Source organism: Panicum virgatum, chromosome 4K, assembly GCF_016808335.1.
Source record: "Panicum virgatum strain AP13 chromosome 4K, P.virgatum_v5, whole genome shotgun sequence".
Taxonomy (NCBI): Eukaryota; Viridiplantae; Streptophyta; class Magnoliopsida; order Poales; family Poaceae; genus Panicum; species Panicum virgatum.
Window position 1 is genome coordinate 38,974,847 of NC_053139.1, and position 285,921 is coordinate 39,260,767.

Here is a 285,921-nt window from a genome sequence, read left to right on the forward strand (position 1 = left end):
AGAGTACGTTGAAATAAAGGGCTGAAACCCAATGAGATATCAGCTGCAGCAAAAAGACAGAAAGATCTAAAAAAAATGCGGTCGGGGTGAAACGGCCCCCACCGTATTTCATTAAAAGAAAGCGACCACGGCTTCTCCGACCGCGAAAAAATCCTCCGAACCCTGGCCCATGCCTACAAGGGCCATGCCTTGCAGTGAGCACAGCGAGAGAGATTTTTTTACCCATGCACTGCCTGCCGGAAAATCCGTCCCCAGCCGGCAGGTAGGAGGCGCTATTGAGCGCTACTAGCCAAGTCGGCCGGCAGGCCGTTCGCAAAAGACAGAAAGATCTTGAAAGACGTGTTAAAGCGATCGAAGAAGGATTACATCACGAAGAGAAGGCAGTCCAATTCTAATGGAGGATTTCAAATTGATGTTTCCAAAACAACCACATAAGCAAAAAAGACTATGGAACAATGATTGAAACTAACTCTCTCAATGCATAATTTGATGTTGTGGTTTTCTAGGATCTATGTTGCATTTAATTTTAAGACTCATAGAGTGTTGCTATTTGTGTAGAGAGAGTTTCATCTAGATAAAACTGACTTCTTCTCTTTCTTCTTAAATTCTATGCCATGTCATCATATAATCCTATATAGCATGCTAATTAATATACATGAAACTCCTATGAAACTCCCATTGAGAATGAGCCAGACGTGGAAACTTGTGGAGGTAAAACTATTGACGAGGGCTCGTAAACACTAAGAGGAAACTCATCACAACAAATTTCAAGTAAAACTATAACTAGAGGGAGTAATTTTACTATTCAATTTATTTCCAACGTTATGTTTTATATGTACGGAACATTTTACATTTTAAATTATTTTACTATTGAAATGCTATGTTTTATATGTCGAGCATTTTATGACTTAAATTATACGAAAATTGTTAGTCGCTTTGAAAAACTATGCGTCTTGAAAAAAGTTAAAATGACAGAACAAGTTAGGATGAGGGAAAGTACTTTACAGTAACTAATTGAAAAAAATAACGCGTGCCAAGAGTCGTTTTTTTAAGAAAGAATGTGGTCAAAACAACATGAGATGATTTTCCACCTTCAGGCCGCAACTCAATCAAATAACCTGAAATTATTATAAAAAAACCTGAAATTCGACAAGCGAGAAAAAAATTTGGAGTTCGCACGAGCACGACCCCATTTCTCGCACCATTTCCACCGTTCCCTCTTCAGATCTCTGTGTCTTGTCTCTGCCTCTCTCTCTCTCTCTCTCTCTCTCTCTCTCGGTAGTGACCCTGCAATGGCCGACGAGCCCCTGGATGCGTCCCCGTCGGCGCCCTCCGCCGCCGCGGACGCGGACGCGGACGGAGTTTTCTCTCCCTCCTCGGCCGCCGCCGCCCCCGCCCCAGCGCTCCGGCCGCGGCGGGAGGCGTTCGAGCACGGGCTCCTGCCGATCCCCAAGCTGATCTTCCCGGAGGGCACGCTTACGCAAACCCTAGCCCAGCTGAAGGAGAGGCTCGCGCCGCGGGGCCCGCGGGTGGGCGCCGCGGCGCTCGCGGAGGCTCTGCAGATCCCCGCCGAGCAGGCGGCGCTGGCGCTCGGGACGCTCGCCGCGGTGCTCCCCGCCGAGGACCCCGCGCTCGGCGAGGATGGCGTGGGGGAGGCCGACCTCCGCGACCTGCTCCTCTTCCTCTACATCCAGTCCTACAAGCGCCTCGTGCCGCGCGGCCACAAGGACTCGCCCGCCGTCGCGGACGTGTGGCCGTCCACCTCCGCCTTCGACGGGTGCCTCTCCGCGCTATCCCCGATCCAGGTCAGGCTCAGGCCCCGATCGCACCCCTCCCGGGGTGCTATTTTGATAGCTCCCGCGCATAACGGCTTGTGGCACTCCGCGTCATTTATGGACTTTTGATTAGTGTTTGTTTGAGTGGAGAGTGCAGAGCGGCCAAGCGATTTCTTCATTTTGATTTTGGTCCGACTGCGATCATCCATTTCTGAAACGGATCAAAAGCCTTTAGCGCCTATCATGCTTGATCACCGTGTTCGGCTGGTCCGTTGGCTGCTGCTGTGGGCTGCATCCAGCTGCTGGGCTCCGGCTGTGCAATCAAGCCGTCCGGCTGGAGGGTCTAGAGCAGCCGCCCCAACGGCTACTGCACATGAAAACGTGACACATGAAAACAGCAGCCGTGCTGCTGGGATATCTAATTAGTTTCAACTTGAAAGGCGTTCAAACCAATTATTATAGATGTCAACTTTGAAATGTGATTGCTTCTTGATGAGAACATGATGAAACTTTGTACTGTTCCTTGTTCCTTACCATTCGTTTCATCATTGGATATATGTGCAGATGCATTTTTGTACATATTTTCTTTTTTAACTTCGCTACACTTTACTGGTTCTCACGCTTCATGATTGATTGTGAGGCAGTAAAAAATGTTGAAATCTTTTCTTGGCAGTTGATTCCCAATGTTGCAGTTGCAGTAGCTGATTGCGATGCTGCATATTCTAAATGTGCTTGTTCTTTAATGCAACTTTACAGCCACCATAGTGTTTCAAATAAAGTGCTGTAAGATCTGATAGGTCACCAATTGTCGTTGTTATACTTCTCGCATTAGTACTTCAAAAAGTTGTGAGAATTGAGAAACTAGCATGTAAGATCTGCTGTAACAAGTCTGATTCTTTTTGCTAACTAATTCAGAGATTGTTTACAAGGTTTGTGTTAATGACAATACTTCAGTGCAAAATGTGGTTATCTGACCAATGAGCCATCACCTGTTGTTTATATTTTCCTTCCAAATGCGATCATGTATTACTGTTTCCTTGGATCAAAATATCAAAAATCTTTTTTGAAAGTGATCTCAGCAAACATGATAGTGTTCTACAGTACTCCTCATGGTTGCTACTACACCTTTTTTGTTATTTCCATTTCTTACAAGTTGCACTATCTATTTCTTTTTGCTAGTATAAAGACACATGGCTTCTACTTTTTTATTTGGCAAGCATTTTTTCTAGGAGAAAATCTTAGTGTTTTATACATGTTTGTCATTTTACAGTTTATACGCTGCAATAGTCGTCGGTTTATGCCTTCACAAGCAGATGAAGAAGCTCATCAATTATCATATTTGCAAAAACATATGGCCAACATCCTAACACTTTTGGCAGATTCTATTGATGGAGAGGGCGATGATTCTATGGTTAGCTTTTGACATTTCCCTATCTTGTATATGTATATGTTTCTCTTAAGGTTTATGCTACAAGTTGATTAACATCAGTACTGGCAAAGCTTTGTGCAGATAACAATTTGCCAGGGTTTTACTGTCACACCTAGAAGTCTTTGAGAACTTAGAATAACTTGATTGTAGTTTTGGGTATCAAACATAAGATTGTGGCTCCAGAAACTATTAACTAGTTTCTTAGATGATAAATATAAATAACGTGTAACTTTGTTTCTGCATTGCAGACAATCCGATTGATACGCATTGTAAACTGCCATAATATTCTAGTTATAATTTTGGGTACTTTATACTTACAAGTGAGCAAAAGAGAAGAGTGAAAACTACCTGAAGAAACTCCTGTGCAGTACTCATTGCTATATTAAAAATAAAATGATGATGTGATTTCACAGACCAGGTTTAGGTAGCATGAAGAATGTAAGAGATTTACTATATTGCTTCTTGAAATGAGATTTTGTTGATAAATTGCAAAATATAGCTAGTTAATCTTCTAAAAAGATGTGAGATACTGGACAAAGGTCTTGGTGTACATGAGTCATTCCTTACTATTTCCAAACACAATAACCCACATTTCTGTCATTGTGCTTCTCTAATGAAACATGACATGCATGCATTGCGGTAGGATATACTTACCTGAGGATTTCTTGGGTGCTAACTTTCTTTAGAATTGCTTTATATGCAGGTATTGACTGTGGAGACCTTTGAACACCTTGGATTTTTGTTGCAGCTCTCTGAAGGAACTCCTTTAAGCCAAGGAGCTAGCTTTTTTGCAAATTCTGATCCAGACATGCCTGCTGCTCCTGTACCTGCTAGTCTGGTTCATGATTGGATATTGCAGCATATAACTTCAACATTAGAATTTATGGCAGAGAAGTCCTCAGCAAAAGAAAACAGCCAACAGAATGCATCTGATCCTGATGTCACAATGTCTGATGCTGTCACGAATACAAGAATTCATAGCAGTTCACCTACTGGAACTTCTGCCCCAAATAATTCTGGATATTACCGAAATACAACATTTGTGGAGGGTTTGTCCAAAACTTCTGTTGTCAAACAAGCATCTGATATGAAAGGGCATTCAATTAAGGTATGTTTCTGTTTGGTTTTGTAGCTGATTGTAGATACTGAAAATGACTGAAATACGTGTGTCCAATGCCTTTCGTATTTCCATCTTGTAGCTTCAAGATTGGAATTTTGAAGCTGAGATTGGCATTGATTAATAACATTAAGAGATGTTTTGTAGGTTTTGAACTGCCATGATTCTGTTATCTACATTTTAGCCCCACTTAAGTATGCAACCGTCTATGGATGTTCTGACACTACCATCGTTCTTGGTGCTATTGGTAAGGTATGTATTTCATATATTGAATCTGTATCATATTTCTTTTGGATATTGAGTACATTATGAGACTCCTGGATGATTTCATAAATTCCTATGCACACTCTTTCTCAATAAGAATTCTATTCTATTGTTTTCAGTTTTCACCTGCTAGAACCAAGTATCTTTCACCTTATCTAGTATTAAAGCAAAGAAGTTATATGCTGTCAGGTTGTAAAAGTGGAGCATTGTGAACGAGTACAAATTATTGCAGCTTCGAAACGAATTTGTATTGCCAATTGTCGTGAATGTACCTTCTACTTGGGAGTAAATAACCAACCACTTATTGTGGGGGACAACCATAAATTACAAGTGAGTTTTGCTCTTCCGATTTGTGCTTTCTTACTAATCAGATGTTAGTGTATTGTACTCTATAATATATCAATATTTCATCATGTTATATAAAAAGATAAAGAACATTGTGGACAGTTGAAGGTAAAACTTAGCAGGATGTAGATACACAAAAATAACTTGTTGAACTCAAGTGAACGATTTTATTTATTCAATTTAGTTTCAGGAAGTTCTAGTTAAAACATTTCACCACATGTACTTCAATTTTTCAATATCATGATTACCTTATCTTTTAACAGGTTGCTCCATTCAATACTTATTATCCACAACTGGGGGAGCATTTGGCACAAGTTGGTGTGGATCCTAATGTCAACAAGTGGGACAAACCTTTCGTATTGGAAGTTGTTGATCCACACGATTCATTCTCTCATCCTGCTGGGGTTTCTGATGTCCAGGCCGAGTCTGCCACTTGTCTAGACCCAGATCTATTTATGAACTTTTTGGTATGTGAGCTATATATTTGATTCCTAGATTATTCCAGCCTTGCAGGAGAATTGAAAAACCTCTATAAATTCAACCAAATTCTTATGCATTTTATGCTGAGCGCCTGAGTGGATGTCTTGCTTTGGCAACATGTTGTATGTGATGCATCTGCATTAATAAGATTTTTACTTTTTTTTTCTCGTAGTCAATGTGTTCAAAGCAGTTGGAGTCTTCGAAGTCATATTTTAGCATCTTGGTTGTTACTAATCTATCCAGTCAATAAATTGACAATGTTTTAATTTCCATAGATTTCCCGTGCCTGAATATGGGCTGCAATACTTTGTGTTTTGGTTATGTAAACCCAACATTTGATGCATTTTAAATGCCTATAGTATTTTTTTCACGCAAAAAATAAAGTGACAGTCTAGCTATTTCTGTGCAGATTCCTAGTTGGTTCGAGCCACAAGGGCCTACCAGATACAATCCATTTACCTTGCCTGAAGTTTATTGGGCATCCCAAAGGAAAAAGGTATACATGATTGCCGATATTAATTTTGTATGGTTTTCTAACAGTTGTCTTTGATGTAACTATGTGAAATTAAGGGACATTATTAAGACAGACATACACTGATCATATATCTAACAACGTTCATAGAATGTCACTTGGTGTGCTTTCAGAGATTTCATTACTGACAATAAATGTCACTCCTTTTAAAAGATAAGATAAGATTCAATCTCCGCCTAGTATCTTGCTGGTTGTATCTTGGCAATTGATATTGGAAATAGAGAAAGTATTGTATATTAAGCTATTAACACATAAAAGTGGAGAAAATAAGAGGGGAAAACGCCTAGGTGCTAGGCCAAGTGTTTTTTCTCCCTCTAGTGCCTGAGTGCTGCCCAGCACCTTAAAACAGAGTAGTGATATTTCTACACTAATTTAAGTGGCATGACGGTTTAGAACGAAATATTAAGATGATCCCGTGCAGTGGTGGGACATATAGGGTTATGTGTGAATTGTTGGATCAATGGACTCGAAGGTTGATTAGTTTTCTCCATTTTATTTTCTCGTACATTTTATTAGCATATTCCTGAGCAATGCTGGGAGAAAAAAAGGTATTTGGACATCTTTATGAAGGTTAACTTTTTTATTGTACATTTTCAGCATGCTTCTCTGGAAGATACTCAAAAGAATATTCGGGAACTAGAGATTGATGATAACCGGAAGAAAGAATTGGCATGTGCCCTTCATGCTCAGTTCAAAGATTGGTTATATGGTGAGTTATGTTTTGGCACTACTATGATGATAGGTTAATGTTTTCCGTGGCTTTTGTTTTTGCCTATCTGTTGTCCTACCAGTTTGAGACTCAGTATGGGTTTTGTTCTTGTTAAGTTAGCCCATCATGTTACCCTAGCCCAAGTTGCTTGGTTGGTGGGCCAGTTTATTGCTTGCACATTTGTGTCTATCACTGGTAACTGTCAACCACCCCAAAAATGTATGGGACCTTGTCAGGATTTAGGACTAACTGAGTTTTGGGTTTGTGAAACATGGGCAGAAATACTGTTGGGACGTTCTTAAGATAGTTGGAGGGTTGACTGTTATTTTGTCGTTCCTGAATTATACATTCAAATATTGAACACATTGATTCATATGTTCCGAGATTGGTCAGTCACTCAGTTGTTTAATTCAGTTAGCCTTATGATCCCCAAAGGCTGTTTCAGAAGTTGTGATATTCTCCTTTGGAATCTTGTCCGCTGCGAATATTTGTTGACTTGAACCTGGAATGGAATGTTTTACGTGAGCACTAATAATTTGTTATCTTATTTCAGCTTCAGGCAATATCCGCCAGCTCTACTGTTTGCAAGGTGAATAAGTGCGGGGTTCATCTGTAAGTGCGTATATGCATGTGCGGGATTGTCCTCCAACCATTCCATTCCGCGCATCCAAGACATCCAAGCGGACTGGTTGTGACTTGGCTGTGCAGAATGCAGATGGCCGTTGAGCCTATAGTGTTTGTGGAGGGAAGTATGTAAAGCATGTTGTGTGTTATTTGTTTCTAATTAAATTTTGATACTTCCCTCCCTTTGTTGGTCGTAGGGTCGCTGTAAATCTTCGGTTTTTTCTGGCTTCGTATTTATATCCTTCATAAGACTTGCTGAATAGCGGTTACTCAATTCTTTCATCTCGGCCTCTCGTGGGGAATAACATTTTTTGACCATCAGATGGGGTCGCTCACATCGATACTGTGTATGTGTTCTCATTATTTATTCTCAAAGAAAGCCCCGAGATTCTAAGATTTGCATGCATGAACTGACGAGGTCTTGCCCAGGTGAGTGGAAAATTGACAGTATTAGATTTTTCAGTTGCCTGACGACATAGCAACCCCATACAATTGAATCGTTCAAGATCCTGTCAAGGTAACACAAGCACCTCGTGTGTGCTATCACCTTACTCTGCCGTGTACACTATTCTCCATCTCAGGCCTCCGATCCTGACCCTCCCCATCACGGTACGCTGTCGTCTCCCTCGGCGGTGATCGAGAGTAGCACCACACTAGAGATTTGGGACCCTGTCCATCTCTCGCTGTTTATACACTCCTACAAACTGATGCAAGATATGCGAGCAGCAGTGAATTGGACGTAGAAATTTTCTACCCGAACCAGTATAAACCCTTATATCTTTTTTATACCATCCGCATCTAAACCCACAATCCACGAGACACAAAGTCGTTTTTGCTTCGACAGAATACAGATTCTAGCTAGCCAACTACTCCAAGTTTTGTAGTTGCATTGGTTGTCTGGACTGGACGGCTGGACCCAATGTTGGGTTCAATATTTTCTTCTATGTGGTTGGTACTGACAAGAAAGGACTAAGTAACGGCAGTCTGAAAAGCTACACGCTCACTCTACTAGTCCTATGCAAGTAAATGATGCACGTACGCATGGTCCATCATGTCACAGCAGCATGACACGCATACCTTTACACGGGGCGAGCGATACGAGAAATGGCATTACCCGCATATATAGGGAACGCGTGCTGGAAGATGTACAATACTTGCACACACATGACACATGTAGCCATATCCATGCATGCTCCATTTCTAGAACAATCATAGTAGCCTAATTCACCAGTTAGCTAGGATTGGAAGCTTGCGTGCGGCCATCTCCTCTATTTTCACCTACACCTAACTCTCCATCTTGCTAGATGCGCAAACCCCTCGATCGTTTTCTTCTCATCCGCCCCCCTCGTTTTTCTCAAGCAGGCGTGACTTGCTGCCGCTCCACGCGCGCTACATATGCGCGCGCATCCCTTCATTTCGCCGCATGCATCCGTTGATCCCCGACACTTCAGCCGACGACCTGACGAGCTGAGCTCCTCTGGAAGTTGTGGTTATCGATCCATGGCGGACATACAGTGCGACCAGCAGCCCACCAAGCTGAGGCCGAGCGCGTCGTCGTCGCTGAGGATCTTCGGCTACGACGTGGCCGGCGGTGGCACTACCGACATCGTCGTGCCGCGGGACGGCCGGCCGGCGGCGGACGGGCGCAGGTTCGAGTGCCAGTACTGCTGCCGCGAGTTCGCCAACTCGCAGGCGCTAGGCGGGCACCAGAACGCGCACAAGAAGGAGAGGCGGCAGCTGAAGCGCGCGCGCCAGCTCGCCGTCGCCGCCCGTCCCGTTGCGGGCGGCTTGGCGGCGTTCTGCGCTGCGGGTTTCGTCGCGCCGCCGCCGCCCGGGCACCTGATGGCCCTGGGCCACGCCGGGTCGAACGCGTATGCGCCGGGCCCTATCCCAAGCTGGGTGTACCTCGCGCACCAGCCCACCATGGGTCCACCTCGCGCACCTCCGGCTGATGTCGACGCCGAGGAAGCCTCGGCGATGGGGCTGAACCTGCGTCTCAGCCTTGCTCCAGCCAGTTCATGGTGAACGGAATACAAACCGTTCCCCACCCTCTCGCCCACTGCGAAACGGAACAACATGTCGCTCGCACGCCAGAATCAAAGATCTATGTTTGAGTTCCTTTCTTCTCTTCTTTTCTTTATCTTCGCAAGTCCCATTTTCTTTGCATATACCATAGCTCAGTTGATGTTGCGCAAAGTGCAGGAGGAGAACATCTACTAGTTGTTTTGACACCACTGCAGTGTTCATTGTTTGGTGGACTGAAATGCGAGCTCGTTTTTTTTAGAGCGCACTGATTATAACGGAATATAAGACTTCTTGACAAGGAGTTCTAGCACCTGCGGTTATATTACAACGAAACCGAGCAATTGTTGAAAAAGTAGCTGTCAGCTTCATATATGTTAGAACAAATGGGCCAGGAGCCAATTTTTTTAAAAAATGATCAATAAATCCCAAGGCCCATATTTTTAAGGGGTAGTTACAATTGTGATAATACCAGTATACCACGTTGATGGCTATCAACAAATAACCAGAAACTGATCTTTTAATGATTGTTAACGAATGACCAGAAACTAATCTTTTAATGGCTGGTTGATGGCATTAACCTGGGTACTCAAAGGTCTCCCCTAAAGCCTAATAAGAGAGGCATCACGTCCTTTGTCTTCGACGGGAAAAAGGAGAGAGCTCCACTACTGTGCTGCATTTTAGTTAGGGAACATATCAGGTGCAAATCAACATCTCCGTGCAAACTATAGAAACTTCAATCTGGGCCATCAGATCAACATCCAAGGGAAGGGGCGCGGAGAGGTGGGAGGGGGATTCGCAAAAGTGTGATTACCCAATCCAAGGGCGGGTCCAGATTGTAAAATTACCCAATCTCCCATACCCCTTGGATGTTGATCCAATAACTCATATTGAAGTTTTCATAGTTTGCACGAAGAGGTTGGTTTGCATCTGATACGTTGCCTTTTAGTTATCCCCGTTTTGGTGATATGTGTGCACGAACTTTACCGGAAGAGCAGGCCTCCGAAGGTGCGCCCTCACCAGAGACTCTGCACCTGATGAGTAGAAGGGTGATCAAGTTTTTGGGGAGCCCATCAGCGTGACTGCTCATTGCGAACGACTACTTCGTCTACTTTCTGGCGTCGCCTCTGCAAAGCGTGTAAGAATATGGGGTCGCAAAAACAAAATTTTTCTACCGCATAAACCAGGATTACTGCAGTTATAGATCATGGGATTACCACTAGACGCGCGGTTGCGGAACTTCTGTAGCGCATCGGTGTAGTGCAGATGGAAGCCGGCAGTGCAGTTGCGCAAACCACCTCACGAACGGCTTGTCCTTGTGCAGCAGGCGCATCACCTTCACGAAGTCCACACGTACGGGAAGAAGCGTCGCATCCGGATTGCTAGATCCGCGAGAACGACCTAGGGCCGATGCACGAGGAGGAGGAACAGGGAGGGAGCGCTACTGTTCACACGCGGAACTGTAGCATGCGGCGGTACTGTTCACGCGCGTGAATAGTAGCGAGGATTATGGTTTTAGGCGCCTCCTTCCTTTGTTTATATAGCACTTTAGGTGGGCTGCCTTGGGCCCCACCTTGGGCACCCTCTTTTGGGCCTAAAAGACTCATTAGTGCACCTAATCTCAGTCTAATTTGGATCTCATCCTTATCAGACTTCTTTCCCTTAACTGTGTGACCCTATGGGCTCACATGAGAATAGACATGGCCCGAGTACTCTTACTCGGCCCAATAGTAGACAGTGGCCTCTAGCAAGACATGTGTAAGCATCTAGGCCCTCAAGGTATGTTTCGGTGATTAATGACAACCATTATTGTGACTAATGAGTTTGTGCAGCTTAATAGATCATTATCGCTCATTTGGTCATATGTCAAAAGAGGCCCCTCAATTTCGGTTATTCTAAAAGGCGATCTCGGTTTTCAACTTATATATGTCAAGGCTAAGGATCTTTCTAGTCCTAAGTGTCACAAGGTTGAGAAGGACACTTAGGTTAGTATAGGTTTTATAGTTTTGTAGTGATCGCACTATTAAGAGGGGTTAAGGCTTAGTAACCTGAGCATGGACATGGTCATTTGAAAATGGATGCACACTATGGTCACTCAGGTTTCTAGAAGTTCAAATAAGTGGTTCTCAAACTATATCTCAAGAATATTTGGATTTCATTCAAGACTCAAATCAGAAAAGACAAAATCAGAAAAAGTCTATACACCGGTTTAACCGACGCTCTCAATTTTCTATACGTCGGTTAAACGAAGTCAGCAGAGTCTGGACAAATTCAATACACCGGTTAAACCGACGTGTTTGAATTTAACGTCGGTGCATTGGTCCAGAGTTGGTTTTTCCAGGGAAATTCAAGTTCTATTCACCGGATTAACCGACGCTGTTTGAATCAAGACGTCGGTGCAATTGACCAGTGAGATGGTTTTTCAGAGGAATTTAAAAGTTGTACTCACCGGTTAAACCGACGATAGGTTTGAGTTAACGTCGGTGCAGTTGTCCAGAGACTTGGTTTTTCAGTGGTTCAGTGGACAACTACACTCACCGGTTAAACCGATGCTACGTCGGTTAATCTGCCCCAGTTGTAACGGCTAGTTTTCAGAAGAGGCAGTTTACATTCACCGGTTAAACCGACGATGACAATGGGGGGTACGTCGGATTAACCGGCGCTACGCAGTTTTCTGGCAGCTTTTCTCCAACGGCTCTATTTGTGTGAGCTGCCTATATATACCCCTCCAATGGGTCATTTCGCCCACTCTTGACACCAGGCAACATCAAAACACTCATACCATAGTCAAGAGCCACCTTGAGCTTCATCATTCACATACTTGTGCATTCAATCAATCAAGAAGCAAGATTAAGGACTTGAGTAGAGAGAAGCTAGTGTGCATCCGTTCTTGGTGATCGGTTCTTGCTCAAGTGAAGGCCTTAGCTTGTTACTCTTGGTGATTGGCATCACCTAGGCGATCTTGGTGATCGGGGTGTTTCTCGCGGAGCTTGCCAAGGATTGTGGGAGCCCGGAGAAGAAGATTGTACGTGGCTTGATCTCCACCACGCCGGGATGGTGAACGGAGACTCTTAGTGAGCGCCCTCGTCTCGGTGACTTGGGAGGTGACAAGACTCTTTGAGAGTGTCACAACGTGGATTAGGGGTGTGTGCCAACACATCGATACCACGGGAAAAAATCCGGTTGTCTCTTGTCCATTCCTTTTATTCAAGCATTTTCCTTCATGCAATTTACTCATGTGCTTGACTTAGAGATCATAACTTAGCTCTACCTTGCTAGGCTTTACTTTGTTTTTATCTCTCTTAGCTTGTGTAGGTAGCATAGTTATCCGGTTGGTGAATTGGTGCCCTACTAGTATTGCATAGGTTAAGGTTGCTTTACCTTGCTTTAGAATTTGAAAAAGGCCCAATTCACCCCCCCTCTTGGTCCATCGATCCTTACAATTGGTATCAGAGCCTCGTTGCTCATTTGGATCATTAGGCTTCACCGCCTAGAGCTATGGCCAAGATGGGTGGATCGCCGCCTCACTTCGAGGGCAAGAACTTTGCCTATTGGAAAGTTCGCATGGCCGCATACCTTGATGCGATTGCCCCCGAAGTGTGGTTGGCCACTAAGACCGGATTCACCGGAACTCCCACCGCCGAGCAATTAAAATGGAATGCAAAGGCTAGAAATGCAATTTTCGAAGCCATTAGTGAGGAAGTCTTTGCTAGAGTAAATGGCATGGACTTAGCAAGTGATATATGGAAAGAGCTAATTGAAATTCATGAAGGCTCCACAAAAGTCCGTGAACAAAAATATCACTTGTTTAGAGCTAAATATGATTCTTTTAAAATGCTTGCTCATGAAAATTGCAATGATATGTATTCCCGCTTGAATGTCATTGTCAAGGACATTAATGCTCTTGAAGTTTCCAAAATTGACAGTGGCTCCATCAACCGCAAGATTCTCATGCTCCTTCCGAAGCCCAAGTATAACATCATCAATGCTATGCTTCAAAAGGAGAATCTTGACACAATGGAAGTAGGAGAACTTGTGGGCGAAATTCGCGCTCATGAGATGAGTATCCTTGGTATGTCCGAGGAGCCAACTTCAAGCAAATCAATTGCTCTAAAGACCAAGGCAAACAAAGCCCGCAAGCTCAAGATGATCAAGCAAGATTCTAGCTCAAGCAATGAAGAAGATGATCATCATGAAAGCTCATCCGATGTTGAAGATGATGGAGAGCTTGCTCTTATGATGAGAAAGTTCACCCGCTTGAATGACAAGATCAACAAGAAGGGGTTCAACTTTGACTCTAAGAAGGGAATGTTCCGGCCAATGGATGTCAAGAACAAAATTTGCTACAATTGTGGAGAAAAAGGTCACATCCGTCCAAATTGCCCCAAGCCGGACAAAAGAAACAAGGATCACAAGAGCAAGCATCGCCATGATTCAAGCGATGATGAAGAAGAAGAAAGAAAGAACAAAAACAAGAGACTTGGGAAGAAAAAGAGCCATGACAAGAAGACCAAGCTCTTCCCAAAGAAGAAAGGGCACACCAAGAGAAGTTTCTTGGTGGAAAAACAAGAGTGGGTGACCGATGTCTCATCAAGCGAAGATTCAAGTGATGAAGAAGACATAGTCACCATCGCCCTCACAAATGAAGAACCATCACTACCTCCACCTCCAATGTGCCTCATGGCCAAAGGTAACTCTAAGGTATGTGAGAGTGAAGATGATAGTGATGATGAGCTTGACCCTAATGAGTTTGCTAACCTCATTAATGAGTATACATCCGTCATCAAGAGGGAAAAGGGCAAAGTCAAGATTCTTGAGAGCACTCGTGCAAAGTTAGAGCTTGCCCACTCCGATTTGCTTGGCAAGTACAATGACTTGCTCAAAAAGCACAATGAGTCACTTGTACTTGCTAAGCAAGTTGAAGAGAGCCACAAAAAGCTTAAACAAGAGCATAGGGAGTTGGCTCACAAGTATCAAGAACTTGAATTTGCCTATGAAGTAATTGACCCAAGTCTTGAGAACTTTGCTCATGAAACTATTGAGAAGGTCAATGCTTCTACTTCATGTGATGACCTACTCATTAATGCAAATGCTACTAATGCTTTGCCCGAGCTTGCACCTTCTAGGGAAAAGGAATTGATGGATCAAGTTGCAAGCCTCAAGAGTAGTGTGGAGAAGCTCTCAAGAGGAGAATACATCCACAAGGAGATTCTCTTCAACAATGCCCGTGACTATGGCAAGAGAGGTCTTGGTTCATTTCCGGAGCCAAACATAGCTACTACTCCTTCTCCGGAGATCAAGATTAGCTTCATCAAGGAAGTTGGATCATATTGCCAACATTGCCAAGTCACCGGGCACCACACTAGGGAGTGCACTTTACCATCACGTCCTCTTCCTAAATTACCCAAGAATTACTCTTCAATGTTTGAAAATAACCATTTTCTCTTGAGTAAAGTGAAGGGCAAGGTGAAGGCCAAATTCATTGGCAAACTCACTAAGGAGTCAAAGAAGAAGCTCTCCAAACAACTTTGGGTCCCAAAAGCTCTTGTCACACATGTGCAAGGCCCAAAGCTTGTTTGGGTTCCTAAAACTCAAAAGTGAATTCTCATGTGTGTAGGTGAACTACAAAGCCGGTGGAAAACATTGGGTACTTGATAGCGGTTGCTCTCAACATATGACCGGCAATGATAGCATGTTCACCTCCCTTGAAGACCCCGGCGATCATGAACATGTCACCTATGGTGATAACTCAAGGGGAAAAGTTTTAGGTTTGGGTAGAATAGCAATTTCTAAAGATTTATCTATTTCTAATGTTTTGTTTGTAGAAGCACTTAGTTTTAATCTTATTTCAATTGCTCAATTGTGTGATCTTGGACTAACGTGTGCCTTTGACAAGAATGGTGTTGTAGTAACTCATGAAAAAGACAAGTCATTGGTATTCACGGGGTTTAGGCATGGCAACATTTACTTGGTGGATTTCTCTTCAAAGCAAACAAGCACCATGACATGCCTCTTCACCAAGTCTTCTCTTGGGTGGCTTTGGCATAGAAGAATTGCTCATATTGGCATGAGCAACCTCAAGAAAGCCCACAAGAGAGGGATGATCACCGGCTTGAAGGACGTCACCTTTGACAAGAACAAGCTATGTAAAGCATGTCAAGCCGGGAAGCAAGTTGCAACACATCATCCCATCAAGACGATGTTGTCTACCTCCAAGCCGCTCGAGCTACTACACATGGACCTCTTTGGTCCAACTACATACAAGAGCATTGGTGGTAACCTCTATTGCCTAGTAATTGTTGATGATTTTTCACGTTACACTTGGGTTATGTTTCTAGGCGATAAGGGTGAAACTCCGGAAATCTTCAAGACCTTTGCAAGAAGAGCTCAAAGGGAGTACAACTCCCCAATTGTGAAGATCCGGAGTGACAACGGCACCGAGTTCAAGAACATGAAAATTGAAGAATGGTGCGATGAAGAGGGCATCAAGCATGAGTTTTCCGCCACCTACACGCCTCAACAAAATGGAGTGGTGGAAAGAAAGAACAAGACTCTCATCACCCTAGCTAGAGCAATGTTGGATGATTATGGCACGTCCGAGAAGTTTTGGGCGGAAGCAATCAACACGGCGTGTCATGCATCCAACCGAGTATATCCTCACCGACTCCTCAAGAAAACTCCATATGAGCTCATCACCGGGAAGAAACCAAATATATCATACTTTCGAGTCTTTGGTTGCAAATGCTTCATCTATAAGAAGAAAAGGCTCGGTAAGTTTGAAAGTAGATGTGATGAAGGTTTCTTTCTTGGTTATGCATCAAACTCCAAAGCATATAGAGTATTCAATCAAACCTCCGGGTTAGTTGAAGAAACATGTGATGTGGAGTTTGATGAATCTAATGGCTCCCAAGAGGAGGTTGTTGGCTATGAAAATGTAGGTGATGAGGAGATTGATGAAGCTTTGAAGAAGATGTCCATTGGGGATATCAAGCCGGAAGAGGTGCATGAAGACAATGATCAAGGGGGAGGACCTTCCTCATCTACACCAAGCACCTCCACGGCGCCCCAAGTGGATAAAGATCAAGAAAAAGATGATACACAACCTCAAGAAGATGTGCCTACGCCAACACCCCAAGTTCAAGAACAAGAAGAGCAAAACGTTCCACCACAAGCACAAGTCACCCATGATCCACCCCAACAAGCATCCACGCAAGTACCGCTAGTGAAGCATGGTCGCATCTCCAAGAATCATCCAATTGGTCAAATCATTGGTAGTCCATCAAAGGGAGTAAGAACTCGCTCTAAGCATGCTTCATTTTGCGAACATCACTCGTTTGTTTCTTGTATTGAACCCACTAGCATAGAGGAAGCGCTTGAGGACTCGGATTGGGTGATGGCCATGCAAGATGAGTTGAACAACTTCACCCGCAATGAAGTTTGGGTCCTCGAAGCTCCTCCGAAAGACAAGAACATCATCGGCACCAAGTGGGTCTTTCGAAACAAGCAAGATGAACATGGGGTGGTGATACGCAACAAAGCAAGACTTGTGGCAAAAGGGTTTTCTCAAGTCGAAGGTTTGGATTTTGGTGAAACCTTTGCTCCGGTCGCAAGACTTGAAGCTATCCGTATCCTTCTTGCTTACTCTTCACATCATAACATTAAGTTGTATCAAATGGATGTGAAAAGTGCATTCTTAAATGGCGTTATTAACGAACTTGTTTATGTTGAGCAACCTCCCGGGTTTGAAGATCCGAGGAATCCTAACCATGTTTATAGGTTGCACAAGGCACTCTATGGGCTAAAACAAGCTCCAAGGGCTTGGTATGAGAGGCTTCGTGACTTCCTAATCATGCAAGGCTTCAAGATCGGGAGGGTGGACACCACGTTGTTCACAAAAGACGTCAACGGGGATCTTTTCATTTGTCAAATTTATGTTGACGATATTATCTTTGGCTCAACTAATGATTTACTAAGCCATGAGTTTGCTACCATGATGTCTAGGGAATTCGAGATGTCCATGATTGGCGAATTGACCTTCTTCCTTGGTTTTCAAGTCAAACAAATGAAGGAAGGGACATTCATCCATCAAGAAAAATATACCAAAGATATCTTGAAGAAGTTCAAGATGGATGAGTGCAAGCCAATCAAGACACCCATGGCAACCAATGGGCATCTCGACTTGGATGTGGACGGTAAACCGATTGATCAATCCCTCTATCGTTCTATGATAGGGTCTTTGCTTTACCTTACCGCATCTAGGCCCGATATAATGTTTAGTGTGTGCTTGTGTGCCCGCTTTCAAGCTAACCCAAAGGAGTCACACCTTTCGGCTGTGAATAGGATCCTTCGGTATCTCAAGCACACTCCTAGCATAGGCTTGTGGTACCCCAAAGGCGCTAGTTTAGATCTCTTGGGATACTCGGATTCGGATTTTGCCGGAAGCCGTGTGGATCGCAAGAGTACCTCCGGGGGTTGCCACTTGCTTGGGCGTTCTCTAGTTTCTTGGTCGAGTAAGAAGCAGAATTCCGTGGCTTTGTCCACCGCGGAAGCGGAATATATAGCGGCCGGTGCATGTTGTGCCCAAATCCTATATATGAAGCAAACCCTTTTGGACTTTGGTGTGAAACTAGATAGGATCCCACTCCTTTGTGACAATGAAAGTGCCGTAAAAATTGCCAAGAATCCAGTTCAACACTCTCGCACAAAGCACATTGATATTCGCCATCACTTCTTGCGTGATCACGAAGCCAAGGGGGACATTTCCCTTCAAGGTGTGAGATCCGAGGAGCAATTGGCGGATATATTCACAAAACCTTTAGACGAGAGTACCTTTGTTAGGCTAAGAAATGAGCTCAATGTGTTAGATGCGGCAAACGTCATGTAAGTTGCCATGTCATATAGAAAAATGCATACATATAGGACACTTGTCTAACCATGGTAAGATAGTGATGAGCAAGGGTTTAGCTAGAGGTGGTGGTCCACTTGTTTTCCTCTAGGCTTGTAGAAAGGCTCATCATGAAGAAGCTTCCCGTGGGTTCAAACTTGACAAGTAGATCTTAATTTCTTGTTATGCATTTCTTGTCATATAGGTGTGCACTTCATGTTTATTATACTTTCGCATGTGGTTGTAGTTTGCATCATCATTGCATGCGTAAGGGTCACAAAGGAGATCACTTGATGAAAATGAGACTTGTTTTCATATACAAGATCTTAATTCATGAAAAGTGAAAAGAGCAAAGTGTTAGGTGCGTTATTGCCTAGTGAGCAATGTCATGATGAGTTTGAAGCTTTCTATCTTCAATATTCCTATGACATGGCTCATACATTTTATTTGGCGCTTTGTCTCTCTTGCGGCTTTTCCTTGTGTTTAAAAAGAAATTTATTTAAGCAAGTGTGCTATCCTATTTATTTTGAGGGGTAAAGTCGCCTATGCAAGTCCATTAACTTGAGTTTATTTGAATTTTATAAGTTTATTGGACTTAGCATAGCAGAGTGAGCTGAGTGTGGGGTTTTTGGCTTCACCGGTTAAACCGACGTTCAAATGGAGCATCATCATCGGTTCAACCGGCGTTACTAAGTTTGTCTCAGCTCAGTCAAGTTTTCAGGCGTTCAACCGGCGTATTCAAAAGTCAGTACATCGGATCAACCGGTGATCATAAATGCAAATCAGACCTAGCAATCAACCGGTGCTTTGATCAATCAACCGACGAGTTCATTTTTGACAGCATCGGTTCAACCGGCGTTCAAAAACAGATCTGGTAGAGTCTCGGGTGAACTACACCGACGCAATCAACCGGCGCTCATACCCTAGGCGTCGGATCGACCGGCGTAAAGGAAAATCGCGGGTCCCGCCTGTCATATATGTCCCTTGCCCGCGGCCTCTGTTCTCTCAGTTTATTCTTCTCGCCGCCGCCGCTCCGCTCCCGCACCCGACTCGCTCGCGCCGCCGCCGTTCCACCTCGCCGCCGCCGTACGCCGCCACTGCAGGCCTCCGCCGCCGCAGTACGCTGTCCTCGCTCGCCCGCGCCGCTGCCTTGTGCCGCCCGCGTGTTTTCTGCGCCGCCCCGCGCGCGCAACCGCCACCGCGCCGCGACGCCGCCGCCTGCGCCCCGCCATTGCCGCCACCAGCGCACAGCTCCACCTCTCCGCACCCAAGCCAAGCAAACCAAGCCACATCACCCACACAACGCAAGTTCGCCGCACGCGAAACCCTACTCGCGCATCCTCGCCTCGCACGCCAAGTGTTCGGTGTTTTGCCCGAACCATCGCGCTCGCCCTAGCTCGCAGCGCCGCGTCCTTGTCGCTCCCAGTTGTCGAGATGGGTCGTGAGAAGAGGAAGGGGAAGGAGGTTGTGGTCGAGAAGCCCGCTCGTAAGCGGACTCGTGCAGAGAAGGAGGCTGAGAGGGCCGAGATGGTGGCCAAGGCCGCCGAGGAGCAGGCATCAGGCCGTGCTCGTCCGTTCCAGATCAGGGAGGACCCCAGAGGCAGAGGCAGAGGCAGAGGCAGGGGTATGGGTAGAGTCAGAGGTGCCAGGGCCACCAGAGCCGCAGCAGCAGCAGCAGCAGAGTCAGATCAGTCAGATACAGCTGCAGATTCAGATACAGAGGCAGAGCAGTCCGAGCAGTCTCAGGGGCAGAGCACACAGGAGTCACCGACTCTACGACGGTCTGGCCGCACTCGGCAGACATCCCCAGCAGCAGAGACTTCACCAGCGACCGAGCGTCGCACTGGACCGAGGATGCGAGGAGGTCACCAGCCACAGGAGCCTCGCAGGTCCACAGCTGCAGCAGCAGCAGCTCGTAGAGCCGAGGCCCTAGAGGCCGAGCGCGCAGTGTTCCGTATGGACACTGTTGTGCGTCTGGAGCCAGGCGTGCTGCTCCAGAACTTGACCAAGGCCAATGCGGCGAAGGTCAAGAGGCTCAGGTGGAGTGTTCAGGAGGAGGACTGGTTCCCCGTGACCCGTGACAGCCGGGTCGACCGTAGGTTCTGGACGCTTCTTCAGGCCAGTTTCTACGAGACCTACCAGAGGCGGGGTCACAGGATCTTCCCACACAGAGTGCTTGACTGGGTGTCTCTGAGGACAGCCGCAGGGGGAGCAGATGTCAGAGAGCACTTCGCTCACTTCAGGGGCCTGCCCAGGTTACTCCAGATTGAGCAGAACAGATATATTGAGGACTGGGTCAGAGTCTTCTATGCCACGGCCTGGATTGCTCCCGAGCGTCGAGCAGTACACTTTGTTTATGGAGGCCAGGTCTTTGGTTTGTCGAGAGCGACGATAGCAGGGATTCTCGGAGTTGACTTAGTTGACGTCTCGCTGCACGAGATGGTTTACGGAGATGCAGATCCACCGCGCAGAGCGATGATTGGCGGGATTGCACCCTCTCATGAGGCGATCTCTCAGTGTTTCCGCCAGCCGTTCCCTGCCTCCTACGCCAGAGTTCCCAGCCTGCTGACCCCAGAGGCATACGCAGTACACATGGCACTCCGGAGGACTTTGCTACCGAGGAGTGGCTACCCAGAGGGGTTTACAGGACTGCAGCAGCTCCTGCTTTTACACATCCTCACTCACGAGCCGTTTGACATAGTTGACTTTATTCTGGCTGAGATAGAGGATGTGATCACAGACGGGATGGGTGTGGTGCGACAGTTTCCCTTTGCACACTGGATCAGTTATATTTGTTCTATGATTGTGCCAGCAGAGTCACCCATCAGCGCTCCCTACCGTCACGACGAGGCTCCCCGGTTCCCAGTTTACCGACCGACAGCTCCACAGGACCGGAGGAGGGGCAGACAGGCAGAGAGAGCTGCCATGGCACAGTTGTCACCAGAGGCACAGGCCCGTGTAGCACAGGAGGACGAGGCACTGCTTGCCGCCGAGGCACAGCTTCCCGGAGGAGAGGATGAGATACACTGGTCTGAGCTTGAGTCAGACTCCTCCGAGGACGTAGAGTACTTCCCTGCAGCAGCCCCAGCTAGTCACGACCACGAGGCAGGGGGGTCTAGAGAGCCAGCTCCAGAGTCACCAGCAGCTGCTACAGTCTCTGAGTCTCAGGTGACTCAGCCGTCCGAGCTCACTTCACTTCTACAGCAGCTCGTGACCCAGCAGAGGGAGGACAGACTTGCTCAGGAGGAGGCCAGGAGAGCCCATGAGGCTCAGATTGCTGCTATTCAGAGAGAGGCAGCCCGAGAGCGTGCAGCGACAGAGGAGCGTTTTGTCGGCCTCATTGACAGAGTTTCACAGAGGACAGACGCTCAGTTCCAGCAGATGCAGCAGGGCATGATGGCGATGTTCGGGATGATCTCACAGCTTTACTCTCACACCGGACTCGCCCCGCAGCAGCCAGGACAGCCAGGCCTTCAGGGTGTTGGAGCACCTCAGCTTGCCGTCACACCAGCTTCTCCTCCTCCAGCTCCTACTGCAGCTCCAGCTACCTCAGCGACACCGGAGACCACATTCTCGATGTCAGCACTCTTTGGGTCTGCCGGTCGTCCGCTCTTTTCACCACTGCCGGCGACCACACTCTTTCAGGACTCACCGTCAGCGGTTCAGTCGGTCGCCCTCCCCTCCTCACTTCAGGCAGCACCTTCAGGGGGAGGAGCAGTAGAGGAGTCCCTGCTTCCACAGTCGACGCAGCCGGCAGCCTCAGCAGTCACCTCTTCAGATATTGATACTTCTTCTGCTGACCCGGTTACGACTTCTACGGATCCTCTACCAGGCAGTGCCAGCACGAGAGCCTCCACGACAGTTACTCCCCCAGTGAGCTCAGACCCAGACCAGCAGCTTCCGTCTGTCACCGAGGGTGAGAGTTCTCCGTCCGACGACGACGACCCGGACCGCTTCGTCGCCGTACCACGACAGCACGACCCGTAGCTCGCCTTTTGGTGCTTTGATGCCAAAGGGGGAGAGGTGTTAGGGGGAGCACCAGAGTTAGGGGGAGGGTAGAGCTAGAGAGAACTCGTAGTTATCAGGACTTTGATTCTTTGTATCACATTTGGTGTTAATTCATGGATATGTACATTTGTCGCTTGAGTATGCCGTTCTTTGAGACATATCTATGGATTTCGTTTGAGCCTTTGTGCTCTTTGGTCCTTCTTTTCGAGTTTGCTTGTGTTTATCCTGCTTTATCTTTCTCGCTCTCTCGTTACTTATGTTTGTGTTGTCATCAATCACCAAAAAGGGGGAGATTGTAAGCATCTAGGCCCTCAAGGTATGTTTCGGTGATTAATGACAACCATTATTGTGACTAATGAGTTTGTGCAGCTTAATAGATCATTATCGCTCATTTGGTCATATGTCAAAAGAGGCCCCTCAATTTCGGTTATTCTAAAAGGCGATCTCGGTTTTCAACTTATATATGTCAAGGCTAAGGATCTTTCTAGTCCTAAGTGTCACAAGGTTGAGAAGGACACTTAGATTAGTATAGGTTTTATAGTTTTGTAGTGATCGCACTATTAAGAGGGGTTAAGGCTTAGTAACCTGAGCATGGACATGGTCATTTGAAAATGGATGCACACTATGGTCACTCAGGTTTCTAGAAGTTCAAATAAGTGGTTCTCAAACTATATCTCAAGAATATTTGGATTTCATTCAAGACTCAAATCAGAAAAGACAAAATCAGAAAAAGTCTATACACCGGTTTAACCGACGCTCTCAATTTTCTATACGTCGGTTAAACGAAGTCAGCAGAGTCTGGACAAATTCAATACACCGGTTAAACCGACGTGTTTGAATTTAACGTCGGTGCATTGGTCCAGAGTTGGTTTTTCCAGGGAAATTCAAGTTCTATTCACCGGATTAACCGACGCTGTTTGAATCAAGACGTCGGTGCAATTGACCAGTGAGATGGTTTTTCAGAGGAATTTAAAAGTTGTACTCACCGGTTAAACCGACGATAGGTTTGAGTTAACGTCGGTGCAGTTGTCCAGAGACTTGGTTTTTCAGTGGTTCAGTGGACAACTACACTCACCGGTTAAACCGATGCTACGTCGGTTAATCTGCCCCAGTTGTAACGGCTAGTTTTCAGAAGAGGCAGTTTACATTCACCGGTTAAACCGACGATGACAATGGGGGGTACGTCGGATTAACCGGCGCTACGCAGTTTTCTGGCAGCTTTTCTCCAACGGCTCTATTTGTGTGAGCTGCCTATATATACCCCTCCAATGGGTCATTTCGCCCACTCTTGACACCAGGCAACATCAAAACACTCATACCATAGTCAAGAGCCACCTTGAGCTTCATCATTCACATACTTGTGCATTCAATCAATCAAGAAGCAAGATTAAGGACTTGAGTAGAGAGAAGCTAGTGTGCATCCGTTCTTGGTGATCGGTTCTTGCTCAAGTGAAGGCCTTAGCTTGTTACTCTTGGTGATTGGCATCACCTAGGCGATCTTGGTGATCGGGGTGTTTCTCGCGGAGCTTGCCAAGGATTGTGGGAGCCCGGAGAAGAAGATTGTACGTGGCTTGATCTCCACCACGCCGGGATGGTGAACGGAGACTCTTAGTGAGCGCCCTCGTCTCGGTGACTTGGGAGGTGACAAGACTCTTTGAGAGTGTCACAACGTGGATTAGGGGTGTGTGCCAACACATCGATACCACGGGAAAAAATCCGGTTGTCTCTTGTCCATTCCTTTTATTCAAGCATTTTCCTTCATGCAATTTACTCATGTGCTTGACTTAGAGATCATAACTTAGCTCTACCTTGCTAGGCTTTACTTTGTTTTTATCTCTCTTAGCTTGTGTAGGTAGCATAGTTATCCGGTTGGTGAATTGGTGCCCTACTAGTATTGCATAGGTTAAGGTTGCTTTACCTTGCTTTAGAATTTGAAAAAGGCCCAATTCACCCCCCCTCTTGGTCCATCGATCCTTACAACATGTCAACTCCTATACGCACACAATGATCATATCAGACGAGCCGCCACAATATCATATACATGCTGTTCCCTTTGACTCACGATATTTGGTCTAGCTTAAAGCTGACCTATCTTTCTCGATGCCGTGATTCATATCCTTTGTTAACTCTTAACCTTCGCATGGCCATGCACTTCTTGATCTGAATCACTCGAGGGGCCTAGAGATATCTCTCTCTTGCAGAGGGGCAAATCTCATCTTGACCGACTATGTCTCACAGCATGCTTCTTGACAGATCTGAAAGCCACCTTTATAACTACCCAGTTACGGTGTAGCGTTTGATGGCTCCTAAGTAAGTCGGTTCACATCTTAAGTACATACGACGATCTCAGGTCTTAGGACACAACGTACATATTGTGTAATGAGAAGTCATAATCTCGTGTTGGGTCAATTCAGTCTCATGTCTCACATGAGCCCACATTATTAGTTTGACATCCCCATGTCTATGACTTGTGAAACGTAGTCAATCAACTAATACATGTGCTAGTCTAATATTCATGTGTGTCCTCACATGAACTCCGACTAGGAACATTTTAGAATATCCATACAGGTAAAGAGTTTCAAAATACTTCATATAAGCATTAATCAATACAAGTTGTCATCCATGGATATTCAAGGAACACTTTATTAATCATGAATACAAGGAAATATGATTGCCTCTAGGTCATATTTCCAACAGCCTCCCACATACACTAGAGTCAATCTAGAATGTATCTAATACACATTGCTCTTGTGTGCCTCTCATGCTTGGGCTGTGGAAGGGGTTTTGTCAATGGATCTGAAATGTTCAGGTCCGTGTGTATTTTGCATATCTTGATTTCACACCATTTATTGTGAACACGTAACCTGATTGGGGCTTTGAATCGTCTTTGTCAGTTTGGAAGCTAGCGTCGGTGTAACCCGTTACAACGAGCTCTTCCGCACCTCCATAGACCAGGAACACATCCTTAGTTCTTCTCAAGTACTTGAGGATGTTTTTCACAGCTGTCCAGTGTCTCTCACCTGGATCTGACTGGTACCTGCTCGTAACACTTAGAGTATAAGAAATATCTGGGCGTGTACTTATTATTGCATGCATGATAGATCCAATTGCCAAGGCATATGAAACTTTGTTCATGCGCTCTCGCTCATCAGTCGTCGTAGGACACTGAGTCTTGCTAAGATGTATGCCATGTGACATAGGCAATAACCCTTTCTTTGCCTCTTCCATGTTGAACCGCTTCAACACTTTGTCAATGTAAGTATCTTGGCTTAATCCTATAAGCATCTTTGATCTATCTCTATAGATCTTGATGCCCAGTATGTATGCTGCTTCTCCTAAATCCTTCATCGAAAAATTATTTTTAGTGAAGTCTTTACGGACTCAAGCATAAGAATATTATTTCCAATCAGCAGTATGTCATCTACATACAGGATTAGAAATGCAACATAGCTCCCACTATCTTTCTTGTAAACACAAGCTTCTTCTTCGTTTTTAATGAAGCCAAACCCTTTGACTACTTCATCAAAACGAATATTCCAACTCCGAGATGCTTGCTTTAATCCATAAATGGTTTTTTGAAGCTTGCATATCTTTCCAACATTGGTCGGATCGACAAAATCCTCGGGCTGCATCATATACATGTCCTCAGCCAAATTTCCATTAAGAAAAGTTATTTTGACATCCATCTGCCATATTTCATAATCAAAATATGCAGCAATAGCTAGAATAATCCAAACAGATTTAAGCATCGCTATGGGCGAGAAAGTCTCGTCGTAGTCAACTCCTTGAACTTGTCTAAAACCTTTTGCGACAAGTCAAGCTTTGTAGATGTGAACATTTCTATCCATATCTTTCTTCTTCTTATAGATCCATTTGCACTCTATGGTTCTCACACCATCAGGCGGTTCTATCAAGTTCCAAACTTGATTTTCCTTCATGGATTCTATTTCGGATTTCATGGCATCTTGCCATCTCTCAGAGTCAGGGTCTGCCATCACCTCTGCATATGTCGCAGGCTCATCATTGTTCAACAATAATAATTCCCGCGCTGCGCAGAGCCTTGCTGACCTTCGTGGTTGCGGAGGTGCTTCTGTTGCCATAGGCATCTCAACTTGTTCAGCTACATTAGCGTCACTTGTAGAGTCTTGTCCTATTGGCTCATCTCGAACTTCTTCGAGTTGCACTGTTCTTCTACTTTTCTCTCCTTTGAGAGACTCTTTCTCTAGGAAAACTCCGTTCCGAGCGATAAACACTTTGCCCTCAGATCGATTGTAGAAGTAATACCCTAAGGTCTCCTTTGGGTATCCCACGAATATGCACTTATCCGATTTGAGTGCAAGCTTGTCAGACTGGAGTCGTTTGACAAATGCTTCACAACCCCAAATCTTTAGAAAAGACAAACTGGGAGTCTTGCCTGTCCATATCTCATATGGTGTCTTGTCTACGGATTTTGACGGCACCATGTTCAATGTGAAAGCTGCTGTTTCTAGAGCGTAACCCTAAAATGACAACGGTAGGTCCGACTGGCTCATCATTGATCGAACCATGTCCAACAGAGTTCGATTACGTCGCTCAGACACACCGTTTCTCTGAGGTGTTCCAGGCGGGGTAAGTTGTGGAATAATTCCGCAACTCTTTAGATGACTGCTAAACTCGTGGCTCAGATATTCGCCTCCACGATCAGATCGTAAAGCTTTAATTTTCTTGCCACACTGATTTTCAACTTCACTCTGAAATTCTTTGAACTTTTCAAAAGTTTCAGACTTATACTTCATCAAGTAGACATAGCCATATCTACTCAAGTCATCAGTAAAAGTTATGAAGTATTGGAATCCACCTCTAGCAGTCGAGCTCATTGGTCCACATACATCAGTATGTATGAGTTCCAGTAAGTCCGATGCTCTGTCTGGAAAACCTGTGAATGACGTCTTGGTCATATTGCCCAGCAAACAAGCTTCACATGTCTCATATGACTCAAAATCAAACGAAGTTAGAAGTCCATCCGAATGGAGCTTCTTCATGCGTTTCTCGCTTATATGACCGAGACGACAATGCCACATGTAGGTATGATTCAAATCAGTTAGTCGAGGCCTTTTAGCACTTATATTATAGACAGGAGAATCATCAAGATTTAAAATAAATAGCCCATTCTTAATGGATGCCAAAGCCACAAATACATTATTCTTAGAGATCACACAACCATTGTTTTCACTCGCAAAAGAATAACCATCCTTCATCAAACATGAAGGAGACACAATATTTCGACTCAAACTAGGAACAAAATAACAATTACTAAGCTCCAAGACAAATCCTGATGGTAGGTGAAGTTGCATCGTCCCGACGGCCACAACAGCAACTCTTGCATTATTGCCGACGCGGAAGTCAACTTCTCCTCTTCCAACACTTCTACTCTTTGTTAGTCCCTGCATCGAATTGCTTATATGAGCAACCGATCCGGTATCAAATACCCAAGAATTAACATAAGAGTCAACGAGAAATATTTCTGTAATATGAACAACAAGTGTACCTGAAGTGGAAGAACTATTCTTCAACGAGGCTGGATACAGCTTGCAGTTCCTTTTCCAGTGTCCTAGCTGGTGACAATGAAAGCAGTCCTTGTCTGCAACAGCTCTAGGTTTAGCCTTGGGTGTAGGGTTTGGTTTGGGTTTCGCAACCTTAGCCTTGCCCTTCTTCTTCTTCTTCCAAGAAGAACCTTTCTTCTTGAAAGTAGGCTTATTCTGGATAGCCATCACATGGCCGCCACCTGTGCTTTTCTTGATGTAACTCTCTGCCATTTTGAGCATGCCGCACAGCTCATTCAAGCCCTTCTCAGCCCCGTGCATGTGGTAGTTCGAGACGAAGTTTACATAGCTCGGAGGCAAAGAGGCAAGAATGAAGTCAGTGGCAAAGAGGCAAGAATGAAGTCAGTGGCCAACTCTTAGCCAAGTGGGAAGCCTAGCTTCTCCAACCTCTGTGTGTAACCAACCATCTTGATTACGTGCGGCCCTACTGGTGCTCCTTCTGCTAGTTTAGTTTCAGCAAAGGCCTTGGACACATTGAACCTTTCAGTCCTGGCCTGAGTCTGGAACATATCCCGTAGCGCCACGATCATATCGTGCGCCACATGGTTATTCTCAAACTGCATCTGCAGTTCAGGTTCCATGCAAGCTAGCATGAGACAGCTCACTTCACGGTCTTTATCAACCGCTCTCCTGTAAACATTCCTCTCAGCAGCAGGGGCATCTGCAGCAGGCTCCTCTGGCAGTGGGTTATCTAGAACATCTTCCTTGTTCGCTGCCCTGAGAACAATTCTCAAGTTGCGGATCCAATCCGCGTAGTTTGTCTCATTCAATTTGTTGCTCTCAAGTACGGAACGTAAAACAAATGGTTGATTTTGAGCCATTGTTCTACAACATAATAAATGCAAAATACTAAGACAAAAATATTCATGATGGAGTAAACGACATTAAACAATTTAATAGAATTTACTCCCACTAAAATCAATATCCCTCTATTGATTCTTAGTGATTCAAGACCCACAACTAACACGTCCACTAGTGAGCTTTTGCATCACCGCTAGAAGACGAGTTAGATCGGTAAGCAACTCTTGTTAATCATATCTCATATGAATCTTGTTGTTGGGTGACATCTCCATGTCTCGCTCCCAACCTTTATGCCCCAAGGTCCTTAACCGTTAAGATGACATTGTCAAGCTCACCAACCCTTTATGCGTGCATATATCCGATACAGCCTGTCTAGTCAAGGAAAACCAGTGGCGCCCTAATTTCATAGACCCACCACCAATCGTACAAGACATGGGACAGCGCAAGGTTTAGTTGGTAGTGCATGGTAGCTCGAAATTTGTGAGGGATCGTTCTACTTCTACTATGACGCACGTAGTAGTAAAACGTCAAGAACGGCAAGCACATAATTGTGAATCAGTATGGCTCTAGTTCTCATGGTGATCTTGTTCGCCATGTAGATCTCCATCTCCATGTACATGTACATGTGCACAATTCTTCATGTGATGAAAACTCTAAGAACTAGAATTTGCTATTACACCTAATAGCTAGTAAATAAAATTACATTCACGATTTGGATCATCACAGATTGGCACGCAGGCCATTACATCAAATGCAACAATTCATATGGCTCCGGACGAATTGTCAAAATCACAACACGCAGGTCATGAAATAATTACACACATGCATCACATACACATAGGGGCCATACCGATCACAAAACCTGCAAAACAGAGTTATGCGATTCCGACGTTCAAAGTTAAATCGCCGAAAACTCTATATTCTGGGCCGAATTTCGAAAATCTAAATTTCGCAAAAACAGCATTGCTGTTCTAAACCAATTCTATCTTTTTCTGTAGATACAAATCGATATAAAATTCGCCTCAATCCGAGTTCGTATGCAAAAGTTATGACTATTTTACTGTAAAACACGCTTTTGCAACAAAACGAAATTCACAGTAGATCCAATCTACTGCCCTATGCATCTGACTTATGCCCTAAGTTTCAATTCGACCAATCACATTGGTCTCCAACCGCAGCGACCGGGTTTATGTGTATCACTTAACTCCGATGGCGGAAAACCGACCGGTAGGAGTATGTCGTTGCACAACCTTCGCAGCTAGTTTACGAAACTAGATCATAGATCGATCTGAAACTATGCATATCTTCATATGCACATATCCGAATATATAACAAGACAGCACTGGCTCTGATACCACTGTAGGAATATGGGGTAGCAAAAACAAATTTTTTCTACCGCATAAACCAGGATTACTGCAGTTATAGTTCACGGCATTACCACTCGACGCGCGGTTGCGGAACTTCTGTAGCGCGTCGGTGTAGTGCAGATGGAAGCCGGCAGTGCAGTTGTGCGAACCACCACACGAATGACAGGGCGTCGGATCTTCCGATAACCATCGGATGCACCGATGCTTATGCATCGGTTAAACCGGTGCCTCTGTTTTCTGCCGAACTCGTCCAATGCATCGCAGCGATCAATTGGATCCTTCAGATTTATTCTATCTCTGGATTTCCACTATGCTTTGACATCTCTACGGCGGATTGGACTTGTCATCTTGATGGTGGATTGGACTTGGCGTCTCGACGATAGATTGGACATTGCGTCTTGACGATGAATTAGACATGTTGACTCATATCCATGGGACCCAAAAACTCCTACAAGTGCGATCTCACAAACTCATTAGTCCCATTGATTATGTTGTCACTCAATCACCAAAATCACAAACAATGGCCTAAATGGGGCCATGTTCCTTACAGATCTTTGTAGCAGCCGCGCTTGGGCGGCGGCGCGCCGCCCACAGAACCAGCTGCAGAGGACAAGCTCAAGCCTCAAGCTAAGCAGCGGCACGGCTGAGGCTCGCAACTCCCGGGGGAGAGCCATCGCAACTCGATCGAATCCGCGCGAGGCAACTTCAGATAGGAGAAAAGGCCCCTCCGCTGCCATCCTTGCTGCTGCACGGTTTTCTGGCGACCAGCTCCGACGACGGCGCGGCTAGGGGAGGCTGGGGATTGGGGTGGCGGCACTAGGGCTGGAACCGCCCGTGTCGCCCTTGGGGCCTGGGGAGCGACGCGGAGGCGTTTAGTCTCCCTATTTTGTTTACAACCTAATTATAACTATATGTTGACAATAAAAAGGGGGCGTACCCAGTGCCGTAGGCTTCTCGCACTGTGCGGGGTCTGGGGAAGGGTTATTAACTATATGTCGACTATGTTTAACCAAAATTTCTGGCTCCCCCCTACTTGTACTCTTCAGTCACTGGTCCCTGCTTCCTTCTTCCATGAAACCCAGTGCTTGTCTGCTGGTTCTCAGCTCACTCGTTCCAGAAAGAAGTGACAGTGACTGATGGTGCATACTGGAGTTTGTTGTTGACAGCACTCAGCTTTCACACGCAGGTCCACGAATGTGTTCAAGGTTTGCATGAGGCCAAAATCCTGCAAGTAAACATGTAATGAAATAAGCTTAGTGATTTGAACCATTCGTAAAAAAAGGTAAAAATATGCATGAGGCCAAAATCTTGCAATTAAAAATCGAGCACGGTGAAAAAAGAAAATATTTTTTTATTTTTATTCACATTGGAAATATTATTTTAACACGCTAAAAGAATGATGCCTGACATAGGTGACGGACTAAAACTACCATAGCTGATGGGCTAATACTGATACCCGTCACCTTTGTGGTGCATAGGTGACGGCTTCAGCCCCTCACTTTCGAGTAGTCACCAGTGATGTGATAAAGGTGATGGACATAATGTCCGTCACCTTAGGGAAATGATGCCTGTCAATATATGTTTTTTTACATAGTGAGTTTATGATGTTGTTTTGCTAAGGCACATTGGCATCACCTGTTTATGTACATATATTATCAAATTATCAACAGGTTTTAAGCACTGATATTCTCACTCTCAGGTTCTGCTACATGCCACCCTTCAATGGGAAATGTGAGGTTCCATAGCAACAAATGGGACGTGGTGTCATCGTGATTGGTGAGAAGAGATCTGGCCATGATGAACACAATAAGACTGCCCGGCAAGGAGAGACACCAAAGAAGGAAATGAGGCCCGAGAATCTCGAGGCTGAGAGGATTACTCAAGATGATGGAGACACGAAGGTAACTATATAAACCCTAAAGTATATAATACATTTCCTCTCCCTTTCTCAAAGATCAAAGCCATGGAAACAAACAGCTTAATCACATTCTGTACACAGAATGTCTAGGGTACCCAAGAGGTCAACAAGCGAAGTAAATCTTCAAGTGGCACCCCATCAAAGCCCAAGGACGACAGCGATGGTAAGAACATTGTATAGCTGAGATTCCCTGTAATTTTAATTGTTTTTCTTGCATGAACTAAAATACCCCTTTCAGATGATCTTGAAGGTGGGTTCTCACAAACAAAGGATGGTGCGCCTCGCCCTGCTTTAAAGAGGCTAAGAAGGGGCCTGCGAAGATTTACAAATGCTGAAGGAATTGAAAAATACATGGTAACCATTATGTCCTTTTCCGTTTTACCCCACACATAGGCTTTAGGGAGTAAATCAGTAATGATCACTACAGTGGCGGATCTAGAATTGAAACTTAGGGTATGCCATATCAAAATTTTAACATACAATTCGGTATTCGATACAATCTAAAAAAATTCGGTGCACAATAAAAAATTCCACGAGTAATTCGGTATACATGTAATTAGGTTCAATACTTGCATAGATTATAATATAAATAGTAGAAGCACATTAAAGATGTGTTTGATTGAGCTGTGACTTTTGAAAAAGCTGTTGTGAGCTGTGGGCCATGGAAAAACAGCTGTGAAAAAAATCAGAAGGCCATTTGGTTGGGCAGCTGTAATTTTTTATCAAAAAACTATTAAGGGAACCCACATATCATCCACAATCATCCTGATGCGGCCCTCTTGAGGAAGGGGAGCGGCGTGGGGAGGGTGCGGAGCCTCAACGACGATGAGGGCAGAGACACGCGCTCATCAGAGCAGGGCCGCGCACCCGCCAGACAAGGGTTGTGGTGCGCTGGCGGGAGGGGAGGGGAGGGGCGCCGAGGAAGCGGTCGCGAGTGGGAGGAGAGAGCGACGTAAGAAAAAGAACACAAACCGGTATCTACATAATCAATGGCAAGTGGGTAATTTGTATGCCCAACAACCAGTAAAAGTAGGAGAAAATGCTTTTGGATATGTACTAGTGAAAAGCTGGCTTTGGAAAAAAAAATATTGCCACTGGTAGAAGCAAGACTAATTTTAGAAGATTGTAAACTATATCATAAACCTTATGTCTCCCAATTTGAATTAGAACTGAGAGGTCAACAAGATTGGTAAGACCTATGAAGCTGCCCTCATGTCTAGTGTCATCAATATAATTATCAAATTGTACTTCAAATTTAATTAATCCCAATCAAAAAAGTCATTAGAAAGAAAAGTGCTGGCTTAGGGTATGCCACGGCATACCCTGGCTACCCACTGGGTCCGCCAGTGGATCACTATGCTTTGTTTCTCTAGAATTTCTCTGATATCATTTTGGCAGTATCATGCCTCTTGTTCACTAAATCAGTGATGCCTCTGTTTTAACCCCAGAGGGTATAATGCTTCTTTGGACTTCGAGACCGATGCTTGCGACCGATTTTTGGAGGAGCGCTGCAGCAGTATAATCCCATTGTTCTTGTGCAGTAGAATTTACACGTGCTACGTAGGTGTGTTTGTAAATAGTTTAGTGGTTGATTTGCTATTTGTTTGTAAGTAGGTGTTCCTCGTTCTTAAAATGTTGAGCTTCAGGCGGTGAGTGTGTGTATAGCTGGCCTGTGAGCCTGCAATGTTGGAGGGGTTAAGAAGGGCCGATTATTTTGGTGCGCAGAGTGCTCCTGTCGTAACTGTTAGGGCCTTAAACTTTTTCGTCCTCATGCCGTAACTTCCCGTTGCATTCGAGGGTGATGTGTATTCAGATTTGGATACAACCAGTTGAAATTGTTGATACCTGAGACTAAAGTTTAGTCCGGTCACATCATATGTTTGGATACAAATTGAGAGTATTAATATAGGCTAATTATAAAACCAATTGCATAAATGAGACGAATTCATTAAGTCTAATTAATTCTTAATATGTGCTAACGATGAATTAATTAGACTTAATGGATTCGAATTAATTAGACTTAATGGATTCGTCTCATGAACTAGCTTTCATTTATGCAATTGGTTTTCTAATTAGTCTGTATTTAATACTTTTAATTGTTGTCTAAACACAGGATGTGATAGGACTAAATTTAGCCTCCCCGTCCAAGGAACCCCTCTGATAACGTACCTGCTTGTGTTCGTTGACGATGCAGGTGATTCCGTCGCCTGCGGATACCTTGCTTTGACTGACGGGCGAGCCTCGCCTTGCCCGCCGCGGAGAGCCGATTCGGCTTGCTTTCAAAAATTTGCATGCACAAGTTGATGCGGCCAGAGAAGCGTGTTTTCTTTTGTGCAGCCTGGCAGCAGAGGTTCCAGACGCACCCCCCCCCCCCCCCCCCCTCCTTATTTAAAGGGCCGTTGAGTCGTCGGCACATGGACATGGACCTTTGTCCCAATTAAATTTATTTCTCGCCTTCTGTTACGATATTATCTCTCATAGCCTAATGCTGATGTTGCCACTTGCCAGACATACAATTCCAGGTTTATGTTGTCAGACATGTTGTTTGCGTAATGTTTAAGCCTGCCTTGTACAGACTGTATTGTTGAAATTGAGTGACAGTTATGTAAAATGATTACGAATTTACGATTTGGTTACACGGAATGTACAACAGCAAACTAGTATAGTATCGTTGTGTTGCTGCTGGGGTCCGGCAAAGCAACAGAGGCCACCGTTGAGACTTGTCTTGCTTGAGTGGATTTGACATTTGAGCCTAGCTGCCTTATAAGCTGGCGCAGCGCATTCTTTCTTTGATTCGCTTCTGCACCACGGTCCTGTGGGTTACCTTTAACCACTCCAACAATCTCGACAAACTAGTTTGACGATGATGTTCCCGTTTCAGCATGATGCCTCTCTCGATTCCTATTGGGAGTTGAGTTGAAAATAGCATCTGTTCTTGGCTTGTTGAGTAGGGGCGGAGCCAGTGAGGGGGCAGGGGGGCTCGAGCCCCCTACCTCCAAGAACTCCATTAGAGGCAAAGGGGAAGAAGAAAGAGGAGAGAGGGGAAAGGAGGAGGAAGAAGCCCCTTGGTGCTGGGATTGGCTCCGCCACTACTATTGAGCATGCATGTCGCTGTCAATCCCACATCGTGAAGCGGGTCAGCCACGTTCGTTCTAGCACTTGTTTCTCCACCACGGCCATTGCCTCATCGGCCAAGGCAATCAAACATAGGCTAACAACACTATACATTTTTTTTCATATAGTTGTGTTTTACAATGAAACCTACACAGGCATGAATGCATGATACACTATAGTCCGGTTGAAAATACATGCCTGTCAATACAAGGTGAAGAGACAATAATTTCTATGGAAATGGAAATATGGTATTTCAAAGGAAACCAGGTAATTAAATCTTTTTTGAAAGATTCCTAGTGAATCTAATAATATCTATCTTACATTGTTAATCAAAGTAATATTTTATATAGAGATGGTCATAGTTAGAGAAAAAAATTAGAGCACCCCGAATCGTAAAATGACATGTATTTGGAACAAGTATTCACAAGGAGTGGTTGATGAATTGGGTTCAGTATTCATCTTCTGAACAAGCCTCGCCGTGCATCTTCTAACGTGAATTATCTGATCGAACATCAATACAATGCAAGAAAAGAAAAAAAAAGAAAGCAGAGATCAGAGCAGAGGGGCACGTGAAGGAGTTGCCATTCTTAACAAGTGGACTCGAGATGCATCTTTTTCCACGTATTTTCTGTTGAGCATGAGCAGGTCCGATCCGGTCCCGTCCTTCAAATCGACCACTTGTATGTGCAACACAAACGTGATGGGGGTAACTATACCGGTTTCAACATGACACGTTGACGCGCCAACTCCAATTGGGATAAATCGATCCGTCCTGTTGCATTCATTGCAACCGATCACCTATATTGTGTTACAGCAACAAACTCTGGGGCGTGTTTGGTAAACTGTCAAATCAAGTTTTAAAAAAGACGAACGTCCGTATGGAATACTAAATGTAGTCTATTTGCGAAACTTTTTCAGGGATGGATGTAACTTTTTGAGATGAATCTAATGACAGTAATTAATTGATGATTTGCTACAGTGATTCTACAGTACCATCCTCTAATCGCGCGTCAAAGACCTCATTAGATTCGTCTCGCGATTTACACGGGGATTGTGGAGGTGATTTTGTAATTAGACTTCATTTGATACTCTAAATTAGTAGTCAAATGGCCAAAAAGATTTCGCGAAATTTTTTACAGCCTCAACCAAACACAGCCATCACTAGTGGCACGCTCCGAGAATTGTCTCGACTCTGATGAAGCGTGTCCTGAGACGAATTTTCTATTCCAGCCGTGCTCATCTTGGAAATCATCTCAGAAAAATTATCATGTGCTAGTAGAAACGTTCACGCGCGTCGGCTATTATAGTCTACTCTAGTTATTAGTTAACACACGGGCGCGCGCACACGAGGTCGACCTTGTTAGAGTAGGAGTTGTATTAGACTAGGACTAGAATATTGTACTCCAAGTACGTTCCTTAGATTAGGCTCTTGTTTAGGCGCAAAACTTTACATTCCAAATGGCTATAAATTTTACATCAAATATCTGGACACATGCATAGAGTATTAAATATGGATAAAAAAACCAATTGCACAGTTGCGAGACGAATCTTTTGAGCCTAATTGTGCCATGATTTGATAATGTGGTGTTACAGTAAATATTTGCTAATGACAGATTAATTAGGCTTAATAATTTCATCTCGCAGTTTACGTGCGGAATCTGTAATTTATTTTGTTATTAGTCTACGTTTAATACTTCAAATGTGTATACGTATATTTTAAAAAAAATTATACCTCTAAGCCAAATCTTTACATTCAAAACTTTACAAAGGTCTGTTTAGTTCCAAAATTCTAAAAAGTGGCCCGATTTCAAAAATTTTAGAATTGTGGGTGCATCCAATGTACAAAATAGCCTGCTAATAGCCTGATATTAGTTTTTTAGGAGACCTACCGCTACGCTATACAACATTTGTCCACTATATCCGCTAAAGGGGGTTTTACAGGATTTAGCAGTAATAAATGTCCGCTAAAGATTTATTCAAAAGAAATAAAGAATCAATATAACTAGAGTGGATCATAGACAAAGCAGTAGAGGCACAGTTGGACAGTCAAGATATGTGTTGAGTCTATTTTTAGAGTGTTAGACCAATAATTCTTCTAAATTTATATGTAATTATTGATTATTTTATTATTCCGCTAAATGATTTATCTTCTGCTATAGCTTTTGCTATAGCTCTTGTAGTTTTTTGAAAGGGCTTCCGCTAAATATCTTAGCCCGCTATTTTTTACATTGAGTGCATCTAAACAAGGCTTCGGACTAGGACTAGAGGAGTATGTAATTAGAGTAGGACTAGAACACTATGAACCTGAACTATATAATTTTGGTATAGGGATCGATCCTAGAGGTCAAGCCACTGCAACAAACCAATAAGATGTGCAAAACAGTTCCACAATAATATTTTCTACACATCAGCTATAGCCCTACGGATGAAACATGTAAGGCCAACCAGTACCCCTCCAGTATAAGATCGAGGGCTTGTGGGATGGAAGATCGAGGGCTTGTGGGATGGAACACACATCAGAGCAAAGAGTTCCACTCGGGGGAGAGAACAAGGCAGAGCAAAGAAAAGAGAGAGCTGGATGGGGCTTGATGCGCTGGCCGTGGCGCCAGCAGCGGCCACGAGTGTCTCCATGTGGGCATTGTACGAGCACTGGGCCGCGCGCTACGAGGTGGCTCGCGATGCCGGCGAAAAGCTCTGCCGCTTCGCCATCTTCAAGGACACGGTGCGCTGCATCTACGCCGGCCACCCGGGGCATAGACACTATGTGCTTGGCCTCAACGGCTTCGCAGACATGACGCCCGAGGAGCTCCGGGCCGGCTTCTCCCGCGAGAGGCCCGCCGATGGCGGAGAGCGCCACGTTGACGCCGGCGGGAACACTTCAACATCACGCCGCAAGCCGAGGGCGATGAACCACCAGACGTCGTCGACTGGCGCACGAAGGACTGCCTCGGCCAAGAGGCTAGGCAATTGTGGTTCATGCTGGGCTTTCACAGCTGTAGCAGCAGTGGAAAACTTGAACGCCATCAACGACGTGTACTTCTGGATACTGAAGAACTCTCACAGAGAGAAATGGGGACAGAACAGCTACATGAGGCCGCTCCTTGACTTCGACAACACCGATCTGGGTACGGGTACGTGCGGCATCCTATTGGATGTTTCTTACCCAATGTTTAAAATAGTGGACTAAAGTAAACGGTTGGTGTTTGTAGATGCTAGAAAATGCTATAGCGGACTACAGCCTAACTAATACATTTAGTGGTTCCATAAATACAATGTATTGAGAAATCAGCCCACTAACCTTAACACCATATTTTTTTAGACATTATACTCACATTACACAAAAAAAAATCTTCACATACACACTAATATGAGAAACCAACTTTATACGGGAAAGCAACTCTTTATTTATCATAACTTACTACAACATAAGACTCTTGCACTCTTTATCTGGCTATCCTACCATAATACTACTACACTACATGGCAACCTTATCATCTCCTACTTGAGACTTCTTATACCATGGTGTGGCAACAGGGGAGGAGAGCACCCATATTTATAGGACTCTATGGCTCATATGATTTTGTCATGTATCCATCTTCTACACACTTCTTTACAAAATATTTAACTCTAAAATTTTCTCATATTTATCTAACCATACAAATATCTAATTTCTAGAGTATTCTGTATTTCACCATGAAGCATGGTAACCATGATTCATGCATACTCTATAATCTTCTAGAAGCTTCTCACAATTATGCATTTATACTTCAACATCATGCATAAATCTATGAGAATTTTGCATATAAATATGAAATCAAGCAAATTTTATGTACTGAAGTCCGTCTTGGACTTCATCCATTCCCTAGTTATATCATTGACTAAATTTTATAAATGACAAAGTTCAATAGTAAACTAACAATAAATAAAGACTAATTTATATGATTTAGCTGGCTAAATAATCCTTAATTTAGCGGCTATAATAGGATATAGATGTCTATTAGCGGATTTAGTGTTTTATAGCTAAGAGAAGGATATCTTAATTTTCTCCTCTCTCAAAAGCTATAGTAAACTGTAGCGGTGGTTATAGTCAACTATTTAGAACTTTGTTCTTACCCCCACCTTAGATGAGGACTACTAGGCGCGTTCGTTGTTATGATGTTATGTTACCCGCTTAGTTTCTCGTCTATTGTACTATGGGCTAGCTTGCTGCCGTGAGAGCGAGGAGACCTGTTGCGCTCCTCGATCTCCGTGTTAGTCTGTCGATCATGGGCTCGTTGCCCAGGTTGGAGACTAGTGTCTCTCTGAGGTAGTTTTAGTTAGCGTAGGGGTCCTCCACTTTAATTTGTTCTCGTCGTCTATTCAGTGTGTGTGCCGCTGTAATCGGGTGCTCCAACTTAATCTATGAATGAATGATTTCGGTGTTTGTCTATATGAAAATGTCGTGTTCTTGGCGACTCGGAGAAATGTGTGTGTTGTCAGAGTGAGCGGTGGCATCGTGTAGTTTGGTTTCCCGAAGACAACTAGCGAACGGATGGTGTAGCAGAGGCAATGGCATCACGTACAACATCACTTCTATTAGAGATATGTATAGTTGACTTGCTTTGTACTCTAAGTCTTGTAGACTCTTACTTGTACATCAAGCCGTCTCAGCTATATATATGAAAGGTCACCCCCCAATCAGGGTGTGTGGTGTTTCCCCAATCTCTATATCTCTACATGGTATCAAGAGTCCGGGCCTAGTTTCCTGGTCCCACCCCTTCCGCAACCCTAACTCCCGTGCGCCGCCGCCGCACTGGTCCCTGACCTAGCGCCATGTCGGCGTCCTCCACCACGTCGGCCACCAGCCCTAGCACCGGCCAGGGCACCCTCCCCGCTGCGCACGACAACGTCGTTCCGGTCTTCGTCAATCCGTACGCCTCCGTCAACGTCAAGACCCACGTCCCCATCGAGCTCGACCTCTGACTGCCCAACTACAACCAGTGGAACGCCTTCTTCACCACCATGTGCGGCAAGTTCGGCCTTCTAGGTCACATCGACGGCACCATCGCAACCCGTTTGGCTGATCCCACCTGGAATCAGCCCGACGCTTGTGTGCGCAGCTGGATGTACGGCTCCGTCTCCGATGGCGTCCTTGACCTTGCCATGGCGCCGGATCAGACCGCCCGCGACCTCTACACGGCCATCCATGATCTGTTCCAGGCGAACCAGGAGCCGCGCGCTGTCATCCTGAACCAGGAGCTCACTTCCTCGACTCAGGGTGATCTCCCCATCGAAGCCTACGCCGCGCAGCGGAAGCAGAACGCCGACGCTCTTCGCGACGTCGGCCACCCCGTGCAGGACCGTCAGCTACTGCTCACCCTGCTGAACGGCCTCAACCCGCGCCTCTCCAACACCGCCGATTTCATCGCCAACACGAGGCCGCTGCCGTCCTTCACCTCAGCGGTGAACATGCTTCGTCTGAAGGAACTCCGCCTCGCCAACGACAACAAGGTCTCCTCCAACTCCGCCCTTGATGCTTCGACTACGGTTGCCTGTACCTCGCCTTCCTGCCGCTCCACGCCCTCGTCCTCGTAGCCTCGTGGCGGTGGCAAGGGCAAGGGCGGCAAGGGTGGCGGCAACGGCGGCGGCAACAACGGTGGCGGTGGTGGTCGCGGCGGCGGCCGCAACCAACAGCAGCACGGCGGCCAGGGTTCCCAGAATGGAACGCAACCCGGTGCCCCGCCCAACAGCCCATGGGTCTGCTTCAACCCGTGGGCCTGGGGCCCACAGCAGCAGTGCGTCCTCCCATGGCGCCGCTCCCTCAGGCACACACTGCCTTCGCACCGTTGCAGGTGTCGCCTCCTGCGCCGGCGCCCGCCGGCTACCCTGCGCCAGGTGGCTGGGACCAGGCGGGTCTCATTGCCGCCCTGAACCAGATGGCACTTCAGGGCGCCAATCCATGGGTGCTCGACATCGGAGCGACATCGCACATGTCCTCCAATGACGGTATCCTTTTCTCCCGCCTTCCCCATTTGCCGTCTTTCATTACCGTCGGCAATGGCTCTTCTATCCCAATTTGTAGTCGTGGCACTTCTACCTTGTCTCTAGCTGATCACACCTTTAAACTCAATAATGTTCTTGTCGCTCCTCAACTTGTACACAACTTACTATCTATTCGACAGTTTACTCGCGACAATAACTGTTCTATTGAGTTTGACGCCCTTGGCTTTTCTGTGAAGGACCCGAAGACCAGGACCGTGATTCTTCGCTGCAATATCGATGGGGATCTTTATACCATCCCTTCCACCCCGCCCCCAGCCTCCTGTCATCTCGCCGATGCCTCCGCCTTGCTGTGGCATTCACGTCTTGGTCATCCTGCGCCTGTCGCCATAGCTTCACTTAATAAGTTATTAGCTATATCATGTAAACATACCATACGTGGTCTCTGTCATGCTTGCCAGCTTGGCAAACACTTTCGGTTGCCATTTACTAGTTCAGCATCTAGCACTTCAGCTCCCTTTGAACTCGTTCATTGTGATGTTTGGACATCACCAGTGCTCAGTATTTCTGGTTTTAAATATTATCTTGTTATAGTCGATGATTTCAGTCACTATTGTTGGATGTTTCCTCTTAGGCAGAAATCAGAGGTTCATAATCATATTGTCAATTTTGTTGCTTATGCTCACACTCAATTCAGCTTGCCTATTCGCTGCTTTCAGGCAGATAACGGCACCGAGTTCGTCAACAACGCCACTGCTACGTTCCTCGCTACACGTGGCGTTCTTCTTCGCACCTCGTGCCCTTACACCTCCGCTCAGAATGGCAAGGCTGAACGGATGATGCGCACCTTGAACAATACCATCCGCACCCTACTGATCCATGCCTCCATGCCTCCCACCTACTGGGCAGAAGCTTTGGCCACCGCTGTAGTTTTGCTCAACCGGCGCCCCTCCACGTCCATCAACAATGACATTCCCTATCATCGGCTATATCACAAGATGCCAGATTACTCCATACTTCGGGTCTTTGGCTGTCTGTGCTATCCTAACCTTAGTGCCACGACATCTCACAAATTGGCTCCTCGCTCATCAGCCTGCGTCTTCATCGGTTATCCTTCCTCCCACAAGGGCTATCGCTGCCTGGATCTCTCCACTCGTAGAGTGATCATATCTCGACACATTGTGTTTGATGAAGCTAACTTTCCGTTCGCGGTTACCAAGCCGCCACCGGAATCACTTGACTTCCTTGTGCAGGGTCGTCCTCCCGCGCCAGCTCCGTCCTCGGACGTTGAGCGAACGCGGTCCTCCATCGATCAGTCGGACCTGGCCGACCTGGACCCTGCCGTTATTTGGCATGGCCCCATCTGCCACACCCCACTGGCGCCCGCCGGCCTTTCACCGGCGCTGCAGAGCCTGCGCAGGCCTCTGCCCCGGCCGGCTCTCCAGCCGACCACCAGCCGGCCGCTGCGGCCGTACAGCGGCCGCCTGCCGGTGCTCACCGGCCTCTCCGCGTCTACGTCCGGCAACTACGACCTCCGGAGCACGTCTAGGGCCCTGTGCGGGCGACTCCTCTTCAGCACAGGGCGGCGCCGGCTCCTTCTCCGATACCTCGCGCCCAGCCCTCCCTTGGGCCGACGCGGGTCTCCGTGCCGCGTGCGCCGGCATCGTCCCGTCTGGTGACTCGGGCTCAGACGAGCTCCCTTCCACCGCCACTAGACCGCCTCACGCTTTCCGCGACTCACGCCTCACCACTCCCGGCCAACTATCGCAGCGCCCTCGCCGACCCCAATTGGCGCGCTGCGATGGTTGATGAGTACAGGGCGCTCATCGACAACGGCACCTGGCGGCTTGTCCCTCGCCCGCTTCGTGCCAATGTTGTCTCCGGCAAGTGGATCTTCAAGCACAAGTACCACTCCGACGGCTCCCTCGCTCGCCATAAGGCCCGGTGGGTCGTCCGCGGGTTCTCACAGCAGCATGGACTCGACTACGACGAGACTTTCAGTCCGGTTGTCAAACCGGCCACGATTTGGGTCATCCTCAGCCTCGCCGTATCTCGCTCTTGGCCGATCCATCAGCTCGACGTGAAGAATGCCTTCCTTCATGGTCATTTGGAGGAGACAGTCTACTGCTAGCAGCCGCCTGGATTTGTTGATCCGACTGCCCCAGATCACGTCTGTCTCCTGCAAAAGTCCTTATACGGACTCAAGAAGACTCCTCGGGCTTGGTACCAGCGCTTCGCCAGTTACATCAGCACCCTGGGTTTCGCTGCTTCGGTATCGGACACCTCTCTCATTGTTTACAAAGGGGGCGGTCATATTGCTTACTTATTGCTCTACGTTGATGACATCGTCCTCACAGCTTCCTCAACTGCCCTACTTCACCGCATCACTGAGCGTCTACACTCGGAGTTCGCCATGACAGACTTGGGAGATCTTCATCACTTCCTCGGGATCTATGTCACCCGTTCTACTGATGGTCTCTTTTTGTCTCAGCGACAATATGCGGTGGATCTTCTTCAGCGTGCTGGCATGACCAAGTGTCACTCTACAGCCACACCCGTTGACACTCGAGCCAAGCTGTCTGCAACAGATGGTGATCCTGTTGAGGATGCCTCGCAGTACCGGAGTCTCGCCGATGCACTTTCAGTACCTCACGCTGACTCGACCCGATATCGCCTACGCTGTTCAGCAGGTGTGTCTCTCCATGCATGATCCCCGCGAGCCTCATCTTGCGCTGCTCAAGCGGATCTTGCGCTATGTGAAGGGCACACTGTCTAATGGTCTTCACATTGGCACTGGACCAGTGGATCGCCTCACAGCCTACTCTGATGCAGATTGGGCCGGCTGTCCGGATTCTCGACGGTCTACTTCCGGCTACTGTGTCTTCCTCGGCGATAATCTGGTGTCTTGGTCTTCCAAACGCCAGACCACAGTCTCCCGCTCGAGTGCAGAGGCTGAGTATCGAGCAGTCGCACATGCTGTGGCTGAGTCTTGCTGGCTTCGTCAGCTTCTTCAGGAGCTTCATATGCCCTTCTCTTCGGCGACTCTGGTCTACTGTGACAACATCAGTGCTGTATATATGACGGCTAACCCTGTTCATCATCGTCGCACGAAGCATATAGAGATTTACATCCACTTTGTCCGCGACAAGGTGTCTTTGGGACAGGTTCGAGTGCTTCATGTTCCATCCTCTCATCAGTTCGCGGATATCATGACCAAAGGCTTACCTGTACAGTTATTTACTGATTTTCGATCCAGTCTTTGCGTTCGGGATCCTCCCGATTCGACTGCGGGAGGGTATTAGAGATATGTATAGTTGACTTGCCTTGTACTCTAAGTCTTGTAGACTCTTACTTGTACATCAAGCCGTCTCGTCTATATATATGAAAGGTCACCCCCCCAATCAGGGTGTGTGGTGTTTCCCCAATCTGTATCTCTCTACAACTTCCTCCCTCCTGCTCTCGTTGCTTCCTTCCACTTCCTCAGTACTAGGGGAGGAGGTATCCTGCTGACTGCATGGCGGAACACCTGCCAACTCCTTCACTATGGAGTCGTTTATCACTAGGAGGCGCATCGAGGCATGAAGTTGAGGTGGTGCTCATGAGGTCGGGTGCATCGCGCGAGGAGCTCGATGACACCGGTAGCCACGCTGCTCAACGACGCCGGCAGTCCCGCCACCGCGTCCTCCCCTCCGGGCTCTGGCAGACGCCCGGCCGGGCCATCGTCAACAGCAGCTGATACAAGTTCGTTCCTAGGCCTAGGCCTGCTGCAGACAGCCCGTTATGCTCTTCGCTCAAAAAAAGAGAGAAAAACATGGGCCCTTAAACTATAGGTGACAAGTTCGTTCCGCGACTAGTTTTATTTCTGAAACGTCTACTTGGATCATCTCCAAGAAATTAGCCAAATTATTTTATAAAGATAAATTTAACTATTATTAAACAAAAAATATCTCCAACAGACTTTGTACATGACTCTTCAAATTTAGTGGTTCTTCATTCTACCCCGTTCTCGCTCTATTTTTAGATAGCCTACCTCACTAGCCATCATACAGAGTCTGTGGAGTACTCTATTATTTGTTTGTCAAATCTATTTTTAAGAGTAGCTAAATTATTAAACTTGGCTAGTCTTTTTTGCTAATCTCTTGGAGATGCTTTCGGCTCGGTAAAAATTAACGTTGAGAGTTTGGAACTACTAGTATCACACAAAAACTGGACGGCCGGAGACCTGTCTGTTCGGCTGCAGCTCTCCGCGGCTCGCCGGACGGCCCGAGACCTCCATGACCGCTTGCAGCAGCCATGAACGGCGATCGCTCCTCGGCTCATGTATGGCTTCGTGCACCGCGGACAGTCCACTGCCTGCCTGGGCCACACTCTCGCGGTCTCGCCTCCATGAGCTGCTCTGCGCGTCCGCGGAAGCGGCGGCGTTCTGGCCTATGTGCTCGGCGGCGTGGTGCCGTACAAACGGGCGCTGCGGTTCCGCCTTGCTGTCCTGTGTTGCAGCTCACATCCTCGAGATCAAGATGTTCTGACTACCAATGGGCCTCGTAGGTCCACTCGGCCCAAGAAGGCAAACCCGCGCGTCTTCCACCCAAAATGGAGCAAGTAGTGTGTACGAGTACTTTGCACGCGCCTTGGCGTGGCCTTCCCCCCTCAAGATAAGCAAATGTATAATGCACATATCTAGAATGGAATGTGTAATCCGCAGAGGTATTATTTAGTCTTCTAATAGGAATCTAAATACATATGGTGTTTTCATGTCGGTAGGAAGTTATAATCCTGATCAAAGGATGTAACAAAGGATGTAACAGAAAACACATAGCCTCCTGCTATTGTAGCTGAGCTCTCTGCTGCTACCTGCTTCAGCACTGCGACCAACAATCAGCACCAAAGGCACCCTTGCTGCAAAGCCCGGACATGTAGCCTGTGAGAAGGATATCCCCTATCTGAAAAGTGCACAACAGAGAAGGAAATTTTGTTACTAAGCATGGGAAGCCATATAAGGGAAGCTGAAGCAAAGGTTTGGAGCACCGATGTATTCGGTTCCTAGATTTGGAGCAAGCAGGTGTTTTTCGAGCATATTGTTGTAGCCATATTGAAAGACAATGTGGTCTGATTATAGCATGAAAAGAAGAAAGGCATGGGTTGGACCTGAACAAAAGTAAGAGCATCTCCAGCAGTTTGCCATATTTTACTTGGCATATCTTGTGTTTTGCCAACTTCTAAAAAGATATGCTAAATAAAAAAAGAGCTTATCTCCAATAGTTTGGCATAATTCACTTGCCAAACTCAGATCTAACTTACATCAGGAACCCTGAGAGAAAAACAAAATTATATTTATGCCCTTCCACATCTTGAAAACATAAATCAGGAACCCTTCTCTGTTATTTATTTCTTTTTTCACCCTCCCACCTGACTAGAAACCACGATGCCAACGGCGCACCGCGCGCGTATATTTACGCGCTGGAGGCTAGTTTTTCCCAAGTTGCCAAAAATTGCCAAGTCTTTTGTCAAACTGTTGGAGGAGTATTTTTAACGTTTTTGCCAAAAATCAAAGATGGCAACTCGATTTGCCAAACTGCTGGAGATGCTCTAATTTAGGGAAGAACAGAGGGTTAGAGCAAAAACCAATACCGGGCACAAAACCAATCCATAATCAAGATGCTGCAAAATTTTAAAACAGAACTTTTAGTATATAATTCTTGTATGCTTGATGTGGTACATAGATATGCTGCCCTCAGTGTTGGAAATATGCCCTAGAGGCAATCATATTTCCTTGTATTCATGGTTAATAAAGTGTACCTTGAATATTCATGGATGACAACTTGTTTTGATTAATGCTTATGCGAAATATTTGTGAAACTCTATACTTGTATGAATATTCTAAAATGTTCCTAGTCGGAGTTCATGTGAGGACACATGAATATTAGACTAGCACATGTATTAGTTGATTGACTATGTTTCATAAGTCATGGACATGGGGATGTCAAACTAATAATGTGGGCTCATGTGAGATATGAGACTGAACTGACCCAACACGAGATAATGACTTCTCATTACACAATATGTACGCTGTGTCCTAAGACCTGAGATCGTCGTATGTACTCAAGATGTGAACCGACTTACTTAGGAGCCATCAAACGCTGCACCGTAACAGGGTAGTCATAAAGGTGGCTTTCGGGTCTGTCAAGAAGCATGCTGTGAGACATAGTCGGTCAAGATGGGATTTGCCCCTCTCTACAAGAGAGAGATATATCTGGCCCCTCGAGTGATTCGGATCAGGAAATGCATGGCCATGCTGGGGTTAAGAGTTAACCAAGGGTTCCGAATCACAGGATCGAGAATGAAGTGTCCCCTCATAAGAGAAGACTTAAAAGTGATACAATATCAGTCCCAGGAGGCTGATAACACTTTTATTACATAAGATGGTACATCACCGTACAACTCTATGTGGAAGTGGGCAGTGAAGTGCCACTATCGCGAGGATAATAACTAACACCCACACAACGATATTAACTACGAAAAGGGGGTCATCAGAGTCTTGCGCCATACAGAACTTCCTGCGGGTGACCCTATCCACAGGCAAGGTTGGGTGCAGGACGGAACCACTACTCAACGTCTTCGGGTACGAAGTCTGGGTCTTCCTCTGTAAAAATTAAGAATGGGGTGAGTACAAACGTACTCAGCAAGTCCAACCACACCCACGGAGGGGTATAAACAGAATATAATGCACAGAGTAAATCTAGGATAAGGCTAGGGTTTAGTTTGCGGAAAGCTAAGTTTTATGCAAGGGTTCATTTGAAAGAAAGGATTTTCAAAGCAAGTTTTCTTGTACCGAGCAACACGTAGTGTTGATCCACACATGATCCGAGTTTTAAACTGCTACTGGACTCCTCATCCGCCGTAGCACACGGCACAACTGCCGGACATTTTTCCAAAACAACTCACGCTAACCCATCCCAAAAGAAACACTAGTTGCGTGACCACACCGTAACTCACCCAATACCGTGGGCACGGCTATTTGAATAGATTTTAACTCTGCAGAGGTGTGTAACTTTACCCACAAGCGGGGTACCACAGCTCGATCACCGTAGTGTCGGTGCAGATCCCAACAAAGCCATTACCCACCTTAGCTAGACCTGACTAGCCATCACGGGATCCACCAAGGGGTCATTGACCTATCACAGAGGTTTTAACTGGGGCATAAGTCACACAGAGTTAATCCCTTCTCCTTGATCACCCGTTGCTCTCAGCTCTCATAATGGTTATCAGACTAACTAGTGGAGTTTATGCTAAGTCGTTGCCCATACAACGGTCGAGTGGTTTGCACGATAGTGGAGTTAGGTGCGATGACACACCCACTCGGTCCTTAATTGTGACAAGATGGATATCTCCCTTCCTTGCTCAACCACACAGGTTAGAGCACACCATTCGGCAGCTCACACAGAAGTGCCATCCATCCCATCTAAACTCATCTTTCGAAAATTCCATATTTTTCTCTTCCCACACACTCACGCATTTTCCTTTTATAAAATAAGTTGTATCGTGTTTAAGGTCCTAAGCGTTCTAGCAGCGATTAACGTCCAAACAATTCACATTCAGACATTAATCTAGGTGGTCAAGGAATAGTTATAACAAATCAAGGGGTGGCTATCCAACCATGTTTTCAGCAGACAAAATATATGCAGTTTTGTAAAACAGGCCAATAGGTTGTGTTTATAAAAACTAGGACAAAATATGCATCAAAGGGCGGGATTGAACTTGCCGTCTTCAAGGCCTTCCGGGAAGTCCTGATCGAGGTACTGTCCTTCGGGTTCGGGGTCGCGAAACTGTCCTCGTTCGCTTGCTCGCAGTACTGCTCATTGACGGGCTCTCCCTCGTTCACACCGTGATCTACGTCATATACAAACAAACACACAATCAAGAAAAAGAAATAAAAGTTTTATCGTTGAGCTTGAATCGGAAACAATTAAGATATGGAGATAGGGGTAATATTTTTGGGCAGTTTTCTAATGGCATGGCCAAAATTATGTTAGAAATGGTATGGTAAAGTTTCAGGTCGATCGGAGGATTTTTGGCGCATGAAATGATAAGCCGATCGAGTTAAAGGATTTAATCCGGAGCTTTAGGATTAATCGGTGATTACTTTATAAATGAGAAGGGCTTAGTTGGGATTGTTAGAGATGTTATTGCTACTCTAAAAATGAGCTCGACAGAGACTAGGGTCACTGAAAATGATGGTATAATAGTTGGGTGGAATTTAGGAAAAAGAATCAATGGAATCGGAGTTGAATTGGAAAAGATGCGTGGGACATATGGCTGGCTGTTTAAATAATTCCGAAAATGATTAATCCTAAATGGGGGAGGGGTTCACGTGCACGTGCTAGGCTTTAATCGGGTTGGGCTAATGGCTCGTAGGCCTGGCTGCTGGTTTGGGCTTGGCGATTGGCAAATGGGCTGGTGGAGGGGTTCTTTAGACAAAAGAAAGGAAGGGGGGCTTTGGGGAAAATCCCCTTTCTTCTTCCTCGTGTCGACAGAACAGGGGACGGGAGGAGGCCGACTGGGGGGGGTTGGGGGCGCCGGTGCTCCGGGGCGAGGTGGCGGCCGGGAAGTGAGGCAAAAGGGAGAGGGAGCCGAGGGGAGTCTATCCCCCTACTCACCTCGGGCGGAGGCAGCGTGAGGTGGCCTGGCCATGGCGGCGGCTAGAGCTCGGCGACGGCTCTGGTGGCTGCGGTGCTGCAGAGCTTGGGAAGGGGAGGTGGCGGCCAGAATGGCTTGGTGGTGGTGGAGAGCAGCTCCATGACTCTATTTATAGACCGGGGAATGGAGGGGTGGCGGGGCACGCGGCGGTGGAGATGGCCGGCGAGCGGCGCGGCGAGCCTTAATGGCGTTCGGTCGCGTTTGTGTGTCGCGGAGCGGTGTATGCATCGAGGGTGGCGTCCAGGAGCGGGGCGCGCACGTGGCCGGTGGCTGTGGCCGACGTCGAGCTTGGCTCGCGCCCCCGCGTCGAGGCGGCACAAGCGGTGGCACTGTTCGCGCACAGTGCGCGTACGGTGGCGACGGCCAGGCGATGTGACAAGGCCGGCAGCGGCGAGCGGTGCGGCGAGCGGCACGGCCGCGTGAAGCGTGTGCGCGCGTTCGTGGACGGGAGGGTGGCGGCGTGCGGCTTGGCAGCGGGCGTCGCGGCGGGCGGCGCGACGCACGGCATGGCCACGCGGTGCGCGTGCGCACGCGCGGGCAGGGAGCGCGTTGAGGCGTGGGAGGCGTCAACGGTTAGCGCGACGAGGCGGAGCTAGCAGGTACAGCGAGGCAACAAGGCGAGGGGCAGCGATGGACAGTGGAGCTTGGAGAGAGGAATTAGTGGTGATGGGCCGGTGGCTGGCTGGCGGCACTGCTCGGCGGCGACTGGCGTGGTCACCGAGGCGGGGACGCAGGTCTCCGGCGATGGGTGGCACGGCAGCGCAGCAAGCTGCCGAGACGTGCGACAGCTCGTGAGTGCGCTTGCGGCTGCGGCCACAACAGAGCGTGCGCGAGCGATGAGGTGGGCAAGTGGGCACAACAGTGGGGATGCAAGGGATGGGGCGAGCGCGGTCGTCGGCTTTTGCTCAGCGTGCGTGCTCGAGTGCGAGGGGGCCTGGCACAGTGAGTCTGCGAGTGGCATTGGATTCTCTCGAGTGCTCTACAAGTGTGCAGGTGTGTGCGTGCTGTGCATGGAGAGAAGGATGGAGTGATTAGAGAGAGGATGATTAAGTCAAAGGAGGTTAGGTCTGATATAATCTTTGTGTGCGTATATGAGTTGATATATTTTGCTAGAGGCCACTGTCTACTATTGGGCCGAGTAAGAGTACTCGGGCCATGTCTATTCGTATGTGAGCCCATAGGGTCACACACTTAAGGGAAAGAAGCCTGATAAGGATGAGATCCGAATTAGACTGGGCTTAAACGCACTAATGGGCCTTTTAGGCCCAAAAGAGGGCGCCCAAGGCAGCCCACCTAAGGGGCTATATAAACAGAGGGGGGCGCCTAAAAACCCTAACCCTAGCTACTGTTCACGCACGTGAAAAGTACCTGCTACAGTAGCCACCCCTTTTTTGGCCGCCCCTCCTGTACGCCAAGCCCTAGGTCGCCCTCGCGGACCTAGCAGTCCGGATTGCGGCGCTTCTTCCCGTACGTGTGGATTTCGTGGAGGTGCTGCACTTGCTGCACAAGGACGAGCCGTTCGTGAGGTGGTTCACGCAACTGCACTGCCGGCTTCCATCTGCACTACACCGACGTGCTGCAGAAGTTCCGCAACCGCGCGTCTAGTGGTAATCCCGTGATCTATAACTGCAGTAATCCTGGTTTATGCGGTAGAAAGTTTTTGTTTTTGCTACCCCATATTCCTACAGCGGTATCAAGAGCCAGTGTTGTCTCGTTATAGATTCGGATATGTGCATATGGAGATATGCGTAGTTTCAGATCGATCTATGACCCAGTTTCGTAAACTAGCTGCGAAGATTGTGCACCGACATACTCAAATCGGTCGGTTTTCCGCCATTGGAGTTAAGTGATGCACATAAACCCGGTCGCTGCGGTTGGAGATCAATGTGATTGGTCGAATCGAAACTTTGAGCATAAGCCAGATGCATGAGATGCATAGGGCAGTAGATTGGATCTAATGCGAATTCCGTTTTATTGCAAAAGTGTGTTTTACAGTTAAACAGTCATAACTTTTGCATACAAACTCGGATTTAGGCGAACTTTATATCGATTTGTATCTACAGAAAAAATTAGACTTGGTTCAGAATAGCTAATTTATTTTTGCGAAATTTAGATTTGCGAAAATCGGCCCAGAAGATAGAGTTTTCGGCATTTTAAGTTCGGACGTCGGAATCGCATAACTCTGTTTTGCAGGTTTTGTGATCGGTATGGCCTCTATGTGTATGTGATGCATGTGTGTAATTGTTTCATGACCTGCGTGTCATGATTATGACAATTCGGCCGGAGCCATATGAATTGTTGCATTTTATGTAATGGCCTGCGTGCCAACCTGTGATGATCCAGGTCGTGAATGTAATTTTATTTACTAGCTATTAGGTGTAATAGCAAGTTCTAGTTCTTGGAGTTTTTATCACATGAAGAATGGTGCACATGTACATGAAGATGGAGATCAACATGGTGAACAAGTTCCATGAAGATGGAGATCTACATGGCGAATAAGTTCTATGGAGATGGAGATCACCAGAAGAACAAGGGCCATACTGATTCCTTGGTCTTATAATCATCATGATCATCGGAGGCCGCCCATATTTCTCATTTAGATAACTCCAAATCTCATGGGCGGTTTTCTTGTCCATGATCTCACCAAGAATGCAATTATGCAAAGATCTAAACAATATGTTAGTAGCTTGGATGTCTAGATCTAGGCATTTCTCTTGTGTTGGAGTTAGATTTCCTTCATCTAACACATAAGAAAAACCTACATCCACCATCCACCACATTCGAGGGCAAATAAATTTAAAATTGCATATCATCCAATTTTTCCATCGTGCAAAATGTGTGCCATCAAAAATATGTGAACACTCAACATCTAGCCCATAAGTCGCCATCCTCTCGGGCCGGTAAGGACCACAAATGAGAGACCTCGGCTCTGATACCACTTGTAGGATCGAGATGACGAACTAGAGGGGGTGAATAGTCCTTTCTAAAACTAATTGCGCCGGCTAACCGAAACTTATGCGGAATTAAAACTATTCGCTTAGCCAAGACTTCACCCCTCTAACTATGACTCTAAGGCACCTTCAAAAAAATCATACACAAAAAAATGGAGTGCCAAACTAGAAAGAGCTCTCCAAATAATTCTAATGCTAAGTCACACAAGCCTAAGCACTAGTACTTCACAAACCGGGGAAGCTCCTACACAATTCTAATGAGCAAAAGCACAAAACCAAACCTAAGCTCACTAGATGCTCAAGGACAAGGATACACAATCCAAATCCAAGAGCTCAACTTGCTTAGCTACACAATCTAAGCATGAGCAACTAATTAAGCTACACAAGCTAACTAGTTACACTAGGATCTCCACTTCTAGCTACATAAGCAAGAAGATGATTAGCAAGCTATACAAGCTAACTAATCACTAGAGAGCAACTACACAAGAACAAGATATAGATGAATGTAAATACAAGGCTTATGATTTGGAGAATGCAAACCACCGAGAAGAGTAGACAAGATTGACACGGTGATTTTTATCCCGATGTTCACTTGGTTGCCACCAAGCTAATCCCCGTTGAGACAAGCTCCAAGGTTGCCGCCGATCCTCTTGTTAGTGGTGACTCTCAAGTCACACTCTTCCACGTGGAGTGCTCACACCGAGCTCTGGCACATGATCCTGCCGGACCACTTGTTGCTCTTCATGTCTCGCTCAACTAGAGTTGCTCTTCGCGGCTCCCGCGGGGTGAGCACAATACCCCTCACAATCTCTTCTCCGGAGCACCGCACAATCTTCTTGCGGGCTTCAACGGAGCCTCTTGCCACCAAGCCGTCTAGGAGGTGGCAACCTCCAAGAGTAATAAGCACACCGGCTTGCAACACGATCACCTAGTGCCACTCGACGCAATCTCTCAAAGCAATCGCACTAGAATCGCTCTCTCACTCGATCGGATGATTACTATCAAGTTAGAGTGAGTAGAGGGCTCTCAAGCACTCTCACACATGGACACCAAGTCCCCAAGGTGCTCAGCCACCTCAAATGGCCGGCCACACCCCCTATTTATAGAGGGAGGCCCCAAACTAGCCGTTACACTCAAATCCCGTGAAAACAGAGTTTTCGCGGACTGTCCGCCTCACAGAGACCGGACCGTCCGCCATTCAAAACCAACGGCTAGAACTGCAATGATTATGTGTCAGAGTCGACCGTTAGAGCCCCGGACGGACTGTCCGCACCCCTGAGGCGGACCGTCCGCGGTTCAAAACTTTGAACCAACCGATTTGCAAACGTCTCTGACTAAATCTGGAAGTGATCGGCGGACTGTCCGCTCCCCAGGGGCGGACCGTCCGCCATTCAATAAGTGAGCACACACAGACACCGCAGTGTTTCTGTCCTAGAATTTTCAGTAGGAGGAGGACCGTCCGCCCCCATGGGCCGGACCGTCCGCGGTATAATTTGGACACCCAAGACAGAACTACTAAGTTTCTGCGCCCGTTTCAGCTTTTAAAGGCGGACCGTCCGCCCCCATGGACCTGACGGTCCGCAGTTCATTTTGGACCACCAACAGAGCCTAAAACAGTTTTGTTTGAGCTCATCCGAGATAACGGCGGACCGTCCGCCCCCAAGGAGCGGACCGTCCGCAGGTCTATTTCCAGCAGAAATGTATCTCGATAAAACGGCCATAACTCTTAGCTTCTATATCCAAATTTGGTGATCTTGGACTCTATGGAAAACTTATTCAGAGGGCTACACAACCCAACTGAATATTTGATCCAAAACACAATGGATCAAAGCAGTATTTCACTCCAAGAGCCAACCTAATCTCCGAAGAACACCGAAAAGCCTTTCTTGCTTTCCCAAATTGATAAACATCAACTCCAACTCTTTCTCCTTTGCAAATGTGCCAACAACGCCACGTGAACAACACCATGTGCATGTGTGTTAGCATTTCACAAACATTTTTAAAGGATTTTCACTTGATCTCATCATGCCACTCGATCCTAGCAACATCGCAATGTTAGATCGCTCAAGTAGCACTAGATGACCGATATGCAAACAAGTTTGCCCCTCTTGATAGTACGGCCATCTATCCTAAATCCGGTCATGCACTTCTCTACACAACCTTTGACCGGTGAAATGAAATGCCCTACAAGTCATACCTTTGCCTTGCGCATTCCATTTCATCTTCCCAAATATTGATGCCACACAAGCACCAAACTCCATCAAGCCTTTTGATCATCATCATGAGTCAACACTTGGCTTGATCTTTCTTAAATGATATGATCCACTCTATATCATCACATGACCTCTTTGGTCCATCGATCTTGACCTTGCTCGCTCTTTACCGTTGCCTCGGTCCATCGGCGCCAAATCTTGCCCAAGCTTCACCGCCTCGCGGTCCCTTCGCTTCAAAGTCTTGACTTGCCCTTCTCCATTGCAACCGGTCCACCAAGCCAAGCCTTGTCTTGATCTTCTCCACTTTGGTCACATAACTCCATGTCATGTATCATATGCAATGAGCTCCTCGATCACACTATATGAGCATAGCATCAACCCTTAGCCATTTCTCCTCCATGGCACATGTTGCTCATACTAGTGTCTTTGTGTGGACTAATCTCCTGTGTATCTCAACATAAACACTTATTAGTCCACCTAAGTTGTCACTCAATTACCAAAACCAAACAAGGGCCTTTCAGTTGTTCATATTACAGAAATATTTCTTGCTGACTCTTATGTTAATTCTTGGGTATTTGATACCGGATCGGTTGCTCATATATGCAATTCGATGCAGGGAAACAAAGAGTAGAAGTGTTGAAAGAGGAGAAATTGACTTCCGCGTCGGCAATAATGCAAGAGTTGCTGCTATGGCCGTCGGGACAATGCAACTTCACCTACCGTCAGGATTTGTCTTGGAGCTTAGTAATTGTTATTTTGTTCCTAGTTTGAGTCGAAACATTCTGTCTCCATGTTTGATGAAGGATGGTTATTCTTTTGCGAGTGAAAACAATGGTTGTGCTATCTCTAAGAATAATATGTTTGTGGTTTTTGCGTCCATTGTGAATGGGATATTTGTTTTAAAACTTGATGATTCACCCATCTTTAATATTAATGCTAAAAAGCCTCGGCTTGCTGATTTGAATCCTACCAACATGTGGCATTGTCGTCTCGGTCATATAAGCGAGAAACGCATGAAGAAGCTCATACATACAGATTTTCCAAAGAGAGCATCGGACTTACTGGAACTCATACATACTGATGTATGTGGACCAATGAGCTCGATTGCTAGAGGTGGATTCCAATACTTCATAACTTTCACTGATGACTTGAGTAGATATGGCTGTCTACTTGATGAAGCATAAGTCTAAAACTTTTGAAAAGTTCAAAGAATTTCATAGTGAAGTTGAAAATCAGTGTGGCAAGAAAACTAAAGCTTTACGATCTGATCGTGGAGGTGAATATCTGAGCCACGAGTTTAGCAATCATCAAAAGAGTTGTGGAATTATTCCATAACTTACGTCGCCTGGAACACCTCAGAGAAACAGTGTGTCTGAGTGACGTAATTGAACTCTGTTGGACATGGTTCGATCAATGATGAGCCAGTCGGTCCTACCATTATCGTTTTGGGGTTACGCTCTAGAAACAACAGCTTTCACATTAAATAGGGTGCCATCAAAATCTGTAAATAAGACACCATATGAGATATGGACTGGCAAGACTCCCAGTTTGTCTTTTCTAAAGATTTGGGGTTGTGAAGCATATGTCAAACGACTCCAGTCTGACAAGCTTGCACCCAAATCGGATAAGTGCATATTCGTGGGATACCCAAAGAAGACCTTAGGGTATTACTTCTACAATCGATCTGAGGGCAAAGTGTTTGTTGCTCGGAACGGAGTTTTCCTAGAGAAAGAGTTTCTCAAAGGAGAGAAAAGTGGAAGAACGGTGCAACTCGAAGAAGTTCGAGATGAGCCAATAGGATAAGACTCTACAAGTGATGCTAATGTAGCTGAACAAGTTGAGATGCATATCGTAACAGAAGCACCTCCGCAACCACGAAGGTCAGCAAGGATCCGCGCAGCGCGGGAATTATTATTGTTAGACAATGATGAGCCTGCAACATATGCAGAGGTGATGGCAGACCCTGACTCTGAGAAATGGCAAGATGCCATGAAATCCGAAATAGAATCCATGAAGGAAAATCAAGTTTGGAACTTGATAGACCCGCCTGATGGTGTGAGAACCATCGAGTGCAAATGGATCTATAAGAAGAAAAAAGATATAGATGGAAATGTTCACATATATAAAGCTCGACTTGTCGCAAAAGGTTTTCGACAAGTTCAAGGAGTTGACTACAATGAGACTTTCTCGCCCGTGGCGATGCTTAAATCTGTTCGGATTATTCTAGCTATTGTTGCATATTTCGATTATGAAATATGGCAGATGGATGTCAAAACAGCTTTCTTTAATGGAAATCTGACCGAGGACGTGTATATGATGCAGCCCGAGGGTTTTGTCGATCCGACCAATGCTGGAAAGATATGCAAGCTTCAAAAATCCATTTATGGATTAAAGCAAGTATCTCAGAGTTGGAATATTCATTTTGATGAAGTAGTCAAAGGGTTTGGCTTCATTAAAAATGAAGAAGAAGCTTGTATTTATAAGAAGGAAAGTGGGAGCTATGTTGCATTTCTAATCTTGTATGTAGATGACATACTGCTGATTGGAAATAATATTCCTAAGCTTGAGTCCGTAAAGACTTCATTGAAAAATATTTTTCGATGAAGGATTTAGGAGAAGCAGCATACATACTGGGCATCAAGATCTATAGAGATAGATCAAGGAGACTTATAGGATTAAGCCAGGATACTTATATTGACAAAGTGTTGAAACGGTTCAACATGGAAGAGGCGAAGAAAGGGTTTTTTCCTATGTCACATGGCATACATCTTAGCAAGAGTCAGTGTCCTACGACAACTAATGAGTGGGATCGCATGAGCAAAGTTCCATATGCTTCGGCAATTGGATCTATTATGTATGCAATGATAAGTACCCGTCCAGATGTTTCTTATGCTCTAAGCGTTACAAGCATATGCCAGTCTGATCCGGGTGAGAGTCACTGGACAGCTGTGAAGAATATTTTTAAGTACTTAAGAAGAACTAAGAATGTGTTTTTGGTCTATGGAGGTGAGGAAGAGCTCGTTGTAACGGGTTACACCGACGCTAGCTTCCAAACAGACAAAGATGATTCAAAGTCCCAATCAGGTTACATGTTCACAATAAATGGTGGTGCTGTTAGCTGGAAGAGTTCCAAGCAGGAGACGGTGGCCGATTCTACGACAGAGGCCGAGTACATCACAGCTTCGGAAGCTGCGAAGGAAGGTGTTTGAATAATGAAGTTCCTTATTGAGCTTGGTGTGTTTCCTAATGCCTCTAGCCCGCTGGGTCTCTACTGTGACAACAGTGGAGCCATTGCGCAAGCCAAGGAGCCAAGGAATCACCAGAAGAGCAAACACGTTATGCGGCAATTTCATCTCATTCGAGAGTTCATCGATCGGGGTGAGATCAAGATATGTAAAATACACACGGACCTGAACATTTCAGATCCGTTGACAACCCTTCCACAGCCCAAGCATGAGAGGCACACAAGAGCAATGGGTATTAGATACATTCTGGATTGACTCTAGTGCAAGTGGGAGACTGTTGGAAATATGCCCTAGAGGCAATCATATTTCCTTGTATTCATGGTTAATAAAGTGTACCTTGAATATTCATAGATGACAACTTGTATTGATTAATGCTTATGTGAAGTATTTGTGAAACTCTATACTTGTATGAATATTCTAAAATATTCCTAGTCGGAGTTCATGTGAGGACACACATGAATATTAGACTAGCACATGTATTAGTTGATTGACTATGTTTCACAAGTCATGGACATGGGGATGTCAAACTAATAATGTGGGCTCATGTGAGACATGAGACTGAACTGACCCAACACGAGATGATGACTTCTCATTACACAATATGTACGCTGTGTCCTAAGATCTGAGATCATCGTATGTACTCAAGATGTGAACCGACTTACTTAGGAGCCATCAAACGCTGCACCGTAACAGGGTAGTCATAAAGGTGGCTTTCGGGTCTGTCAAAAAGCATGCTGGGAGACATAGTCGATCAAGATAGGATTTGCCCCTCTCTACAAGAGAGATATCTCTGGGCCCCTCGAGTGATTCGAATCAGGAAATGCATGGCCATTCTGGGGTTAAGAGTTAACCAAGGATTCCGAATCACGGGATCGAGAAAGAGTGGTCGGCTTTAAGCTAGACCAAATATCGTGAGGCAAAGGGAACAACATGTATATGATATTGTGGCGGCTCGTCTGATATAATTTTTGTGTGTGTATAGGAGTTGACATGTCTTGCTAGAGGCCACTGTCTACTATTGGGCCGAGTAAGAGTACTCGGGCCATGTCTATTCGCATGTGAGCTCATAGAGTCACACACTTAAGGAAAAGAAGCCTGATAAGGATGAGATCCGAATTAGACTGGGCTTAAGTGCACTAATGGGCCTTTTAGGCCCAAAAGGAGGCGCCCAAGGTGGGGCCCAAGGCAGCCCACCTAAGAGGCTATATAAACAGAGGGGGGCGCCTAAATACCCTAACCCTAGCTACAGTAGCCGCCCCTTTTTCTGGCCGCCCCTCCTGTGCGCCAAGCCCTAGGTCGCCCTCGCGGACCTAGCAGTCCGGATTGCGGCGCTTCTTCCCGTACATGTGGACTTCGTGGAGGTGCTGCGCTTGCTGCACAAGGACGAGCCGTTCGTGAGGTGGTTCACGCAACTGCAGTGCCGGCTTCTATCTGCACTACACTGGCGCGCTACAGAAGTTCCGCAACCGCGCGTCTAGTGGTAATCCCGTGATCTATAACTACAGTAATCCTAGTTTATGTGGTAGAAATTTTTTGTTTTTGCTACCCCATATTCCTACACTCAGACTATTTACTCGACCATCCACAACAGTGTCATCCAATATGTTGTCCCTGAAATATTTGACAACCGAGATTGATCCATTGTTTTTGACCATTCTGGAGACATTAGCTCAATTTACTCGACTCTCGGAGTTCTAAAGTTCCAATTGCTGCTGTTTTATACCATCCTCTCATTTTTCATTTTTCTTTATGGAAAATATCAAATGTCAAGTTGGTACCTAGTAGTAGTACCTACCTGGATATGCTGTTCTTGCCGTAGCCGTCATAGGCCTTCCTCTCAGAGGGTCACTCAGAACCTGGTAGGCCTCTCCAAGAGCCTGGGAACCATCATCGAGACTTCGAGAGGGCAATCATCATCGAGAAGGGAACCATCAGCTTGTCAGCACACCACACATTCACTCCGCTAAATCAAGTCGTTGTCCAGCAAGAACATGGACAGAATCAAGCTACAGTGAGGACTTGGAACTTCTCGGCCGCCTGCGGGTCGTTGGGATTCTTGTATGGAATTCTGGATGCTCCTGCCTCGCCTGAACATAGAAACGGAATCTAAACACATAAGAAATTTTCCCAAACAAGCAGGAACCAAAAGGCATTTGCTGTTTCTGATGGGAGAAGCTGAGCAGCAGCAGCATCAGACGAGCAAGATAAGACGGTTGGAAAGGATTAAGTAGGGACCTTGATGTAGTAGGCCTTGCGGATCTCGTCGTTAGATGCGGCAGGACAGACGCCGAGCACGTCGTAGTACTCCGTCTCCTTCGTCATCGCCGCCGGCGCCGGCGCTGCTCGCTAGCCAAGAACACCTACTACTCCGTTAGCAAGAAGCAGGAGGCCGGCAGCGGGGAATGGATAGAGGAGCGCGGAAAGGAAGGAGGCGAGTTGTGCCATATGGAAGGGAGGAAGAAAAGGCGCATCACTCATTCATGGCGCAGCGCAGGAAGGAGGGAGCCCATCCCCCACAGGCCCATATTTCTAGTGATGCGCACGCCGCGGCAGCAGGGCTGGGCAGAGGGCAGCGGAGCGGGGGCGAAGGCTGCGCTCGGCGCCGTGCTGCCCTGTGCCTCTCCCTTCGTTCCGTCCCTCCCCACACACACTCTCTCTCTCTCCCTCTCTCTCTCCTGCGCCGGTTGGATCCGGCGGCACCAAGCCGAGAGCAGGCGACCGGAGCTCGGGCTGGCGGCGGGCGAGGCCCCGCGGCGCGCGGGCGGCGGCGGGCGGCTCATGGGGGTGCTCCCCATTCCCCTGCGCTCTCCTGGCGGCGGAGCCGAGGACAGCCGGCGGCGTGCGAGGCCGGCTGCGAGCTGCAGGCGCCCGCGTGGCTTGCGGTGGCGGCCAGCTCGCGGGGCGTGCGGCGGAGGCCGGCGGGAGGCGGCGGCCGGCGCATGCAGGGGTGGCCTCGGCCAGCAGCCGCGAGGAGGGGGCCGCGGGGAGGAGGGGCTCGCTCAGCCGCCGGCCGTTGGTCGCCGGATCGACGGCTACGATTTTTTTGGTTACGTGGCACGATGTGGTGCCACCTTTTGGTGCGTGAATCGTAGTAAGAGATGGACTTCAGACTATCAGAAGATTGCGCTTTAGATTTCATAGTATATCATAAATCAACAAAAAAAATTATCTTATCTCCAAGTGTGGATAGTTCACACCAACCTCTCTGTCCTCGCATCATTTCATCCATTCTGATGTAGCACAATCACATAATTAGAACTTGGCTGTGAAGATATTTCGCACAAAATTTGGCAACAACCCTTCCTGAGTAAAGCGATCCATATTAGGTTGTGCAATGGTAAAGCGATAGTACTAGACAGTGGCATCCCTCGTGAGTACAATAAGAAAGCATGAAAAGTTGCTTACCTCATCAAGTGCGTCTTTCACTGAGATTATCAGAAACAATTAGCAGTTAGTAACTCTGCTGGAACTCAAAATTTAATATTTGCAGACTGCATTGAATAGTCATCTCAAACATTTGTGAAAAGAAACAGAGCTACTGTATAATATAATATGCTGCGATAATTTAAACAGGTAGATCTGAAGTTACCTTTTGGGCCTCCAGGTAATGAATCTTGAACTCTACAATAGCTATCCAGGCACTGCTGCTTGTGTCTGCAAGCCAAACATCCAAATGCATGAATGCAGAGCACCAACCTAACCAAATAACTATTTGAATTGAACACCTTACCAAATATTCATAGCATGAACTTGACACATGCTTATTGGTAAGGTGTTCAATCCAAATAGTTATTATACTTTTAATATTGTCCAAAGCTATTTTTTGGACTTGATATTATCCAAATCAGGATATTTATTACAATTCTACAGGTTATCCTAAAACAATAACTCCATCGATCTTTCAAAAATTGAAATGAATAACTCTGTACATATCCTGATAATGCTTTATTTAGTTACGTGTCAAAGCTTAATCATGTTGCTTCTTTTCCATTACAAAATTTGGAGAGATCATGACTCCAGATGCATTAATAAGATCCAACTGAGTTCAGATGTCCACACCCACTATACCATCCAAACTCTCTACGTTCTTTTTTGTGAGGATCCATCCAAATCCCGTTTGAATACATCACTAAAAAATAGTTTGATAACTATTTAGTATGAACTTGACTATCTGTGCCACTTAAATGTAATAAAAAAATAGCCTCATTGCATGTGTAAAGCCTATGTCAAACATGTGCATTATGTGTCAATCATTATATTTTATTGGGAAATAAAAATTGGACCCAGCCCAAGAGAAGCAAAGACACTGATCTTTGCTGAAAACATCCACTGTTATCTCAGATTTCTATGTTCAATCATATGTGCTCTTATTTTTAACTTGTAGGCAAGTAACACCATCATTGCAATGAAGTGCATATCCATACCTATGCCAGTTGCCAGTGACACTTTTTCTCTCGATGTAGTCATCACCAGAAGGAACTCTCAACTTGATTGACTTGATCCACTAATAAGAACCTAGTTTGCTTCACTGAACAGGAAAAATTAAAAGGACTGATGAGAATAAGAGATTCTGTAGATAGCAGGGGAGGAGGAATTTGCGGAAAACGAAAAGGTACCTACCACTGGGAGGGCGTCGATGAAGTTGTTGTAGATGGTGTCGCCGTGTCGAGGGGCCGCGTGTTGTAGCCAACGGGTGTGCAGATGGCCGCCAGGCTTATCCTCTTGAGATCTAAAGAGCAGCGGTCAGCAGAGGGAGAAGAGAGGGGAATCGTCATCAGCAAAGTCAACAAAATAAAAATCTACAAGCAGCAGCAGCTGATCGGGCAACCAACCAACCACATCGGCCATCTTGATGAGTCCCTGGAACCTGGACTCGTTCTTGATGTTGAGGCGGTAGAAGGAGATTCGTCCTGCGAGGTGCAGTGGCGCGGCCGTGATGTGGGCTCGGCGATGGTGGCGTCCTGCAGGGAGGAGGCGAGGGAGGAGGAGCACTGGGTGGAGGAGCTTCGTCGGACGGCGGCGTAGCGGAGGGAGGCGGAGTCATCGATGTGAATGCCACGAGTGGGTTGGATGGGTCGGGGTGGTGGAGGCGGCGGAGGACACTAGGGCCGACCGTGGTTGCATTGTGGAGGGGCGCTTGTCCCGCCGGGGCACGCGTTTGGCGCCACACCGCAGCCCGGTGGCGCCGTCGCTGTCCGCCACCGTGTCGCGCGGTGAGGTGGCGGCATGGGGATGGGGCAGCCGCGGGAAGGAGGAGAAAGCCGGTGGGGAGAGGAGGCCGCGCGAGCACCACGCTGTGCGGGAGCGCCGAGGAGGAGGGGGGAAAGGAGGACGAGGGCCCGCGCCGGCGCCGAGCTCGGTTACCCTTGTCGGCGGCGGGGAGGAGGCGGTGGGAAGGAGGAGGAGGAGGAGGAGAAGCCAGGGACGGGAGGTCGGCGAGGAGGAGGGGGGTCGGCGGCGGGGAGGAGGAGGAGGAGGAGGGCGGATGGGACGGCGACGGGGAGGACAGGATGGTGGTGGGAAGGAGGAGGAGGCGGCGGCGGCGACGGGAAGGAGGAGAGCCGTGCGATGCGCATCGTGCGGGCCAAATCATTTTGGCTGTCGTGGACCAATGATAGGCCGAGGAAGCGTGGGGCTTTAACGTATAGAAATACTTTAATTTTTAAAAAAAAGTAGTGTGTATGCTTTCTCTACCAGGGATCATATAAATTTTCTACAATATTTTTGTTCTCGTTTTTTAGTGTTTGAGATTCGTGTAACAGCTCATATCCGTTTGATTTTTTAGGCCCACTACCATCTCGATCGTACTATCCATCTACCGCCTCCATTGTGCCGCTGCTGTCGCCGGCCGCGGCCGCATGTCCGCTACGCACCTCCTCTGATGACCGGCCACCAACTCCGCCGTGCACCCCATCGATTCCATCACGTGCCGCCGCTGCAGCCGCCCCCCGCCCCTACTCCTTGTCCGTGCGCCGCCGAGGCCTTCGCCGCGCACTACTGCTGCGGTCAGGCTCCCACCCCCGTGCCTCCGCCGCTACGCACCTCCTCTGATGACCGGCCGCCAACTCCGCCGTGCACCCCACTGCTTCCATCACGTGCCGCCGCTGCAGCCGCCCCCCGCCCCTACTCCTTGTCCGTGCGCCGCCGAGGCCTTCACCGCGCACTACTGCTGCGGTCAGGCTCCCACCCCCTGTGCCTCCGCACGCAGCCATGCAAGGTCGACGCCGCCTCCCTGGAGCACTCTCCGTTGGTGCTCAACGGATTCGCGAGATGCGGCTGACTCGATTTGGATCCCTCCGATCACCGGAAACCTTCACGGAGGGCGGCGCGCGGCGGCGGCGGCTGCCGGCCAGACGGCCTCTCGTTTCGTGCGATGGGAATGAAGATTACTAGTACTAGGGAACTCCGGTAGTCGGTATCTGTACCGTTGAAGTATGCTTTGAAATTCGTGTTCCTGTCAGGAGCTGGACAGAGCCGCTGCGATGTGTTCAGAAAGAAAACATTGGAGGGTGCAGATACGTACTCCTCCGTCCCAAAATAAATGTAGAGTTCAAAATTTGTCCCACAAAAAATCAACTTTGACCCATCTTCCACAAAAAAAAAGTCTCCGGAAACTTCTTATAGAAAAGACAAAACAATATCTGGACTCTTCTCACAAAAGACAAAAGGTATTTTAGTAATTTCACACTTTTCATTGGTTTGCGTGGAACAAATGGGAGGCGCTCCATCCTGCACACCAAGTACTAGATTAATCGGTGGTTAGTGGATTCAAAATTTGAAATTTGAACATGCAAATGGAGAATAATTAAATAAAGGGGAGGTACCCATTTAGGCACGGCCAGCCATTTGCTTCCTAGGGTACAGCTCTATTGTTGAGGTCGAGGGGAGGCGATGGAGAACGAGGGGCGGCAGCTCGTGTACGCCGACCAGAAGGAAGGTACCGATTCGGTTCGGCCCGGCGACTCCATCCTCTCACCCGCCCGAGCCGGAGAGGCCCAGTTCCGGGGCCGGCGAGGCCGGGTTCGGCGGCGCCAGGCCGAGACCCGGGCTGGCGGCGCTTGCCTCCCAAGCTTGGATCCGACGCTGGCAAGGCCAGATCCGGCGGTGGTGAGCTCGGCGCGGCCCTCCGCGCGTTCGATCCGGTGTTCGCGAGGCCGGATCCGGCGGCGGTGAGCTCGGTGCCTGCGCCTCCACGTCGAGCTCGGCGCGCCTGCTAGCGCCGCCGCCCCGTCGGGGCTGGTGGGCGGCGGCGGCGGCGCGTTCGGGCGGGACGCCGTCTGGTGGGTCGCGGCGGCGGAGGCGAGGGGCGCTTGAGCCTCCGCGCCGTCCCACTCCCCGCAACGGGCCTCGCCGGCCTCTGCTCGCTCTCCCTCAACGAGGACCACACCAACGAGGATGACGCCGGCCCCATGTGTGCAACTGCGCGCTACCCCGATCCATTCCCGACGCCTCCTCTCATCCGCCTCGCAGAGCGGCATTCCATCGAGCACCTCACTGGCGCGGACGCCCACCGCCTCCCACCGCATTCCAAAAGAGGAGAGGAAGATGACGACGACTCGGCACCATGGCGACGGCACAGGCAGCCTCGGCGTCCCCCACCCACCACCGCGCATCCCCGGGGACGTCGCCGCCGCAGCCACCGTACGCCAGCGCCGCCAGGATCGCGGACTCCGCCTACTTCCCCCAGTACACCGCCTCCCACAAGTGTATGCGCACAACTTTATCCAACCGCCGGAATCCCCAATCTGGCGCCGCCGTCTCCTCCTCTCCCGGATCCCTTCGCACTTGCACGTTCACTAGGGAACTCTTTCTTTGTAGTGGCATGTTGTATGGTCATTCGCTGATGCTATCGTTGTTTCTTAAGGTTTGGAGGCCAACCAGGACAAGAGCAAGTGTCAGCAACAGTTCGACGATTACAAGGAGTGCAAGAAGAAAGAGGTTTGCCTTTTGTCTTCCCAATTCCTCAGCAAACTCAGTGGTGATACATGATAGATGGAATCAGTTGTTTTGCAGTGTCTCATTTTCTGTTGGTTTCCCAAGATGCTTCAATCGAACAAGTTTAGGATGCCTCATTCTCAAATTCCTCTATTAAAAGCTTTAAGATCATTTGGTGCATCCCAAAGGATCTCAGCGAAGGGTGATCCCATGATTACTACATAGACTCACTAGGCTTTTTAACCATGTCATATTGGTCTACTACGTACAGATCCGTACAGTAGCTATCTGTACTCCAATGGGGGTAATTGATTTTTCAGAAAATCTTGCTGCTGTACAATGCATGTTTTTCTCTTTAGATATTCAAGGATCAGCAGTAAGGTAGTAATTTTGGACAGTACTGTGCATAGAGATGTAGCATCCCAATCCCAACTGTCCTAAGTTGAGATCAAAACTCTCTGTAGCATTTGGTTGACATGCTTAATTGATTTTCATATTGCTAGCACCAACATTTCTAGGGTCATCCATTTTGATGATTTTTGCCTTGTTCTTCCGTTTGTTCACATGTTGCCTCATCGCATATAGCTTCACCCCATATCGATCCAGTATCCTGACTTCAGAGATTCTAATGATATGAGTGATGCTTCATTCCTCTTATCCTTGGATACTAGCTTGCATTTGCATGCACATAAGTAAAGGACTAGAGTTTTGTAACTTTTAGCTATAAAACCCACCACTCATATCTGCTCCAAAAGTTTAATTCTTGACTGCAATGGCCTTAATACTAAATCTAAATCATCAAATGGTCATTTACTTACAATTTTATATGGCCAAATGATGACATCCCTTTACTACTACCATTTTTTTTGGGGGCCCTGTCTTCTGTACCTCACATAGTGCTTATTCACCTTCTCAAGCCATTGTTTCTTTCTCCCTTAGCTGATACTTGCAATGATGGATGCGTGATTATTGTGAAAGATATGTTTGCTTAGCTCGGGATATGGTATAAGCTGATAGCAAGATTGCACCTTTTGTTATGCTTCCTTGCCTGTGCAATATGCTGATCCACTTTTTTTTCTTGCCAACTGCTTTTATCGAGTGGAGATCCTAATTTTTGTTCTGATGTGTGTGTAGCTTGGCAACACTCCTCAAAATTTGACTCCATTCTCCCTCACGCCGTCCTCACTTTGATGTCTGGCGGTTCCTTAGATTGTTGATCGCTCAGCGCCGTTGCAAATGGCAGTGTTCCACTCGTGGAGGAGGGTGATGAGCGTGGCTGCGGGCTGAGAAGGACGCTGAATACTTGCTTCAAAACTTCTAGTGTGTAAATACATTCTGCCTGTTTCCAAGTTCCCATTTTTAGCTCTCAGAATGTTTGTGCATATTGCTACATGCACGTTTGTTTTGCTTAATCATTCGAAAGGAAAACCCTGAAACAAGCTTGATTTGACAATAATTGCATTATTGTTGTCTTCTTGTCCAATCTTATTTGTGCATTCATATAGTAGTACATGGTAAATCTTTAAATAAAGTGGTACACATGTACTGGGTTTCTTCTATATTTATCTTTACTCTTGAGTTTCAAAAATATTTCTCATTTATAGTAGGTACAATGGGGCAGCCGGCAATCGGGGGTAGCGTTGTGCGGTATGCGCCTGCCGCGGTGGTCATCGGTACCACATCCGCGTCCTCCTCTGCGAGCAGCAGTCGATAGGTACTTCCACGAGCAACCTTCTCTTCTCTGTTCGTGCCACGGGGGTAGTGTTTTATTTTGTAGACTATATTACTAGCTAAATCAATACTTGGTATAAGCTGATATCAATACTGCACCTTGTGTGATGCTTCCTAGGCTGTGCAATATGCTGATCCATTTTTTCTTGCCAATTGCTTTTATTGAGTGGACTAGTGGAGAGATTCTAATTTTTGTTCTGATGTGTGTGCAGTTGGGCAAAACCTCTCGCAATTTGACTCGTCTGCTCCGTCTCCAGCCATCCTCACTTCTTTGATCTATGATAGTTCCTTAGATTCTTGACGTAGCTGAACCATTGCGAAGGGCGGCAAGCTCCCTTGCTCGTGGAGCAGGTATACGATGTATAATTCCATATCGAAGTTCAAATCCCATGAACACTTACTTTAAGCAGTGTTTTGATTAGGGTCTTGCTTCTCTAAGATAGACACTGGCCGTGACTATGTACATTTTTGTTTGGATGGGGCTTTGATTCTCAAATAAATTTGCACATGATCTTTTATATTATTTCGAAGCTAGTTGTCGAAACACAATATGTATAGGTACATGTACCGCACTTTGATATTCTTTGACCTTGTTTCAGAAATTCCTAGCAATTTCATTTCTTTGTCATCCATAAAAATCGGTGTGCTTAGGCTCGGATACTGGGTGGCACCAGGTAAATTAAATAATGTGTTGCATATACATCATGGTACATAAAAAGTCTGTATACATGCCCTAGAGGATCAGCTCAACGGATATATATAATTTTTATATATATCACTGCAAATGAGTTCTTGCACACATGATACTAGTATAGTCTGGTATCAGCTAGCACATGAAGTGAGAAAAGAAAATGAATATATATGACAGTAGAATCTTTTAAAAAATTACTTAGCATTTTCTCCCAGTTACTTGTATTTTTTTAAGGTCATTTTTTTTGAAGGTCACAGTTACTTGTATTTAAAATTCAAAATATTTATTGACAAGGTACTAGTATATTGGTACATGTTTATTTCACTACCAACAAAATATTATTGTTGGCTGGAGCTGAAGTACACAATTGGACAGCTAATAAAAATAGTCTTCTCTATATGTGTGAAGAAATGGTAAAAAAATTAGCGGCGGAGAGGTAACGGTAAGAAAATAAGAAAATGATCAGAACACAGATGATCAGAGGTAACGGTAAGAAATGGTACCACGTAATGTTTTGTGGTACCCTCTTGTACCACCAGAAAAGACCGCCAGGTAACAGCTACTATGCGGAATATACGCCCAGTAAAAAACTTAAAACAAAAATGGAAAAACAAAAAAGGAGGACCACATGATGCCAGACTCAACCTCAGCCACACACGTTAGCCCGCGGAGGGGATAAAAAAATGAAACGTCCGCACAGCGTGTCAGCTTCCACGCCGTTCCCAACCACCTTTATGTCCATTCAACTGCAGCGTGTCAGCTGTGAAAGAGGAAATACACGGCCTAAGAAAATGGAAATACGGCAGAATACAGTCATAAAGGACAAGCTGGCACGAATCTCGGGACATAATCAATGGACAGGATAGACTCACCTCGGGTTGCCGGGAACAAAATCGTGTTTTCGAGATACGGGGCGCTGGTTTGCTTGCCAAATGGGCGTTGGGCTTACTTCTGTAGCAGAAGCACGCCGAATATAATTTGCAGCAATTCATTTTGCCAAAAAAAATATTGATCTGGGTTTTGATAAATGTTGAATCTATTGTCTAAAGATGTTAAAATAGTTTGTAAAAAAATTGAAGGTACTATTTTTCAACATGTTGATGTATGCGTTTTTTTAAAATGTTGGATTTTTACTATTTTTTTAAATGTTGATCCATTTTTCATAAAATGTTAAATTTAAGTTTTTGAATTGTTGAGTTTAAATCTCTAATTTGGCCTCCTTGTACTATTGTATTACTACTAGATTTTAATGAGTTTTAATGGGCTTTATAGATATATAGTTTATTCGCCTTGCGGAAGGTGTATAGGGACACACCCCCCCCCAGTGGTCCAGCACGACGGGAACAATTGTAGAGACAATTGAATAGTGAATTAGCATTTTTACATTGATCTCAAGGTTACATATACATAGATATATATAGGGGATTACAAGATAGATGTTATGTCTAACATTAGTGGATTCCTTGAATTCTCTCTCTAACAGCAGCAATAACCATGGCTGTTACAATAGTCTTAACAATGGCTATTACCATTGCCTTAACCATGGCTTTCAATCTTTCATGGCCTCAACTATTACTGCTGATTTGATGAGATCAAATAAAAGCATTGTAACAGGAATGCCACAATTCAGTTTTTTATCTTAGCTTTCTAGCTAGGTTTTCTTTCTTTCTACCTGTTGTAGTGCAGTTGACGGTGATTAAGAGTAGCATGGAGTACAATGGGGAAGACGACTTCGTAATGCCTTCTGTTTCCCTTAATATGTATCATTACTTCAGGATTGGTTTAGATTCTTTTTTCTTTAAACTTTCCTCCAATTAGCCAATGGACAGCTCTGTTGTATAATAATCTTTTAGCCATATACTTTTTTTAGAGGCCGGAACTCGTTTCCATTATCTTAAAAGGATGGCGTTTGACTCCTTCCGCACGGCGCGCCGCTGCGTGACGACCTTCTTGCCGGAGTCGAGCACCACCGACAAGGACCTGAGATCGCGCCCGGCCGCGCGTGGTGGATCGGAGCAGCAGCGCGGCGATGCCGCTCACACGTGCGGGCACGCCATGGACCACGAGGCGGTGATTATGTTGAAGGGCGCGCGTGTCTTCCTTCCACGACCACGAGGCCAGGATGTCCATCCCCGGCGCGGTGATGTCCGGCGCGTTGATGTTGGGGCCGCGCGCGGCCGGACATGGATGCGCCATCCGTGGCCAAGGCGGCGTCCGGCCGATGACCGTGCCGTTGGTTGCCACAGGAGACACGCCTGCTGCTTCATGTAGTCCCGAATCTTGATGCCGTCTTGGAACGTCACGGATGCAGCGGTGATGAAATAGGCACTAGCGAGGGTCTATTTTGGTATGAAAAAAAAGGCTAGGTGTTCCAAATATTTTGGTATGGTACCACTTGTGTAAAGAATATTATTTTTTAATATTTGCCTTTGCGGAATCATATTATGATTTTCTATATTACCGAGAGCAGGGCAGCTAGAAGTTAGCGAATACGGTGAAATATATATTCAATTCACAAATTTGTTGACCACCTAATTATAACTATATATTGACCATGTTTACTGCCCTCCCCCCCCCCCCCCCCACACACACACACACACAAAAGGAAAACAAAATTCTTGGCTCCGCCCCTGCTTGCACTCTTCAGTCACTGGTCCCTGCTTCCTTCTTCCATGGAACCCAGCGCTTGGCTGCTGGTTCTCAGCTCGCTCGTTCCAGAAAGATGAAGTGACTGTGACTGATGGTGCATATTCGAGTTTGTTGTTGACAGCACTCGGCTTTCACACGCAGGCCGACGAAGGTGTTCAAGGTATGCATGAGGCCAAAATCCTGCAAGTAAACATGTAATGAAATAAGCTTTGCAATTTGAACCATTCATAAAAAAGTTCGTATTATAGACTTTCAGTGTTCAAAACGACATGTAGCCGTGATTCTAGGCCCAATGCTTTATCTGTGTGTGTGTGTGTGTGTGTGTGTGTGTGTGTGTGTGTGTGTGTGTGTGTGTGTGTGTGTGTGTGTGTGTGTGTGTGTGTGTGTCCACCTATGCAGCTAGAAACCTTTGACTGTACTGTGGGACTGTTGAAAGAAGAGAAAGACTTGATTAGCCCTGTGTTTTTAATGGCTGCACAGGTTTTAAATTCCACTTTGACAGTTGATGGATCCAGCAAGTGGACAACTAATAATGGTTTTTTTTAAAAAAAAGGAGAGAAACAATTCTTTCCTGTTCTATTATATGCAACCAGGCAACATACCATGTTCACCGTATGGCAGTGGAAAGAACTGAAGGAAGCAAAATGAAGCAACCACCAATCCTGCAGAGTTGTGCGAAGCAGAGTCAAATGGCTGCGTGTTCTTCAGGAATCATAAGAGTTACAGTTGATGGAGGGTCACTGAAGCTGAACTGAATTTGATGCATACCAAGGAGTCCACCAGCGAAGACATCCTGCCAGTGGTGCCAGTAGTCGCTCACTCGCGACACGGCGACCATTGACGCAAGAAGCAGAGGCAGAAGGACGATGCAGAGCTTGGCGACATGGCCTCTTCGATCGAAAGCCTTGATTTTGCCGGCCAGATACCATGACAGGAATCCAAGCCCCGCAAAACAACCTGAAAGAGGAGAAGAAAGACAACTACCCATTGTATAAGGTTTCAGAAAAGTGGCAGACTGCATTCAGAGAAGGGCTTTCAGAACTGTAGGCGATCGCCTACCTGAAGCGTGCCCACTGGGGAAGCTCTTGTACCCCTCTTTGATTACTTTCGGGTCTCCGTGGCACATGACATCTCCGGTGATGTTGTTGTACATCTAAAATGGATTGTTCAGGTAAAAATCATCAGTCAGAGTTACAGGTGAACCGCGTAGCTCTATCTGAAGAAGCTGTGGCCACAACAGAACTCACCGGCACTCCGTCAGGAAAGCAGCGCCAAAAGAAGTCCGGGCGCGGCCGACCTACAGCGTCCTTGACCACGACTGTCAGGACGGCTGTTATAAGAACCGAGAACAGAAGGCCTGCTTGGACATAATTAATTGTGCACGTCAGAAATAAGCTATTGCCAGGCACATCCCCAGAACAAAAAACAATGACTAGCTAGCGTAAGAAACTTGCCAAGAATGGCGTGATGCAGATCGTAGACGTTCCTCCTCTTCACGTATACTCCGATGATGAAAACCATCGGCACAACGATGGCAATAACCTGCACGAAATTCGAAAACAATCAAGATCATTGATCCGGGGAAATACAGTTGTTACAATTTCAACCAAGAACATGGTCTTGTGCAGAAAGATGAGGTTTCTGAATGTACCGGCACGGCCCAGCCGGGCACGGTGTTGTCCTTCATGGGGTACCGGAGGGCCGCCATCATGTCTCCGGCGACGAACCGGTGGAAGGGCTGGACCAGGCCGAGCACGCCGTACATGGCGACGAGGAGGAGGAGCACGATCCAGTCGACCAGGTGCAGCCAGGCGACCTCCTTCCCGTGAGTCCTCAGGCACGGGTGCGCCGCCGCGGCTCCCGGGCCAGCGGTCGCCGGCGGCTGCATCCCTTCTCCTCCCTCTCCTGCTCGCCTAGACTCGACGGCCTCGGCGAGGCGGCGAGCTGCTCCTACCCTGCGCGGTGGCACCTGATCCTGATCGAGAGGAGACCTTCTTGTTCCGTTGCGTTTCTCTCGGAATCTTTTCGCCTGCGTGCATTTTGCGCTGCCTTCCCTTCGTTATCGGAAGGAAGCCGGTGAGAAGCTGGGAGGTGTAGAGAAGTCAATGACTTTTCTCTGAGTCGCTGGTCGCTGCTGCTGACTTGTCGCTCGCTCCAGGCGCTTTCTGTGTCAGTTCGTGGAAGCTGTGTCATTTACTTCACTAAGAACATTTAGCGCGCTTTGCGCACCCTAGCACTATAATGAATTTTAACAATATAAATGAGTTAAAGAGCATACTTGAAATTTTATTCAAAAAATATGTAAAAAATTATATCAGGTATCCCTAATATAGCGTGCTTTGCTAAGCTTATGCTTCCCTTTTCTTATTCTCAAATAGTCAATTTATTACAAATATTTTAAATAGCATCTGATAAAAACTTTGACGGAGTTACGATAATGAATAGAAGCTCGGACGATCAGCTATTAATTCTGCAAAATAAAGTTGCATGTTCCCAATTAACATCTACACTATATTAGTGATAAGAATGTAAGGCCAGTCTCAGCGGAAATTTCATGGGCACAGTTATCTAGACTGAGAACTAGGTAACTGTGCCAAATGAGTTTCATGGTGATGAAACTCTCCTCATATTCCATGAAACTCCAGCCTTCTCTCTCCTTGCCATGTCAGCAAAAGTGATAATATTTAATGTCATGAAATCCTCCATGAAACTCTCATTGAGACTGACCTAACAAATCTTGTTCTTTTCTATTTATTTTCTTCTTTTGTTTATTTCTCTTGCTCTTTTCTTCTCTTTCCTATTTCTTTCCTTCTATTTCTATCTCCCTTCTTTTTCCCAATCTTTTGTATCTATTTATTTATCTATTCTCTCTCTCTTTCTTCATTATAAGTCTCATGTACATAATCTTGTTTGAGTATATAATTTATCATTCTTATAATTTTTATCAACCATGTTTGTTTCTTTTATAAGATATCATATTGGTAGATCTGTACTTGCTTACCTTTTACCGTGATCTAAAAAAACATTTTACTATAGTATCAAATATTAATTTATTTGTGTTGTGGACCCATAAGTTGGGGTGTGAAATAATTTATTTCTTTGTATGAGCTAAGTTGTTCATCACGTGTATGTTTACTTATAAAAATATATTTTTTAAATGTAGATGTATTTGTTCTTCACATAAAGTTCGCGATGTTTAATATTTTATTTGTAGTATATTATTATTTGTTCGATATGTTTAACCTTTTTCGTAAAAAAATATTTATTCCCAATAGTTGAAATTGATTATTTAGTGTAATTTTTTTTTTCAAAATGTCATTTAAACATAAGTAATTGAGATCTTGTCATAAGAAAGATAATGGTGCAATTTAAATTTAATTTAGAAGCTTGATCTAATAGTTGTAGTTTTTTTAATTTTGAATTTGCATGCATGTGGGCCACGCCAGCTAAAACTATTATCCCGCGGTACGTATGGAAACAGTTCCACAGTTGAGCTGATGATTGCCCATCTAATATATCCTCCAGGTAATGATAGGTGGAAATATCATCTGAAGTGATATATAACTGCACCCTGAGCCTCATTTATTGCTTTTTTTCATCGCTACAGGTGGGGTACTCACACTTCATAACCTATCAATATGTGGAAATGGAAGTTGGGCATACAATACGGAATGAATACTATCGAATTCTTTTCCTCCATGTCCACCGTCGTGTGGCAAGCTGAACCCGTTCCACGCTGACTTCGATGCCAGAGCGATCGTGTGGTCCATTCTCTCATGTCTAGCACGTCATGGTCCTGATGCACGGAGCCTCCAAGTTTACCAAGGCCACCGTCATATCATCGCACAAGTCCGTCGGAGTTAAAAATATTTCAGAGATGCAAATTGTTTCAGAACCAAATAAAATGTTCCAAAACAAGCTAAAAATATTTTAGAAAAATATCATCTAAATATAATCGAGTGTGGTCTAGTTTTGAAGATTTTGTTGTAAGAAACACAACGGTGCAATCGAAATTTAATTTGGATAACTAGTTCATAAAGTAGAATATTTTTTAGTTTGAAATGCACGAAAATCAAGATATATGGGCACCTCTACCCTTTCTCTCCTCGTGGAGCCTGTTGCGCAGCACCAAAAGTCACGAGCTCATCTTGATGACGTGGCGTGATGCCAAGAGCAGCACGCAGCCGTGAAACGCGGAGAAGGCCGGAGGGGCACCGTCTTTAAGAAACCCGATTTACTTGTGCTACGAGAGTACGAGTTAGATCGAGTACACGATCACCCACCATAATGACTAAATTGAGCAGTCATGTTCGCAAGTGCTACCTCGATCGACTTTATATACGCGTAGCATTCACCTATGGGCTATGGCTCAGCGTTTCAGACTGACCTGCTGCACTGCACCCACACCCATTAGGTCGTGCGTTGGGGGTGTCAAGAACAGCTTCGCACTACTCATCAAAATTGTGCAGGTCGTGCAACTTTAGGAAGAGGCGCTAGGGAGGCATCCACCACTCCCATTCGATCAGGCTCCATCAGGCAACACCTTCAAAGAAGGCGCATTCCGGTTCCGCCCTAGGTACCAAATTGGAAGTAAACATCTTTGTGCTATCCTCTATATCCACAGAAAAAGTTGCACTTAGGCAGCTCAATAGCAGGGGACGGTTGTTGGTTCACTCATGCAGACAGTTACCTTGGAGGTTGGTTACAAGTTGCAACCCCACGCATCACCATCTCAATGCCAACGCATGGTACTAGTACACATCTCCAAGCAAATGCGTCGATGATAAATGAAAATGCATTGTCTTTCTTTCAAAAAAAAATGCATCGTCCATCTCTCAACTAAAGAGATAAAACTTGGGACACGTCTATCCCGTGAAAGAACTACAAATGGCAGGATAAGAGTTGACAAGAAGCCAAGAAAGCTAGGATCACATTTGATCCACAAAAAATGTGTAGGTTATGCCCTCCTAAGAAGAGAAGGCGCCAGGAATCCCACACGACTAGGACGTGTAACCATCAGAACGCACAAGACCGACCAGGCTCCAGTATCACACTTCGATAGAAGCCCCATGGCTAATTCAAATTGTTCAATTCGTGGTCCCATGGCGCTTGCAAAGTATAAGAGTTCTAGAAGGCCAAAAATTGCAACAAAGTAAATCAAGTAATCCGATGGCACGAAGCAGTGATTCAATGGAGCTATTCATACTGTCATTGATTTATTGTCTGGATGGCATGAACAGCCGAGTCTCTCGCCCCGCAATATCCAAAGAATTATGCGAGTGACATGCACGGGTCATGATTTTTTATGCTACCACTGAGCCTCCACACCAAGAGGCAGGTTCGGAGCTCAACATCCTATATTCAGTACCATGGTGCCAAAATGGTCACCAGGCTTACATCAGCAATACCACCTTATTATATCTTGGCAATACCGCATTATTATATCTTGCCGCCAAAACTGACTCCCTACAAAAACAGGACAGGCACAAGGTACCTTCTCTATACTGCATACATGTGAGACGGGACAAGGCGACACGTTTTCGTTATTGGAAGATGCTGCTCACGGAGCCATCACGATGGACATGCCAGATTGTTTCTGCTACAAGGTTTGCCATTGAAAGCACCGTCAGCTGAGGGAAGCATTTGTCTTCTGGCAGCAGGATGGAGTTTGTCACTATGACTTCCTCAAAGATGCCTCCAGAAAGCCTTTCAATTGCAGGAGGGCTGCAAAGCAACCGTGTCAGTACAAAGATCTCTCAAAGCACTAATCATGTGAGAATACACATACAGCTTGTTAGAGCAGAGATTTCAAGCAACCTGCTACCTTCTGAAATAATTTGGCTGCAGATTAGCAAGTAGAATTTGACAACGAAATTCACTAACAAAGTCAATTTTAACCGTAACAAATTTAGTCATTTTTTGGGCATTTGATAAAAATAAAGATTTCTCAAGCACCTTCCTACACCAAAATACCAAGGATGGCGTATACAGGCCTCAGTATTCTCGAAAACATTCACAAATGGAAACCATTTAGGAGTGCACCCACTACAGAAGAAATCTACACTCAAGTACTCAACCATGCATATTTTAACTTACTTGTTACCTTAACAACAGGGGGGAGGTAAGAAAAGCTTAGTTTGGATAATAATGTTATGTGTACAATTGTTAGAGAGCACGAGAGAAAAAGAAAGGCTTGAAGAGTCCAAACTAAAGGCAGATAGGCAGTGTACAGTAGGCAGACGAATCTACTGATGAGATTGTTAGACTAGCTGCAAATTGTATCCTGTTGTAATTTTTTAATCAGTTTCATGAACCTACTTTAAGAATAATATTAGAAAAAAGGAAATCATGAAGCATTACATCATGTATGTTCTTCGCCATAACAAAATACTAAAAATAGAAGTTATATAGCCAACTAGCAAACCTGAAAACAGCATGCGTACAACAAGCATAAACAGCTTCAGCTCCCTCCTGTTTTAACAAAGTTGCAGCACTAGTGATTGTCCCTGGGTTTTATTAATACAAAAAAGTGAATATTGGAAGGAATACACTGAAAATATGTATAACCAAAAAAAGTTGGGAAACAAAACAGATTGCCAACCTGCTGTGTCAATCATATCATCAACCATGATAGCAACTTTCCCTTTCACATCACCAATTAAGTGCATGACCTGCAGGGCATAGTCAGAAGTAGGAAGCTCAAACACAGTCATTCGGCAAGCCACTAAAAGTGATTGCAGAGATCAACACATGTCAAAACTAGGTTGACTGGGTAAAAACCCACAAAGTACATAGATAGATTAATAAAACATTAGGTGATAACAACATTAACTTACAATTTTAGTATATCTAACAAACTACTAATTTATGGTGAATCATTATATTTGAAAAAAAAAATAGTTGACCTCTTGACACAGAAAGAAAAATATTTAGCAAAGTCCTATCCTGTTTACAGGAAGTCAACAAAAAAGGGGGCTGTTAAATTAAATTTAAATTTACTTCAATTCAAAGGTGTCCATTCTCACCTCTGACATGTTGTGACCCTGTCTTCTTTTATCAACAATAGCTAAAGGAGCATCAAATAATTTTTTGGCAAATGCACGTGCTCTGACAACACCACCCACATCAGGAGAAACAACCACAAGATCTTCAGATATTGTCTTGCTAGCAAGGTAATCCAGAATCACAGGCTACATATAACAAAGATGACAATAATTGGTTATCAGCTCAAGTTTTCAGCAATGAAACTTCTTAACAAGGAGATGCGATATTTAAACACTGTAATGTCAAAGAAAGCAATTTTGCTGCTAATACTACCTGTCCATATATATGATCCACAGGAATATCAAAGTACCCCAACGCTTGTGTAGAATGAATATCACACACAATGACACGATCACTTCCAGCTTCTGTAAGTAAATTTGCAGCAAGTTTGGCAGTAATAGCCTCACGTCCTTGAGCCTGCAAGACCGAAGAACTTGCTCAGTTCAACAAAGGGAAGACTAGATATTCAATTTAGGTTGTACAACTCCATTCCTCACACTTAATATCTAGAGACCCTTACTGTATTAGTATTAACTATTGAGTAATAGCTAATAACACAAGTATAGGAAATGGGAAACAATCATGCATAATAGATGGATTTAGAAGAATTAAGGAAGCAGGAGAAAAACATTATTTTGGTATCCACAATAAAGTTGAGGCACCAAACAAGTTGCCAACACTGTTGCATGAAAATCAGCATGGAAAAAAGAACTTCATTTTGGAGTCCATCATGGAATTGGGGCACCAAACAAGTTGCCAACTTTGCTGCATGAAAATCAGTTGCACAGACAACAATCCGTGACAAGTAGCTCAAATGTTGAATTTTGTTTTGATGAAGCTATCTTTACATGCATTTAGGCAGGGAACAAGATGAAGAAGTAATTAAACTCAAAACAATCTGAGTTTTCTGTATTTTAATTAAATTCTGAATCTGGACTTGATATGGACTAGAACTAAAAATCTCCGAATCAGTTTGCTACTACCTTTCTGTCTGCTCTGGCATACCCAAAGTATGGAATGACAACAGTAATAGACCGTGCTGAAGCCCGCCGGCATGCATCAATCATGATGAAGAGCTCCATGAGGTTTTCGTTGACAGGAGAGCATGTTGGTTGAACCAAGAACACATCACATCCTCTCACGCTCTCTTGCAGCTGAACATAAATTTCTCCATCGGCAAAGCGCTTGATGAGGATCTTGCCAAGGTCCACACCCAGGTAAGCAGCAATTTCCTATAAATAAATACAGAGACAGGCACCAGTATTCAGTAGCACATTCACAATCACCAATCAGTACCTTAACATCCATAGCGAATCAAACATAAAATCTTGAAAACAAAACAACATGGACATGTAGTAAATTGGCTGTATTACATCTGACAAGGTACCAATACCTTTCATGTCTATTTTAGTAGAACTGTCAAAAAAGTGTCGTTCAGCCATAGTGGACGGAAGATACAAATCCATAAAGCCTTGTACACTTTTTTTAAAAAAATGGAATTACAGCTGCAAGGGGGTGACATCCCTTTCACGTAAAGCACCAAATATTTGGATTGTAAAAAGACATTTATCATTTAAAGTGGCATTTGACGACTGTAGAACGAGAAATCAAGTACCATATATACAACTCTAGTCCACAGGTCGCTTAATAAAAATTAAAAAAAAATCTATTTTCTTTAAGTAGCTACGGAACCAAGCAACCAACGCGGGGGAACAGAGCAGGGCGAGCCCACCTGGGAGAGCGGGCGGTTGGCCGTGCCGGAGAAGATCTTCATCCTGGAGTCCCGCGCCTCCCTTGGCAGCGCCGCGAGCCTGGCCTCCGACGCGGGCGCCTTCGGCGTCCACACCGCGCCCCACGGCTCGACCCCGCCCGTCCGCTTCCCCCCATCCACCACGCGCAGCTGGTCGCTCCCGAGCACGCACCTCTGCTCAGACAGGAAAAGGAAGAAAATAAGTAAAAAAAAACGCAGCACGACCTCACCCGTCACCACCACGCGGGGCGCCAATCTCAAACCCTGTCACGCCCACTCCACGAACGAGATGGAAGGCTTACCGGCGAGCGGAAGCGCGGGGCGGCGGCGCGGAACGACGACAAAGCGGCGCCGCCGCCGCCGCGGCTGCGGCGCGGGGAGAGGAGCAGGGAGGACGCGGTCCCAGGCGCGGCCGCGGTGGCCGCCATGGTGGCACGCTCCGCTAGGGTTTTGAGAGCGGAAGGGTGCGCGCCGCCTTGGAGTGCGGGAGCTCGGGGTGGCGGCGGCGGCGGCGGTGGTGCCGTGGTGGTGACTGCGTCGCGGTCCGTTTTGTGATGCGGTATTCCGCGGTATTTAACTGAAACGTATCAGTGCAAATCACGGTCTTCGTGATAATTCGTGCAAACTACGATAAAAAAATTGTTTAAATTAAAAAAAATCAAACATGTAAATAATATAATGATACACAATTTTATAAAATATCTTGTCTAAATTTTATTTTGTTTGTGAGATATAAAAATAACAAATTTGGACAAGATATTTTACAATATTGTATATTAATATATCATCTATATGTGTGATTTTTTTGGTGAATTTAGATGATTTTTTTTATTGTAGTTTGTACAGGTTTTTACGAAGTTGTGGTTTGCACCAGATATGTTCATTTAACTAACCTTATATGCGTGGCGCATTCGCGCTTTGGTGATGCGATTTCACTAATTTGGGCATAGGGTTAATAGAATAATCTCGCTACTTTGCAGTTGCGTCCAGCCGCTCCGTGGTAATTGCATCGATGCCGTAGGGGAGCAATGCAAGTTTGAAATGTAGGAATTTTTTAGGACTCGTGCAAGATTCCGTGATAAAACAGCATCACTCGTGTTATATAATGAAAAAAGATTATAAGTTGTGAATAGGGTATTGATGGTGTTGGGCACGGGTGGACCTCGGTATTGGCGAAACTAGGCTCCAACCCCTGCTTGCCTAAGGGAAACTTTCTAATATCCCATCAACGCACAGCCTCAGTATATCATTGCCTATTCAAAGTCGATCAGCAATGGCAATTTGGTCTCCGGTGTTTCTAATGTTTCCTTCACTACAAATAGTATAAGAGAAATTTTACAATGATTGAGAAAAATAGGAGTCGTTCATCTGATAAAATATTACGGTGGTGAGTACCTAGAATAAAATATTTGGTACATCCAAAATGTGGAATCAAGTATCAAAAAGTGTGACCAAATTAAATTAAATTTAATTTTTATAAATACTTTTCATAGACCAACGGCTAGAACAAAAATTCAAGATAAAATTACCTGAAAGTACTCATTGGTACTTTACAATTATTGTAAAAGAGCTCTATAATGTGTAGCGCTTGATCTTGGGCCCTCTTGCTCTTGGATCACGTTCTGCCACTGGTGTTGGGTTTGAAGATACAACTCGGTGTGAGGTGCATTTCATCTCATCTCAATCAATTTGATTTGTTCATAGTGGTGGAGCTTGGTGGAGACCAAAGGGGGCCATGACCCCCACTGGTTCAACACAATCTCCACTAAATGAATAGTAATTTGCTATTGTTTATGAATATTTAGTGCTAAATTACATAGATTGCCCCCCCTCGTTTAGTGTTTAAGCTCCGCCAGTGTTTGTTCGCGATGTAATCCATACAAATGTTTCCTTCCACACAAGCATTGTACGTAGGTAGCCACTTGAAACTTCCATTTCAAAGAAAAATATCCAACTCGCGGGTCGTGAGTATGATGTGGAATTACCGAATTAGATACCATATGCTGTGTAGGCATCAGCTGAGTCCTTGAGTTAGACTTCTTCAAAACTCTCCTAGGTCCTAGCCAACCGTAGCTACGTGGAGGGAATATATGCCATGCCCGATGTCTTGCCACCATCAAGTGGGACTAAAGTGTTGTTCTTTAGTGTTCTTTGGGTGTGCCCCTCCTATTTCAAAGAAAAAAAAGTCTCAACCTGTTGCACGATTAAAGCATGTACAGATGTTTGTTTGTACTAGGTGAAAGTGTTGTATCATGTTCATTTCAGAAAGTTGCCAGGAAAATTGTTTAGGCCACCTCCAAAGTTGGTGAGTCAGCTGGATCATAACTGTACCACATCAGTTTTCCACCTAAGTGGAAGAGAGAGAAATAAGAGCTATCTCTTGTTCAAGAGATAGTCTTATACACTCATCCCTAAATCAGCGAAATTGATATGTGGACCTTTATATGAGCTGGTGTTTGACTCTGACTGTTGGAAGATATGGCTCTTACGCTATATTAATCGGATACGTTAGCAGATGCCTCTAGGTAGGAGGAGACCTTACGGTGATCATAACCCCCCTGTCAAAAGAACGTCGCAACCAGGGGGGCAGTTGGCAAAAGCGCGCTGAGCCCAGCGGGCCCACCCGCCCGCGGTCCACCGCGTCCACCGGCGGAACCGTCCTTGTCACACGCAAGCCAACTTGCGCGCCGGCCCCAGCGCGAGTGGAGCCCGCGTGCCCGGCCGCGCGCCCGCGCTGCGTCCGCATGACCGCGGCCTTGAGGTTGTGTGCGTGCCGCGCCAGAATCTTGGCGCGCCACCGCGCGTCGCGCGTGCCGGGCGAGGGGGCAACGGCACAAGCCTAGCACAGATCCAGCACGAGGAGGAGGAGGGTCCAAGCCAAGAACGAAACGGCACCGGCCACCTCCAGCCTCCGTTTTTTTACGGAGCCTTTTTGACTTTTTGCCTCCCCCTCGAATCTCAGAGACGGTAAACCTTTCTGCCCACTACATCGCCACGGGCATCGTAATCAATCGGCAGGGGGCAGGGTGTGAGCTGGTGATGAACTGACAATGGTGCTCCTCGCATGGCCTAGCAAGTTGGGAACGGGACACCATAAACAGCACGTTTCCTCGACAGCATCACGCGTGCCAAAGATACGGTCAGGGGCACGATCTGCTCGGATGGCAGCTTTTAATGAGTTGATTACAGGGGAACCAGCTCGTTTTGTATTTTCTGATTCTCTAAAAAACATAGAAAAAATCAATTCGGGTTGCCTCATGTAAATCGTGTTAGTATTATAGTTTTTATTATGTATCTAGACATAATGCATATCTAGGTGTATGTAAAAAAACAATTGTCGGTACCCCAGGACTGGGGTACCGCCTTTTGCTGCGCCTAGGCAAGAGTCTTGTAGTTATCCTTAACTACGTCCAGCAGCCGGACCCTTGCGGTCCGGAGCCCCGCTCACCCAACAGCGGTCCCGGACCTTCCCCTGGTTAGTAAAGGTCCGGGAGCACCACGTGCCCCGGGAAAAGCTGGCGGTCAGCCCGAACGGCTGGAAGCTCCGGACCTCCTCCCGAAGAGGACCGGATCCCCAGGGAATCCCGGACCCCATGGGGGTCCGGGACCCCCGGTATAGTAACCGGACCCCTCTCTAAGGAAAGGAATCGTCACCCCGCCTCGGGGTGGTCCGGGGCCACCACGTGTCAACAGGCACAGACGCGTATATAAGGCCGCTTGGTCTCCTTATTAAGGCTCACCTACCGCGGCATTCATTACGACAGGAGGACGTCCGCATTAATGTAGCAAAAGCCGAGGCTATACTTTGACCAGGGGACACTATTGATCGCGTATTACCAAGATAGTGGAGCTGCTGGCGCCGCCCACGCCGCGCCTGCCAAGTCTGCCATAACAGATGGATACGACGGCTCGGCTTCACCCATTATGACGCCTACATAATAGCCTCCACAGGCTACGCCGCAAGCTACGCTCCCCCAACGGACACCTTGGTGACGGGACAAGAGAAGACCACTGTAGCGCTAGCAGGGCGTGGGAGCGTATCGGAGGAAAGATTCGTAACCACTATACCCATCTAAATACTCTGCGTAGTATGCTGCGCAGTCACGTTGGGCCCACTTGTCGGGGCCCCAACGTCCTATGTATCCGCCCCCTTGGTCTATAAAAGGGGGCGCCCGCTAGAAGGAAACTCAAGCTGGGTGAGAGCCAAGGCCCGGCAGAGGATAGACTCATACACAACAGAGATCAAAACTTCTCCCAGTGGACGTAGGGTATTACGCTCCGGCGGCCCGAACCACTCTAGATCGTGTGTTCTTGTGTACTTATCTCAGGGCTAGATCAGCCCAATCGCCTAGTACCTCCCCGAGCACTCTCTCTCTCTGGGAATAGGCGGGTGCGTTCCGCCACCCGGCTGTGGGTACCCTAGAAATCCCACGACATTTGGCGCCGTCCGTGGGGAGGATCAGGCGCTGGCTGGATCTTCAGGCTTCTGGGGCCGTGTTCATCCTCTGCAACGACGAACGAGAAGATGAAGAGAGGCATGGTGGCACCTACGCCGCATGTTACTACGATGTGGCACCAGCGCCCTCGGTGCGACGGTGCACGGCAGCGGCGCCTGCTGTGCGTCGCCACTGCGACGCCTCAGAGCCGGCACGGTGGTGCGCGGGGGCGACGCCTGTTGCGTGCCGCCCCGCGCCATCCCAGTGTCGGCTCAAGGTTTTCTCTCAAGCAACGGTCATGCTTCCTCTCCGGCGGCAGGACGTCGGTTCAAGGCTTTCTCTCAACATGGAGCCCGGAGCCGACGGCCATCCCGGAAGAAGTTGGCCGTGTCGTCCTGCCGTCGCCAGCACCGGAGATCCGCCTCAGCGTAGCTTAGTGCTGCTGCAGACAAGGCCCTGCCGCCAGGCGCAGGGGCCCCTGGCGCTAGCACCAAGGACAAGCCGGCGAACGACCGCACCTCTCCGCGCTTCGCACCGGTCCTTCTGCTGCGCAAGGGCGTCTGGTTTCCATCGGCAGACGACGACGGCGGTAGGGGGCCTCTCCCACTCAAAGTTAAAGAATTTGTCTCATGCTACCTAAGCATATGACAGCTCTTAGGCAAGGAGTGGCCCCCCAAGCTCCCGAGGTGATGCTGGATGATGCAGTTCAGGCACATCCAGGGCGCCTTCACCTCCGACGACCATGAAGAACCTCGGAGTAGAGATACCACTCCCAATCAAGAGAAGAACATGCTGTATAGAATGCAGCCGAAGGTTACTCCTAAACTAGGAAAATTCCTCCTTTGTAGTAACATGGCGCCTACGTGTGAGTCCAGAGCGGTCAAGGTCCGACCTTGTAAACCCGACCTCTGGCCCTATCGCACAAACAGGCAGGCTACGGTCCGGAGCGGTAGAGGTCCGACCTCGTAATCCGGACCTCTGATGTATACCGGGACAACCATAATAATAAAGGAGATCTTCCTCAGTTTTATCTAGGCTCCACCTTGATTACATTTATTCACCTTGGTTTAGCTTTTCTTTCCTCTAAAAACGGAACCTTCCTATTATTGCTAACAATCAAATATAAGTTGCTGGCTTGTGGCCAGGTAGGGACACCCCTTCAAGCTGGAAGACAGTTCGGACCCCTAAGGACCTGGTCCGGAGAAGTAGTACTCGTATCCTGTGGTAGAGAAGCTCCGCGTAGCTTAGTCTGGTAATGTACTCTAAGTTTACGTACTTCACTACTCTGTTATAAGTACTCTAGTATCCGAGAACTGCTGTCTTTAGAGGTCCCGAGCTACTTTCTAGTATAAGGCTTGGTTTCTCGCACCTTGGTTTCTCGCACCTTACTCTCAGGTCCGGTGATATATTTCATCGGATCATCAGCAACGACTTAAGTCCACTCCGGTGGCCCGCTCCGGCGGAGACCGCTCGCCACGGTCGCCTAGAGCCAGGTCCGGAAGGTGGTGCATGCTCCCTGAGCGATCCGAGGTCTGTGTAGCCGCTTAGCTTGGTTCCGCACCCTAAGCCTACACCTTCGTCGCCCTGTGGAGAGCACTCTAGAGCCTGAACCTGGCAACCGGTGTACCGGCCTCAGGGGTCCGGAGCACCCGCTCTTTATGAGCGCACCAACGCAATCAAGTTTGCGTGGAAACACATCTCGTTAGTGGCCCCACCCGCGGGTTCGTGCCTCTCCCGAGGTGGGCCCGGGGGCCACTGTCGGTACCCCAGGACTGGGGTACCCCCTCTTGCTGCGCCTAGGCAAGAGTCTTGTAGTTATCCTTAACTACGTCCAGCAGCCGGACCCTTGCGGTCCGGAGCCCCGCTCACCCAACAGCGGTCCCGGACCTTCCCCTGGTTAGGAAAGGTCCGGGAGCACCACGTGTCCCGGGAAAAGCTGGCGGTCAGCCCGAACGGCTGGAAGCTCCGGACCTCCTCCCGAAGAGGACCGGATCCCCAGGGAATCCCGGACCCCCCATGGGGTCCGGGACCCCCGGTATAGTAACCGGACCCCTCTCCAAGGAAAGGAATCATCACCCCGCCTCGGGGTGGTCCGGGGCCACCACGTGTCAACAGGCCCAGACGCGTATATAAGGCCGCTTGGTCTCCTTATTAAGGCTCACCTACCGCGGCATTCATTACGACAGGAGGACGTCCGCATTAATGTAGCAAAAGCCGAGGCTATACTTTGACCAGGGGACACTATTGATCGCGTATTACCAAGATAGTGGAGCTGCTGGCGCCGCCCACGCCGCGCCTGCCAAGTCTGCCATAACAGATGGATACGACGGCTCGGCTTCACCCATTATGACGCCTACATAATAGCCTCCACAGGCTACGCCGCAAGCTACGCTCCCCCAACGGACACCTTGGTGACGGGACAAGAGAAGACCACTGTAGCGCTAGCAGGGCGTGGGAGCGTATTAGAGGAAAGATTCGTAACCACTGTACCCATCTAAATACTCTGCGTAGTATGCTGCACAATCACATTGGGCCCACTTGTCGGGGCCCCAATGTCCTATGTATCCGCCCCCTTGGTCTATAAAAGGGGGCGCCCGCTAGAAGGAAACTCAAGCTGGGTGAGAGCCAAGGCCCGGCAGAGGATAGACTCATACACAACAGAGATCAAAACTTCTCCCGGTGGACGTAGGGTATTACGCTCCGACGGCCCGAACCACTCTAGATCGTGTGTTCTTGTGTACTTATCTCAGGGCTAGATCAGCCCAATCGCCTAGTACCTCCCCGAGCACTCCCTCTCTGGGAATAGGCGGGTGCGTTCCGCCACCCGGCTGTGGGTACCCTAGAAATCCCACGACAACAATATATGCATCTAGAAACACATCAAGCTGGAACACCCACTCTTCTAGCTGGGTCCAAGCCAGGTGGCCTCTCATCAGCTTTCCCTGGAGGAGAACGTGTCACCTTTGGCACCATCGCCTGGAAGATCGATCTCAAACAATGTTGTATCGGGCGTCGCTCAAGCTGCTATTAGAGTGTCTTTGCCTATTTTTGGAAAAAGTTCGCTTGTATTAGCTAGTTGTATCGCTGTTGAGAGCACTATTTGTTAAAACCACACACAAGCGCTGTGGAAAACGTTGAACTCGAACTTTGAACTCTTGTGCTTTCTTTTGAGAGAAATAAAGCGGGAAAATATTTTCCTCTTAAATTTTAGATCATGCTCGTACCCTAATGAAATAAAAACACGTTAGGTTTCACTATGAATTCATCAAATCTTTTTTGGCCGAGCATAGCGTGGCCCTGTTTGGTTCCAGAACTAAAATCTTTAGTCCTGTCGAATCGGATATTTGGACACCAATTAGAAGTACCAAAATGTAGACTAATTACAAAGCTGATTGCATAAATGGAGGCTAATCCAGACAAATCCAATAAGTTTAATTACACCATGATTTGACAATGTTGTGTCACAGTAAACATGTGCTCACCATGACATAACTAGACTTCATGAGTTCATCTCAACAATTAGCTGTAATTTACGCAATTAGTTTTGCAATTAGCTCTTATTTAGTTCATCTAATCGGACCAAAAGAGAGGACTAAAGTTTAGTCCCTATGAGAAAAAAAAAACCCTATGTATGATGTGTGTCCATGTCCATCCTTGCGTCCCTATTTGTGTTGAGAACATGACACGTGCCACATTGCTCCTAGCTGCTGCTGCGTGCAAAAGCTGGGCACGGGGCACCTACATGCAGGGTTAACCGAACCGTCGGTAACCGGTCCGGTTTGACCGGTTACCGGTCAAACCGGTCCGGACCGGTACCGGTTCGGTCCGGTATGAAACCGGTCCAAATTCAAAATTTAAATTTGAATTCAAAAAAATGAAAAATTCCCAAAAAATTCCTAAAAATACTTCAAGGTGCAATGAATCTAATGGTGTCAAATTTTCTCCAAAATTCGTTCATTTAGTATGGTTTTCGGAATTTATAAGTTAAATAAAAAAAGAAAAAGAAAAAAAACCGCGGCCCATTAAGGCCCATCGCGCGGCAGAGGTTATTTAACGTCGCGTGTCCCTCAGCCGAAGCCTCACCAGCGCCTCCCTCACCCGCTCCCCCCTCACTGACCCCTGTCCGCCGCCAGAAGTCGCCGCCCGCCGCTCGAGGCCGGTTAGCCGCTCTCAGATCCCGGCTAACCGGTCTCCCTCACCGGTAAGCCGGACCGGTAGTAGATCTACCGGTCCCGTCCGGTTTTCCGCCCGGGGAGGCCGGTTTACCGGTATGGGGAGGCGGTAAACCGCCGATTAGCGTCGGTAAGCCGCGGTCAGGTTTGTTTTTTTTTTCCCTAGGATTTAGGTGTATTTAGATGTTTTGTTTTAGGATTTAGGTGTATGACTTAGGTATATTTAGAATTTAGGGAAGATTTATTTATATTACATGATTTTTTGCACTATGTAGTAGGTTTTAGCTAGATTTAATTTAGGTGTATTAGATGATTTTTGACACTATAACTTAGGTAGGAGTAAGAATATTAGATGATATATTTTTGTTGTGCATGTATGCAGATAGACAATGGCAAGCAGAGATGTTGTGTGGGAACACGGTGAAAATCTTTATCCCGGATGGCGATGTAACTATTGTCGTACGCAGAAAGGAGGAGGTGGTGCGACTAGATTGAAACAACATTTGGCTGGGCGCGGGGCAGAGGTGATCCATTGCAGGAATGTGCCACCTGATGTGCGGGACTTCTTTCAGCGTGAGTTGGATAGGGCAAAGAAGGCAACTGCTGACCGGGCCCGAGAGAGGTTGAGACGGGAGAAGGCTGCAGCAGAGGGAAACTATCCCGGTGATGAAGAAGATGAGGAGGCTCAGGTGCAGCGTGCCATGGATCTATCGAGAGCGGAAGCAGAGTTCCGACGGGGGGTGGAACAGAGAGGAGGTGCATATGAGCGTGGAGGGGGTAGTGGTTCGACGAGGGGGAATGTTATGCAGAGAATGTTTCGAAAGTCCACTTCGCAGAGGGAGAGTCCTGTGGTGGAGGACTATAACTTGGCAGCTGGTGGGAGAAGAGGAATGACACAAACAAGGATTGATACAGGCTCCTGGACGCAGAAGGGTAAGAACGCAAAGGAAGCTATTGGTAAAGCTTGGTCAAAGTTTTTCCATATTGCAGGAGTACCTGGAAGACAGGCTGACAGTCCATACTTTATCAGCGCGGTTAGGGAGACACAGAAGTGGGGTAAGTTTTCTTTCATTGCAATGATACCTATAAACTTACATTTTTGTATCTTATGATTTTCATATGGTTGCAGGTGAAGGTATCGCATCACCCACTGGACGGGATATTGATGGCAAGTACCTTGATCAGAATGAGCAAGACTTGAAGACGAGGTACGTAAAGTTTCAGAAAGACTGGCCCTTATTTGGCATCACGTTAATGTGTGATTCATGGACTGGTCCGACGAGGATGAGTGTCATCAACTTTTTGATATATTGCAATGGGGTCATGTGGTTCCATAAGTCTATTGATGCGACTGGAAGAATTCAAAATGCTGCATATTTGTTCAAGGTAGTCCCTCAACCTGTTCCATTCACATTGTGTATGTTTTGTCATGTTACTAAAAAATCCGTCTTCCATTGCAGGAGATTCGAAAGGTGGTGGAAGAGATTGGACCGGAGAATGTCGTGCACGTAGTCACCGACAACGGCTCGAATTACAAAAAAGCATGCAATGAACTACTAAGTGATGTGTATGACCACATAGCTTGGACACCTTGTCTAGCACACACCGTCAATTTGATGTTGAAGGATATAGCTCGAAGGCCTGAACATGGTGTTATCATCAAGCAGTGCAAGCGAATTTCAAATTGGTTACACAATCATGGTCAGTTGAATACAATGATGAGGAACGCAATCGGTGGTGAGTTGGTCAAGTGGAATGCCACTCGATTTGGAACCAACTACATGTTCCTAGAGAGCATCTATCGGAAACGTGATCGTTTCATGCAGTGGATGGCATCTACTGAGTTCCAACACAGCAAATGGGCGAATACCGAAGATGGTAGATTTACTCATGCAAGTTTTTCAAGTATGGAGTGGTGGGATGCATTGAAATATATCATCGACACAGTTCAACCAATATACAAGTTCCTCCGCTTCGCTGATCAGGACAAGAAGCCGAACATGTGCGAAGTCGTGATGGCCTACCAGACTATGAAACAGGAGCTGAAGTCTTTCTTTGGAACAAATGTTTCCACACTGAAAGAGTATGTTGAGGTGGTGGACGAGAGGTTGGATGATGTGTTCATAGGCACGTATGTGGGTCCAGGTAAGCACACATCAGTCGTCTATTTTTAAACTCTATTGAAATAATGCTTATTTGAAGTGATTTATATTTTGCAGCTGCTGTCCTAAATCCGAGGTATGCCTATACGATGGAACCAACTCAACAAATGTTTCGTGGACTTAAGGATACATTTCAGCGCATGACGGATCTCCAGAGCGCCGTCCAGGCATTGCAGGAGCTTGACGTGTTTCGGCAGAAAATTGGCGAGTATAGCAGTGATATGGCAATGCGGATGGCGATGGACCCAAAGACATCCCCATGTAAGAGTTGTTCCGTATAAAATTGTTATTTTCTCTCTTCGAAAATATTGCTTACATACTCGGTTGCACATGCAGCGTCCTGGTGGATGATGTTCGGATCAAGTACTCCAAAACTGCAGTACCTTGCCATGAGGCTTGTTTCACAATGTTGTTCATCCAGTGGATGCGAGCGGAACTGGAGTACTTTTGCCTTGCTGCATACAAAGGTTCGCAATCGGTTGTCGCACAAGAAACTTAATAAGCTTGTCTATGTCAACTACAATCTTCGTCTCCGACTCGAGGAGGTCTCCGGCCCACTGATGCGTGAAGAAGGTGATTTCATTGACCAGCTAGCCCATCTTTCATTCTATGATGAGAAAAATCCGGTGCGGGAATGGATGGAATATGGTAGATCTAACCGGGCTCCAGTTCTGGACGAGGATGATGATGACGGCGACATCCCTCTCCCGTCCCATATTGTCAGAGATCAAATAAACGTGTCAGATCTACGTGAGGCTACGGGGAATGATTCCATCAGCGATTGGGCACGTCAAAATATAGGTGACACTCACCTAGGGAAGAGAAAGTTGCACAAGGGGCCTAAGAAGGGTGACTCGAAGCGTCGAAAAGGCAAAGGAACAGCAAAACCAGTGAGCAGCGACACCGAGACTGATGATGGCGAAGGTGAGCGTAGTCCTCCGTATCAGGAGTCCGAGGATAGCAGCTCGGCCGATGATGGTGATGATGGTGACGGTGCTCAGCCTAATGCTGGTGGTGGAGGTAGTGGTGCTGATGATGCTGCTGGTGGTAGTGGTCATGCTCGTGGTGTTCGTTTCACAGGTATATATTGCACATATAAATACACACATATTTCTGACTATTGACTACTAATTATGAAATATGGTTGATTGCAGGGGAAACTCAGTTCACACATGCTACTCAGGACACCGACCATGGAGCACCGCAATCGCAGAGGAGAACAGGTGGACCGACGGACTATGACAGTCCACAGAACTCTTCTTCCTCCTACAGCGATTCGAGGCACTCTTTTCACTATCCCATTCCTGACATCAGCATGCAGCCACCGACGAGATGGGTGTACGAATGGGAAGACCCCCATTTTTACACTATGTTAGTTCAGGAATGGCAGACAACATCGGCGTGGACGGGCCAAACTTGGCAACACTACAAGGCTGAGCTGCTTAGAGTGCGAGGTATCGCTTTGATGTCCACCGCCGAATACCAAACCGCATCTCAAATGGGGGTCTTCCCATTCCTACGTTGAACTTTTCATTTCATGTGTATAAGTGTATGACTCCGTATTTGTATGCACCCTATTACTATTGTATTTGTATGCATAATTATAACTCATTGCTTTGGTAGGGTCATTTACATTAAAATGTGCATAGCTCATGTTGAAATTTCCTTTTATTTCACACCGGGAATTAATTTTTCAAGCGGCGAAAAAATACTCTAAACAACCGGTATACCGGCCAAACCGGCCGGTATACCGGTGTAACCGGTCGGTATACCGAAGTGAGTCGCAACACAAAACCGGCCGGTATACCGGCCAAACCGGCCGGTATACCGGTATACCCGGCCGGTATACCGGTCGGAACCGCCACCACGGTAAAATTTGAATTCAAATTCGCATTTGACCGGTTCCGACCGGTAACCGGCCTAACCGGACCGGTAAACCGGTACCGGAGCCCGGCGGTTAGGCCGGTCCGGTCGGGAAATTGAACCCTGCCTACATGTGGGACGACCCATGTGTAAACTTAAAACTCGTTGCCGTTTCGTTTCCTCTGGCTAACTCATTCCTCTGGCTATCACCCATGAGCCCATGATCCACATTGTAGAGGGTCTAATGGCCGAAAGGGGCACGGCTAAGGCCCATTTGGCACAGGATTATAGGGAATTACCTCTCATACTCCCTTCAGCCCCTATCCCGCCGTTGGCCGGAGAGATGGAGAGGGGGCTCTCGTCGCATATCTCGCCTGTTGGAGAGAATACGAGTTCCCCAACACCGGTGGAGCTGTGTTGATTGGTTGTGCTGAGTTATAGGCCCCGTTTGGCAGGCCTCCAAAAGGAGCTCCAAAACCGGCTCCACCCGGAGCCCTGACAAACGGTGGAAACGGCAGCTGCTTCGTGTCCGGAGCCGCAGGTGAAACCTCTCACGGCTTCCACGCGCGAGACGGAGCCGGAAAAAGAAGCTCCGCGCAGCTCCTCCATCCGTTAGACAAGTTTGTCCTCGCGACGGGTCGAGCAGGGACGACAGGGAGGCGCAGTGGGAGCTTCAGGCGTTCGAGGCTTGGCGGGAGCTCGCGGCGTTGGACCTCAAGGTGGCCGGCGGGAGCCCGCAGCTGGAGACGGGATGTCTGGTGCCTGGTGGGAACTCGTGGCTCCCACCCGGGCGGCGGCGGTGGAGGGAGCAGGCGCCCGATGCGGCCGGCGGCGTGGAGACAGGCTGCGGTGGAGGCAGCACGCGGCCGAGCAGCTAGCGACGGCGGAGGGCGCGGCTGAGGCGGGGTCCGAGCGGTCGGCGGCGGTGGAGGAGAGGCGCCTGAGTGGATAAGGAGGAGGAGAGGGAAAAAGAAAAAGGGAGAAAAAAAGAGAGGAATAAATAAGAAGAAAAAAAAGAAGAGAAAAGAAAAAAAATACAATGAGGGGTAATTTAGACATTTTACTACTTCAATCCAACAAGTGAAGCCGTTTTGCCAAATGTTTTTCAAAACGGCTCCAACTCCATCAGAGAAGCCGCTCCACCAGAGGAGCCAGAGCCGGAGCCCTGTTTTTGAAGGAGCCGGAGCCCTGCCAAACAGGCCCATAGTATGTTTTGCTTCAATCCATCAAATTCCGTTTGTAGGGTATGCACCCTTTGTATTTTTTTTTCATTCAGGAGTGAGTGAAAACTGCCAAAATATTGGCTACGGTGAAAGTAGCCCACAATATTGTTGTAAGTTTCATATAAAAGAATAGCTTACTCAAAAACTCATACTACGCAGCAAAAGCTAAGAATTTGGGAAAACCAAAATGACATAATTTTTTTTTGGAACGGAAGGAAGTGTAAAACATCATTTATCCGTACTTATGAAATCGTAGCCGGTGTACTTACTGTCTGAGGCACATAGCACTAATCAAAGTTTGATGAGTAGTAAATAATATGACTCCCATAGTCCATGACACTTGATTCAAATATAAAAAAGCTGATAAATTTGCATGTCTACACCAAGATCCTATTCGCAAAAAAAGTGAGGAAAAATCCAACCAAGTTCAGTCGCCTACGTGTCTATGTCCCTCAGATCGATCTTAATACTCTAGTGCGCCCAGTCCCGTATCAAATGGAACCAAGCTGATCAACTCATCAATTTCGCTTCGTCTGTTTCTCCACCTCTCGTAATTCGTATGCTAGGCTTCAGCACGGCGCGGCAAAAAAAAATCCCCGCAGAAAATTCTAACCCGCCAAAAATTTTACCGCAAGCGCCGCGCCAGGTTGTGCCGCGCGGTAAAAACACGAGAGGCGCAGGCGGGAACCAACAAGCGCGAGGCTAGTCCGAAAAGGTAGACCGCGTCTATAGACCATCCAGTCACTGACAACCTGGTCCAACGGACCGACCCACGTCTCCCAAGGACCCTTCCCCACCTAGACCGCGCCCACCTTGCCGCCGCAGCCCACGCAATTCTCTCCCGAAATTCTCCCACCTTTCGAATCCGAGCGGGGCTTCCTCTACGAGAAACCCACCCAACGACGACCGTATGCCCACTGACACTGGACCCAAACTGGAGACTCCGCTTAGGGACCCACAGGTCAGTAAGACGGCTAACACCGCGCAGATATTTCTGGCGGTTTCGGAGGGGGGAGCGGTGGTTGAGATCAGGGATTTTTTACCGACCGTTCCGTTCGAACGGCCGGCTTGTGGTTCCGGCTAACCGGCCCGGTTTGATTGGTTATCGGTAAAAACCGGTTAAACTCAAATTTGAATTCAAAACTCGCAGTTATACCGGTTTCGAACGGCTAACCGGCCGGTTAGACCGGTTTACCGGTCCGGTTTGACCGGTTACCGGTCGGTTTGAGTGGTAACCGGTCGGTTTGAACGGTAACTGACCAAATTCAATTTTTTTAGTTTAAATTCAAATGCCCGCAAAGTATACTAAATGAATGTTGTATAATATGTTTTAGTCTAAATGAACCTTCCAACTCTCTTTCGTACTACTTTTACATTGTATTTGTATACTTTTGTATGCATATTTTTTTGTTTAACTTCAAATGCTCGTAAAATATACTAAATGAACGAATATTTGAAAAAATTTGACACCATTAGATTCGTCGCAACTTGAAGTATTTTTAAGAATTTTTTGAGATTTTTCCATATTTTAGAATTCAAATTTAAAATTTGAATTTGGACCGGTTTAAAACCGGCCGGAACCGGAACCGGTAACTGGACCGGTTCCGGCCGGTTTTTTAACCCTGGTTGAGATACCCCGCCCCATCTCCTTCGGCCTTCCGCCTTCCTTCCCCAGCACCATTCGGGATTCCTGAGGAACACTGTTTCTGTGACTTTTGAGTCTCCGTGGGCCGTCCGATCTGAGATGAATGGATAGGATCGATCGCTACATTACCCATGCTACAGTGAAAACAGTAGCTTCGAACATTTTTCTATGAACCGTACCTGAATAGAGGTAGGGAGAAGTGTTCATGCAGACTCGGAACACTGTTTATCTTTGTGACTTCGTGAGAGAAGTTAATCGCCCCAGCACACCACCGCCCGCCTCCGTATCCTGCGCGCCCCACGCCACCACAAGCTTCCTTCCCTCTCGCCTTGGTCGGGGGCGCTTGCTAGGGTTTGGGAATCCGAAGGGGGCCATGGCTTCCCTCGCAATGCCGGAGGCGGGAGCGCGGGCCCGCGGCGAGGAGGCAGAGCCGGTGACGCCGCCGCCGCAGCAGCAGGCGGAGGGGTCCCAGGCGGTGGACGATCGGCGTCTGCTGCGGTCGCAGTACCTCGCCGTGAAGAGCCTCATCAGCGGTAGGGCGCGCGTTCCCGCGCGAAACTCGTGGCATTGGTTCCGATCGCGGTTCGGTTGTCGATTGAGTTTGATTTGGGGGTTATGTTTTTGTGCGCGTGTGTGTGCAGATGAGAAGGATGATATGGCTAACGCGGACTCCGAAAAGTTCCGCTCCATCATCAGCAAGGTGGAGAGCCTGCACGAGCATGGTAAGGACCGTCCACTTTTCGCTGGCTCCCGGGCAGTTTTTGTGGTTTTCGGTGGCGATTTCCCACACTGCAGTTTTGGTAGTCATCAAGTTGTTCTGTCAGTGAACATGTGTGCGTGTTTCTGAGCTGTGCGTTGGATAGTTTATCTCAGCAATGAACTTGGGTGATTTTTATTGCGCGAAAGCTCGCTCCAATGACTTGAAATTATGTGTTTTATTCTTCTACAATTTAGTTTCATTATGCGTTGATGTTGTTTGACCAGTGCATCCTTTGTCAATGAGTCACTGAGATGATCATGCTGTTGAAGGAACAAATTGTTCTGTCAGTGAACATGTGCGCGTGTGTTTCTGAGCTGTGCGCTGGATGTATTATTTCAGCAATGAATTTTAGATATGGTGCTTGTATTGCGTGAAAAACGGGCTCTGATGGCTTGAAAAACGCGATCTAGTTTGCGTTGATGTTGTTTGACCTCTGCATCCTTTTTCAATGAGTCACTGAGATAGCCATGCTACACTTTTATTTAGATGAAGAAATATGCAACTGTAATTTGGAAAATGTTAGGTAACAGGGGGGGACATTGCATCTGTGTTGTTGGCCAACTGACCTTCAATGCAGTAGCACATGACATCTATTAGTTACATGTAGGTTTTTTAAGAAGCATGGAATTGAAACTTGAAACATGTTAACACATTGACTTATGCCATGGCAAGATGTTCAATTATGATCATATCATCAATTGCCTTTATTTCTCGTTAAAACTTTACTGCCTTTAGCATCAGAGAGCGCTGTTCTAATGATTGCTGATGCTAGGGGTTGATCCCAACTTAATTACTAACAGTGGTGTCTCTGTGATCCAGTTCAGAGGCCAAGGGAGCAAATAGCTGATGCAGAAGCCCTGCTGGACCTTGCTGCCAGTTTGGTAACATCAGTAAGGTCCCATTCAGTTATGGGAATTACGCCTTCTGATTTTGTTGCTGGACTGCTGAATAAGTTTGGAAAGCTAGGGGGGCCTGATGATGAGCATGCCTCGTTGGACTGGGCTCATCTTGGACGTGGCGCTTCTCATATTTTCATGGTTGCTCCTGGATGTGCCACAATGTAATGGGGATCCACTGTGTTTTTTTTTGAAGTTTACCTTGATGGTTGCCATATCCAAGGATTTGAAAATTTATTGTTTTTGTTTTAACAGGGTTGGCCCCATGAAGATAGAAGTGAACCCACGAAGGGTGTGTATTAGGAAAAAGAGGACTGCAAGACCTCGTGGAAGTTCTTGCCCTGAACAGGTGTGCTTTTGACCTTTTGTGCATGGTTACTTTAATGTAAGTAATGGGCAGAACTTTGTAGCTGTTTATGCTTATGTGGTAGGCAATATATTTGCTTCATGTAATTTCAGTACATATCACGTGTCCAGGTGCGTTCTATAAAAAAGTTCAGTACATATTGATCAAATATAGACATTGAAAAGTTGCTCCAGGAGCATTATTGGCAATTTCCTGCAAACATATATGTCTGTTCATTCCCTGCACTATGTATGCCATGCTGATACAGGGATGGATTTACTGAGTTCCAAAATCAATCTAAATTTCCTTTGAACTTTTCTACTTTTCTTCTCTTTTTATGTGTTATCCATTTTGATTCAACTGCAAAACCGCAAATTCTTGAGCTTAATCAAATAATCTCAAGTTTAGTGTTGCTACTTGGAGCAAAAAAAGCTTTACAATATAACTAAATTGCGCAAAAGTTGGTGTGGGTTATGTTGGAACCACAAGATCATCATCAGTTTTGTTATGCAACATTTTTTTTATGGATTCGTTAAGATGGAGACCATAGTTTTTATTTTGGATGTAGCTGTTTGTAACATGTAATCTTTCCAACTTTCCTATAGATCCTGACCATTACCAACTTCTAACAATCTGGTCACTCAATCTGCAGCTTGCTGACCCCACAGAGAAAACAAAGAGTGATACTGATAAGAATATGTCTGCTATATTTAATCTGCTGAGGAGGAAGAAAAATGCAAAGCTTGAACACCTTGTTTTGAACAGGATATCATTTGCCCAAACAGTGGAAAACATCTTTGCCTTGTCATTCCTAGTGAAAGATGGCAGAGTTGAAATCAAGGTGAATGATGAGGGGCATCATATTGTCTGTAAGTACTCTGTTGCTTGGTTGCTGTAATATAATGGATATTCTGCAGTGTATTACTATGGTGTCTGACATAATTCTATTGACTAAACAGATCCAAGGAATGCACCTGCTGCTAGCGCCATTGCCTCAGGAAAAGTGATCTACAACCACTTCGTCTTCAGATTTGATTTCAAAGACTGGAAGGTACTAATTCAGTAAAGAATTGCGATTTTGGTTTCAAAATAATAATTAAATTATCATAATAAAATCCTGCATAACCAGCATACTTTGATTTCACCATAATTAAAGTGGGTTTTGCTAAATTTTCCATGGCAAAGGTTGCAAACTAATGATACATAAAATGAGAAGTGATTTTCATCTTTCTGTAGATAAGTAAATTTTGGTTTATATGCCTGATTGCTGGTATGGTTGGTGTATGACTTGCCATGTCTTTTATTGAAAGGAAACTTTCACCTTAATTTGATGTAATCCTGTCTTGCATCTATTTCCAGCTCATGAAAGGGGTGGTTCCAGAGAGGGAAGAGCTTATGCCGCACAGGTCTTCTCAGGATGCACCTGGCATAACAGCAAGCAGTCACCCTGAACCTGAGTTGTCCCAGCCCACACAGAGCGCACCGATCAGGAAGCGATGCAGGAATCGGGGCCTGGTCTTGCAAGACGAGATTGTTGCCACGGGCGCACGGGAAATCACGGCAGGCAGGACAGTAGCCACAGGCGCGCAGCAAGTTGTGGAAGATGAGGTGGCGGCACCCACGGGCCCAAAGGAAGCCATGGAAGATGAGACTGGAGCAGGGACGAGCGCGAGGGAAGTCATGGACAACGAGATGGTGGCCAAGTACACGAAGGAGATCAAGCTGACGTACAAGCGTAGGTGCCTCTTCCAGGACCAGGATTGATGCCCCTGACTCGGCTGACCGTGGCCGATGGTGCACATACTCCCTCCTTCCCTGTTTATAAGGCATACACGTATATCAATATTCAAACCTTGTCATCTTTGACCAATAATTTGACTATTAAATTTTTATTTTTATAATGCAAATTTCATATGATTGGATTCATAATCAAATATATTTTACAATGATTATAAGTTTATAATCAAAAGTGATATAATATATGATAAATAAATGGTCAAAGTGTTATTTAGAAGACCGTGTCATGTTCCACCATGCCTTATAAACGGGGAAGGAGGGAGTACATCTGTAGGTTAAGTAGAGATGCGGCCCCTGCTCACTTAGCTTAGCTCAGATGTGTTTGGGCTAAGCACCTACTCGGTGGCGTGGCGAGGGTAGTGGTGGCTTTTGGAATGGTTCGGCCTGTCGCGTTGTTTTGTATGTGCTTAAGGTTTTTGATGTATTTAGGACCGAGGCAGCCGTAGTCAAGATGGTGGATAACTGGATACTTGGTTGCAACTTGCAAGGTTAATGCTTAGTTCGATGTTGGTTGAACGAGTTTGCTTGTACTAGTCTGGTGCTCTTGCTCTGAACTTCTGCTGATGCAGGTGTTCTTGGTCTTGCTCTTAACTGTGGCTGCTGCAGGGGGATAGGCGGCCTAACTTGGAAATTGGAACTATAACTGATAGCAGGCTTGTCTGAAAATCGAATTGGTTTGGTCTGTCCGTGAGAGCTAGTAGATTCCAAATATCTGCTCCAGTCGATGATACAAGTCTCCCGATCTAGCGATTTGTGCTGTCCAGTGAGAATCCTACAATTTTTCCCTTTATCAAGTTTATATCAATAGCAGGTCGCATAGCCGGGAGCAACACATACCTACGAAATCACACAAACGCCATTGCCCCTTTCCATTTAATTCAAATGGACTAATATTTAACATACTCATTACTTCATTAGCAAAGAGCAACAGTTCTCAGCTCAACAGAATCACAACAATACGCCAGCCAAAGGTGCCTAATAAAAGGTACAAAATAGGATTCGGGATAGGGGCAACGAGCAAAATACAGTAATCCTACAAACCTAGAGGATGGTCATTCTGAATCTCTATCGCACAGTTACAGCAGCACGAGCAATACAAGCCATAGTAAGAATAACAGGCAGAAATCAGGCTTGCACAGCACATTTCAACATGAGCAATTGTGCACAGTTCTGGTGTTATTCAGCCATACATGGGCAAAGTAACCACCGCAGGCAACATGGATATCTATCAAGCAGCAGCAGGTTTGCGCAATTCACTTTCGCCATGGGCGAAGTGGCACCTGTCCCCGAACGTGCAGGAGCCTTTGCTGAAATTCTCACAGAGCTTGGTCTTGAAGTTGCTTCCAGGCCCCCCAGCATGAGAACCCCTGCCTGGGTTGTTCTTGGATTGTGGAGGGGCCTTACCACTGATGCGGACAATCAATTCTGTGACCATTGCGCTAGCATGCTTGATCTGGTCGAATGTTCCCTCGAGCTCAATGTTTTTAAGGTTGGGATCAGCCTCATTATCCCGGATGGCTAACTTGGCACCAGTCACGCGGGATATATGCTTTGTGTTGGTACCACCCTTCCCGATGATAGCACCAGCAAGTGATGCGTCAACACTGATCTTAGCTGTGGCTGAAGCACCAAATGTTGATGGAGGAACCATGTCTGGGACGGGCATTGGTGGGGGCATGAAGTGACCGTTGGGCCCTGGTCCCATTGGAGGAACTCCCATTGAGTTGTCCATCTGCATGGGCTTTCCAAGCTCCCTCTCTCCATGAGCAAAATGGCATTTGCTCCCCCATTTACACCCTTCTGCAGTGTTGTACTTGTTACACATGCGAGTCTTCATAGCAGGTGAAGGTGGACCATCAGGAGCACCAGGTCCCATAGGCATTCTCCCAGGAGGAGCTGGAACAGGTGGTCCTCCCAAGTTGGTCATCTTCGAAACAGCCTGGTAACCGCCAGGGAAGTTGTGGAGAAAGTGGCAACTTGCACCAAAGGGACAACCAGCAGTGCTGCATAATGAGAACACCACATAAGCAACTGAACATGCAAATATATTCATATTTGATAAACTAAGAACTATCATACGAATTGATGATCCACAAATGCAGCCAATGTCGATTAAAGAGGTTATGTTACATGCAGCTGAATAATGCAAACATACTAGATGACTTCTAACATTTGAAGCAACAAATGAAAAAAAATAATAAGTAAATTGTACTAGAAATTCATTGACAAGTTATGTTTGATATAAATGCAATTCATAATCAAGCTTTGAAGGTGATTAGTGGTTTGACCACTCCTGCATCATATTAATAAGAAACTGTAATTTATGCAATTCATAAAGCACTTGAACAGCAGTCCCAAGCAGTATTGCCAGTATATTCATCTTAATCTTCTTATCTCGATTTCTTCAACCTGTTCCAGGTACAACTGACTGATTGTGCATCTGAGATTATGTTTCATGTCCTCACAAACATTGTTGCATTGCATCTTTCAGATTTTCAGTGATATACAGCAGTAGATTCCAAATTTTACTCCATTGAGTGTTCTTATGCACGGATTAGACAAAAAGAACCTGTAGCAGAATCTTGGTTGAACCATTTGTTAGCCTCAATCAAAACATTTAGCAACATGGCAAAATTTTAATTATGAAACGAATAGTAAAATAGCAATAGATGTTACCAGGTGGGAGTTGATTTTAGGTTAGATTAGAACCTGAAAAATTTGGTGCACGGCTTGGATTTGCTTCCTACACCCATTTGAGTTGTCTCCAATTCTGTTACACCAAATTTATTACTTGCGCCAATTAATCATGTGTTGCTTTACTAGATATGTGTCTAGGTAAAGTAATAATAAATAAGTAAATAAATTCATTAAACAAACACAGGGTACTACATTAAAATATCAAGGAATAACATTAATGCTGCTGTTATAACGTCCGCTTGTCCAGTATGCTAGCAATGCCCCGATGATTTCTTCTTCTTTTTGGCAATTGCTAAAAGCACTGGAGCATACATGTGGCAATTCTAGCTAGTGCGCGAAGCATAAAAAATTTGACAAGGCAGGCACATGGATCCATGTAAAACAGAACAGTAGGAATAGCAGTCTGGCAGCTCAACTGCGGCACTATTCGAGGCTAACAAAATCTCTAGAAGCAAAATTCCTGCACATCCCTAAACGGCGGGGAGCCTTCAGCTCCCCGGGAAACCAATCGAAAAAAAAACCAAATCTAGGCCACTCCAAGTTCCAAGTACTCCAGATCCCTCCCCTCCAGCAACGGCAGCAAAACCCATGGATCCCCGCAGCCCGCATCCAAGCCGCGAACGGCGGACCGCAGATCCGCCCAACGACGCACAGCTAGAAACCCTACCGAGCCTAACCCACAATACAGTAACAGCCAAACCGCGAGAGCTCGAGAAGCTGCTCACCTCTCGCGCGCTTGGGGCCGCCCGCGCCGTTGGCGCCCTCCGGCACGGCCCGCTTGCGGCCGGCGTCCATGACGAGCTCGGGGGAAGAGCGCGCGAGCACTGGTCGACGGCGGCGGCGGGTAGAACCCTAGCTAGGGTTTCGCCCTCGCGGGGGCGGCGGGTTGGAGGGGAGAGAGCGGGTGGCCGCAGCGCGAGGCCCGTGCGAACTAGGGACGCGCGGCCACAAACCAAACCAGATGGGTAAGTACTGGTCGGGACTCGGGAGTAGGGTTCAGCTCCTGGGCTGGGTTAAATCGGGTTGGGTGCGCTGGCATGTGGGACCAAGATGGGTGGGCCCATGCGTCAGTGGCAACGGCACCGAGGATCTGCTCTTCCATCCGCGGCGCTGTGGCGGCTGGGCTGCGGCGCTAAGTCCATGCGTAAATTTTTGGGTGTAGAGTACTGTAGCACTTTTGTTTGTATTTGGTAATTATTATTTCGTTATGGGTTAATTAGGCTCAAAAGATTTGTCTCGCAAATTATAGACAAACTGTGTAATTAGTTATTTTGTTTAGCTGCATTTAATATTTCATGCATGCGTTGAAACATTCGATGTGATGGAGAATCTTGTAAAGTTTTGGAATTTTGAAGGCAACGAAACATGGCCTAAACCCTATTCTGCACCCGGCTATCGCGGAACTCGTTATCCAGGCCGAACTTCCGCTCCGAGATTTGCGCTCTTTTGTCCTCTTTGAATGTATTCACTTTATTTCATTTTCTCTACTCATGTATTTTCGTCGGTGCTCTGCGTGAGGCACAGTTGAAGTGAGATAAAGTTCACGAGGATCGAGAGACAGCTGATGGGCTCTGCCCTGTTTTTGACCGTTGGAGTCGCCGACATGTCCTCCATCCTATTATTTAATGGGTGTCTGTTTTGTAAAAAAAAACATGTGGTCCAGGGCTTTTGTTTTGTTTTGTCGGTGACAAAAGGTAATGAAGGTGGATAGGCTCCAGACACCTCCGGGTACACCCGGCCGGAGTATTGGTACTGCAAAGTACATGCTTTGCCTTCCTTTTTATCTCCTAGCACAGCTTCTATTCTGTCTTATGTTCGTGGGAACATTGTGTGGTCCGTGTTTGACCAGACATTGCTGATCATTCGTAAATTTATTTCCCAGCTGCTGAATGTGAACATCTAATAAATATTAATACCATATTTAATTGGCATATGTCTAGTAGAACCTGCTACGTATTCTCACATGTAATGTCGAGACAATCCCAATACAGAACAAACTCATTTTCATAATGTTTTAATTATTATTTAAATCATCACCATACACATATTCTTCTCCCAATAAGCATAAAATCTATTACATATCTTCCTTGTGATATCATATATACACCCTTGTACAGACAATCTATTTGAGAACCAACTTGAGTTTATAATATTTTATTTAATATTTCAATTATTTTACCATATACATTTCTCTTCCGCCTTACTACTACTCCATACAACCTCCTACCTAGTACAGCATACACATTTTTGTTCTGTACAAGCATAAAACCTGTTACATATTGTATCTTGTGATATCATATATACATATTTCTTCAAAAAAATATCATATATACACCCTTGTACAAACGAACTCTTTGAGAACCAACTCGAGTGTATAATATTTTAATTGATATTTCAATTATTTATCATATACAACCTCCTACCTAGTACAGCCCGGTACTTCTTCAGCAGAGTCATCTAAGCGGCTCGAACCGAGCAACTGGTACGGGATACCACCTTAAGATGAAGTTCTAGGTGTTGAACCTTGACCAACTTTACATTATACCACATGGTACTAGCTGCACACACATCAGAATAAAAATTAAGATCTCTCCACTCCATAGAAGCAATTGACAAAAAAAATATGGATCAACATATTACACAGGCAAGGAAGCATCACACAAGGTGTAATCTTGACATCAGCTTATACCAAGTATCAATTTAACTAGTAGTACTCTACAAAATAAAAGAAAAATCACAGCCCGATCTAAGCAAGCATATCTCTCACAATAATCACACATCAATCATTGCAAGTAGGAGCACTTCTCGCTCTGCGATCTGTTTTCCCCAAATCTCAACTCAAGAGTAAAGATAAATATAGGAGAAAGTCAGTACCATTTTATTTAAACATAAAGATTAGCATGTACTACTACATGAATGCAAACCCTGGTAGTACTGCCTCATCCCTCATAGCACACCTGAGCAGCGATATAAACATTGAATTACTAAAAACAACAATAAAAATTCATCTCAAATGAGCAGATTATCTAGTTATACAACAGCAAGCCTTAATCATAGTACCATGTGAAGCAATGCGCACATGAAAGAGATGTTGAATAGTTAGAGAAGTGCATTTAGGCAATATACGAAGGAAGAGATGTTGAATATGAAGCAAAAAGCTGAATTAGCAGCTACATTTATGCAGCCAGATAACCAACCACAAATGAAGCGCATACACCTTTCACCAAAGACGCCGATGGCAGTGGCAGCAGCAGCAGCAGCGCCCTAGCCACCACCACCAAGCACCAACCGACAGTCCTATACATTCAGACAAATGGAAAGACTCTTAAAGCACTGACTGCACAACAGCCTACTGAATGAACATCGTCACCAACCGACAGTCCTATACATTCAGACAAATGGAGAGCACTTGAACATGACTCTGAAAGTAAATGGAGAGCACCAACCAATGGCCAAGCAAAAGGAGAGCACTTGAACAAAACTCTGAATAAGCATGCCAAACAGATTCAAAAAAGCTTATGACAGGTCCAAAATTTTTTCTATGCCAAACAGATTCATCTGAACTAATTCTCCCATAAAAAAGGAGGCCCATTATACTACAACAATTATTAATCCACCATGTCTGAAATTTTTGGACTATGCCAAAACAGCTTCATCTGAACTGAATTTAGGGACAAGTGAAATATGAACATATCACAACCATGTATATGAATGAATTGGTATGTGACTGAAGCATGTAGTTGACTGAATTAACAACCATACTGAAGCATACATGCGGCTGAATCTAGGCAAAACTGAAGCACACAGCAGCACAATTAAGAAACCTTGGAACATATATTCAGAGTTTCAAGTACTGGTACAGGTAGGAAACTTGTAATAACTTCATCCTAGTAATATGATTGTAGCCTACATTTGCTAAATTGGACATCTAGATAATGCATGGTAGTAATGAACAGCTACTTCATCTTTAGCCTAAATTGTTGTGAACCAATGGAACATAACAATGCTGTGAATATCAACCCACCAGAGTTCATATCATCGAAGACCACATCTTCAGATGACAACAGATCCTGCGGCACCCGGCCATCGAGGACCATGGGAGGAACCACCGATTGGCGCATCAGTCCGCATACTGCTTGCCACCGCCGCCATCTCGTTCCTCCTCGCCGCATCATCAAGAATATAAGGAACCGCCATTGATCAAAGAAGTGAGGACGGCGGGAGACGGAGCAGATAGTGTCAAATTTTGAGAGGTTTTGCCCAGCCGCACACACATTAGAACAAAAATTAGTATCTCTCCACTCAATAAAAGCAAATGACAAGAAAAAATGGATCACCATATTGCATAGGCAAGGAAGCATAGCACAAGATGCAGTCTTGATACTAGCTTATACCAAGTATTGATTTAGCTAGTAATATAGTGTACAAAATAAAACACTACTCCCGGGGCAAGAACAAAGAGAAGGTTGCTCGTGGAAGTACCTATCAACTGCTGCTCACGGAGGGAGACACGGATGTGGTACTGATGACACGTGCGCATACCACCCAACGCTACCCCCGATTGCCGGCTGCCCAATGTACCTACTATAAACCAAAAATATCTTTAAAACTCAAGAGTAAAGATAAATATAAAAGAAACTCAATACATGTCTACCACTTTATTTAAACATAAAGATTAGCATGTACTACTACATGAATGCACAAATGAGATTGTACAAGAAGACAACAATAATGCAATTATGGACAAAATAAACTTGAATCAGGTTTTTTTTTCTCTTGAATGATTAAGCAAAACAAACGCGCATGTAGCAATATGCACAACCATTCTCAGAGCTAAAAGTATGAATTTCAGACCAAAACTCAACTACATCCTGACCAACCTGAAGAACCAAAATATTGCTATTGTAATGCACCCAGATCAATAAAGAGCATTTACCTTGAGTATATTGTATGAGACATGTACCATTCAAACATACATCATGTAATATATCTACTCTGCAGGTATACTGCATGTAATCTTATATAATTTGTAAATTACATTTTTCTCAAACACAAGCCCTTTAATATACACGAGAATAGAAATGTGATATATTTGTGTGCAACATGCTACGGATTGTGATACACTCAACTTTCTCCTATAATGTGTCCGGGGTCTAGCATCATCATCTAGCATTCAACCGAAAAAATAGAGAACAAAAGAAATAAATGGTTTCCAACAATTTATGGGTAACAGCGGGCAGAATAAAACAACAGTTAGTAGCTTGGGTACAGGTCAGGTACAAGGTGGTGGAAGGAAATCGATTCATGACCAAAAGCTCATTCTCTTTCTTCTCACACATAGAACTGTTGTTTCAAGCCAGTACAAGCAAGCAGCACCGGTTGAAGAAAGCTCCTCTTTTTGCAACAAAACAAAAGGCAAACTAAGAAACAAAAAGGGCTAGAGAGGCAAGAACAGGAGAGGGCGGAGTGGAGACCTGCAGGCCGCTGGTCGCTAGCAGCACGTGGTGGAAGCCGAGGTGGGCACCCAGATCCGCCGCCGCCCTGGTAAGCCCATCGCGCTGCAGCAGCGACCGCCGCAGGCAAGGGTCTTGGCTGGCGGAGCTGACTGCCGCGTCGACCTCGCGCAAGCCAGGGAGCAGGCCGCCTCGGGCCACAGCTGGATGTCACCATCCCTGCCCTTCACCGCACCCTGTGTGGCAACAGCAGCAACAAGCTGCTGCGCGAGCTGTGGGCCTCGACGGAGGCCGCGGAGGCGTGGTACAGGGAACTCTCGCATTTTTACTTTTTATAAGGAAATAGTAGAGAGGCAAACGTCCCACTTTTTAACTAATTCCAATGGCCGAATTGACCAAATTAAAACTACAACAATTTTATAGAGGGTGCAAATCATAAAAAGTAGAAGGGAAGGGAGAGAAGTTAAGGCTATCTAATTTCATGCACTAGGTTTAATTTGGACATCAATCCGAAATCATGTTTCTTGGAGTGTGCAATCGATCTCACAAATAGTGTATATACTATGCGGCCTGGAGGGGGAGAGCTGAGAGCGCTCCGACGGTCTCCAAGCGACATGCGGCGGAAGGAGACGCTCGACGCGGGCCCTGGGCTACCGGCTCGGACGTTTCACTGCGGCGCTCTCGCTGCGGGTGGGGGCCGCGGCGGGCTGTCGTATCGCCTCTCCCGCACCGCCTCGCATGCGTGTGGGTCCCGCCGGGGTCCACTCGCTTCGTCTCCACGGAGGCTGCCCGTTCCCACCTCGCCTCCTTTCCGGCGCTCTCCGCCAAGCCCATCGTCCGTCGCCGCCGCGCCCGCTCCGCCACTGCGCCCCCGCTCCGCCGCCGGTGCTTCGCCGGATCCAGCGCCCTCCTCGCCGGATCCGGGCGCCACCGCTGTGGGGGGGGAGAGAGGGCCGAGAGCAGCCGCCGCTCCGAGCCGCGCCGCCGCCGCCGCAGGTTCCGGAGGAGGGAAGGGAGGAGGCTGGGCGCGTGGAGAGGGTCTGCCGCCTTCGCCTCCGAGCTCCCCGTTGACGAGCTTCGCTGGGCCCTTGCTCCTCGCCCAGCGCCGCGCCGGAGTCAGGGTAGGGGAGGGGCGCCGCCGCTGCCACCGTCGGGGTAGGAAAGGGAGCAGTTCGTGGTGGAGGTTCTTCGAGCCGTGGGGATGGTGGGAGACGGAGTCGCAGAGAGGATAAGGGAGAAGGGAAAAAAGAAAAGAGAAAAGGAAAAATAGAAAAGGAAGGAAAAATAAATGGAAAAAAATAAAAAATGAAAAACCAAATGAGTGCGGCGGAGCGCACCATATACCTAGTATGACATAAGTGACAACAAACTCTACTTGGCAGTATATTAGTTTTGAAAGAGAAAACGAGGACAATTACATATGCATGTGTCAATCAAGCTAACTATGCAGCGCTATAAAATTTGTTTTTGGATCATCATCATCTCCCTTTGCCTTGCATGTCGATCTTCAGTCTGTTTGCTTGATCCTTAATTACAAAGCGTCCTTGGTGAGAATGACTCAAGGAGCCAAAGTCGAACTAGACATGTGGATATCGATTATCACATATTTGAGGCTTTTTTAGCGAATCATCATCCCTATTCACCTCGTGCTCTTCAATATATTTGCTTGATTCTTTATTGTGAAAGCATCCTTGGTGAGATTGGCTCGAGGAGCCAAAGTTGAACTAGATAGATGGAGATCGATACATCATAAATCCAAGGCAATGAGATGCATGTCACCAATAGCATAATCATCAAGAGGGACGAAAAGGGTGTGGCACTCATTCGGTTACCGCTGAAAGAATAGACAAGAAAGCGTTAAAAAAAGTCACCATATTCGCCAAGAGCATCTAAAAATTCTCACATTAATTTTAAAAAGAGATACCGTATGTCATGAAGATCGAACGATCTAAGCTAGCCTAAAGAAGCCATATTTAAAACTAGCCCAAAGAGTCCATATTAAATATATTCATCGAGAGGGTCTATAAATTCACACATTAATCTAAAAAAAATATGCACAGTTGGATTTAATGAACATCTAACAGTCAAAATTAATCCAAAAATTCTATATCAAATATAATTAATAAATATCTAATTTTAGAATAAAAAATAGGATATGACCGATTGAGATCGGCTGGATGTTACTCAGGTGCTCTAACAACTAGGCTAGACTTTCTTTCACTTAATATTATTCAAAATATTGCACAAATCAAAGTTCAATATCTAAGTTACAAGTTGTTGGCTTCAACATCACTAACACATACATATAAATATATTAAATACCTACATATAAAAACTTTGTAAAAAGATAAATATGTATCCAAATTTATCCCATCTTGTGAATCATCGAACTTAAATATTATAAATATAGAAATGTGATTTATAATAAAAAAATTTAAAATCTGATGATTTAATATGAAAGCTGAAAGAGTATTCAACGAGAGCGAACGAGAGGTACAGTAAATAAAATATCAAATAGACTATTTTGTTAAGATAAAAAATTTAAGAAAATAAATAAAAAACTAGCTACCCGTGCTATTAGCACAGACCACCATGAAAAAAAATGTGGTTTCACCATTAAAGTCAAAACTAAAGAAGTTTTAGAAGGAGATGCGGTCCAACCAAATAAATTGTTAGTGTGCGATCTAGGAAGCATGTTAGCAACTAAAAAACCATTGGCATGGCCATGAAGAAGTATAATTTAATAGAATTGTTTAAAAAACTATGAGTAGAAAAAAGTGAATACGAGTGAGACTTTGAGAGAGTGATGATGGCCATTGCCGGCTATAATAATAAATTTGTAGAGCCTGTAAACGGCACGTAATATAGAAAATGTACCGCGACCATGAAACAAAATAAATGCATATATGCATAAATTTTAAGGAATTGCATATGGAAGATGAAAATGAAAACTAGCCACCCGCGCTATTTGCACGGGCCACCTTGCTAGTGTCTTTAGTATTATTGTTGTTCCATGTAAAATAATTTTATAGAAAAACAAGATTACTCTACTCTGACCCCCCCCCCCCCAATTTCAGCTTGATGTCCCTTCACAGTTATTGGAATATAGATTTTGGTGAAAAAATACTCTCCAACAAGACTTGGATATCTAAATATAGACATCCTCTATTTCTGTTAGCAAGGCAATTAGGGTTATGAATAGCTGGCCCATTGGGCCTTGGGTGGCCGGTGCCCAGCCTCCCTGGCTGGGGGCGCCGCCCCCTCCCCTGATTTGGTAGATGGCGGCGGGATCCCCGTGATGGTGGTGTTTCTATAAACCATCTAGGGTATCCCGCCTATATATGTACACCCCGTGTGCACATCTATCAATCAATCCATTCATTCCCCGCAATATACATTGCTTACATGGTATCACGAGTTAGGATTTCTTCCTTGCTCCTTCCGCTGCCATAGCGCGCCGATCCGGTTGCGCCCCAACCCTGTGCGCCGGCGATCTGCCGCTGCATCCACCATGGTTGGGACCCCTCCTTCCTCCTCGCGGGCCGCCGACCCCACCGCCGCCACCGCTGATGCCCAGAAGGAGCGCGAGGCCACCCTAGCAGGGCCGAGGCCGCGGAGAAGGAGGCCGCCACTGCCCAGCACGCCCGCGACGCCCTCGCCCACGCGGCCAAGGAACGGGCCCTCTCCGCCAAGGGCGACCCCGGCGCCGGCCGCGACGAGGAGAAGGAGGAGGACGCCCCCTCCGTCGACTCCGACGGGAACACACTTCATCACGCCATCCTGGCCCATGAAGCCGCCGCTCTCGTCAATCTGCACGCTCAGGCCATCAGCGTGTAGAACATCCGGAGCCTCGTCCATATCCTCCTCGACATCAATGCCGGGAACTACACACAGTGGCGCGATCAGATCCTCCTCGTCATCGGCAAGTACTCACTGGAGAGCCATATCCTCGTCGACCTACCCGTGCGCGACTTCCCAGACTGGACATGCATGGACTGCGTTGTCAAGTCCTGGATCGCCGGCATGATCTCCACCGACCTCACTGAGATGGTGATCGACCGCGTCGCCACCGCCCGCACTATCTGGTGCGCCCTGGAGGACCAGTTTCTTGGCAATCGGGAGACCCACGCCCCCACCTCGATGTCCAATTCCGCAACCTTGTCCAAGGTGATCTGTCCATCATGGACTTTTGCAGGCACCTCAAGAACATGGCGCAGCAGCTTGCGGATCTTGGGGAACCCGTCTCGGATCTCACGCTGACCCTCAACCTTCTCCGAGGGCTCAACGACACCGGCCGCCACATTCGCCGCGGCCACCCCTTCCCCAAGTTCAAGAACGCCATCGACGAGCTGCTCCTGGAGGAGCTCACCAGGCACATCAAGCGCCGACTACCCCCACGACCCTCCTCGCCATTGGGAAGGGCGCCCCATCAGGGGCGCCGCCGCCGCCGCCATCGTCCTCGTTAGGCACTCGCCCCCCCAGCCCTCCCGCAACGGGGGCTCCAACTCCGGGGGCGGGAATTTTTGCGGGCGCTCCAAGGACCATCGCCGACGGGGCGGCAAGCCTCGCTCCGGCGAGCAGTCGTCGTCCTCCGGCGGCGGGCCATCCGGGGGCGGCAAGCCGGCCTCCGCGCCCAGCACAGGCGGTGGTGGTGGCGCCACCTGGCCGTCCTTCCTCCACCCGTGGGCCGGGGCCATTCATATGTGGCCTGGCCCGCGGCCCTCGACGCCGCTTCCCGTCGCCCCGACACCGCCGCAGCAACAGCACGCGCTGCTGGTCCAGCAGGCCCAGGCACAAGCCTTGCTGGCCCAGCAGGCGCAAGCCCACGCCCTCCAGGCTGCCTAGGCGCAGGCGCTGCAGTAGGCGCAGGCTGCCCAGGCGCAGGCGGCGCAGGGCCAGATGGCGTACTTTCCCTGGGCCCCCGGCGTCCAGGCTCCGGCCGTCTCACCGGCCGGATGGGATTAGCAGACGCTCGCCTCTGCCTTCAGCACCGTCTCCCTACCACTGACTGGTTTTTCGACTCAGGTGCTACCTCTCACATAACCTCCGATTCTTCCAATCTCACTCATAATTTTATCTCGCGGTATCCCTCATCCATTGTTGTCGGTAACGGTTCATTACTTCCGATTACCTCTACTGGCACAACCACTCTTCCAGGTTTCTTTTCACTTAATAATGTTCTAGTCTCACCTAGTCTTATTAAGAACCTGATTTCTGTGCACCAGTTTACTTTTGACAACAACTGTTCTGTTGAATTTGATCCCGCTGGCTGTTCTGTGAAGGATCTGGAGTCTCGGAGAGTTCTCGTCAGGTGCAATAGTGCTGGCCCACTATATCCTCTGCGCCTCCCTGCCGCCACCGCTTTCGTTGTGGGCGCCCCATCACCGTGGCACCGTCGCCTTGGTCACCCCGGTCATGAAGTCATGACCAAGTTATCTTCTGTCATACCTTCATGTAATAAAGAACTTAGCACATCTTTATGTCATGCGTGTCAGCTCGGTTGCCATGTTCGGTTACCGTTCACTTCATCCACTTCGCGTGCGACCAATAAATTCGACCTTATTCATTGTGACCTCTGGACATCACCAGTTTCTAGTGTATCAGGTTACAAATATTATTTGGTCATTCTCGACGATTGCTCGCACTACTTGTGGACTTTCCCTTTGCGCCTAAAATCTGACACGTTTTCTACCTTGGCTAACTTCTTTGCTCATGTGACCACACAGTACGGCGCCACCATCAAGGCAGTTCAGTGCGACAATGGCCGCGAGTTCGACAACTCCAGCGCCCGCACGTTCTTTCTAACCCATGGCACCCATCTTCGGATTTAAGCAGGTGCCCCGTGCCTGGTACAGTTGATTTGCTGCATACCTGCTGTCCCTCGGATTCATGGAGGCCAAGACGGACACATCCCTGTTCGTCTTCCGTCGCGGCGATGATATGATCTAGCTGCTGCTCTACGTCGACGACATTGTGCTCACGGCCTCTTCTGCTGGACTCCTTCAGCGCACCATCACTTCGCTTCAGTCTGAGTTCGCTATGAAGGACCTCGGTGAGCTCCATCACTTCTTGGGGATGCATGTGCAGCGCCTTGGCACTGGCCTGTTCCTTTCTCAGCGCCAGTACATGGTGGACCTCCTGGAGCGCGCAGGCATGGCTGAGTGCATGCCGTGCGCCACCCCTGTCGACATTAATCCGAAGCTGCCAGCAGATGGGCCGCCCGTCCAGAATCCTTCGGATTATCGCAGCCTCGCAGGAGCTCTTCAGTGGCTGACCTTCACTCGTCCGGATCTTGCATATGCCGTCCAGCAGGTCTGTCTCTTCATGCATGATCCCCGGGAGCCGCATCTTGCTGCCCTCAAGCGCATTCTGCGCTATGTCCGTGGCACGCTGCATATGGGTCTTCTACTTCAGCCCTCTCGGAGCTCTGACTTGACGGTGTACTCCGACGCTGATTGGGCTGGCTGTCCCGACACCAGGCGCTCCACCTCCGGCTATGCGGTCTCCTGGTCCAACAAACGGCAGAACACAGTCTCCCGTTCTAGTGCGGAGGCTGAGTACCGTGCCGTGGCCAATGGTGTGGCCGAGGCCACCTGGTTGCGCCAACTTCTGCTGGAGCTTCATGCGCCTTCACGCCGCACCTCGCTGGTATATTGTGATAATATCAGCGCTGTCTACATGTCCTCCAACCCCATCCAGCATCAGCGCACCAAGCACATCGAGATCGATCTTCACTTTGTGCGGGAGCGCGTTGCTCTTGGTGATGTCCGTGTCATGCACGTCCCGACGTCTGCACAGTACGCCGACATCTTCACCAAGGGGTTGCCTACTTCTCTCTTCCAGGAGTTCAGGTCCACTCTGAACGTTCAGGGCTTCGACGATCAGACTGCGGGGGCGTGTTAACAAAGCAATTAAGGTTATGAATAGCTGGCCCATCGGGCCTTGGGTGGCCGGCTCCCAGCCTCTCTGGATGGGGGCGCCCCCTCCCGATTTGGTAGATGGCGGCGGGATCCCCTTGATGATGGTGTTTCTATAAACCATGTATCCCGTCTATATATGTACACCCCTGTGCACATCTATCAATCAATCCATTCATTCCCCGCAATATACATTGCTTACAATTTCGAATTTCTGGCTAGCAAAAAATGAAAAGCAAGAATGACTCTCTAGACTATGCACAAAAATATAGAAAAGCTGTTGAAAAACACAAAAATATAGAAAACAATTTTTATTCAAATGAAGTAAATTTTAGAAATGCTCTTGTTTTTCCCCTTCTTTTTTTAAAAGCTTCCCTTCTTTTCTTTTCTTCATTCAGTTCCAAATCACAATCGGAGGTTAGCGGTAGCGACACAAAGTCGGTAATGCGCAGAGTGCTCGCCTTAGTACCGGTGACAGTGACACCGCCGCAAGCAGCCTTTTCTCACTCCGGCTCAGCTAATGCAGAGCTATTCACCGCGGCACTTTTTTTTTTTTTGAGATCACCGCGGCACAATTTTCGAATCCAAAAGAAGACAACAAACATGCTCCGATACACATATGTTCAGGAGTCTTTTACCTACATGCTATTATAAAAGATGCATGTTACCTCTATGCCATCGAAATTTTAAAATGTTCCTCCATACCATTGAACAAAGTTCCTTTTACCTGGGTGCCATTGCCGTCAAATTCACCCCTAACATCAGTTAACTTGCTGCGGAAAAGACCATTTTGCCCTTGCTTGTAGAATACAGCAATTTTACTATTTTTCACTCTAGTGGCATTGCACAGGAACACAGGTTATATGTTTGCACATGAAAATTACACCCTCATCACATTATTGGTTATAACCTGTGTTCCTGTACAATGCCACTAGAGTGAAAAATAGTAAAATTGCTGCATTCTACAAGCAAGGGCAAAATGGTCTTTTCCGCAGCAAGTTAACTGATGTTAGGGGTGAATTTGACGGCAATGGCACCCAGGTAAAAGGAACTTTGTTCAATGGTATGGAGGAACATTTTAAAATTTCGATGGCATAGAAGTAACATGCATCTTTTATAATGGCATGTAGGTAAAAGGCTCTATGTTCAGACTCCATAAAATAACCACCATTCGTACCCGTGAAGTTCAGAGATCAAGATCTCAGACCGTATTAAACACATCTTTTGGAGAATTCACACAAATCCTTCAGTCAATCTCCTACCATGGACTCATGGTGGTAACTAGGTGAAGAAAAATGGCGTTGTGAAGAAATGTTTCGCGGAGGTGCAGGTCCCATTGTGAAGAAAACTTCGTGAACATAATCTCCTAATCTTTGCTGTTCCAATCAAGGGAGGGGGATGAAACTCTTCCAATTCCATGTGTGGAAGCATCAATGATAGCAGAGCGATGCAACACCTTGGCTTGCACTATGAGTACCTTGACCAGCTTCCGTCGCTGGTCCTATGGAAGACCCGGGGCTTGTGCTTGGGAAACGTCTCTTCCCAGTCTGGGTTATTGATCAAGTATTTCCAGATCCTGCATCAAGAAAAAGTACACTATCTTCAGAGACTGAAGACACCTCAAGGAAAGCATAAACCACACAGTGAGATTCTTTTCCTGCAATTGCATGGCTTAATTCATGATGATGATTAGCTAACTGTAAGTCACAAACTAGTTAAATGATAAATAGATGGCAACAGCTTAGATATTTCCTATTTATGATCCGGAAAAGTAGAGGGGAATCTATTTTGTAGATATATGAACCTTCTTTCATTTTCCACAAAATGAGGTGGTTCTGCAGCCGGAGAGGTGGAGCATTGCATCAGGACTTCAGAGTCTGAAAGCTGGTTAAGTGAGGATGCTATATCTGCCCAGTTCGGCATCCTACATGGCAACAAGGAGAGATAGATTTATGATCAGGAAAAATTGTAAACAAATGAGGTGCCAAAACTAAGTATTTTTAGTAGTGATACATGTGTTCAAAGGCTATTTCCCACAACATTTTCTAGTTGCAATTTCTATACTTCATAACACGAACATTTGACACAGCAAAACAAAATGTAATTTTCTAGTTCCAAATGCGATTAAAAAGTGTGAATGGTCAACAAGAACATGACAAAGCTACAATTGAACTTTTCATGTGAAGAGGCACTAAACAAAGGTGGACTGCCATTGTAGCAACATCAATTTAGCATTGTCCTATGGCACTAAGAGAAGCTTTTGTCCTGTGGAATTTAGGAAGATTTAACTGGGTAAAAAACACCTGCTCATGTAACTACTAAACAATTGCTGAAAGTTCAGGAGGCACTTAGTTTTAAATACAAAGAGTTTGAAACATGTAAATAAAGATGTCAAAGATTTCTTCAAGTATATAATATAATGGGCTGGAGAATTTAAGATACCAGCAGGCAGGTGCGATTCGAAAAACATCGCACTGAGTATCATAAGTTTCCAGTAACCTTCCTTGCCAAGTTGGATCATAAGAACAAACACTAACACGAATTCTCCTGACAACTTCATCTGGACATCTTGAATTCATGTCAAAGCTTGCTGGTGTGACAACTCCAGAAGAGGTTTGAACCTGAAGGCAGAAGGTGGCCTTATGAGAACAATTAATCCCAAGAGGATTATTTCCAAATTCATGGTTCTTAAGCCGTATTTATTTATGAATACTTTGGGTACAAAACAAATGCAGATGGTGGAGAATGCAGAACTTCATCACACTGAATTAACCTTCAAAGGCCGTTATGTAAAAAACATGAAGACTGTTATGTTCTACTTTTAACTAGTGTGGTGTCAATTGGCACCAGAAATTATCAACTGACACTGTAATGGATGCTGAGGATAGGAAATCACTAACCACAAATCCACCAATTACTGGCAGTGCATTCCCATGTGAGTCAGCCATTGTGTTATTCTCAAGGACACAGAAGGACCGGAGATGGAATTGTTGCTGGGACTTATGCAGCACTTCAACTATTTTGCAACATAGTGGATAGGAATACCCTTCCTGTTTGATGTGCTTCGTTCCAGAGGAACGGACTACCTGCAGAGTGAATCATGGTAATTGGTTCCACAATTTTTTGTATTATGCAAAAAAAAGAGAAATAGATACTCAACAAAATGATGAACAGTCAATACATTATGAATCCAACCTTTGTCGAAGCATCAGAAAAGCCACCAATAAGGTGAATCTGCAGTTAAGTACTAGTGAGAATGGCTAAACAAGGTGTGTACTAAAGATGCTATGGATAAATTCTAGTGAAAGATACAAACATCAAATGGTGCATTGTCATCACCAAGTAATTCTAACATCTGTTTGAGCCCTCCCTCCACAATTTTTGGGAAATCCATATGGCTAACAGAGGTCCTGGATCAGACAATGGAAGATCAAAGGCATCATCAAATGAAGTTTCAGTGCATTCGGAAATAGAAGAGAGATGAATGAAACTGAAGTCTTACGGTTACGGGATCAAATAAATTCTCGCTTCTTTTCCACTTACATTCCAGTCCTGTTGTTGCGAATTACAACACCGATGCATGTAGTAGCCTCGTCTGTGCCCACTAACTATAGATGCAAAGAACATATTAACTCATGTATTATTGGAATTTGAATGGCATGCATAACATAGAAACTTCAAATCACTTTAGAAGTAAGACCCAACCAGCACAAGTTCGGGGACGATGTCACCTTTACTGCAACACAGATTAAATAAAATAGGCAGTAGCAACTGTTCATGGACAAGCGCTACTCTAAATGCAACTGCAAAGTAAGATTGGAATCCACATATTGGCATTCTAATCTAATGTAGCTTATATCCTTACTCATCAAACATTTACAGCTAAAGACAGCATGCATACTATAGTATAATCACTTTCAGAACGGATCATGTTAGACCGAATCAGGCAGATGAAAAGAACCGGACGCCAAAAAGATTGCTCCAAGTTCGCCAAAAGGTCCGGTTCAAATAGTTGAGCATCACAACTCAGGTAATTATTCACAATAGAAACCTACAAAATTGAATAATAGAAAGTAAAAAGGGTACCTAAGATGACTGCCAAACCCCAATTTCACCAGAAAGCAGCAGGAAGCACTGACAGTGCCCCAAAAGCTCCCAGTGCAAGAAACCCCACTTTATCCTTCCCCCGTAAAAGGCCTCAGCTTTGCCCCAAAGCAATTCCCAAATCGTGTGAACTGAAACTACCAAGAACTCCCCACCGCTTGAGAACCTCGCACCTTCCTCTGATTCTCTCTACAGCAACACACATGATTTGGCCCAGGAAAACAAAATCCACCTTTACGGCACAGCTGGATACTGAACCACGCATTATCAGGTACACAAGAAACTCCCTCCATAACCGCCCGAGGATCCCCATTTCCTCACGAGCCACGAGTTCCCTCCTCCTCTACTCTGGATACTGAACAAAGCGGCGACCCTCTCTCTACAGTCTACACGCACCTCAACGCGAGCCGGATCCACCGTGGCGTACTCCCGCTGGAAGACGTAGACGTGCCTCGGCGCCCCCTCCCGCCCCGCGGAGATCCGCGTCTCCAGCGTGGCCTTGAGCCGGTCGGCCGCGTCGCGGAGCCCGGGGTGCGCCGCGAGTGCTGCCACGAGCTCCATCCCGACGGCCCCCTGCAAGAGACAGACCGGGCGCCGTAGGATCAGAGAGACGGAATCGCGCGCAGACGAGCTGGACAAAGCGGGCAGCGTACGCACCGTGCGGGAGGCGGCGCCGGCGGAGGAGAGGACGGGCTCGCCGTAGACGAGGAGCATGGCGCCGGCGACCGTCCGAGGTGGAGGAGAGTGGAAAGGGTGTCTCGGACTCGAAAAAGTCGTGCTAGCGAACGAAGTTCCACCTTCCAAAAGCTTGGTCGTGCACGTAGTTTTCAGGTGTGTTTTTTAAGGGTCAGTTACAATTTCACGATTTTTGATTTCATGTTGAAATCGATGTCATTGAGTGACATGATTTTCAACGTGAAATCCAATTTCACAGAGTTGTGGTGGCATGAATCGAATTTTCCCCTTTTTTAAAAGTTTTTAGCTTAGCAAGGAGGATAAGCCCGTCTCAATGTGGTGGAGAGTATATTACATTATCAATTTTGTGGATAGTGAGAAGAGAGAAGGAGAAAGTTTTTTAAAATAAAAGAAGAATTTTGTCTTCATAAAATTTAGCCGGCATAATTATTTTAAAATTGGACATTGAGATTGGCCTAAGCATTGATCACTGACTCGTAGAGAGGTACGTAGTCAACTAAAATAAGACATAACAAATGATTAGTTAATTGATTCATAATTTACAATACTGTTTTTTTCTAATACGATCGCAATTGCACGTGCTCGGCTAGTCTGCTTTCAGTTTATTTCAGCTTATTCTCTCATTGAACATTATTGAACCAGTCGAAACTAGCCGAAATCAGTCGGCTTTTACCGGCCAGTTCATGTTTTTGTTCACATTATTTTCTTTTCCATATATCCACAACAAAATAGTATGAGGAATCTGCGTTCCTAATAAGTATGTTTAGAAAAAGGGTCTGTCTCCCTGTAAAGTGACTGATTTTTTATTATGTGTAAGTCACTGTCTTTTTTGAGTGATTTATTTTTTGTTTATATGTAAGTCACTGCTCTAGACCATTGGATGTCCATCCAAGGGTGCATATAATACTACTAATACATTTGAATACACATGTATAGAACAGATTCGAACGTTGGGCTTACCAGGCCCGCTCGTACTGTTTATGCACCCATTAGGCCTGATTTTGGGCTGAATTGAACTGTGTTAGGCTGTTTGTTGACATGTGTGTTTGTCTGAATTCAAGTTATAGCTGGACCTATATTTGTCGGACTTCGTAATGTTTTCTGTGCGGCTGTTGGGCTGCTATATGTTGGACTGTTCCTGTGTACTTGGCAACGGACCTCAGGCCATAACACAGTAAGACGACACTGAAACATGTAAAAAAAGCACAAATCGAATTGTTTTGTCGACATTAGAGAGAGAGAAAAAAAGACGCCAAAAAAGGTTGTCTGTTCACCATTGAGCCAAAAATTACCAACTTGAAATGGATTTGGTCCATAGAAGCCGAGAACGTGGAACGTGGCCACGTTCCTCGTTCCGGAACGGGAATGTTCCGGTTCCGTTAACAATTTAGTGTAAAAATTCTTCATAAGTGATGTTCCTCATTCCGGGAACGTTCCGGTTCCGGAAACAGGAACATGGCTACTAAGATCTGGTCAATGAAACGAAACAATTTTGCCTCAACATAAATGACCATGAACCACACTTAACTGTTAGTGAATCGGGTCAGATAAAAGGCTTCTAGAAACAAAAAAAAAAGCTGATGATTAAGCAAAGAAAAACAATCCAACACTGAAAATAACCAAATAAATATCTATATAGTAGACTCAAACTAAAGTAGGACAGATTTAATACACCCTTACAAAAGTAACACTTGAATACTACACATATTGTTGTTTGGCAACCTAGATAGTACAATAATAGTTTGCCACTACACTTCAAATAAGATAACAAAAGGAAAAGTAGTCCAGTAGTCTCTAGCTTCTGTCAACTTCTTCTGAAGGCATCCAGATCTTCAGGTTTTCAGAACCAAAATCAAAAAAATTTCATAACTTTGGGAGGAATATCCCTAAAGAAGCTGCAACAGTTACTAGAAATGTTCTCTACAGATTATATTCAGAAAACGAAAAGGATCATGAACAGGCTACATAAAAATCAAAGGAGGAATACAATAACACGAGAGGAAGAGGAGAAGGAATGTAGAAAGAACAAGAACAGGACAAAAACACAAACAGGAAGAGGGATACACAGAATGCAGAAAAGATGAAGATATCATGAGCAATCTAGTTTGATTATCTACATTTCAATTTTTTTCTTTCAATTAGTAGGATGTAATACAATTTCATTATTCAAAACTTTGTAATTTAATTAGACTTATGTTCATCAATTTACTGATATATGCTAGATATATGCTTGTATAGCACTATATCAGTATTAGGAACATCTTGTAGTTATTTGATTCTCGCTGAAAGTTACACTATTTACCTTGCAAATTACAGAACATCAATTAACTGTAACTATAGTACAAAAAATGTAAAAAGGGGCAATAGTCACAAAACCATCAACTACACGGCCATATAGCAATGAAAACCAAAATTACAGACAAATGATGATGCAGGAAAACGTTACCTTTCTGATAGCATCCATTTCATGAAGCAGTACATGGCTGAATTGGCCTTCACTTACACCATCCCTGTATAAAATATACAACAAAAAATTCCAATAAAAATAGCAAAGATGTGTACAACCTGTGTAGTAGTATGTTTATCATAAAAACCACTAACTTCAGGTAGAATTACAATTAGAAGCTGTAGCTGATTTCCTGTTCCCTGTTGGGCAACCATTTGTGTGGCCCTCCTGTGTACATCTCTCAATGCATTCTCTATATGGTTAGGAGCAGTTGACTTGACTTCAACAAATGGACGAGAATTGAGATTCTACAGGGATGATAATAAGAAGCCAACTATAATTATACCAAATTTCTGGGAATGAAATACATCATAATACACCCAAGAAGTGGACAACTTACAATTCCAATGACATTGCACATGTGAGTCAGATCCATACAGAACCACTGTACCTCCTCAGAACGCATGCGTGAAAAGTTCAAACAAGTCCAGTTATCAATAGTTCCTCCATTGATCATTTTCTGTAAGGCAGCTTTCTTACATCTTAAGATTGATCTAGAAAAATTGGTATTGATAGTTTTTACAACATTAACAAAAAAAGAGATACTCCTAACTCCTAAAGGTTGGCAAACAGTGCAGACTCATTTGTAGCTAAGAGCATAGCATTCACCTTATTGATCATGTTCCATTGTCCAACACTTGCTGCACAAACCCTACCAGAGTCATGATATTTCAACTAAAACACAATAAACAAATTACAGAACTACAATTAACTGTAACTATAGTATAAAAATTGTAAAAGGGACAAATCCTAAGAAGTAAAAGGGGGGAGGGCCAAAGCAGTAATCATCAAACAAAACAGGATTTGGCACATGGTTAATACACACAAAGCTAGCACTGCAGAAATAGGGAAGAAAAAGAAACCATTCTAAAAAAAGCTTGACCCTCTACCATCTCACATGTATAGCATACAATATGTTGTATTTTACTACTAAAAACTAGGAAGTTACAGTATTAAACGAGGATGTAATTCTATAATAAGTTACTTGTAGTTTTCTAGTGTGACATCTCAGAATTTTAAAATGCTAAGCAAGAACTAATAAATGTGGTTTCATGCTTGATAAACAAGAGAAAGTCAAATTATGCATTTCTTTTTGGAAAATAACATATGTGTATTCATGTGTATGTGTGTATATGTACATAGGTCAGGAACCTCAAATAACTTTCACACCAATGCAAATAGGCATATGAAAATGAATAGACATGTTTACCATGAAAAGATTAGTAAATGTCTAGTTGAACTCTAGGGGTAAAAGTGACAAAAACCACATGAAATGATAAGTTATTTGATTTATAGTTTTCGAAAATTTAAAATAATTTTTAAACCATTGTTCGAATAAACTTTTTCTTGAAATAAAAGTTGTAGGTTTTTAAATTCTCTACAACTTTCGAATTCAAAGTTTTCCATGTTTCAAAAGGAATTTTTGAGAAAAATTTGAATTTGAATCTGTCAAATCTCTCTCTCTACTCTTTCTCTCTCTCTCTCTCTCACTCTCCCTCCCCTGTTCTACGCTGGCAGAGCCGAGGTCGCTGGCCACGCGCCGTGCCCTCGCTGCGCCCCGTCCCTGGCTTCTTCCGACGCTTCTCAGTCTCCCCACGCGGCACTCTCTCCTAGCGCGCACGCCGAGGACGACCGTCGACGCGCCACGGCGACGAACACGCCGAGCCGTGCCGTGAGCCAATTCTCCGCTCGCTTGCGCCCTCTGCTGGCTCTCCTCCCTTCCATTGGCTTCGCAAACGAGTCTCCTCCCTCCCCCTCTACTCCCCTCCCTACTCCAGGCACCCGGCCGAGTTTCCCCGGCGTCCAGAGCCGCCCGCCGCCGCCATTAGCGCCGCCGCCTCCTAGGCCGCCGCTGAGCCCCCTCCTCTGCCTTCCCTCGTGCCCAACAACCCCCGCAGCCACCTTCCTTGCCCTCCACCGGTGCTCCCCGACCCGCTCGCCGTCGCCCACGACCCCCGGACCGCCGCCGCCACCGCTCCCCACCACCGCCGGCCGCTGTTCTCCACGGAGCCGCCCACTCCGGCCATCCCAGCCCCAACCGAGGTCACCCCGAGGTAGAGCTCGCCCTCCTCTTGCTTTTCCCCCACCGGGCCCTCGCCGCCGACGACCCCAGGCGCCGGAATCCGGCCGCCCGACGCTCCCCTGCTCCAAGTCCGGCCAGGGGCCTCATTTGAAAAGGAACAAAAGTTCCAGGGTGCTGTCTGCGAACTTAAGACTCATGGGAATAGTGCCTGTAGGGACTTCTTTGTTATTTCTAGCTATAAACTTTGAAATTCAATATAAATTCGTAGAAAATTCGTAAAATAGCGAATCTAGCTGTTCTGGAATCCTTGTGAAAAGCTCTATGAATTAGAATCAAAATAAGATGGGTGTTTGTTGAAAGTTTTTGCTGTACAAATTGATTTGTGTCACTAGGTACATAAAGACTAGTTGTTTTATCTTTTCCATAACTATTGTTTGAAGCCATGTATTGCAGTGAAATTTTTATGGTGAGATGTTCATGTGACTCTAGTGTTACTATAAAAGTTTCGTGTTCAGTTCTCATGAGTAGCTATTTCTTTGATTTAATGCTTGTTTAGTAGACTTTAATTATGGTAAATAGTTTATATTTATGATAAATCATGAAAATATTTTTGAGTGTTATTTTTGAATAGCTTAAATTGTCCATGAAGTTTGAGCACCAGTTCATGGTTATAAAAGAAGCTAAAAATGAATAGTTTTAGATTGCTGCCAGTTTTGTTTATTTTCTCAGAATTAATCCTGCACAGAATAAATTCTGAAATTTTTACAGTAACTAAGTTAGCTCTGTGTAGACCTTCTGTTAAATTTCTAGCTTCTGTTTTTCTCTGGTTTCACCTGTATAATTCAATCTTGTTTTAAGTATTGTCTCAATACATGAATTGTTGTGAATTATTGGCTACAAGTTTTGGCATGAGATTTGCAGGATAGCTTTTTCTGTTTACCTTATTTTTGATATAATTTTTTCTGATTTTTATTACGGAATGTGTGTTGATTTGTTTATTTATTAGCAAACCATATTTTACTTGTTATAGGAAACCACTTCAACTTGCTTGGTGAAGTTAGTATAGTTCTTTTGTGCTATTGATCATGATGCCTTGGGTAGTTAGAATTGTTAGTTAACTACTCTATAAACGATTGCCTATGTGATACGATTGTTTGCTATTTGTTAGACTACAACTTTATCGTGATATGAGTGTGTTTATAATACTGTTCTTGCATCGCATATAGATACGACTACTCTCGCTGACGGTACGTACGAGCTGGTGCCTGAAGCGGAAGAAGGTCCCGTAGAAGCTCAAGTGAACTTCGCCGACGCCGTCGAGAAACCGAACCCGACTCCAGAAGCCTCAGAAACTAACTCAGTTCAAGAAGGCAAGCCCCGGAGCACATCCTTCTATTTTAAATTATGCCACTTATTATTGTTTCTATCTACTTGTGCATTTAAGTTTACAGGAGTTGACTGGAACCTTAGTTGCATGATTCTAGGTACCGATGCTTGAACACTAGTATGGGTAGGTTGCTAGTTAGCTATGCTAATGGTTCGGTAGAAGTCGAGTGATTTCCTGTCACTCGCGAGAAATTATAGGAGTTGGTTGTTTACTACTTGATACAACTATAAGGTCTACGGGCGGGGTCGTGATACTCGGGATGCCCCGTCTGTTTAGTGAAAAGTGATAAGGCCGCAGTGTGTGGTAGTGGTGGTTAAGCGTTTGAACGTACTAATCACATGCTGAGAATATGGTAATCGGTAAGCTTAAGTACTGGATTGAACCGCGGCCGGAATATACTCCCCACCGTCTTGACGTCGTTCTCATCTAGCTAATGACGGGTGCAGAGCCGGGCTCTGTAGTCGAGGGCGGTGGGCCTGTTCCGTGAAGCGGGAATTGAAGGGAAAAGTTGCATGTGTGACTCTGGGAGTAATCATGTGACGTGTGTTTAGGTCTGCCTGGCCAGGTTAACAAATTCGATTCGAAACGTCCGTTTCTCACCGGTTATTGAGACTGCTTAACCCTTCTGTCACATAGAGTAATAAGTGGAATATGTACGATGATGAATATTGTTGGATGATGAAAGATAATTGTTTTACACCATGTATGTTATTGGATAGGTGCTAATGTAGAACGGTTAATTGAACTAGAACCCTGAAGCTAAAATTTGAAAATAAGGACCCACACTCTATTGCTTTTTCAGCAAAAACAAACCCCCACAAGCCAAAAACCTTGCATGTCTAGTTAAAGGACTAAGTATATCCTAATCGGGTAAGCCTTGCTGAGTATTAGTATAATCAGCCTTGCTTGTGGCTCAATTTGTTTCAGGAGATACTTTGGAGGACATGTTTGCCAGTCTGACCTGGCCTTGCACTCTCCCGCCTGGTTGGTCCGTGGAGTGGGATACGTCCCCGGCCGGCGATGACAAGATCGAGTGATGTCACAAATCGGGCTTCATCGTGACACCCATACCGTCGTTAGATATCGTGTAGTATTTTCGCTGCAATAAAGAACTCTGGTGTTTTCCTTTTATGTTGGCTTTACGAAAAGTACTTTGTTAAATTTGGAACTTCGTTTGTAATTCTACTATTATGTTAAACTCTGTGGTGTAATATATTGTGAGGTGTTGTAATCTCTGAACTCGCCGTCGCGTGAGTTATGCTGCTTTGTTTGATCCAGGTTTAAGTGGTTTCATCAGGATTTTACCCGACAGACTACCGATGTGCTCCGTCTGCGGTGCGAGTTAAACCTAATTGCCTTTGCAACGATGGTTAGCGCACTTAAGCCGGTTTATGTCGAGCAGTTCTGCCACAGCTGGTATCAGAGCCGAACAAAGCGTGCCCCAGAGAATGCGACAACGTTTTGGAGGAAATTTATTAAAAGTTTGAACACAAAAGTTGTGTTTACAAAGTACGTTGGTTCGTTAAGTATGGTGCCTAGTCCGTAAAGCCCTAAGGGAATTATGAGAATTTACTAGGTGGCTATCTAACTTATGTCATTATATATCTGACTTCCAGCACTTTACTTTCTGTCAGACCTTATTTTGAGCTCAATCAACCCTTAAATTATGTAACGACGTACCTACGTTAAGGTAAGAAGGTAAGGATCCTCAGTCAGCTGAGGGAGTCTGACCTTCCCGTCGGTGATGCGAGCCGAACGTTGCCCTCAAGCAATGGCATACTTGAGGTGCTGCCAATATACCAACTATCAGTTGCCTATATTGGGAGTAAAGTATACTCAGCCAGCTGAGGGAGTCTGACCTTCCCGTCGGTGATGCGAACCGAACGCTGTGCTCAAGCAGTGGCCTACTTGAGCTGCTGCCAATATATCGACCATCAGTCGATTATATTGGGAGTAAAGGAACTCGTGAATACGCTATCTTAGTGGCGTATGTTAACGTTGGCCATACGGCGGAAAATTGTATGGCTGCCGTTTCTATAGTGAATGACAATGTATGGGTGAATATGTGGGCAACTGCATATGCGTTACCCATGTGGCGTAGGACACATGGGGGCCGTTCGTGAGTGCTGGCACGAAGGGTCCAGTCGTGAATATTCATATATATACATGCAATGCATCTTCTGCAGGTACACTAACCGCGATTACGTTAAGTTAAGAACGGTTAGAATTCGGCGAAACATATAGGGAGAGACGTAATTTTGTGATATGCTACCGGCGCTAACCCCGTAAGTCCAAAGCTATTTGGCAGTTGTTTGTTTTGTGAGGACGAATAGGTCGTGCATGCATCATGATCTTAAACTGGAAATCAATAAAAGTACATGTGGTAAAGGGGAATACTGAGGTTTGCACCTGAGCACGTGTTATTTTTCACGATTAAGGTCTATCTAGACTCTGTTCTGTCTGTCGTGTCTGGATATAGGAAGTTGCCGAACTCAGCAAAGGACTTTATCTGCCGAAGTGCTTGAGTAGAATACAAAGATGTAGGATGTTAAAATACTCCTCTGCTGTAAAAAGTTGTTCTTGAAACGAACAACCTTTTGTCCATGTTGTTATATAATACATGCTAGTTCTATTTTTCTGCATCTACTCTTTTGTATTTTGGGGCATTGTATATTGCTTGCTCACAAAAGAGTTTTTGCATGTTCCAGATGGTGGGATCGACGCGTGGCAATCCGGAGGGTTTCGCGAACGCGAGTGGTAGCGGATCGCAGCAGCCGCCACCCCCACCACCAGGCTTTGCGGAGGTCCTGTCCGCCCAGATTGAGTTGCTTCGCCAACTTGTCCAAGGGCAGCAGCGAGGTGGACACCACGCCCATCAACCTCAAGCTGCTGGTTATCAGGATTTCTTTGCAACCCAGCCTCCTCTGTTCAACAAGACAGAAGAACCACTGGATGTGGATGCTTGGATTCGCACAATCGAGTCCAAGTTTGCACTACTTCCGGTGCCATGTTCGGAGGAAAGTAAGACTCTCTTTGCCGCACAACAGCTTCGCGGTTCTGCTCATCTTTGGTGGGACAACTACCATGGCATGTTTCCGGCCGATCATGTTGTTACTTGGAATGAATTCAAAAATGCATTTAGGGACCACCATATTCCAGAGGGTCTCATGGAAAGGAAACTGAATGAATTCCTGGCTCTTACTCAAAGAACTCGTACGGTTATCCAATATGCCCAAGCTTTTAATGGTCTCTGTCAGTACGCGGGCTATCATGCTGACACAGATGCTAAGAAGCGTGACCGCTTTCGCAGAGGACTCAATACCAAGCTCAAGGAACGTCTGAATCCCATTAGGGTTGACACATATAATGAGCTGGTTAATCTGGCAATTACACAAGAGGATTGCATTGTGGCTCATCGCGCGGAGAAGAAGCGAAAGGCTCCACCTGGACCCTCGAGTGCTCAGTCACCGAGGTATCGTTTCGTGCAGAATGTTTCTTCTACAATTCCTCAGAAGGCCCCTCCACCAGGGCGTTGGGTTTTTAGGCCGCCACAGCAGCAGGGTGTAATGCGACCCCCTGTTCCTCAGCTAACTGGTCCCAGGCCATTTGCCCCACCACCAGCCCGTCCAGGCGATAAAATCGTTGCTTCAACTGTGGGAGTTCAACTCATTTCGCCAGAGAGTGTCCGCAGCCTAAGAAACAAAACCAGGGTCAAGGTTCTACTCAGAACAACCAGAACAAGGGAAGAAGGCAGACTATTCAAGTCAGGCAAGGGTGGGTTAACTTCACCACTCTTGCAGAACTACCTGAGGGAGCGCCAGTAATGATGGGTACATTTTCTATTCATCACAAGCCTGCAGTGATATTATTTGATTCCGGTGCATCACATAGTTTCATTAGTGCAAAATTTGGTGCAAAAATGGGATTTGATTTCTATCATACGAAAGGGTCATATATGATATCAACACCCGGTGGTAAAGTTTCTTCTAATCAAATGATACGGCTTGTGCCAATCAAGCTGGGTAGTAAAATCATCAACAGCGATCTTGTCATTTTAGGACTGGAAGGCCTGGATGTTATTTTGGGAATGGATTGGATGACTCGACATGGAGTAACCCTAGACATTCCTTCCCGAGCCGTTGAAATAAACTCTCCAACCCAAGGAGCCACTACTCTTTATTTACCCTCCCAAGAGTGCTCCAATTCTTGTGCATATGCCATGAGCGAATCTAAATTAGAAGAAATCCCAGTGGTATGCGAGTTTGCCGATGTTTTTCCGGATGACTTGCCAGGAATGCCACTGGATAGGGACATAGAGTTTGTTATTGAGTTGCAGCCTGGTACTGCACCTATTTGAAAGAGGTCCTATAGAATGCCACCTAAGGAATTGGCCGAATTAAAGATTCAACTTCAAGAACTTCTTGACAAAGGTTTCATTCATCCTAGTGCATCACCTTGGGGTTGTCCGGCCCTATTTGTGAAGAAAAAGGATGATAGTTTGAGATTGTGTGTGGATTACCGGCCTCTCAATGCGGTGACAATCAAAAATAAATATCCCCTTCCCCGCATTGATGTTTTATTTGATCAGTTGGCTGGAGCTAGGGTGTTTTCCAAGTTGGATCTTCGCTCTGGATATCATCAGATCAAAATCCGACCCTGTGATATTCCTAAAACTGCCTTTTCCACACGATATGGACTATATGAATATTTAGTCATGTCCTTTGGCCTCACAAATGCACCTGCTATTTCATGTACCTTATGAATTCGGTGTTCATGCTTGAGCTTGACAAGTTTGTTGTGGTTTTTATTGACGACATCCTTGTTTATTCCAAGAATGAGGAGGACCATGCCAAAACTTGCGCATCGTTCTTCGACGTCTTAGAGATCATCAGTTATATGCTAAGTTTTCCAAATGTGAATTTTGGTTAGACAGGGTGAAATTTTTGGGTCATACTATATCCAGTGAAGGCATAGCCGTTGATCCTAGTAAGGTGCAAGAAGTGATGGACTGGAAACCTCCTGCTTCCGTTCATCAGATTCGCAGTTTTCTTGGTCTATCTGGATATTATCGTCGATTCATTCCGGACTTCTCAAAAATTGCTAAGCCCATGACTGAATTATTGAAGAAAGGAATTAAATTTGTCTGGGATGAAAGATGTGAGAAAGCTTTCCACACTCTAAGGGAGTTGCTGACTAAGGCCCCCGTCTTAGCTCAACCTGATAATGCCAAGCCCTTTGACGTGTATTGTGATGCGTCGGGTACGGGTCTTGGTTGTGTGCTCATGCAAGACAATAGAGTCATTGCCTATGCTTCACGATCTCTTCGGCCCCATGAGCAGAACTATCCTACTCATGACCTCGAGTTAGCAGCCGTCATTCATGCTCTGAAGATTTGGAGACACTATCTTATGGGCACTCATTGCAATATCTACACAGACCATAAGAGTCTCAAATATATCTTCACCCAAGCCGATCTAAATTTGAGACAAAGAAGATGGTTGGAATTAATCAAAGACTACGATCTCGAGGTGCACTACCATCCGGGCAAGGCCAATGTAGTCGCGGATGCACTAAGCCGCAAGACTCATTGTAATTGCCTAGCTGTGGAATATTATGACCAGACACTGTGTTCTGAAATGAGAAGACTAAATTTGGAAGTGATTCCCCAAGGCACTTTAAACCATATTTCCATTGAACCAACCCTCCACGATCAAATTATCATGGCGCAACTACATGATGAAGGTATTAAGATCATCAAGCAGAAGCTCTCCCAAGGGGAAGAAAAATATAAATGTTTCCGCCAAGACCACAATGGAATTCTATGGTTCGAAAGCCGCATAGTCGTTCCAAAGAATCATAAGCTCCGAAAGCAAATCCTCGATAAGGCACACCTTTCTAAGTTCTCCATTCATCCAGGTAGTAACAAAATGTATCAAGATCTTAAACAAAACTTCTGGTGGACTAGAATGAAAAGGGAAATTGCTAAATATGTTTCGGAATGTGATACCTGTCGGCGAGTAAAAGCCAGCCACTTGAAGGTAGCCGGCCCTCTTCAACCTTTGTCTATCCCATCATGGAAATAGAAAGACATAAGTATGGATTTCATTGTTGGATTGCCAAACACATCCCAGAAGCACGACTCCATTTGGGTTATCGTGGATAGACTTACAAAGACAGCCCACTTCATTCCAATGCACACCACCTATAATGCCAAGAGATATGCGGAGATTTATCTCGATCGCATTGTTTGCCTACATGGCATACCCAAAACGATCATTTCTGATCGTGGTACTCAATTCACAGCACGCTTTTGGGAACAATTGCAAGCTTCTCTTGGTACCAAACTGATTCGAAGCTCAGCGTATCATCTCAGAATTTTAAAATGCTAAGCAAGAACTAATAAATGTGGTTTCATGCTTGATAAACAAGAGAAAGTCAAATTATGCATTTCTTTTTGGAAAATAACATATGTGTATTCATGTGTATGTGTGTATATGTACATAGGTCAGGAACCTCAAATAACTTTCACACCAATGCAAATAGGCATATGAAAATGAATAGACATGTTTACCATGAAAAGATTAGTAAATGTCTAGTTGAACTCTAGGGGTAAAAGTGACAAAAACCACATGAAATGATAAGTTATTTGATTTATAGTTTTCGAAAATTTAAAATAATTTTTAAACCATTGTTCGAATAAACTTTTTCCTGAAATAAAAGTTGTAGGTTTTTAAATTCTCTACAACTTTCGTATTCAAAGTTTTCCATGTTTCAAAAGGAATTTTTGAGAAAAATTTGAATTTGAATCTGTCAAATCTCTCTCTCTACTCTTTCTCTCTCTCTCTCTCACTCTCCCTCCCCTGTTCTGCGCTGGCAGAGCTGAGGTCGTCGTCCGAGTCGAGGCCGCCGGCCACGCGCAGTGCCCTCGCCGCGACCCGTCCCTGGCTTCTTCCGACGCTTCTCGGTCTCTCCACGCGGCACTCTGTCCTAGCGCGCACGCCGAGGACGGCCGTCGACGCGCCACGGAGACGAACACGCCGAGCCGTGCCGTGCGCCAATTCTCCGCTCGCTTGCGCCCTCGTGCCCAACAACCCCCGCAGCCACCTTCCTTGCCCTCCACTGGTGCTCCCCGACCCGCTCGCCGTCGCCCACGACCCCCGGACCGCCGCCGCCACCGCTCCCCGCCACCGTCGGCCGCTGTTCTCCGCGGAGCCGCCCGCTCCGGCCATCCCAGCCCCAACCGAGGCCACCCCGAGGTAGAGCTCGCCCTCCTCTTGCTTTTCCCCCACCGGGCCCACGCCGCCGCCGACCCCAGGCGCCGGAATCTGGCCGCCCGGCGCTCCCCTGCTCCAAGTCCGGCCAGGGGCCTCGTTTGAAAAGGAACAAAAGTTCCAGGGTGCTGTCTGCGAACTTAAGACTCATGGGAATAGTGCCTGTAGGGACTTCTTTGTTATTTCTAGCTATAAACTTTGAAATTCAATATAAATTCATAGAAAATTTGTAAAATAGCAAATCTAGTTGTTCTGGAATCCTTGTGAAAATCTCTATGCAGTAGAATCAAAATATGATGGGTGTTTTTTGAAAGTTTTTGCTGTACAAATTGATTTGTGTCACTAGGTACATAAAGACTAGTTGTTTTATCTTTTCCTTAACTATTGTTTGAAGCCATTTATTGCTGTGAAATTTTTATGGTGAAATGTTCATGTGACTCTAGTGTTACTATAAAAGTTTCGTGGTCAGTTCTCAAGAGTAGCTATTTCTTTGATTTAATGCTTGTTTAATAGACTTTAATTATGGTAAATAGTTTATATTCATGATAAATCCTGAAAATATTTCTGAGTGTTACTTTTAAATAGATTAACTTGTCCATGAAGTTTGATCACCAGTTCATGGTTATAACAGAATCTAAAAATGAATAGTTTTATATTGCTGCCAGTTTTGTTTATTTTCTCAGAATTAATCCTTCGCAGAATAAATTCTGAAATTTTTACACTAACTAATATAGCTCTGTGTAGACCTGCTGTTAAATTTCTAGATTCTTTTTTGCTCTGGTTTCACCAGTATAATTCAATCTTGTTTTAAGTATTGTCTGAATACATGAATTGTTCTGAATTATTGGCTACAAGTTTTGGCAAGAGATTTGCAGGATAGCTTGTTCCGTTTACCTTATTTTTGATATAATTTTTTGCTGATTTTTATTACGGAATGTGTGTTGGTTTGTTTATTTATTAGCAAACCATGTTTTACTTGTTATAGGAAACCACTTCAACTTGTTTGGTGAAGTTAGTATAGTTCTTTTGTGCTATTGATCATGATGCCTTGGGTAGTTAGAATTGTTAGTTAACTACTCTATAAACGATTGCCCATGTGACACGATTGTTTGCTATTTGTTAGACTACAACTTTATCGTGATATGAGTGTGTTTATAATATTGTTCTTGCATCGCATATAGATACGACTACTCTCGCTGACGGTACGTACGAGCTGGTGCCTGAAGCGGAAGAAGGTCCCGTAGAAGTTCAAGTGAACTTCGCCGACGCCATCGAGAAACCGAACCCGACTTCAGAAGCCTCGGAAACTAACTCAGTTCAAGAAGGCAAGCCCTAGAGCACATCCTTCTATTTTAAATTATGCCACTTATTATTGTTTCTATTTACTTGTGCATTTAAGTTTACAGGAGTTGACTGGAACCTTAGTTGCATGATTCTAGGTACCGATGCTTGAACACTAGTATGGGTAGGTCGCTAGTTAGCTATGCTAATGGTTCGGTAGAAGTCAAGTGATTTCCTGTCACTCGCGAGAAATTATAGGAGTTGGTTGTTTACTACTTGATACAACTATAAGGTCTACGGGCGGGGTCGTGATACTCGGGATGCCCCGTCTGTTTAGTGAAAAGTGATAAGGCCGCAGTGTGTGGTAGTGGTGGTTAAGCGTTTGAACGTACTAATCACATGCCGAGAATATGGTAATCGGTATGCTTAAGTACTGGATTGAACCGCGGCCGGAATATACTCCCCACCATCTTGACGTCGTTCTCATCTAGCTAATGACGGGTGCAGAGCCGGGCTCTGTAGTCGAGGGCGGTGGGCCTATTCCGTGAAGCGGGAATTGAAGGGAAAAGTTGCACGTGTGACTCTGGGAGTAACCACGTGACGTGTGTTTAGGTATGCCTAGCCAGGTTAACAAATTCGATTTGAAACGTCCGTTTCTCACCGGTTATTGAGACTGCTTAACCTTTCTGTCACATAGAGTAATAAGTGGAATATGTACGATGATGAATATTGTTGGATGATGAAAAATAATTGTTTTACACCATGTATGTTATTGGATAGGTGCTAATGTAGAACGGTTAATTGAACTAGAATCCTGAAGCTAAAATTTGAAAATAAGGACCCACACTCTTTCGCTTTTTCAGCAAAAACAAACCCCCACAAGCTAAAAACCTTGCATGTCTAGTTAAAGGACTAAGTATATCCTAGTCGGGTAAGCCTTGCTGAGTATTAGTATACTTAGTCTTGCTTGTGGCTCAATTTGTTTCAGAAGATACTTTGGAGGACATGTTTGCCAGTCTGACCTGGCCTTGCACTCTCCCGCCTGGTTGGTCCGTGGAGTGGGATACGTCCCCGGCCGGCGATGACAAGATCGAGTGATGTCACGAATCGGGCTTCATCGTGACACCCATACCGTCGTTAGATATCGTGTAGTATTTTCACTGCAATAAAGAACTCTGGTGTTTTCCTTTTATGTTGGCTTTACGAAAAGTACTTTGTTAAATTTGGAACTTGGTTTGTAATTCTACTATTATGTTAAACTCTGTGGTGTAATATATTGTGAGGTGTTGTAATCTCTGAACTCGCCGTCGCGTGAGTTATGCTGCTTTGTTTGATCCAGGTTTAAGTGGTTTCATCGGGATTTTACCCGACAGACTACCGATGTGCTCCGTCTGCGGTGCGAGTTAAACCTAATTGCCTTTGCAACTATGGTTAGCACACTTAAGCCGGTTTGTGTCGGGCAGTTCTGCCACATCTAGCCATTGATCAGGTGTGCTAATTAACCAAAAAATGACCAAACAACAACCACATATAGGAATACATGTAAAGGAGCTACATAGAGCAATACAAATTTTCCCTATGACACTGACAAACAAAACCTTTACTTGAAAATCAAAGTCAACTTTGATCAAATTAGGGCTCAGTGAAACTATTATGACAAAAAATAGGAACATGAAATTCTTAATTTAAACAAGATCAAAGACATACAATTCATATTTAATCTGGTGTACCTCTTCTCAGTGCACTTGTCTGTATAAAATCAGGTGTACCTCTTCTCAATGCACTTGTCAAAACATGGCTGTGTAGCCTGCAAATACTGAAACATGGAACATCAGACAAACTGACAGACAAAGAAATCCATAGAGTTGAAGTACAACATTGCTACAATCACTTTCATAATGTTCTGATTTTAAGGGGAAAAAATGTCATGGGCAATCAGCTGGGTTCAGGGTAAGATCCGTGCCCATGAGCAAAAAAAAAAAAGAATACATCAGGCAGAAGAAACGAATTCAGTTGTAGCAGCAGGAAACTGAACTTCAGGATCAGTACACACAAAGCTAGCACTGTAGAAATAGGGAAAAAAGATATCATTCTAAAAAAAGCTTGACCCTCTGCCTTCTCACATGTATAGCATACAATATGTCGTATTTTAAAGCTAAAAACTAGAAAATTACAGTATTAAACGAGAGTGTAATTCTAGTATAAGTTACTTGTAGTTTTCTAGACATTGATCAGGAGTGCTAATTAACCAAAAACCAAAGTGACCAATCAGCAACCACAATGAACAAATACTTTATGTAAGACCATACTACTCATTAACAAAATTAAGAGTTAATATATCAAACTAATAATCCCCTGGCCTCTAAAAAATGCTTCTATGGTAACCAAATTAAAAATGCAAAACTCTGAAACTAAAGTATGTTCAGAAAAAACTTTAAACTCAAAGTATGTTCATATAACATTAAAAAGCATACTAAATTCTAAGATGAATATTTGCAACGAAGGAGAAGTTCTTTACCTGAGTTCTCAACTCATCAACTCCATTCCTGCAATCCTAGAAAGTAACAGGTCAGGGAGAAACTAAAATACTTGGGTATATTTGGCATCTAAAATCATTCCTGCAATCCTAGAAAGTAACAGGTCCGGGAGAAACTAAAATACTTGGGTATATTTGGCATCTAAAATCCTAGTGAAGTATTGCTCACTATTATGTTTGATAGTAATAAACTACAAAATTACAACACTAAGGAGGGTGTATTTGCAGATTGAGTCCACAATAAATCTTAAGCTCTCAACTCACCAAACGAAAAGAGTAAGACACACTAGTATTCTTGTTGCAACCACAACTTTGGTATTATCTTGTTCTCTTACATATAGAACGGTAAAAGAAGGCCTTAGTGGAAGATGCTAATGGCCATGATGGCCTCTAAAAAATTAAGGATACATCTTGAGGAGAACAAGTGGCTCTCCTGACTCCACTCCCTAAAGACTAGGAGCTGCTAACAACACTGACATGTTCAGCTAAATAGCTCATCGACTGCTAACTTAATTAAAATAGAAAGATACACAAAGACTCAACACTATATACTTAACACGAGACATGGGTTACTGTCATAAAAATATAATGGACATAGGAAGAGGAACCAATCTGGTAGGTTATGGAACACAGAGAATGGTCAGATTGCTAAATAGGAAACTGGTGTTGCAAAAAGTCAATTTGAATAAGCTAATATGAAAGAACATTTAGCAATGTAATTGGCCCTACTTCAAATATTCTCCCACAATGTGATTTGGATATATCAACAATCATGTTTCCACAACCTATCCCAAATACAGCTATATGAAGAACTGATGTGAGAAAATTACAGTAACCAAAATACAAGCTGCTCTAACATTTTACAGTAACAACCAAGAAAATTACAATAATGAGTCAGGTTGTAATTCTAGTATAAGCTATTTGTAATTCAAAATTTCAATGAATGATGTTTTCAACCTGGAATGAGTAACCAATAAAAGGGATAGGACAGGCAGGAAAGCAAAAACATTCAGTCATAGAGTAGCGTATTTGAAAGAGTTCACATGGACCAAAATGCACTACTTCTAATTGCAGTAGTGCTACATGACTCAGGAAATCAGACAGGGCAAACTATAGTGTTAATTGTATGTACAAACTATATATTGCAAAATAGAGTAAAGGATCCACTGGATGTGATGATAATTTGAGAAGGAATTAGCGAGGTTGCAAGCAATCTATATATATCACAACAATTCAAGTCTAGGTAAATATTGTTGTATTTGTCAATATTTAACGAATCCCCACTCAGAGTCGGAAAGCAAAAGGATGGCAAAAATATATAGATTGCAATTGACCAGATTAAATGAAACATTTCAGATCAGAGTGTAGATAATCCAAGTAAAAGATGGAGCATCACAAGCATAGATGCCAAATAAAAAAAACTGGACCTGGTAGTTCCTCAACTTATAAACTACTAGACCAACAATCAAATACATGTTAGCTTATAGCCTGGTGGATGAAACAAATGTCTAAATAAAAATGAATTGTTTAGTACAGATAAGTGACAGACCTTGAAGTCATCCAGAGGGAGCCAATCTAAGAGATATAGTCTGCTAATTAGCATATACAAGAAAAATCTAGCTACAGAAAGGAACACTCTCCGCTGGCAAAATAGCGATAGTAATAGCTATGCAAGAAGTTTTGCAAAAAAAAATCTCTTTTACTCAAATTAATAAATCGTGAGATACAGTCAGAAAACAAGAGACACCAAGTGTATTTTTAAGAAGCTTGACAGCTGAACAAAAGAAAACATCAAATTTCATGGTCTATTTGACAACATTTCTCACAGATAACAGTTGAATAAGAGTAGGCCGCTTACACACAGCTTGCAGCTTGGCAAAATATCAAATTCGACTAGACAGATTAAATACAACACTTCAGATATTTCAAGCCAATGCAAGTAGGGGTAGGAGATAAATAGATGGCAAACATACTTCACCTGGTACTTCCTCTAAGCCAAACTGCGGATAAAACTCTGACCTTGACAACTTCTAGTCTGATGAAAACAAAAGGCAAATAAAACTACAACCTTGACAACATCTTTCAGACTGCAGATATTTGAGGTCAATGTTGGTTCATTACAAGCACAGATGATCAGGTGGCCAAAATATAAAATACAACATTTAAGATCAGTTAGTGCATCACGAGCACTGGTTTAGGGTTTACTGGTGTTCAGGATTCAAAACCACATGTAAGCCTAACCAAAACCGCAATGAGAGGTGTACACATCTTGCAAACAGATCCATACACATCCTGAACATAAGTAAAATAGTATTTAAATGCACATGGAAATAGGTTTATGATCACGGTGATGCCATTTTAAAGGCATGGAAAATAAGACAAACAACACATGATGGTGTGAATTAACTGTAAAAAAACAACTCTGAAGTAAGCGTCCAAAAACAAAGATCAAATTTCCAAAAACAAGTGGGGAACTGATAGAACAACAGGACTTATACTCATTAAATAACATGGGGGATAATGGACAGACACAGGGGAAGAGAATTCCCAACATCTGAATCCCAACATCTGAAACCTGACTGCTCGAGATTAATTGTCATCGAGGTCGATGACACAACAGCCTAGGTCTTCGATTCACACCCCACTCCCCACTCGACAATCTCAGTTCAATAACTACAAAGACCCTGAACCTGGAACCCTAATCAATAGATAATCCTCAAATCCAAGCCACATACATCTCAATTCAACATCGAACAACTACAATCTCGATTCGACCCCTAACAAATCCCAAATCATCAGTCTAACTGCTCCTCACGAGAAAGGAACAAGAGAACAGGGGAGAGGAAGAAGTTGATGAGGAAGGTACTCATGGCCGATGGAGTTGACACCGAGGTGGTACACCAACCGGAGTACTCCGCCGTGCTCCTGTCGCTGCCGCCGCCGGCGCGGGCGGCTTTGCAGCCGTCGCCATTTCTCTCCGGCCGCGGCGAGGAGGCCCGAGTTCCCGCCGGCCGGGGCGGGGACAGAACAGGCGGAGGCAGCCGTGAGGAGCACGGGGGCAACACAAGCACAGGGGCGGCGGGTGGGTTCTCGGCTCGGCGAGGCTCAGCGGCGTGGGCGCATGGAGGCGAACAGGAATGGATAAGAACGGGAGGACGAGAGAGTGGATCGATACACTGGTTGAATGGACAACAAACAAACAGGTAACTACTTACCACCAACCCACTCGGCGTACAACGCAAGATAGAGAAAGCAGGCCCGGTTGGCCATAGATCGAATGCTCGCAATCGACTTACACAAATACAAAAAATAAGTCACCTTAAAAGAAGTAAATCTGTTAGAAAAATAAGACCATTATGTTAGTCAACGGCTAGGATTTGATCTCTCTGTCAAAAAAGAGAAAGAAAAAGTGCAGTATATATATGGGGAAGGGGAACTGGCCAGCTTGCGCCTTCGTCTGACACGCGTTTTGCACTTGCGATTATCGTCGTAAAAGCTTCTCATCATGAAAATGGACGCGTTCCGATTCGACCGGATCGCATCGGCACGTCAGTCCAAGCACAAATACCATAAACTGATCCGAATAAATGAAGCATCTAGAGTTCTAGACCCTGCGCTGCAGCACCTGAACGTTCCGTTTGGACGGACCGCGCTGCAGATTGATCCCATTCCCAACGGGATAAGATGTGCTGTCTCGCATGTCCTGTTCTGATAGGATTAGGACTCAGGAGAGTGCGGCTGGTGTTTGACGCTAGGAAGGAGTAACCAGCCTTCTTGTCCACGACAGGCAGGAACCCTTTCTTAGACTCTGCTGCGACTATAGCAGATCAGAATGGCACTCAGTTTTGACCAAATAAACCATATTCCAAGTGAAATGTGACCAGCAAATTAAGTAAGTGGAGTGGGTACTGCAGAAGGCGAGCATTTGAAGGCGATCGTAAATTGGAAGGGCAACTCACATGCCGCCGGATTGGGCCGGGTAACAAACGCGGCGGCCGCGGCGGCACCCGCCACGAGCACCTGCCGCCGCCCAGGCCCGGAGCCTTCCTCGTCTGCGTCAGGTCTGCATGCTGCGGCGACGGGCGTGACGACGGCGCAATGCCGCCGCCTGCGCAGCGACGGGGACCCGGGGCGGCGGGCGGCGGCCACGGGAGCGGAGGAGGATGCGCGGCGAGGGAGCGGGAGGGAGACGGCCGTGGCCATGGGGGGCGTCGACGAGGATGCGGGGGAAGCGAGCGAGAGAAAGCCTGCGGACTCGGTGTGCCGAGTAGTAGGAGGATTTCGCTTCGTTTCTGGTCCACACACGGACCTCTCTCGCTGGACGGACGGGGCAGCCCGCGCTTAGATGGGCCTGTTTCCATCGGATGTTCATTTTGGACCCAGGAGAATCTGCAGCACGTGTGTGAGCTATCGGAGCCCAAAACCAGTTTCTGCGGAGGAAAGCTGATGAAAAGAGGTCCCTGACAATGCAAACTATGGCCCAAAACCAGATGCTTGCTAGGACCATCGGAGCCGCCAGTAACAACTGTTCTAGGAGTATAGTTTTTTTTCTTCTTCTTCTTTCCGATGGAAACATCGATCTCTGTGGCTGCTAGGTTCTGAAGAGCTCCAGGCAGTGCTCCTGGTCCAGGTTCCTGCTCTAGAACTTTTTTTTTGAAGTAACCTGCTCCAGAACTTGCTGTAGTACTTTTTTTTGAACGAATCGCACAAAATAGTGCGAGTTTCTATTGATATAGCAGAAAAAATACAAGACTACAGTCCTGGAAGACCATAGGCAGAGAAAAAGAAAAGAAACAAAAGAAGAAGACTCCCCGGTTGGATTGGGACGTCAATACGGGGAACTCCGCAACTCAACTCTCCTGAGGAACTCCACACCTCAACTCTGACCGGTTGGATTGGGGCATCAACACGGGTAAACACTCAAAACTGCAGATCCACGACGGCCGAGCAATGCCGCGGCTACCAACCTTCACCTGCCCAGGAAGTCGCCGTCGAAACACGATCTCACGTCGATAAGAAGTCAAGAAAAACAGACTGCACCACACTGAGAAGGCCACCGCCATGCAGGACCTGTCGCCGTAATGCCATTGCCCCACCATACACCATCCGATAGAGTGAAAACCACCGATTCCGAACCTCTCGCGGCTGCCTCACCGTCACCACCGCGAAGACACAACACGCGGGGGCCTCGCCACATCCGTCGTTGGACCTTCTCCTCACTCTCGTCGCCATGCAGAAGACACCGCACGCGGGGGCCTCGCCACATCCGCCACAGTACTCCGTGTCACGGATCCGTTCCTTATATCCAGTGGCGGAGCCAGGAATCACGACAGGAGGGGTTGCTTCCCCTTCTTCCTCCTCTAGCCCCTCCCCTCCTTCTTATTCCTTCTCAAATTTGTAGGAGGGGCTTAGGGGGGGCTTCATGGAGATTACAGCGGTAGGGGGGCTTGAGCCCCTCCCGCCCCACCGCTGCCTCCGCCACTGCTTATATCGCCATCAGGATGATGAATGGTGTTGCCCCGGGTTCCAAGATCCCCATCAAATAGTCGAATCGTGCCCGCCGGACAACTGCATCTCGTTGCGCCACCCACGCAAAAGCCACCGCCGCCAAACTAGCAAGCCAAGTTGTCGCTTGCGCCATCTTTCGACGATGTACCACACCGGAGTCACCAAGCAAGGTTGAGCAACCCGCCGCAGTCCGCTGCAAGCCAAGCCGTCCCACGATATTGGTGCTGCAAGCGCCGCCCTCCGACGCAGTCCGACGCCGCACTGACAGTTGCCAAGCAATGCCAACCGCTGCAGTCCGCTGCAAGCAGCCAAAACCAACATCCATGTGACGACCCCCGGCCGCCAACCTGATTTTGGTCGCCACCGCATGAGCTCGGCAACCCCCTTTGAGCTCGCCACCTGCACCAAGCCGCCCCGCCAAGCCACCAGCAAGCCATCCACCGTCTGGCCGAGATGGGTCTCCACCAATGTAACACCTAGGTGTTAATCCTCTGTAATTAAAGTTAATAATGGCCATTAGTTCTAACTCACGCGACAAACCACTGATCAAAAACTCTTCTGTCAGCAGCGCCAGACCGGTCTGGGCAACCGGTCTGACTGGTTGGAGATGAGCCATCCGTTTTGCTGGGCCCCACATCATTTAAACCTCTCTCTCTCTCACTCACCAGATCACTCCCTCACCCACCTCCCTCAGCTTCCTCACGCTCCCTACCAGAGCTCCCCCTCCCCAAACCCTCACTCTCAAATCCCTCACCCCAAATCGAATCCAAGGTGTGGGGAAGCTTCAAATCGGGGTCAAGGATCATCCCTATCATGTACTCCTTCCTGGGGTGAAGTGGAATCCAAGTTCTTCATGGGGGAGGAGCCCATTCAAGGTAAACAAGCTAGGGTTGAGTTGATCTCCTTTTCTAGGTGGTTATAAGTGAACCCCTTTGGTCAGACACCTCTAGCTATAATAGTGAACTAAAGCATAGGAGGGATTTAGAATTTGGAGGGCTAGTTTACTCATACAAGGTATGTCACCTAGGGTTGGGTGAATCCATCTTTCTAGAGGGTTTTAGTTGATTTCTTTGGGTCAAGATCATCTATATGCACCTCTGAACTAGTGCATAGAAGGGATTGAGTTTTGGTGGGCTAGTTTAGCCGCGACTTGGGTTCTAATTTTTGCTCTGGTTAGTACCGGTCTGATCGGTCGGAGGGACCGGTCTGATCGGTCGGAGGGACCGGTCTGACCGGTGGTGCGGCTGGGTTAAGTGTGACCGGTCTGACCGGTTAGATGGACTGGTCTGACCGGTGGGGTGTTGGCTGAGAGGGTGAAAGTCAGAGTAGTTGGTACAATTGGTTAGAAATTATTTTGACTATTAGTTACTTGTAATTTTTATAAATCATGCATGCATTCTCATGTCATATGCATATGCACACGTGTAGCAGCCGCGGCGGAGGAGGTGGTGTACGAAGTGGTTGCGGAGCCACAGGAGCCGCAGGGGCAAGCCCCACAGCAGGAGATTCGCGTGGAGTCGGCCCAAGGCCCGACTAACCCTAGCGCAGAGCAGCAGACTCAAGGCAAGCCCCGGTGCACATCCTACTATTTCAAAATTATGACACCTATATATGTCTCTATTACTTGTGCATTAGGTTTAGGAATTGTTTGGAACCTTAGTTGTATGATCCCTAGGTTCCCTTGGGTTTATACTAGTATGTATAGGTCGTTAGCACTGCTATACTTAATAGTTCTCGATAGAACCCGAGTGATTTTGGGTCACTCGCGAGATATAGGATATTTAGAAGTCGAGTAATTTCCGGTTACTTGCGAGATATAGGAAATGTTGCTATTCTAGTACATGAGTATATGATTATGATATGGGATAAATGGAAAATGTGAGACCGGACGGGGAAATGATGACGATGTAAAGGTATGGCAGCAGGACAGGGTTCCTGGGTGGCTTAGCCCCATCTGTGTCGATTAAGGACCGTCCGTTGTCGGCAGTGCTGATCGGGGATTGAATTGTACTAACCGCATGCCGGGAGTAGGAGGTAGTCGAAACCGGTAAGCCTAGTACTGCCTTGTTTCGAAAGTACATGACTTCAACTCACCTCCTGGGGTGGTCGAGTAGTCGCGGAGAAAAGGGGATGCCTGTATTTACTTTTGGTGGTCTCACGTTGAGCTCGGCTGACCATATGATGGTGGGGCGGTCCTGTAGTTCGAGGCGGGGAGGGGAAGGGTTGATGCGTGTGGTCCGACGGGGCTTATACGTGCCGTGTTGGCTAGGTCCACCTTGTAAGGTTAAATCGAATCGATTCGCCATGTCTCGCGGTTATGAGGGCCTTGATCTCTTTGCTGCATCGTAGCAAAATGTTAGAATGTGAGTTACACACACACATATATGTTGAACACTTTGAATTATTTTGATTGCGCCACCATGTTTGCTATAGTTGGTTCATGCAAATATTAGATTAGAGATAATTTATATAGAATCTAGGCTAAAATAATGAAAGTAAGGAATTACTTTAGTCGCTCTTTCTGTAAAATAACCACCAGCCAAATGTCGTGCATGTCTAGATATGTGGGCTAAGTTATACCCACTGGTCGGGTAAGTTTTGCTGAGTATTAGTTGCTCAGGGTTTGTTGCCACCAAATTTTATTTCAGGTCACCCGGACGTTGATTTTTGCCCCTGCTGTGTCAAGTTTATCCGCAGAGATGCAGAGGAGTGGGAAGTGGTGGATCGAGAGAAGTAGACTAGGGGGTCGGTGGTTTGCACGCTCTAGGGCTGAGGGTGCATCCTTGCAGTTTTGCGTGGACCGGTCTGAACGGTGGTCTCGGGTTGGCTCTTAGAGGCCGGTCTGACCGGTTGAGTGAACTGGTCTGACCGGTTGTATAGAATCTGAACTGGAGTAGTTAGTATTAGTGTAGTTCTTTTCTTATCTTATCGACTTTGGAAGCATCTCTTGTAAAACTTGTAGCGTATGTAAGTTATGTATGTATTTGAACCAGGTTTGTAAAACTTTTGTATTTGAACCCGTTTGTAAAAGTCGTGTATTCCTATCATGTCGTTTTGTTGTATATTTTCAAGTATTTGTCGTGCTTGTACCATCTGCGCCCGCCTTCGCGTGGGACTACCGGTGTTGTTTCGATCGGGCCGTGGGTTGAGGAAGGACCGTCAAATTAAACTATTAAGCTAATGCATCCGATGTGTTCAAATGACGACCAGTATGCTTAATTTAGAGTTTTAATTTGGCAGTTCCGTCGTAGCCAACGATGCCTCCAAGAAGGTAACGACGCCAATGGCGCCGCCGTCGCTCGTCCAAGAAGTGGACAGGATTTTCACCCAGAGAAACCCGCGCAGGAGGGATGAGCTCTAAGATGACGCCCCCAACAGGGAGAACGACGCCCTCGGGCGCCGTCGTCATCGCCACCAGCAAGAAGCCGTTGAGACTTTCGCCTGGAGAATCTCGTCCCTAGCTTTACGCCCACAGCCGGCAAACCATGGAAATCTTCCTAGGGCCGGCGGCGCCACCAAGCCATCACGCGCCACGGCCAACTCGCACCACCTTGTACCGTGCCGCCGTCAGTCGCGCTGCCGCACATCGCAGCCACATGAACAGCCACCGCGCAGCGCAGCCTTCCGGGGCCTCGTCGCGCCTCACCAGCCGCAACCCACGGCCGGCCTCCTCCTGCGGCGGCCGCGCGCAGCCTGCTCGCCGCCACTGCCACCGCCAGCTGCACCCATACCTCGGCAGCACCACCGGCCCGCCGCAACCTCACATGACGCGCCGCCCGCCTCGTTCGCCGCCCACCGGGACATCCCCGGCCTTGCCCGCAGTCCGCAGCCACCACCCGCCCGCCGAGACGCCCAGATCCGGCGGCCTCGGAGGCCTCCACCTGCCGCCACCGTTGCCAGCCCCTTCCACACCGAGCTGCCGCACACTCGCCTCCACCGAAACCGCCCCGCCGTCCCCGGCTGCCGCGGCACTCCGCCGCCGGCCAAGAACCGCGCCCCCCGCGCGCAGCCACCGGATCCGACCGGCGCCATGCCGGATCCGTGGCCCTTGAGCTCTGTCGCCGTGGGAGACAACCCACACCTGTGAGCACCCTCCGGTGGCTGCGGCGGTCGCGCCCGCCCAGATCCACCAGAGGAAGGGGAAGGAGCCCCACCGCCACCCTCATTGCGAGCCGCACGGGCTTTCGGTGGCCCGCTCAGGCGGCGGCGCGGCGAGATGCTGCGGCGGCGGAGGGGCGGCGGTGGGGGATTCGGGGGTCCGCCCGAGTCGCCTACGTGGGGCGACGCGGGGGCATGGGCGTAGGGGGGCGGGCAGGGGCCTGGCCCCCTATGGCCCCCGAATTTGCATTGGAAATTTAAATTTTGATTAAATTTTTCTATAAATTAGCATGATTGGCCCCTCTAATAATAAAAAAATAAATTCCTGGCTGCGCCCATGCGCAGGGGCCAACTGTACTTGCTGTAGTACTCGGCGTAGGTGTAGTCTCTGTAGACTGCCGGCGAGCCGTCGCAGACGAGCTTGGCGGCGGGGCGGAGGAGCACGTCGTTGCACGGGCACAGGAACGAGGCCACCGACATCCTCGGCCTGTCGGCGTTCACCACCGCGCGGTGCCACACGCTCTTGTACCTGCCGTTACTCAGCGCCTGCGGGCACAGGATTCAATTCAGTTACCACTGGAAACATTGGAATTTCTGCTGGTTTATTTCACTGAGATGAGAAGCCAAAGGGTTTCAGTTTCACCGTACGGTACCTGCAGCTGGTCCCCGATGTTGATGACGAACGCGTTGGGGCGTGGGTTGACGGCGATCCAGCGGCCTTCCTTGAGCACCTGCAGGCCGGGCACCTGCTGGTTCATGAGCAGGATGGTGAGGGCGTTGGGGTCCGTTTGCGCGGGGAGACCGAAGGTGAGGTCCGGCGCCGGGCACTTGGGGTAGAAGTTGACCGCCATGTGCTGCTCCTGCTCGCCCAGCGCCGCCTTTACCTACTCCTCCTCCAGGCCCAGGCTCGCGGAGATGGCCGCGTACTGCCGGAACCCGAGCGCCCGGACATCTCCCTGTGCGTCGCCACCATCAACAACAGCACACAGATTAAACCCCATCAACAACTCGTTCTTCTTGTTGAGGTGGCTGATCGCTGCATTCATGCTATTGGTATGAGCTACTACTTCCAGTACGGAGCAGTAGAACTAGAACTAGGCAAGTGGTGGACCACGCCTCGCAATGGCCCTGTTTGGTTCTCAGCGCTAGTGAGTGTTAGAAAACATTGACTGCTAATTATGGTGTTAAATAAAGTCAGTTTACAAAACTAACTTCAGAACCCCTGCGTTAGGAACCCTGAAGAATCTAACGATGCCTTTGATCGCGTGTTTAGAGGATGATTACTGTAGCATCACTGTAGCCAATAATCGATTAATTACCGTCATTAGATTCGTTGCGAAAAGTTATATCCATCCCTAAAAAGATTTTGTAAATAGACTTCATTTAGGACCTCTTTGGCAGGGCTCCCAAACCGGGTCCAAACCCAGCTCCAGCCGGAGCCCTGCCAAAGGGTAAAAAATGGAGCCGCTCCAGACTTGAAGCCGCACTTGGAGCCCGTAGCAGCTTCCACACAAGGGGTGGAGCCACCAAAACGTAGCTCCTCGCGGCTCCACCCCTATGTTTCCACCGGTGCCCTCGATGGGCCCACTAGCAGGAGCGGCGATGATTTTCGAGAGCGGCGCCGGGCGCTGGAGCGGCGGCGTCGACCGTCAGACATGGGCGGGAGCGGTGCTGGGAGGGAGGGAGGGAGGGGCGCTGGGCGTGCGGCTGCAGCGTCGGGCGGAGAGGAGGCGGACGGCGGATGTGGAAGGAGAGGGCGCCGGAGGTGGAAGACGGATGTGGAAGTCCGGGGAGGGAGACGCCGCCGGTGCGAGCTCGAGGCGGGGGAGGGGGCCGCCGGCGGGAGCTCGAGGCCGGGGAGAGGGCCGCCGGCGGCGAGATCATGAGGCTGGGGAGGGAGCCGGCAGCGGCGAGAGCGAGGCGGGGGGGGGGGGTTGGGCGGCGGCGAGAGCGAGGCGGGCGCCGGGGAGGTGTGCCGAATGGATAAGGAGGAGGAGGGGAAAAAGGAAAAGGGAGAGGAAAAGAAAAGGAGGGGAAATAAAGGAAAAGAAAGCAAATGGAAAAAAAAGAAAAAAGAAAAAAAGAAAGGGCAGTTTAGACATTTCACAACCTCAATCCAACTGGTGGAGCTGTTTTGCCAAATGTTTTTCAAAACGACTTTGGCTCCACCCGAGAAGCCACTCTACCAGAGAAGCTGGAGCCAGAGCTGTTTTTCGAGGAGCCGGAGGTCTTCCAAACGGGCCCTTAGTACTCTATGCATGCGAGATTTCTTTCTCGGTTTGTGTGCGCTAGGAGATCCAAACAAAACCAATTTTGGCATTCCTGTTTGCTGAGCGGCAGGAGCTCTATCTGTCCGTCCTAGGAACGCTTTAAAAACTGGCGGTGCATGCATCTCCAGCACATGCTAGAGCCGTCCAAGCTAGCTACATCCTAGCTACATGGTGGTGGCTACTGGTTCGTCGCTTTCAAATATTGCATTGTTCAGCGCTTGAGTGATCGGTCTCACGAGGAAATGAACCAAGAAACGGTTCCAAAAGTTTGAAGAAGATTTGCATAGTGGAGTCTTGGGGGGGGGGGGGGGGGGGGAAGGAAAGAAGCTGAGTAGCGTGGGGGGGGGGGGGGGGGAAGGAAAGAAGCTGAGTAGCGACCGCTACTCAACTTTGGATGCAATAATCTACTCCTCCTTTGAACTTGTCGCACTTCCTTTAAAGAAACTAGGCAGGTTGGCGCGCTTTGCGCGCCTGTAGCAAAAGATTTGATGTAAAATAATAATAAAAATATATTATCGTATATTACAGTTAAAGCAATATCGTGTTGATATATTTTGGCAACGTATTGATGTATTGAATGAAGTGTGATAGGTATAGTTGATAGATTGTCATATAATTATATTTTGCGAGTTTATGAAGTGGAATTAAAATCCAATAAGTAGTAGGGGCTAGCACGTGTAGACGTAGTGTATGAAATATGGTTATTGTTTTCATGTAAATAAATAATTAAATATATTTTGTGGGTGGATTCCAATTGAATATTATGTGGGTAACACCTAAATAACACACAGGGCCCATGTGTGGGCCCTGTATAAATAGTACATAGAAGAATTTATTTTGTGTATGTTAGTAGATATAATTGATGGATTAGCTTACACTAATTATTAATTTTGGTAGGAAAAATGATAGGGTTAGAAATGAATGTATGATTCAATTATATTTTGCGAGTTCACAAAGTGAAAATAAAATCCAATATATAATAGAGGTAAATGTAGTATATAATTTTTTTTCATAAAAAACTAAACATTTAAACACATGGGGCCACTTTTTAATTTTTTTATTTTTAATTTCGAATTATATTTTTTTATTATGAACAGTACCGGGGGCCCACATGAATAGTAATTTATTATTATTTTTATTATTAACAGTACCCCCGGCCCCCACATGAACAGTACATTTTATTATTTTTTTAAATGATGAACAGTGCCCCGGGCCCACGTGGGGCCGCGACGCATGAGCGCGCGCCAATTCCTGGCGCGTTAGTATAGTACTCAATAATCAGCAGCGTACCAATAATAATTTGCTTTGGTGTACGTGCTTAATTAGGGGTTTAAAAAGCTAAGTGTGCGTCTCCCTAGGAATGTAAAATTAGGTAAGTGATGCTCATTAAGCAAGGCGACATGAAACTGTTGGATTGATCTGCCAGACTAATGCCAAAGGCAGCAAAGAAACAAAAGGCAAATTGCTTATTGCCTTGATTGGGGGCAAAAATATCCAACTGACAGGTGGGCCCCCCCATGGTGCTGTGACTCTCTATATATATATGAGGGAGAGATCTCCAAAAGAATAGAGAAGTTTGAAGAAACCTCTCTATCTCTCTTGAGGCTGCCCAATTACAGACAACACACAGAAACCATGGGAATGACTCTCCTCTACCGATCCACACGTTCTAGAAGCAAGAACAAAAGGAGAAACAGAGATGGGAGCTCAAGTTGTGCAGATATGAGTTCATCTACATGAATATGAGTGATTCTTTCTTGGTCTAGTTGATCTAAAGGACCTAACAATGGTATCAGAGCCACCTAGCAGCAAGATTGAATCCTCTAAGTGTTCAATTTTCATGTTAAAAAAACTCATGTTCATGTTCTTCCCTTACTATATGTGCTGTGCAAGCAAATCATTATGAATTTCATGTTACTATCATTAATTTCATGCTTATGTTCATGCTGTTCATGAAGTTCATATCAATTAAGACCTAAATTAGCTAAGTTCAAGCTCAAATCATGAGTTACCTGCTGCATCAGAACAATCATGTGATTGAGTTTCTGGCTCAGGTGACCTAGGATTTCGGTTGATACATCATGAAGTGGGGAATTGGATCAATTAAGTAAATCCTAAGATAATGCTCCAAAATATCCAAATCCCGAAACCCTAGCCATAGCCAAATTAAAGAAAAAACCCCCAAATTCTTGAACCCTAAGCCTAACCCTAAGCTTAAAAAAAACGGCGGACGTACGTTAGGGCCACCATGGCTGTCGTCGACCACGGCACCACCATGGCCGCCACCTCTAAGTGGGCACACGCTCCGGGGCTCGATCCCCGAGCAGTCCCCTGGTCTGCTTCGATGTCGGCTCCCATCGTGTGCGCTGCCATAAGGGGGCCGCCGCCGCCACGGGCTACCACGCTCGCATGCGAGCGGAGCCTCAGAGCACTGTCAAGCGCCGCTCGACAGAGCCACGTGCCGGGCCTTGGCCGCACATGACTCCGGCGAGCGGGCCTCTGCAGTGCCACCAGCTCCCTCTGCCCGGGGTGCGCATGCGCCGCCGCGCCGGCCGCTCTGCTGCCGCCGCCGCTGCCGTTGAGTGAGTAAGAGAGGAAGGAGAAAGAAGTGGGGCTAGGGTTCCGCGGGGGGCGGCTGGGACCCGGTTTTGACCCGCGTGGGCGAGCTCCCGGCCGTCCAATGCGATGGACGGCTTGGAGCAGCTGGCTCCGGGCACGGGTCGAGCAGGCCGGCGGGGCGCACCGCTTTCCGAGCCCAGGCCTAGTTTGTTGGGCCTGGAGCCCAGGTGAGAAGGGCGGTGCATGTTAGCGGGTTGGGCCAAATATGGCCCAGCTCGGTTGGTTATGGCCCACTAAAGAAAAATAAAGTTTTCTCTTTTATTTTGTAAGATATGGTTGCATAGTAATGGGCCCAAATGCTTTATTGTGCTAAATTGAAGAATATTTTGGGCTTATTTATATTAAAGTATGTTCATATGTTTTATTAATTTTATTATATTATCAATTATGTTTATTTCATTAAGTTAATCTTTTGTGCTTAAAAAATAATAGTAATATAGTATTATTTTATGAAATTATTTTAATAAAGTTATGAGCTTTTTGCCCATAAAATATTAGGGGCATAGACTAATATGATTCATGATTTAAGATTAAATATTATTATTTTGGGCAACAAAATTAGGTTTTTACCCATTTATACTTATTCTCCATAATTAGAAATTATGTCCCTTTTATTTATAATGAATAGCCCAAAATAAAGAAATTAATATTAGTTGCCCAAAATGGTGTATTGTTTGAATAATGCCTTTTATGATAAATGAGTTCTCTGAATTTAATATTAATGATTGATTTATTCTTAAGAAAAATAAGTGGCCTCTTATGATTACTTAAGAGTCCAGATCATGATCAAACCAATAGAAAATTTAGTTCTGGACTAAAGTATTGGGCTTAAGTATACTAATGTTAACCTTTCATGGTTATATACCAATCAAAGCTGTGTATAATCATGAAAGTGTCATAATTTATTGCCCATTAATAATGGATTCATGTCCTTAAGCCATGAATATTTAATTATGTTATTTTTCATTAAACATGTCTCAAATTACATAAAGGTGGCTTGTATTTATTATTCTGGCCAAAGCTGATTGATAAATACTTGTCCACAAAATTTTATTGTTCTTGTCTATTTCTGGCCAAAGCTGATGTGGACTAGTTTAATAAAAGAAGTACACGGAGACATGTGATTTTAATCAAGTGTAGCTTATATTTGTCATTCTGGCCAAAGCTGATTGATGAATATCTGACCACAAAATTTTGCTGCTCTTGTCCATTTCTGGCCAAAGCTGATGTGGGCTAAGATCAGTAAAAGAAGATGAAAGTCAAATAAAGTGTGACTTGTATTTATTATTCTGGTCAAAGCTGATTAATGAATACTTGTTCACAGAATTTTGTTGTTTCTGTCTACTTCTGGCCAAAGCTGATGTGGATTCGATCAATAAAAGAAGTTAATGATCTGGAAAAATTTTAATGCATGAATGGCTTTTAGACTTTTCTTATATAAGGCCACATGATCGATGTATAATTGGGGAATTATGCTAAAGGCAAAAAGTTTTTGTAACAATAAATGAATATTAGTAACTAATGTTTACGCTTCCGCAACTAAATACCTCTGATTAAAGTATTCTTGAGACTTGATAAGTTTTATGATTATATATGTGACTTATGGCTTTATTTTGACTAAAGCTGTTTATATTCATGTGTCATTATTTAACTTCCAGATCAATTAAGTTTTAAAGTCTCAAGTATGACCAAAGTTGATTATATTAATGTAATATTCCCTGAATATTAATATTTACATAAGAAATTTTATGCCTATAATAATAAGATAAATTATTGATGTTTATTTTCATGTTATGATCTATTTTGTTTCTGTCCAGAGGTGATACAAAGTAGAATGATTAAGTCTTGTCAAAATTATCAATTAAAGTATCCCTATTGATGATGTTTTGAATTTAGCCATAATTCTATTGGCTAGTTTAAGTACCCTCAATAAGAAATATGCCTAGTGCTTATGCACTCATTGTTCATGAGGTCATTGATTATGATTGCGTGCGAAAACGCAATAAGCTCCTATTAGAAAAATCTTGATGATTATGAAAATGATGAGAAACCTAATGGATTTCTTGTCTAATGAAGCAATCTAAAGAAATATATATCTTATGATCAAAACCAGTAAGGATCTGCGGGAGCAAATTCCTCGATATAATTATGCTATGATTTCTTTGGCAACTAATGGGGAAGTAATTCTCAAAGTCTAGGGATCATAAGAATAAAACTAAGATATAAAGGGTCAATTGGGACCGTTCATTTTATCATGTCGACAATCACAAAGCATTATGGTTGAAGCTCAAATAAATTTATGCTCATAAGAAATTATGAGTATGATGATTTTATGGCCTCATGAATATGAAAGTTTTAAGATAAAGCTCTCAAGTGTTGAAAGTGGATCGGAGGTTAATGTTAGGCTATTGGAAAATTTTTCCATTAGCATAAAGTTATCGCATCCGTTATCCCATTAATATGAAATATTTGTTATGAAAGTTCATCGAAATATGACTCTATCGCTTAGTCCATATTTCGAGGGGGAGAGTTGAACTTCCCACTAAGAATAAAAGAAGGAAATACTTTATCAGGTATGTCTATATTTCATTTCTTTAAGTAATTCCTTTACATAATTATGTTGTGAAAGATATTAAAATTTAAGACACTTATGCATATGTGGGGATTTTGTATTTAGTATCTTGATTTTGTTACTTAGTTTCCATTATATTTTAGAAGGAATATAGTTACTAATATTGTTTAAAGTATTTGACTGAATCAAAAGTTTTAGTCAATGACATTAAGGGTTATTAAGAATAAGTGTTTGTCGGCGTACGAAGTCTAATTAATTGCCTAAAGTATAAGGGTTCAAACTGACATTAAGACAAAAGTGACTAAAGTATAATTAGATCTATCTTTTAATGCTAATGGCCCAATAAGTCTCACATAATTGCCTCCTAACTAAGATATATGTTTTAAGAATCCTTTCTATCTCATGGAATGGAAGTTTGTAATTTTCTCATACTTATGTTAAGTTTCTTTTAATAGAGACAATGCCTAAATATGACTATGAAATGAAATAATGAAAGATACAATTTTATGTTCATTAGATAATGTTCATGTAAAATAAGGAATTGATTATTATGATAAAATATATTAAAGAAAAGAAGTGCTTATTATTGCACATTGCTTTGAGGGTATAAACATTTAGAATGATGAAATAAAGTTCAATAAGAAATTTAGATTAGTCAACGTCTTGTTGGCAATAAGCAATAGGGATATTGTATATTATAAGGAATGAGTTTTATCCTCAGGGAATTAAGTTTATTCTTGGTGATGTTTCTTACGTTATTTGAGTATTAAGATTCACCAAGATTGGTCCAGAAAATGGGAGTATTAAGTATTATCCCCAAAACTATGTTTACTCCCTTTAAGGGCAATAATAAGTTCTCTTATGTTGTGGCAGACATAAGTGATGTATATACCTAAGTTATGATATGCCCTCAAATTTTAAAGTCCGGGATATCTGGCAAACATAAGTCTAGGATTGGACCCCTGGAAAATTGTTCAGAATACACTGCCTGTTGGCATAAGTGCTAAAGAAGTTTTGTGCTATAAGTATAGCACTAAGGGATTACATGCTCACTTTTAAGAAAGTCTAATAACCATTGTGTTATGAGATGTTCAAACAATAATGTTTCTTGGCAAAGGTGCATTAACGTCCACAAAAGTTGCACCCTTGCGGGGGAGCCATATTTGTGGAATGTCTTCACCCAACTCAAGGCATCATTTAAGATACAGATTAAGTTGTGACTTGTTTTAATCCTAATATTTTCTTAGATATGGGTTTATGTCCCTAATCCATATTATTCTAAGAGAGTAAGAAATTTCTTGAGTAATTTATCCTGGAACTCATTATGTAAAGAGTGCTGTTCTATTCGAGTAAATGTCAAAGGGTATTGCCAGACCCAGGACATTGTGAAAGATTGATTTCAAAATATTCCAGAATCAAACATTATATGTTTCAAGGCCTTAATGATGTATTAAGATTTTAAGTTTTACTGCTCAACAAATAAGTATTGAAGATATAAGTGTTGAGCATTTTATAAGACTAATGTTGATGCTCAGTATATGTAAGAGTTAAGTACTAAGATATAAGTGCTGAGTATCATAATTTAAGAGGCTTGCCTTACAAAGATTGCCGGCATAAAGATTAAATGGCACCCTAGTATTCAGGGACAAATCATGATTCTGGAAACATATTTGATTTTCAATTTTGGAAGTGCGCACATAAAGTTCATAAGGATATGTGTATGTATATGAAAACAAACTACACTCTGGGACTATTGTAGCATCATCTCCCCATAAGCCTAAGAGGAATCATTTTGATTTTGAACGGGAACCATAGTCACTTAGTCCTATGGTACTTAATTGACTGCAGTGATTGATTGGTCTGGTGTACCATCTTTTGAGAAATGAATCCATAAGTTTTGCATAACGATAAAGAGTAAGTTTTGGAGCTCCTAAGTTAAAGAAGTTCATTTGATATGAGATGGCACGCTATATTTACTGGGTTCAATGGTACGTATAATTGACTATTGTAATCCTTTTATCTTGGTATGTCATTTTGTTGAAAAGTGGACTTATAAGATTAGCCTTACGATCAAGGGGGAGAATGTTGGATTGATCTGCCAGGCTAATGCCAAAGGCAGCAAAGAAGCAAAAGGCAAATTGTTATTGCCTTGATTGGGGGCAAAAATATCCAACTGACAGGTGGGTCCCCCCATGGTGCTGTGACTCTCTCTCTATATATATGAGGGAGAGGTCTCCAAAAGAAGAGAGAAGTTTGAAGAAACCTCTCTATCTCTCTTGAGGCTGCCCAATTACAGCCAACACACAGAAACCATGGGAAGGACTCTGTAAGGATCACCGGGGTGTCCGACCCTAGAGGGGGAGGGGGTGAATAGGGTCGCTAATTCGCTTTCTAATTTAGGGCTCAAACTACTTGCATAAGATAAACCTTACACGTCCTACACATGCTAGTTATAACTAAGGTTTATCTATACTACTCTCTACTTACCCCCAAAAGACTTGCAATGATTTGATTGCACGCTATATTTACTAGGTTCAATGGTACGTATAAATGCTTGGCGGCAAGACTTTTGCGGCTTGAAGAAGAGGTGGACTCTTGCTCCTTCTTTGTCATTCCCATACTATACTCATGAGCAATGATTTGATTGATGACTTGGTTGGGTGTAAGCTTGACCAAGTTTTATTTTTGCAAGAGTGAGTTGATGATGTCGTAGTTGGGCTTGTGAAGGCTTTGGAGGATCTTCCGGTTAATCTCCCAATCCTCAACTTGATTGAGACCTAAGGCATTAATTTCATTGACAAGAATATTTAATCGTGAGTACATGTCATGAGCATTTTCATTTGGAAGTTGTTTAAAGCTACTAAGCTCCTCGCCGAGAATATGATATTTTTGATTGGCAACATCCTTTGTGCCCTCATGATTCTCGACGATTTGCGTCCATAGCTTATGAGCATCTTCACAAGCATAAACACGATTAAACACACTATCACATAAGGCGGACAATAGAATTGATTTTGCAATGGCATCATATTGTCTCTCGGCCTTAGTCTCATTTTTCTTGCCTAATTCGGTGACACGCCAAACATCAAGCCTCCGGGCTTGAAGGTGTGCTTGCATAAGCACTTTCCATCGTGGAAAACCAGTGTCATCGAAAAACGGAGCCCTATCGGTACTCATCCCTTCCCCGGACATGATACTCACTCGACGGTGAAGTCGACGGGTCTCCTACGAGCTTTCTCACAAATTTACAAATAGAATTGGCTAATCCTCGTAAGAGGTGTGAGACCAAGCTCTGATACCAATTGTAAGGATCATCGGGGTGTCTGACCATAGAGGGGGAGGGGGTGACTAGGGTCGCTAATTCGCTTTCTAACCTAGGGCTCAAACTACTTGCATAAGATAAACCTAACACGTCCTACACATGCTAGTTATGACTTATCTATACTACTCTCTACTTACCCCAAAAGACTTGCAACCTAGAGCCAATCCTAATCAAACTAACTAGGAAAGTAAAGGCACGCAAGATAGAGTAAATGCGGAAACGTAATACGGTAAGTAAAGTGGTAAGGGCAAGAGGGATGCAAACTCCCGAGTAGATACGGTCATGTAACGTTGTTCGGCTCAAACGCCTACGTCCACGGGACACCGAGGCTCTTCCGATCACCGTCTTGCACTAGGCCACCAAGGCGCACCGGCAAGCAAAGGCAAGTGCCCACAAGACACCGAGTCTCGTGCACCGCCACCGTCTCTCTCGGTCACCCGGCCGAAATCCACTACGGAGCTTCTCCACCAAGAAGGGGGTATCCTCTTCCCCCGTACAAAGTGCCGGCACCGCTGCACAGTCGGAGGGTCGTCGACGGGAATGCTTTGCTTGCCTCGGCAAGACTTCTCTTAAGCTAGCTCTCTCAAGAACTAAGCTATACAAGTGCACAAAGCACTCTCTCAAAGCTTCTTACAAGCTAGATATAGCACTAAGCACTTCTAGGATGGTTGGTGACGGATCTTTGCTTGGGCAGCACTTTCTTCAGCTCTTGAGGCTTCCAACCATGTGTGACAACCGGCCATGGGGGGTATATATAGGTAGCACAAGCAAATATAGCCGTTGGAGAAAAGCTGCCTGAAAAGTACCTAATGCCGGTTAATCCGACGCTACCCCAATAGCCATCGTCGATTCAACCGGTGAATGTGATCTGCCCGACTGAAAAACTAGCCGTTACTTGTACGGGCAATTAACCGATGTAGCGTCGGTTCAACCGGTGAACGTAGTTGTTCTCTGATCAACTGAAAAACCAACTCTCTGGCCAACTACACCGACGTAATTGATCGGTGCATCATCGGTTCAACCGATGTATGCATTTTCCTTGGTCTTCTTCTGCCATTGCACCGACGTATTCAATATCTTCATCGTCGGTTCAACCGGTGAGTGTATTTCCAGTTTCCAGCCTTCTAGACAACTGCACCGGCGTATATCTTCAGGCATCATCGGTTCAACCGACGCAAAACCCTATCCTCAGCTTCTGGGTTTATTACACCGACGCCTTCACTCTACTCCTCGTCGGTTCATCCGGTGCACTCTGCTAACTGAGTCTTCTCTGAGCCCAATGCACCGGTGAGTGTAATTTGCCTCACGCCGGTTTAATTGGTGAGTGCAAATTACCTCTGTCTTGGTCCTTTCGACCTGATTTCTTCGGGGTTTTGTATCTTTTCATCCCTTGGACCTATAAGCCTGATAATGATCATCTTAACACATATATTAGTCCAAGTGTTGTGTGTGTCATCAATCGCCAAAACATTATATTGAAATATGGCACGAGAGGCCATTTTCGCTACAATCCCCCCTTTTGGTGATTGATGACAACACAACCAAAGCAAACAAGATGAATTGCTAGAATAAGAAATTGGTAGCAAATTGAAAAGTTAGAAACTACTTAGCTTGCTCGGATGACATTTCAATGCTCATTTTAAAAGCCCCCGGCATTTGATTAGTCCATAGGACGAAATGCTTCCGGCTTGATAGCAATTGTGAAACAATGGCTTGTGGCCAATGTAAGACAATTGTATGGTTTGAACCATATGAGCAATGAAAATTTTGTACCTTAGTCCATGGGATTATCAAATTGCACTTCTCCCCCATATTGACTACGTACCTCCCCCTATCACCATGCATCCTTTTGCATTGCATTTTCCATTCCTCCCCCTTGCTAATGGCATCATTTACTCCAAACTATTTGCTTGCTTTTAGTGTACATTTCTCCCCCTTTGTCATCAAACACCTAAAAACTTCATAACCACTAACAGCAAGGAGCATTAGTAGCAAAAGGAATTTACTAGTGATAGAGTGTTATACCCACTAAATTTGGCATATCTTCCTTTGTTTGAACAAGCTCCCCCTTTTTCAAAGCTTGTGGCACTTCTTATCTTAACACCAATTGTGATGCCAATTGTGACTTGTAGGGGTAGTGTTCAAAAGAAATTTGAACTCATGGAGATAGCTCTAGGTGACTACAACAAATAGCACTTGTAAAGCATATTAGTCACACAAACGTAAGTTATAGAGTTAGCTCTCCCTAAATGTGTGCATTAGTGTTTGAATCACTTTAAACAAATATATGCACTTGTAATTCACATAATGGGGATTTAACTTCATAACTTGCTAATCATGGCACCATAATCAAGCAATTGATATCAAAAGTATTTTTACCACGAATATGAGAGATATCAAAATGCAAGATATGCTATGAAAGACATATGCCATGTGAGAGAATCAATTAAGCTCATGTAGGTTACAACAAGATATGAATAAGGCATGGATAACCTACCATGTGAAATTTCTAGGAAGGCATATCAAATGAAAGATACCAATGGTAAAGATAAGATCATGCACAATCCTAGAGAGGCATTGAGCTACAATGATGCATGAAGGATATCAAATGAATTGAGATCATCCTTTTACGTTGCTCATTACCTCATATGTAGGGGAGGGGAATTTGGGTCACTAATCATTAATCCACAACTTGGCTTTAATTCAACTTTGCATGATGCATCCCTACTCATGCATCCCAAACCATGCCAAGCCTCTAAATTCCCCGTGGTGCTTGTTTGGTGCCTAAGTTTTAGGGATCCAAACCTTTTGAGAGCCATCCATGGTATGAATAATATCCTTGGGCACCCAAATAGGCCGGTTCCATCCATATGTTCTTCACCCCATGACATGAGCTACCACCTTGCCATTCTTCTTCTTTTCAAGTATGTAGTGGTTGCTCTTTTGCTTGTTCTTGTGGGTGGGCTTGGTGTACATGTATGACGCCTTCAAGTTTGGAGATGTATTTTTCTTGATCTCCTTAGCCTTCTTGTGTCCCTTCTTGCTCTTGTTCAAGTTCTTGGGCTTGCCATTTTCTTTGCCCTTTGCTTTGCCCTCTTTCTCCTTGCATTGGTAGGACTTGTGGCCTTCTTTGCAACACTTGAAGCAAGTCACGGTTTCTCCCTTCTCAAGCTTCTTCATGCCCGCGGAGGTGTTATCTTGAGAATGTTGGGCCTGCTCTTGTGTGTACTTTCCTTTGAGCCGCCTCAAGTCTGTATATAGCCTTTCTACCTCTTGCTTGAGCTCATCATTCTCCTTGGCAATGAGATCATCACATGTTTCTACAACCACATCCTCATTGCAAGGGGTTAGATGACAAGAGGTAGACACATCTACCTTGACAATGGGAATAGCACAAGGAATATTGCAAGGAAATGATTTATCCGATGATGATTCACTTTTAGATTCAAGACTCTTATATTTCATTTTAAGCTCTTCATGCTCATTGTCTAACAAATTGTATTTGTTTAGCAAGTTCTCATATCTTGAGACAAATGAGGCATGAAGTTTTTCTTTAGCCTTGAGAGCTTTGATTTCTTTATTTTGTTTAGTGAGATGTTCTTGTTGATTATGGAGAAGTGTCATCATCTCACTAATTTCATCAGTTTCAACATCGGATTCATCATTGGAGGAGGAGTCATCACTTACATCGTTATTACCTTGTACCATGAGACACATGGGAGGTGGTGATGATCTCCGAGGGCGATGGGTGGTGGAGCTCTTGGAATTTTTCTTGTGACTTGAGCTTTCACCACTTTTCTTGGGCTTGTAGATGGTGGAGAGAGCTTGAGATCTTGATTTGTTCTTTTTCTTCACCATCTTCTCCATCCCAACCACACTCACTCTAATGAGAGTTTTGTACCCAAGCTCATAGAGCTCATGTACATGCTCGGCAATCTTGCGATGATGGTATAGCACGGCCCTTGGATAATCTTCATCGCTTGAACTTGATTCATCATCACTCTCATCCTCTTCTTCTTCTTCTTCACTTGAGCTTGATGAGTCTTGTCGCCTTGGTTGATATTTGCATAAATGCTTGGCGGCAAGACTTTTGCGGCTTGAATAAGAGGTGGACTCTTGCTCCTTCTTTGTCATTCCCATACTATACTCATGAGCAATGATTTGATTGATGACTTGGTTGGGTGTAAGCTTGACCAAGTTTTATTTTTGCAAGAGTGAGTTGATGATGTCGTAGTTGGGCTTGTGAAGGCTTCGGAGGATCTTCCGGTTAATCTCCCAATCCTCAACTTGATTGAGACCTAAGGCATTAATTTCATTGACAAAAATATTTAATCGTGAGTACATGTCATGAGCATTTTCATTTGGAAGTTGTTTAAAGCTACTAAGCTCCTCGCCGAGAATATGATATTTTTGATTGGCAACATCCTTTGTGCCCTCATGATTCTCGACGATTTGCGTCCATAGCTTATGAGCATCTTCACAAGCATAAACACGATTAAACACACTATCACATAAGGCGGACAATAGAATTGATTTTGCAATGGCATCATATTGTCTCTCGGCCTTAGTCTCATTTTTCTTGCCTAATTCGGTGACACGCCAAACATCAAGCCCCCGGGCTTGAAGGTGTGCTTGCATAAGCACTTTCCATCGTGGAAAACCAGTGTCATCGAAAAACGGAGCCCTATCGGTACTCATCCCTTCCCCGGACATGATACTCACTCGACGGTGAAGTCGACGGGTCTCCTACGAGCTTTCTCACAAATTTACAAATAGAATTGGCTAATCCTCGTAAGAGGTGTGAGACCAAGCTCTGATACCAATTGTAAGGATCACCGGAGTGTCTGACCATAGAGGGGGAGGGGGGTGACTAGGGTCGCTAATTCGCTTTCTAACCTAGGGCTCAAACTACTTGCATAAGATAAACCTAACACGTCCTACACATGCTAGTTATGAATTATCTATACTACTCTCTACTTACCCCAAAAGACTTGCAACCTATAGCCAATCCTAATCAAACTAATTAGGAAAGTAAAGGCACGCAAGATAGAGTAAATGCGGAAACGTAATACGGTAAGTAAAGTGGTAAGGGCAAGAGGGATGCAAACTTCCGAGTAGACACGGTCATGTAACGTTGTTCGGCTCAAACGCCTACGTCCACGGGACACCGAGGCTCTTCCGATCACCGTCTTGCACTAGGCCACCAAGGCGCCCCGGCAAGCAAAGGCAAGTGCCCACAAGACACCGAGTCTCGTGCACCGCCACCGTCTCTCTCGGTCACCCGGCCGAAATCCACCATGGAGCTTCTCCACCAAGGAGGGGGTATCCTCTTCCCCCGTACAAAGTGCCGGCACCGCTGCACAGTCGGAGGGTCGTCGACGGGAATGCTTTGCTTGCCTCGGCAAGACTTCTCTTAAGCTAGCTCTCTCAAGAACTAAGCTATACAAGTGCACAAAGCACTCTCTCAAAGCTTCTTACAAGCTAGATATACAAGTGTTGTGTGTGTCATCAATCGCCAAAACATTATATTGAAATATAGCACGAGAGGCCATTTTCGCTATAGACTCTCCTCTACCGATCCACACGTCCTAGAAGCAAGAACAAAAGGAGAAACAGAGATGGGAGCTCAAGTTGTGCAGGTATGAGTTCATCTACATGAATATGAGTGGTTCTTTCTTGGTCTAGTTGATCTAAAGGACCTAACAGAAACATGAGGCCGACAACCACAAAACAAGTACTACTGTAGTAACGACAGACGACCTTAACAATTCGATCGTATTGTACCTGAAGTCCGGCGGATTTGCCGGCTAGTCGGGGACGTACTGCTCGAGCGGGTGGCAATGGAGGCGGAGGTAGTCGCGTCAGTTGTGCACCGTCTCCTTGCACACGTTGAAGCTGGTGGACAGGCGCATCTTCTTGGCCGGGTTGTCGGAGTAGTGCTTGGCCTTCTCCTCCGGCGGGAGCCGGAAGAAGTCATACGCCACCGCCAGCATCGCGTCCATCAGCTCCACGGGCACCCCATGGTTGAGCACCTGGAAGAAGCCGTGGGTGCTGCAGGCCTCGCCGATCCTGGCGACGACGGCGGCGCGGTCGGGGTCGGCGAGGTCGACCACGGGGATCTGCGCGTCAGAGACGACCTCGTGGAGGCGCGGGCGCTGCGTCTCCGGCCGGACGTACTTCTCCGGCAGCTGCTCGTGCACGGCCGTGGAGATGAGCTGCTCCACCATGCCGCCCGGCTAGCTCTGCTTGCTTCGATCACTTGCTAATTTACTAGTAAGTTGGCCCGTGCTAACGCTACGGGTTAAAAAAACAAACATATTTAAGTGCAGCATCATATAATTATACTCAGAAAGAATGCATACAGGGCTGTGATGGTCATGAGTCTAACTTTCAAAAAATAATAAGACCAGGAGCTTGAGCAAATAGCTTGTATCTCTTCTCTTGAAAATCCATCTATACAATTCCACATATTGAATGTGTTTTAATTTAGATGTCAATGGGATATATTGATAAATTAAATGGAACTAACATCTCATGCATGGAAGAAATATGCAAAAACAAAAAAAAATTGTCAGTGCTGACTAATATGGAACTAACCTCTGCATGTTTTTTCTTGCGATGGAGAGCTGACCAACAGTAATGTACCTCCAGCCCTGACAGTGCCATCAGTAAAGTTTCATATCAAGCTGTAGACAAAATTAGCAATCAGAGCGAATAAAAATATTGTCGATGAGATTAGTAGGATACTGAACCAGCTATGATTTGGTTTGCTGCACATCACCTTGTGTTTAGAGCATTGAACCACAACTCATGATCTAGAAGGAATTCCAGCTCATCCCTTGACACTTCTCTGATATCAGCTTCTCTTTTCTCTGTGCCTTCCACCCTCCTTTGAAGATGAAACGGGAGCATGCAGTGTACCAAGGAACAACCTCAGCTCCTTCAAAGGTCCTGCAAAAAGAGCAGGGGCTGTTTGTGCATAATGTCCTGTGCCATGAAGCATCTATCAGGCAGAAGGTGGAGCTGTGCATCAGGGTCTTTCATTATCATGACAACTGAGCTGTGGCGCTGTGCAAGAGAGCACCAAATAAATGGCGATTCAGTGATTACCAATACAAAGCACCTCATAAAATTTTTATACAAGCATTCATTTATTTTCATTTTTCAATTTTCATTCCTATAATGCACTCCTGGAAGTTTCTAAAGTCTATAACTTTAATTGGCATTGTTTCCTTAAAAACACGCAGACATAAAGCTACAAAAAGGCTGAAGATCATCGATGCCTAGCAAGATAAATATTTCTCAAAGGAAATGACCATGGTTTTGCCACGGGTGGTGTTCAGGATGAACCGAGCAACAGGAAGTAGAATATATCTGTTAAGGATGTTCGGTTGAGTATAGATAATTTCAGCTCACCCATTAGAATGGAGCTTCTCAAGAATTGATATGCTCTCTACGGCAATGCAGGCAGCCATATTCGCAGACATCCTGTTCAAGATGTTGAATCATTTAGTCTGCAAACCGAAACATGAGGGCAAAACAGTAACATGAAAAAAGAATGGAAGACGCTTACGCCTACCCCATTGAATTCCACACGTCCCAAAGGCTGGGACCAAGCACTCACATGCATTCTATAATCTGCCATTCAGTAATTCTGCAATCCTCAAAGCATGCTATTTGATCATGTGTATAGGACTTAAGAAACAAAAAGAAAATTCAAACACAGAAGAATAGGAGGAAAATATGCTAACCTGCATTGCCACAGGAGCTTGAAAGTTTGAGCCATGGCTTCTGTCAACTCCAAAAACCAAAAATGACACTCAGCATAATGTTGGAAATATGCCCTAGAGGCAATCATATTTCCTTGTATTCATGGTTAATAAAGTGTACCTTGAATATTCATGGATGACAACTTGTATTGATTAATGCTTATGTGAAGTATTTGTGAAACTCTATACTTGTATGAATATTCTAAAATGTTCCTAGTCGGAGTTCATGTGAGGACACACATGAATATTAGACTAGCACATGTATTAGTTGATTGACTACGTTTCACAAGTCATGGACATGGAGATGTCAAACTAATAATGTGGGCTTATGTGAGACATGAGACTGAACTGACCCAACACGAGATGATGACTTCTCATTACATAATATATATGTTGTGTCCTAAGACCTGAGATCGTCGTATGTACTCAAGATGTGAACCGACTTACTTAGGAGCCATCAAACGCTGCACCGTAACAGGGTAGTCATAAAGGTGGCTTTCGGGTCTGTCAAGAAGCATGCTGTGAGACATAGTCTGTCAAGATGGGATTTGCCCCTCTCTACAAGAGAGAGATATCTCTGGGCCCCTCGAGTGATTCGGATCAGGAAATGCATGCCCATGCTGGGGTTAAGAGTTAACCAAGTATTCTGAATCACAGGACTGAGAAAGAGTGGTCGGCTTCAAGCTAGACCAAATATCGTGAGGCAAAGGGAACAACATGTATGAGATTGTGACGGTTCGACAGATATGATTCGCGCGTGCATAGGAGTTGACACGTCTTGCTAGAGACCGCTATCAACTATGGGCCAGTAAGAGTACTGGGCCATATCTATTCATGCATGAGCCCATAGGGTCGCACACTTAAGGGCCAGAAGCCAAATGAGGATGAGATCTAAATTAGACTGGGCTTTGATGCACTAATGGGCCTAGAGAGGCCCATAGGGTTGGAATCATGGTGGGGGCTTGGAGCCCGAGGTGGCGCCCAAGGTGGGGCCCTTTAAGGCCCACCTAAGGGGGCGCCCCCAAGCCTATATAAGCAAGGGGAAGGGGAGGGGCGCCCTCAACCCTAGCCCCCTTGGCTGGCCGCCGCCATCTCTCCCGCGCATCAAGCTCTAGTTCGTTCTCGCGGATCTAGCAATCGAAGAGCGAAGCTTCTTCCCGTACCTGTGGACTTCGTGGAGGTGCTGCACTTGCTGCACAAGGATGAGCCGTTCGTGAGGAGGTTCACGCAATTGCACTGCCGGCTTCCATCTGCACGACACCGACGCGCTTCAGAAGTTCCGCATCCGCGTGTCTAGTGGTAATCCCGTGATCTATAACTGCAGTAATCCCGGTTTATGCGGTAGAAAAATTTTGTTTTTGCTACCCCATATTCCTACCGCGGTATCAAGAGCCAGTGTTGTCTCGTTATAGATTCGGATATGTGCATATGGAGATATGCGTAGTTTTAGATCAATCTATGACAAAGTAAACTAGCTGTGAAGGTTGTGCAACGACATACTCCTACCGGTCGGTTTTCCGCCATCGGAGTTAAGTGACGCACATAAACCGGTCGCTACGGTTGGAGATCAATGTGATTGGTCAAATCGAAACTTTGAGCATAAGCCAGATGCATGAGATGCATAGGGCACTAGATTGGATCTACTGCGAATTCCGTTTTGTGGCAAAAGTGTGTTTTACAGTAAAACAGTCATAACTTTTGCATACGAACTCGGATTTAGGAGAACTTTATATCGATTTGTATCTACAGAAAAAGTTAGACTTGGTTAAGAACAGCAATGCTGTTTCTGCGAAATTTAGATTTGCGAAATTCGGCCCAGAAGATAGAGTTATCGGCATTTTAATTTCGGACGTCGGAATCGCATAACTCTGTTTTGCAAGTTTTGTGATCGGTATGGCCCCTATGTGTATGTGATGCATGTGTGTAATTGTTCCATGACCTGCATGTCGTGATTATGACAATTCGGCTGGAGCCATATGAATTGTTGCATTTGATGTAATGGTCTGCGTGCCAACCTGTGATGATCCAAGTCGTGAATGTAATTTTATTTACTTGCTATTAGGTGTAATAGCAAGTTCTAGTTCTTGGAGTTTTCATCACATGAAGGATGGTGCACATGTACATGGAGATGGAGATCAACATGGTGAATAAGTTCCATGAATATGGGGATCTACATGGCGAACAAGTTCTATGGAGATGGAGATCACCAGAAGAACAAGGGCCATACTGATTCACAATTATGTGCTTGCCGTTCTTGACGTTTTACTACTACGTGCATCAGAGTAGAAGTAGAATGATCCCTCACAAATTTCGAGCTATCATGCCCTACCAACTAAACCTTGCACTGTCACATGTCTTGTACGATTGGTGGTGGGTCTATGAAATTAGGGCGCCACTGGTTTTCCTTGACTAGACAGGTTGTATCGGATACATGCACGCATAAAGGGTTGGTTAGCTTGACAAGGTCATCTTAACAGTTAAGGACCTAGGGGCATAAAGGTTGGGAGAGAGACATGGAGATGTGACCCAACAACAAGAGTCATATGTGATATGATTAGCAAAGAGTTGCTTACCGATCTATCTAGTCTTCTAGCGGTGATGCTAAAGCTCACAAGTCGACTTGATAGTTGTGGGTCTTGAATCGCTAAGAATCAATAGAGGGATATTAATTTTAGTGGGAGTAAATTCTGTTAATTGCTTAATATCGTTTACTCCATCATGAATACGTTTGTCTTAGTATTTTGCATTATTATTTTATTGTAGATCATGGTCCGCAATAACACCCAATCTTTTTCATTGTGTTCGGTCCTTGAGAAGGACAAACTGAATGGGACTAACTATGCGGATTGGATCTGCAACCTAAGAATTGTTCTCAGGGCAGAGAAAAAGAAAGATGTTCTAGATACCCCATTACCAGAAGAGCCTGCTGATGATGCACCTGCTGAGAAAAAGATTGCTTACAGATGCATGTGACAAGGCTTGTGACAACAACCTTGAAATAAGCTGCCTTATGCTCGCTTGCATGGAACCTGACATACAGATGCAGTTCGAGACAAACCATGAGGCACACGATATGATCGTGGCGCTTCAGGACATGTTTCAAACTCAGGACAGGACTGAAAGGTTCAATGTGTCCAAGGCCTTTGTCAAGAGAAAGCTGGCAGAAGGCGCTGCAGTGGATCCGCATGTAATCAAGATGGTTGGTTACACACAGAGGTTGGAGAAGTTGGGCTTCCCACTTGGCCAAGAGTTGGCCACTGATTTCATTCTTGCCTCTTTACCGCCAAGCTATGGGAACTTCATCTCGAACTACCATATGTATTGGGCTGAAAAGGGCCTGACTGAACTGTGTTGAATGCTCAAGACAGCAGAGAGTGACATCAAGAAGAGCACAAGCGGTGGCCATGTGATGGCTGTCCAGAACAATCCTACTTTCAAGAAGAAAGGTTCTTCTTGAAAGAAGAAGGGCAAGGCTAAGGTTGCGAACCCTAAGCCAAACGCTGCACCCAAGGCTAAACCTGGACCAGCTGCAGATAATGAGTGCTTTCATTGTCACGAGAAGGGACACTGGAAGAGGAATTGCAAGTTGTACCTCACCTCGTTGAAGAACCATTATTCCACCTCGGGTACGCTTGTTGTTCATATTATAGAAATATTTCTCGCTGACTCTTATGTTAATTCTTGGGTATTTGATACCAGATCGGTTGCTCATATATGCAATTCGATGCAGGGAATGACAAAGAGTAGAAGCGTTGAAAGATGAGAAGTTGACTTCCGCGTCGGCAATAATGCAAGAGTTGCTGCTGTGGCCGTCGGGATGATGCAACTTCACCTACCGTCAGGATTTGTCTTGGAGCTTAGTAATTATTATTTTGTTCCTAGTTTGAGTCGAAACATTCTATCTCCTTCATGTTTGATGAAGGATGGTTATTCTTTTGCGAGTGAAAACAATGGTTGTGCTATCTCTAAGAATAATATGTTTGTGGCTTTTGCGTCCATTGTGAATGGGCTATTTGTTTTAAATCTTGATGATTCACCTATCTGTAATATTAATGCTAAAAGGCCTCGGCTTGCTGATTTGAATCCTACCTACATGTAGCATTGTTGTCTCGGTCATATAAACGAGAAACACATGAAAAAGCTCCATTCGGATGGACTTCTAACTTCGTTTGATTTTGAGTCATATGAGACATGTGAAGCTTGTTTGCTAGGCAAGATGACCAAGACGCCATTCACAGGTTTTCCAGAGAGAGCATCGGACTTACTGGAACTCATACATACTGATGTATGTGGACCAATGAGCTCGATTGCTAGAGGTATATTCCAATACTTCATAATTTTCACTGATGAATTGAGTAGATATGGCTATGTCTACTTGATGAAGCATAAGTCTGAAACTTTTGAAAAGTTCAAAGAATTTCAGAGTGAAGTCGAAAATTAGTGTGGCAAGAAAATTAAAGCTTTACGATCTGATCATGGAGGTGAATATCTGAGCCACGAGTTTAGCAATCATCTAAAGAGTTGCGGAATTGTTCCACAACTTACGCCGCCTGGAATACCTTAGAGAAACGGTGTGTCTGAGCGACGTAATTGAACTCTGTTGGACATGGTTCGATCAATGATGAGCCAGTCGGACCTACCGTTATCATTTTGGGGTTACGCTCTAGAAACAACAGCTTTCACATTAAATAGAGTGCCATCAAAATCCGTAGATAAGACACCATATGAGTTATGGACTGGCAAGACTTCCAGTTTGTCTTTTCTAAAGATTTGGGGTTGTGAAGCATTTGTCAAATGACTCCAGTCTGACAAGCTTGCACCCAAATCGGATAAGTGCATATTCGTGGGATACCCAAAGGAGACCTTAGGGTATTACTTCTACAATCGATCTGAGGGCAAAGTGTTTGTCGCTCGGAACATAGTTTTCCTAGTGAAAGAGTTTCTCAAAGAAGAGAAAAGTGGAAGAACGGTGCAACTCGAAGAAGTTCGAGATGAGCCAATAGGACAAGACTCTACAAGTGACGCTAATGTAGCTGAACAAGTTGAGATGCCTATGGCAACAGAAGCACCTCCGCAACCACGAAGGTCAGCAAGGCTCCGCGCAGCGCGGGAATTATTATTGTTAGACAATGAAGAGCCTGCAACATATGCAGAGGCAATGGCAGACCCTGACTCTGAGAAATGGCAAGATGCCACGAAATCCGAAATAGAATCCATGAAGGAAAATCAAGTTTGGAACTTGATAGACCCGCCTGATGGTGTGAGACCCATCGAGTGCAAATGGATCTATAAGAAGAAGAAAGATATAGATGGAAATGTTCACATCTATAAAGCTCGACTTGTCGCAAAAGGTTTTCGACAAGTTCAAGGAGTTGACTACGACGAGACTTTCTCGCCCGTGGCGATTGTTAAATCTGTTCGGATTATTCTAGCTATTGCTGCATATTTCGATTATGAAATATGGCAGATGGATGTCAAAACAGCTTTCCTTAATGGAAATCTGACCGAGGACGTGTATATGATGCAACCCGAGGGTTTTGTTGATCCGACCAATGCTGGAAAGATATGCAAGCTTCAAAAATCCATTTATGGATTAAAGCAAGCATCTCGGAGTTGGAATATTCGTTTTGATGAAGTAGTCAAAGGGTTTGGCTTCATTAAAAACGAAGAAATGAAAGTTGTAGATCTAGTCACAAGGAACTCAGAACAGTTGAGTTTGCATTTTTTTCGATTTTAATACGAATTTATATCGATTTTACAAGTTTGCTGTTTTTGAAAACAAAAGAAAAAGAAAACGGAACTTTGCAGTTGGGCCCCTGGAAAGAATTGGGGACTCGCAGACATGCCCCTGGCCGGAGCCAGGAACAGAGGAGGCGGCGGCCGGCCGGCGGCGGCGAGGGGGAATAGGGGGAGGAGCAAGAGGGCGGCGAGAGCAACCTGCTGGTGGGCTCGGACAGGGTTGGGAGTGGCTAGATAAGACGGCGCCACGGAGCAGTGGCTCCGGCGGAGGGTGTGCGGCGGCGGCGCTCCGGCGAAGGAGAGTAGCCGAGGTTGACCCGTGGAGCTTCACGGGGCCATGGGCGACTAGTTCCGTGGGCTAAGCTCGAGCGGAGGAGGGCCGGGGGTGGACCTCCACGGAGAAGGACCGGCGGCCGGCCATGGAGTGCGGCAGCGGCAGTACGCTGGCGGCCCTGGGCGGCGGGAAATGGGATGGAGAGCTTCCCGGCGGTGGGAGGAAACTAGCTGCAGGGTTGTCTCGGGTGGAGGAGGCATGAAGCAAAGGGGTTTGACGTGGAGGCGGCCATGGCGGAGGCGGCGTCCGTTCTGGGCGCGCGAGCAGGGTGCTCGGCTCTGAGGAACGAGGGTGGAAAGGCCAAGTTGAATTTTGCTCGCGAGTGGATTGGGACAGCTTAAGCGGCGATGGAAACGAACGGCGCGGCGATGCATGGGAGGAAAGACGTCGAGAAGCAGCGACGGTTTCGGCGGCGCAGGACCGATCTAACCGGTGCCCGCCTTCGGTCTGACCGGTCACGGCCAAACCGAAGTGAGTTCGTTTTCTAACCTCCCAAACTCAAAATTTTCTAAAGAAACTCGAAAAACTTTGAATACGAAAGTTGTCCAAATTTTTAAATCCTACAACTTTCCTTTCAGGCAGAAATTCATTTGAAGCTTAATTTGAAAGATAAAATTTGAAACTTGAGTGCATTTGAAAATGTCCTATACACTTCGAAATTAAAATTTTCTTCCCATTTTTGTGTGCCAACACATAAAACTTTGAACATGAAAATTGTTCCACATTTAAAACTCTACAACTTTTGTTTTAGGCAAAAGTTCATTTGAGCAATGTTTTAGAAATTATTTTCAGGGAATATTTGTAATAACTCAAGAAAAATAGTTTAAATCTTTAAAAACCAAGATTCAAATGACTCGTCATTTCATGTACAAAATTTCACTTTCTCACTTTGACTTCAACTAGACTTTGGTTTATCATGACTTTAGTGACATGCCAACTCAATTTCATATGCACATAAACACACATACACATAGACATTCATGCATGCACATGCATTCATTCAGATGCTTCTTGGTTGATTATGCATGATGATAGGTCTAATTTCTCTTGCTTAACATTTAAAAACCTGGGCTGTCAAATTTTAGTTGATTAAGAGCATAATATATGAATGATCATAAAGGTAACAAGAACTATTTCCAGCACAACCGGATTTCTACGAAGAGTTCATGGGATAATGAGCTTGCTCATAACCGAGAGCGCGACAATTCGAATTAATTAAAACCTTGCAAGGGTGTACTACTTTACCCACACGACGCAAGGACCATGCGGCTCACCCAACCGATCACGTCGGGCAAGGGGGTACTCCCGTCAACCATTTCCAACAAGGCTCGATCATTGAACTTCACACCTAGCTTACGTGTGGAGAACTTAGTTCCACCGGGGGCGCCTCTAAACTTTCCTACTCACAAGTCCATCCGGGGACACCCCTAAGCCTCCCTGCATAGCCCTTGGCCACGTATCTAGGACTGCACATCAATGATCAAGTCAAAGAAGGTAATTGTCTCATCCGTACCATTATTTGGATATGTGGTAGCACGGAAAGTTGCTCAAAATCAACGTCATCCACGGATGGTCCTTAAACAATCCAAGCGGACTATGTCCATGAGACTCAATTCTCTAGGCCCTACCATTCTTCTCGAATCTCGGTACTACCAAACCCTTACAACCAAGCCGAACCAGTGCAACAAGGATAACCGGCAAGTGTGATACTCCAAAACATCTTTCCTAGCAATCGATATAAGTATTCTAAGCAGGGCTAAGCATCTAATCAAATTAAGTAGTTCATTGACTAACAAGTGACAAGGACATGGATAACAATTCAAGGAAGGGTAATGCAAGAGAGTAGGTACCAAAATGCAATACATACATACTATATAACCCAGTAATACCCGAGTGAGATAACTAAATTAAATCAGATTAAATAGGTGCAAGGACATATGCTTAGCTGCTTGCCTTGGTTAACTTTGGGCTCGACCGCAAATGGAACTCCGGGCTCGGGCTCAACGGACTCGACAGGCTCCACGGGTTCGACCTCCGACGGTTCGGTCACTATAATACATGAATGCGATGCAAGAATTATGAAATGAACCTACACAACAAGCATAAATCTCATTTTAAATTGAGCATGCAGAGGACATTACAAGGAACTCATGAAAATTAGTTTTGCAGCAAAAGCATTTTTCCTATAATTAATCATAAATATATTAATTTTCAGCTACTTTAAACAAGATAAATCAGAAAAGGTATGAAAAGTTAACTAAACAAATCTAAGAAAATTATCATATATACTATGCATGAAAACAAATCTAACAAAACTAGTTTCACCCTTTTATCACATCCCAGAAAAAAGTTCTATATTAAACCATTTTTAAACAGAGCATAAGAAAACACGCTAAAACTTTAACAAACAGCAAGGAAACAAAGGAGAAAGTTGCACCATTGGAAATTATATTTCACAAGGAGTCTAACAAAATTTAGTTTAGAATTTTTAGAGAAATACACAAATAAATAAGCATTTTAATCACTTTTGAAAGATAAAACCATAGATAAATCTACAGCAAAGTAACATGCAAAACAATATTTTTCCTGAGTAGATCTAAGCTAGAGGAATTCAACAAAACAAGTTTCATATTTGTAGGAGCTATACACGAATTTCTACGCATTTTGCAAGATTGCAGACATAACAAACATCACAAAACCCTAGCTAAATTGCTAGATCCACACGGGGCCGCCCAGCCCAGAGGCTGACAGCGGGCCCCACGGGTTAGCGGCTACCCAGGCCGGGTCAAGGCAAGGCCGGGCATTGACCCGCGCGTGGGTGCGGCCACGGCAAGCGGCGACGGCGCGACGAGGCGAAGACGGAGCAAGGCAGGGGAGGCGCGCACGGGGTGGATGGGACGGCAGCGAGCGTCACCGGCGGCAGCTCCGGCGAGGAGCGGCGACGGACGGGCGGCACCGTGGCGTTGGGCGGAGCGGCGGCGACCCGAGGTGGCGGATCACGGCGGCGACAGAGCTTCGGGGGGGGGGCAATGGTGGATTTGGTGTTTGGGGGAGAAGAGAGCCGGCTTCGATGGAGGATAGGGCGAGCGAGCGGATAAGGACGCGTGAAGGAGGACGAGTGTGGCACGGTGCCCAAGGATGGCCGGCGCGTGTCCCGGAGATGGCCGGCGGCGGGGCGACGCGTGTGGCGTCGAGCAGAGCAGGGGAAGGAGAAGGGTGAGGCTGACGGGTGGGCCTGGGCGAGGAATTTTTTTTTTTTGGGCTGTGACAACTCTCCCCCCTTAAGAAAATCTCTTCCCGAGATTTAGGAAGACAAGAGGGGAAGGATAAAACTCGGATTAGGTTGAGGCCATATTCACCTAGACAAGATAAAATCTAAGAGATGGTGCACAAAGGCAGGAATGATGTAATGTGATGAGACATTCTTAATTTTTTGGGTTAGTTGGATCCATGCCACTACAATTTCTTGAAATTGGATTTCATGTTGAAATCCATGCCATTGAGTGGCATGATTTTCAACATGAAACCCAAATTCACGGAGTTGTGGTGGCATGAATCGAATTTTCCCTAGTTTTTTTGATGGTGACTGTGTCCACATATAACAATATCTAAAAAGATGAACTTCATTAAGGAAGTGGGGTGTGGTAGGGAGAAAACTTACTCATCGGAAAAGAATTCCGGGTATTCTTGACGAAATCGATCTTCACCCTCCCAAGTGGCTTCATCTTCAGAATGATTGCTCCATTGAACTTTTACAAACTTCATCATACTACGCTTTACCTTTCTTTCATCACGATCAAGAATGGCAATTGGATGCTCCTCGTAGGTAAGACCCAGTTGAAGATCAAGTGATTCAAGGTCGATGGCATCGGTTGGAACACGAAGACATTTCTTCATCTGAGAAATATGAAAAACATTGAGCACTGCGGAGAGTGATTGAGGTAGTTCCAACTGATAAGCCACTGCTCCAACTCTCTTGATAATCCGAAAAGGTCCCACATAGCGTGGCGCTAGCTTTCCTCTTACTTGGAAACGGCGAGTGCCCTTAAATGGAGAAACCTTGAGATAGACATAATCGCCAACTTTGAGGTGGAGTTCTCGGCGACGACGATCAGCATAAGTCTTCTGGTGAGATTGAGCAATGCGAAGATTCTCACGAATAATTCTGACTTGATCCTCGGCACCTTTCACCAAATCTGGACCAAAGAAAGGCCTTTCTCCAAATTCGGAGCAATTGATCGGAGTTCTGCACCGTCTTCCATACAGGGCTTCAAAGGGAGACATTTTAATACTTGCTTGATAACTATTATTGTAGGAGAACTCTGCGAATGGCAAGCAAGTAATCCATTTCTTCTCATATATAAGAGCACAAGCTCTTAACATATCTTCTAGAATTTGGTTGACCCTCTCGGCTTGACCGTCGGTTTGAGGATGATAAGCGATGTTATAAGTGAGATCGGTTCCCATTGCTTCATGAAGACTTCTCCAAAAGTGAGCAACAAATTGAGGACCGCGATCAGAGACAATTTTCTTAGGAACACCATGAAGACAAACAATGCGGGTAAGGTATAACTCCGCATATTGCTTGACGAGATAAGTAGTCTTCTCTGGAAGGAAATGAGCCGACTTTGTCAATCGATCCACAATTACCCAGATAGAATCATATCCTTCAGAAGACCTGGGTAACCCAGTGATAAAATTCATTGCAATTTCTTCCCACTTCCATGATGGAATAGGTAAGGGCTGAAGGGTACCAGCAAAGTAAATCTACAGCAAAGTAACATGCAAAACAATGTTTGTCCTGAGTAGATCTAAGCTAGTGGAATCCAACAAAATAAGTTTCATATTTTTCGGAGCTATACACGAATTTCTACGCATTTTACAAGATTGCAGACATAATAAACATCACAAAACCCTAGCTAAATTGCTAAATCCACCAGGGCCGCCCAGCCAGAGGCTGACAGCGGGCCCCACGGGTCAGCGGCCACCCAGGCCGGGCCTTGACCCGCGCGTGGGTGCGGCCACGGCGTCGCGCGTCGCGCGGTGAGGGCGCGCACGCGCGGCCACGACGACGGTGAGCAGCGGCGGCGCGAGGCAGGGGAGGCGCGCACGGGGTGGAGGGGACGGCGGCAAGCCTCACCGGCGGCGGCGCAGGCGAGGAGCGGCGACGGACGGGCGCCGCCGCGGTGTTGGGCGGCAGCGGGCGGTGCGGCGGAGGCCCGAGGCGGCGGATCACGGCGGCAACAGAGCTTTAGGGGGGGGCAATGGTGGATTTGGGGTTTGGGGGAGGAGAAGAGGGCCGGCTTCGATGGAGGATAGGGCGAGTTAGCAGATAAGGACGCGTGAGAGAGGACGAGCGTGGCACGGCGCCCAAGGATGGCCGGCACGTGTCTCGGAGATGGCGGCGGTGGGGCGACGCGTGTGGCGCCGAGCTGAGCAGGGGAAGGAGAAGGGTGAGGCTGACGGGTGGGTCCGGGCGAGGAAATTTTTTTTTTTCTTTAGGCTGTGACAATGACGAAGCCTCCAGAGCTGAGATGAGACGACGCTCTACTCCCAGTATGATGTTGGACTGCTCGCTCGAGTTCGACGGAAAGCAAAGACAAATGGTGCTTGTTTTAGGCATGGTTTGGTTGGCCGAGAGCAATCACCATCGTGCATCACTGGAGCCAGATCAGCTTCGGTTCTTCTCACGTCACCAGCGCGTGCAGCGTCGCCATATCCGTACGCAACGAGTGAGGTAAGTGCGCTTACGTGGGCCAATAAGAATACAAGGTTTCATGGAGTAAATTCCTTCTATGTCATTGAAAAATATAGTTCATCCCCTATGTGTCATTGAAAATTAGCACATCTATTCTATGCCACCGTTTATAATTTCTCATCCCCTACGTGCCATTGCCGTCGAGTAATCCTAACTGAGCTATTAGAGGGTGGGGTGAAAAAGCAATAATACCCCTAGCTGGATGGAGCATATATGTGGCCTTCATCCCTTCCACGCCATGGGCACGACGGCGGCGAGAAGAACACAAGCGCTCGGCTCGCGGGGTGCCAGAACGCTGCATTCCCCACCGCCCACCACGGCCCTCTGTGCCCGCTGCACCCGCTACGCCCTGGCTTGCCGCCGGCCGCGGCACTCCCCACTGAACGCTGCGGCCCTCCGTGCCCGCACTGTATGCCGGCCGCCGCGGCCCTCGCCACCAAGGGGCGCGTGGTCGCCCTTCCCGTCGCGCTCCCCGCCGGTGCCGCGGCCGCCGCACTCACACTTCTCGCCTATCGTTGCGGCCCTCGCTAGTGTCAACCTGGCCACTGTCGCCGCAGCCGTCGTCCGTACTTGCGCTCCCCGCCGGCGATGCGCCCGACGCGGCCCTCGCCGGCACTTGCGCTGGCCGCCAGCCACCGCGGCGCTCGCCCGTGCCGCGGCCCTCGACGGCGCTCGCGCCGGCCGCCGGCCGCCGGGGCCCTTGCCTGCTCGCACTCCCCGCCAGCACCGCGGCCCTCGATGGCGCTCGCGCTGGCCGCCGGCCGCTGTGGCCCTTGCCCGTGCTCGCGCTCCCCGCCAGCACCGCGGCCCTCGACGGCGCTCGCCCGTGCTCGCGGTCCCTGCCGGCTGCCGTGGCCCTTGCCCGTGCTCGCGCTCCCCGCAGCGCCGCGGCCCTCGACGGCGCTCGCCCGTGCTCGCGGTCCCTGCCGGCCGCCGCGGCCCTCACCCTCGCCTACGCTCCCGCCGTCCGCGCCCCCTCTCGCAGCCGTCGCCTCTGTTCCTTTTTTTTGTTGTTGTCGTGGCTGAACTCTTTTGGGAGGAGGGGTAAAAACGTCCCAAAAAGACAAGTTTGACACCGTTTAACTGTATATTTGACGGCAATGGCATGTAGGGGATGAGAAATTATAAGCGATGGCATAGAAGGGATATACTAATTTTCAATGACAAATAAAGGATGAGCTATATTTTCCAATGACACAGAAGGAATTTGCTCGGTTTCATGTTTAGGATACCGCACAAAAGTCTGATGGTGCAAGAGTGTGCGTTGGTCAAAGACGCGTTGACGTCACAATCTTTATCTCTGGTTTGGGGGTCATAATCATGGCGGTGGCATTTATAGAGAGGGAGTAAACGCCATGACAGCACAGCACAGCACAGACACAGCACGTTAATCCAATCTTATACAGGACGGGACTTTCTTTTTGGTGACTCAAATTAGGGCGCTTTTTCTATGACAAATCAAACCTTTCTTTCTCTTTCTTTTTTCTTTTTGGAGAGAGGATATGACCCATCAAATCATGGGCTCCTATCTTCTTCTGAAAGATAGATAAGTCATCCATCTTTAAAGCTCACTTTGATTCAATTATTTGCTGTAAATATGTTTAATATTTTGATAAAATTAACTCAATATTTTATTAAATATATTCAATATTTGACTTTAAAAAAAACTGTAAAAACAAAATATTGAAATTGGAAACATAAAATATTAAAAATACTAAATAAAATGTTGAGGATTTCTTCTCCGGCGAGACCTTTCTCCTCCTACGGCGCCGGCGCCGCGTTGCGCGCCCGCGGCAGCAGCCGCACGCAGCAGCAAGCAGCAGCAGTCCGCAGCAGCAACCAACGGTGGCCACGTAGCAGCGCGCAGCAGCTAGCAGCTGTGGCCACGTAGCTGCGAGCAGCAGCATGCAGCAGCACCCGGCGCGCGACGGCGAGCAGCAGCGCTCGCAGCGCACGGGGGGGCAGGCGGACGTGCGGCCTCGGCGGTGGCGGCGGCGTGTGATGAGGAAGGGAGCACAAGGAGAATAAAAAGGTTAGAATTGTGAAGATTTAACCAATGAGGCCCTGTTTAGTTCCCTTAAAAATTTCAAAATTTTACAAGATTCTCCATCACATCGAATGTTTTAACGCATGCATGAAGTATTAAATGTAGCTAAATAAAATAACTAATTACACAGTTAGATTGTAATTTGCGAGACGAATCTTTTGAGCCTAGTTAACCCATGGCGGGACAATAATTATCAAATACAAACGAAAGTGCTACAGTGTTTTACACCCAAATCTTTACGCAACTAAATAAGGCCTGAGATAGTTTGTATGAATCTCAAACACTGAAGGTTGGAGAAAAAAAATCTTTTGGGAGATATACCTGAGGGCCCGCCGTTGTGCAACAACAATCAAAATCAAATCGACTGCCGGCCCAACCCAACCAATATTGAAGGCCCACAACATTACGGCCTAAGAAAATGCTATACCCCTCGCTGCACGAGTGCAGAACCTCCTAAAAAACAGTGCAGCGTGCAGAAATCCCTCACAACACGAAGCGGCGACGGCGCCACCGCGCCGGCGGGGGGGGGGGGAAAACGATGTCTCGACGAGCTGTCAGCCCAAGCGCGAGGGGCCCGCGGCGAGGCTGTTCAGGCAGGGGAGCGGCGAAGGTCAGGCCACCGCGCCGCAAGCCCGCATGCAGCAACCTCGACAGTCTCAAGTCTCAACACTTACTAGGTTTGCCTCGAATCGATGTGTTTTTATGTGTCAATTCAATCCGAAGCAGAGAACGATTCTACAAGTGATGGAATGGATTGCCGATTTAACTTCAGCTTCTTAAGTCAGTTAGTCACTAACCCCTAAACCCAGCGATTTTTTTTTATGAATGGTTTCTTTCGCTAGCCGCTAGCGTAATGTCAGTACTTTAATACTTGATTAAAAAAAATGAAATGACTATGAACCTGGAGCTGTGGTGCGGCTTCTGAAATGCACAGCTGACATAGTGAATCTGCAGCACAGCTGTTGGCACACGTGGCTTTTCTTAGACCCCTGATGGCTGATGCTCAATTAGTGAAATGCATTATATGCGCTCGATTCAAGTTCATACCAATTTCATTAGGCTATACACATAGTAAACTAGTAAACGCACTAGATAATTTGCATTTTACATTACCTCTTTTGTGTCCTGCTCTGCATAAGTGTAATTCTGTCTAGCTATAACTTTGCAAAATTTAATCTGTTTTCACCTCGTACCTCCATATGGACAGTGTTATGAAGTTTGCTCCAGCTCGTACACATTCTGTGGCTCTGTGCTGCATGCGTCATGTTTGTAATTTCACTTTGAGGTCCCGTAGTATGCATCATTAAGAGCTAATAGGTAGAACCTATCTCAGCATTATTTGGAGTACCAACTAAGGACTATTGCAGTTTTTCCACCTTACAAGTAGTACCGAGTCAGATATCTTAGGAAAAAAAAGATGGGTAATTGGAGGATCTTATTTATGACTAACTTGTTTTTTTTACAGTTTAAAGTTGCAGCATTTCTTGAAAACAACTTATGCTTTATTCATGGAAATATGGCCAGGCATCGTATGGGGATTGCAACAACCAAACTGCCAGAGCCCAGAGTTGTCTGCAGAACATCCTGATGGATATATTTGTTCTTCTGGATATCCCATACCTCATGCGCATAGGCTCTTTCTGCACCTCCTGGAACACCGCATATACCAGCCTACGTAGCATTGGGCAATAGAAGCAACCCCTGCTGGTGAGAATGTTGTTTGCCTCCAGAGCCTCACGGGAAAGATGGCATACAAGTCAACTTTGTTAGAACCACCCATCTGCAGAAGTTATCTGATTGGGTCCTCGCGTGGGTCGCTTCTGTTGATGAGCAGTCTGGAATGCACCCTATCAATCCAATCACAAGTGAGCTTATAGCTTTCCCATTGGAGATTGCCATGGAGCACGCGAGGCCCATTTTTTGATGGTGCAGGTGAAAATTGTAAATATCATTGCTCAGTTCACAATAGATGTTCAGTTTCTGAATGGCTGCTTAAACCTTGCTCTAAGCAAGCTGCGGTACTATCTCCATCATAAGACATTTGTGTTTTATGATACATCTGCATAGAGGTATAGTGGGGTTTTCATCCACAATCCATTTGGGCAGCTTTCATTTGCTAGTTTAGGGGGTGAGAACTGGAGCCGGTTGCCATCTCAAGCACATTTACAGGATTGCAGCTACAAGGATGGCCTATTATACGGTGAAATTATTGCCATCAATCTCTGCAGCACTGTGGTCAGGACTCATGACAAAGGTAATTGTGGATAGGTTACAATATCGATATGGGAGTAATAAGGTTTACATTGTTCATGCTCCATAGGGCGATCTGCTTCGACTCTGGGTAAAAGAAGAGCCAGCTGGACATGGGCTCCAGTCATCTTTTGGACCAAACTTGGGTGGATGAGAACATATAAAGTTTGCACCATGACCCAAAAAGCTAGTGAAGATAAATAGCGTGGATTACAAAATGTTGTTTTTTGGGAGTAACCAAACACTTTGTTCCTGTGCTGGGACTAGTACCACATTAACATTGGAGTCCTCATCTACAGAAACAAGAGGGCGACCTTGGTCTGTTGCTGAATGCTGATCTTCTCGTATCTCAGAAAAATGGATTCGGCACTGAACAGCTAGGTATACTTGGTATTCAAGTATTTGTGAGCGAGATAATTATTCTGTAATGCAATATTGGCAGGTCCGGAACCATGCATCAATTGATTGATCCTTTGCAAGCAGAAATGGAAGCATGTCTACATGAAGTTAAAATGGCAGTAGCCCATGCTATGTGAAACATTCAGCTAGAGACAGATAGGACTCGGGTATTCCTTGGTTCCAACTATTGAAGCTTGGGGTTACGGGTTTGATGCTCACTACCCACTCCATTTGGGAAACGATGACTATGATCTGGCGGACACTATTGTGGACGGGAACTACGGAGGCGGACTTTGATAAATGGGAACTACGGAACCACGGGAGCTTTCGTTCATGAACTTGTTTGGTTTTTTCTGTCATTATAGCCATTGTGAATGTAATAGGTTAGCCCATTTGATCTGCATGTTTGATCTGGTGTTTGCGGGGATTATGCTTTCAAAGAAAGCACTCCCAACATTGATGCCGATCAGGCAGCCGGTGGAACTTAATTTCATTTTTTTTCAAAGTAATTAAGTTACTTTTGTACTGAAATTTATATGGTCGGCAGTGAGTAGTGATGAGAGTTTGGTGAAAAAGAATGAACAGTGATGAGCTGAAAGTAAAAGCCAGTTACGATTGGGCAGACGCGAGGGAAGCGTCCGTGGAGCATGGGCAGGGACGATGGAGACGGAGGAATAGTGGCTCGCTCCCAGGAGGACAGAAACGAGAGAGCTCCAGAAGCCTCCCCTTCGCCCCCAGTGGCCAGTGGACACGTCTAGCCCCGCAAAACAGATTAACAGAACCGATCAGTCTTGCAGGATGCCGAAGCGTTGGCCCAATAAACACCTGGTGTGCCACGCGTTCAAACCAAACAGCGCCTTCATAAACCACGACGGGCCTGCCTCTCCCCGTTCGTCTTCGACCTGACCTCTTCAGAAGAGGCTCGTCCCTGGACTAGGGTCTAGGGCATACCGCAAGTCCCAGAGCACCGGCTATTGCGGAGCAGGAGAGTAGTAATACTTCAGATTCGGATCCACGGAACCACATCTACAGACAGGGTAGTGCATACACGGATGTTTGGTTGGGTCTGCATCATTGGACAACTAACACAGTTTTGTAAACACAACACCACTGACGGTTTTACCGTTGCTTGGCTTGCTGCATCTCCGCACCAGAGATCTAGATTATTCTCGGCTTGCTTTCGTTGCTTGTCCACAGCTATCCTGACCTGACTTCTGCAACCTCGTTTCGGCGGGGATCCCTGCCAGGCAGCCCTAAGTACAGCTCCGTCTCCACGTCCATGCGGTCGTCGTCGTTCTGCTCCGGGCGATCGTCTTCCACGGTGATGACAGGGCGCGCTGGAGTCAACGGCAGAGGCGGCTGGTTCTTGCACTGCAGAAATGATCACCAGCAGCACATCATATGCATCGTCATGGTACAGAAAACAGTAGCAAATTTGAAAGACTTCCTTTTTTTTAGGTAAATTTGAAAGAAATCCATAATGGTATGCACATAAGATATCACAGGAGTTCGGGGTAAGCAGTATGATTCAGAGTCTGAAGTTGGGTCGTTCCGTTTAAACCGGACCGGCAGCATCTTCGTGTCAGAAAAAAAAGCTTCACCTCCATTACCTTTTCACGTAACTCTTCATTGTTCTTGCGCAGTGTCATCTCCTGATTGATGTTGACGCAAAAAAAAAAAACCACAAAGTTAGGAGCTAACTGATCTGATGTTTTTATGTTACTGTAGGCCAACATGTTGGCGAGAACTGAGTTACCTTCTCCTTCAGCTTATTGACCTGCTCTTCCAGCAGCTGAGTCTGCCATGTGAGATCACACCATATACAAAGCTGAGTCTACCAATTCTTACAACATTATGTAGTAGACCGTAAAACGACTAGGGGAAAATAGCTAACCTTTCTTCCCCTGATACAATGCAGGCTCTTTTCAAGTTTGACTTCCAAACTGTGCAGTTCTTCAATTGAGCATTCTTCCAACTTCTCACCCAAAAGTTTTCTGCATTTCAACGAAAATTAGTCTTGCCAGATCATACATGGGGAAGCAGTTTTGTGATAGCGAAATAGTGACCTTTTGTAAGCTTCAAGTGCTTCAAGCTTCTTTGCCAGGCCCTCAGCATCAGCTTTTACTTGCTACAATAAATGTCAAATCAAACAGCCTTAGAAATCACTCCCTTAAATTTAGCGCATGATACACAAATTTTTATGCCAACAGAACCAACCAAAACCTGTTCACAGCGTTCTAGCTCAAATGGAACATTTTATAACATACATTCAGCATAGTTTCAATTTTAAAGCGAATGAAGGGAAAAAAAATCCCAACGGTTGCATTGCTTTTGTGCATGGTAAATCATATAAGCATTGCATGTTTTAAAATTTCACCTAATAGAACCCTGCCAAGCTTTGATCCAGTATACTTTTATGCTTCAGGTTTCAACAGAAGCATCATCAGCTGGGAAATGAACATCCGACAAAAGCATATTAAACAATTGAAAAGAGACACATTAATACTGTTAAGCTCACAGATCCACGGGATAGACAAAAGCTCCTGATAAAACATCAACATTCAAGTATCAATTAGACACCCCTAGCTAGTAAGCTACTAAAACTTACAGAAACAAGAAATATAACTAAGTGTGCTACTGTTTATTGAGTCTTGTCACCTCAATATCTTGCTGTGCTGTCTTGCTGCTGACATTATCCTTTGTGTATGTTCTGTAGCGTTCAATTGTTTTCTGCACACTGAGATGGGGACAAAGTTAGTAAAATTGTGTCAGAAGTTGGGATGGTGATGATAAATTGTGAAACCCACAGAATAATAGATATGTATTTGAACATTCAAATATTTGGGTTGATCTCAATCTATCATGGATGACAAACGCAACAAAGATTCCACAGATGCAAACATAAATTGAAACCATTCATGATGTTTTGCATTCCTTTTCCAAGCTTTGATCAAACAGGCAGTATTCTAAATAATAAAGATTACACATCAAAATTCTTGTTGAATATTTCTTCGCAGCCTATGCCAGAGGTCCTTAATTTCATCCTGAACTTAGTTAGCATGGAGCATAATGTAATTTATTAGGAAAAATACAGACTTATATATGGATATGGGAGCAATTTAGTAATATTAGTGAATAACCTTCTCATTAATCAGCATTTTATTTGAATGAAAAATACAATACTTGATAGCTGCATTATTGTATCAGCCATGTCCTGTCCAATTTGTCCAGAAGCTACAGAGCAACAAGCTGATAGTTATACGGGAAGCTAGTCCTGATTCCTGACTATATAATGCATTTTTCCTGATATTGTACAATTTAGTGTTTGACATTTCATAACTCTAGTAGGGGACACGGTGGACCTTAACAACCAAGCCCAATTGCCTATTGTAGTAGTTCGATATTGTGAAGAATGTGAGAGAGGAAAATATTTTAGTCACTAAAATAATACTCTAGCCTAATTCACAAAGGCAGTTTCATGTGATATACTTCTAGAAAAGGGTACAAAAAATGTAGGTATTGTTTGCAAAAATTCAAAGAAATGGTACATATTTTGTTAGTTTTTGAAAGTTAGCTAGAAGCAGATTGGTAGAATCTTTATTGAAAACAGAAAAAAAAGTGAAATTTGCATTACGTGGGAATTTCTTGCTACACATCAATAAGTAAAGAAAGTTACACTAAAGCAACTAAGATTTTGTGATCTTTTGAAGCAAGATTGTCAGCGCCATGGGAACCGGGTCCCCCTAGCTCTAGAAAAAAGGGTTAGGAGGGCCCAGAAAGCCACCGCCTCGGCGCAATAGCAATTAGTGGGACGGGCGTCGACCCTGACAAAGGGGTCGTGCGGGCAGGAGAGAAGCGCCCAAGTAAAAAGAGCTTCCTTCGAGGAAAAGGAACCCGCTGGCAGGGTATTTACTGCGCCCCGCGTAGGGTATTTACCGCGCCGACCTGACGACAGCATGCGGAGCTCAAGGGCAGCGCGGCTTCCCATAAAATGCTATGATTACGGGGGAGGTGTATGCTCAGGCGGCGCGGGGAATGGCCCGGGGGACGCTCCACTCGCGCAACATCATGTCACTGCGGTGGACGTTGGGAGCGGACCCCACCAAACGTCGTGTCCAAACAGTCCCGGGTCAGCGTTTACATCCCGAGGCTAGCACAGGAGGAGACCCCAGGAGAGTGAAAGTCTCGGGGTAGCGTGGAAGCTGTCCCGGGACCCCTTAGGAGGGGGGAGGGCGACCCCGAGGTGATACAGGCCTACCCATAGGCCTGGTCCACCTGCCCGGCTTAGGTGACAGGCCCGGGCTCGCAGGCTGACACAATTAATGTTGCCCGCCATGCAGGGCGATGCGTTCGCATCGATGATGGCAGAGGAGTTCTCCTTTCAAAGCCTAGAAGGAAAATATCACTATGTAAGAAGAGGCCAATAGTGACAGGCGTCATCTCACTAAGGTGACGGGCGTCGCGTCCGTCACCTGTACATCGTCACTGATTAGAACAGAAAAGTGACGGGCAAAAGTCCGTCACCTATGTACCTAAAAGGTGACGGACATCAATATGAGCTATCACCTATGATATTCTTAGTCCGTCACCTATGTGCTATGTCAACACATAGGTGACGGGCATCATTCTTTTGTGTGCTAAAATAAATATTTGCAGCGGGAATAAAAGTCGCAAGTCGCGCAATTTTTTGCGCGAATATGCGCGCGTGCGATTTTTTCCGGTGTTACCAGGATTCGAACCCACAACCTCAGCCTCGCGCGTACCCTTCCCTACCACTGGGCTACACCAACACATGTGACCAACAATGAGATATTTTTCTTTTATCATCACTTTCTAATGTCTTATATAACATGTTTCACAGCTATAACGATCTCAAATGAAAAACTTTTCAACTACAAAGTTGTAGATCTGGTGGCGAGCTACAACTTTCGTATATATTTTTTTCCATCTGAGGTCATTCGAAAATTTTGAAAATTTGAAATTCAAAATTTAAACTATATATTTGGGTGCTAAAACAACCTCAACTGAAAAAATTTTGAACTACAAAGTTGTAGATCTAGTTGAGGCCTACAACTTTTGTATAGACCAATTTTTTATTTGAGACAATTTGAATTTTTCTAAAATCGCATGTTCAAATATAAAAGTCACAAAGGTGACGCGTCTTGATGTTGCACGTCACCTATGTCATCACAAGGGTGACGCGCTTTAATATTACCCGTCACATTTTACTTATCAAAGTCTGTCACCTATACTAACCTTATAGGTGACGTGCTTTAATGTTGCCCGTCACATATATCAAATTTATAGGTGACGGACCACAAAGGCGATGTGCTTTGATGTTGCACGTCACCTATATCATAACAAAGGTGACAGGCAACATTTTAGAGAGGCCATCAAGAGGTAAAAAGTGACGTGCATCACCTTCGCGCGTCACCCAGATAACAAAGGTGACGTACAACAATAACAACATGCCACCTTTGTGCACGTCACTATAGGTCTTTTTTACATAGTGTATAAAAGTAGTACCAAGGCGACATGTGAAAGGGATCAACTCCAACTGAGACCTATATCACTCAGAGAAGACCACTCTTACCAGGAAGAAATATAATGGAAGGGGCTATTGTCCTACATGAGACCTTACATTACATTAGAAAAAACAAGATGGGATTAGTTTTAAGATTGATTTTGAAAAAACTTATAATAAAGTGAGATGGAATTTCTTACAACAAACTCTAAGAATAAAAGGATTCTCTTATGTTTGGTGCAAATGGATAGAAGCATTTACAAAAGGAGGAAATGTGGGGATAAAGGTGAATCATCAAATAGGCTCGTATTTCCAAACTAAAAAGGGGCTTTGACAAGGTGATCACTAGCGCCAATACTATTTAATATAGTGGTCGATATGCTGGCTATCATCATTGCTGGAGCTAAGGAAGATGGGCAAGTGAAAGGGGTTGTACCACACCTAGTAGAAGAGGGGTTATCTGTCTTGCAATACACAGATGATACAATCATTTTTTTGGACCATGATATTGACAAAGCAAAGAACACCAAACTCCTATTATGTATCTTTGAACAATTATCTAGCCTTAAAATAAACTTTCATAAAAGTGAGATATTTTGCTTTGGTCAAGCAAAACAACATGAATTAATGTACTCAAGTCTGTTCGGTTGCAAACTTGGCTCATATCCCTTTTGCTATTTAGGAATTCCGATGCATTTTAGAAAGCTTAGCAACAATGACTAGAAAATAATTGAGGAAAGGATCAAGAAAAGGATGAGTGGGTGGAAAGGCAATCTATTATCTGTAGGTGGTAGGTTGGTACTGATTAATTCTGTGCTGTCCAGTTTACCTATGTTTATGCTATCTTTTTCTAGGTCCCAATAGGAGTCCTTAAAAAAAATTGAGTATTACAGATCAAGGTTTTTCTGGCAAAACGACCAATATAAAAAAATTACAGATTAGTTAAGTGACCTTTGATGTGCCAACCAAAAGAACAAGGTGGTTTGGGAATACAAATTTTAGATATTCAAAATAAATGTCTGCTTATTAGTAAATGGTTGTTTAAACTATGCAATGAAGAATTCATTTGGCAAGAGTTGTTGCGGAATAAATATATAAAGAATAAAACTCTAGGGAAAGTCAATAAAAGCCGGGAGATTCTTTTTTTTGGACTAATCTAATGGGGGTGAAGGATAAGGGCTGGAAAACCAGACATTGAAATCCCAATTTCTATCTCTGTTTAACATTTTTCGTCGACGATACGCTACGTTAAAGGAAGTGTTTAGACCACACCACTAAATATATCCTTTAGAAAAGCTTTAGTGGGGCATAAACTACATGACTAGCTCCGTATGGTGCATATGTTGTTGAACATTAATTTACAAGAGGGAAGGAATACCTTCACTTGGTCCCTATAGGCTAATGGCTGCTTCACGGTACACTCTATGTATAAAAATTTTGTTAATAGTGGTATAAAGGTTACACATGAGATTTGGCAGGCAGAGATACCTTTAAAGATTAAAATCTTTATGTGGGACTTGAAAAGGGGTGTATTACTTACAAATGATAATTTAGCTAGGCAAAATTGGATTGGAAGTAAAGTTTGCAGCTTTTGTGGCCGAGAAGAAAGTATCCAAAACCTTTTTTTATTGCGCTTATGCTAAATTTTTTTTGCATGCAATTCACTTAGTTTTTAGTTTAGCAGCACCAAATAATGTTGATAATTTATTTAATCATTGGTTAAAATAAGGGGTCATAAACCAAAATTACATTTGTTGACATGCATATCGGCTATGTGTTGGGTGATTTAGCTCCCTAGGAATGATGTTGTTTTTTTAACAAAGAATAAATTGTACTCACCATACAACAACATGGCAGGTGGGTGCAGATTAGTCCAACAACTCGTAATGTGCTCAATTTAGTACAATAACTTGACGGGTGAGTGCAGATTGATCCAACAACCTAGAAAATACTTAATTTAGTGCAATAACTTGGTAAATTGGTGCATTCAGCCATTCACAGTCCAACCGTTACACGACAATGTATTTGCTAACCAGTCCAACCATTACACGACAATGTATTTGCTAACGTCATGTCACAATAAAGACTAAATTCACATAGGAATGTATTATTTGACCATAAATTTTCGTATCGCAATGGATGCCAATAATTTAATTCTCAAAATATATTAATTATGGTTTATTAAAAATAATATATTATTTAATCACCATTACAACAGTGACATATTAAGCAAAGTAGATGAACATTAATAATTCTTGAATTTTATAAATGAAAATTATTGATGGTGATCCGGTTGTTGTTTTCCAACTATTTGCAATTTTTTATTAGTTCAAATTCAATCATATGTTAGAATTACACCATTAGCATCACTCAAACACTGAAGTCGATAAGAGAGATCCCGAAACTTTAGCTTTCTTCTGCGCTTCTACTCATGTATTCAACGATGTTCATATTTGTTTATGTTTATTTAGCTCATTTTTCCTTTCTAACGCAAATATAGGAGGCTTTAAAAATATATGTACCAAGCTCCTAAAAGGTATCAATAGTTTATATCAATATATTAGCTTTTTTATCTTAGCAGTGCATATAATCAAACATATCGGAAACAGTGAGGGTGAATTTTTCAATATTGAATATCAAATTAAATAGTTTTAGCTAAAACTAAATCACTATACGAAAATAATTAATGTAAAGACATAACATTAATTTCTAAATACTGAGGGTTCTCATCTTGGCCAAATACATTGCCACGCAGGTGCAGCATGAAAATCAATGGTCAAATAATACTTAATAATTTGTCCTAACGTGAATATACTATTTTTTGAGACTTTGCGTTAGTTATATTGTTGTGTAATGTTTGGACTGTGAATGTACCTATTTGTCAAGTTATCGCATTAAATTGGGCATCTAGAAGTTATTGGACTGATCTGCACCTCCTATCAAGTTATTGCACTAAATTGAGCATTTTATAAGTTGTTGAATCAATTTGCACCCACCTAACAAGTTGTACGGTGGGTGCAATTTACTCTTTAACAAATGTCAACCAAATACTTTTTTGTAGGAACGCATTGGCTACGCCATTGGGTGCTGTTGCAGCATAGTGAGGATCAAAAGGAGAGATTGATTCAGGCATGTCGTTTGCTGGAGATGTTGGCTCTTTGTTTCTTTGCATCCCATGGATGGCCTTTTAGTTTACAGATTGGCTTTCAATAACAATGTTGTATGCTTTAAACTATTGCGAGAACATGGTGTGGTTGCTACTGCTTGTAATAAGGTTGGTCTGATCCCCCCTCGATGAGGAGGGTGAAGCCAGATATTCTTTTCTGGTATCTAAAAAAAATACAACTAAAACCAAACAACTCACAGAATGTAGGGTATTACGCCTCTAGGCGGCCGAACCTGTCTGAACCACTGTGTCCATCTCACCTGCAACAAACGGAATCCTCATGCGTGTTACACCCCAGGCCGAATCTCTGAATGGGGGTTCTCACGAATCCCTACTAGTGGTACTCACTGACCGTCAAAGATATTTATGAAAAAAATCTTATTTTCTAAAGCTAAAGGTCATCCAACCACAGTTCAAATATTATCTCCATTTGGAAAAGTCACCTCCTATGTAATGTAAAAAATTGTGCCTATGTTTAGATTGTTCCTTCTTTGTATTCTTTGTGTCAATGATGTGGATAAAAATTTGGTCATTTAACCCCCAATAAAAAATGATCTAGTTCCATGGTCACCACAAGGTGAACAAAGTCAATGGATGTTTGATTATTTTCTAGTTAAAAAAATAATTTGGCTAAGCCTGCTTAGAGAAACATAACAACCAAATTATCAATTTGGCTACAGTAGCGTGATATAAATTTTTATCTCTAATTGTATATTTGTATCACGCCACAAGTATTTTGGTGTGGTGCTTCTAGACATAGTAGTTCATTACACAAAATGTTTCTCCAGCATAATTATTGTCCTGTCCTTAATTACCTCTCTCGTTGGTCCCCAAATTCTAAAGTCCTTAACATGACTCAATCCCTCCTGGCTTCAAAGTTCAGTTTTTTTGTTTGTTTGTTTTTTTGGTCTATGATCTGTAGTTCTGGACTTGCTAGGAGAAAAACTGAGCTACGCAGGTAGGTTATGTTACTTGTAGATCTTTGCACTTAACCAGCATCTATTAAGCCATCATAAGGCAGAAAGGAAAGGGAGAGCCCAAATCTAATTAATAAAGCACGGATAAAATTACAGCCGTTGGTAAACAAGCTAGACAGCAGAACTGACCAACTTGAGAAAGGTCAGAATGTGGTGTGAATACCAAAGACCCTTTTCCGGTTAACCATGTGGCAAAAATAAAACAATAAATGTACAGTAAGAGGCATAGTACACAATATCGCATGCGTTGGTTTTGTGTCTCAGCACCAAAAGAATTCACATAGCGCCAGCCGTACTACAAAAAACACGAGGGCACTGGAAACAACATCCATATCGCCCCATGATTTAATTAAAATGGAGTCAATTGGTCCAAAGAAGCAAAAAAAATCGTCCATGCCGGTGGAGATAGACTACCAATACAGTAGTAGTGTAGCTGTAAATCTTTCTTTCTTCAGGCAGCAGCGCCATTTAGTGCGTCAGCCACTTGCACCCTGGCTCTATTGCCGTGTGGCGCACATTTGCCATCTTTTCAGGCCGATTTTCCCTATTGGCTAATGGCTATATATCCTACACGTACGCCTATTAGTTTTATCAGAGAAATGAGCGGAGTACATGTACTAACTGTCCTTGGGGCCTGAAACCACGGTAAAGTTGATGCAAAACGTTGCGAGGAGCAGCAAGGGATTGAAACGCACTCTACGGCAGAACCAAGACAAGATTCTCCCTGACGCAAAACTTGAGCCGGCCAATGGATGAGCACGAAGAGGAAGGAGAGATGGGGGAGTGGGCGGCATCTGCACAGTAACAGATGCTCATCCCCGCCCCAATACGAGAGGTCACGCGGCTGCTACAGGAGTTGGCGCAGGGAGCGCGCAAAGATCCATCAGATTTTGCAGGCTTTCCCTCCCTGAGAAAACAGTAAACTAATCCGAGCCCCACATCCCCCGTTCACCGCAGCAGCAGCGGAGGAACACATCAAGTATTACTGCCAAAAACGATGGCTAAACAAAGACCACCAAAACGAGGGAAGGCGGAAGCGAGAAGGCGAGTGGGGGTAGGTACCTGGCGCTGGCGAATTCGTAGAGCTTGCCGCGGGGGGAGATGACGACGAGGGCGACCTCGGCGTCGCAGAGGACTGAGAGCTCGAAAGCCTTCTTGAGCAGGCCGTTGCGACGCTTGGAGAAGGTGACCTGGCGGCTGGTCGGGTTCTCTATCCGCTTCATCTGCGTCTTCCCCCGCACCATCCTGGACCGGCGGCGAGAGAACCGGCTTCGCTCCAATCGAATTGCAGCCGCAACCCCAGCTCGTCGGCCCTCTCCCGGATAGGCTGCCGGCGTCTAGCTCCTGCGGCCGGGAGGAGGAGAGCTTTGTTATCCGAATTGGGGCGGCGGCCGGTGGAAGCAAAAGTAGAAAACGGAGGGGGATCTGGGGAAGGGAAAGGGGGACTCACCAAAAATGGCAAGGGAGGCGGTGGTGGGAGAGAGAGAGAGAGAGAGAGAGAGAGGGGGGGGGGGGAGTGGGGAGGAGGAGCCGCGTAGGGTTTGGCTGGCCGTAGCCGCTGCTGCTCACCTTCCCTCCCTCTCTCTCTCTCCTCCCCTCGGCTTTCCTTTTCCGTCCCTGCCGGTGTTGCTGTGACGAGCAGCGAGGTGGGGCGGGGGTTGTTTGTTGTTTGCTTATCAATTCTATAACCTACACCCATCACAAATTGGTAAATTTACTTCGGAGCAAGTGGCGTCTTTTGTTTTTAGTAAATCGCAGGTGGCATCTGCATGTCTCAATTTTCAAGTGTGTGCTAATCAACGTCAGAGGAAGACAGTACATACTGAGTCAAGTGTGTGCTCACGACCATTGTTATATTATTATGATTATGATACAGTTTTTTAGGGCATGGTTATGATACAGTTGGGTAGCAACCAAGAGCAGTGCACGAGATAAAACTATTGAACTACAATAGAAAAGTGTCCAAAGGAAAAAAAAGCTACAGCTTTCTACAACATAAAAGGATATATAGCATCAAAGCTCAGTCAAAAAGGACCCTAAGAATCATATCCCCTATCAAAAAACACCATCGCAAACAAAAAAAAAACAGAACCCATAAATATCCGGTATGAGCATCTTCGGTTTCAAAACGGGGCGAAGCCATAGTGTGCTAGTCCGGTGCACGGGCACCAGGGTAAAACAAACTTTTACCACTAAATTTACTGATATCTACTGTACCCTGGTTTCAAATGTCCAGTGCCATGTGCTGGTATGCACTTCGATTTTTTTCAATAATTATTATTTTTTAAAAGAGGTTTTTTAATAATTATAAAAGGAAAAAATATGATTTACACTTGACCTTGGTTAAATGATTGATAAACATAAGAACAGTTACTTGGAAAGGACGTATTTGGAGAATGAGTAAAGTGCTAGGGGCATACCGAAGAAAACCTCAGCTGGCGCCCCCGTCAAATTGTGAGCCCCAGGTCAGTCCTTTTCCATCGATTCATAGCTATACTCCCTCCCTCCCAAAATAAATAAAATACTAATATATAGTGTGAAATTATCAAAATATTCTTTATTTTTTATGAGAAGGATCTAGATAATGATTTGTCTCTTTTGTAAAAAAATCTCTAGAAACTCTAATTTTTTATATTAGTTTGGTCAAAGTAATATTTTTTTATGGGACAAATTTTAAACTCTACATGTGTAATTATTTTGGGACAGATGGAGTACCTCACATCGCACCAAGACGCTCAATGACAGTGGGACCAGGAACGACAACAAAGCGACTTGTCATCCCGTGCAGCGGCGAGCAGCCAGTCCATGCTGTTTGGGACCACGCTTTTATGGACCAGACGCCATTGGCCAATCCCGAGCGAGCGGCACCCATGTGAGTGTACGAGGGTTGCGAATCTGTCGGCGTCCTCGGACCAGGGCCCGTACGGAATGCCACTCCCCGGATGCCACGTGCAGACCAAGGACGGGCCACTTGGCTACTTGCGTGCTGCTGCTGCCTGCTCCCAGAAATGGGAGGATTCACTGTGGCAACAATTTTTTTTATGGCGTGTTTAGATGAAACGCAAAAAATTTCGTGTGATGGAATTTTGCTAATTTGAAGTATTAAATGAAGTCTATTTATAAAATTTTTTGCACAGATGGGTTGTAAATCGCGAGACGAATCTAATGATAATTAATCCATAATTAGCGAATGGTTACTGTAGCATTACTGTTGCAAATCATGGATTAAATAGGCTCACTAGATTCGTCTCGCGATTTACAGCCCATTCATGCAAAAAGTTTTGTAAATAGACTTCATTTAGTACTCAATGTATGTATTCAAATATTCGATGTGACGTTTTTTTGTGTTTACAGGGTTTACGGATTGTGATTTAAACAAAGCTACAAATAGGCAGGCACGCGCACGTGTCTTCCACTCCACCACCATCCCCCTCGAGACCCATCAAGGCCGTGTTTGGTTAGGGGTGAAAAAAATTTCAGGTAAATTTTTTGTCATTTTGATCACTAATTAGAGGTATTAAATGAAGTCTAATTATAAAATAATCTCCACAATTATAGTATTGTAGCATGTGCTGTAGCTAATAAGGCATTTGACCGCATGATTAGAGGATGATTAGGTGCGGTTACTGTAGCATCACTGTAAATAATGGTGAAACTTGATTCATTATATTCATCTCGAAAAGTTACACCCATCCGTGAGAAGATTTCGCAAATAAACTTCGTTTAGTACTCCATGCATATATTCGTCTTTTTGTGAAATATTTTCACGTTATGAACTAAACATGGCCCAAAAAGAAAATATTGATAGGAACTTGACTTTGGGAATTATCTCTGCTATGTAAAAACAATCTCTTAGCAAACTAATCACCTTGCAAGCTAAAATAAGACAGTTTAGTTTTGCATATAGATATCAACATTGGCCCATTTTGGATCCCTGTGCTATTTTTTAGCCCCTTTTGCAGGCTAAAATAAGACAGTTTAGTTTCGCATATAGATGCCAACATTGGCCCATTTTGAATCCATGTGCTATTTTTTAGCCCCTTCAAATAGCCCAAATAGCTCTAGAGGAGTCAAACAGGAAGACTATTTCAGAGTTCTTTGCAAATAGCCCACCCAAAAAATACCCCACTGATTCTCTCTATTGGAAAAGTGACAGCCAAATGATTGAAAAAGTGATTTAAAATCCAAACACCTCAAGGGCTATTTCATTGAAGGGATACTTTCTTGAGCTAAACTTTAACTCTCAAAATAACTCTTGGCTATTTTTCCAAATAGGATCATTGCGGTTTGCAAACCTGGGTTCGAAAAGTCTGCGCCAATTAATACCCTAGGTCCACAACATTATTTAATAAAATGTGAAGATTGCACACCATATATTAGTAGAGTACAAAGAAAATAGAGATCAATGATGCTGCGATTAGAATAAAATAGAAGAAAAATATCTGCCAAGGTTGACCATAACTCTGCCGAGCCTGCACGGACATGTTTAGATATAGGCCAGTCTCAGTGCATAGTTTCATATAGATCAGATCATCCGTCGGGTCGGATTCGAGTCGTGTCAAAAAAAAATCATCGATCAGATTTTTTGGCTTGAGCCCAGCCCAGCCTGTAGTTGGGTCGGATTTTCTTAAGGTTTTAGGTTAAAAATTCAGCTCATACAGTCATCTGGTCGAGTTCGTCAGGTCGGGTGACCCATGATTATGTTAAATTTTATGGCACAGTTACCTAGATTAAGAAATAGATAACTGTGGCAAGTGAGTTTTATAGGGTGAAACTTCTCTCTCATGCTATGAAACTCCCTTCTCCTCTCTCCTCGTCATATCAGCAAAATTGATGATGTAGAATTTAATACCATGAAATCCTCTATAAAACTCCATTGACACTGGCCTAATAATGGTCTAACACACTCATGAATTTTATATTATCGGTTCCGTGCTCCCTTTATAGTTGTTATAATCACTCGATGAAACCAACATGAGCCAACTTGTCCAACGTAACATCATGAGGCGCTAGAGATGCTCTACGCACAAACAATTGCAAGTTTGCAACATAGCTCGTCTGTAGAGGAGAATCACATAGGATTGTTCTCAATCATAGAGGCGCCAATTAATTGTTGGGGGAAAGACCATGCAAATCACATGTGAAATTAAAGCTACATGCTCACAAATGATTTTTTTTAATGCAAGAGGGGTCAGTTTTTTTTTTAATCAACCAATCATTGGGCACGAAAAAGGACCAATTTATCTTAATTAGGACCAGGCGGTTCCTTGTTTACCGGAGAAGCAAAGGTGGTGTGCGTGATTGTATTTGCACGGACTACACGCGCAGATGGCAGTCATGGCAGCAACCCAAAAAGCTCGGGACAAATGGACAGCCACTTTGTGAAATAAACGAGATGTGCTTTGTCGCGCGTCACATGCCCCCAGGGTGTGTGATGCAATGCTGCTAGTGACGCCGTGGGCCACTGGCGGTCCATGCATATGTGGTGTACGTGTGGTCTCGCTCGCTGCTGCGAATAATTTTAGGTGCGGTGTGTCGGCACGCTGGCCGGCCGCCTCACAGTTTGTTGTAAAAGCAAACGGATGCTTTTCTCACAATCTCTCTTTTTTTAAAATGATTTTTTCCCTCACGATCTGACTCAGACGGCGCCCAGTAACCAGGTACCGGGCCAGAAAGGGATGCACATGGCCTGTTTTGCCGGCAGGCGTACTATCACTGGCGAAGTCCATGGACACCATTTTTACCCATTATATGTCCACAATCCAACTTGGGCAAGGAATTGAGCCGGCCAGGGCGATGGAGCCGGTTATGGAAATGCTGGGCCCAGAATTAACAACCACGCCTGAGCTGAGGAGGCTGTGGCCGTGAATAATCCACCAACACGGTGGCGGTGCGGTGCCGGCACGACGACAGCCAGACGAGAGCGTGGATGGGTCCAGCCAGACCAGACGGGAGAGGTGCAGGTCCGGCGGCGCCCATGCGCGCGGCGCCTGATTGGTTTGTTGCCATCGCTGGTGGCAGACGAGTCCCCGTCTCGCGCAGACGCAGCCGGGGGAGCGCGGCCTCCGGCGCCCCGGCGGCCGGCGGTCCATGCGCTAGCGCATCCGGGGACCAGCAGCAGTCTCACACGCACTGCTCGCGCCAACAACGTCGCTGCAGTTGGACGCCGACTTGGCTGGCTCTGCGCCGCGTATTCGACTCGCCAGCCTGCGGCCTCCCAGGGAATCAATCAATCGCAGTCGGGCAGGAATTAAACGTGGGCGTCCCTGGTGTACAAATACACCCACTGTAGCAAATAAGTTGTGTACGTACGTGGAGATAGCATGTCTCCAGTGATTTCATCTATACCTGTGCCATGGGCTGGATTTTTTTATTTTTAACCTATTTTTAAGTTTTATTTTAAAAATAACCCACCCAAACAAATATTTGCAGATTTAACCCATTTGGTCGCACCAATCCGCATGGCGTGACAAAAATATGCTGTCGCGCCACATGCATTAGCATGGTAAGGTGTGCCACGTTGGCACGCTCTGGAGCGCTCGGAAGGGGTCTGTTTAGCGCATATTCCACGTGTCAAGCTTGTCACGCCACTCCCACCGGCGTGACAGTATAGTCTTGTCACGCCACCCCCGCCGGCGCGACAAGGTCTGACCTTAAAAAATCATATTTTTTCATACAAACTTGGATGAAGATGATTTTTATATGCAAATTGTAGCTCTCAACGAGATCTACAACTTTGTAGTTTTGAGTTTTTTTATTTGAAGTCATTAAGATGCTTAAATAATTTATTTAAGCTTTTAACAGCATATTAAGCACTTGTATCTCTATCGGATCGTCTCCAACTTGGCGTGTTTATCATGATTCCACCAATTAAGTTCTATATAACATTTGATATATGAAATAGTACGAATTAAATTATAATAATTTAATAAGAAATCAAACTATATAATTGTTGAATATAGAATATAATGTAACACTCTCGATATTAATGATAGCTAATGTCTAGAGTGGTGGGATAGATGGGAGGCACCTAGAGCGATGGTCTTGTCTAGACAAGCAAGTGGTGTGATCGACTAGCGTCCCGCTGACCAGGAGATGGAGATGTCTTTTTTTTTACTTGGCGATTTCATTCATTGATCAATCGGGATTACAATCTGAAGCTAACATTTGAACTACACGGGTTGGGGCTAACTGCCATTCACCCAGCCTATCATCACCTGAAACTTGCTTAGCTAGAACAAGAGCTACTCGGTTACAAGCACGACTTGTGAAAGTTACAAAAAAAATCAACAAGACTAGAGCTAAGTTCCCGTGTTTCTCTGATGATAGATGCAATTCTTGAGCGTTGATTGGCTCCCTCCTTCCAAAGCTTCACAAACTCCTGGTTATCAGTTTCCAAAATAAGTAAAGGTACATAACTTACATTATAAACTAAGTTGACAGTTAAAGAGAAGGAGAATGTACAGTTAGAAAGACATGTCGGCATTACGTGCATATGTGGATAGGTATGGACTTACGGTGAACAACTAAAAAAGTTTATGAATTTTTTGGGTTGATTGACCTAAGTGTCACATCCACACGAATTTATGATGGAATTAATCCAAGGTTGACAACTGGATTAAAATAATCAAAATATATAATCATAGTAGGCTCAATTTTCTAAACAATGAATATGTTATTAAGTAGCTACGTTGAGGGGCTCAATTAAAAACCTTTAAAAGGTGGAGTAAAAGAAAATTAATGGACACTCGTCAAGATTTGAAGAAAGGATTAAGCTCTAAATGATTATTTAAATGGACTAAGTTGCATTAGAGAAAAGAGTCACATGTGATTATAAGGACAAAATCTAAGAAATTTGGCCAAACTGAGAAAGTTGAGTATTTAAAATATGAGATGGTAGAAAAAATAGTATAAATAGGTGGACAAGATTAAGACTAGACCAAATAAATAAAATAAGTTTAAGTATCATTCAAAAGATATTTGAATTTGAACAAGTATTTGAAGAAGAGCAATGTGACCTATTAGTAAGTTTATAGAGTTTCCAATTTGAAATGTAGTTGAACAGTGAAGTTGTAGCCAATATAAATGTTGTAATATGAATTTTGTGCTACAACGTGGAAGAAAGTTTTAATAAAAATCTGAAGTATTTGAGTTGTTGGTATCAAATAGATAAAATATATGATAAGATTGTCAATTCTGAGATGAATATGAAATACTCATAACCTAAGCGTTGGAATGCTCATATATCACAAAAGACAAACTAAACAATTACTAAGATCCCGCCCAATCTATTTTCTCTCTAGTTATAAAGAGTCAATATAATTTTGCTCAGCAATCTATGTTTATGCAATATCAATTTAATTATTTGATCTCCTAATTACATCATATGTATAGTCTTAGTAATTTGAAATCACAGTATTAAAACATATCACTATGGAAGAGTGAAGCCATGTCTATCAATTCAATAGATAGATATTTTAAGGTCTTAATCTTTTAACAAGTTACTTGATCTAGCTTATAGCTACCATTAATATCTAAAGTGTTACATTATATTCTATATTCAACAATTATATAGTTTAATTTCTTATTAAATTATTATAATTTAATTTATACTATTTCATATATCAAATGTTATATAGAATTTAATTGGTGGAATCATGATAAACACGTCAAGTTGGAGACGATCCGATAGAGGTACAAGTGCTTAATATGTTGTTAAAAGCTTAAATAAATTATTTAAGCATATTAATGACTTAAAAATGAAAAAACTCAAAACTACAAAGTTGTAGATCTCGTTGAGAGCTATAATTTTCATATAAAAATCATCTTCATCTGAGTTCGTATGAAAAAAATATAATTTTCCTAAGATCAGACCTTATTGCGCCGGCGGGGGTGGCGTGACAAGACTATACTGTCACGCCGGTGGGAGTGGCGTGACGAGCTTGACACATGGAATATGCGCTAGCAGTCCCCTTCCAAGCGCTCCAGAGCGTGCCAACGTGGCACACCTTGTCACACCAATGTATGTGGCGCGATAGTATGTTTTTGTCGCGCCACGCGGATTGGTGCAACCAAATTGATGTAGACGCGGCCCGATCTTCTGAGAGGTAGGGTAGATTCGACTGATGGAGTACGTGACATTGGCGATCCGACTTCTAATCAGACACGAATTCGAAGCCTGCAACCGTTACACCACCGCTCCGCTGGTTATCAACCAAGCACAACTTGATTGACCTCGCCGAGAAGGCTTTTCCTACAAGCGAATCGAATAACACAAGCAAGAAAGGATAAACACACAATCTGAAATTGCAGATGTGTATGAAACGAAAATCAAAGTGGGATTCAAGAACTCGATTCCAAAGGACTAATCGACACAGTGGAGGAGATAAAAAACGAGGGCCCTGGATCAATGTATAAGGACTTGTCGCCACATATACAACGATGCAATGTCTGTTCCTCAAAGGAAAACTCAAGACTAAACAAAACCCGAGTTTAAGTGGCGGCGGCTACTGAGTTTATAGAAGAACCAGGTGACCTAGGGTTGGGGCAACCAGAGGTGGGCGCCCTCAAATTGGGCTTAAGGCCCGACACGATACACGGGCCATTGGCCCAAAAGAGGTGGCGCAACACCTTTTTAGATTCTGGACGTCGATTTGTTTCGTGAATTTCTGTTGACTCCGAATAGATATGGACCTGAATCTGGTGGCGTTGGAAAGGTTATGAAATTATCTTTCCAACCATATAAAGTTATTCTCAAACGGACTCCGTATGTGGCCGTGGCATTGTTTTTGGTGCAGACTGTTTCTGGAATCCGTGAAGGAAACGAAGTCCAAGTTGTAGACGAGTCGGACTTTAACGTGTACGCATCCGATGCAGCGATGTCCTCATCATCCTCCCCTTTTTGAATTGGAGTCATCCTCGGCTCCATCCTATTATCAATCCCCCGCAAAAGGTTAGTGACAGCAAAATGCAATGTGCAAGACATAGGAGCATTTGGAAAAGTTTCATATCGACAAAGCATAGTATAGCAAGGTGCATCATGATTATCACAAAACTCAGCAGCAGCAGCAGCAGCAGATGTAGTAGCAATATAAACTCCTTCTTTCAATTTAATTCCATTTGGTTTAGCATCAGAAGATTCATTGCTAACATTTTCAGCAATGCCTTTAAAGTGTTTTCTAATATCAGCCGGGTATAAAAGGAAGCAAAGTAATTTTTTTGTCCTTATGCATGAGAGTTTATGTATTAGTTCTATCATGGTATGCAGCATTATTATCAAATTCCCATGGTCGTCCTAACAATAATGATGATGATTGCATAGGTGCAACATCAAAATCAGCATAGTCACGATAACAACCAACAGAAAAGTGTATGCGTGCTGATTTAGTTACCTTAGTCTTACCACAATTGTTGAACCATTCTAGGTAGTAAGGTGAGGGATAGAACGAGTGGTCAAGCCAAGCTTCTTGACCAAATCTAAACTCACCAAGTTGCTGCAACTTCCGCTATCAACAATCCTGCACAATGAGAAACATGTGGAACAAATTCTTGCGTTGGAGCTTCTCCTCATCCTCATGTTCTAATTTAGAAGTCAACACATGCTGTACAAGAAGACTAGGAAAATCCGCCGTTGCAGCTATGGAATCAATTGCCTCACCCTCATCTTCCTCCGAATCTACAACAATGTTAGCTACAAGGACCAAATCATCCTCAACATCATTAGCACTTACATATCCATTACCATCAGGTGCAGCGATGAAAGCACGAGCACTTAGACAATCTTTCATGACATGTTCCATTCCCTTGCAGCGATGGTACACGATATTTGTAGATGATCTACTCGAAGACCCCCTTTCAAGCGTAGCATGCTTCTTGTGTTGTTGGGCCTACACAGTAGATACATTGCTTACCTCAGAAGCTGGCGCAGGAGCTGGTGGTGTTGCTGGTGGCTTAGCAATAGGCGTCTTGGGCTTCTCAACGTCGGAATGCTGCTGAAACAATCTCCCAGTGTTGGACTTGAAAGAATGTTGGACAATGCCGCGTCCCTGTACTTCCCGTTCAGCCTTAAGAGCAAGATGATACAATTGGAAAAAATGAGTCCAGTCTTTGTAATCAAGAATTTCTTGTATATCACAATTTAAACCACCAAAGAACCTAGCACTAGTGTCATCATCATCCTCATGAATACCACAACGTGCTAGACAAATAAGCAATTCCTGATAATATTCCTCTACTCCTTTATCACCTTGTTTTAAATTTTGCAATTTTAAACGTAGATCACGCTGGAAATAAGGAGGAACAAAACGAGACTTCATGCATTGTCTCAAAACAGGCCAAGTTTGAGGCACAACAGCAGTATTACCAGCATTGCAAAGATCATTCCACCAAAATAAAGCAAAGCTAGTAAATTCACTAGTAGCAAGTCTAACTCTATGCTCAGCAGGAACCAAATGACAATTAAATTTTTATTCAACAGTAAGTTCCCAATCTAAATAAGCCTCAGAATAAGCAATGCCAGCAAAAGGATCATTGTTACCACGATTTTGATTACCTCCCATACCTTGACGATTGCGCCGAAAACGGTCCGCAGCACGAGCATCAGCATCAAGGTCGGCATCCTCATCCTCGTCGTCGTCATCCTCATAAGGTTGGCGTCGGTGTCGCTGTGGAGGGTGACGTTGTTCAACATGTTCAACCCTGGTGACCAGGCTGTTGATAGTGCGCATCAGCTCATCAAACTTTCCGTCGATGTAGGTGCACTTGTCATCAACAAGTTTCTACAGTTCATTCTTTGACACACACTCGTTGAAGTCCGTAGGTGACTCTCCTCCTGTCCCTAGCATGGTTAGCAGATAGCAAAAGACAACACCAAAGTATTATCCCTATCAACTAAAAGGTACTGGGTGGTGGTGACAGTGGAGTGCAAAATCTCAAACGGCTTACCACCGTCTTGCAAGTATTCTTACCAAAGCCAAACAAGATGGTACAATCTGTTGTCGAGCTGGGTGTAACAGTTGCAAGATGAACCTGTGCTGATCAGAAGAATATGTGTAGCTTGGACAGGCACAATATGGTAGCAAGGGATTAGCAATAAACACAACAGAGTAGCAAAGTTCAATAAGTATCCAAGACACAAGTCATAATTGCTGGCTAAGATATGTCCCTAGGCGTAACATAACAAGTTGGAATAAAGAACGATGGATAAAGCTCAAAGAACAAGCAAAACAACACTTACGCGATTGTTTTTACTATTTTTGCCGATTTCCCTCCAGCACTAGTAGGAATCAAGATTTCTTATTTTCTCAACTATTTTTTTATATTTTTTTCTGAATAAGGATCACAAGAGATGGAACCACAAATTTTTTTACCTTAAACAGAGGTGGGATGTGGCCTACACAAAATCAGGAACTTAATTGTGAATTTATTTTGAATTTCTGAGATCGGCCCCAAATGGCGAATCGATTTTATCGTATGTGCAAAATTTCGTCATCTTTCTGCTGTAAAAAATTGAGCTAAAACGGAGCACCGAGCTAAAAATTATGCCCGTTTTACCAAAGGTACCTCAAGTTATGGTTTTCAGAAAGCACAACTTGGCAGATCGGGTGACGGCGGCTAGGGCAAAGCTTTTCTATTCTCCAACATAGAACCACGGCTGAGCAAAGCTTCTCAGCAATCGAACAACCTAGGGCAAAGCGTACCTGGTGTATGCAGCAAGGGTATCGCCAGATGAAATCAAGAAGGGCTGCGATGCAAGGCGAAAACACATGGCGGCTGGCAACCTATCTAGGGCTTGTGCGGCGAGAGTTCACACAAGGCGGCTAGCGAGGGCAAGTCAAGTAGCGTGAGGGCTCGACTTGTTGGTGGGGTAAAGGTGGATAGGACGGCGGCGGAAACAAAAACAGCGATGGGCGGTTGACTACGACTACGAACACACTAAACCAGCAACAAGGCTCGACCACGGACACGAACTCAACTAAGCGAAACTGAAACGAAAATTACAGAGGCTAAAATAGGTTATGGGACAGCGGAAAATGTAAATTTTTTTGGGCTTTTTGTAGACTGTAGGTAAAGGAACAAGATGAATCTAAAGGAAACACGAAATTATACCTCACGGTAAACCTGAATCCTGATACCACTTGATGTAGATGCGGCCTGATCTTCCGAGAGGTAGGGTAGATTCGATTGATGGAGTACGTGATGTTGGCGATCCGACTTCTAATCAGACACGAATTCGAAGCCTGCAACCATTACACCACCGCTCCGCTGGTTATCAACCAAGCACAACTTGATTGACCTCGCCGAGAAGGCTTTTCCTGCAAGCGAATCGAAGAACACAAGTAAGAAAGGATAAACACGCAATCTGAAATTACAGATGTGTATGAAGTGAAAATCAAAGTGGGGGTTAAAGAACTCGATTCCAAAGAACTAGTCGACACAGTGGAGGAGATCAAGAACGGGGGCCCTGGATCAATATATAAGGACTTGTCGCCACAGATACAACGATGCAATGTCTGTTCCTCAAAGAAAAACTCAAGAGTAAACAAAACCCAAGTCTAAGCGGCGGCGGCTACTGAGTTTATAAAAGAACCAGGTGACCTAGGGTTGGGGTGACCAGAGGAGGGCGCCCTCAGCTTGGGCTTAAGGCCCGACACGATACACAGGCCATTGGCCCAAAAGAGGTGGCACAACACCTTTCAAGATTCTGGACGTCGACTTGTTTCGTGAATTTCCGTTGACTCCGAACATCTATGGACCTGAATCTGGTGGCATTGGAAAGGTTATGAAAGTATCTTTCCAACCATATAAAGTTCTCCTCAAACGGACTCTGTATGTGGCCGTGGCGTTATTTTTGGTGCAGACTATTTCTGGAATCCGAGAAGGAAACGAAGTCTAAGTTGTAGACGAGTCGGACTTCAACGTGTACGCATCCGATGCAGCGATGTCCTCATCACAAATGGGTTAGATCTGCAAATATTTGTTTGGGTGGATTATTGTTAAAATAAAACTTAAAAATAGATTAAAAATAAAAAAATTCCATGGGCTGTCCGGGGCTCTTGGAGAGAGAGGGAGGGAGGGAGAGAGGTACGGACCAAGTTTGACGGACGGCCCACTCCGTTCCAGACTCCAGCGCGTCAAGCTATGCAAATCTTGGGCCTATATTTCGCTAGGCCTGTGTTTACGCGTACGCTCTGTTTGGGCCATGATTTGGCCCACGTACTGGTTACCTTGTTTCAGAATAACTTTTCAACAACCCCTCGTCAAAAACAAAAAACAAAAAACTTTTCAACCTCCAAATGCAACGTCTATCAGGCTTATCACTCGCCCGATTGGACTAAGTTCGCAGTATCAACCCAGAGTCCATCATTTTTTGGGGGAGCAAATACATCTTTCCTCAAAAAGAATTTGACAAGTCACTATATGCACAAAATAAAAAAAGATTATAGCAAAAACATATATAACGTCTTTGCCATAAAAAGTTATTCATCAGATACTAGGAAAAATGAAAAATGCCACACTGGAATTTCAAAGTGGCAGCAAAGCAAGTCCAAATTCGTCTCCTCCCCGCCGCTATCGATCCTTTGCTGTGACGGAACCGCCAAATTAAAATTCTAAATTAAATGTAATGGACATTATTTGAACACATCGGGCGCATTAGCTTAATGGTTTAATTTGGCGATCCTTTCTCAACCCACGGCCTGATCGAAACAACACCGGTAGTCTCACACGAAGGCAGATGCAGATGGTACAAGCACGACAATTACTTGAAAATACAACACGATAAAAGTTTTATACAAACTTTTGCACAAACCAGTTTCAAATACGTTAGTTTTACAAACCGAGTTCAACCATATACTAGCTCACATAAATTACAAAGTTTTACAACCCTTGAGTCCAGAGCTTGAATGAAAGTGAAAAAGACTACACTTCACTACTTCTACACCTCTGCCTAAGCATAACCGGTCAGACCGGTTTCTTCAACTGGTCAGACCGGCCTGCAATGAACCCCTGCGCGAATACCGGTCAGACCGGTCCACAGACTGGTCAGACCGGTCCCAACAAAACTGACTGGGGGCACACCCTGCCCACAGGTGTGCAACCCGACAAACCTCTAACCTAGGGGTCTCGATCTACCACTTCCCACCTCTCTGCATCTCTGCGAATGAATTTGACGCAGCAGGGACATAAGCCAACGTCCGGGTATCCTGTAACAAAAGTTGGTGGCAACAAACCCTGAGCAACTAATACTCAGCAAGACTTACCCGACTAGTGGGTATAACTTAGCCCACATATCTAGACATACAAGACATTTGGCGGGTGGTTTATTTTTGCAGAAGAGCATCTAAAAGTGGATGCTTATTTTCAATATTTTAGCTCCAGGTTCTATATAGATTAACTTCAATCTAATATTTGCACAATTCGACTATTGCACACAAGGTGAAGCAATCATAATAATTCAAGGTGTTCAACATTATATATATATATATATATATATATATATATATAATTCACCATCTAACATTTTGCTATGATGCAGCAAAGAGATCAAGGCCCTCATATCCGCGAGACACGGCGAATCGATTCGATTTAACCTTGCAAGGTGGACCTAACCAACACGGCAGGCAAAAACCCCGTCGGACCTCACGCACCAACCTTTCCCCTCCCCGCCTCGAACTACAGGAACCAGCCCAACGACATATGGTCAGCCGAGCCCACCGTGAGACCACCAAAAGTAAACATATGCATCCCCAATTCTCTGCGACTACTCGACTCGCCCTAGGAGTTGGGTGCGGGTTCCTGTACTTTCAAAACAAAGCAGTACTTTGCTTACCGGTTTCGACTACTTCTTACTCCCGGTATGCGATTAGTGCGATTAGTACAATTCAATCCCTGATCAGCACTGCCGACAACGACCGGTCCTTAATCGACACGGACGGAGCTAAGACATCTAGGACCCCTGTCCTGCTGCCATACATATATATCATTACCATTCCCGTCCGGTCTCCAATTTCCATATCAAATTCAATAACTCTTGTATTGGAATATAACTATATCTCATATCTCGCGAGTAACCGGAAATTACTCGACTTCTAAACATCCTATATCTCGCGAGTGCAAGAGATCACTCGTCTTCTACCGGAAAACCATTAAACATAGCACTTCTACCGTCCTATACATACTAGTATAACTCAAGGAATCCTAGGGATCATGCAACTAGGGTTCCAAACAATTCCTAAACCTAATGCACAAGTAATAGTTACGTATATAGGTGTCATAATTTAAAATAATAGGATATGCACCGGGGCTTACCTTGCGTCTGCTGCTCAGTACTGGGGTGAGTTAGGCCTTGGGCCGACTCCCCATGATCCTCCTGCTGCGGGGCTTGCCCCTGTGGCTCCGCAACAACCTCGTATACCACCTCCTCTGCCGTGGCTGCTACACGTATGCATATGCATATGATATGAGAGAGTGCATGCATGACTTGCAAAAATTATAAGTAATCAACAACCAAATTAATTTCTATCCAATTGTGCCAACTAACCCTAATTGAACCCTCTCAGCCCTGCTAGCACCGGTCAGACCGGTATACCAAACCGGTTAGACCGGTCTGTCCTGTGTGCGACTCGAGACCAAAAATTCGGAGTATCCGGACTCCCAAGTCCGGAGTTTCCGGGCCTAAACCCGGAATGTCTAAACCACCACAAACCCGGAGTATTCGAACCAATGGCCGGACTGTCCGGACCCCTACCGGTCAGACCGGTCCAACCCAGACCAAAAGCTGGAATCCTTAGCGTGGCGAAAATCGCCCACAAGTCTTTAAACCCTTCTAGCTACTAGTTCGGGGATACATTTAGACGTTTTTGACCAGAAAAAATCACCTAAGATCATCTAGAAAAGGAGATCGATTCATCCCTAGCTAAAGTACATTGGATGAGTCCTTTTCACGCGAAGAACTTGAATCCACTGCTCCCCAAGGAGGGAATCGCGAAGAAGATGCTTCCCCACGCCGATTTGATCCTTCCTAGGCCTTGGAATCAAATGGAAATGATGGATTGCTGATTTAGGGCTTTGGGGAGGGGGAGAGCTGAGCACGGGATGAGACTGAGGAAGTTGGTGAGAGAGGGAGTGAGGTTTACATGATGTGGGGCCAACAAAATGGTTGAGTCAGCCCCCAACCGGTCAGACCGGTTGCCCAGACCGGTCAGACCGGTCTAGCCCAGGCTGACAGAATCAAATTTGAGTTGGTGATTTGTCGCATGAGTTTTGAACTAATGACTGTGGTTAGTTTAATTACAGGTGATTAACACCTGTGGTGTTAAATTTTCCTTGGAGGTTGGGCCATTTGCAAGTTCCAAAGCACAGGAAAATGGCGTGGAATAGGAACCATGCATGGCCACCTAGCTGGAGCACACTGTCTCCGGGTCGGGTCCACCCAACGTTTACCGCCACGAAAGCGACGACCCATCGGAATCCGATGCCCAAAAGGACCGCGTCCTGTGATGTTATGATGATGACGCTAATCTCTAAACACGAAAAGGCGTCCGCTCCCTGGCGATTCCCTGGCACCTCAGAGGGCCACGTCGCCCGAAAAAAGAGCGGTCGTCCGATCGGCCATCCAACGGCCACGGTAATCCCCCGCCTCCTCTGGCGCCGCAGCGCTCCGCTGCCGCCCGAGCCCCGTCGCGCACGCCGCAGCCGCTGCCTTCGATTCGTCAGCCCGCGGATTCGCCCCGCGCGCAGGGGATGGGAGTGGAGGGACTAGGGGAGCCCGATCCTGCCGGCGAGATGGCCCACCGCCGCCTGCTCCTCCTCGCCGTCCTCGCCCTCGCGGCCACTGCGCGCCACTGGGCCGCCGCATCTCCGCCTGGCCTGGCCTGGCCTGGGTCGTGGTCTTGCACTAGCGGCGATTGCCGCGCCTTCGTTGCGGCCCGTGCTCACTTGGCCGCCGCCCTTCCATGCCGTGCCCCCACCTCCGGCCCTCCTCCGCCCGAGCTAGCCCCCAGATCCACTCCACCGCCTCCCACTGCACCTCCCGGGCCCGACCTCGCCCGCCCAACACCACCGCATGCCGCTTCCGTCACCGGCGAACCACTGCTCTCGTTGCCAGCCCGCCTCCGTCCACCCCGTCCCCAACCGAAGACACCGAAAGGTAGCTCTTACCGCCCTGAAGCTTCCCAACCCCTCCCTCGCCGCCGGCCGGACACCACCTCGCCGGAATTTGGCTAACCCCGCCGCCGGGCATGGCCAAGGGCCACATTGCAAGCCCCCAATTAGTTGTAAGGTCTGTTATGCAAAAATCCAGGGGCCTATCTGTAAAATCTGAATTCAAGTTTTGTTTCAAAACAGCAAATTTGTAAAATCAATATAAAATCGTATAAAAATCATAAAAATGAAAGATAAATTTTGTTCGGTTCCTCTAGCTGAGTTCTACAATTTTTGTACAAGACCAAGACCAGTTCCAAAATAAATTGTAGTCTAGCATCAATGTTATTTTTATTAGCTTTTAAATTTAACTTATATTCTAGGTCAGCTCTGTACATGATTTCTAAACAATGGTCTTCATTCTAGGAGTTTAGCTCTGTACAAAAGTTTAAGGGCCAGAGCACAACTGTAGATACAGTTTGTGTTTAGATCGTCTTCTATGCCATGTTTAAATAGATCTAATTGTTCCAGGTGTTATACTGTGATTCATGAAGTAAAATTTTTACAGTAATGTTATATTGATGCCTAGATGCTGGAGAAAAAGTTTAGGATTTTTTGCTTCATGGATCTTGATAAAGTAATTTTTGTCATGACTAAATACCGAAGCCATCTAACCAAGTCAGGTAGAGGCCCTTTCGCTAGATGTACAAATAGCGCTCGATGTAAAAAAAAATTATTTGCCTGTACAATATGACAAAACACAGACCCTGCTGTAGTGAGTTGGAGGCAGGGGCGGGCCCACCTCAATTCAAGGGTATTCAGTTGAATACCCATTATTTTGAGCAAAAAATTTTGTATGTATATATGTATATGCTATGTATACACTGTGAAAAGATAAATAACAGCAAAATACAATGATTCAGTGTATTGTGGCCCAAACTCGTCTCCCTCTCCGCCTCAACCAGCCAGCCCAACGGCCAAATGACCCAGGCAGCCCAATAGCAGGCCCAATCCCCCTATCGCCTACCCACGCTTTTTTCTTTTTTATATTTTTAAAAAATAAAAATTTCAAAAATATATGTCCGTTTTGAAATATTTCAAAAATACCCTCCGGTCGCCCCCCCATAGGGCGACAGGCTCTAAGTGTAATTTTTTTATTCAAATTTGCAACGAGGTCCCTGGAAAAAAAGTGGCCGGTCGCCCCCCAACGGGCGACAGGGGGGCCTGTCGCCCCCCCCCTCGGGCGACCAGTGGGCCCGGCCCACGGGCGCGGCAGGGGGGCCTGTCCCCCCCCCCCCCCCGGCGGGCGACCGGGGTAAGCCCCCCTATATAAGATCTAACCCCCCATTCCCTCCTCATTTGAGCCCGAAAATTCCACAACAAATCCAGAAAAAAAGAGAGGGGTGAGGAGAAGGGAAGCGGCGAAGCCCTGCCGGATTCAGCACTTGTGATCTGCAGGTTAGTACATTTAGTTGATATATTTTTCTGTTTAAGTACTACGCATTTAAGTAGGAGTAATTTAAGTAGGGGTGAGTAATTTAATTTAATTATTGCTATAGTAGAACCATTTAAGTAGGAGTTTAATGATACTTTAGTTTGTAGTTACGTAGTAGTAAATTAGTTTAGAAAATTAGTACTACGCATTTATTATTACAATTGCGGTACTATTAGAGACGTGTTTATAAATTAATTATGATTTAGAATAGAATTTGGCATATGCAGTATAGAATTTGAGTGTCATCACGTAGTTATGAATACTTATACGTTGTAGTTGAATTTCATACTTAGTTTTTACGGATTATTGAATAAGGTAGTGAAGTAAAGAGTATAACTCGATAAGTATTATGTGATATACAGATATGTCGAGCAAGATGCAGTTTCAAGTATTTTATGGTGACTACAATGTTATGTATGGGCCAAATGGAGTAGATCTTTCTGCCTTTAAGTGCATATCTAGCGCCATAGATAAACCTCTGGAAAGGAGTTTTGATTCCATATGTAAGTGGCTGCAGCGTGGGTTCCGTGTTGATCCGTTGACACATGTGATCACCGTCCAGTCTCTTGTTAATTGGGAGGTAGAAAGTGAATTATGGGAATTGATGATGATACAAAGCACTGATGACTGGCAGAAGTACATGCAAGCAGCTCTAGAGCGTGGGTGGCCTCTGGCCATTCTTGTTCAAATCCGGGAGAAGACAAAATGAAATCCAATATTGTGCAGATCAAGGAACTCCGAGTATTCGAAGAGATATCAATTATGTTGAGCAAGATGAGTCAGAAGAGACAGAGAACCAAAACATGGAACCACAGGGCCTTGCTGATGAGGGAGAGAGGATACATAGCCTTCCTGAGTTTGTTTCGGAGCTCGACATGCTGACGCCCGAGGACGTTGTCTAGGAGCCTTACAGCCAAGAGGCTGTGGCTACCCGTGCACCAGCAGGCCTGTCTTCGCACTGCTCCGCGAATGCGAGCCTGTGGCTTACTACCGCCGTCCTGGTTTATGACATCGCGGTTGAGGCATATTGCCCCTGGAGAGTCAGGAGACAGTTTGGGCAGCGCCAGGAGTTTCCGGTGCCCACCGCGTTGGAGCGTGTCAGTCGCCAGGACCACAGGTAATTATGAATGAACTTGGCTCATACATTCGTGTCGAATCTAACGATTCTTCGTGGTCCACTTTTATAGGTTGTCAAGGAGTGGCTTGCCGTGCTCTGATGATTGGCTCACCAAGATGCAGCCGTGGGTGGACCAATGGGAACAGGCAGACGAGCACTTGGTTCATCCAACAGGACCACACACAGACAGCTCCTTTAGAGCTTACCTCACCAGGTTCTTACCCCAGACTCGGGCTCGTCTGGTTTATGTTGACACTCACCCGCAGCCACACCAGGCGAGGCCTCAGGATGGCTATGCCCGGCACCACGTGGAGGCACTAGCTGGCGCGGTGAGTCTCTTGATCATATTTGTGTATATATATATATATTCATATTCGTAAGATAATTCATATGTTTCTAACTGTACCTTTACTGAATGGATGCAGTTTCGCCTTTGCAACATGATGGAGACGGACTGCTCGACTTACCTGATGAGGGTACGTGCCCGATCCCCAATGACCCAGTTTGAGCAGACACAGGCATGGTCGAGGCAGCGTGATCAGTTGTGTCAGGTAGTGCACAACTTGGGAAGCCATGTGCAGTACGAAGACAGCCACGGGTCGTCCCAGGCCATTCTTGTTCAAATCCGGGAGAAGACACAAAATGAAATCCAACATTGTGCAGATCAAGGAACTCCGAGTATTCGAAGAGATACCAATTATGTTGAGCAAGATGAGTCAGAAGAGACAGAGAACCAAAACATGGGACCACAGGGCCTTGCTGATGAGGGAGAGAGGATACATAGCCTTCCTGAGTTTGTTTCGGAGCTCGACATGCTGATGCCCGAGGACGTTGTCTGGGAGCCTTACAACCCAGAGGCTGTGGCTACCCGTGCACCAGCAGGCCTGTCTTCGCACTGCTCCGTGAATGCGAGCCTGTGGCTTACTACCGCCGTCCTGGTTTATGACATCGCGGTTGAGGCATATTGCCCCTGGAGAGTCAGGAGACAGTTTGGGCAGCGCCAGGAGTTTCCGGTGCCCACCGCGTTGGAGCGTGTCAGTCGCCAGGACCACAGGTAATTATGAATGAACTTGGCTCATACATTCGTGTCGAATCTAACGATTCTTCGTGGTCCACTTTTGTAGGTTATCAAGGAGTGGCTTGTCGTGCTCTGATGATTGGCTCACCTAGATGCAGCCGTGGGTGGACCAATGGGAACAGGCAGACGAGCACTTGGTCCATCCAACAGGACCACACACAGACAGCTCCTTTAGAGCTTACCTCACCTGGTACTTACCCCAGACTCGGGCTCGTCTGCTTTATGTTGACACTCACCCGCAGCCACACCAGGCGAGGCCTCAGGATGGCTATGCCCGGCACCACGTGGAGGCACTAGCTGGCGCGGTGAGTCTCTTGATCATATTTGTATATATATATATATATATATATATATATATATATATTCATATTCGTAAGATAATTCATGTGTTTCTAACTGTACCTTTACTGAATGGATGCAGTTTCGCCTTTGCAACATGATGGAGACGGACTGCTCGACTTACCTGATGAGGGTACGTGCCCGATCCCCAATGACCCAGTTTGAGCAGACACAGGCATGGTCGAGGCAGCGTGATCAGTTGCGTCAGGTAGTGCACAACTTGGGAAGCCATGTGCAGTACGAAGACAGCCACGGGTCGTCCCAGGCCTCCTCGTCGTTCCCTTGTCCGTCGACCGTGCACGGGCCGACGTCGCAGTTCTTCCCAAGTGCAGGTAACGTACATATCTCTTTAAAATTAGATCAAGTGTTCCTACATATTTACTAATATCACATACAGGATTCGATCCAGCTACTGCGTTCGGCCATACTGGAATGTTTAGAGGGACAACACCAGTTGGCGGACCGTATCCAGGAATGACACCGGGGCCACAGATACCGGTCTACACAGGTTAGTTTATGTTTCATATTTCGGTTTCTACATGTCATGACAAAATACACAGGCGACGCTAACATCCACATTTTATGCGTAGGATTCTACCCGGATGCGGGCACCGGACCTTCTTCTTCCTCCTTTCGACCAGATAACGAGGCCTTCATCTTAGACGACCTCGACAACTTGACTCCAGAAGAGCCTTCCGCGTAAGGTGGCCCTGATGTCTTGGGGTATTCACAGCTAGGAGGAGCACCACTTGGGATCTCTCAGCAGCAGACACCGTAGCCCCTTGCGCGTCCTGAGCGACAGGTGAGGTCTCCGGATATTCTCACCTACTCCGAGGGCCATGTCCGTGCCCAGCAGAGGGCTAAGAGGGTCCGATGCCCTAGGGGTGGTTAGATATATCTGAGTTTATTTGTAATGAGATAGCTGTGGACCGCTTATTTGTATCCGATGTTTATGATTGTGCTAGTTTACTTGTCATTTATTTCTATACATACTATTGATGTGAACTTGTTATGTTTGTGGGTTCCATAATGCTCGTGAAATAAGGGAAGTTCTTGCGAATTTTTTCCGTGATTTAATGAAGGACAAGTTAGGTGCGGTAGGAGTTAGCGGCTGAGATCCTGCCGACGATGATGACGACTACACACTCGAATAGCTCAAAATAGAAACCATAGTGTATCTAGCTGTGAGTACGAGATCACAGGTTGCCACTGCTCAGCACGACGATCACGGGTTTCCCAAATGTCGCATTCTTTGCCCAGACATACGTGACATGTTTAGCAGTGCCCTTCCACCATTTCAAAAAGATGTGACAACACAGCAACCAATCCAGCTCACCTTCAAAGCAATCTCTCTGGCGAGGACGACGAACCTGTCATTCTACAGCGCAGGTCTGTGGCGTGTAGTGGGGAAGGCGGCATCTAGGCGCGATCGACCGAGCGGCATCAATGCAGTGCTGTGAGTCTGCATGCACAGAGATGCATCGAGTAGTCATTTCGAGAATTGAATCTAGCCTTTTCAGTGTTAGGTCAGCTAGCCTCTTCACTGTGTTGTCATGTAGGCTTTTTAGGTGCATTTACACTCCACACTCTGGGTATCAGACCTTTGTGCGCCTATAAATACTCCGAAGTTTGTGAACTCCCAGCAGCACTTAAACACCAAAGCTCATTGTATACCCAATGTCTGGAGGTGGGTCTAGCGGGAAGAATTACTACGGTTTTGGGAAAAGAAAAGGTGGAAGAAAGAGAGACCCCCATAATATGGGAGGGGCCTCTTGGACCTGATTCCTTTCCGGAACCAGTGTTTGAGTTTCTGCCATAGCACAAGAGTGAATTTACCAATGAAACTCCTCTTCGACAATATGATAACCGTAGAGAACCGTGGCAAAAATGCAGACATGGTGAGGACTGCTTAGTGCAGATGTGCACTGATGGGATGGATGGCGGTCGGCGTTTCTTTAAATGTCCCCACGCATGGGTAATACTCGGTTCTTTCATTTCTTTATCTTCAATGAGACACCTTACATGAAATTTATTTTGCAGTCTTCCGATGCTCCAGAAAACTATGGTTTTACTAGGTGGGTCGATCCTGCACCAAATGATTATGTTCAGGAGTTCATCGAGTACCTCCAGATAAAGATCTTTGATCTGGAATGCAAGGTGAACCATTATGAGGAAGTGAGCGAGGGTAACAAAGACGACGAAGTTGATGGTACCAGCAATGCTGCCGGTTCACAGGACGAACCATGCACTATTCCTTACTGCAACTGCCCTTGTCACAAGAAGAAGGGCCCTGCGCCTCCGGCACCACCGCCTGCACCACCTGCAATGGGTGGATACTGCGGAGAAGGCTTAACGCAGTTTGCTACGTGGGGGTACGGCTACTAGGACTACCCTAGTGGTAGTGACATGCTGCATCGTTGTGTTTGTTCTATTTTTTTTAATTTACCTAAGGCATGTTAGGTTAGTCCGGAATCTGTTTACCGTAGTTTGCAACGGGTTCTTCCATGCCAGTGCATGTGTGATGTGTGTTTCATTATCGTTGTATTATGATGTAAAGTTTGATGTTTCACATTATGTAACGCATTTCTTAGTTCTTATTTCTTATCGTTATATTAATTAAATGTGTGCTTTTTAGTATTCTAGTGACATGTTTATACTTCGATGCTCCATTACGACTAAGTACGATTCAAACTCGATATTATGTACATGTCCAGTGAATGCAAGTTAGATACGAGACATACATACAAGCATAATACAACATTAACAATACTAAATGCGAATACATCTTAAACCGATGAACATCATATGTTATACATCATGGCATGAAATCATCTAGGTCGTCATCCCAGTTGACAGATGGTGGTGCTGCAGGTGGTGTGGTATGGCTCTACGAACCTCTTGGCTTTCTCTTTCTCTCTTTTCTGGATCTACGTTCATGTACAGGGGGAGGAACATCATGTGTTGGAGGCCATGGTTTGGGGGGCATGAAGTCATCCATGTCGTCATCCCAGTTAACACAAGTTTGTGCTGCAGGTGGTGCAACATGACTTGACGAACCTCCGGGCATCTGTTCTTGCGCAGGCCAAGTACTATCACCCGAAGATCTTATCCGCCTCCTTCGTCTAGTTTGCGGCATAAGTCCACCACCGAAGATACATACCAATTTACGGAAATTTGGTATCATTTTGTTAATCAACTCCGTGTCCTCGGGGTAATCCTAGCATATAATTAAAAAACAATGTTACTGTTTCATAAATATGGATTCGAAATGACGGACGGGATTACAACTGAATGAGAGTTACCTTAATGTGCATCTCATACACCTCTGGCCGCATCCATATCTTACAAGAACTTTGTAAGAATCCAATGATATTAGGATGATTCGCTAGTTCACATACTAGCATGTATATCTTCCGACGTTGTAGCAGGTGTCCCTTTACATCTTGCATTGTAATACCTCGAAATAATGTGATATGTTTAAATTCTACTACTTTGGACAACACCATCTCTATCGTACCATCCGCTAACGGATCCAACTTCTTACTGATATCAAGTATTATACTAGATTTTTCGTCGGTCCATGAAAATCCTCCACAATTGGAGGCCGTCATTGCCTTATGCTGTAATATCAATATGGTACTTTCATAATTCTATTCTAATTCATAATTAATTTAAAAACAAGTCTGTAATAGTACTGAAATTGTAATACTAAACGAGTGTTCTAAAGCACCAAATCTAATTCAGCTAATCCGCTAATTAAATTAAATTTTTATACAATATCAATGGATTCATACGGAAGTTACCGGTAGATCACAAGTATGCAATTCGGCAGAGCTTCGCCGCTTTTCTTCTCCTCACCCCTCTCTTTTTTCCTGAATTTTTAGGCTCAAATGACAAAGGGGATGGCGGCATATGGCGGCCAGGACTTATATAGGGGGAGGGGACCCTGTCGCCCCCCCAACGGGCGACAGGGGCCTGTCGCCCCTAGGGTGGGCGACAGGCCCCTGTCGCCCGTTGGGGGGACGACAGGTCCCTTTTTTTTTGCCAGGGACCTCGTTGCGAATTTGAAGAAAAAAATACACTTAGGGCCTGTCGCCCTATGGGGGGACGACCGGGGGATATTTTTGAAATATTTCAAAACGGACATATATTTTTGAAATTTTTATTTTTAAAAAATATAAAAAAGAAAAAACGCCCCGTACCCCAAACTCCCAAATGGGCATAGCAGCCCACCATGCACGCTCCTCCTGCTCCCTGCCTCCCTCACACGCACGCTCGCTCTCCTGCTCGTGCTCCCTCACACCCGCGCGCTAACCCTAGATCGGCCGTCGGCGCCGGCACTCCGGCAGGCGGCGGGCGGGCGCCGGGCGGCGGCAGCAAGGCGCAGAGCGGCGCGGCAGGGTGGCAGCCCGGGGCTGGCGGCCGACGGCCACCGACGCACGGAGCGGCGGCACCGCGGCAGCCAGGGCGCGGAGCGGCGAGGCGGCGGCCAGGGCGCGGCACGGCGGCTGCCAGGCGCTAGCGCGCGGCAGACAACTGGTCACTGCTGCACTGCAGCGGGCATCGTCCTCAAACCGAGCCAGTGAAGTGAACCAAGGTGAGGATTGACGAATTTATCCATATTTCGTGAAAATGTGTCATTGCAATTTGTGATTACTTATAATTTTGTGAAAAATTAGCTCCAATGCAGGGACGGCCAGAGACAGTGAACCAAGGTGATTTGAAATTTATGTATAATTTGTGATTACTTATAGTTATGGATTTGTGAAAAAGTAGCAGTAATGTATACATGTAGTCATAATTTTCTAAATCTTTAATCCTTCTAATTTGTAGGTTTAAACTATGAAAAAGAAGTGGGGTGGTAGTGCCGCCATTGATTTGAAATCTTTCTTGCAAAGAGCTGCGGCAAAGAAAAAACCTCTTGAGTCAGAGGTTGTTGCTCCACCTACTAATGAAAATCAAAGGCAGATAGTGGTATTTCAAGGGCAGAGTAGCAGTGGGACAAATTTTGAGAAGTCTAGCAGACTTGTCTATGATGCTAGTTAAAAGAGATATGGTTTCTCGGTATGACATTGTGTACAAACTTCTCAAATTGGTTCTAGTTCTTCCTGTTGCAACTGCTGGTGTTGAGAGAATTTTTTCTGCAATGAACACTATCAAAAACAAGTTAAGAAGCAAGATGGGACAGGTTTTTTTGAATAATTGTTTGACCACATTCATTGAAAGGGACTTCTTCTTGCAAGCGAAGGATGAGGACATCATCAATTATTTTCAAGCTATGGAGGACAGAAAAGTTATCTTGTAATTTGTAAGCATCCTTATCAATGCCATTTATTGTTTTAGTACCTCTATTTTCTATATGTTGAACAATTTCAGAATTCAGATTATGAACAATTTATATTGTTAGTACTAAATCATGTGCTACTAATATGTATGTTGGGCTGTTAAATTTTTTTTCCACTTCTAACAATTTTGAATACCAAGGTCCCAAATCCTGGGCCCGCCCCTGGTTGGAGGTGTCCGGGTCCCCACGTGAACCTGATAGGCAAAAGAGCGATTAGCCTGCGGCACAACGTTTAAAAGTCTCATGCACAGATAAAATAAAAATACAACCTCGTATGCTAATGCCATGTAGATGTTCCACTATACAGGTTATACTACCCACTACCAATAAGTGCAGCAATAACCTGCGAACAAAAAAAATATGGAGATAACAAATTGACCTATTCGTCTCACCTACGTTGCAATCTTAAAAAAAATAAAGAGTGTATCAAGCTAAGCACGTTCTTCTTCCATGTATCAAATAAAGCTTCACATAATATAACTAAATGGTAAAAAACAGGTCTCGCGCAGCAAGACTGCGTGGCCTTTCTAGTCACTTCCGAACCTGCCAGGAAACTTCGAGGAAACTTCTGGTGAATCTTAACAGTTTACGATTGGTCCAAAACGCGACCCACGCGGCCCGTGAGTGGAAGGAAGAAGCGGCCCATCTCGCATTCGTTTCGGCCCAGTGCGTTGGAAACTCCTCGGCCCACCTTGTCCTCGTCTCGGCCCGACGCGCCTGCTGCCGCCCGTCTCCCCAGGTCTCCGCACCCTTTCTAGTCACGGCGGCGGCGGCGGAAGGCGGCGCGGTGGCAGCAGGTCGGTGTCGGTGACGGGCGGCGAGCGATGGCGCCGCCGGGGTCGCGGCGGTGGGCGTACGTGCGCGTGATGGCCGGCACCATCCTCGGCGGCGCGCTCGGGTTCTACGTCATGCACCGCGTCGAGACCTCCTACAAGGCACGCCCCATCTCGCCCTCCCCTCCCCTCCCCCGCCCTGCGTCTCGCGCCGCCCGCCCGCTTCCTCGAGGGCTCACCCGCGCGCGCGCTTCTCCTGCAGGCGCGGATGGAGGAGAGGCTGCGGCGGTACGAGGCGCACATGCTCGCCAAGGCCAGGGAGGCGCAGCAGCTGCAGGACGAGGCGCAGCGGGAGGACAAGGCCCGGCTCCTGCCCGACTCGTGACTGGCGTCCTTCTACTCCTGCGCGTGTTCGCTTCCGCTGAATTGTTAGGTACGAGATGCTGCTACTACTAGCTTGCTTTTCTGAGGGTTTTGTCTTAGCATTGTTCAGTTTGAGGTCATTGGATTGTGATCTGGTTCGCCGGCTTTAGTCTGTACATTCTGTTCAGGCGCACATAGTGATCTGATGCAGCAAAAATATCCTATGTTAGAGCATTCAAGCCTTGCTAATAAACAACCTTGGCGTTAGTATTGTTCATGCCCTGAAGACGTGCAGGGCTTTGGTTCTTATGGATTGAAGTGTAACCAACTATGCTATCCTGTTCGAGGTAGTAAATAAGTTTGGCTTAATGTGGTACCCGAATAGTGTGGTATTAGCAGGTGTGCTTGGTTTGTGCCCAAACCATCCCTTACCAACTTTCTAGCCTAAACTACTGGAGATATGTTCATGGAGCAAATCATCAACAAATGGTTAAGCCAATGCCAATGGTCTTAATATTATTCAGTTGTCAAATTCCTATTTTTGGATCATCCCATGGAAGTGCTAAAATTAGGTTAACATTTTGCTTGAATCTTGGTATTTTGATTCATTGGGCCACTCAACAGCAACAGAAAACTTTTTGTCCTTCCTGGCTCATTCAAGAATAGCACACCTCTTGCAAGGATGGGGGTGTGGTAATAACAGAAAAGGTTAATAAAGTTTTCAGGCTTCTTTCTGCTGACAAGACAATGCACAAATTGAATAGAGTAAAATTAGTGAAGGTCTTCCCAAGGAACAAACCTGTAATGAGTAGGTGCTTAAAGCCTAAGTGCTATTACTCTCTGGCTACATGTATTTTTTCCCCAACCTCTGGGAATTGACTAATGTTGTAAAAAAGACAGTTAGTCAAGTTCCCAACTGATTAATGCTATGCATGCTCGCACCTTGCGGTAAGATAAAAATGTAGGTATCTGCCAAAAGCTAGCGATAGGGACCTAAGCTATGCATTGACAAGAGCAGCAACACATCTCTGAATTGATTTGTCAATTTAAGACTACTATGGTTTTCGATTGTTGAGGTTCTGAAAAGGGCCTCTTTCTATTTGCACAATTTCTCTTGTCATGGCTCATCCCTAAATCGGCTACTTTCTGATTGTATCAGGGTCCTAATACAACGGTTTATGAGTACTAGAATTCACTAGGAATCAATAGAAGACTACAATACCCAAAAAGTTTCCCACAAAAAGTACTATGTGCACAAAACTATATAAGTGAACATATTTGCAAGCTCAACTTAACTCATTGGATGTAGTCTAAATGGACAAAATGAAGGGTGGAATTACCTTGTCCCACTTGGTCTGTCGTACGATGGATTCCCACCTCTTATTTGAGCCATTCAGATTAGATCCAATGGAGTGAATGGACTAGATTGAGTTTGTGCGCATGTAACATGTTCACAAATATAATCATTTGCATTTGATGTTTCCTCTACATAGTACACTTCTTTTCATCGGAGTAGTTCTTCCTGCAGTCCTGATGATAGTTCTTTATCATATCATGCTTCATCCATAATCATCCCTGATAGCCTTTCCCATTCCATCCTGAATGCACACCAGTTTAACTTATTCAGATGGAATTAAACCAATTTTTATGCACGCCCTTTTGCAGAATAACATAGTGCGCTGGGACACGGGAGTCAACTCTCTTTCTTCAGAGGTAGAGACATAAGATCGACATGTACTTTTGGCCTGTTGTGATCTTTTCTATTTAGAAGAAAACCACACCACACTGTTGGAGTGTGAGATATGAGTTATTTGTGTGGAAGTTAATGCTTCGATGTCTACCTGTACCTACTGCTATATAAAAATTGTGATCTTGTCAACAATATATGTGCAAGGAAGAAGGATTGAACAATTGATGGTTTTGTGGTACCCACCATTTTTGCATGATCCTTTTATCCTGCCTGCAGTTCCCTGCACTTTTTTTAAAAAAAGTCTCAGGCCAGTTTTTTTTTTAGTTCCTCTTTGTATGTCACCATGTGAAGTAACAAGCGGCTGTAAAAGCAAAATATTTCATGAAACAAACACGGAGAAGTAGCAAGGAATCTTCATCAAAAGTATAATAAGCAATAGCTTTGGTCCTGTAATTCTGTTTCTTTCATTGCTATGTGAATTTAGTAATTTCCTTTGGAATTCCTACCTTATTACCCTCCACTGGCTCCCTGACATTGATCGAGAAAAGTGTGTAAGACGTCAAATTCAGCCATGTCAGGATCTTTGGTCTTATACTCCAGACATTATCTTTTCAATCTGCCTTTCTCCGTCACTCCTGGTGGAAAAAGCGTGGTTTCACATTGACAACCGATAGTGTTTATCATCAAAAACAAAAACAAAAAAATAAACTGGCAGTGTTTTCTGACAGCGTATTGTGTTGATTACTTCTTACTCTCTGCAATCGTGTGAGCAATCAGCTTTCGTACATCCCAACATGTGGCACAAAACAGCCCAGCATCACCACTAACCAGCTACTACTACACTTTTCTTCAGATGCAATAGTCAGTTGCCTGTTCACATCCACTGCAGTTAAACCCATATCCCAGGGAAGCCCTGGCAGCCGATATCCAAACAGCTGGTGGTTTTCTTGATCTGCTTATGGTGGTTTTCTTGACTTGCGAATAAGCCACGTGCTCTTGCAACGACTATTGCCTGCATCTAACAGACCTTGCTATGTTTGCTGCCCTGTCACCTTGCCACACTGCACTCATCTTTTAGGACACCCATCAACTGCTGATCAGATTTTTTTTGGGAACAAGTTGTTCTACTTCTTTGATGGGGACCGAAGATACCGAAACAGGTTGCGCCACCAGGCCTCGTCGGCGCTGCAAGCCACCACCAGGACCCTAGTGGAAAGTGGTTTAGAGGGGTGGCCTGTACCTGCCTGTGTGGATTGCGAGGAAACCAGGAGGAAGGATCAGGATTCAGAACTCAGAAGGGTTGCATCTATCATTGTCTGGTGCTGCCAACTTGCCATTTAGTACTCTCATATTTAGATGTCACCTTTAATTATGAGTTGACAATTGGGTCAAGCACATATGCATCATCCCAGTTGAGCATACAAGGCACTTCGTTTCATTCTACAGAGAAAAAGGTTTCTTCAGTGGTTTTGTTTCCACAAGGAACACTTTTTTATTCATGGAGAAGAATTATAAGCATGGCAACGTGGTGAAGCAAACACAAGGTAACTGTACTTTGCTATCAACCTCCTTTTTTAGATACTTTATTCCTGTTTTTGGTTATAACTTGTTGTCTTGAGAAAACAACCCACAAATCCAGTTGACAGATTTTTTTTTTCTTATAGCATTCCTTCAACAATTTATTAAGTGCATATCATTGTTACATGACAAAGAAAGAAAGATGTATTATTCACGAGAACAAAAGGAAATACTCCACTTGATGTTTAAATGTCGAGTATTTAGCCTCGCTGATGTTCACTCCATGACATCACAGCTTGAGGGCACGATGGTTGAATAATTGAGGTTCTTTTTTAAAATTTCTCATTCATAGGCTTGGATCCAACCAATAGCAACATGGTACTTTTATTAGCGCATCCCTTTTGGCAATAAATTTGATAAGGAAAGTATTCGTCAGTGGTTAGCTACCCGTTGGTACAGCCTCAAGGACAACTTTGGGGTTCTTCAAGTAGTGATTTTTTAATAGTAAATTGGATGGCTGTAAAATATCAACCGGTTAGGTGACTGCTTTTTCTTTTTTTAGTACTTACCTAGTTACCTTAATGATGCATGGAGTTGTTACATAGTTGCTACGAAACTTTTTTTTTTCAACCTCGTAGCTCATACCCAAAAGCAGACAAAGAACTGTACAATGTAGATTGCTAAATTAACTACTGCATCTTCTGTGTCTAACTTCTTTGGAGCCGATAGCAATGTAAATTGTTAAGTTAGTGCTAAGGAGAGAATAGTCACATGTATTTCTTCAAATCCTAGAAGGGTGGGTTATATAGTTCCTATACATGGGCCTCTAGATGAGCCTCTATACATGGGCTCAATATACTCCAACACCCCCCGCAGTCTGAACTACCGGCGTAGCGGTGTTCAAGACTGGACAACAAGAAAGCTAACACCCCCCGCAGTCTGAACTACCGACGCAGCGGTGTTCAAGACTGGACAAGAAGAAAGTACAAAGGGCAAAGACCCCCCCGGCAGCCAGAACTAGCCACCTGCTATGTTGAGGCTGGAGCGAAACTCCGAGAAGGTCGAGGAGGGCAGTCCCTTGGTGAAGATGTCAGCAAACTGGGAGGTGGTCGGGACATGGAGAACCCGAACATCGCCGACGGCGACTCTGTCGCGCACGAAGTGTAGGTCGATCTCCACATGCTTCGTCCGCTGGTGCTGGACGGGGTTGGTGGAGAGATACACGGCGCTGACGTTGTCACAGTAGACGAGCGTGCTCTTGGTGAGCTGGCTGTGGAGCTCCGCCAAGAGCTGTCGAAGCCAGGACGCCTCCGCCACGCCGTTAGCGACAGCCCGGTACTCCGCCTCAGCACTGGAGCGTGAGACAATCGGTTGCCGCTTGGACGACCAGGAGACCAGGTTGCCGCCCAGGAAGACGGCGTAGCCGGAAGTGGAGCGGCGAGTGTCCGGGCAGCCAGCCCAGTCAGCGTCGGTGTAGACCACTAGCTCATAGGTGGGAGAGCGGTGAAGAATCAAGCCCAAGCCAACAGTGCCACGGACGTACCGGAGGAGACGCTTCAGCGCAGCAAGGTGAGACTCCCTGGGATCATGCATGTGAAGACAGAACTGCTGAACGGCATAGGTGAGATCCGGCCGGGTGAAGGTCAGGTACTGCAAAGCGCCCGCCAGACTCCGGTAGGTAGTAGGATCAGCCACCGGATCACCCAGATCAGCAGACAGCTTCGCCTGAGTATCGACAGGAGTGGAGCATGGCTTGCAATCAGTCATCCCAGCCCGCTCCAGAATGTCGAGTGCATACTGCTGCTGGTGAAGGAACAGGCCAGACGGGCGAGTCTCAACAGTAACGCCCAAGAAGTGGTGGAGCCGACCAAGATCCTTCATAGCAAACTCCTGCTGCAGGAAGGAGATGACGCGCTCAAGCAACTGCTGACTGGAGGCGGTGAGCACAATGTCATCAACATAGAGCAGCAGGTAGGCAGTCTCATCCCCACGGCGGTAGACAAAGAGAGAATTGTCAGCCTTGGCCTCGGTGAATCCCAAAGTCAGCAAGAACGTGGCGAACCGAGAGTACCAAGCCCGAGGAGCCTGCTTCAGACCATAGAGGGACTTGTTGAGCCAGCAGACCATATCCGGACGACTCGAGTCCACAAATCCCGCCGGCTGAGAGCAGTACACTGTCTCTGACAGAGTGCCGTGAAGAAACGCATTCTTCACATCCAGCTGGTGCACAGGCCAGGAGCGCGAGAGCGCGAGCGAGAGGACCGTGCGCACCGTAGCGGGCTTCACCACTGGGCTGAAGGTCTCATCGTAGTCCACACCAGGCCGCTGGGTGAACCCCCTTAGAACCCAGCGAGCCTTGTAGCGCTCCAGTGTGCCATCAGCCCGACGCTTGTGCGTCCAGATCCACTTGCCAGTGACCACATTGCAACCAGACGGACGCGGCACGAGGTCCCACGTCTGGTTGGCAAGAAGAGTCGTGTACTCCTCTTCCATCGCGCGACGCCAGTGAGGATCCGCTAAGGTGTCGCGGACAGAGGAGGGTACCGGATAGACCCGCGGCTCTCCCTCGGTGGCAGAGAGAGTCGCGGCCTGGGACGCCATCCGGCGAGTCACCATGGGATGGATATGCCGAGGATCCCGATGGATGACCGACGGGCGGTACACCTCCGGCTCGGCTCGAGAGGGAGCCGGAGGTGGTGGCGGCGGCGACGGCTCCGGTGTCGGCGTCGCAGGAGCCTCCGGAGCAGGAGGCGGCGCTAGTGTCGACGCCGAACGACGCCGGTACACCTGCGCCGGCTCAGCATACCACTGCGGTGGCGGGGTCGGCGCCGAGCGGTGCCGGTACACCTGCACCGGCTGAGCGTACCGCGCAGGTGCAGGGGAAGGCACCAGGGCCGCGCGTGGCGCAGTGGGTGACACCGGGTCCGCGCGCGGCACGACCGAAGGTCCGGGGACCGCGCGTGGCACGACCACGGGCACCGGGGCCGCGCTCGGCGCAGCAGGGATCACCAGAAACGGTGCCGACGTGCCGGTAAAACCTGCAGGAAAAGGACAGACAGGTAACGGTGGCTGAACCACCGGGTCAGTCGAAAACAGAGACTCCAGCTCGGGGTCAGGAGAAGGTGTAGAGGAGGTGGAGTAGGGGAAATCCGACTCGTCGAAGACAACGTGTCGGGAGATCAGGACGCGGCGAGTGGTGTGGTCAAAGCATCGGCACCCCTTGTGGTCAGGGGAGTACCCGAGGAACACACAACGAGTCGAGCGGGGCGCCAGCTTGTGAGGAGCGGTGGCGGAGGTGTTAGGGTAACACGCACACCCGAAGACCCGAAGGTGGTCGTAGCGAGGAGGGGTACCGAAAAGAGCGTGGTATGGAGTGGGAGCAGGAGAAGCAGTGGACGGAAGACGGTTGAGCAAGTAGGTGGCGGTGTGGAGGCTCTCAGCCCAGAAGCGCGGGGGGAGAGAATCCTGAATCAGAAGGGTGCGCACAACGTCGTTCGTCGTGCGAATCATCCGCTCAGCCTTGCCGTTCTGAGGAGAGGTATACGGACAAGACATACGCAGCTGAACACCCCGAGACAGGAAGAAAGATCAGGAGGTGGAGTTATCGAACTCCCGCCCGTTGTCGCACTGGACGGCCTTAACGGTGAGGCCGAACTGAGTGGACACCCAGGCAAAGAAGTGAAGGAGGGTGGGGAAGGTCTCAGACTTGGCACGCAAAGGAAACGTCCAAGAGTAGTGCAAGAAGTCATCGACCACCACCAGATAGTACTTGTAGCTAGAGAGGCTGAGTACAGGGGAGGTCCATAGGTTACAGTGAACAAGGTCGAATGCATGCGTCGCATGCGAGGAAGAAGAGGAAAAAGGAAGTCGAACATGACGACCGAGTTGGCACGCATGGCAGAGGGGCTGAGCAGGAGCCCTAGTACCAGGAACATCGGTACTACGACCGAGCTGAGCCAGAACATCGCGGCCAGGGTGACCAAGACGACGGTGCCAAGTGGTGGAAGACGGCATCGCGGCAAAAGCGGCAGACCAAGACGGCCAGGGCGAAGAAGAAGACGAGAGTGGTGCAGCGGAAGAAGGAAGGCGAAGGGTGTAAAGGGGCCCCGTGCTGTCACACCGGAGTAGCGGACGCCGGGAGGCCGAATCCTTTACAGTGAGGCCAGAAGAATCAAACTCGATGGAACAAGAATTGTCAGCTGTAAACTGACGAATGGAAAGAAGGTTATGAACCATCTGAGGAGCAACAAGGACATTGGGAAGACGAAAAGAGCAAGGAGCAGAACCCATGGCGGTGACAGGAAGACAAGACCCGTCACCAACCATGATGGAAGAAAGACAAGAGGGGTGTGGGGGTCGAACAGAAGAGAGGATACCGGCATGTGGGGTGGTGTGGAAGGAGGCACCCGAGTCGGCGATCCACTCGGTGCAGACCGGCGGTGTCCCCCCCCATGGCGCTGAAGGACTGCGCCAGTGCGGCCTGGTCCCACCTCCCAGGCCAGGTCGGCTGCTGGCTGGGTGGAGCGGGCGGTGTCCAGAACGGCGCGAACAGGGGAGCAGCAGCGGCGAGCATGGTTACCGGCTAGGGCAGAGGACGAGGGCCCGCGACGGCCTGGATCGGCGCGACGGGCGCGAAGCCTGCGCAGCGGCGAGAGAGGCAGCAGCCCGCGCGGGGTCCCTGGGCGCGACGGCCGGCGCGGCGTGCACGGAGGCAAGGGAGGCGGCAGCCCGCGCGGCGGGCGCGGCGTGCGCGGCGGGCGCGACGGTGGCCACAAAGGCGGCGGCGGCGGCCAGGTCTGCGGGCGCGACGGCCTGAGGCTGCGCGGCGGCGAGGGAGGCGGCAGCTGCGGTAGTGTGGCCCGGGCCCTGGAGCAGAGGTGGGGTGCCCGCGCCGTGCTGACCGGCGGCGCCCGCGGCGTGTGCAGTGGCGCCCGTGGCGCGCGCGGCGTCCTCGGCGCGCACGGCGCCCGCAGCTCGCGCGGCACCCGTGGCGGCCACGGCGGGCACTGCAGCTGCGGCGGCACCGGAGGCCCACGCGCGCGCAGAGGAGGCAGCGCCCGCGGAGGAGGCAGCAGCGGCGGCCAAGGGCTCTGCGGCGACGGCGGCGCCCTGGGACCACGCGCGTGCAGAGGAGGCTGCAGCGGCAAGCTGGGCGGCGGCGGCCTGGGCCGCAGCGGCTACAGCAGGGGCCACGCTCGCGACCCTAGATGTGGCAGGGCCAGCGGCAGCAAGAGCAGCTGCGGCTGCAGCAGGGGCCGCCTGGCCAGCACAGGCTGCACCAGCAAGGCTCGCGCGCGCACAGGGGAAGGGCGCGGGGGCAGCGCTCATGGCCCCGGCGTCCCGCGCGGGCTCCAGGGCGTGCCAGGGGCGCCAAGGGCCGGCGGCAGGCGGGGCGACAGTCGGGGCGCGCCAGGGGCCGGCGTCCGGAGCAGATCCGGTGGCGCCCGCGGCCCCGGCGGCGCCCGCGGCGGCGGCGCTCGCGACCCTGGCGTCCGGCGCGGACTCCAGGGCGCGCCAGGGGCGCCAGGGGTCGGCGGCGGGCGGGGCACACCAGGGGCCGGCGGCCGGAGCAAATCCGGCGTCTCCCATGGCCCCGGCAGCGCCCGCGGCGGCAACCGCGAGCAGGGGAGCAGCGGGAGGGGCGGTGGCAACGCTCTGCAGGGGACCCGCGAGCCCGGCGGTGGCGCCCGCGGCCAGCTGCAGGGGCGCCAGGGCGGGGGCCGGGGCGCGCCAGGGACCGGCGGGCAGGGCAGCGGCCGCAGCAAGGCTAGAAGCAGGGGAGGGAGGAGGGGAGGAGGAGAGGGAAGGAAAGGAGGAGAGGGCCGGCGGCGCCGGCGGCCGGCCGGCCATGGGCCGGCGGCGGCAGCACAGGGTCTAGGCGGCGGCGGCCATGGAGAGAAGAAACCTGTCTGATACCATGCTAAGGAGAGAATAGTCACGTGTATTCCTCCAAACACTAGAACGGTGGGTTATATAGTTCCTATACATGGGCCTATAGATGGGCCTCTATACATGAGCTCAATATAGTCCAACAGTTAGTAAGTGCGGCATCACGTAGTTCACACAGGAAATAACTGCCCCAAAAATCTTCAGAAACCACCTACAGATTCTCCTTTTTATGGACAGCTGATTTATTTAGCATTCTGTGCGTCTGACTTCTGAAATTGACTAAAAAGAATCAACTTGTATAATTTTCTAAAGATAACACTTCTGCCAAGTGGCTGGGTGTGGAGACAACTGTTTACTACAAAACACAGAGACAACAACCTAAAAGATCGCTTTTGGACACATAGTTGATACTTGCATTTGATATTTGGAGTATCCAAATGGTGGGACAGTGACGGATATTGAACATCTTGGACTCTTTGGTTGGAAGGTTTATGGATAATGGGGATGGTGCAAAAGAGCCTTAACAGTTAAAAGTCTTCAAGATCCGTAGAAAAGACAGGAGATGCATGAACCTAACGCTTCACTGAATAAACCATGAAAATGGCAGCTAGACAAAAGGTAAGATATTTGCAGACAAATTCGATGAATATGACTCAGAGAGGTAAGTTGTGCACTCCTTTATTAGTTAATCCTGAAAGCAATTTTTCAGTGCAATTAAGGAAGCCATTGCACATAATATCCCTACATACTTATGCTCCTTTTCTAGTGATAAGATGCATAATAAAAGAACCAAGTTTTTGTATATTGTCTGACATGGTGCCAAATGGAACGAAATAGATCCATAAGTTTTGTTTTATTAATAAATTTATATAGTGCCCTTCAGGACCCCTGGAATATTTATTTCCTAATTCAGACTCAAATACTCAATAAAAGAACACCACTGGGTCTTGTTTAAGAAAGCAGAACATACAGTACTTGTAAAATAGGCAACCTAGCTAAGAGCATAGGGGCACATTAGCTTATGGAAGAGTCGTTTTCTGCCAGCCAGCTTACACATATCTCTGCATATTGTTAATCGCAACACCCATCCAGACTAACAAAGACTTTAGATAGAGGAGTGACAAATAAAAATTCCCATCAAGGAAATTATCATCCCAATATACATTCATAACCACCAGTCTCTTCACATTCTTTACCGTAGGTGAACTTAAAATAAGTTAATCATAGTATTATTTGGGTGCAGGTCCACTGAAAAGGGACACTTGACTAAATCGGTGCCCATGAAAGAGAACACATATGCGCGTTCCGTGGTGCGAGATTGATGATCTGATTTAATTTGTGGAACCATATGGAGGTTGATCTTATTCAGGACAGGCCAGCTTTCCAGCCCCCCCTCCTGGGTAGATTGACGATCAAGAAAGAGTGCAACAATGTGCAATTAGCAGGTCAGTCATCTTGATATGATCCAGTTGCAAGGGTCGCTGTTCTTATTTTTCTGGGTCGCATTCATCATAACTTAGTACACAGATAGGCAATTATCCACATCCAGATTGCGAAAGAAATTGAAGACCCCCCAAACTGATCAATCCTTTCCTTTTATGATTTCACCCATTGATCAGTGCCCCTTACATACACATCATTATTGGCATCACTGTTCTGATTTCATTCACTTAATTACATTGGTCATTTGGGTGCTTACATCTGCTTTCGTTCACTATCAGAAATGTGAGCACGCAAATGACCAATCCTCTATACATCATCGGGGTGCAAGAACTTTCAACACTAACGTGTTCATCTAAACAAAAAGAAACACAAAATAATTCAACCGTACCGGTCGAATTCTCGATCAAAGCGTGCAAAATCCTCACGGCACAAAAAGGGAACAAATACGCAAGATTTCAAAGCTCGCCAGACCTATATACGAATCAAGACGCGTACATTTCACCAACCAAATCCAGCCGCGACGAGCCGAGGGGCAGCAGGAAGTCATCAGCGCCAGCCAGGCCTTGGAAGACGTCGGCCTCCTCCTCCAGGAAGCTCAGGAAGCCTCCCGGGTTGAGATCCATCCACAGGTCGCTGCGATCAAGGTCGTAGTAGTCGCCGAAGCCACCTTCCTCCACCTTCACCTCGCACTTGATCTTCCTCTTCTTGCCGGGCTCCTGCTGCGCCGCGAAATCGCTCCTCTCCGACGTTGCCGCCGCCGAGGCCGGCGCCAGTCTCTTCCTGGTCGCCTCCTTCTTCTCCTCCTCCTCCTTCCGTACCGGCGGTGCTGTCGTCGCCATGTGCGCCGCCGCCGTGCTGGCACACGCGGGCTTGCCGGTGAGCCGCTGCACGAGGTCCCGGAAGTTGGCGACGTCGGTCTTGATGATCTCCGGCGCGATGATGTGGATGATCCTTATCTTGGGCCGCGCCGCCGGCACGGTCGACGTGCTCACGCCGTGGTTGTTGTTCTCCCCCATTGATGCCGGTGTGGACGAACTGTGGACAGAAGGAGAGAGAGGGAGGGGGGAGTAGGATGAGAGGAGCTATAGGTCGTTATATATAAGGTGTTACTCCCTCCGTCCGGAAATGATCTACGTATTTTGACTAGGAAAAGTCAAACTTTATAAACTTTGACTAATAATTAGTTAAATTATATGTATAGTTAGTTTATAAAATTTATGTCAATACATATGTATTCAAAGAGGTTTTGAGATGACATTGAGTTATTCGTAATTGACATTATATTCTAAGAGTGATTAATAAGTCAAACTTTACTTCGAATGACTTTCTCTAGTCAAAATATGTAAATCATTTCCGAACGGAGGGAGTATCACGGAAGAGAGAGATGGAGGGGATGCATACACATAGCATGTATACATGCTACAGTGCTACACATATGTATGTATACATGCTAAGCGTTTGCGTATCTCAGCATGATCTATGATCTTTCCTTGTCTTACTTATAGCGTGACTACAGTTGCAGTGGTATGCCTAATTACGTGCTGATGCGGAAGTGGAAGCACGGAAATATCTCTCTTCTGATCAAGGACTCGTTTAGTTGCGAGTGTAATTACTGTAGCGATTTAGTATTTAATCATGACCTAATTAGACTTATTAGATTCATCTCGTAATTTATAAGCAAACTATGCAATTAGTTTTTTTTATTTCGTCTAGATTTAACACTCTATGCATCTAAAAATTCTCATTCGATGTGATAATTTTAGAATTTAGAATTTTACAACTAAACAAAGTCCAAATTGAGGATTCTGCAGCAGCACCACCTGACCGCCAGCAGCCAGCCGCGCAAGGCAGCGACTCTTCCCCGGCGGCCTCGGTTCAATTTGGTTGGTTCGCGGCGGCGGGGAGTGCTTGGGCTGGGGGGGCCATCCCGCTGGTTTTTTGGAGGATGGTTCCCACGCGGTTGGTGACGGCGGCGGCTCGCGTCACGTTCACCCGCTCGCCGGCGGCCGTCGGCCGGTCCTGCCAATTGCCAACCACCCCGCGCTTGGTTTCTGCTTTCGAGTAAGCCCGATCGGCACAAGACGAGAGCCACGGCGTACTATACCATGTCGTCTCTAGTGGAGTCAGCGCTGCTGATCATCAGATCAGAATGTCAGATCGACCCAATCCGATGCAACTCATCGTGCCGCACACAGGTCAGGAGGCGAAAGCCAAGATCCATACCATACGTAGGTGCAGGGAACAATCAATCACTCGCTCCGACCTCGCATTTAACGTCGTCGTCGCTCCAGTGAGTGTCGAGTCCCCACCAAGCTTCCACACTCGCGCGCCTTGCGTTGCCTCGATCATCAGTTCATCACTGTTCAGCAATTGACGAAACCACCGACGGATGGTCATTGTGTTTTGTTCAGAAAATAAAGTGCATGTGCGGGTATCTCCATGATTCAACCGGCCGGGCAGAGTGAATTGTTCAGAAAGAGTTTGAGACAGCAAATTGAGCCAAGTTCTACTTAGAGGAAGTTTGGCATTGCCGCATGCCCGCATTGGCCAGGAACACTGAATAGGGTGTAGTAGCTAGGAGCACACGGCCTAGGAATACTAGTGTTAAAACAGGTACACCATCAGAAAAGGCATGAGAGTAGGTGTACTTTTCTAATATATATGGAGCCTCAAGAGTAGTTCCTCCGTCCTGTAATATAATACGTTCTAGCAATTCTAGGATAGATTAAGAAAGAGAACAAAAGACATATGTACCCTCTAAGAGCTCTTCATTTACCGGCTAGCCGTAATTAAAATTGTTCCTAGCAATTCTAGGGCAGATTAAGGAAGGAATAGAATGTAAGTATGCAATTGAGAGCCAAGGAAAATTAAATGATTTCCTTTAGTACTTTTCCAGAAGTTTTGAAATGCCTATATTGAAGTACAAAGTTTGAATCCTTCAATGCCTTATATTATGAGAAAAGTCCAGTTTACACCCTCGAACTATCATAAAAAGTATGATTTTTAATCTTCAACTACAAAACCGGATAACAGAGACCATCCAACTATTGAAACCGGGCAAATTTGCCCCACTTAGGTGGTTTTGAAGGTGCTTTTCCATTTTGTGAAAATTCAAATTTAAACTAAAAAATTCAGAAGTAATTCATTTTAAATAAAAAAAATACAAAATGGGTATCAAAAGTTTGCTAAAAAATATTACCTATCTATTGGCACGATATTGATCAGTTATTCAGATTCAATTTTTTATATTCATAATATTTGTTTGCTTGTAGTTATGCATATTATTTTTGAATAACTAAGATTTGAATAGAGCAATAATATATAGGTTACATTTTTAGAAAAATTTTGCTACTAGTTTCATATTATGAATATGTTTAAAATGAATTATTTTTATTTTGTTTAAAATATTAATAGAGCAATAAGTTTTGAATTTTGTTTAAAATGAATTAGTTTTATTTTTTTAGATCTATTTAGAATTTTTATTTTTAAAATACAAAATCACCTTCAAAACCACCCTAAGGACAAAATTTGCCCGATTTTGGCAATTGGATTGCTTATGTTATCTGCTTTTATAGTTGAAAGATTGAAAATTAAACTTTTTGCGATAGTTCGAGGGTGTAAATCGGACTTTTCTCTTATATTCCAGGACGGATGGAGTATTTCCTACTCTTAGAGTACTTGTGGATGAAGATTTAGGAGTGAATTTGATTTTTCTAGAGTGCACTGCTCCTAAACAGGGCTTAAGATGTTGACGTTCGAGCTTTGTTGTACTATCATGTACTTATTAGCTGCTAGCTACCCCTTTTGATTGTCTTGTGGGTTTAGTAGTCGTTCCATGCGAACAATTGGCTTATGTTCTTGTTGACAGCCAATTCTGGCAGTTGAGAGGCCGACCGGTCTGACCGGTCGGGCCGACCGGACAGACCGGTCTGTCTAGTTGTAATCCGAGTAGGCTTCGTTTTATTTTGGAAATTCTTGTATAAACCGACTTGGAGAGGGGTACGACTTCCCCGGCCTATAAATATAAAGGCTAAGGCCGATTGAGGTATTCCCATTCGAATCAAAACAAAATATCGCATTACTTTTTGTCTCTCAAACCCCTAGCCTTTTCCAACCCTAGATTGCTTTCTTCCTTCGTCTCGACGGCGTTTGAAGACGTTCTGAGTGGCCTGCCGACCTCAGAGCAACCCTAGCCGTGCAAGCTCCGACGGGGTCCCTCCCGAGCTCGCATTTTTAGGTCTTCGCGAGTTCCCTGCTTGCACCGGTCAGACCGGTCGGTGAAACCGGTCAGACCGGTCCACCCAGGGTTTTCGCTGTGTTGATCGTTTTGACGATCATTGCTCGTTCTAGCGCATTCGAGTGTGTTGGTGTGATTCTGTGTCAACACACTTTTTGGTGACTCCGCTGCGAAAAGATTAATCTGGTTTTAAAACCGATCTAATCTACTCCTTAAAGAAGATGGGCTCTTCAGAGATCGACAAGGAAAACATCATCACGGCTACAATGGAGGAGCTCACCAAAACATCATCACGGCTACAATGGAGGAGCTCACCAAAGAGGAGCGCAAGGGCTACCTTCTTGTGGATGAGCACGTCAAGGCACAATTCTTGAGGGGCTTCAAGAAGGATCGTGGTGGCCTTGTCAAGAGAGTGGAGGAGTTCGTACTGCCGTCTCTCAAGCTTAGCTAGGATAAGATTGAAGAGATCCCCAATGTAAGCCTCTCTCCCTCTGATATGTTTGATAGAATGTCATCCATAATGGATCAAAAGATTGTTGCTGCACAAGCTGCTGCGGGTGATATTTTAATTAAATTGAGTAGTGATATTGATGCGCTTAAAAGTAAACAACCCATATCAGATCCTAACTCATTAGATCCGAGTTCGGCTACCCCTGAGTTCACATCTGAACCACTCTATGTTATGCCGCCGAACTCGTTCTTAGGGCAAACCCCACCACCGTCGACTGTGCACACAGCACCTGCCGGACCGGTCCCACATACCGGTACGACCGGTCAGACCGGTTATCAGACCGATTACTCAGTGCCGTCGCCGACGCCTCTCGAGACAATTCCAGGTTCGGCTGCCCCTAGCCGAACTAATGAATTGTCACTGTATACACAACCTCGCACTACTACTGTAGTGGGAGGGCCACGAGGATCTGGACCTAACTAAGGACCGATCCCGACATCTTCACAGACGATGGTGCACGGAAATTCTAATGCACATCGTTTTTCTGAGTTTTATACCAGCCAGCACTATCAGGCCGATCTCCTTAAGTTCAAAGAGGATCTGGCAAATGCGATTAAAAGTAAGCTTGGGGTGGATATGGGTATTACACATTTATATCAAAAACCTTATCCCGCTGAGTTTGATTTTACTTCTTTTCCTGCTGGTTGGCGTATTCCGGAGTTTACTAAATTTAATGGTGATGATTCTCGTACAACTTGGGAACACGTTAGTCAATATGTCTTGCAAATAGGAGAAGCCGGTTTCAATGATGCTTTGCGTGTGCGTTTATTTTTTTTATCTTTGACTAGAACGGCTTTCTCTTGGTTTTCCTCGCTTGCTCCTAATTCTATTCACAATTGGGCTCAGTTGGAGCATAAGTTTCATGATCACTTTTTTAGTAGGGAAACCAAAGCAAAATTGTTGGACTTGACATCGATTAAGCAAGGATGTGATGAATCTTCTTCGGATTATTTCAAAAGATTTAAAAAAAATTAAAAATCGGTGTTTTAGTTTGACAATTTCCGAAAAGGATCTGGCAGATTTGGCGTTTAATGGTCTATGTTCTTATTTGAAAGAGAAACTCGAGGGCTTTGAATATCATACTGTGAATTTCTTGCAAGTTAAAGTCATGGGTTTAGAGTTTAAATTTAAAAATGCCAAAGATACTTTCAAGCCTCATCGGTCCAACACACATATTCTTGATCATGATTCGGATAGTTTGGACGATGATAGCAGGGAAATATATGCTGCTGAGTTTGTTTGGCCATCAAAAAGCAAACCCGGTTCAGTTCCGTCTCTCAAGCCGATTCAAAAGAATCGGCAAGAGGAGCTGAAATTTACTTTTGATGTTTCTAAGTGTGATCGGATTTTTGATGAATTGCTTAAGAATGGTAACATCCGATTGTCACACGCTATTCCATCTCCTGACGAACTTAAACGACATGCATATTGTAAGTGGCATAACTCTACATCTCATGCTACTAATGATTGTAATATTTTTCGTCGATAGGTACAATCAGCCATTAATGAAGGACGATTGGTACTTTCTGATATGCAAATTGACAAGGCTCCTTTCCCTGTTCATATGCTGGAATTGAAAAATCCAAAGGTGCTCATCCGGCCAGAACAAGCCGAAGGAGCTAAGGGGAAGAATGTTGTCATCGGTGATCCAAGACCGATGGATACAAGTGACAAGATTCTTTCCCCAGAAGTTATCAAAGACTGATGATGGCAGGGATACTCTGAAGATCATCGTTAGAAATCCCAGACTCGGGGGGGCAAGGAAGCTCTCCATCAGAAAATCGGTATGCTGATCAAGCACGACCGGTCAGACCGGTGTCTCCGACCAGTCAGACCGGTTCCTCCAGCCGGTCAGACCGCTCTGGTGACCGTCCCTGGACTTTTAAGCCAAAGCGTCCGGAAGTGGGTACTTGGAAGACCAACGAGGTGAAGGTGCAGGGAGAACTGCTAATCAGAAGCCCACCTTTAACCAGTTGTTGAACAAGTACACAAAGGCCGTTCAAAACGATTGGCCGCTAAAAAAGAGACCGCGATCGCCACCGCGCCAAGATCATCCAGTATCTCCAAGGAGGGAATCCAGCAGGCGTAGAGGTGATGTTGTCACATTGTATCCTCCCTAGAAGATGTATGCTACCATGCCATGGGTGCCACCGGCGTCAAGTGCAACAAATCCGGCATGGGAGCATGAAGGGATATGGATGCAGTGTTTTCCTATGCCTTATCCTCCACATTGTCAAGGGGAAAGCTCCAGGGTGCCCGTGCATGACCGATTGGGACCACGCCAATCTGGTCCAGTGCAGCAGGCTGCACCGGTCAGACCGGTCACCTCTGACCAATCAGACCGGTCTCACCAGAGGCCGGGCCAGGTTCCTGCTCCAAGGTTCGAGTATCGCATCAAGGAAAAGAAAGAGGAGCAGAAGCCTGTTGCTGATCCAGAGAAGCCTAAAGCCGATATTATTCAAATCGATGAAATCAAAGTGCCCATAAAGGATATGGGCAAAAAGCCGATGGACATAGAGAAATCGGTTGAGGTTCCTTCACAAAAGCCGAGAATGGCCAATGATCAGGAGGCCGGTAGCAGCAAGAGCGCGGCAGATAAGTACCATCAGCCTAGGTGGTGCCCTTCAGGTTTAACTCATACACAGAAGAGGAAATTGCAGCGCCTTCACAACAAAGAAAAGAAGGAGCAGGAGAAAGAGAAGATGAGAGATGAGGACTTCAACAGATACAGGCTCGTGTTCCCTCAGAGTAAGGTTTGGAAGGTCAAGACAGCTGATCAGCCAGCCAGACCGGTCGGACCGCCGCAGCTGACCGGTCAGACCAGTCAGACAGACCGGTCAGACCGGTCGAGCCTAATGCGGAGCCAGCAGCCGAATCAGCACCGCTCGTTTCGGTTACTTCTGTAGACGAAGCCCCAGCAGTTTCTCTGACAGCAGAAGACGAGGAATTGGTGGATTATGAAGTATCTCCGGAGCACACCAACTTGGAGATTAATGTGGTGCACTTGTCTTCGGATTACTTCGTGGTTCCGGAAGAGGATTTGGCTCATCTTCAGTTTGGGCCCCGTGAAGCTGTGTTCCAGAAGCCAAGCGAGAAGGGCAGTCATCTGAAGGCTCTTTACCTGAGGGGACACATCAACGGGAAGCCGGTGACTCGCATGCTAGTGGATGGTGGGGTCATTGTAAATCTTATGCCCTACTCGCTGTACAAGAAGCTCGGTGGCCAAGACGAGGACTTGATCAAGACAAACATGACGGTCAGTGGTGTTGGAGGGAGCGAGCCCCTTAGCGCCAAGGGAGTTGCTTCCATGGAGCTCACCATTGGGAGCAAGACGCTTGCTACGGCTTTCTTCGTCTCGGAGGTGCAAGGTAATTACAATTTGATTCTTGGGAGGGATTGGATTCATGCAAATCAGTGCGTTCCTTCTACCTTGCATCAGTTTCTTGTTCAGTTGATCGGCGATGAGGTTGAGATTGTCCATGGGGACACTTCATCCTTTGTTTCTTTAGCCGATTCGGATTCTATTAGTGCACATGACAACGTCAAGTGTTTATCGAGCGTGGATCTGTCCGATTATGATTTGATTAGTTGCACTAAGGATGGTTTTGTTTATGCTGTACTAAAGCCAATGGATAATATGCTAAATCATTTAATGTAAATCAGATGAGTACAACAGAAGCTCCAGCAGTGACCGGTCAGACCGCTTGTGCCGACCGGTCAGACCGGTCCAGTCCCGTTCGGTGCACAGGGCCGACCGGTCAGACCGGACACCCCGACCGGTCAGATCGGTCCAACGCAGAATGGCTGCAGCAGAGGCTAGATCAATATCGGGCACGTACGAACGATATGTGTGAAGCCATTGAAGATTCTGATGATCTAGATAAGCTAGGCCAAGGGTTTACATCGGCCGATCCTTTAGAAAAGGTAGACATTGGTTATGGAACTATTCCTAGGCTGACCTTTGTAAACAAAAATTTATCGGCTGAATATAAAGTTGATTTGATTAATTTATTGAAGGAATATGTTGATTGCTTTGCTTGGGAGTATCATGAAATGCCCGGTTTAAGTCGTGATCTTGTTGAGCATCGTTTACCGATTAAAGCCGGTTTTAGACCTTATAAACAACCGGTTAGGTGTTTCAATCCCATTATTTATGACCGAATTAAAACTGAAATTAATCATTTACTTGATGCTGGATTTATTCGGTATTGTCGTTATGCTGATTGGATCTCTAATATTGTGCCCGTTGAGAAAAAGAATTCGGGGAAAATCAGAGTGTGCATTGATTTTAGAGATCTTAACAAAGCTACTCCCAAGGATGAATATCCTATGCCTATAGCCGATATGTTGATCAATGAGGCTTCCGGACATCGTGTCATTAATTTTCTTGATGGTAACGCTGGTTACAATCAAATATTCATGGCCGAAGAAGATATATTTAAAACGGCCTTTAGATGTCTAGGATTTGTCGGTTTGTTTGAGTGGGTTGTTATGACTTTTGGTTTGAAAAATGCGGGTGCTACTTATCAAAGAACTATGAATTTAATCTTCCATGATTTACTTGGTGTCATCTTGGAAGTGTACATTGATGATATTGTCATTAAATAGGCTGGTTTGGATCATCATTTAGCCGATTTGAGACTTGCTCTTGAGAGGATGCGCCGGTATGGTTGGAAGATGAATCCAGTCAAATGTGCTTTTGGTGTATCGGCTGAAAAGTTTCTTGGCTTCATTATTCATGAGAAGGGAATAGAGGTTGATCCTAAAAGAATTGAAGCCATGAGGAAGGTTGAAGCCCCTGCATGCAAGAAGGATTTACAGAAGTTCTTGGGCAAGGTAAATTTCTTGAGAATGTTTATATCTAATTTGTCCGGGAAGATCGATGCTTTTACTCCTATTCTTCGGTTAAAAGATGAAAACAAATTTACTTGGGGGGCAAAACAGCAAGAGGCGTTTGAGAAGATCAAGAATTATTTGTCTTCGCCACCCGTACTCAAAGCACCTAGGAGAGGAGTACCTTTCAGACTTTATGTGGCTGCTGAAGACAAGGTTATTGGCGCTGTTTTAACTCAAGAAACCGAAGGGAAAGTGTATATCATTATATATTTAAGCCGACGACTTATTGATGCGGAGACGAGATATACATTTATTTAGAAGTTGTGTTTGTCTCTTTATTATGCTTGTACCAAATTAAGGCATTATTTACTATCTTGTACTTGCATAGTAGTATGTCAAACCGATGTGATCAAACATATGTTACAAAAACCGATTTTGAGTGGTAGAATCGGCAAGTGGGTTTATGCTTTGGTTGAATATGATTTGGCTTGTGAACCTTTAAAATCTATGAGAGGCCAAATTGTAGCGGATTTTATTGTTGAGCATCGGATTAATGACAAGCATGATCTAGAAGTCGGCTATATTACTTGCACACCATGGAAGTTGTACTTTGATGGATCGGTTTGTGATGATGGTCAAGGGATTGGTGTTGTTCTTGTTTCTCCGAATGGTGCTGTTTTTGAATTTTCAAACCGATTGGAAGAATAGTACACAAATAACCAAGTTGAATATGAGGCTCTTCTATTTGGCTTGGAATTCTTACAATCCATGGGCGTGAAGCATGTTGAAGCCTTTGGAGATTCTCTTCTGGTGGTGCAGCAAGTATCTAAGGTATGTCAGTTCTATAATGTTTCTCTAAATGCATATCTTGATAAATGCCTCGATATTATTTTTTCTTTCGATGAATTTATTATCAAACATATTCCGAGAGAAGAGAATGGAAAGGCAAATACTCTAGCTCAGCAAGCATCTGGCTATAATGCTACGAAAAAATATTTCAACATTCGCAAGCCGATGCAAACGAAAGCCGAGTGTCTGGTTCTGGACGCACCGGTCCGACCGGTCAGCGAAACCGGTCTGACCGCCCAGACCGGTCTGACCGGTCCAGAGACCGGTCTGACCGGTGATGCAGCTGCTGGTTCTGATTCGGCCAAAAAAGATGATTCAATTGTCTCGGCCGAAGCCCAGGATTGGAGGGTTCCTCTTATATCGTATTTGAGAAATCCTGGTCGTGGTGCAGAGAGAAATATTCGGCGTTTGGCTTTCAAGTACGTTTTAATTGATGATGAACTTTATTGTTGAACTGCCGAAGACTTGCTTCTCAAGTATTTAGACTCGGATCAGGCCCGAGTTGCTATGGGTGAGGTTCATTAAGGTATTTGTGGTACTCATCAATCGGCTCCCATGATGAAGTGGTTACTTAGAAGAGCCGGTTTCTATTGGCCCCATCATGCTATCCGATTGTTTCAAGTACTATAAAAAATGTGAAGAATGTAAGCGGTTTGGTGATTTGCAATTGGTGCCTGCTGCGTTGATGCATCCTATTATTAAATCATGGCCGTTCCGAGGTTGGGGGTTGGATTTTATTGGACAAATTAATCCTCCATCTTCAAAGGAGCATCGTTTCGCGTTGGTTGCTACGGATTATTTCACTAAATGGACCGAAGCGGTTCCTTTGAAGAATATGACACATAATGAGGTAATTGAGTTTATTACTGAGCATATTATTCATAGATTCGGCATTCCACAAACTTTGACAACGGATCAAGGTTCTTTTTTTATATCAAAAGAGGTGCGTGCCTTTGCCGAATCTTACAAGATTAAGTTGCTCAATTCATCTCCATACTATGTTCAGGCCAATGGGCAGGCCGAGTCTAGTAATAAGATTTTGATCAAACTTATCAAGAAGAAGATAGAAGAAAATCCTAAGAGGTGGCTTAAAGTGTTATCTGAAGCATTGTGGGCTCATCGTATATCTAGATATGATGCTACTAAGATTACTCCTTTTGAGCTTGTGTATGGTCAAGAGGCCGTTTTACCTGTTGAGGTAAATCTGGATGCATACAGATTGACAAAGCAAAATGACTTCTCCGCTGTTGATTACCATGATTTGATGATGGATAATATTGATGAGGTGCCCGACAAGCGTTTGAAGGCTTTGAAGGAGATTGAGAAAGACAAGCTTCGGGTGGCTAGAGCTTACAACAAAAAGGTAAAACTTAAATCTTTTCAGGTTGGGGATCTAGTTTGGAAGACAATTTTGCCTCTTGGGATGAAAAACAACAAGTTTGGCAAATGGTCGCCAAGTTGGGAGGGTCCATACAAGATTATTAAAGTTATTTCCGGTAATTCGTATATGGTGGAGACGATGCAAGGTGAGCATCTACCAAGGGCTATCAATGGCAGGTACTTGAAGAAGTTTTATCCTAGCGTATGACAAAGTGTATGAGGACGAAGATGGCCGGTATTGGATATCGCTCTTAGTTTTATTTTAGACTTGTATGCTCTGTGTAAAACATGTACATTAGGATAGTTCTTGCTTTTTGACTTGTGAAGCTCACCAAAAAGCAGGGGGGGCATATGTTGACAGTCAATTCTGGCAGTTCAGAGACCGACCGGTCAGACCGGTCTGTCCAGTTGTAATCCGAGTAGGCTTCGTTTTATTTTGGAAATTCTTGTATAAACCGACTTGGAGAGGGGTACGCCTTCCCCGGTCTATAAATATAAAGGCTAAGGACGATTGAGATATTCCCAATCGAATCAAATCAAAATATCGCATTATTTTTTGTCTCTCAAACCCTAGTCTTTTCCAACTCTAGATTGCTTTCTTTTTTCGTCTCGACGGCATTTGAAGACGTTCTGAGTGGCCTGCCGACCTCAGAGCAACCCTAGCCGCGCAAGCTCCGACGGGGTCCCTCCCGAACTCGCGTTTCTAGGTCTTCGCGAGTTCCCTACTTGCACCGGTCAGACCGGTCGGCGAAACCGGTCAGACCGGTCCGCCCAGGGTTTTCGCTGTGTTGATCGTTTTGACGATCATTGCGCGTTCTAGCGCATTCGAGTGTGTTGGCGTGATTCTGTGTCAACAGTTCTATCACTGTAGAACGTGCTGTAGTAAGGCATGCTGATATGGAAACATGGAAATATCCCTATCTCGACGAATCGAACACAAAACGCTACGCAGGTACAGTACGTGTAGTGTAGCCGTGGTTGTGACTTTTAGAGGAATGGACGTCACTTCTCGCTATAACATGTACCGCAGGAAGGTCGATCTCTATAAAATAGGGACTCCTTGGAATACACAACACATGTGTAAACAAGAAAGCTGAGAGTAGCCGAGTACTCCTTCCGCTCGTTTCAAGGACTTTGGCAGAGCTCTTTCTTGAACGTAATTCTCAAAGATAAACTTTATATAAGAAGTGTTTTTCTTGGGAAAAGTAAACTGGGAGAAGCTTGTATTTTTTCAGCTCCAAGCATCTTAATTTACTGAAGAAAATATTTTCCGGAATCATTTCGCCGGTAATTCCTCGCAAACCACCGTTTTGCAAAGCTCTCATAGAATCACTTTGTGAGGTCTGTCAAATTGGCCACTTATTAAGTGCAGATTGGCCGTTGGAATCAAATCTTTGAATTAAATAAATTATAAATTATATTATTGATATTACAAAGTCATAGACATTAGCCAGTGCATTTAAGCGTAAATTCAATAGTACCAATCTTTTATGGAAGTGACTCACACTATTGAACTATATTTTTGGTAAATAAAAAGCTTGGGCTTGGATAGTCAAATTGTGTCCTCATTTTTCTTAAAAAATTCAAATTATGTATTTGTCCTATGAAGCAAATGGGGAGAACGATCTTTTTTTTACAATCACAAATGGGGAGAACGATCGAGCAGTCGTGAATAGCCGAATATGGCGAAAAAAAGAAGATCGTGAATAGCCGATCGAGCAATCTCTGCCTCGCTCGAGGCCCCCTCAGCCGAGCCCTCCGCGGGGCCTCGGCGCGGGGGAAACTCCGCCTCGCTCGAGACCCCCCTCGGCAGACTGGAGCTGCGGCTCAACCGCTCGATGGGACGGGCTCATTTATTGATCAACCATCTCGCGGCATGGAGCGAAGTCAGACGACGGCGGCCGGCGTCAGCCACCATGCCGCATAGCGGACGTGACCGGCGTCCCGTCCGCCTGCTCCGGTCACTGCGCTACTATTCCTGGCACGGTGCGGAGCGCTGTGCGGACTTGTTTGACACCGCCCCGCCACTGTGACACCTACCCTTGGTACTTCCTCCTCTGCAGAACCCTCGGCAGGCATGGGCGACGACCCTCGGACTCGGTACGGCTCTTAACCGAGGCAAGACCACCATCTGCGGCACCCTCGACGCCCACCTTGTCAAATGCGGACCACATCGCCCTCTATAGCCATCACCACGCCGATGACTGCTGTCACAGGACAGGGACACGTCGTGGGCATGGTTAGGGGATTCGCAAGGACGACGACCACGGCCGACGCCATGCCCCACAGCGCTCGGTGATAGGAACGACCAACAGTCCTCACCCCCCCCGATTCGGGGAGAAGTGGACAGCCCCGTAGATATCTCATATATGTAACCTCTCCCCTTAAGTCTATAAAAGGAGGGAGGAGCACACGTACCAGAGACAAGCCAAGCACGCCCAGTCGCACAGACACGCACACTCACCTCCCCGGATATTGGCACTCACCTCAATCAGTTCTAGCACACCCAGGGACTTGGGAGCCTCTCTCTCCCTCTCTCGCTCAAACTTGTACCCCCTACTGCAAGCACTCCGGTGCAGGATAATACAGGGCCCCTCTCCCTGCTGGACGTACGGCCTCACCGGCCGGAACCAGGATAAACCCGGTGTCACTGTGTTCCTTCTTGCATCAACCATCTAGAGACTAGGGCACGCAGTATCAATACTAGTTGGTGCTAGACCGCAAGGTCCGGACACCGACACATCCGTTTTCAAATTGTAGGTCGTTTGACTTTTTTGACCTTAAATTTGCCCACTCGTCTTATTCAAAAATTTGTGCAAAATATCACTTCTTTTGTTATGGGTTGCTTTATCAATACAAGATCTACTAGAATGACTTAAATTTGACAATATTTACACAATTTTTTTGAATAAGAAGAGTGGTCAAACTTAGGATAAAAAAAGTCAAACGAACTATAATTTGGAACGGAGGTAGTAGCAATCTTATATGGAAGTGACTCGCATACTATTGAACTACATTTTTGGTAAATGAAAAGCTTGAGTTTAGATAGTCAAATTGTGTCCTCTTTTTTTTTCTTAAAAAAATTTAAATTATGTCTTTGTCCTATGAAGAAAATGGGGAGAACGATCTTTTTTTTTTTGAGAATCACAAATGGGGAGAACGATCGAGCAGTCGTGAACAGCCGAATATGGCGAAAAAAAGAAGATGGTGACGTTGTTCCTGCTTTAATCTCTGCACTAGTCCGTACTTAGCCACCAGCTACCTGTCTTGATTAATTGCCAGCCACATCCACATGCGCATGTGGAATTTTGGATCCTAGTTGTTCGATCCGATGGACATGACTTTTTGTACCAGTACCACTGTACTAGCGTGCTGCGTTGAGACACGCTGATGCAGACATGCATCTCCCGTCGAATGAATCGGACACGGCCTCCTGCCTTGCTCGTGCGCGGGAGTGCTACACGGCCCGACCGACGACGCGGCCGGCAGTTGTGATGGCCCCCATCGTCTTCAAGCTGGGTATAGCCGCCTGCTGCAATGGTCAGCTCCAAGCCTCCAATGGAGCGTTGCATATCCTCAGGTCTTCAAGCTGGCACCTTCACCATCTAGCAAGTGGAGGGTGGAGTACGCGATCAGGCCGTATTATCGTGCCACATGCTCACCGTCCTTTTTCCGAGTCGTGTTACAAAGGTGAAAGCGAAGTAAGAACGGTACACTAGTATGTAAAACGTTTTTGCTGGCAGTCAAATCCATATTGTGCAGGGGGTTCGAGGTTCCGCTAGAAACTCTCTGCCAGCATAAATACTTGATCAAACTGCAAAAGATTATATATGTATATAGAGACACACACATACAGTAACTTCGGTTACTCGAAAAGTTACGCATATTTCATCGACAATTTCATAGAAAAGTTATGCATATTTCATACAAATAATAAATTATAATCTCAATTTGGACCCACACATTCTATCAAAATTCATAAAAATATAATTTTTAAGCAAAACAAATCTCAATAACACAGTCTCAATAACAAAAATAAATTTATGTAGATATTATAAACACATTTATCAATAACAAATTCTAAACAAAACAAACATCTACATATATTCTAAATGCAATTTCAATAACACATTATAACGCACTAAACTAAAAACTGAAAAACATACCCGAGGTAGATGGTGGCTTGGAGGAAGAGGGGGTGGTGCGGTGAAGAGTGGCGACATCGGTGGCACAGCTAGGGTTTTTGGACTGTGTAAAAACGTATTTTTCGTGAGTAGGCGCGGTACCAGCCTCTGCTTCTTGCAGCTAGAAATAGTTGTTTCCAGTGGTGGGTAACATGCCTCTCCTGCAAATGTATTTGTAGGGGCGAGCTTTTATATGGACGAATTTTAGAAAAATAAGAAAATAGAACTCAAAAATAGCAAAAAATGTATCTCCACCACGATTCCCTCCATTACTGAGGTATATTTTTTTTTACAAAATATGTACACTTGCGTAAACTGAGATTCCAACCATTTACCTTAAGCCTCGCGTGTACCTTCTCTGGACCACACTACACAGTAACTTGTGACTCTATGAGGTATGTGTTGACACCATTTTTGACACATGTCAATCTGTTGGGCAAGCGGCCGGTGGAGAATGGGCCGGCGCTGGATCGAAGAAGAGGAGAAAGCATATTGGGTCTTTGGGCCGAGAGGATGCGTTGCAGCTGATGGAACTATGGAAGGAGCTGACGGATGGAGTTAGCAAGTTATCTTTTAGATTTGATTTTATTTAAGTTAGGCAAGTTTATTTCGTGTGTTTCAAGTTATGGTCTCGTCGTATCGGCAAGTGAGGTTAGGGTTGGGCTATAAATAGCCGAGCTCTGTCATTTGTAAACTTTGATAAACCATATTCAATACAAGCCTTTGCATTCAATGCATCTACTTTTTCGCATGGCGGCTTCGCCCTAGTTGATGTAGCTTTTTTCCATTTACGAGTTCTTCTCCGTGGGTATGTTCCAACGCTTGTTGAAAAGCTCCGAGTAGAGTTGCGTAGATGGGTTCAGCTTGACGGCGCATCGCTTCTTCCTCCGTCTATGGCGCTTAAAGTATCGAGCATGTTGGATCCGTCCGGCGGCCGCTCGCCCTCCGCGGCCCCGCGCTCGCTGCTCGCCCGCCGTGGCCCCAAGTAGCTGTCGGCGCCGCCGCCTGCCGCAGCCCGCGCGAGAAGGGGGGAGAGAGAGAGGGAGAGGGAGTGGAGAGAGGGAGGTATGGCTGGTAGAGGGGTGGGGGAGGTGAGTGGGTTAGAGTTTAGTTTAGTTATATACTTTTCTCAGCAATCGGGCTCATAAATAGATTTCTATTGGGCTCGGTCTATTAACCAAGACGGACCTCTATAAGTGGCCCATCTCCGAAAATAGGAGTATTAACAGATGCGGTTTCTTTAACCGCCTCGGTTAATAAAAAATAATTGTCTCGGTAAATGCCTGCCATTAATCGAGCCGGTTGAAATTCCTGCCCACTTGGAAGCTGTTTAAAAAAGGTCACTACAAATCACTTTTTTAGTGGTGTGGGTACCCACTTGCTTCTTTATTAGCAACCGTTGTTGCTGCGTGCACAACATCGAGCCCGTCTAGTGCGGTGGGGAACCATGGCCCGATTAGGCTCTCATTCTTCATTCACGGGCGGTTCTAATGGACTTGGAATCTATGTGTCTCTTCATTCTCACCCTTGAACATGTATATATTAATGTTTTTATTCTGTTGACTCGAACACTTATAATATGTGTCCCAGCTATATCCACCGGTCTGTATCAGTGTGTGCAGGTACCAAACACGTGATATGACACTTCCCTTTTGTACCGGGAGCACTAGGGTTGACACCTATAGCTAAGCCGGTGTATCAAATGTATCAAAAAACACTAATTCCTCTGTTTCTTTGGATATAATTGTTACTACTACACAGATCCCTAGTGCTAATACATTAAAAGCCGCTTCATCTCTATTCTTAGTTACATCTTTAATTTAGAGGCGAATAATCATGCTCCCTTGGGAAGTCTATATACTATTTGTATCTGTAGCTAAGGACCTTGATGAGTTGTATTTTCTATTGGATATGGCATTCAATTTGGTAGTTCTTAAAGATCCACATATCTTGTTCTCTTTTTTTGGAGCCATGCATATTGCTCTTTGTTTTGTGGTATTTATGCAAATAATGCTACAATTGTCTCTATTTTTTAAAAAAACTTTAATTGTACAGCGTTAACTTGTATCCTATTTTAGCTCCTTCTAGCTGCCTATAAAGTATGGGTGTTCTCTTTCGAGATACTTCACAAGAAGAGAGATAAGAGATCTAGCAACACGGTTCTATGGCTGGCAAGGCATCCTCAAACCCAAAAGAATGCTACCCATATGCGTTAGCCTCCCTAGGATCAGTGGTATGGCCTAGCATAGTACCTCCCATGCAGCCACAAAACTTGGAAACACTCTACAAGTGCTCATTTTGCTCCAAGACTTTCAAAAGTCCACAGGCTCGTGGTGGGCACCAGAATGCCCATAAGAAGGAAGTTGCTGAGCTTAGGAGGACTTTGGGTGAGGAGATGGCGATCAAACGTGCAAAACGAGATTGTGGTGTTGGTGCAAGCCTTGATGTGGACTTATAGCTGTGATTTCTGATATCCTAAACCAAAAAAAAAAAGTTTTGCTTGGAATGAGCTTTATTATGGATTCACTGTTATTTTATTGTCGAAGAGACTAGCTAGGGAAATGGTTGCATAGGCTTCCCCTTGATGCTTGCATTTTCTTATATTATAAAATTTCAATGTATTAAATAATGTTCAATGAGGGGAAAATTATGGAGCTATTATTTAGCATTTTGTTATTTACTCATATAAGATATTATAAGATGCCAAAGAAAACCTGATTAGCTGTGGTTGCACGGATCCACATGGTGGTGACGGTGAGGTATACTACGTTGATAAGGCTTATGCGGTCCCAATAGCATGTCTAGTGTAGGAACTCTTGGGTCCTATTCCCGTATGCCTGTATGCACCCGCTCCCTCTCTTCGATGTAAATTTCTTAAATTAGCAATCCTTGCTCCATTGTTTACTGGCTACAGACCTCATATTCTTCACACTTCAGGTTATAAAGAATTCATCGGCTAGGCGATGAATAACCGCCCCTGCCTTGGTGGAGGACGACGAGGGGAGATATAGATAAGATAGGTTACTAGGCTGCAGCCTGGCTGGAGGATTGGTCCTCTTCGTGAGGCCTCTACGCAGACAGACCAAGTCGACGTGAGCTCACAGGCCTAGACCAGGACTCTGTCTGTGGGCTGGCCTTGTGGTTTTTGCCTTGTCAGGTTTCCTTTCTTCCATGCATTTTGACGACGAGAGCAAAATGCTTACGCATGATGAGTTCTTAGATTTTTTATAATCTATTTTAATTCACCATTTAATTGGTAGGTAGCTAATTTTAACTGGATGGATTAAAACTGAAGCAACTAATTAATGTTTATTAAAATCCAACCAGCTAGTAATGAATTAGCTGAGTAGATTCAAAAATATTTCAGCTTCCTGGGCATTGCACATGAGGTGCTGAGCCGTGTGACAACATGTTCCGCCGTGTGATCAGGGGTGATCTTCATACGGGCTTGTTTGGTTAATCCCCATCATAAGAGAATTGGAAGAGACCCCCTCCCTCCGTGTCGCCCTCCCAGGGGCGACACGGGGGCGATTCCACCGCCGCCGTCCAACCGTCCGCCGCTCGCCACCTCTGGTGGCTGCCGCCGCCGGCGACCGGCCGGCGGCGGCGGCTCGCAGCTGCGCCGAAACCGGCCAGCCCGCTCCCCCTCCCCTCCCCTCCCCTCTCCTCCCCCTTTTCACCGAACTCCACGCCCAGGTCGCCCACCCCTTCTTCCCTCGCCGCCGCCGGTCGCCGGGACCAGATCCGGCGATGGGGTCACCGGATCTGGTCGGCCCCTGGGCGGATCTGCTCTCGCCTGGGGTTTCTCCGCTTGGCTCGACGCCGCCGGGCTTACTCCTACGCCGTGGCCTTGGTGCCTGTCCCGCGGGCGCGTCGTCCTCGCCGCTTGGGCCCGGCTCCGGTGTGTTGGAGAACCCGGCGAGCTCCCGTCGCCGGCGTTCACCCTCACACGCTCTCACAGGCTCATGAACAGAAAACGAAGAACACAGAGAAGTTTTTGGTGCTGCTAACTGGCAGCGTTTTCCATCTTGATTGCAGGAATATAAAGTGATTTACAGACTCTAACTGACTCCTACAAGTGCGGCAAGCCACAGCTCTGGACGTGCCATCCCACGTCCGGCGATCAGGCCGCACCACTCCTGAAGACGCGCTCCGCATGCTGTCATGCGCTGAGCTCCTCTACACACGCACAGCCGTTAGATAACATGCCGGCTTATTGACCACTAACAGATACAAGCACAGGATTAACACGCTAACATTCTCCTCCTAATCCTGATGCTGAAGCTTGATGTTGATGACGCCAATTCGATCGCGCAGTTCCTGGAACTTCACACGGGCAAGTGACTTCGTCATAATGTCTGCGAGCTGATCACCGGTAGAAATCTGCTCCAGAACAATCTTCCCGTCCTCCACGCTCTTCCTGATGAAGTGATATTTGGTCTCAATGTGTTTACTCCTGTCATGGTGGACGGGGTTCTTTGCAAGATCAATAGCAGACTTGTTGTCTACCCTGAGAATTGGTGCTCCAGGCCTGCCTCCAAGCAAGTCCTTCAGCAGCCGAGCCAACCAAATTCCTTGACAGGCACCATACGCGGCAGCTATGTATTCTGCTTCACATGAAGACAATGCCACCACCTTCTGCTTCCCTGAACTCCAGGTGATTGGGATTGCTCCAAGGCAATACAGCATGCCACTGGTGCTCTTCCGATCATCTACGTCACCAGCATAATCACTATCACTATAGCCGATCAGCTGGTGATCTCCCTTCTTCCCCTTGCTATAGAACACACCATGATCAAGTGTCCCAGCTACGTACCGGAGAAGATGCTTCACTGCCGCGCGGTGATCCTCCCGCGGCTTCTCCAGAAACCTGCTCACATAGTTGACTGAAAATGTGATGTCAGGTCTCGTGTTCATCAGATAACGAAGCCCTCCAACCAGGCTCCTGTACTCCGTGGCATCAACCAGTAGATTCTCACTGCTCTTGCTCAATTTCAGCCTCATCTCCATGGGGACAGCACAGGTGTTGCAGTCAGCCAGGCCACTCCGCTCTACGAGCTTTGCAGCATAAGCCACCTGCCCAATCCTGATCCCCTCCTCCGTCTGCTTAACCTCAAGACCGAGATAGTAAGACAGCAATCCTAGATCGCTCATCTTGATCATCTTCATCATCTCATCCTTGAACTTGCTGATTCTGGTGCGTCCTGTGATGATCAAGTCATCCACATACACCCCAACAATGAGCCTTGTCTCTCCTGTGCCACGAACATACACTCCATGCTCTGCTTCGCTCTTCTGGAAACCAAGTGACAGAAGGCAGCTGTCCAACTTAGCATTCCAGGCCCTGGGCGCCTGTCGCAGACCGTAGAGTGCCTTCTTGAGCTTCAACACCTTGTGTTCAGCACCCTGGATAATGAACCCTGCAGGCTGTGAAACATAAACCTCCTCCTGCAAGTCCCCGTTCAGGAACGCGCTCTTCACGTCCATGTGATGGACTTCCCAGCTCTCATGCGCCGCTACAGCCAGCAGTAGACGCACAGACTCCAGGCGCGCCACCGGTGCAAAAACTTCCTCAAAATCAATCCTCGGCCGCTGAACATACCCCTTGGCCACCAGACGTGCTTTGTGCTTCACAATTGCACCGTGCTCATCCCTCTTGACCTTGAACACCCACTTCAAGCCAATGGGTTTGTGGCCGGGTGGGAGATCGACAAGACACTAGGTCTTGTTCTCCTCGATCGATCCCATCTCTGCCTCCATGGCTCGCCTCCAGCACTCGCCCTTCTCGGCCTCCTTAAAGGATGCCGGCTCCTCTGCAGAAGCAAACAGCAGGTTCCCGCCATCGAGCACCTGTGGTGCTAGTCCAGGGGTTGAGCCCGGGCCTAGCACGTCGTCGACCATGCAGAAATGCGCCGGGACGTCGTCGTCGTGGTCGGCGTCCAGCACGTCGTCGAGGTCGCTTGGCGGCGTCACGAACTCGATGGGCTTGGGCCACGCGTGCATCGGGCCCGGTGTCGCCGTGGGCGACGTCGTGGGCACGCTCGGTGTCGCCGTGGGCAACATTGTGGGCGCGCTCGGTGTCGATGGCGTCGTGGTCGTGAGCGGAGAGTTCACGACCGCAGCCCCCCCTGGGCTCATCCCCCACGACCTGCTCGGTGAAGGTTGGGTACTCGACGGTGAACTCCTCCGCACCACCGCCATTCCCACCTCCAGCTTCCACGCCCCAGTCCCACTGGGCGTCCTCATCTAATACGACGCCGCGCGTCACGCTGACGCGCCCGTTCACAGGGTTGTACACCCTGTACGCCTTGGATCCCGTTTCATAGCCGACGAAGATCATCGGCGTGCTCCGGTCTTCCAGCTTCTTGAGATGCGGCTTCGTGTTTCGCACATGAGCAATGCAATCGAAGGTGCGAAGAAAGCTCACCGCTGGGCGCTCGCCATGCCAGGCCTCGTAGGGTGTCTTGCCGTCGAGGCTGCGCGTAGGCGATCTGTTGAGGATGTACACCGCCGTGTTGACAGCTTCGCCCCAGAACATCCCCGGGAGCGCCTTTGCCTTCATCATGCTCCTCGCCATGCCCACCACGGTCTGGTTGCGGCGTTCCACGACCCTGTTCTGTTGCGGAGAGTAGGGGGCCGTGAGCTGCCGCTGGACGCCTTCTTTCGTGCAGTAGGCCCTGAACTCCATCGAGGTGAATTCGCCTCCGCGGTCGGTCCGCAGCACCTTCAGCTTGCGCCCGGACTCCACCTTCGCCACCGCCTTGAATCGCCGGATCGCCGCTGGAGCCTAGTCCTTGCTTGCGAGAAGACAGAGCCACATGTACCAGCTCATGTCATCTACCTGCAGCAAGAAGTAGCGGTTGCCGCTCGGCGGCGGCGGCGTGATGGGCCCGCAGATGTCCCCGTGCACCAGGTCGAGGACGTCCACCGCATGGCGTCGCGCCTGTGCCGGGAACGCGCTCCTCCTCTGCTTCCCGGCTAGGCAGGTGTCGCACAACTGATCAACGTGATCAAAGTGTGGCAGCCCCCGAACCATGTCGCCCTTCCGAAGCTTCTGCAACGCCTGGAAGCTGATATGGCTGAACCGCTGGTGCCAGCGCCACGCTTCGTCAGTCCACCGTGCCGCCAGACAGATCGGGCGCGCGATGTCGAGGCGGATGGTGTACACGCGCGTGGGGGAGCGCCGCACCCGAGCAAGAAGACGCCTCTGCTTGTCGCAGATCTGCATCACCCTGTGCCTGATGTGGACATCGTGGCCTTCCTCGTCCAGCTGCCCCACGCTGATGAGGTTGGTGTCGAGGCGTGGGATGAAGTAGACGCCGTTGAGTTGCCGGTGGTCCCCATTCTTGCAGGAGAAGAGCACCGTCCCACGCCCCTCGATCTTGACCACCGACCCATCCCCGAAACGCACCATTCCGGTGACGTTCCTGTCAAGGTCGGACAAGACGGCGCATGACCCGGACAAGTGATTGGTCGTGCCCGTGTCGAGGTACCAGAGGGCGTCATCGGCGGGACCATCGCCATCCAGCTGTGCAAGGACCTTGGCCTCCACCAGCTGCACCGTACCGCCCTCCTCCTGCTCCTTCATCGGTGGCGGCAGCGCGTTGACTTGCTCCGCGTGAGGCGAGGGGGAAATCTGGGTCGAAGTCACCCTCGCCATCAACAGCGTCCCCTCTTCCTCATCCGCCTGGGCCAGATGGGCCACCTGGTTCTTGGGCTTCGACGGGCAATCCCAAGCCCAGTGGACCATCTTCCTGCACCGGCGACATTGATCCGGCCCGACCTTCTGGCCCGACCCAGCGCTCGACCCCCCGCCGGATGAGCTGCGCCGTGGCCGTCCCCGGCGATTGCCGGACTTGGACCCTGCAGAGGAACCCTCACCTCTCTGCTTGTCCCTCGCGCGTGCCTCCCACTGCTCCTGCGTGAGGTAGAGCTTGCCGTCAGCGCGTGGTGGTGGCGGGCCATTGTAACACCCCGGGTGTTTACACAGTAATTAAATAGGTGTCTGCACAGTAATTGTGTTTGTTGCTATGCATCTTGTGCTTGAAATGCGTAAAAAGGATCTTTTTGTAATTATGAAAGGTTATATGTGTAATTATGATTTTTATGCGAGGTCCTTTATAAAGTTATTTGTGTAATTATAGTTTTAGTGGAGGGTGTTTGTGCAAAATTTCAGTGCATTTAATGCATGGTAGTCATTTTGCTTGTAAGTCTACATTTGAAGTGATTTTGCATTGAAAAAGACAAAATTCCTAGAGTTTAAAATCCCTCTTGTGTTTTCAAATTTAGCTCTCTATCCTTTGGTCAAATAAATTTTTGCACAACATCAAAGTTGTAGCTTTTGAAAAATTGAACAACTTTCATGTTGGGCACTTTTTCATTTGAGCTTTGGTTTAAAAGTTATCGCTGTTTTACAGTGGTATCAGAGCCGACTCTCGCGGTTTCACGCCACATACGGGCAGAAGTGCGCGGACATGAGCACGAGCGGGTGGTCGCAGATGCCACCGGCATGTGGACGGGCGCGTGTGGGCGCAGATGCGCGGGCATCGAGGATGCGCCGGCACTGGACGCACGGACGTGGCACAGGGACCGTTGGCACTGGACGCACGGACGTGGCACATGGGACCGTTAGCACTAGACGTATGGGACGTGGCTAAGAGAGGAGATCCTGGTATTTAGGTTGGTCTGGTACTCGACGAGGACGTCGAGTCCTAAGGGGGATGATTGTAACAGCCCAGGGGAACAGTGTCGGGCCGGGTACTGTAGCAAGACGGGTTACTGTAGCTAGAGCACTGTAGCCGAATTGGGCCGGGCCTGATGGCGGTTACTGTAGCTCGAGCACTGTAGCACGTCGGGTACTGTATCGTCGCGCCACTGTTCATCCGCGGGAATTGTCCCATACTGAAAGTTGGTTGAGAGCCAGACCAATTTAAATACCGAGTCACGGGAAGCTAATTAATTCCGGATCGATCCTTTTTGCGCGAAGCGAGGACGAAAGCGCAAGTGGATTAATTAGTAGGTGTGGTTTACTCAACTTGAAGAGTAGATCTTAGCCGTTATCCCGGGCCGGGTTGTTACAGCCATCGTCCTCGTCGTCGCACTGGTGGTGGTGGTTGTCTGCCTGCCTTCACTCGTTTCATCTGCATTGTCCGGGCTGCAAAGGTCGTCGTCTGGTGGATGCTTTGCCGCCCTTCTGTTCGTTGGCAGAAACTTTGCTGCCGTTTGGCCGTGGCAGATGCTTTGCCGCCGTCTTTGTGCTACTATTCAGTCGGATGCTTTGCCGTCTGGTGGGTCGGGTGGATGCTTTGCCACCTCTTGTCGTGTTGTCGACCTTTGCTTCCTATGGCTTGTAGTATATTTTTGCAGGTTTAGTGGTGGTCGTTTCTAGGTTTGCGGGTTTGCTTGTGTTCCCCCAGTTTTTCTTGCTGTTCTTATTTGTGTACGGGTCGAGTACCACTTGCGTGGTGGTGCTTTATTTCTGCCTTAATAGCCTCTGCCTATTAAGGTTTGTAATGGCTGTTCTGTTTTTCTCTTAATGAAACACGTGCTCAGACACGTTCACAAAAAAAAAGAGAATTGGAAGAGATTGGAGGGGTTAATCCCCATCATAAGAGAATTGGAAGAGATCGGAGGAGATTTAAGGGTGTTTTAGGCCCTGTTTGGGGAGCTTTTGCTTCTCCAGGAAGCTCTAAAAGCTAAAAACTCTCCCAAACAAGGTCTGCTACTCACAGAAGCAAAAGCTGAAACAGCTCATTTTACAATTGCAATCGAAAAGCTCCTCTCCCGTAGGTTCCCGAGCTTCTGCGGGTGAGGTCCCTAGACGGCTAGAGCTTCCTCCCCCACAGGACGGAGCTCCCTTCCCTGACGACCATGCCGCCCAGAGCTCCCCCCCCCTCCCTCGACGACCGGGCCACCCCGAGCTCCCTCTCTCCCCTAATGGACGACACGCACAAGCACATTTTGATAAGCTCCTCCACACAGACATGGTTAGCTTTTCTGAAAAATAGCTCCTAGGGAAGCAAGTGGAGCTTTTCTAAGTAGAGTTTTTGGAGAAGCTTAGGTCTCGTTTGTTTTTTTAGTTTAAGTCGTAAGTCTCGTTACATCGCATGTTTACACACCAATTAGAAGTACTGAACATAGATTTAGTACAAAACTAATTTCATAAGTCGTGACTTAATTACAAGACGAATCTATTAAACCTAATTAGTCCAGAATTTTACCACTAATTGCTACAGTAACTATTCACTAATCGTGCATTAATTATAATTAACAGATTCTTCTAGAGCCCTAATTGCAATTTGTGCAATTAGTTTTATATTAAATTAACATCTGGACATTCGAATATTCGATGTGACAACAGGTTAAAAAACTAAACGAGCCCCTAAGCGTTTAGAGCCTTAACTTGTCGAAGATTTAATCCCTCCCAACCCCTTTAATTTGTCGGGGGTTCAATTTCTCCCAACACCCTCCAATCCCTTTTAAACCGAACAATCCCTAATCCGGAAGAACCCCTCGTAAACACAACCAGCTGGAAATTTTGGCATGATGCCGTGGAGAAGTTGCGCAAAGCTAGCAACGGTAGAGAGACACTCCAGTGATCTTCCGCCTTGAGGTCATCTGCCTGGAATGTGTTTGCTCATGCGCGTGGACCAATACTATTTGCAAGCCCTCCCACCTCTCTGCTCCCCTTCTCTTGGATGTTGATCTAATGGCTCAAATTGAAGTTTTCATAGTTTGCACGAAGAAGTTAGTTTGCACCTAATATGTTCCCCTTTGTTTACGACCATAAAATTGCAAAATTCTACATCTACCTAAATTACCGGTCGCAGTAACCGGTACTAAATATGCCACCCATAGAAGAAAAATGCAAATGGTTGTGAGGATTCGAACACACAACCTCAAATCTCCCGTGTAGCTTCCTTTACCATTTCATCTATGCATCACATGTTCCTACGTGCGAGATACTTTCTTTATGAAGTAACCCATAGAGGCATATTTAGTACCGAGCCGAGACACCGACTGGTACTAAATGTCACCCTTTAGTACCGGTCGTACCGGTCGGTGTCATTGACCGGTACTAAATGGCTGCGCTATTTTAGTATCGGGCCATAACACCACCTGATACTAAAATATGTCATTTAGTACCGGTCGGTGTTACTCGGTACTAATTTCGCACATTAGTACCGGACGAAAATGTGTCTGGTACTAACGTGTTACACGAATGGCCATTTTTTTTAGTGCCACTGTCGTATTAGATCAGTTAGATCAACAAAAACTTGTATATAGTTGCCTCAGTTTATAAAATGAAAAACATCTACGGTATTAAATTAGTTTTACGGTGATTGGAAGATACTAGTAGTACTTAGTGGCACATTTTCTCTTATTTTTCAATCATTGATCTAGGAGAGATTAATTATAAAATTGAAAAATAATTAAAGGGCATATCAAATCTTGGGATCTTTTCCCCGTATGGAATCCACATTTACGCGTTGAAAAAAGAAAAAAAAACTGAAAACTATCTCCAGGCATCTGTGTAGCGCACGCCGCACGCCGTTTCCCCCTCCTCCGAGCGCCTGCCGCTCCCCGTGTTTCCCCCTCCTCCGAGCGCTCGCCGCCTCCCTCACAGCACTTGTAGGGCAGGCTGCCGCCGGCGACCCATCAGCTCTAACTGCCGTCCCAATCTCCCTCTCAGAGGGGAAACCCGCTTATCCGCTTAGAGGGGAAACATGGAAACGAGTAAATCAAAGGTAGAGGGAGGACGGAGCGAGTGGGCGGACGAAGACGGGGTGAGGGGACAAGGCATTGGTGGGGAGGGGCATGCGTTGGCTGGTAAGCGAAATATTCGCTGAGAAAAAAAATCATAAACATTCTCGAATATGCGATTTATATGGGTTTAATCCTTCCCTCAACCTCTGTCGATCTTGACACGTGTGTTCAACGTGAAGGGTATATGTCATTTTATCACTTAACCTCCGTCGACCCTGACACGTGTGTCGAACGTGAAGGGTATATGTCCTTTTTATCACTTACGCATGCTATTCACAAGAGGCGGTGTTGCATTTCTAATCCTACGTGATAATAATAGGACACTAATTATATTCAAATAAAATTAACGAGAACCTACTATTTTTTCCCCCTGTCAACACGGACTGGACTGCTGCTACACTGTTCGGTAGGAGTCGGAGGGACGGACGGTACAAGACTTCTTGATGTGAACAAGAGGATACCTGGAGCAGTAGAAAACGCGGAGAGGCGACTATCCGTCACACCGTCTCCTAGTCAGTTTCTGATGTTGAACTGGTGGTGCTTGTACCGTTGTTCTGATGCAATGAATCACCTTATTATTCTCGAATGTATGGTGTAATTCTATACGGCACACGGTACTGGAGGAGGAAGAAACGGGAGAGATGATCGAGCTCAGTACTGTCTGACTGCTGTGTGTACTCTATGTATTGATCTCTGGAGTTCGATTTATATGGCGTGTACAATGGACCAACGAACTGCTAGTGACCGTGACTACCCTGTAGAATAGGTCCTCCTAGTTAAATTCAAAGAGCGCGTAGATGCTGTGACCACGCGTGTATATACTGCTAACAGGTACGACGACCCGGCAGTCTTTGACCAGTCTTTTGACAAGAAAAGGTCGTCAGTGGGAAAAAAATGTAGTACCGTGAAATCACTGTATTCATATATAGGATTATTACTTTTACATCTGCGCATTTCCTAAAGTAAATCTCGTATGTTGTGGTTTGTGGAGACCCACAGCCGGGTGGCGTAGTGCACCCGTCTAATCCCAGAGGGTGAGTACTCGGGGAAGCGCTAAGCGATTCGGCAGGTCTACCTAGGAAGCAAGAACACAAGAACACTCGAGGATTTAGGGTGGTTCAGGCCGGCGGAGCGTAATACTCTGCATCCACTGAGAGTTGTATTGCTCTTGCATATGAATGAATCTATCCTCTGCCCAGACTGGGTACTGGCCTCTGCCGGGACTCCTCCGGCCTGACCTTTCTCTAACGGGCATCTCCCTTTTATAGCCCAAGGGGACGCGTACACAGGCGTTGAGACCCCGACAGTTGGGTCAACACGGATGTATAGTATACTGCGCAGAAGGCATTAATGGTGCTACAGTGGTTGAGAATCTCTCCCCGATACCCTTCATCGCCCTGTGGACTCTCTGACCGAGGAGTGGATTCACCTGTCCCGTCGGCGAGGCGCCCGTTGAGGTAGTGTAGGTTGCGGCGTAGACTGTTGGGGCTACCGCGTAGGCGTCATGATGGGCGAAGGCGAGCCGTCGTGTCCAACTGGCATAGCAGACTGACATGCGTGGCGTGGGCGGCGCCAGCAGCTGCACTGTGTGCCTTGGTAACGCGGGATCAACAGTGCAGCCTGGCAAAAGTCGCCTCGGGCTCTGCTGTGTCAGAGCGCACTTATGTCTTCCGTATTGAATGCGGTAGGTGGTCGAGTCTTGCCGTGGAAGCTTCGCGGCCGCGCGCGTGTCTGCGCCTGCGAACACATGGCGGCTCCGGACCTGCCCCAGGCGGGGTGTCTGTTCCCTCCCCGCTGAGGGGTCCGGATAGTATATGGGGTCCGGGACCCCATGGGAGGTCCGGGGCCCCCGGCTGTTTTGGCTGAGCGCTCCCTTCTCCGGGACACGCGGCGTCACCGGACCCTTCCCTAGCAAGGAATGGGTCTGGGGCCGCTGACCGGATGAGAAGGGCTTCGGACCGCGGGGGTCCTGCTGCTCAGGTCATCAGCGCGTAGTCAAGGATAACTACGAGGCTCTCGCCTAGACACAACAAGAGGAGGTATCCTAGTCCAAAGATACTGACATCGTACTTACCGTCATTTCACCAAAAAGTTGACTTATGCAGTTATGCTTAACATGGCATTAGTCAGACCACCAACCGCTCTCTATATACAATACAACAGGAACCATCACCAGCGGAGCAGTCGATAACCTCCAGCTTGCCATCCAAATAATAATAATAATAACCTCCAGCCATGAAGCCAGTACTCTCTTCTGTACTCCACCTTGCTGCCGTCCTTCTCATCATACTATGGCAACCGCTTTTGTTCATGGGCGATGCTGCTGCCCAAGCGAACCAGCTCACACTTGGATCCAGCATAACACCCGCTCAATACTTGACCAGCTCCTCAGGCATCTTTGCACTTGGCTTCTGCAACGTTGCTCCGAGCCTCGATCCACACCAGCTCCTCCTCGCCGTATGGTTCGATTTCGGCGCATCCGATTGCACTAACAAGACAGTGGTGTGGTTCGCCAGAGATCCTACTTCAAACAGCCCTGTGATCGCCACAAAGCAGTCTGTTCGCCCTGTTTGGCAGGGCTTCGGCTCTTCCAAAAACAGCTCCGGCTCTAGCTCCTCAGATGGAGCGGCTTTTCTGGTAGAGTTGGAGCCGTTTTAGAAAATGTTTGGTAAAACAGCTTCACTTGTTAGATTGATGTGTAAGCCGCGTGAAGCCACGATTTCATGGCTTCACCTTGCCTGTGTAAGCCGCCGACGGCTTCAGAACCGGCTTCACACGTGAAGCCGGTTCTGAAACAAATGTTTGGGAGGGCTTCACCTGAAGCCGCTCGTGAAGCCGCTGGTGAAGCCCTCCCAAACGGGGCCTTAGGCTTGATTCCAACAGCAGCTTATCCCTTGTTGATGGCCACACCACCCTATGGAGTCCTCCTATTAGCCAACCATTTGTTTCCGCGCTCGTGATCCTGGACTCCGGCAACCTCCAGCTCCAAGCTGCCCGACGCAATGGTGTGTCATGGCAAAGCTTTGATCATCCCACCCACGCTCTCCTTCCAGGACAGAACATGACCAATAGCTCTGGAACGTATCTTCTGTCCAAGAACACTGACACGGATTTCTCCCCTGGGCGGTTCGCTCTGACAGTTCAAGCAGATGACAACATCGTCCTGTACAAGAGGGACCCGGACAGCATGAGCTCCCTCGCCGGTAATTCAGGCCATCCGTACTGGAGTTCCAGGACCTGGCACAGTGGTCAGGTTCCAACTCTTGTCTTGGACAACTCCGGGAACCTCTTCTACAACGACAGCGTCAATGGCTACAGGAATCTGACAATGAAGCAGCCACCCAACTCTGCCGCGAGCTATTATCATTACGCCGCACTAGATCCAGACGGCATCGTCCGGGTCTATGCCCACCGGAAGAACATCACGGATGGCACCGTGTGGGAAGTTGTCAGTATGTTCCCAAGGGATGGTTGCAGCAGGATGACCAACTACAGTACACAGAGCATGAATTGTGAGTGCCCGTATGGCTATGTGTTGGTTGATGAACATGGATACAAAGGTTGCTGGCCAATCTCTGTCCCAGCAGGACCACGGGCGAGAAGCATCTGGCTTTACATCATCATTGGTATTTTGGCAATTTCATTTGGGACCTCAATCGCCTATAACCTCTGGCAACGCTACACAAACAAAAGGGAGAAAAGGAGTAGGTTATCAGCAGGACTCAGAATTTTCAGTCACAAGGAGCTTGAGAGAGCCACCGATGGCTTCAAAGTGACACTGGGCAAAGGCGGCTTTGGTGAAATATACAAGGGGGAAGTGAGTTATCTACTTGTGCAGTATCATGTTGCAGTAAAGAAACTCATCATCAAATCAGACGAAATCATTGAAAAGGACTTTGAAAACGAGGTGCAATCCATCGGCCAGATCCACCACAAGTACTTGGTCCGCATGATCGGGTACTGCAAAGAAGGGGTGCATCGGTTGCTGGTGTTCGAGTACATGCAAGGAGGCACCCTCGCTGACTTCATCTCCCGGCCAGAGAGACCCTGCTGGAGCTGCCTTGCTGAGGCTGCAGTAGGCATCGCCAAAGGGTTGGAGTACCTACACGAAGGGTGCCAGTCTCAAATCATCCACTGCGACATCAAGCCTGAGAACATTCTATTCGATGACAAGGATACGCCTAAGATCACGGACTTTGGGATCGCCAAGCTCCTCGGAGACCAAAAGACGCACCACACTGTCACCACAGTTGCTGGTACGAGGCCTTACCTCGCGCCTGAATGGTTCGATGGCGGGGGTCAAGTGAGCAGCAAGGTGGATGTGTACAGCTTCGGTGTCATGCTGCTGGAGATGATCTGCTGCAAGAGGATTGCAGGCCACGGCAGTGTGTCCGACCTGAGAGCCTGGGCAGAGAGCTCGATCAGGAGTGGGAGGGCGGATCTGCTGGTGCAGGGTGACGGCGAGGCGCTGGCGGACATGGGGAACGTGGAGACGTTCACGCGTGTGGCGATCTGGTGCCTGCAGAAGGATCCATCTAGCAGGCCGGGGATGCGCAAGGTGGTGCAGATGCTCGAAGGCACCATGGTAGTTGACCCTCTGCCTGATCCTCCAAGGCCACCGAGCTTCTCCGCAGTACTCCCCACCAGCAGCCGGAGCTCTCACTCAGGCAGCGCAGTCGTTCATACCCTCCAGGTCGATTATTGATCCTCCGCTATACAGCTAAAATAAACTTTGGTTTGCGATTGATAGGAAAAACTCGTGGGTTCTAATTTGGTCTAGTAGTCATTACTCCATGTTTTCTCAGTCATGTTGTATTTCTATTTACTTCTGGGGATAGTTCATATATAGCAGTCTCAGAGTTGTAGTGAGACTATAATTGTTTTTTGGCCAGATGTTCTCATGTAATATTCTTGTACTATCCACTCTTGACTAGATTTTGGTGGATATTATGTTACAGCTTGCAAGCAACTATATTCATATATTTGCATAAACTTTCAATAGCATTTATTGACACTGCAAGTACATGCTGTTCTGCTAATGCCTACTAGTATACTAGAGTTAAAAGAAGTTCATGTACCTGAATGGGCGTCGGCAAGTCCCAGACAAGCAGGTTAACCATGCTCCATTATTTCAGTTTACTCCTTGTGTTAACAGGACATATTATCTAGACCCACTAATGTCTTCAACTGGAGGTTTGCATGACGGCCACTGGTTTAGTTATTCTTGTTCAGTACCCTTGAAGGAAGAGAAACGATCATTGGATTACATGGGAATTCAAAAAAAATTGTTGTGTGCAACACGGAGTAGAAGGTACACTAAACAAAACCAGCGTCAACTTGTTCCTCACATACTGGAAGGTGTTTTGGAAGTAAAACTGTGGATTGGACAAATATTGAGCGATCTGTTCATTCAAAGGAGCGAGTTTTACATTAAACAAAATATAAAGAAAATTAGATGACAATAATATTCTGAAAGTATGTTGGGGACACCACCTTCGGTCCGGTCGCCGAAGGTGCGCGAAGACAGGAAGTCAAGGACTCTGAAGCCGATGACAACAGCAAGCACGGAGGTGGCCCGTCTTCGCTTGTCTTCGGGTCGGAAGGCGAAGACAAGACACCAAGAGCACTGAAGCCGACGCCAGGAGCAAGCGCGGAGGTGGCCCGTCTTTGCTATTCTTCGGGTCGGAACGCGAAGACAGGCGAAGACCAGGCGACGCCAGCATCATGGTAGGGAGTGGTCAGTAGGCCCCGTGATCTTCGTCGACCAGGGTGAAGAGGACCGCCTGGAGTTGTGGGTCTTTCTGAGCTGTACCGCACCCACACTGTAATAGGGAAATCAAGTGTACGTCCGGGAATATTCAGAGAATATGACCGTTGTAAGGGGGTAAAAGAGTAATTATACTTGGGAGGCATAACGCCACATATAAATACCCCATGTAAGGTTCATTGATGGGACACATGGAATAGAGAGAACCTTTCCTTTTTGTTTTGCGTGTTCATTCATTACTGTTGTAGTGTCCCTCCGTTCCGGAGACACTCTCCACCAACAGTTTGGCGCCCACCCGTCGGTTCGATACACCACATGGCGGCGACGAAGAAGAGAGGAATCACCGGAGCCACTTCGGAGGACACGACGATGACGACGACGATAACACCCTCACAGGGCGAAGCGGCAGCAACACAGGCGAACAGGACTAGCAGCGACGGCATCTCCGTCGACGCCCTTGCAGATGGCCAGCTTGAAGTCAACCTTCTAGACCTCGGCGTCTCAGCCGGAGACATCGCGGCGATGCGTCGCATCGACGCTCGCATCAAAGAGGCGCGAAGGGCTCAGCAGCAGGCCTTGGAAGCAGAACCTTCGGAGCCACAGATGATGACAAGAGCGAAGGGGAAGCGGACTATGCTCACCGAAGCAGAACGTCAAGAGCAGTACAACAAGTTGAGGGAGGAGGAGCTTCGCTGCAAGGCGATGCAGGAGAAGCTCCGTGCCCAGCGGCTGCAGCTCGAGAAATTGCAGACACCTCCACCACCACCACCGCAGAAGGAGATGATTGGAGTCAACCCGTGGCAACAAGAACCACCAAGGTTCCGCCCAAAGCTCGTGTCGGTCGAAGAGATCTCTGACCACTCTGAGTCAGACGCCGAAGAGCATTACCGAAGAAGGCATCAAAGAATATCACCATTGTCCGAAGAGCTGGAGGAGGTGCAGTGGCCCCATCGCCTCAACCCAGCAATATTGCCGCAGTTTGATGGGGAGTCAGACCCCGAAGAGTTCCTCCTCAAATACGAAGCCACCATAAAAGCATCAGGAGGAGGCACCGCGTGTAAAGCGAAGGCACTCGTCCTCGCATTGAAGGGCTTGGCGCAGCGATGGTATGCAAACATCCCACCAGGAACCATTCTGTCTTGGAAGCAGCTTCGCCTCGAATTATGTGCAAGTTTCCGCGCCGTGAGGCCCGACGAAGTCACATCTTGCGATTTTCACAATCTAAGGCAAGGAAGCATGACCTTGCAAGAATATCTTCAGAGTGTCATGAAGCTTCGCGCAAGAGCACCTAATGTTGCCGACCAGAGCATCATCGATTCGGTGGTGAAGGGGATCAACCTGGGACCATGCGGAGAGTACATATCCCGGCGCAAGCTAAAGACAGTCACAAAGCTGTTCGACATAATGCAAGAATATTGCATATCCGACCGTGCGAAGAGGAGAAGGCTCGAGGACAAGAATGAGCAGAAGAAGTAGCGAAGCAGCGAGAGGTCCCATTCAACGTGTCCGAAGAAGAACCCCCCCCCCCCCCCGAGAGCACAGACACCATCACAGGGGCAAAGCCGAGAGGGACCGCCACGAAGAAAGATCCAACCGCGATGATCGTCACCATCGCGAAGAATGGCACAACAAAGGCCGAAGAGACAGCGGCGGTCGAAGAGAGAAAATTCCATTCTGTTTCTTCCACGGGAAGGACAAAGGCCATTGGACAAATGAATGCCCCTTCGCCATTGAAAGAAAAGAAGAGTTTGACCGGCAGAATTCCCAGCCAGCGAAGCCAGTCAATCATACCTCGCAGTTGCCACCTCAGTCTTCGGCGACGGCAACCACTTGGGCTCCTACGCCAAATTGGCCGGTGTCATACCCGGTCCTCAACTACAATCCGCTACCGTATGCGCCACCTTCGCAACAATCAGTACCGATGCTACCACCTCCGCACTATAGTCAGACATGGTCGAGGAGCTCCACGCCACAGTCTTACGACCCGACAACTTTACCCCCACCTCCGAAGCTCGAACCGGGGCAAATACCAGAAAGAGCAAGCGAGGGACCCTCCGGCAGCAGGGTCAACATCATCAATGCCATCTCCGGAGGATCCAACGAACCAGTACATGAGACGAAGAAGCAGCACAAAGAATACTTTAGAACCGTTTCCCACATCAGTGAGGGTAGATGCTTCTGGACAACTTGGTCGCATGTCCCAATATCTTTCACGCAGGCAGACCTTCGGCTGCAGCACTACCCACATAATGACCCCCTCGTCATAAGGGCAAACATCGGCAAGAATTCAGTGCACTTCGCAGGGAATGATGTAGGAAGAATCTTGGTGGACAATGGGAGCTCTGCAGATATCCTCGTGTGGCAGTGCTTCGTCAAAATGGGGTTCACAAAAACAGCGTTGAAGAAGTCACAGTATCCGCTCATTGGCTTCGGAGGCAAGAGAATCGAAGCTCTTGGAAAGATAGAGCTCAATGTCACGTTCGGTGAAGGTGCAGCGCAGAGAACCGAAGCAATAACCTTCGATGTGGTCGACATTAACTACCCCTACAACGCCATCTTCAGTCGCAGCACTTTGGTCAAATTCGCAGCAGTAACCCATCAGTCGTACCTATGCATGAAGCTGCATACGGCCGGAGGAATTGTCACAGTCTTCGGCAACCAGGAAGAAGCAAGAAGGTGCGAAGACAACACATCAACCGCAAACAAGAATGTCCATGTCATTGAAACCCCAAATGAGGACAATGAGGCAGAAAACAGCGAAGAGCCAGTGAAGTCAGGGGGTATCCCCAGCGGAACACATGAAGAAGGTGCCATTGTGCGAAGATGTGCCCGACCGAATGGTGATCATCGGAAAAGGGCTTGAAGAGGCCGAAGAGGCCAAGCTTATACAATTTCTCCGCAACAATCAAGATGTGTTTGCTTGGTCCTCTTCGGATCTGCGAGGGGTCAGCTGAGAAGTCATCGAGCATGAGCTCAGGGTGAACCCGAAGGCAAAACCAATAAAGCAGGGCCAAAGGTCAATGTCCGAAGAAAGTCAGAAAGCGGCTCAGGTTGAGGTACAAAAATTGCTGGACGCGGGCGTCATCCGCGAGATCCAGTACCCGGAGTGGCTAGCAAATGCTGTCATGGTACCGAAGAAGAACGGGAAGTGGCGAATGTGCATTGACTTCACAATCTTGAACAAGGCATGCCCGAAGGACGAATGCCCACTACCACGAATTGACACTCTGGTCGATGCAGCAGCTTGCTCGGAGATGCTCAGTATGTTGGACTGTTTCTCAGGTTATCACCAAATATTCATGAACAAGGCAGACGAAGAGAAGACCAGTTTCACCACACCCTTCGGGACATTTTGCTACGTGAGAATGCCGGAGGGCCTTCGCAATGCTGGATGCACTTTCAACAGAATGATCAAAAAAGTATTGGGGAATCAATTGGGGAGAAACATCTCCGCATACGTCGATGACGTGGTTGTAAGAAGCAAAAAGAAGGAGGATCATATCCAAGATCTTCGCGAAACATTTGCGAATCTTCGTCGCCATGGCTTCAAGCTGAACCCGGAGAAATGTGTCTTCGGTGTGTGAAGAAGCAAACTATTGGGCTGCATGATCACCGAAAGGAGAATCGAGGTAAACCCGGAGAAGATTGAAGCCATTAGGCGGATGAAGCCGCCTACCACAAGAAAGGGGGTGCAGAAATTAACAGGCAGGTTGGCTTCGCTGAACAGATTTATCTCGAAGTCAGCAGAGGAGTGCCTCCCATTCTTCAAGGCGCTGAAAGGCTCTGGCAACTTAGAATAGGGCGAAGAGTAGGCGAAGGCCTTCGAAGACCTCAAGCAGTACATTGAGAAATTGGCAGTCATGTCCAGCCCTTCGGGGAAGGAGTTGATGTTATACATCTCCACATCAGGTGCAGCCGTAAGTGCTGCTCTCATTGAAGAGCGCGCGATCGAAGGGGCATTGACACAGGTGCCTATATACTTCGTTTCCGAAGCCCTAAACGGGTCAAAATTGCTATACTCAGAAATGGAGAAGATGGCATATGCGGTGGTCATGGCAGCACGCAAGCTTCGTTACTACTTCCAGAGCCACAAAATCAAGGTTCCAACCTCTTTCCCACTTCGAGACATATTTGAAAACAGAGAAGCCTCCGGCAGGATAGGCAAATGGGCTACGCAATTAGCCGAGCACACCATTGACTTCGTCTCCAGATCAGCAATCAAGTCACAGGTCTTGGCAGACTTCATCGCAGACTGGACCCCAGTCGCACCTTCGCAAGAGCAGCCGAAGATAGAAGCAATATGGCAACTTGAGTGTGATGGGGCTTACCAGAGAGATGGAGCAGGAGCTTCAGCAGTCCTGACAGCACCTTCGGGTACGCAACTGAAGTACGCAGTCAGACTTGACTTCAATGGGTACACCAACAATGTCGCAGAATACGAAGGCCTTCTCTTGGGTCTTCGCAAAGCAAGAGCGCTGAGCGCACGAAGATTAACGATTAGGTCTGATTCAGAGTTGATCACAGGCCAAATAAACAAGTCAAACAGGGCTCTCAAGCCAGAATTGGCGAAGTACCTGGCAGCAGTGCGAAGCATGGAGAAATACTTCCTCGGGTTTTGTATCCGTAGTTTCTCCAGAACGAAGAATAAGCAAGCTGATCAACTGGCGAAGGCAGCAGCGCAGTTCGATCCATTACCGCCAGATGTCTTCTTCGAAACATTAAAGCAGGCCTCCGTCAATTGTGCCGAAGAACCAGTCAAATTCGTCAATGCCATAACCAGCAAAGACTGGAGAGCCGCCATAATGGCCTACCTTCGCGGACACTTCATCCCGGAGGATGAGAAGGAAGAGAAGAGAATGGCACTTCGGGCCAGGAATTACAGAATCATAGGCGAAGAGTTATACCGAGGGGGAGTCTGCGCACCACTCCTAAAGTGCATCTCACGCGAAGAAGGCAAACAACTGCTCGAAGAGATACATGCAGGGATGTGTTCTTCGCACATCGCAATGAGGGCCCTGGTCGGCAAAGCTTTCCGCGAAGGATTTTATTGGCCATCGGCTGTGGCGGACGCTGACGATGTGGTTCACACATGTCCAAATTGCCAAAGGCATGCCCCATACAGCAAATTCCCACCCGACGAGGTGCAGCTACTTCCTCCGGTATGGCCCCTCGCGCGATGGGGCATTGATATTGTTGGACCATTGCCTACAGCTGCAGGAAACTACAAGTACGCCGCTGTGGTGGTAGAGTACTTCTCCAAATGGGTCGAGGCCAAAGCACTCAGGGACATCACAGCAGGAGCCCTGCAAAAATTCTTTTGGCAGAACATCGTCTGCCGCTTCGGGGTCCCGAAGGAGGTTACAGTGGTGTTGTCGGTCGAAACCCACCGGCGTGTAGCAACAGGCAACACGAAGAGCCGGGAGGTCGCCGGGGCGCTGGCAGGCACTGCTCCCTCGTCAATGGCCCGTAATTCCAGCACACGCCGCGACTTGTGAAGATGCAGGGCGTGCCACCTGACCTATACCCGATCAGGAAGGTGCGAACGTGCTTGCAACGATTTGCCTACATACACAAACACGTGGAAACGTAAGTCCGAGCCGTGATCGGCTCCCTAGGACGACTCTTGCATCAGCTTTAAAGAGCCGATCGAGTCCCAGTGTCAGATTGGATCTGCATCTATTCGGATATTGATAAATAAAGCAAATAAGTGTAAAGTTGCTTCAATTAAATCTAACCAATCTAATCCACGACGGTAAAAGCTTCACTGCTAGATCGGAACATCCTACACGTTATTGGGCCTAATGAACGTAATAAATAACTAAACCATAACCAAAAACAGAGGCCTAAGAACTAGCAAGAGCTGATTCCCGGATCAATTCCCTGTAAAGACTAAGGCAAAGCATCTAATACATCACCGGATCATCCAATCCGTTTGCAAGGCCTAACATAGCAGATATCACGCCAACTCTCATGTACAAGAGCAAACTGTAACAGATTGGATCTACTAGACGGAAAAGAAACAGGGTGTTGTCTTCGAGCAACTAATTCTATACAACAAGAACTAGCATAGGATTGAAACGTGACTGCACGAAAAACAACATGATATTGGTAAATGATAAGCAACGAAGCACAATAGATCTACTAAAAGCCATACTACGAACATCAGGATAACTAGTATTACTCGCCATCAAAAACGCTTCAATACGAGTAATAACAAGGTAAAATCAAGAACGACGCTGCCCTGATCGCAAGAAGCGATCAGGGCAGCATGGCGCTTACTTGGATGAAACCCTAAGATTAGGGGTGGCGGTGCGCCGAGAGTTGTTTGCAAGACGTGATGACATTCTCTCCTTTACGAATCACATAGGGTACATATTTATAGTCCGGAGACTTGGGAAACAAGCTAAACTAATGTGTCCATATCGGACTTTATCCCTAACTAAACCTAAAGATACATGGCCCATGTGGCCCAAATGCTCACACAAAAGCCGATTCGTAAGCCTTCTTCAATCTCTTCATTAAGCCCAACTTACTCACGGCCCATTAATTAACCCTGTTAATTTATGGCGATAACACATGCCCCCCTGGTTTTGGCAATGATAATTCCAAAACCACTCCATCGCTTCATCTTCCCGTTAATGCTCATTAAAACTGCTACAACCACCAAGGAAGACGCAACGTCTCTGCAACTGGCTCCTCGTAGAATATGAAACTGCCGATCCGTCTTCCTCCTTTTTGCTATTTAATCTCACCCCGAATCGGCTCTCTTCACAGCAAACTCATCTTCTTCCCAAGCCAAGTAGCACAAAAAAACCCCAATCATCCAGCAACAGTAGCCATGGCGATCTCTTCCTCCTCCGGTTCTAACTCCTTCGGAGATTCTTCGTCCTCCTCTTCTCCTTCTTCTTCCCTCTCCGCTTCTTCCATCAATTCTATCCCAGAGAGTCGGGAGCCGATGCCGGAGTGGGACCTGACAGCAGCGTACGAGGCGCTGGCTCCTCTGCACTGGGATGCAGAGGAGTTCGACTTCGGGACCGTCTCCGAAGAGGACGAGCCCGAGACCGAGGGAGAAGACCTCCAACTCCTGTTCCAGGAGGAGTTGGAGAGCGACGAAGAAGACTCCTCGGAGGGAGCCGATTCTTCCTCGGAAGAGGAAATCGGCTCCTCCTCCAGCGACGAACCGATGGGCGGAAAGCCTTTCCGGTTCCTCCGAGGAGGACAGCGAGGAAGAGAGCAGCGGCATCGGCGGTCGGAGCAGCGACTTCGGGTCTGAAGGCGGCAGCAGCGCCTTCGACAGCGACGACGATGACAGTGACCACGACGGAGATGCGCCGGCCCGGAGCCCCAAACGCCGTAGGTACTAGGTACCTACGAGCAGTAGACGTAGTACTGTAGGAGTAGGATTCTAAAGCCGAAGGATTAATTTCTTTGTCAAATCGGCTTTCCTCTGTAGAAACCTTTCCTTTTAATGAAGTCAATTTCCTTCAATTCTACATGTTTGATTTGTTTTCCAAAAAACCGATGGCAACGCATCAGGCTTCTATAAATATCCAAGAGCCCACGAAATTCAAACTAGAAGCAACCCGCACAAGAGTAGAGTATCACTTCCATCTTGAACTGAACTCGAAACAGACTCTCAAATCCGAGCGTAATTCGAAAACCCAGCCCTACAAATTCGAGCAAGAACTTCTCCAAGCATCTGGGATTCGAATCAGAGCCCACAGCAACCAAACCCTAATTCAACAGATCTGAACCATGGCAGACTCTGCAGCTCAGACAACAAATTCTGCAATCGATGATGCGGCAATCTGCGGCTGAAGGTAACATCCAGCCCAATCCTTTTAACTTTCTTCAGCTTATTAAGCCTCTGAACAAACCAAACTCTGAAACATGACACCATATGTAAATTTCTGAATCTCTGAACTTCAGGTGTCAGACATCATTCTGCCGCATCCTTCCAATCCAAAATCTTTCTGTCTTGGCCCACGAGCTTACGAAAATCCCACAGATTTAATCTCTTGTGAAGCAAATAGGATTCCTTTCGTGAGTCAAAACATTGATTTGAACCTCTGGGCCGACTGCTTAAGAGCCTGGCCTAACCCTCCTGAGAGCTGAATTACATGGTACAGCAGAGTAGCAAAAGCTTATATGCCCTTGTGGCAAGAATTAAACATAGCCGATGCACTTAGTTTATCATTATCACCCCTTGACAAAGATGAGAACTTTCTGAAAACCATCGGCTATTTTTAGTCTGATGCTCTGAACTGTTTCTTCTTTGGCCACAGTCCCATGACCCCTACTCTGCTAGATGTCACCATGATCACTGGCCTAGACATTGGATCCCCTAATCCAGCTGCCCACAAAATGGCAGAAGTCCCCTTTAAACTTTCATCCAAGGCAAATTGCACAAACTGCGGCGCTTACATGAACCAGCACATGAAAACAAAAGGTTCAGTGACTGAAAAAGAGGGCACACAGCCTTCTTAAATCTTTGGTTAGAACATTTCATCTTCTGTGGTCCTTCTCTAGCTCCAACTAAGAATTACCTTCCCTTGGCCTACCATCTGGCCCATGGCAACCGCACTGGCCTAGGTAAACTTTTCCTTGGAGAAACCTACAGATATCTCCATTTGATGACATCTAACTTGTTTAACCAAAAGAAACTGAGAACTGGAGGCCCTTGGTGGTTTATTCAGTTGTGGGCACAACTGTACTTTCAGCACCAGATCCCAAACTTCCAAGGCCTGACCAAGAATTTCTTTCTTGATGAGAGTGGCAAACCAATTAGATGTACTAGTTACGGCCAAGCTTTATTTAGTCTTCTTGGTAGTAAATTGAATCCGACAGACGCAGAAAAATGGTTCAGAATCTTCTACAAAGGTCTAGACAATCCACTCTACTTTCCATTCACTGAATTTGATTCCTTTGAGAACCCAACTGCCTTTAGACTTGATAGTTTTGCCGATGACGACAACACTCGGCATCTATACTCCCTGATGATTCGACCTGGCTTTCTTCCTATTGGCATGAGTACTTCCAATAGAATCATCAAACCAGGCTGTGAAACCTATCAACCAGTCATAGCAGCTCGGCAATTTGGCTTAGGACAAGTCTCTCCCCACTTCCATATTCACCACTTGGTGGAGAGTAGAGCCGATCTGCCTGATGGTCTCACCAGCTCAAGATGCTACAGCATATTCGATGATCTCCACATTCCAATACCAGCCGATCTGTCATTTGATCCTTCATCAATCGATTTTAGCACGTGGTGGGGAATGTGGAAAACTCACATTTTCAGAAGACCTTTAGGCCCTCTACTACAGCAAATTGATCTTGAATATGCAATCCCTAAGGAAGAGGTACTGAATTTGTACACTTAATTCCTTCTGAGTCCTTTATCCTTTTACTTGTCTAATCCTTGCTCACCTCTTTTATAGCAACAAGATGGTCCAGCACCTGTGACTAGTAATGGGGAACCATTCCACTTTCTCCCAACTGCCCCTGATGTCCTCTTTTGCAAGGGATCACCATCAATGAAGAAAGTAATAATGGTTGTTCAGCCAGACTTACTCCAGTCGGCTTCTAAACGAAGACAAACTTCTGCAAGTGCTGCCCCCCGAGTGCCAACTAAGAAAAGAAAGATGATCACGAGGCGAGCCATCAAGAAATCAGCACAAGCTTCCCCAAGTCCATCAGAGTCTAACACCAACCAGGTAACTTATCTTTCTAAAACCTCTTCTTTATTGCGCACACATGTACTCTGGTTGACAGTAATTTTATTTCCAGGACGCAACTGAAGACATCCTTGAAACTAGTAGCCCAGTACAACACGAAGTTATCGTTCATGAAGCTGAGACTGGAGCAACTGAAACTTCAAATGCTCTGACAGACGTACATGACGAATAGGCTGACATAGTCAAAGGCCCTGTTGTCACCTCCAATCCAACTGGATCGGCTACACTTGAACCGATCATCACTTCTTGTCCAGCACAGGTAACTTTATGAGCCGATTTAAATCAGCTATTCACCCCATTAATGCACTTCATTCCCAATTAATCTTCATCATATTGGCAGGGCTTCAATATTTCAGACCTGGTCTCCTTTGATCCAGCATCAATGGGTCTGAATGCACCGAATGCAGAAGTGCAGCCACAACAGCAGCCGATTACAATTACAAATCAGCTTCAGAATATCAAGGACCTGCTCTCTGCTCCAATTACTGCTCTAGTTGGTGATTCCAGTGAGATAAAGAACATCTTCAAGAAAATAGAATCCCAACTCCCGGAGCCATTGCAAATCAAACTCTGGCCAGAAAGCAATCTTCCATTCTTCCGGATAGAAGTGAATAGAGCACAACAAAGAATAGAAGCACGTCGCTCTCAAGTTTCTCTGAAAGTTGACATTGCTCAAAAGTGCAAGGCCCTCAACCAGAAGAAGGCAACTCTAGATATCAAAGCTGACGTGTCTGCCAACATGAACCAACTCGACCTCCTGAAGAAAGAATTGGCAGAACTTGAAGAAAAGGTTCGTACCACCAAGAAACTCATCCAGGCCGAGGAAGCCTCTATTGCAAACTCCAAACAAGAAGCCCAGGAAATAGCAGAGCAGATACAAACAGAGTTTGCATAGATAAGCACCTTGAGTCAGCAGATAGTAACAGGCGATGACAAGGATGACGAAGCAATCATAGCACGAGCAGACGCCGTCCGCATAGAAGCCATCCATGCCATAGAAGAATTCCTGAACTAATAGATAGGTTCAAGAAACATTTAGTATTGCCTGTTAACCTGAAACTTGTAACTATTTTAAAACATCTTAAGTCGATGGTTGCACATCGGCTGTCTCAGACATTATCTTTTTTCTTACTGGCCAACTAAACGTGTTGGCCTCTCATGATTTTTTTTACTGGCCAACTCAACGTGTTGGCCTTCCTTTTTTTTACTGGCCAACTCAACGTGTTAGCCTCTCGTGATTTTTTTTTTGCTGGCCAACTCAACGTGTTGCCTATTATACTGCAGCCAGATGGACTTCATCGGCTTTTGTCATTCACCCACCCACATGCTCGGGAAATATTTCTTGAGGTGCTGGCCATTGACAGCCACAGGAAACTTGACACCATCCAACTCTTCAAGCATGTAGGCATTTCCAGGCAAAACCTGATCAACTTTGTACGGCCCGTGCCAAGTTGGAGACCACTTGCCATATTTTCTATCTTTAGTTCCTAATGGTAAAACTACCTCCCAAACTAGGTCCCCAACCTAGAATTCTTTCGGCCTGACCTTTTTGTTATATGCACGAGCAACTTTAGCCTTATTTTCCTTAATATTTTCCAGCGACAAAAGTCTTAGCTCTGTAAGATCCTCCACATTATTGGTCATCAAGGCTGCATACTGTTCAGCCGATAGATCATTCTGAAACTCAACACGTCTCGATCCGGCCGTAATCTCCCATGGTAACACAGCATCTTGGCCGTAGATCAAATGGTATGGTGACGTCTTGATGGATCCGTGACATGAAATACGATATGCCCACAAAGCCTCTGACAACACCTCATGCCAGCGCCTAGGATATTCATCGATCTTTCTTTTGATCAGCTGGATCAGGCTCAGGTTGGATGCTTCAGCTTGTCCATTAGCCTAGGCATAATATGGAGATGATCTGATCAACTTGAATCCCGTGTCATCAGCGAATTTTCTGAATTCCTCCGATATAAAGACCGATCCTCCATCGGTCGTAATGGTCTGAGGGATCCCAAACCTATGAATGATGTGCTCTTTAAAGAAATTGATCACATCTTTTGATGCCACCGACCTCATGGATACTGCCTCCACCCATTTTGTGAAATAATCCATAACAGCTAGCACCCATTGGTGACCTTTGCTAGATGGTGGGTTAATCTGGCCAATCATATCCATGGCCCAACCCCTGAACGGCCATGGCTTAATAATAGGATTCATTACTGAAGCCGGCACCATCTGAATCTTGCCGAATTTCTGACATGCCTGACATCCCTTGTAATATTTAAAACAATCCTCAAACATGGTAGGCCAGTAATATCCCGATCGCCTAATCAGCCACTTCATCTTATGAGCCGATTGATGGGTACCGCAAGCTCCTTCATGAACCTCATGCAAGAGCCGATTCAACTCTGAAGGCCCCAAACATTTAAGCAGCAATCCTTCCAAAGTCCTATAGAACATGTCGTCCCCTATCAGAACATACTTCATAGCCTTGAGTCTTATCCTCCTGGGTGTCCCCCGAGCCGAATCCTTCAAGTAATTGAAGATATCGGCTCTCCAGTCTCCAGGTTCTAGAAACTGAACCTCTACGTCGACCCCATCGGTCGTTTCTTTGTACCCGGAAGCCATTTGTGCCAAATCATTGGCTTCATTGTTCAGAGTCCTGCGTATCCAGTGGAAATTGATGTACCTGAATTGTGACATCAACTCACGGCACTGCATCCATATTGAAAAAAGAGCCTCGCTCTCACATCTATATTCTTTCGTGAGCTGAGAAATCACCAGTTTCGAATCTCCAAATATTTCCACCGCTTCTGCACCAGCTTCGAGGAGCAGTTCCATCCCTTTGCGAACGGCTTCATATTCCACAAAATTATTGGTGCATGGGGCAGTCATCCTGATGGAAAAGGAGTAAGTCGCCCCTCGAGGCGACACCAACAGAATTCCCACATCGCACCCATCATCACAAGCCGATCCGTCAAAAAACATAGCCCAAGCACGAATAAATAGTGCAGCAATATCAGTGCTGATCCTGTCTGCAACAAGATCTGCCAGTGCCTGTCCTTTGACTGCTTTCGCAGGCTGATATCGAATATCGAACTCTGACAATGCAAACATCCATTTTCTAAGCCGGCCTTTCAGAACAGGAGCCGACAACATGTGCTTTATGACATCTGATTTGCATATGACAATTGTTTCCGCCGAGAGCAAAATATGACGAAGCTTTGTACATGTAAAGAATAAGCAAAGGCAAAGCTAATAGATTTCAGGATACCTGGTTTCGGCGTCTAACATGCGCTTGCTGAGGTAGAAAACCACCCTCTCCCGGCCATCGTGCTTCTGAACCAATACTGAAGCAATGGAAGTGTCACCCACGGACAGGTACACATAGAACGGCCTATCTTGCTGAGGAGGAACCAACACTGGAGGCTTTGATAAATATTCTTTGATCTCATCGAAAGCTTGCTGCTGTTCTGCCCCCCAGCGAAACTCATCATCGGATTTGATCTTCACTAAACCCATAAACGGTTCGATGCGCCCAGACAGATTAGAAATAAATCGTCTGACAAAGTTAATTTTACCTATTAGCTTCTGCAACTCTTTCTTTGTAGTAGGTGGCTTCATCATCTTCACAGCTTCTTGACTCTTCAGGACAATCTCGATTCCCCGTTCATGCACCAGGAATCCCAAAAATTGACCGGCCGATATGCCAAAAGCGCACTTCTTTGGGTTCATTTTGAGCCCAAATTTCCGAGTTCTCTCCAAGACTTGACGCAGATCTTCTAAATGCCCCCCAGCTGATTTGGGCTTGACCACGACATCATCAATGTATATTTCTACCAACTTGCCGATGAGATCATGAAAAATGTAATTCATGGCACGTTGATATGTTGCACCGGCATTTTTCAACCCAAAGGTCATGACCAAGTATTCGAACAACCCGACTGCACCTGGTACTCTGAACGCGGTCTTGTGTACATCCTCTGGGGCCATAAAGATCTGGTTGTAGCCAGCTTTACCATCCATAAAACTCATCATCTTGTGGCCGGCAGCTGCGTTGATCAATGTTTCTGCAACAAGCATCGGATACTCATCTTTTGGCGTTGCTCTGTTGAGGTCTCTGAAATCCACGCAGACTCGCCATCGGCCATTTTTCTTTTGTACAGGGACCACGCTGGAGATCCACTCCGCATACCGACATGGCCTGATGAATCCTGCATCGAGCATCTTTTCCACCTCTTTCTTAACTTCTTCTAGGACTTCAGCCTTCATTTGACGCGCTGGTTGCTGAAACGGCCGAAATCCTCTCTTAAGCGGGAGCCGATGCTCGACGATGTTTCTATCCAGACCGGGCATCTCAGTATAATCCCATGCGAAACAATCCCGGTACTCCTTCAACAGTGATATCATTTGTCCACGCAAGATCGGGTCTAACCTTTTGCTGATAAATGTCGGTCGCGGCTTATCCCCAGGACCGATATCGACTTCCTACAAATCGTCAGCAGACGTAAACCCGTAACCTAACTTGCCACCATCTGAAAGATCGACATCGACAGCAAACACAGGGAGATGACAAGAAAAATTTTCTGGCCAACCGCACGGGCTGGCCGTTCCCACATTCCCGTTATTATTCGGAATTGAATGCTCAGCAAAGTCCATTGTTTGTACATTACGTGACAATTGTAACCCCAAGTACATATTACTCATTTTTTGGGGCCGGTCGCTGGGACCGGCCTCTCTAACCTTGCTGGATTCCGTAGCTTGCCAGGATGTGTTTACTCGGTGTGGACAGTGGATAAGACCAGCCTCAGTCCGTTTTTTGTCGCTTCGATCCGATCACAATCTTCCAGTGCGATCCCTGAGATCGGCTCTTGCCCTTCCGCATCCCAGGCGTTCATGTCCGCAACGAAACCTCGCTGGAATCATCTGCACTGACAACCTCCACTTCATCGCCATCCCACTGGACCAAACACTGGTGCACCGTGGAAGGAACTCAACAGTTTGCATGAATCCAGTCCCTCCCAAACAGCACTGTGTATGTACTTTTGCTGTTGACGATGAAGAACGAGGTTGGGACACTCTTGCGGCCAACTGTCAACTCCACATTGAGGACACCCTGTGCCTCTGACAGTTGACCGTTGAAATCATTTAGCATGACATTGGTCTTGATGAGATCAGCCGTAGAACGACCCAATCAGTGCAGCACTGAGTACGGCATCAGGTTGACTGCGGTGCCAGTGTCAACCAACATCCTGTTCACAGGCTTGCCATCGATGAAGCCCTTGAGATACAATCCCTTCAGGTGCTTGTAACTTTTTTCCTTGGGCTTCTCGAAGATGATCGGCTGTGGGCCGAGATCCAGCTGCGCGATGGCCAATTCCTCCTGTTGGGGTGCCCGAAACTCCGACGGGAGCACGAACACCATGTTCACATCAGCCGATGGCTTCTCATCGGCTCTTGGCTGCTTGGGGCGCCACTCCCTCCTTGGAGGATGCCTCTCCTCCCTTCGCGGTCGCCTGACTTGCTCTGCGAGATTCGGACGTGCTTTCCTTAGCACATCAAGGTACTTTGCTTCCGCTTCCTCGAGATTGCGCAAGCGCTGCACTCTGCGCTTCTGTGACCGGCTGAGCCCGTCAGGACGCCATCATGGACGATGATACTTATCTTCTTCTTCTGGCTCGAGATCATCCTTGGATGGTCACCTCGCACGGTCATCGTGACATGTCCTAGGCCCTAAGCGCTGGAACACCGATGCTTCATCTTGCTGGCGCCCCCGAGGCCTGCACTCCAAGCAATCATCTATAGTAGGCAATCGGCTCATGCCGGAGTTCCAACAGTACCTGAAGAACGGGCAATGCCAGTGGTCGCGTATAGCCTGGCGTCTCCCCAGCGTCCTCCCTGTGCGGTGCTCATACTCATCTTCTTCCGATTCGTATCGGCGGCGCAACTTGTATTGATATTGGTATTTTTCCAGAAGCTGATTAGAAGCTGGGAGCTGATTGCGGATGTGACACATTTGCTCTTCAGTCACATCCTGGGGCCGTTTGCCAGAAGCGGCCTCTCTCCTATGCTCGTCACGGCGGCGCATGGGTCCCGCCATGTTGATCTGGAATGCCAAATTCTGGCCCTCAGCTCCAAGATCCGACAGCTCCACCACGTTAGCCTGCGGGAACAGTTGACTGTCCACTTTCATCGTGTGTTTGGCTAGAATTAATCGGCCTTGCTCGATAGCCGATTGGATTTGCCGACGTAGCTCTTTACTGTCATTCGTGGCATGGGTGAACGAGTGGTGCCACTTGCAGTACAGCCTTCCCTGCAGATCTTGTGCCGTCGGCAGCTTGTGACTCTCCGGGAGCTTCAATTGTTTCTCTTTGAGCAGTAAGTCGAATATTTGCTCTGCCTTGGCCACGTCAAAGTCAAAGCCCTTCACAAGCCCCTTCTGTTTGACCCATTTGCACGGGACGGGGTTTGCCCCCCGGGTCCACTCTGCCACAGCCACTTCTTGTTCCTCGCCAGAATCATCAGAACCATCTGCTTGGGCCATATTTACATGTTGCTTGAATTTCTCTTGGAACAGGTCCGGGTGATAGTGTTCATACGCCGTGAGCTTCTGCACCATGTGTGCCAACGAGGAAAATTCCAACTGAAAAGCCAGATCCTTGATCGGCTTAGCGAGTCCCAGAACAGCCAAATCAACTGCCTCCTTCTCTGTGATGCGCGATGAGTAGCATCAGTTCTTGACTTCTCTGAAGCGCTGCACATACTCTGAGACAGTCTCCCCTCATTTCTGCTTGACTTGGGCGAGATCAGCAATCCCGGCTTCGCCAGCCTCTGAATGATACTGGGTGTGGAACTGATCTTCCAGCTGCCTCCAAGTCCGGATCGAATCCGGGGGCAGTGATGTATACCATCCGAAGGCTGAACCCGTGAGAGACTGGGAGAAGAAACGGACCCTCAGAGGATCCGATACTGAGATCATCCCCAGCTGCGTCAGGTATCGGCTCACATGCTCAATAGAGCTGGCCCCCTCTGCTCCGCTGAACTTGGTGAACTCTGGAAGCCGATACTTAGGTGGCAACGAGATCAGATCATAGTCACTTGGATATGGCTTGGAATAGCCGATCGTCTTTCTCTTGGGCAAGATGCCAAATTGGTCCCTTAGTATCGCACGGACCTGCTCCACACTAAGAACTCCTGGGGCCGAGGGTTCAGCACTTGGCCCGGTAGCATACTTTGCCAGCCATGCCTGCTTCTCTGCGTCTGCTCCTGAAGCTGTTGTACCTGCCAGTTGCCCCGTGCGTGTTGTGCTGATGTTGTCAGGTATGTACATGCACGTGTAGCCGTGCGGGATCTCTTTAGGCGGCTCGTTCAGGAACTGTCCTTCTCCAGGGTCACCGCCGATCTTGTAGACGACATAGATCGGCGAACTTTGATGTCCTGCTGCTGCGAGTGAATATGGCAATGGCGGCCTAGACTGGAGCGAGGCCTCTCCCCTGTGACTCCCCAGAATTGGTCCTGACGGGGAGTACTGGTTCTTGATCACCTCCTGGACAACGCGATGTGCCACGCGCTCAAGCTCGTTCACTAGGCTCTCTGAGTGCCGATGAAGTGCGTGACCCACCATATAGTTCATCTCCTAGCGTAGGGCCCTGGTGCGCTCCTCTAAAGGCATGGATAGATCAACATTGTTGAGAACGCCCTCTGGTGAGAACCCCTTCCACCTGATGCCATGGTTGCGGGTCCTCTCAAAAGAGCCGATGAGATCGGCTTCGAACTGAGCTTTGACCTCATCGTATTTTTGCTTGTGCTCTGTAGTCAGCTCTTCATATGTGACAGGTTTGGTGACCGGCGGAACCGGTACTTGGTCCTGTGCTCCTGCCATTTCTGCGGTGGGCGTTGTTGTTGATGAAGGTCCCACCGGGCGTGCCAGAATGTGTTGTCATTCGAAACCCACCGGCGAGTAGCGACAGGCAACACGAAGAGCCGGGAGGTCGCCGGGGCACTGGCAGGCACTACTCACTCGTCAACGGCCCGCAATTCCAGCACATGCCGCGGCTTGTGAAGACGCAGGGCGTGCCACCTGACCTATACCCGATCAGGAAGGTGCGAACGTGCTTGCAACGATTTGCCTGCATACACAAACACGTGGAAATGTAAGTCCGAGCCGTGATCGGCTCCCTGGGACGACTCTTGCATCGGCTTTAAAGAGCCGATCGAGTCCCAGTGTCAGATTGGATCTGCATCTATCCGGATATTGATAAATAAAGCAAATAAGTGCAAAGCTGCTTCAATTAAATCTAACCAATCTAATCCACGACGATAAAAGCTTCACTGCTAGATCGGAACATCCTACACGTGATTGGGCCTAATGAAAGTAATAAATAACTAAACCATAACAAAAAACAGAGGCCTAAGAACTAGCAAGATCCGATTCCCGGATCAATTCCCTGCAAAGACTAAGGCAAAGCATCTAATACATCACTTGATCATCCAATCCGTTTGCAAGGCCTAACCTAGCAGATATCACGCCAACTCTCATGTACAAGAGCAAACCGTAGCCGATTGGATCTACTAGACGGAAAAGAAACAGGGTGTTGTCTTCGAGCAACTAATTCTATACAACAAAAACTAGCATAGGATTGAAACGTGACTGCACGAAAAACAACATGATATTCGTAAATGATAAGCAACGAAGCACAATAGATCTACTAAAAGCGATACTACGAACATCAGGATAACTAGCATTACTCGCCATAAAAAATGCTTCAGTACGAGTAATACCAAGGTAAAAGCAAGAACGATGTTGCCCTGATTGCAAGAAGCGATCAGGGCAGCATGGCGCTTACTTGGATGAAACCCTAAGATTAGGGGTGGCGGTGCGCCGAGAGTTGTTGTTTGCAAGACGTGATGATGTTCTCTCCTTTACGAATAACATAGGGTACATATTTATAGTCCGGAGACTTGGGAAACAATCTAAACTAATGTGTCCATATCGGACTTTATCTCTAACTAAACCAAAAGATGCATGGCCCATGTGGCCCAAATGCTCACACAAAAGCCGATTCGTAAGCCTTCTTCAATCTCTTCATTAAGCCCAACTTACTCACGGCCCATTAATTAACCCTGTTAATTTATGGCGATAACAAGTGGACAATGGCAAGCAGTTCGACTGTGCAACTTTCAGGGAGTTCACCACTCAACTTGGCACCAACTTATGCTTCGTGTCAGTCTACCACCCGCAGTCTAATGGTGCGGTGGAAAGGGCCAACGGCATCATCTTCGCAGGCATCAAGAAAAACATCACAGAGCTGCCAAAGGGGAAATGGGCGGATGAGCTGCCGAGGGTCATATGGTCTCATAACACAACAGAGTCCAGGACCATGAAGTTCACCCCTTTCAAGCTTCTATATGGTGAAGAAGCCGTAACACCCGAGGAAATCAAAATCAAATCCTAGAGAACAGCCGAAGGGGCAGAAAACATCGAAGAAGACATCAAGCCCTCAATTGACACAATCGAAGCTGGCAAGATACAAACAGCAATTAACTTGGGAAAATATCAAAAGAAAACATGAAGGTGTAAGAATAAGAAAGTGAAGCCCAGAAACATCAAAGAGGGCGACTTGGTGCTACGAAGAATACCGAAGGCCAAGCAAAAGGGCAAGATGCACAGCAAGTGGGAAGGCCCATTTATCATCGCATCTATGGCAAGGCCAGAGGCCTGCAGGCTCCGCACGCTAGAAGGCACCGAAGACCCTTATTCATGGAACAAGGATATGCTACAGAAGTACTACGTGTAGGAAATGTGTAAAAGCCACCGGAGGAAAATAACCGAAGGGTCTTGTAGGGCAAATTCTTTTTCTTTTTGCATTTTTCCTTTTTTTCTCATGTGTAAATCCGCACAATGTACCGAAGGGCCCGTACTCCTTTCCTCACGGGGGAAGCTTTCGAGCATCCACTCGGACGCCGAAGGTGTGAGGTTTTTAACGAGGCGGAACCCTGTGTAACCCCTTGTGAAATATAAACAAGGCCCCCACAAAAGAGTCTCCAAGGAACAGGCACGCTGCAAAGGCGCCGAAGCATCTATCCCTCTTCGTCAAAGTGAAGAGGGGAGTCATCGGCGCGAAGTACAAGCCATAACGCTTGAAAGAAGTAAGCACGAGGCGCAACCCCGATTAAGGGCTTCGCTCCTCTTAGCTTCACTTCCGAAGAAATTAACAAAATCCCGTCGTATGAAAGCGAAGGGTGGAAAGTCCTATCGCGCGAAAGCCGAAGGCTAGACGTGAACCTTTCCGGCTAAAGAGCCGAAGGTCCCCTAACAAAATCCCGTCGCATGAAAGCGAAGGGTGGAAAGTCCTGTCACGTGAAAACCGAAGGCTAGGCACGAACCTCTCCAGCAAAAGAGTCGAAGGTCCCCTAACAAAATCCCGTCGCATGAAAGCGAAGGGTGGAAAGTCCTGTCACATGAAAGCCGAAGGCTAGGCGCGAACCTCTTCGGCAAAAGAGCCGAAGGTCCCCAAATAAAATCCCGTCACATGAAAGCGAAGGATGAAAAGTCCTGTCACGCGAAAGCCGAAGGCTAGGCGCGAACCTCTCCGGCAAAAGAGCCGAAGAACCCTGTGCAAGTACTCACGAGCAAAGCCGAAGGCAAAGGCGTGCATAATTAAAACAAGAGGCCGGAGGGGCTAAAACACATTTCATAGTCATCATCCCCGCCAGTCGAGCGAAGGGGGGTGGCACTTCGCAAAACAAGAAACATGCACAATGCCGGTGAAGATGAACTAACAAAAAGGCGTTTGTAACCTCGCCCGCGCAAAGGGGGGGTGGTGCTTCGCAGAATATATTTGTGCACAGTCGAAGGATAAACGACAAAATATTATATAATTTATTACACACAATGTACAAGTTTATTACACCACGAAGATACACTTCGCGCGAAGGCACGAATAAATAAATTACATAGTTACATCCGAGGCCTCTTCCTCGAAGACTAGGCGGTCCACCTCAGATATCATTTCCCGGACTGCCACATCTATTATTTCTTCGACTGTCCATCGAAGAAATGCTTCGAAGTCGTCCTCTGAAACCGAGGGCAACGCAAATTAAGTAGAGCTCTCGTCGAAGATGCCTTTGCGTCGGTACATAAATTCATGAGGCGACATTGGCTCTTCGTCCACCGGCTCCAGCTTCGGCTCATGGAGACCGACGGGAGCACTGTACGGCCTATCGGTATCGAGAATCCATTTTATTTCATGACGAAGCGCGCAGCCAGCAAGGATCTTCGCGTGTTTTTCCGGATCACGCTGAAATTCGGCAAAAAAACGCTTCGTATCGGCGTTCCGAAGGTCGTAAACACGCACCCTATCCTTCCAAAATTCTTCAAATGAAACCGAAGGGTAACGAATATGGAACTTCGCCCAGGACGCACCAGCAACATAGAAATCCCCAAGATTGAGCTTGCGAGGAAGCACGCCGTCGGTCACCTGCGCAGGGGCCAACACAGGGTCCTGCGCAGGCACCGAAGGTTTTAGCTTACAAAAGTAATAATTACAACCAGATGACCCCTATACAATAGCCTACAATGACCCTCACACCTCGCCAGCCGAAGGACGAGAAGAGGATGCCCTTGTCCGGTCTTCGGGCGCGGGGGCTCCGTCAGTAGCGTCGCGGCCGCTTTCGCCATTCGCACCCTCGCCACCAGGTCCTTCTTCGGCAGTCACAACTTCTTTGAGGATGGGCTCCGCGATGGCATCAGCCTTGGCCTGGAGCTGAACGATGCCAACCAGAAGTCAGCGGGTTTTTTCTTTATAAAGAAGGTTGGTAAAAAAAGAGAAGCACAGACAATCACCTCGGGCTTCATCCGCTCGACTTCACGTCGCACAAGGGCACGACCTACGACCTTGAAGAAGCGCTCCATGAAGTTAACGGCGATGTTTTTCGCCAAAGCCGGCAGCGTCTCCGGACAAACAGTTTCCTCGCCCGGCCAGCGAAAGGATGAGTCACGAAGGGAACGAAGTTGAGCCTTCGTCACCCCGCTAGTCTGTCCAGCTTCGGAGGGAAAAAGACCGTACACTGCGGCACTGAGAGTACGGATGGCGACGCAAGCGCGAAGCCACTGGAAAAAGGAGCCCAGGCCAACTGTGTCGGTGCCCTCCAGAAACATATCCGGAGCCACAAGCCCATACCTGGCGAGGAGGTCAGGAAGTTCTTCCTGCAACTTCTCCGAGCCGGTCTTTATAGCCTCTTTAAAGGTGCGGAGCCATTTTTGCATCACATCTCGATGTTTCTCAGCGTCTTCAGCAAGCAACTTGGCGGCCTTCGCGGCGTCCTCCGCCTTCACCGCCCCGATCAGCAGACGCAAGCAGCTCCGTGGTAAGAGTCGCCTTCTCCTTAGCAGATCTGTCGAGGCTCTTTTGCAGCTCTGCTTTCTCCTTTTCCAGGGAGGCCACCTTCGCCTCCAGGTCAGCAACAACAACTTTTGAGCTGCCCTCAGCCGCCAACTGCCGGGCAGCACAGCACGCAGCTACGAAGGCCTTCAGCGACAAGTCTTGGGCGCTCTCTAGGATGTTACTTAGCCTGCTCCCCATCAAGTCTTTTTCCATGAGGGGGAAGCAAGAAGGAGTCCCCCGTTGCTGCTAAAAAGCCCACGTTCGCGGTCCCGGCTCTCAAAACGAAGAGATTTGACGATGTTCCCGCCGATGCGCATAGCAGTGGGCTTCGCATCGAGTTCCACAGCAGCAGCTTCAGGATCAGTGTCACGAACGAAGAAGCTACTGCTATCCGACGAACTGCTTGACCCTTCGCCGCCACTCCCTTTCGTCCCAGAGGAGGAGATGGACTTCTCAGCCGAGGGTGATGCTTCGGCGTCTTTCCCGGAAGGCACTTCGGCTTCTTTGCCGGAGGTAGGGGCTCCGCACGGGAGAGACGAGCGGCGGGGGGGGGGGGGGGGGGTTGACCACGATGTTGACCTCCTCGACGTCGCCCTCGTCTTCGCTCTCTAGGGCGGTGCTGAACTCAAGGTCCAGGCCGGGATGGACCGTCCTCAGTGGTACCGCCACCTGTGGAATGCCGAAAGGCGTTGCCTCGGT

General features: G+C 46.3%; 16 protein-coding genes, 4 long non-coding RNA genes and 1 pseudogene across 25 annotated transcripts; 10 read left to right on the top strand and 11 right to left on the bottom strand.

The window, feature by feature from the left end:
• Positions 1-1,228: 1,228 nt before the first annotated feature.
• LOC120703930 (TBCC domain-containing protein 1-like) lies at positions 1,229-7,610 on the top strand. The gene is made up of 9 exons (XM_039988141.1): positions 1,229-1,805; positions 3,046-3,186; positions 3,908-4,312; positions 4,469-4,573; positions 4,775-4,915; positions 5,194-5,397; positions 5,820-5,906; positions 6,540-6,651; positions 7,205-7,610. The coding sequence occupies exons 1-9, from the start codon at positions 1,293-1,295 to the stop codon at positions 7,246-7,248; spliced, it is 1,752 nt and encodes a 583-aa protein (XP_039844075.1). The 5' UTR covers positions 1,229-1,292; the 3' UTR covers positions 7,249-7,610.
• Positions 7,611-8,670: 1,060 nt separating this feature from the next.
• On the top strand, positions 8,671-9,509 carry LOC120702204 (zinc finger protein 6-like). Its single transcript, XM_039985936.1, has one exon. The coding sequence runs from the start codon at positions 8,671-8,673 to the stop codon at positions 9,298-9,300; it is 630 nt and encodes a 209-aa protein (XP_039841870.1). The 3' UTR covers positions 9,301-9,509.
• A 28,040-nt stretch (positions 9,510-37,549) lies between these two features.
• Positions 37,550-38,158, top strand: LOC120702206 (KDEL-tailed cysteine endopeptidase CEP1-like). Its single transcript, XM_039985937.1, has one exon. It carries the CDS (start codon positions 37,550-37,552, stop codon positions 38,156-38,158), a length of 609 nt encoding a protein of 202 aa, XP_039841871.1.
• Positions 38,159-39,972: 1,814 nt separating this feature from the next.
• On the top strand, positions 39,973-40,545 carry LOC120702207. The gene has a single exon (XM_039985938.1). The coding sequence runs from the start codon at positions 39,973-39,975 to the stop codon at positions 40,543-40,545; it is 573 nt and encodes a 190-aa protein (XP_039841872.1).
• Positions 40,546-45,628: 5,083 nt separating this feature from the next.
• Positions 45,629-63,434, bottom strand: LOC120703931. 4 transcript variants are annotated; one of them, XR_005687319.1, is made up of 5 exons: positions 62,890-63,434; positions 62,674-62,782; positions 62,478-62,581; positions 61,255-61,707; positions 45,629-45,890 (listed from the first exon to the last, which is right to left on the bottom strand). It is a non-coding gene; the product is annotated as an uncharacterized LOC120703931 (long non-coding RNA). The 4 variants fall into 4 exon arrangements; XR_005687320.1 differs by lacking the exon at positions 45,629-45,890 and having other exon boundaries at positions 61,165-61,356; positions 61,459-61,707; positions 62,890-63,431; XR_005687318.1 differs by lacking the exon at positions 45,629-45,890 and having other exon boundaries at positions 61,165-61,707; positions 62,886-63,430.
• Positions 63,435-70,819: 7,385 nt separating this feature from the next.
• On the bottom strand, positions 70,820-73,143 carry LOC120703932 (lipid phosphate phosphatase 2-like). Its single transcript, XM_039988143.1, has 7 exons — positions 72,711-73,143; positions 72,514-72,601; positions 72,307-72,416; positions 72,119-72,212; positions 71,828-72,016; positions 71,662-71,721; positions 70,820-71,239 (listed from the first exon to the last, which is right to left on the bottom strand). The coding sequence occupies exons 1-7, from the start codon at positions 72,945-72,947 to the stop codon at positions 71,058-71,060; spliced, it is 960 nt and encodes a 319-aa protein (XP_039844077.1). The 5' UTR covers positions 72,948-73,143; the 3' UTR covers positions 70,820-71,057.
• Positions 73,144-76,242: 3,099 nt separating this feature from the next.
• On the bottom strand, positions 76,243-80,394 carry LOC120703933 (ribose-phosphate pyrophosphokinase 2, chloroplastic-like). Its single transcript, XM_039988144.1, has 8 exons — positions 80,156-80,394; positions 79,836-80,027; positions 79,087-79,335; positions 78,377-78,520; positions 78,085-78,249; positions 77,661-77,730; positions 77,484-77,565; positions 76,243-76,783 (listed from the first exon to the last, which is right to left on the bottom strand). Exons 1-8 carry the CDS (start codon positions 80,279-80,281, stop codon positions 76,603-76,605), a joined length of 1,209 nt encoding a protein of 402 aa, XP_039844078.1. The 5' UTR covers positions 80,282-80,394; the 3' UTR covers positions 76,243-76,602.
• A 10,008-nt stretch (positions 80,395-90,402) lies between these two features.
• LOC120703934 lies at positions 90,403-92,269 on the top strand. Its single transcript, XM_039988145.1, has 4 exons — positions 90,403-90,606; positions 90,681-90,884; positions 90,960-91,703; positions 91,778-92,269. Exons 1-4 carry the CDS (start codon positions 90,462-90,464, stop codon positions 92,146-92,148), a joined length of 1,464 nt encoding a protein of 487 aa, XP_039844079.1. The 5' UTR covers positions 90,403-90,461; the 3' UTR covers positions 92,149-92,269.
• Positions 92,270-95,584: 3,315 nt separating this feature from the next.
• LOC120703935 (non-structural maintenance of chromosomes element 4 homolog A-like) lies at positions 95,585-99,736 on the top strand. Its single transcript, XM_039988146.1, has 8 exons — positions 95,585-95,887; positions 95,996-96,076; positions 96,934-97,174; positions 97,266-97,359; positions 98,009-98,225; positions 98,316-98,407; positions 98,716-99,157; positions 99,417-99,736. The coding sequence occupies exons 1-7, from the start codon at positions 95,728-95,730 to the stop codon at positions 99,118-99,120; spliced, it is 1,290 nt and encodes a 429-aa protein (XP_039844080.1). The 5' UTR covers positions 95,585-95,727; the 3' UTR covers positions 99,121-99,157; positions 99,417-99,736.
• Positions 99,737-100,030: 294 nt separating this feature from the next.
• LOC120703936 (zinc finger CCCH domain-containing protein 44-like) lies at positions 100,031-102,838 on the bottom strand. The gene is made up of 3 exons (XM_039988147.1): positions 102,576-102,838; positions 101,863-101,923; positions 100,031-101,156 (listed from the first exon to the last, which is right to left on the bottom strand). Exons 1-3 carry the CDS (start codon positions 102,643-102,645, stop codon positions 100,382-100,384), a joined length of 906 nt encoding a protein of 301 aa, XP_039844081.1. The 5' UTR covers positions 102,646-102,838; the 3' UTR covers positions 100,031-100,381.
• Positions 102,839-115,363: 12,525 nt separating this feature from the next.
• Positions 115,364-119,138, bottom strand: LOC120703937 (protein N-terminal asparagine amidohydrolase-like). Of its 2 annotated transcripts, XM_039988149.1 has the most exons (9): positions 118,982-119,138; positions 118,721-118,897; positions 117,764-117,828; positions 117,537-117,630; positions 117,416-117,454; positions 117,121-117,306; positions 116,663-116,841; positions 116,025-116,144; positions 115,364-115,796 (listed from the first exon to the last, which is right to left on the bottom strand). In XM_039988149.1, exons 1-9 carry the CDS (start codon positions 119,036-119,038, stop codon positions 115,688-115,690), a joined length of 1,026 nt encoding a protein of 341 aa, XP_039844083.1. In that variant the 5' UTR covers positions 119,039-119,138; the 3' UTR covers positions 115,364-115,687. The 2 variants fall into 2 exon arrangements, with proteins under 2 accessions (XP_039844083.1, XP_039844084.1); XM_039988150.1 differs by lacking the exons at positions 118,721-118,897; positions 118,982-119,138 and adding an exon at positions 117,926-118,714.
• A 15,825-nt stretch (positions 119,139-134,963) lies between these two features.
• On the bottom strand, positions 134,964-140,272 carry LOC120703938. Its single transcript, XR_005687321.1, has 2 exons — positions 136,007-140,272; positions 134,964-135,304 (listed from the first exon to the last, which is right to left on the bottom strand). It is a non-coding gene; the product is annotated as an uncharacterized LOC120703938 (long non-coding RNA).
• Positions 140,273-140,615: 343 nt separating this feature from the next.
• On the bottom strand, positions 140,616-162,640 carry LOC120703939 (annotated as a pseudogene).
• Positions 162,641-163,030: 390 nt separating this feature from the next.
• Positions 163,031-164,243, bottom strand: LOC120703940. Of its 2 annotated transcripts, none has more exons than XR_005687323.1 (5): positions 164,165-164,243; positions 163,987-164,067; positions 163,830-163,901; positions 163,195-163,364; positions 163,031-163,099 (listed from the first exon to the last, which is right to left on the bottom strand). It is a non-coding gene; the product is annotated as an uncharacterized LOC120703940 (long non-coding RNA). The 2 variants fall into 2 exon arrangements; XR_005687322.1 differs by having other exon boundaries at positions 163,195-163,481.
• Positions 164,244-176,226: 11,983 nt separating this feature from the next.
• Positions 176,227-177,141, top strand: LOC120702208 (velvet complex subunit B-like). The gene is made up of 3 exons (XM_039985939.1): positions 176,227-176,491; positions 176,545-177,009; positions 177,125-177,141. Exons 1-3 carry the CDS (start codon positions 176,227-176,229, stop codon positions 177,139-177,141), a joined length of 747 nt encoding a protein of 248 aa, XP_039841873.1.
• A 1,394-nt stretch (positions 177,142-178,535) lies between these two features.
• LOC120703942 lies at positions 178,536-181,240 on the top strand. Its single transcript, XR_005687324.1, has 2 exons — positions 178,536-178,737; positions 179,585-181,240. It is a non-coding gene; the product is annotated as an uncharacterized LOC120703942 (long non-coding RNA).
• A 443-nt stretch (positions 181,241-181,683) lies between these two features.
• Positions 181,684-191,988, bottom strand: LOC120703941 (MADS-box transcription factor 50-like). The gene is made up of 8 exons (XM_039988151.1): positions 191,827-191,988; positions 191,439-191,720; positions 183,368-183,446; positions 182,776-182,837; positions 182,604-182,703; positions 182,466-182,507; positions 182,320-182,361; positions 181,684-182,080 (listed from the first exon to the last, which is right to left on the bottom strand). The coding sequence occupies exons 2-8, from the start codon at positions 191,618-191,620 to the stop codon at positions 181,907-181,909; spliced, it is 681 nt and encodes a 226-aa protein (XP_039844085.1). The 5' UTR covers positions 191,621-191,720; positions 191,827-191,988; the 3' UTR covers positions 181,684-181,906.
• Positions 191,989-218,595: 26,607 nt separating this feature from the next.
• Positions 218,596-220,961, top strand: LOC120703943. Its single transcript, XM_039988152.1, has 3 exons — positions 218,596-218,825; positions 218,926-219,096; positions 220,692-220,961. The coding sequence occupies exons 1-2, from the start codon at positions 218,715-218,717 to the stop codon at positions 219,046-219,048; spliced, it is 234 nt and encodes a 77-aa protein (XP_039844086.1). The 5' UTR covers positions 218,596-218,714; the 3' UTR covers positions 219,049-219,096; positions 220,692-220,961.
• Positions 220,586-227,823, bottom strand: LOC120702209 (antifreeze protein Maxi-like). The gene is made up of 3 exons (XM_039985940.1): positions 227,136-227,823; positions 225,154-225,272; positions 220,586-220,624 (listed from the first exon to the last, which is right to left on the bottom strand). Exons 1-3 carry the CDS (start codon positions 227,821-227,823, stop codon positions 220,586-220,588), a joined length of 846 nt encoding a protein of 281 aa, XP_039841874.1.
• Positions 227,824-229,685: 1,862 nt separating this feature from the next.
• On the bottom strand, positions 229,686-230,650 carry LOC120703944. Its single transcript, XM_039988154.1, has one exon. The coding sequence runs from the start codon at positions 230,580-230,582 to the stop codon at positions 230,049-230,051; it is 534 nt and encodes a 177-aa protein (XP_039844088.1). The 5' UTR covers positions 230,583-230,650; the 3' UTR covers positions 229,686-230,048.
• Positions 230,651-260,390: 29,740 nt separating this feature from the next.
• On the top strand, positions 260,391-262,034 carry LOC120702210 (G-type lectin S-receptor-like serine/threonine-protein kinase LECRK3). Its single transcript, XM_039985941.1, has one exon. The coding sequence runs from the start codon at positions 260,391-260,393 to the stop codon at positions 262,032-262,034; it is 1,644 nt and encodes a 547-aa protein (XP_039841875.1).
• Positions 262,035-285,921: the final 23,887 nt, after the last annotated feature.

What these genes read in the sequence shown, in the direction of transcription:
- LOC120703930 (XM_039988141.1), top strand. Translation starts at nt 1,293, where the DNA reads ATGGCCGACGAGCCCCTGGATGCGTCCCCGTCGGCGCCCTCCGCCGCC. An exon ending in TGAAAGGGCATTCAATTAAG is followed by an intron (nt 4,313 to 4,468) that starts GTATGTTTCTGT and finishes GATGTTTTGTAG; the next exon opens with GTTTTGAACTGCCATGATTC. An exon ending in GGGACAACCATAAATTACAA is followed by an intron (nt 4,916 to 5,193) that starts GTGAGTTTTGCT and finishes ATCTTTTAACAG; the next exon opens with GTTGCTCCATTCAATACTTA.
- LOC120702204 (XM_039985936.1), top strand. Translation starts at nt 8,671, where the DNA reads ATGCGCGCGCATCCCTTCATTTCGCCGCATGCATCCGTTGATCCCCGA.
- LOC120702206 (XM_039985937.1), top strand. Translation starts at nt 37,550, where the DNA reads ATGGGGCTTGATGCGCTGGCCGTGGCGCCAGCAGCGGCCACGAGTGTC.
- LOC120702207 (XM_039985938.1), top strand. Translation starts at nt 39,973, where the DNA reads ATGTGCGGCAAGTTCGGCCTTCTAGGTCACATCGACGGCACCATCGCA.
- LOC120703932 (XM_039988143.1), bottom strand. Translation starts at nt 72,947, where the DNA reads ATGCAGCCGCCGGCGACCGCTGGCCCGGGAGCCGCGGCGGCGCACCCG. An exon ending in CTTCGCTGGTGGACTCCTTG is followed by an intron (nt 71,722 to 71,827) that starts GTATGCATCAAA and finishes ACAACTCTGCAG; the next exon opens with GATTGGTGGTTGCTTCATTT. An exon ending in ACTGCCATACGGTGAACATG is followed by an intron (nt 71,240 to 71,661) that starts GTATGTTGCCTG and finishes GTTTACTTGCAG; the next exon opens with GATTTTGGCCTCATGCATAC.
- LOC120703933 (XM_039988144.1), bottom strand. Translation starts at nt 80,281, where the DNA reads ATGGCGGCCACCGCGGCCGCGCCTGGGACCGCGTCCTCCCTGCTCCTC. An exon ending in CCAACCGCCCGCTCTCCCAG is followed by an intron (nt 79,336 to 79,835) that starts GTGGGCTCGCCC and finishes ATTTATTTATAG; the next exon opens with GAAATTGCTGCTTACCTGGG. An exon ending in TGGATCATATATATGGACAG is followed by an intron (nt 78,250 to 78,376) that starts GTAGTATTAGCA and finishes TGTTATATGTAG; the next exon opens with CCTGTGATTCTGGATTACCT.
- LOC120703934 (XM_039988145.1), top strand. Translation starts at nt 90,462, where the DNA reads ATGTGCGAAGTCGTGATGGCCTACCAGACTATGAAACAGGAGCTGAAG. An exon ending in AGGCACGTATGTGGGTCCAG is followed by an intron (nt 90,607 to 90,680) that starts GTAAGCACACAT and finishes TATATTTTGCAG; the next exon opens with CTGCTGTCCTAAATCCGAGG. An exon ending in GGACCCAAAGACATCCCCAT is followed by an intron (nt 90,885 to 90,959) that starts GTAAGAGTTGTT and finishes TTGCACATGCAG; the next exon opens with CGTCCTGGTGGATGATGTTC.
- LOC120703935 (XM_039988146.1), top strand. Translation starts at nt 95,728, where the DNA reads ATGGCTTCCCTCGCAATGCCGGAGGCGGGAGCGCGGGCCCGCGGCGAG. An exon ending in GAAGTTCTTGCCCTGAACAG is followed by an intron (nt 97,360 to 98,008) that starts GTGTGCTTTTGA and finishes CTCAATCTGCAG; the next exon opens with CTTGCTGACCCCACAGAGAA. An exon ending in TTGATTTCAAAGACTGGAAG is followed by an intron (nt 98,408 to 98,715) that starts GTACTAATTCAG and finishes ATCTATTTCCAG; the next exon opens with CTCATGAAAGGGGTGGTTCC.
- LOC120703936 (XM_039988147.1), bottom strand. Translation starts at nt 102,645, where the DNA reads ATGGACGCCGGCCGCAAGCGGGCCGTGCCGGAGGGCGCCAACGGCGCG. An exon ending in CGGCCCCAAGCGCGCGAGAG is followed by an intron (nt 101,924 to 102,575) that starts GTGAGCAGCTTC and finishes TTGGTGTAACAG; the next exon opens with AATTGGAGACAACTCAAATG. An exon ending in CCGTGCACCAAATTTTTCAG is followed by an intron (nt 101,157 to 101,862) that starts GTTCTAATCTAA and finishes CTCATTATGCAG; the next exon opens with CACTGCTGGTTGTCCCTTTG.
- LOC120703937 (XM_039988149.1), bottom strand. Translation starts at nt 119,038, where the DNA reads ATGCTCCTCGTCTACGGCGAGCCCGTCCTCTCCTCCGCCGGCGCCGCC. An exon ending in ATGACAATGCACCATTTGAT is followed by an intron (nt 117,455 to 117,536) that starts GTTTGTATCTTT and finishes ACTTAACTGCAG; the next exon opens with ATTCACCTTATTGGTGGCTT. An exon ending in CAGTAATTGGTGGATTTGTG is followed by an intron (nt 116,842 to 117,120) that starts GTTAGTGATTTC and finishes TTCTGCCTTCAG; the next exon opens with GTTCAAACCTCTTCTGGAGT.
- LOC120702208 (XM_039985939.1), top strand. Translation starts at nt 176,227, where the DNA reads ATGTGGCCTTCATCCCTTCCACGCCATGGGCACGACGGCGGCGAGAAG. An exon ending in TCCCGTCGCGCTCCCCGCCG is followed by an intron (nt 176,492 to 176,544) that starts GTGCCGCGGCCG and finishes GGCCCTCGCTAG; the next exon opens with TGTCAACCTGGCCACTGTCG.
- LOC120703941 (XM_039988151.1), bottom strand. Translation starts at nt 191,620, where the DNA reads ATGGTGCGGGGGAAGACGCAGATGAAGCGGATAGAGAACCCGACCAGC. An exon ending in TACGAATTCGCCAGCGCCAG is followed by an intron (nt 183,447 to 191,438) that starts GTACCTACCCCC and finishes TCCCCATCTCAG; the next exon opens with TGTGCAGAAAACAATTGAAC. An exon ending in GCACTTGAAGCTTACAAAAG is followed by an intron (nt 182,704 to 182,775) that starts GTCACTATTTCG and finishes GTTGAAATGCAG; the next exon opens with AAAACTTTTGGGTGAGAAGT.
- LOC120703943 (XM_039988152.1), top strand. Translation starts at nt 218,715, where the DNA reads ATGGCGCCGCCGGGGTCGCGGCGGTGGGCGTACGTGCGCGTGATGGCC. An exon ending in GCGTCGAGACCTCCTACAAG is followed by an intron (nt 218,826 to 218,925) that starts GCACGCCCCATC and finishes CTTCTCCTGCAG; the next exon opens with GCGCGGATGGAGGAGAGGCT.
- LOC120702209 (XM_039985940.1), bottom strand. Translation starts at nt 227,823, where the DNA reads ATGGGAGACGCCGGATTTGCTCCGGCCGCCGGCCCCTGGTGTGCCCCG. An exon ending in ACACGCCGCGGGCGCCGCCG is followed by an intron (nt 225,273 to 227,135) that starts GTCAGCACGGCG and finishes CTTTTCCTGCAG; the next exon opens with GTTTTACCGGCACGTCGGCA. An exon ending in TCGTGCCGCGCGCGGACCCG is followed by an intron (nt 220,625 to 225,153) that starts GTGTCACCCACT and finishes GTGTGCATTCAG; the next exon opens with GATGGAATGGGAAAGGCTAT.
- LOC120703944 (XM_039988154.1), bottom strand. Translation starts at nt 230,582, where the DNA reads ATGGGGGAGAACAACAACCACGGCGTGAGCACGTCGACCGTGCCGGCG.
- LOC120702210 (XM_039985941.1), top strand. Translation starts at nt 260,391, where the DNA reads ATGACCAATAGCTCTGGAACGTATCTTCTGTCCAAGAACACTGACACG.